This window comes from Bufo gargarizans, chromosome 8 (assembly GCF_014858855.1).
Source record: "Bufo gargarizans isolate SCDJY-AF-19 chromosome 8, ASM1485885v1, whole genome shotgun sequence".
In the NCBI taxonomy this organism is placed as follows: Eukaryota; Metazoa; Chordata; class Amphibia; order Anura; family Bufonidae; genus Bufo; species Bufo gargarizans.
In genome coordinates, this window is record NC_058087.1 from 109,797,376 (window position 1) to 110,085,733 (window position 288,358).

The following is a 288,358-nucleotide window of genomic DNA, read 5'->3' on the forward strand; positions in this document are numbered from 1 at the left end:
CACAACAAATGGACAGGCGTGGTGCTATTTCTGGAAAAAAGCAGACATTTTTTTTTTTAAAGCCTCATGCCCATGGCCGTTGTGCATGAGGCCTAAAAAAATGCTTAACTATGGGTAAACGTACCTTCTCCTTATATGTATGGCTATGCTACCTCATCCCTGCTTTAAAGGGAACCTGTCACCAGTTTTATGGTGTCCTAACTAAGGGCAACATAAATAAGTGACTGATTCTTTTAGCAAAATGCTGGGTCACTTTCTTTAATTGACCCAGTCAATCTGCCAACATCTTGTATTGAAAAGCTCCAGCTGATAATGATGATTCCTGAATATTCATGAGCTCCTGACTCTCCCCGCCCACCTGCTGCTGAGTGACAGTTATTTTTCTATATGAATCAGCAGCAGGTGAGTGGCTATAGCTCTGAATTAAAAATATGCTGGTCTCAATGACCTCACGCTGACCTCAAATCAGCTCATTAGCATACGGCATGCGGCATCTTTGTGTGTATATTATGAGGTAACCATCTGTCACACCAGTAAGTGAATACATCTAAGGTACTTATTAGTAGTTAATGATTGTATATAATTACGGTAGTTCGATTATAATCAAATATCCACATGACAGGTTCCCTTTAAGTTTTGGGGAAATTTATCAAACTGGTTAAAATGAAAACTGGCTTTGTTGACCATAGCAACGACTTAAGTTCCACCTTTCATTTTCCAAAAGAGCTCTAAACTAATGAAAGGTGGAATCTAATTGGTTGCTATGGGCAACATAGCCAGTTTTATTTAACACCAGTTTGATAAATCTTCCCCTCTCCTTTTTTTCCAAACCTTCACACTGCATATACTGTATGTAAGTTAATTAAGATCTTTTTGTTTGTTTTTCAAATGTCCATTTATTATACCAAGCTGGCTATGTAACATCATTGCTTCTAATTTTGTTAGCCATTGACCCCTTCTACCCCGGGCCAGTTTTCACCCTCCTGCCCAGGTCATTTTTGCAAATCTGACATGTCCCTTTATGTGGTAATAACTTTGGAACACTTATTTATCCAAGTCATTCTGGGATTGTTTTCTCGTGACACATTTTACTTCATGACAGTCATAAATTAGAGTCAATATATTTCCCATTTATTAAAGAAAAAAAAAAAAAAAGAAAAAAAAAAAAAAAACGCAAATTTACCAAAGATTTAGAAAATTTCTCAGTTTTAAAACAAAGTAATACCTCATAAAATATTTATTACTTTAATAACATTCCCCATATGTCTACTTTATGTTGCCATCATTTGTTTTTTTTAGGACGTTAAAAGGCTTAGAATTTTAGAAGCAATTTTAAAAACCCACTTTTTATGGACCAGTTCAATTCTGAAGTCACTTTGTAGGGCTTACATAGTAGAAACCCCCCATGAATAACCCCATTGTAGAAACTACAACCCTCAAGTTATTCAAAACTGATTTTAAAAACTTTGTTAACCCTTTAGGTGTTCCACAAGAGTTAAAGGAAAATGGAGATAAAATCTCAAAATTTCACTTTTTTGGCAAATTTTCCATTTTAATCAATTTTTTTCAAAACAGCCGAACAAAACTCAATATTTATTACCCTGATTCTGCAGTTTACAGAAACACCCCATATGTGGTCGTAAACTGATGTAGAGGCACACGGCTGGGCGCAGAAGAAAAAGACTCCCCTGCATAACGGAAACGGGACGGATCTGTTTTGCAACCCATAGACTTCTATTATGACTGAATGAATAACTGAATGCTTTTAAAGGCATTCCGTTATGCATTCCATCATAGAATTGCGTTATGGTCCGTGGTAACGGAATCCATAACGCAATTAACCTTTTACCACCAAACGAAGTGTGAACAAATTTCAAAATATGAAATTCGCTCATCTCTAGTTAAAATGTATCATACCTGCAAAACTTGTTTTTCTTAAAAGGTGTTGTCTGCTTTAAGGATAGGTCATCAATATCATGGGGGGAACTGACAGCCGACACGCCTGCCAATCAGCTGTTTGAAGAGACTGCAGCGCTTGTTCTTGTGCTGCCTTCACTTCATTGTTTACCAGCTCACTGTTGCAACTGCAGCGGTGAGCAGATGTACTGTAATTACATCTCAGCTGTCCCATTCACTTCAATGGGATGGCTCCTTTCTATTCAAGTGAATAGGAAGGAGCCAGGGAAAGTCTCTAACATCTGGCAAAGAGAGCATTTAACTACAGCTGTCTTCCAAAGCAAATCATCACTTTGCAGGCTTTAGCGGTGGGGCACGGCAGCTATCTGTAAATCCTGATGCTCACCTGTTCCATCCCCCAAGAAATCCCCCCACAATAATCTATATTTTGCTGAATATTCAATACATGACTTTGAAACTGTACAGAAGAATCAGTATTAGGCTTCATTTTTTTCTGATACACAAAATACTATTTTGACAAATAATTTTCCATGAAATAATATACTTTAATGCACTAGAACAGTTTTTAACAACTTATTTTCATAAAATGGTACAAAGACTAAAATTATATTGCGTTGCTTATAATGCACAATTGTCATACAACCATATAATTTCAATACAAATCTACTTCATGGAATTTAGATTCCAACGGCTATCGCCTAAAAACATAATAGCAATGCAGATAAATATCCAATCATTAAGAACCTACTTGATCAGTATAATAATATAATCTGCGTGTTTCCTTCACCTTACACAAAAGGTCTAGCTGCAGGATTATTATTTAGGTGACAATCCACAATAATCTGGCTATGTAGGAAAAAGAAATTGTTCTACTTTGTGAATATCCTAAAAGAGATTTGCAGATAAAAATTGTTGTGCACAATATACAAACACAATATTAAATAAAAGGATCAATTATAGACAAACATGCTAACGGTGTAAAATACAATCAAGTTTTCATAAGTAATATGAAGCAGAACTTACAGAAAAGCTTTTCATTTTCACTATTTTAATAGAAAAGATATAATCAATTAAGCTTAATACATAGCACAGAGAACATTATGCTTCACTTTCTCCAGCAACCAGTCTTTGAACTTCTTCTTCCAAGATTGGAACAATTAGATTATCCTTGGACATCAAGTTATACTTCATAACAAATTTTGTGAACCGATGACACAAGAAAGTTTTGTTCTATTAAAAAACAAACAAAAAAAAAACCACACAACTATTAGAATATCACACTTTCATGACAAAAAAAGCAAAATAAAATAAACATCATTCAATTAACTCATTCTTATTGGCAAGATGTTCTGTAACAAGGCACCAACAGTATATACAGTATTTTGACTTTGTAAATTAAATTTTGTCCAGTTTGTAGGTATATGTCTGCACATTTACGCTTTTCATTGTATAAATTACAACCTCATACGGATTCTGCAAAAAGAAACACAGAATTTAAAAAAAGTGCCTAAATGGAAACTTTTCTTTGCAGAATTTTATATGCACAAGATACAGGCTTGGAAAAACAATTTTAAAATCTGCATGGCAGGTCAAGTTTCGCATGTAAATCATATTCAAGGAGTACATGACATGGCAAAAAAGTCATTAGGTTTTGCAGCATGAAAATCTGCAAAGAAAAAAACTGCATAATCTGCATTGTGTGCGTTGACCTTTAACATGTTCCATAAATCCGACTCACTCCAGGTTTGTCAATAAAACTTTTACTATCAAGGACATATGTAATATATCATGGCTAGTCTAGTTGCAACAGCTAGAGCTTAGATCTCTACCATATTAAAAGGGGTATGTCTATCTCAAACAGTGATGGCATAGGTCTAGGATATGCAACCAATGTCAGATAGGTGCAGGTTTCACTTCTGGGACCCACTCCTACCTCTAGACCGGCCCCTAAAAGAGAAGTCCATCCATTCACCTACATGGGATGTTCCAAAAAATATATAAAAATAGCTAGCAATTTTTCGGAAACTCCAATAGAATGTGAAAGTGAATGTAGGGCATGCGTCGAAAGCTCTTTCTTCTCTTGGATTCCTGTTCTGAAGATAGGAGCTATGGCTAAATGCATGGTTGATTGTGTTAAACAGCGTGTTTAACCCTTTCTTCCCCAGATGTTTTTTCTTTTTCCTTTTGCACTCCTTGCCTTCTCAGAGCCATAACTTTTTTTTATAAATTTTTTTCAAAAGCAGGAAAGAAAATTCCAAATGGGGTGGAATCAGAGGGAAAAAATAATAAATTCCGACACAGTTTTATGTTTTTTTAATTTTATTTACAATGTTTGATATGAAATAAAAATGACCAGTTACTTTTATTCTCCCGGTCAGTACGAATCCGGCGATACCTTATATGTGAAGTTTTTCTTGTGTTTTGCTACTCATATAATAATAAAAACCTTGAAGAAAAAGCTGTTATATTTTCATTGCCATATTCATATTTTTTGTGGGTCGATCTGTACTTTTATTGCTTCCATTCTGGGGTGTGTCCGACTTTTTGATCACTTATTTAATTTTGTTGTGGGAAATGAAGCGACCAAAAGTGGTGAATCGTTGACTCTTCTTAGGGAAAAAGAAGACACGCCATTAGGAAGGGGCAATGAAGACAGAAATGACTACAGGGAGAAGAAGCCAGAAAAATGCTATGACCCCTGGCTCCAAAGCACAATGTCAGACTTATGCCTCAAGCACACGACTGTTCCGCTTTTTGCAATCCGCAAAACACGGAAGCCGCCCGTGTGCCTTCCGCTATTTGCGGAACGGAACAGACGGCCCATTGTAGAAATGCCTATTCTTGTCCGCAAAACGGACAAGAATAGGACATGCTATATTTTTTTTGCGGGGCCACGGAACGGAGAAACGGATGCAGACAGCTGTCCGCATCTTTTGCGGCCCCATTGAAGTTAATGGGTCCACACCCGAGCGGCTCGGATGTGGACCAAAACAACGGTCGTGTGCATGAGGCCTTAAAGGTGACCACCACATCATCCTGCTGTGACTAAAGAGGCACCTACTGGAAGTCAGGGATGACTGGTACTGCTGCTACTGTTTGTACCACAACCCACATTCTGACTGATAAGGCATGGGTCTTTCGTTTTGAAGTCTTCAGTTTACCTTGGCTTGGCACACAGATAATAAATGGTACTAGTGCAATTGCGAGTGTTTTTTTTCCCATAATTTACAATTGTTTGGAAATTCTTATATTACTTTTCAGTTGGAGGGGAAATCCCCCACTAACAGATCAGCTCCCTCTAATGGGTAATATAAGCTAAAAGTATTGTTTTATTTCATATCTCATTTAAAATATATCTGGGTGTGAAATGAAAAAGTGAACTAACAGTACAAGTGTCAAAGATATCACTGCACTATCACTATTGTTCAACTAATTCCACCAGTCCAATAGTCATTGCTGACAACAAACAGACACTCGATATATTAAAAATATCTATTACACACGTGTTCCCCTAACATCTTTCACTGCACAAAGCAGCGTCATCAGGGAATATGAGACCAGCATGTGCACAGTGGCGTGTGCTATACAAACACTCTCCTTTTATAGCCTTCTATGACTCGTGAAGAAACTGACGCACACACTAATGATGTGGGTGTTCCTGATTTCACACATCCCACATGACTACGATCTTCAGTTTAACTAAATTTCCATACAGGTTAGCATGACGGTAGTAGCATGCATTCCACATGATATCAAACTGGACGTATAATCCACATCCTACTTTTTATTCCCGGCTGAAAAATAAGGAGAACCCACCTGGCAGACAGATTGTCTCCGGTAATAATAATTTGACAGACATGCAAATATAAAATAGACAAAATCTTGCATTATATATTTTCCTATATATTTCTATATCTTCATGATACGAAAGATACAGTTACCAAAATACAGGGTTTATCTGTCTGAGCACACTCACACATTACAAGTGTGGACATGGAGTTGCTGTATAGCATTGCTGCTAACACTTTTTATAGCACAATCGATTTGTTTCAGCCTCATTACGGATTGTCCTAGAACACAATTATTTTGGTTTAAATGGCTGTTTCTTCCACCTGCTCAGGGGAGCAGTGATGGGGGATTAGTCTGTGCTCTGTCGCATGCTAATCTCTTCCTGGGAGGACCATCATGTCCTTAGTGAGGAGCTTGCTTTATACACATCACATTATTTTTTTGGGCATGATATATACATAGATGATGTAATTTTTGGGAGGGCACCAAGAAAATGATTTTGTGGAAACTCTTAATTAAAATGAGTTGGGTCTTCTCTTCAATTTAGAGATTGGCGCAAAACATCAGTTTTTTGGGATCTTTCCATTTGGATTGATAACGAACATAACGTACAAACTAAACTGTTTAGAAGATGGTATTGCGGATCTGCCGGCGTCTCCACTATTGAATTCATTACTGTGATTTGTGTATTTGCACATATTCTAATGTACCTGACTATTAGGTTAGAATTGCTGCTCTTTTCCTATAATGTTGGGGTTATGGGGGATTTTGTTATTGTATTTTCTGAATACATTTGTATTTACTTTTACTTCAATAAAAATTATCGGATTTAAAAAAAAATACTGGTAGCTGTAGTCTTGATACAGCTGGAGGTCCACAGATTGAGCATCCCTGATATAAGAGGTTTAGAGAACCGGGTTATCCTTATAAGGCCTCATGCACCCAACCGTATTTTGTTTCTGTGTCCATTCTGTTTTTTTTTCTTTGCTGTCCGCATCAGTAAGTCCGTTCCGTTGCTCCGCAAAAAAATTAGTGCAGGTCCTATTTTTTTCTAGTTTGAAAAAACGGATCCGCCCAAAAACGGATGCCATACGGAAAGTCATCTTTTTTTGCGGATCCGCAATTTGCGGACCGCAAAACACATACGGTAGTGTGCATGAGGCCTAAACCTCTCAAAATTGTGTATCATCATGTACATCATACTACACGAGAAGAACTATTGTGTTCTCAAAAGACTACATCTCTTGATAAAAGTAGTAAGATGTACTGGGACTTATGACTCCTGTGCTAAAGATGTACTCATGAGACTCATGGCAAAACATTGGCCTCTACTATTAGTCAATAGGTGGATTTTTTACTTAAATTCCCAATATAACAGGGTTGCATCGGGTATCGAACTTTCGATATCCAATCAATACTTTTACACCTAGATCGATAAAATACCGGGATTTGCTGTTTTCCAATAATAGGCTGCGCAGTCTAGTATCTTTTAGAGAACATGGCATGCGGCGCACACCATGTTGTCATCAGCTGACCGACCAATTAATATAATTAACCCCTAAATCCAATTATATGCAGTGGGTGCTGGCTGTATCACACAGCCAGCACCCGACCTCAATGACCGGGAACGGCAAACTCCGTAAATTAACCCCACAGGTGCGACACCTGAGGAGTAATTGATGGTGAGTTCGGCAGGATCGCCGTTCCCTGTCAACGCTGTAACCAAAAAAAAAAAATGATAATGTGTGATTCACCATTTTTTGGTCACCTTGTCTACTCCAAAAATAGGATAGGATTGTTCTATTATAGGCTGGACGTTACATAAAATGCAGAATGCACACAGCCTTTTTGGTGTTTTATGTTTTTTTCTTGGTATCGAGTATCACAATACTTTTTTATGATATCGAAATAAAATCAAAATTTTGGTATCATGACAACCCTAATAGAACGTATTGCAAGGGTATTAACCTTCACTATTTGTTAGTACAGTCGTGGCCAAAAGTTTTAAGAATTACATAAATATTGAAAAAGTTGCTGCTTAAGTTTTTATAATAGCAATTTGCATATACTCCAGAATGTTATGAAGAGTGATCAGATGAATTGCATAGTCCTTCTTTGCCGTGAAAATTAACTTAATCCCAAAAAAACCTTTCCACTGCAGTCATTAAAGGACCTGCTGAGATCATTTCAGTAATCGTCTTGTTAACTCAGGTGAGAATGTTGACGAGCAAAAGGCTGGACATCATTATGTCAGGCTGATTGGGTTAAAATGGCAGACTTGACCTGTTAAAAGGAGGGTGATGCTTGAAATCATTGTTCTTCCATTGTTAAACATGGTGGCCTGCAAAGAAACGTGTGCAGCCATCATTGCGTTGCATAAAAATGGCTTCACGGGCAAGGATATTGTGGCTACTAAGATTGCACCTCAATCAACAATTTAGAAGATCATCAAGAACTTCAATTCTTGTTAAGAAGGCTTCAGGGCGTCCAAGAAAGTCCAGCAAGCGCCAGGATAGTCTCCTAAAGAGGATTCAGCTGCGGGATCGGAGTGCCACCAGTGCAGAGCTTGCTCAGGAATGGCAGCAGGCAGGTGTGGGGGCGCATCTGTACGCACAGTGAGGCGAAGACTTTTGGAAGATGGCCTGGTGTCAAAAAAGGCAGCAAAGAAGCCACTTCTCTCAAAAAAAAACCCATCAGGGACAGATTGATCTTTTGCAGAAAATATGGTGAAAGGACTGCTGAGGACTGGGGCAAAGTCATATTCTCCGATGAAAGCTCTTTCCGATTGTTTGGGGCATCAGGAAAAAGGCTTGTCCGAAGAAGAAAAGGTGAGCGCTACCATCAGTCCTGTGTCATGCCAACAGTAAAGCATCCTGAGACCATTCATGTGTGGGGTTGCTTCTCATCCAAGGGGGTGGGCACACTCACAATTTTGCCTCCAAAACACAGCCATGAATAAAGAATGGTACAAAAACACACTCCAACAGCAACTTCTTCCAACAATCCAACAACAGTTTGGTGAAGAACAATGCATTTTCCAGCACGATGGAGCATCGTGCCATAAGGCAAAAGTGATAACCAAGTGGCTCGGGGACCAAAACATTGACATTTTGGGTCCATGGCCTGGAAACTCACCAGATCTTAATCCCATTGAGAACTTGTGGTCAATCCTCAAGAGGCGGGTGGACAAACAAAAACCCACTAATTCTGACAAACTCCAAGAAGTGATTATGAAAGAATGGCTTGCTATCAGTCAGGAATTGGCCCAGAAGAGCATGCCCAGTCGAATTGCAGAGGTCCTGAAAAAGAAGGGCCAACACTGCAAATACTGACTCTTTGCATAAATGTCATGTAATTGTCGATAAAAGCCTTTGAAACGTATGAAGTGCGTGTAATTATATTTCACTACATCACAGAAACAAGTGAAACAAAGATCTAAAAGCAGTTTAGCAGCCAGCTTTGCGAAAACTAATATTTGTGTCATTCTCAAAACTTTTGGCCACGACTGTACACAGCCACTTAGCCAATAATCAAGATTTAGGAATATGTCACCAACTTACCCGTTTGAGCTCCAGCACCACAGCACTGTGTCAGATGCATCGCCTAAGCCTTAAACCACTTGCTGGCAATACAACCTTGCCAGTTATAAGTTGTTCCCTTGCTATGCTCCAGTTGCTATCGTGTTTTATTATTACTATTTGTATTCGACTTCGTCTTGACTTGGACCTCTCTCTCTGCTCAGTGATTTTGTACACTTTTTCCCATCTATTTTGACCCTTGGCTTGGATATTGTTTACCACTCTGTCCTCTGATTTGGTACCGTATTGACCTCCCAGCTTTTGACCCATTTCTGTACGATCATTCTCTGTATGTGTTGGATTCCAGTTGTATGAACAGGTCACTGCAGTTTTTACTGCGGGTGCTTGGTTTGGTTCCGTTCACTTATCAGTATAGGGACAGTCAACTAGTTGTGGACTAGCTGTTTAGAGCGGGTTAGGTACCAATTAGGGCTAACCCTTTGAGTGGGCTTTACTGCCTATGGTCGTGACAGAATATCTTCAAACTGGTTCAAAAATAGAACTATTGGCTCATATAAATGTACCCATTGTAAAGCAAGTCAGACGCTTTCCAAAAGGAGAGAGAGTACCCCCCAAATACTGACCTAGACCTCTCATCCAGTAAAGCCAGTACTCTGCCCCTCATCAGTGCAGAGCAGAATCATCCCAAAACAGCTATCTGCAGATGCTGGCTTATTTATTATCCAAGTCGTGTCTCAGGACCTATTTAAAGGGTCAAACACTTACTTATAGGATAGCTGCCTTACATTTGGTGGCATTAGAGGCAAAAGTTGCTAAGGGCTCATTTCCATACCTTCTTCCTAGAATTCCAGAGGAGCATGTATGGCCTATAACGCCGACTAAGGCACTCTCTGTAAGGAGTTAGTACCCCCCCCCCAAATCCAGTTTAAGCTTACTACTAAAATTTTTGTGAATCCAAAGGACCAAAGAGGATACAAGATCAGATAATTTATTAATTGTATTTTGACAGGAGTTTCATATATACCCAAATGTCCCTGACCTTTGTTATATGTTCGAAAAACTAGTCAAGAGTTACGACGTAGCATTCTACAGCATATCAGTACTATTAACACCCAAAAGGATACCCCCTTATCGAGACACATGAGATATCATCACTCCGAGCCACTCAACTTACAATTCATTTAAAAAATGTAAGATTGGCCCTGCAAAAAGAAGGTCTTCAGAAATTACTGATTAAAGAAGTGGCTAAGTGGATCTTTCTTTAAAATTTTAAATTAAGATTTTCTCTCATATTTGGTAAAATAAAATCTTAACTTCTTTTCACATTATGAAACATTACCTCATATTCATCAAATATTTGGCGATGATGGAAATAGGCATGTGAAAATATCCTATATATTCTACGGCACACTGATCCTAATTTAGCCACGGAAGACTCCTTTATGCTAACCCTGTAAAGACAATAATTTTATTAATACAACCAATCTGGTAACTTTTTCAAAACACAGTTATAAATAAATAGTCTATGTTAACCTTCATTGTCTAATCCGCTAAAAATGCAGCTCTGTAGATACTTTTTGTTCCTATTTAATCTCTTCTTTATGGTATTATTAACTGCTACAAAATTCATGTAACAAAAATTTATAGGAATATTTTTGATTAAAGAGGCATTCCGGTTTTAATTATAAACATTTAATTTCTTTAGACAATACGATGTCGGAACAATTTTCTTATTTACATCCATTTAAACTTTTGCTTGCCGACCTTTATTATTTTCGTAAATTTGCCTCTCCCTAAAGAAAAAACATGGCAAGTCAATTTTAGTCCTGTAAAATGTATACGTAGGAGAGCTAGATAAGGAGGTGATAAAAACCGCAACTCAGTCATTGTTTATATACCGATACAAATTTTGTGTATTTTTTTTTTAAACAGATTATACATTTTTATTGTTTTTTATTATACACTTTTTTTTTTTATCAAGTCCCATTTGTTTCTTAAAGAGCCAGTGGACCTGATGGCTGTACAGTACACTGCAATAGTCATATATTGCAGTGTACAGTACTGTCAGTTTTAGGGCTCATGCACATGGCCGTTGCCCCGCCGTGGTTGTATTGCGGCCCACATACAGTGGGTCTGCAATACAAGGAGCACTGGCCGTGTGCACCCAGCATCACGGATGCGGACCCATTCACTTGAATGGGTCCACAAACTCAGACATACGGTGCGGAAGCACGGATCGGAACCCCATGGAAGCACTACGGAGTGCTTCCGTGGTGTCTCTGGCAGTGCCTCAGCACAACAAAAAAGTAGCGCATGGGTCCGCGATTCGCATGCGGCTGCCCCATGGTCTCTGCCTGTGCATTGTGGACAGCAATTTGCGGTCCACAGCATGGCCCACGGTTGTGTGCATGAGCCCTTACACTGACTGACCTGATCAGATCTCTGCCTCTGGCAGGGCTTGGCAGTCTTAGATACAGTTGCAAGAAAAAGTATGTGAAGAACCCTTTGGAATTTTATGGATTTCTGCACAAATTTGTCATAAAATGTGATCTGATCTTCATCCAAGTCACAACAATAGTCTGCTTAAACTATTAACACAAAAATAATTAAATGTTACCATGTTTTTTTTGAACACACCATGTAAACATTCACAGTGCAGGTGGAAAAATTATATGAACCCCTAGACTAATGACATCTCCAAGAGCTAATTTGAGTGCAGTGTCAGTGGTGTCCAATCAATGAGATGAGATTGGAGGTGTTGGTTACAGCTGCCCTGCCTTATAAAAAACACACACCAGTTCTGGGTTTGCTTTTCACAAGAAGCATTGCCTGATGTGAATGATGCCTCGAACAAAAGAGCTCTCAGAAGACCTACGATTAAGAATTGCTGACTTGCAAAAAGCTGGAAAGGGATATAAAAGTGTCTCAAAAAAAATTGTCTATAATTGTAGAAAGTTCAGCACTACTGCTACTCTCCCTAGGAGTGGCTGTCCTGTAAATATGACTGCAAGAGCACAGCACAGACTGCTCAATTAGGTGAAGAAGAATCCTAGAGTGTCCGCTAAAGACTTACAAAAGTCTCTAGCATATGCTAACATCCCTGTTAGCGAATCTACGATATGTAAAAGAATGAATTTCATGGGAGGATACCACAGAGGAAGCCACTGCTGTCCCAAAAAAAATGTTCCACAGCAGTACTGGCTAAATATTCTGTGGACAGATGAAACCAAAGTGGAGTTGTTTGGAAGAAACGCACAACACTTCGCGTGGAGAAAAAGAGGCACCACACACCAACATCAAAACCTCATCCCAACTGTGAAGTATGCATCATGGTTTGGGGCTGCTTTGCTGCGTCAGGACCTGGTCGGATTGCTATCATCAAAGGAAAAATGAATTCCCAAGTTTATCAATACATTTTTCAGGAGAACTTAAGGCCATCTGTCCACCAGCTGAAGCTCAACAGAAGATGGGTGTTGCAACAGGACAATGACCCAAAGCATAGAATGGCTTAAAGGGACACTGACAGGCCCAATAACTATAATTAGCTGTACATATCCATGCACAGGTCTTCTAATGTGCATTTAAAACATATAAGTATCCCCCCTGTCCACATTATGAATACTGCAAACTCGTGTTTTATAACCTGAAGTAATCCCTGTTTTTTCTGCCCAAGGGGCGGGGTTTCAGCTTCTCTGGGCACAAGAGAAGCTGAAACCCCGCCCCTTGGGCAGAAAGAACAGGGGTTAGTTCAGGTTATAAAACACGAGTTTGCAGTATTCATAATGTGGACAGGGGGGATACTTATATGTTTTAAATGCACATTAGAAGACCTGTGCATGGATATGTACAGCTAATTATGGTTATTGGGCCTGTCAGTGTCCCTTTAAACAAAAGAAAATACGCCTACTGGAGTGGCCCAGTCAGAGTCCTGACCTCAACCCGATTGAGATGCTGTGGAATGACCTCAAGAAAGCGATTCACACCAGACATCCCAAGAATATTGCTGAACTGAAACAGTTCTGTAAAGAGGAATGGTTAAGAATTACTCCTGACCATTGTGCACGTCTGATCTGCAACTACAGGAAACGTTTGGTTGAAGTTATTGTTGTCAAAGGAGGTTCAACCAGTTATTAAATCCAAAGGTTCACATACTTTTTCCACCTGCACTGTGAATGTTTACATGGTGTGTTCAATAAAAACATGGTAACATTTAGTTATGTGTGTTATTAGTTTAAGCAGACTGTTATTGTCTATTGTTGTGACTTAGATGAAGATCAGATGACAATTTATGACCAATTTGTGCAGAAATCTATATCATTCCAAAGGGTTCACATACTTTTTCTTGCAACTGTGTATGGCAGGCCTGGAGGCCTACGTAAGACTTCTCGCTGCCAGACTTATTAACCCCTTATAAGCCACTGTCTATGCTGACTGTGGCATATAGGAGGTTTGCAGACGGAGGGGACCCCCTGTGCTGTGATGACAGGGGCTCGATGGTTGTCATGTATGGAAGCCCATGAGGCCCAGCCATTAGCCCTCAGGCTGGGACTCCTAGGCAACTGTCAGTGTGAAACTGACAGTTTCAATGCAGTACAATACAGCATGTATTGTACTCCACTGAAACAGGGATCAGATGCCCAAAAGCTGAAGTCCCACAAAAAAAAGTGCATCTTTCCCCTCGTCAAACAATTAATTAAAAAATACCTCTATAATTGTATATACTAGTAGAATAAAGGATAACATGTAATGTTTCCTGCACGGTGTATGCCAAAATAACAAGTTCCTACCTTTTCTTTATCCTGCTTCCCAAAAAGCAACATAAAAAGCAATCAAAAAGTGGTATGTACCCCTAAATGGAACCAATGATAATCAAATGGCAATTCCACAAAAATAATAAACCCTCACACAGCTACATAGAGAAAAATAAAAGGTACAGTTCTCAGAAAAGGGCTGTACTGGTACCGAAATGGCTGCTCAATAGAAATATGGTGCCCAAAAACCAATCCATCAAGATCTCCGCTGCAAAAGCCAAATAGCGACCTTTCCCTTCTGAACCCAGCAGCGTATCCAAACAGTTTATGTTCACATTTCTGGAATTTCAGTGCTGAGTAGAACAGGGCTAAAAATGTAAAGGACGTAGTGTGTATCATATGGCATGAGCTGGGCACAACATACGGGGCGTTGAAATGCCACATCTATGGAAAACTTGCAAATTTTTATTTCACACAGTAACTTGCTCACCAATTTCTGCAAATCACCTGTGGGGTCAAAAAAGCTCACTCCACCTCTTAATAAATACTGTGTAGTTTCCGATATAGGGTCTCTTCTCAGTGGTCCCATTAAACTTGCCACCCCAGAGCATCTACAGCTGTTAGCAAAAGCTGCATAAATCACTGCAATGGACCTCAAATGTGCAAATTTACTATTCAGCCCTATGTCCAGTCAAATGATAAGGGCCACATATAGGTATTGATAAAACAAGGAAGCACTGCATAATAACTTTCATACGCTGGACACAACATATTAGGCACAGAAATAGTAAATATGGGTAATAAACAAAACAAAACAAAAACGTTTTCACTTTGTACCATACTACTGTGACAATTTTAGCAAAACACAAAATGCTCATTACACCCATTGGTAAATTCTTTTTTTTAACATCAGAATCTCTGCAATTGTTGGACAGTACTGTATAAATAAATAAAAACTTGGCTTTAAATGCACATGGTGCTCTCTCGACTGAGCCCTGCAGTGTGTTTAAACAGCAGTTTATGGCCACATGGAGTGTTGCCGTTATCTCACTTTTTAAAGGACTAATTCAGTTATTAAGTGACTTTGAGGGGCTTACATAATGGAAACCACCCTTTAGGTGTCCCACAAAAATTAAAGGGAAATACAGGAGTCAAAGTGAAGTACTTGAGATAGGTTGTCTCAATACACTATTTCTGAAGGGGGCCTAAGAGACTCTCCTTCCCAACTTATCCTTGACCTACCTAGTTATTTAAATTGGGTGTTCCTTGTATAGCCTTTATTCCTTAAACTAATCTTCTATTTGTACACAACTCCAGAGGGGTTTGGCTAGATATAATGGTGTTTGTTATGACATGCTATTGATTGGCCTAACTCCTCACATAACTCAAAGCACCTATAAGGCATTGGGGGCATATCCAAGTGATACGCCCCCAATGTATCAGATAACACAACCCCTTTAATTAAATATTTTTTTTGGGATATGGGAGAAATGTAGGATAACATGATCTTTAGCATTTCTCTGTATGCAAGTCACATGTAATAGCGATCTAACAAGTGCTGTGCAAGAGACATTCATAAGCTAAAACAACTTACCTGCTAGGAAAATATTTATTGCTATTCAAAAGACAAGCAGCACCATCCAGTGTGTGTCTTGTGTAATCTATAGCAGGACACTAAACAAACCATAAAAGAAAGAAACATCAGATAAAGATCAGCAAAGTCAGGGGAAGGTAAAGTCAGGGGAAAATGTGCTTAGTTACCATATGTGTACTTGATATAAACTGACAGGGAATGAAACAAATACACAATGATATACTTACAGTGTGGCTCGGTCATCAGTGGCTTGCAATACAATTATCTTATGGTGACTCGCACGCGTGGCTTGCGCCATTAGAGTCTCTTTCACGTTATCGTTTTCTCTGACTTTTATTTTTAGGTTGTCAGATTCCTCCTGGAACACAACATCACACCCCCCTTTTTTGTCATGGCTTCTCTCCTGGGGTTTGCTTCTTTTGCCACCTTAAACTCAATGTCATACAACGCCATCATACTCTATCTCACTGGCATTTTACACCACATGCTAATCTTACACCCCGATAACATCAGTTGCGTGGCCTCTCACCAAATCAAAACCATACTCAGAGGTATTCAGAAAGCGGAACCCGCACGTCCAGCCCAGAGGCTACCCGTTAATCATATTTTCAAGGCATTATCCGATTTACTCGACGCCAAGCCTTCTGAAGCAGATACCAACTCCATCCTCGAAACAGCAATTACTTGGCCTTCTACGGTTCCTGAGGCCCGGGGAATTCACTAGAACCTACACGACCCAAGCCACACCTTGTCTTCTTGTCTCCCACTTGGCAAAACACATGGATCATTACGTCCTGACCTTACCTCACTCCAAGAGTAGTCAGCACTTACCCGTCAACATTTCATATCACCCCACGCACAACAGATGGTGTCCAATCAGGGTTCCGAATGCTTACAGACAACGTCACAAGTTTCTACCCTCTCAACCGCTACTTCACTACATGGTTCGGTACTCACCTCCACCACCTTCATGACCCATGTTAGGTCATCCCTCACACAACTGGGCCTCAACGCAGCCAACTACTCAGGGCACTCCTTTCACTTTGGAGCCGCGTCCACGGCCTCCAGTGCCAACGCCCCTACTCATGTCATCGGGAATTGGGGCGCTGAAAGTCATCCGCTTACTCACGATACATTCCCAATCCAACACAAGAGTTAAGAGATACTTTCCAAAACATGTCGGGTTGAGCTATTCATGTATATTTGACTACAATAACTGGTTATTTCATTTTTGCCCTCTTCTTTCTCAGGCCTACCTCATCCTCGGTTTCGGCACACCACAACCGACTACGCTTATTCCTAGGGTCCTTAACTGTACTACCGTAAGCGCCTCACACAAGTGTGAAGGCCGTTTGCCTGGATTTGTGGGAGGGGCTGAGGTCCGCCTCCAGCCTATTTAGGGCACCCCCTTACCTGGCTCCTGCACCGTCCGAGGTCTGAGCTTTGACCCTCCCACCACTCCACTCATTTACAACTCATTTCTTCCATATCTCTATCCTTGGGTGGGCCCTCTTCTTTCTCAGGCCTACCTCATCCTCGGTTTCGGCACAGCACAACCGACTACGCTTATTCCCTGAGTTCCTAGGGTCCTTAACTGTACTACCGTAAGCACCTCACACAAATATATATATATATATATATATATATATATATATATATATACGAAGAAAGGACAGCACTCCGGGTAAAAAGTAGTGGTCTTTAATCACCCATGTGGATGGCAACGTTTCAGCTCAAACAAGAGCCTTTTTCAAGCTTGAAAAAGGCTCTTGTTTGAGCTGAAACGTTGCCATCCACATGGGTGATTAAAGACCACTACTTTTTACCCGGAGTGCTGTCCTTTCTTCGTTTTGTTTATTTGGGGTAAGCAGCTACATCCCTGGACCTAGCACCCATATTGTCTGCATCCGGTGCCGCCATTATTTCCTTTTTTATATATATATATATATATATATATATATATATATAAATATAAATAAAAACAATGATAAACATTTGTAATGCACTTTTCTCGCTGGGACTCAAAGCGTAAAGGACAGTTGTTCGGCTGGGGCAATTCCCCGGGGAGTCAAGGGCTGCCATATGGGTACTTGACTCCAAAACATAATGTACACTAGGGTCAATTTCATAGGAAGCCAATTTTCCCATTTGTATATATTTTTGAAGTGTGGGGGAAAATAAATAAATAAGAGTAGCTGGAAGAAACACGCACAAACAAAAAATAAGGTATAAACTCCTTGCAGGTGTTGTCCCTGGTAGGAATCAAACCAAGGGCCCCAATATAACAAAGAGCACTGCCCCATAGAAGATTGTATACACATCCCAAGCATACCTGTGGGCACTTTGTGCTTTTATTCTATGTATAGGAAAAGCACTTTTAGGCTAGGTCTACACGACGACATTTGTCGCGCGACAATTTTTTATAATGGCAGTCTATGGTGTCGCACTGCAACATGCAACATGTTGCGACTGCGACACAACAGTCACAGAAAATCCATTCGAGATGGATTTTTCTGCGACTTTTGCGTCGCAGTCGCAGCATGTCGCAGTGCGACACCATAGACTGCCATTATAAAAATTGTCACGCGACACTGGTGCAACAAAATGTTGCGCGCCAACTGTTGCGCCCATATTGTCACACGACAACATTTGGAGGATTGCTCATTCACATTACTAGACTGCACAACCCCTTTAACAAGCGTTAATGAACATTCTGCATCGTTGCTTGACCAAGTTTACACACACACTGCAGCAGGGATTTTGGCCCACTCCTCCATACAGATCTTCTCCAAATCTTTCAGGCTTCAGGGCTGTCACTGGGCTACATTTGAGTTTCAGCTCCCTCCAAAGATTTTCGATTCGGTTCGGGTCTGGAGACTGGCTAGGCAACTCCAGGACTGTGAAATGCTTCTTACGGAGCCAATCCTTAGTTGCCCTGACTGTGTTTCAGGTCATTGTCATGCTGTAAGGCCCAGCCACGACCCATCTTTAATGCTCTTACTGAGGGAAGGAGGTTGTTGGCCAAAATCTCACGATACAGGGCCCTATTCATACTCCCTTCAATACAGTGCAGTCGTCCTGTCCCATTTGCAGAAAAGCGCCCCCAAAAGTATGATGTTTCCACCCCCAAGCTTCACGGTTGGGACGGTGTTTTTGGGGTTGTACTCTTCCTTCCTCCAAACACGGCGAGTGGAATTGATACCAAAAAGTTATATTTTGATCTCATCTGACCACATGACCTTCTCCCATGCCTCCTCTGGATCATTCAGATGGTCATTGGCAAACTTTAAATTGGCCTGGAGATGTGCTGGTGTGAGTCGGGGGCCCTTGCGTGCCCTGCATGATTTTAATCCAGGGTGGCGCAGTGCGTTACTAACAGTAATATTTGAGACTGTGGTCCGAGCTCTCTTTAGGTCATTTACTAGGTCCTCCCATGTAGTTCTGGGCTGATTCCTATCCTCTCTCAGAATCATCCTCACACCAAGAGGCGAGATCTTGTATGGAGCCCCAGACCGAGGAAGATTGACAGTCATCTTGTGTTTCTTCCATTTTCTAATATATGCGCCAACAGTTGTTTTCTCACCAAGCAGCTTGCCTATTGTCCTGTACCCCATTCCAGCCTTGTGCAGGTCTACAATATTGTCCCTGGTGTCCTTAGACACCTCTTTGGCCATGGTGGAGAGGTTGGAGTATGATTGAGTTTGTGGACAGGTGTCTTTTATACAGGTAACAAGTTCAGAGAGGTGCAATTAATACAGGCAATGAGTGCAGAGTAGGAAGGCTTCTTAACGAAAAACAAACAGGTCTGTGAGAGCTAGAATTCTTGCTGTTTGGTAGGTGATCAAATAATTATTTCATGCAATAAAATGCAAATTAATTATTTAAAATTCATATAATGTGATTTTATAGATTTTTCTTTTAGATTGTCACTTACAGTTGAAGTGTACCTACGATAAAAATTACAGACCTCTCCATTCTTTGTAGGTGGGAAAACTTACCAGTGCATCAAACACTTATTTTCCCCACTGTAACATATAATATGCGTGCAGAATTTCTAAAATATGGACTATGTCTACCTACTCCTCAAACAGTAAAAAAAAGAAATATTTAAAAACTGTTGATAGATTAACAGATATCATAATTTCATTCTGATTGTAACATTCAGTTCAGTTTATTCCTTGTTGTGCACAATGTAATTGTTGCTACTTGAATAAATCCTAAATTAACAATAATTGGTCTGTTCTTGGTTATTATATTGTTCACACAAGAATTTCAGGAATATCAGGTCCTGAGATTTACCAGAGTTGCTCAGCCTGGAGACGTTCCATGTTGGGCTTATTCTCACTACAGACAAAATGTACCGGGTGCCTAGGCATGGGGTGGGCACTTCAATACACCCACTGTGATTTTGTGAAACATTCACTGTGGTGCTCACACACACTGACTTAGATGAAACCCAGATTTAGTACTAGGGTACTAGTGAGAAAAAGTCTGGGTACAGTTTGGGACAGAATAGGGCTATACATACTGTATGCTGCATTCCTCCAGGAACATCACTGGTGGAGTTAGGATTTATATAATTATTAACATTACAGAATGCACATTAAGGAAAAACAAGACTGATTAATACAATCAGAAGGAAATTATATGCGATATCCATTAATCCATCAACTGGATATATATATTTTTTTAAACATTTTTTACTGCTTGATGAGAAGGCCTCCACTCCATTTATCAGTGTTAGTGAGCCACCTGCTTTGCTTTTTTAATAGAGATACCATGTTAAATAAACTACCCTGTCAATAAAAAATGTTTTCGTTCTATTCTCTACCGCCTAAATGCTAATCAATAAAATAAAACAAATGTATCCCGGTATGGTACCATTAAAAACTACACTATGGAAAAATTAATATAGTGGAATAAAAATAGGAATATAGGACAAAAATAGGCTAAAGCTAAAGCAGTAGTTTTCACTTTCTGGAGACGGACATCACAGACACATCTATTAAGAACCTTGTGCCTCTTATTAAATTGGCCACATTTTATTCCGGTGTGCTTTATTTTTTACTAAAGGTCCCTTTAGCAGCAGCAGTGTTCCTTCCCAACAATTGCCTGCTCAATAGCAGAGGAGACCACTTTATTTATATGCAGTGAAGTCCTCCACAGTATTGAGAGAAGCGAATGCTAATGCCATTCCTCGTCCCCATACTGACTAGTTTGCCAGCAGCAGATTCTGTTTATACAGCATGATCTGCTGCTGGTAAAAACTTTTGTGACTGCACAAATTATGTTACCCGATGAAAATGTGTTTTGTTCATTTATCAGGTAATCAGCGGCGGATTTACACCGCCAGATAATTGCTAACAAGCAACAAGCGATTAAGGACATCTTCCTGGGAAGGGGAGAGTAGGTTATGTTGCAATGTGGGAGAAGGGGCTGGGTGAGGCTGAGGCAAGACCTAGACTTTTTTTTGGCACACTGAAAAAAAGTCACAGGGAAATTGCTTCAAAATCATTGTCCATAGGGAGTGCTTTAAATAGTTTTAACCCCCACTCTCCTCCCCCACCCACTCATGTGCCAGTCTCCTCTATGCCGCCACCCCCCATGTGCCAGTAAAAAGTGCCAACTCTCCCTCCACCCATCATGTGCCAGTCTCATCTCTGCTGCCACCCCCCATGTGCCAGTAATAAGTGCCAATTCTCCCCCCATGATGTGCTAGTCCCCTCTCTGCTGCCACCCCCCATGTGCCAGTAATAAGTGCCAATTCTTCCCCCCATCATGTGCCAGTCTCCTCTCTGCTGCCACCCCCCATGTGCCAGTAATAAGTGCCAATTCTCCCCCCACCCATCATGTGCCAGTCTCATCTCTGCTGCCACCCCCCATGTGCCAGTAATAAGTGCCAATTCTCCCCCCCATGATGTGCCAGTCTCCTCTATGCTGCCACCCCCTTCCCATGTGCCAGTAATAGTGCCAATTCTCCCCCATCATGTGTCAGTCTCCTCTCTGCTGCCACCCCCATGTGCCAGTAATAAGTGTGGCAGAAAAATTGGCCGATTTAATAAAATAAAAAAAACTTACCATCATACTTACCATCTGCGATGCAGGCCTCTTCTGGCCTGTGTCCCGCTCTGTACTGCTCAAGCGGCGCGATGACGTCATCGCCCTGCCTGCACTGGCCTCTGATAGGCTGCCGGCACATGGCCGGCAGCCTATCAGAGGAACAGGGAAGGGAGACTCATCTCCCTCCCCTGCCACAGCACAGCAATCTGCATCGCTGTCCTGAGGACGGCGATGCAGATCACTATGGAGATGAGCGCAATGGAAGCGCAGCGCTCATCTCCTGCTGTGCCCTGCCAGAATTGCTGAAACGGCCAAAAACACCCGGCGGGCCGGATCAGTGTCCTCGGAGGGCCGCATGTGGCCCGCGGGCCGTAGTTTGAGGACCCCTGCCTTAAGGGGTTAAAAAGTGGGTTTTGGAAATGTTCAGAAAAATTAAAAAAATTGCTTCTAAGCCTTCTAACCTCCTAAAAAAAATAATAAAAATAATAAATAATGAGGCAAACATGACGTATCCAGCAAAAAAAGTCCCAGTTGAGAAAGGCTGGACGGGCCGAAACGCGTCCGGTTATTATTTTCTTAGTAACAATAAAAGAATACAACTGATTGAAAACTAGACCTTTTCTGCTGGATTTGATCTGGGGATTGCCCCTTCCCGTGCAGCGTGAAAAGGATCGTGAGCCGTTACCTTTGCTTCGCAAACGTGACGTAGACATATGGTAAATGTAAAGCAATAACTATTTTGTGAGGTACCAGAAAACCAGAGAAATTCAAATTTAGAAAATTGCTAATTTTTCCAAAATTTCTGTAAATTCAGGATTTTTTTTCTAAATAAAGTCAAAACATATTGTCTCGAGTTCGTAAAATGTGTCACAAGAAAAAAAATCTCAGAATGGCTTGGATAAGTAAAAGTGTTCCAAAGTTATTAGCACAAAGTTAAACATGTCAGGGAAAAACTGGCTTGGTCTTGAAGGGGTTAAAGGGCATCGGTCACGAGTTTTATGCTGTCCTCACTTTTAAATCCTTACAGTAGAAAAGAAAAAGTTATTGCGGCACAAAATTTTCTTTCTAAATAAAGATTTTACATTTTTCTAAAGTAGCAAAACAAAACTATAATACAGCATTCTGAACACTGTAAAAACAAATGGAAAAATAAAGTTACAGTGTCGCTTTTGACTTGCAGAAATCAAAAAAAGAAAAAATAACAGGTCATCAAAACAAAGCTAGCCTGTATAGTCAGTCTGACTAAAGACATCTGCACCTAGCAGAGGCAGAAGATGTAGAGAGCTGTGGATCAGCCACAGCTCTAAAGCGGTGAGATAGGATAACCCTTTTAAATGAGACCTCCAGGAATGTATGAAGTTGGCCTTTGGTAGCTCATCTTAGAAAATTACTAAGATGGATTGCCAGAGGCCATCAAAAACCCCTTTAGGGGTTATACACACAAATGTATTTTTTTCTGTGGCCGCCCAAAAAAAAATGACTCCATTTGTGGACTGCAAAACAACGGTCTTGTGCAACAGCCCTTTGAGTACAAAAGTAGGCTGCGCATTTAAAGGGTTAAAATGCCTTTTTTTTTTTTTTTTTTTAAAGAGAAACAAAAATATGATTTTTGGTAGGGTTTCCACACACCAAAAATACCAAGCAAAAATACCCATTGCATATATTTGAGTGGGAGCAGCACTGTAAGCAGCCCCAGCCACTACACGGTTCCAATACCCATTTCCAGCACAAAGTTTTTGCATACAGCTGGATGGGCAGGGGTACTGGAAGTCTGATCATTCATTGTTCAGTCCCAGAGAACTCCATTAAATCAATACTATAAATAGTTGAATTAAAATATCTAACTTAGGCTTGTTTCACAACTGTGTCTGGCTGTTTGGGCAAAGTGGCAGGAATTGGCTGGACAAAAAACCCTGCGTACAGCGGTTTTTACCTGGCTGATTTCCGGCACATTTACCGGGTAGCGGCCGGATTTAGCCAATGCCCAAGCCAGAGAGCTCTGGAACATTGTGGAGGAGAGGCAGCTGCAGGTGTGAAACTAGCCTTACATGTATTATATATTTATTTTTACTACATTAGCTTTAAAGCACAGAAATAGGAACATTATTAGTCACCTCCTTTGGGGTTTTATGAGCTGCACAAAGAAATATCCATTGTTCTGTAGCAGTCATCTGAGTGCAAGTGTCAGGGTGACATTCAACCTGCAATAAAGAGGATTTTTGGAAAACGTAAATATCTTAAAATTTTGCGTTAACCTATATAACTTTTATAGTGCTCATATAAGTTATACAAAAAACAAAACAAAAAAAATAACACACAACTACACAAAATACGTAATTCAATTTATCAGAAGATGTGTTCTAAAACCACCAGTGTTATGAATGTATAGGTCAATACATTGTGGTCTAGTATTTTAGAATATATTAGAAGTGTCCGTTTACGGTTGGTAGTGCTAGAAGTAGGATTCCACTCAGCTGTGTAATAAAGAATTTTTATACTAGGCCTCATGCACACAAGCGTATGAAGTTTGCGGTTAAACCATGGATCTGCAAAGTACATATACTGGCTGTGTGCATGCTGCAATTATGTTATAGAAATGCCCATTCTTGTCTGCAAAACGGACAATAAGACATTTTCAATAACTTCTGGAAAGGACATACAGTTGTGGACACAGCACGTGGATGACATTCCACAAAAACGATAGATCGGACATGTGCCCCAAATATGGTCATGTACATGAGGCCTTAAAGGGGTTGTTCGGGTTCAGAGCTGAACCCGGACATACCCTTATTTTCACCCCGGCAGTCCCCCTGAACAGGGCACGGCTCTTTTGTTTTCAATAACACACTGCCGGGCGGTAACTTCCGCCCGGCAGTGTGTTCGGTGACGTCACCGGCTCTGAGGGGTGGGCTTTAGCTCTGCCCTAGTCGTTTTACTGGCTAGGGCAGAGCTAAATCCCTCCCATCAGTGCCAGTGACATCACCGGGGGTTCCTGTCAGCCCCATGGAGAGCCCTGATACGTCACCAGAACTCCTAAAAATGCCTTTGCCCTGTGCAATTTAGCGCAGGGCAAAGGAGAGCATCGGAGCATGAACTGCTCAGATGCTCCTGTCAGGGGGGCTGCCAAGGTGAAAATGGAGGGATGTCCGGGTTCTGAACCCAGACAACCCCTTTAAAGTGAGGATAGGCCACTACTTGTAAAGAAATGGACAACCACTTTAAAAGGAACCTATCACTAGCAAAATGCAATGCAATATGCAACCGCCACTTTAAAGAGGAGAAGGACCTGAGTAGATGGATATAGTTCAGTAGGAAAAGATTCTGAAAAACAGAATCTCTATGATTAAGAGTCATCTGGTTTGTGCTACTCAGTGACCGACAACTAACTTCAAGACTAAGCATACAGGGAAGGCTGTCAATCGCTAAGTGGGCACACCTATACGGCTCCTAAGCCCTGACCGAGCAAAGATTAAAACAAAAAAGTTTCAAGCTTCACTATCTTTTCCAACAAAACTATCAAACAATTTGCTCTGCTTATTCCACTCAATAACATGCTGCCATTCATGGTGACAAGTCCCCTTTAATGTCTCCAAACACACACCTGGAACAAATATTCAGCAAAATTCAGTAACAGATTAAAGCAGTTGTGCAGGCCATACATATTGATGATCTATGGTCAGGATACGTGATCAATATCTGATCGGTGGGGGTTAGCTGTTTGAAGAGGGGATGGCGTTTCATGCGAGCGCCGCTTCCTCTTCATTACACTATGCGTCGACTGCCTTGTTGCGGCAGCGTAGTGTACGGACCAGTACTTGTTCCATTCAACTGAATGGAGCAAGCATTTGTCAATACACTGCACTGCCGAGACTTCTGAGACGATGGCAAGTGTAATGAACAGAAAGCAGTGCTCACATAGAGCACAGACTCCTCTTCAAACAAATGATTGAAGGGGGTGCTGACAGGTGTCGGACCCCCGATAATCAGATATTGATTATCTATCCTGATTTTAGGTCCTCAATATGTATGTCCTGCAGAACCCCTTTAACTCCCTAGGTGACCACACATTAAACACAGAGCAAGTTAGCAGAAATATCTGCTTATAATGATCAACATGTTCACTGCTCTGGTGGAGGAGATGAAGTCTTTAACTGGCCTATACAGAGGATAGGTCCAAAACAATGGAGCGGTTCTAATATATATATTGTATATGTATGTGTGTATGTGTATATATATATATATATATATATATATATATATATATATATATATATATATATATATATATATATACACACACACACATACATACATACACACACACACACACACACACACACAGTGGATATAAAAAGTCTATCTGTTAAAATGTCAGGTTTCTGTGATGTAAAAAATATTAGACAAATATTAATCATTTCAGAACTTTTTCCACCATTAATGTGACCTATAAACTGTACCTCTCAATTGAAAAACAAACTGAAATCTATTAGATGGAGGGAAGAAAAACAAAAACAAAAAAAATTATGAGGTTGCATAAGTGTGTAGATGTAACTGTGTTCAGAATTAAGCAATCACATTCAAAATCATGTTAAATAGGAGTCAGCATACACCTGCCATCATTTAAGTGTCTCTCATTAACTCCAAATAAAGTTCAGCTTCTCTAGTTGGTCTTTCCTGAAATTTTCTTAGTCACATCTCACAGCAAAAGCCATGGTCCACAGAGAGCTTCCAAAGCATCAGAGGGATCTCATTGTTAAAAGGTATCAGTCAGGAGACTTCCAGGGCATTAGATATACCATGGAACACAGTGAAGACAGTCATCATCAAGTGGAGAAAATATGGCACAACAGTGACATTACCAAGAACTGGACGTCCCTCCAAAATTGTCCCTCCAATCCAAAAGAGGCCTACAGAAACATTGAAGGAGCTGCAGGAATATCTGGCAAGTACTGGCTGTGTGGTACATGTGACAACAATCTCCCGTGTTCTTCATAAGTCTGGCCTTTGGGGTAGAATGGCAAAACTAAAGCCTTTTCTTACAAAAAAAACATCCAAGCCAGGATACATTTTGCAAAAACACATCTGAGGTCTCCCAAAAGCATGTGGGAAAAGGTGTTATGGTCTGATGAAACCAATGTTTAACTTTTTGGCCATAATTCCAAAAGATATGTATGCCGCAAAAACAACACTGCACATCACCAAAAGAAAACCATACCCACAGTGAAGCATGGTCGTGGCGGCATCAGGCTTTGGGGCAGTTTTTCTTCAGCTGGAACTGGGGCCCTAGTTAAGCTAGAGTGAATTATGAACAGTTCCAAATAACAGTCAATACTGGCACAAAATCTTCAGGCTTCTGCTAGAAAGCTGAACATTAAGAGAGCTCTGGCTGGGCCATTCCAAAACTTTAATCTTCTTCTGGTGAAGCCATTCCTTTATCTTTCAGCATAACAACGACCCAAAGAATACATCTAAATCTACAAAAGGAATGGCTTCACCAGAAGAAGATTAAAGTTTTGGAATGGCCCAGCCAGAGCCCAGACCTGAATCCAATTGAAAATCTGTGGGGTGATCCTTGGAGGGCTGTGCACAGGAGATGCCACTGCAATCTGACAGATTTGGAGTGTTTTTGCAAATTAGAGTGGGCAAATCTTGCCAAGTCAAAATGTGCCATGCTGATAGATCCATACCCAAAAAGACTGAGTGCTATAATAAAATCAAAAGGTGGTTCAACAAAGTATTAGTTTAAGGGTGTGCACAGTTATACAACCATATTATTTTATTTTTATATTTTTTCTTACCTAAAAGATTTCAGTTTGTTTTTCAATTGAGTTGTACAGTTTATAGGTCGCATTAAAAGGATGAAAAAGTTCTGAAATGATTTATCTTTGTCTCATTTTAACAGGGGTGTGTAGACTTTTTATTATATATATATATATGTTATATTATATTATATACACACACACACACACACACAGATATATACATACATATGAAAAAGCCATCCTTCGGCGTGAACGAACCAACCAGTCAGAGGTAGCAGAAGTCTTCAGTAAACATTTCTTTATTATTTTCAGAAACACTTCCCCTTCTTCAGGTGAAAACAGTGCTTAGCTTAACAAAGTCACATGAAGCTTAATATATACACACATATAACCGAAAAGGCGCCTAAAACAAAAGGTCAGCAGGGGGGTATGGAGGCAGTTCTAGGGTTCAAAAGGTACCCCAAGGAAACAAACCCCTTAGAAGCAAAATTCATTTATTAATAATAATATATGTTGGGACCTACTGAACACTAGGGTCCTATATCCCTGGTTGCATATAGTTTTTGTGTACCTTGCATGGTTTAAAATCCTTTTGATGACTCGGGGGACTCGTTAGCCCGGAGTGCAGGTCATGTGATCGTGCTTCTCAGATCACTTAACCTCAGGGCGGTCACGTGAAGCCGCCAGCTCCATGGAAACATTACGCCGAAGAGTCAGTGAAACCCGCTGCGCGACCACGCGGCGCCGCCGGCTCCCTGAAGACACGACATCCGAATGCCGATACTCATGAAGAGACCAGTGCTCGGGGGAGGCGGATACAGGGGGCTATTAAAAAAGCAGGGTACCCTTGGAGGATGTTTGAAAAAAATAGAAAAGGTTTGAAATACCAACATTCTATAGATTAAAATTAGACTTGTATAAATAAATTATAGATGAATCAATAAAAATAAATAAATCAGAAGAGACGCCTGATTTTACAAAGGGCCCCTATACACTATATATATATATATATATATATATATATATATATATATATATATTATTATTTTTTTTTATGTGTTACAAATAACAAATCCCTGGTATTAAAAAATGGTAATGAATGAATAAATAAATCATAAATTATTGGGAACATAAATAAATAATATGAATTATTACGAACATAGTGTAGTATAAATGGTAAAACGTTATTTGATTGAAATTTAAATTATTATTAATATGAATAGATGACTATATATTGTTCACTCAGTCTTAGCGCATATAGTGGTGTGCTGCTACTTTATTTGTTTGCTGTATTATTGCCGGGTAGCTTGCACCTGCGATTTGTCACAGGAGGTGCTGTTCTGTTTTTTGCTTATATGTATATTATAGACGACCAGGCATCCTCTTTGGAACTTAGCACTCCCCGCCCATCCCCCACCTCTTGGTGTGTTAAACCACCTCAGCTCCCCTAGCTTAAACCCACTTAGACCAGACCACTTTTTACAATTCTGCACTACACTACTTTCACGGTTTATTGCTCGGTCATACAACTTACCACCCAAATTAATTTTACCTCCTTTTCTTCTCACTAATAGAGCTTTCATTTGGTGGTATTTCATTGCTGCTGACATTTTTTATTAATCGAAATTTTTTCAAAAAAAAAAAAGACATTTTTCACTTTCTGTTGTAAAATTTTTCAAAAAAACCACATTTATATATAAATTTCTCTAAATTTATTGTTCTACATGTTTTTGATAAAAAAAAATGCAGTAAGTGTATATTTATTGGTTTGGTAAAAGTTATAGCGTTTACAAACCATAGTGCAAAAATATTCATTTACGCACTTTGACTTTCTGAGCACTTGTCACGTTTCCTGAGGTTCTACAATGCCCAGACAGTAGAAACTCTACAAATGACCCCATTTCGGAAAGCAGACACCCTAACCCTGGGTTCAGACCTGAGCGTTCCGAAAGGAGCGCTCTGTATGCGCGCTTGTACGGGCGTTTACAAGCGCGCATACAGAGACAGCCGTGCACACATTGTCGCGCGTTCCCGGGAACGGAACGGGAACGCGCGACAAACGCCCAAAAAAAAGCTCAAGCACTTGTTTGAGCGTCGGGCGTTTTACAGCGCGATCGTACGCGCTGTAAAACGCCCAGGTGAGAACCATTCCCATAGGGAATCATTGGTTCTTGCCTGTTGTGCGTTTTACAGCGCGTAGGAACGCGCTGTAAAACGCTCAGGTCTGAACCCAGGGTAAGTATTCGCTGATGGGCATAGTGAGATCATGGAAGTTTTTATTTTTTGTCACAAGTTAGCGGAAAATATATATATATATATATATATATATATATATATTTTTTTTTTTTTTACAAAGTCTCATATTCCACTAACTTGTGACAAAAAATACAAACTTCCATGAACTCACTATGCCCATCATGAAATACCTTGGGGGGTGTCTTCTTTCCAAAATGGGGTCACTTGTGGGCTAGTTATACTGCCCTGGAATTTTAGGGGCCCTATGGCGTACAAAGTAGTTTGAAATCAAAATCTGTAAAAAATCCAAAAGGTGCTCTTTGGAATGTGGGCCATTTGCCCACCTTGGCTGCAAAAAAGTGTCACACATGTGGTATCGCCGTGCTCAGAAGAAGTTGGGCAATGTGTTTTGGGGTGTCTTTTTACATATACCCATGCTGGGTGAGAGAAATATCTCGGCAAAAGACAACTTTTCCCATTTTTTTTATACAAAGTTGACATTTGACCAAGATATTTATCTCACCCAGCATAGGTATATGGAAAATGACACCCCAAAACACATTCCCCAACTTCTCCTGAGTACGGCGATACCACATGTGTGACACTTTTGTGCAGCCTAGATGCGCAAAGGGGCCCACATTCCTTTTAGGAGGGCATTTTTAGACATTTGGATCCCAGACTTCTTCGCACACTTTAGGGCCCCTAAAATGCCAGGGCAGTATAAATACCCCACATGTGACCCCATTTTGGAAAGAAGACACCCCAAGGTATTCAATGAGGGGCATGGCGTGTTCATAGAACTTTTTTTTTTTTGGCACTAGTTAGCGGAAATTGATATATATATATTTTTTTCTTTCACAAAGTCTCCCTTTCCGCTAACTTGGGACAAAAATTTTAATCTTTCATGGACTCAATATGCCCCTCAGCGAATACCTTGGGGTGTCTTCTTTCCAAAATGGGGTCATTTGTGGGGTGTTTGTACTGCCCTGGCATTTGAGGGTCTCCGCAGTCATTACATGTATGGCCAGCATTAGGAGTTTCTGCTATTCTCCTTATATTGAGCATACAGGTAATGAGATTTTTTTTTTCCGTTCAGCCTGTTGGCTGAAAGAAAAAATGGACGGCACAGATTTCTTCATTCGCATCGATCAATGTGGATGAAAAAATCTCTGCCAAAAAAATAAAAAATAAGGAGGGGAAAGGCATCTGCCAGGACATAGGAGCTCCGCCCAACATCTATACCCACTTAGCTCGTATGCCCTGGCAAACAGGCCGCAACGCAATAAATTTATTAACAAAAAAAAAATCACCGGTAAGCAAAAAAGTTATTGTTCAGTTTCAAAAGTTTATAAAAGTTAATGTTCTCTAAAGTAGAGAACATTAACTTTTATAAATTTTTGAAACTGAACAATAACTTTTTTGCTTACCGGTGATTTATTTTTATTTTTTTACCTTTATAAGACAAACCTCTCCTTCCCCATGGGACAATGTGCAAAGCGCCCAGAGATGTGGCGAAGTACATTATGCACTTTGTCCCAGGTGAAAGGAGAGGTTTGTGGCAGCTCTGAGTGAAAGGGCCCTAAGACTCCTGTGTGCCTGTCCTGTGTGACGCAATCCCTACACTAATAGTGTACCTGAGTGTGGAACTTGCGGAAACACTCCCCTATGCATAGGGCAGGCTGGTCAGGACAGTCAGGACAAAAAAAGGTGGTGTCATGCCTTAGTCCACCCCTGCTACAGACACGACATCTTTTTCTTGGGGAACGTTGAGCTGGGGTACCAGGATAGACAGACGGGAAGTGTCTGCCATGTAGCCGGCTCACTACATCAGGGCCTTGGGGCACCGACCCTCCTGGATACAGGATTTCCGAAATGATCTCTTCCTGGAATTTTAGGAAGGATCCTGTTCTCCCACCCTTACTGTAGAGAAAAAAACTATTATACATCGCCAATTGGATCAAATATACAGGCACCTTCTTATACCAGCATCTGGTGCGTAGGGAAACTAAATAGGGAGCCAACATCTGGTCATTGAAGTCCACCCCTCCCATGTGAAGGTTATAGTCGTGGACAGAGAGGGGTTTCACAATGACTCCAGTTGCCCTTTCAATTTGTACAGCCGTGTCTGCGCGAATGGTGAACAGAAGGTAAACGTCCCTCTTGTCCCTCCACTGCACCGCGAGCAGTTCTTGGTCACACAAGGCAGGCCTCTCCCCCCGTGCAAGTCGGGTACTAACGAGCCGTTGGGGGAAGCCCCGGCGACTAGGTTGCGCGGTGCCACAGCATTGAATTCCGACTAGATGTAAGTTCCGAAAGAGGGCCACGCTTGAGTAAAAATTGTCCACGTATAAATGGTACCCCTTGTGGAGTAAGGGTGACACCAAGTCACAGACAATCTTGCCACTGCTCCGCTGGTAGTCAGGACATCCGACCGGCTCCAGTTTTGAGTCTTTTCCCTCATAGACCCTAAAACGATATGTATAGCCTGTGGCCCTTTCACAGAGCTTATACAGTTTGACCCCATACCGGGCGCGCTTGCTGGGGATGTACTGTTTTATGCCAAGGCACCCAGTAAAATGTACTAGGGATTCGTCTATGAAGATGTTTTGATTAGGGGTATACGCATCTGCAAATCTGGATGACAAATGGTCTATGAGGGGCCGAATATTATGGAGCCGGTCATAAGCAGGGTGGCCTCTTGGATGACAGGTGCTATTGTCAGCGAAATGCATAAAGCACATAATGGCCTCAAAACGCGCCCTAGACATTGCAGCAGAGAACATGGGCATGTAATGTATTGGGTCTTTAGACCAATATGACCGCAATACATTTTTTTTAGTTAGATCCATGCCGAGGAGAAGGCCCAAAAAAAATGTAAACTCGGAAACTGTGACTGGTTTCCACCGGAAAGGCTGGGCATAGAAGCTTTCCGGATTGGCGGTAATAAACTGTGTGGCGTAGCTGTTGGTTTCTGCCACAACTAGGTCATAGAGATCCGCGGTGAAGAACAGCTCAAAAAACTGAAGGGCCGATCCTAAATGAGCCGTCTCCACGCGAACTCCAGACTGGGCGGTGAAAGGGGGCAATACGGGTGCGGCGGAAGCAGGGGATTGCCAATTAGGATTTGCCAGCACCTCTGGGAGACTAAGGGTTCTACGGGCCTGTGAACGCGGTGGCTGCGACAGGGGAGTTATTGCACGTGCCACCGTACCAGCTGGAACTGCCCTTCTGGTGCTCGCCACTTCACCAGGGAATACGGCAGTGCTGGTAGAAGGTCCAGGGTGTGCTGCGCTGCTGGTGTATGCCGCACCATAAACAAGATCAGCGCTAGCACCACTCTGCTGCAAATGAGGATCATCATGCGGGGTATGCATTACACTGACATGGGATCGGGTACGCCTGACCGTAGCAGGGACCTCTACCTTGTCATCTTCGCTAGCGGTTAGTGCCACTGCTGTCTACAGGTTCATATTCTGAACCACTGGATTCAGCGGATGAGGCGTCCCCATCGCTTTCAGCCATCACGGCCAGAATCCTGTAGGCCTCTTCAGCGGAATACCCCTTGTTTGACATTTTAGGTTCACTAAATTTAGGGGGTATTCCTCTGAGACTACCCGGGAAAAAGAGCAAACCTACCTAGCAAAAAGGAGTGCTTGCGAAGTAAAGCTGCGATCGCTAATAAAGATCCAAAAAGCTCAAAAGTTATCTTTTATAGCGGCGCAGCGATTTTACGGTGTTTTTGCAGTGATCAGAAAAAATAATCCTGTCACTGCGCTGGGGCGGACTGAACGCAAGTGTGCGCACAAGATCAGGCCTGATCGGACGAACACTGCGTTTTTTGTAGAACCTAAGGTGACCCTAATGTACTGATATAGATCTGATTGCGATCAGTATTGATCACTTACAGATCCTATATAGTACTAGTGCTGATTAGCAACAGCGATGACTCTAATCAGCGACTGCGGTGCGGTGGGCTGGGCGCTAAACTACCTAGCAGGGATGAGGGACCCTTACAGGGGGGGTGATCAATGACAGGGGGGTGGATAAGGGGGTGATCAGGGAGTCTAATAAGGGTGATCAGGTGCTAAATAAGGGGTTAATAAATGACAGGGTAATATCTAATGTGTAGTGTGGTGATTTGGTGCTACTTACAGAGCTGCCTGTGTCCACTGGTGGTCGATCCAAGCAAAAGGGGCCACCAGAGGAGCAGGTAGCAGTTATATCAGACGCTATTTTCAAAATCGATGCAGATGTTTTGCTCAGGGGTATACAAATCTGGTGTTAAAGTGGCCTCTGGGACGAGAGGTGCTATTATCACTAAAGTGCAGGAAACGCAGGATGGTCTCAAATCATGTCCTGGACATAGCAGCAGAGAACATGGGCATGTGATGAATTGGGTTCGTGGACCAATATGACCGCAATTCATGTTTTTTTGTCAGGCCCATGTTGAGGAGAAGGCCCAGAAAAGTTTTAAATTCGGAAACTTGGACGGGTTTCCATCGGAAAGACTGGGCATAAAAGCTTCCCAAGTTGGCGGCTATAAATTGAGTGGCATAACGGTTTGTTTCTGCCACGACTAAGTCCAACAGCTCCACAGTGAAGAACAGCTCAAAAAAAAAACAGAGCCGATCCGATCTGAGCTGTCTCAACCCGAACTCCAGCCTGGGAGGTAAAAGGGGGAACTACTGGTGCGGCTGAAGATGGGGGCTGCCAATCAGGGTTTGCCAGCACCTCAGGGACTCTAGGGGCTCTACGGGCCTGTCTGTGGGGTGGCTGCGATGGGGGAACTACTGCACGTGCCACCGTACCAGCTTCAACTGCCCTTCTGGTGCTCGCCACTTCACCATGTTCTACGGCAGTGCTGGTACTAGGTCCAGGATGGGCTGCGCTGCTGGTGTATGCCTCACCGCGTAACCCGACAGCGCCAGCCCCACTCTGCTGCCCTTAAAGCGGATCCTGCGCAACCTGTGGTCTAGCAACACAGGGCCGGGTACGCCTGGTGTATCAGGGACCTCAACATCATCGTCCGAACTTTGGGTCAGACTGCCACTGCTTTCTACAGGTTCGTATTCTGACCCGCTGGATTCGTCAGATGAGGGTTCCCATTCCTCATCCGACTGGGTCAGAAGCCTGTAGGCCTCTTCAGAAGAATACCCCTTACTTGCCATTTGGTCAACTAAATTTAGGGGGTATTCCCTGAGACTACCCAAGAAAAAAAGCAAGCCTGTCTTACAAATGGGAGGCTAGCAAAGTACAGGAAGCTGCTGCGATTGATAAAAAATATCAAAACTGATTTATCGCCGCAGCGCTTGTGTAGTGATTTTGCAGTGATAAAAAAATAAAAATAACTTTGTCACTGCGGCGGGGTGGGTGTGGGTGAACGCACGTGTGGGCAAACACTGCGTTTTGGGTGGAGGGCGATCTAAGGTGACACTAATACTATTATAGATCTGACTGTGATCAGTTCTGATCACTTACAGCGAATCAGTGACTGCGGGGCCTAAACTATCCTAAACAGTCAATACTGGTGAAAAAAATGTGACAGTATACACTGATCACTTTTTTCCCTTTCACTAGTGATTGACAGGGGTGATCAAGGGGTTAATTGGGGTGATTGGGGGGGGGGGTGATCTGGGGCTAAATGTGTTGTGCTTGGTGTACTCACAGTGATCTGTGCTCTCTGCTGGGACCAACCGACGAAAAGGAACCAGCAGAGAGCACAGAAGCCATTTAACACATTATATTTATAAATATAATGTGTTAAATGGCTTGTGATTCGATTTTTTTTTTTAAAAAGTCACCAACCTGCCAGCGGTGATCATTGGCTGGCAGGCTGGTGTCGAACTTCTCCTGCAACTTTGCTCGGCCCACATGTGCGGGCCGGCTATTCTCGTAAACTCGCGTCTCGCGAGAACGCGCGATGCGTCAAGGAGGAACAAACCGCCCACCCGCAGGACGCATCCCTGCGTTAGGCGGTCGGGAGGCGGTTAATCAGAGTAACAATGGAGCTGGACCCTCCGTGTAAGAGTAGGTCCCACCTGATAAGAAGCTACCTTGTCGTCTGGTAGGTGGGCTCGACATATTTTTGATCAATAATATGCACTAAGAGCTTCTTCACTGCTTTGCAGTAATTATTTGGTGTCATGTATTTGACCCTGTTCACACATTCACCTGTTCACTCAGTCTTAGCACATATAGTGGTGTGCTGCTACTTTATTTGTTTGATTATATATACACAAACCGGATTCCAAAAAAGTTGGGACACTATACAAATCGTGAATAAAAACTGAATGCAATGATGTGGAGGTGCCAACTTCTAATATTTTATTCAGAATTGAACATAAATCACGGAACAAAAGTTTAAACTGAGAAAATGTACCATTTTAAAAGGGAAAAATATGTTTAATCAGAATTTCATGGTGTCAACAAATCCCCAAAAAGTTGTGACAAGGCCATTTTCACCACGGTGTGGCATCTCCCCTTCTTCTTACAACACGCAACAGACGTCTGGGGACCGAGGAGACCAGTTTCTCAAGTTTAGAAATAGGAATGCTCTCCCATTCTTGTCTAATACAGGCCTCTAACTGTTCAATCGTCTTGGGCCTTCTTTGTTGCACCTTCCTCTTTATGATGCACCAAATGTTCTCTATAGGTGAAAGATCTGGACTGCAGACTGGCCATTTCAGTACCCGGATCCTTCTCCTACGCAGCCATGATGTTGTGATTGATGCAGAATGTGGTCTGGCATTATCTTGTTGAAAAATGCAGGGTCTTCCCTGAAAGAGATGACGTCTGGATGGGAGCATATGTTGTTCTAGAACCTGAATATATTTTTCTGCATTGATGGTGCCTTTCCAGACATGCAAGCTGCCCATGCCACACGCACTCATGCAACCCCATACCATCAGAGATGCAGGCTTCTGAACTGAGCGTTGATAACAACTTGGGTTGTCCTTGTCCTCTTTGGTGCGGATGACATGGCGTCCCAGATTTCCAAAAAGAATCGTGACTCGTCTGACCACAGAACAGTCTTCCATTTTGCCACACTCCATTTTCAATGATCCCTGGCCCAGTGAAAACGCCTGAGCTTGTGGATCTTGCTTAGAGATGGCTTCTTCTTTGCACTGTAGAGTTACAGCTGGCAACGGCGGATGACACGGTGGATTGTGTTCACTGACAATGGTTTCTGGAAGTATTCCTGAGCCCATTCTGTGATTTCCTTGACAGTAGCATTCCTGTTTGTGGTGCAGTGTCGTTTAAGGGCCCGGAGATCATGGGCATCCAGTATGGTTTTACGGCCTTGACCCTTACGCACAGAGATTGTTCCAGATTCTCTGAATCTTCGGATGATGTTATGCACAGTTGATGATGATAGATGCAAAGTCTTTGCAATTTTTCGCTGGGTAACACCTTTCTGATATTGCTCCACTATCTTTCTGCGCAACATTGTGGGAATTGGTGATCCTCTACCCATCTTGGCTTCTGAGAGACACTGCCACTCTGAGAAGCTCTTTTTATACCTAATCATGTTGCCAATTGACCCAATTAGTGTTAATTGGTCTTCCAGCTCTTCGTTATGCTAAAATGTACTTTTTTCCAGCCATTTATTGCTACTTGTCCCAACTTTTTGGGGATTTGTTGACACCGTGAAAATTTAAATCAACGTATTTTTCCTTTAAAATTATACATTTACTCAGATTAAACGTTTGATCTGTCATCTACGTTCTATTACAAATAAAATATTGACATTTGCCATCTCCACATCATTGCATTCAGTTTGTATTCACAATTTGTTTAGTGTCCCAACTTTTTTGGAATCCGGTGTGTGTGTGTGTGTGTGTGTGTGTGTGTGTATATGTATATATATATATATATATATATATATATATATATATATATATATATATATATATATATATATATATTTATTTAAAGGATATACAGTAAAAATGGATGTTTCTGTCTATGGGGCCCGAAATCTATTCCATGGCATACAAAACGGAACCACCCATGTGTTATGTCAGATACTGTAAAAAAGACACCATTTGGGGTATTTCGAATACTTGTTTCAAAAGTTGTCTCTAATGGTCACATGATTGGTGTTTCGTGATTGTCATAGATTTATTTCAAAGGCTTTATTTAGGCCGTTTGGATTCAAGCAATTTAGCTTGAAGATCCAAAACATTTCACGTCTTTTCAGGGTTTGGCTAGTATTGTGGCAGTCAGCAGCGTGGCGGGAGACACTGTGTTGCAATAATTTTTTTCCGCATATTGGACCTATGTTTATTACTCTTATTTCTAAGGGTTTGTGACGTGGGGCCTATATACTGTAACCCGCATGGGCATTCCAATAAATATATGATATTTTGTGACCCACAGGCCAGATGGTCTCTAATCGGAAAAGATTATCCAGTAAAATACCTGGAAAAGGTGGGAGACGAACTTATCGTGGTGCAGCACAAACATCTAGCACCTGGGGTGTACAAACCCAAGAGAAGAATATAAAATCAGTGATACAGTCCTAACCTCAGTATCTGAGGAAAGGAATTTAGGGGTCATTATTTCAAAAGACTTGAAAAGGTAGGCAGACAATGTCATAGAGCAGCAGGAAAAGCTAGCAGAATGCTTGGGTGTATATGGAGAGGCATTACCAGTAGAAAGAGGGAGGTGCTCATGCCGCTCTACAGAGCACTAGTGAGACCTCATTTGGAGTATTGTGCTCAGTGCTGGAGACCATATCTCCAGAAGGATATTGATACTTTGGAGAGAGTTCAGAGAAGAGTTCAGAATATGAGACTTAAAAAAAATCATCAATTTATTTTTTCTTACATTTTCCGCTAACTTGTGACAGAAAATAAAAAATTCTAGGAACTCGCCATGCCCCTCACGGAATACCTTGGGGTGTCTTCTTTCCAAAATGGGGTCACTTGTGGGGTAGTTATACTGCCCTGGCATTCTAGGGGCCCTGATGTGTGGTAAGTAGTTTGAAATCAAAATGTGTAAAAAATGACCTGTGAAATCCTAAAGGTGCTCTTTGGAATGTGTGCCCCTTTGCCCACCTAGGCGGCAAAAAAGTGTCACACATCTGGTATCGCCGTACTCAGGAGAAGTTGGGGAATGTGTTTTGGGGTGTCATTTTACATATACCCATGCTGGGTGAGAGAAATATCTTGGCAAAAGACAACTTTTCCCATTTTTTTAATACAAAGTTGGCATTTGACTTTGTATTAAGATATTTATCTCACCCAGCATGGGTATATGTAAAATGACACCCCAAAACACATTGCCCAACTTCTCCTGAGTACGGCGATACCAGATGTGTGACACTTTTTTGCAGCTTAGATGCGCAAAGCGGCCCAAATTCCTTTTAGGAGGGCATTATTAGACATTTGGATCCCAGACTTCTTCTCACGCTTTCGGGCCCCTAAAAAGCTAGGGCAGTATAAATACCCCACATGTGACCCCATTTTGGAAAGAACACAAGTTAGAGGAATATGAGACTTAGTAAGAAAAAACAAAAACAAAAAAAATAAAAATTTCCGCTAACTTGGGCCAAAAAAAATGTCTGAATGGAGCCTTACAGAGGGTGATTAATGACAGGGGGGTGATCAGGGAGTCTATATGGGGTGATCACCCCCCTGTAAGGCTGCATTTAGACGTCCGTATGATTTTTACGGATCCACGGATACATGGATCAGATCCGCAAAATGCATACGGACGTCTGATTGCAGCCTTACAGGGGGGTGATCAATGATAGGGGGGTGATCACCTCATATACACTCCCTGATCACCCCCTGTCATTGATCACCCCCCTGTCATTGATCACCCCCCTGTAAGGCAGCATTCAGACGTCCGTATGCATTTTACGGATCTGATCCATGTATCCGTGGATCCGTAAAAATCATATGGACGTCTGAATGCAGCCTTACAGGGGGGTGATCAATGACAGGGGGTGATCAGGGAGTGTATATGAGGTGATCACCCCCTGTCATTGATCACCCCCCTGTAAGGCTGCATTTAGACGTCCGTATGATTTTTACGGATCCACGGATACATGGATCAGATCCGCAAAATGCATACGGACGTCTGATTGCAGCCTTACAGGGGGGTGATCACCTCATATACACTCCCTGATCACCCCCTGTCATTGATCACCCCCCTGTAAGGCTGCATTCAGACGTCCGTATGCATTTTACGGATCTGATCCATGTATCCGTGGATCCGTAAAAATCATATGGACGTCTGAATGCAGCCTTACAGGGGGGTGATCAATGACAGGGGGTGATCAGGGAGTGTATATGAGGTGATCACCCCCTGTCATTGATCACCCCCCCTGTAAGGCTGCATTCAGACGTCCGTATGCGTTTTGCGGATCTGATCCATGTATTCGTGGATCCGTAAAAATCATACGGACATCTGAATGGAGCCTTACAGGGGGGTGATCAGGGAGTCTATATGGGGTGATCATGGGTTCATAAGGGGTTAATAAGTGACAAGGGGGGGTGTAGTGTAGTGTAGTGTTTGGTGCTACTTTACACATCTACCCCTGTCCTCTGGTGGTCGATCCAAACAAAAGGGACCACCAGAGGACCAGGTTAGCAGGTATATTAGACGCTGTTATCCACTCTCTTACCTTCCGTTCCTGCGTGCGCGCGTTCACAGGAAATCTCGGGTATCGCGGGAGGACGCGTATATGCGTCCACCCAGAAGAGCAGGGCCGCCGGCAGGACGCAATCCTGCGTACGGCGGTCCTGTACCGGTTAAAGTCGGCTTTCTGGTAAAATTATTGAGATCCAAAAACAGATTTAAAAAACGCTAGTTGTAGTGGAGGGGCAAAAGGATAAGTTGTTTGATAGAAGAGCGGACTTTTCCAAAGTAAATTTATGGGAGGATAAATTGAATATTTGGATTACCTTGAGGGTTCGGACGGGGCCATCTATATCTTTTTTTGTTTTTATTTTTGCCCCCCTAAATCCTTTTCCACATTTTTTATTTTTGTTTATCTTGGGCCCAAAGGGTCGAAGTAGTTGGTGATTGTTACTGTGTTTGGGATCTTCAATACTGGATATATCGAAGTGGGGTCAGTATCGGCAGTAGGGATAAAAAAGAAACAGGACCAGTCGTGGATAGGGCAGTTTAATCTAGTGGATCCACAGGGTCTGGGCCCATCTGTGATAAGATGGATTGATCCTGTGGGTCCATAGTCTCCCCGGTAGGTTGTACTAAGGATTGAGTTGGTGATATGGCATGAATCATGTTGTGGAAATTTTATTACTCTCATTTTTGAGAAAGTTTTGCTCTTTGTGAACTGAAATCTGTGTATTCCAATCTGCTAATATCAGGAAAAAAAATCAACTGAAAGAACCTTTTGGTGTATGTGGTTGTTATCTGCTGCGTCAGGGGGTGTGAGGATAAGGTAAGTGCTTTTCCGTTGTGTTGATTGTACAGTGGTTGTATGATGCGATAGTGTGCTGAGCAGTACAGGGTATAATTTGGATTTTGTTTTGCTGGATTTTGTAGACACTATCTTGATTTTTTTTGTGAAGGCCATGTGGTTTGTCGGCCATTTTATTTTCCTTTGCGTGTGTCAAGCCATGCGCTTTTGTCGGCCATCTTTAATTTCCGTTGTGTGGTGTGAAGAACATGTGGCATTGGCAGACATCTTGGCGAGTTGGTGCTGCAGGTTTTAACAAGGAATTTATTTAGTTTTGGTGTCTATGGAAAGCGATTTGATTGTTTTTGCCTCAAATGTCAGTTTTGTCCAGAATAGTTGTCTTGTCTTTTTGTAACCTATGTACAGTTTGATTTTGTTTTGATAAGTTTTGTGCTGGATATCAGTTGAGTGTTCGGTTATGTTATAGCTCAGTGACCAGTCTGATACAGGAATAATTGTGTGAACATTAGTGGCAGTTTAGCTGTGAAATTGTCCTATAGTTGATGATTCTGCTTAAAGTTTGTATATCTGTGGCTGTTACACTGAATTGTAGACTTGTTTGGCATAATTAACCACTTAAGGACCACAGGTTTATCCCCCCCTAGTGACCAGGCCCTTTTTTACAAATCGGCACTCCACAACTTTAGCGGTTTATTGCTCGGTCATGCAACTTACCACCCAAATGAATTTTACCTCCTTTTCTTCTCACTAATAGAGCTTTCATTTGGTGGTATTTCATTGCCGCTGACATTTTTACTTTTTTTGTTATTAATCGAAATTTAACGATTTTTTTGCAAAAAAATGACATTTTTCACTTTCAGCTGTAAAATTTTGCAAAAAAAACGACATCCATATATACATTTTTCGCCAAATTTATTGTTCTACATGTCTTTGATAAAAAAAAAAATGTTTGGGCAAAAAAAAAAAATGGTTTGGGTAAAAGTTATAGCATTTACAAACTATGGTACAAAAATGTGAATTTCCGCTTTTTGAAACAGCTCCGACTTTCTGAGCACCTGTCATGATTCCTGAGGTTCTACAATGCCCAAACAGTAGAAAAACCCCACAAATGACCCCATTTCGGAAAGTAGACACCCTAAGGTATTCGCTGATGGGCATAGTGAGTTCATAGAACTTTTTATTTTTTGTCACAAGTTAGCGGAAAATGATGATGATTTTATTTTTTTTATTTTTTCTTACAAAGTCTCATATTCCACTAACTTGCGACAAAAAATAAAAAATTCTAAAAACTTGCCATGCCCCTCACGGAATACCTTGGGGTGTCTTCTTTCCAAAATGGGGTCACTTGTGGCGTAGTTATACTGCCCTGGCAATTTAGGGGCCCAAATGTGTGAGAAGAACTTTGCAATCAAAATGTGTAAAAAAATGCCCTGCAAAATCCGAAGGTGCACTTTGGAATATGTGCCCCTTTGCCCACCTTGGCAGCAAAAAAGTGTGACACATCTGGTATCGCCGTACTCAGGAGAAGTTGGGGAATGTGTTTTGGGGTGTCATTTTACATATACCCATGCTGGGTGAGAAAAATATCTTGGTCAAATGCCAACTTTGTATAAAAAAATGGGAAAAGTTGTCTTTTGCCAAGATATTTCTCTCACCCAGCATGGGTATATGTAAAATGACACCCCAAAACAAATTCCCCAACTTCTCCTGAGTACGGCGATACCAGATGTGTGACACTTTTTTGATGCCAAGGTGGGCAAAGGGGCACATATTCCAAAGTGCACCTTTCGGATTTCACCGGTAATTTTTTTTACAGATTTTGATTGCAAAGTACTTCTCACACATTTGGGCCCCTAAATTGCCAGGGCAGTATAACTACCCCACAAGTGACCCCATTTTGGAAAGAAGACACCCCAAGGTATTCCGTGAGGGGCATGGCGAGTTCCTAGAATTTTTTATTTTTTGTCGCAAGTTAGTGGAATACGAGACTTTGTAAGGAAAAAAGAGAAAGAAAAAAAAATCATCATTTTCCGCTAACTTGTGACAAAAAATAAAAAATTCTAGGAACTCGCCGTGCCCCTCACGGAATACCTTGGGGTGTCTTCTTTCCAAAATGGGGTCACTTGTGGCGTAGTTATACTGCCCTGGCAATTTAGGGGCCCAAATGTGTAAGAAGTACCTTGCAATCAAAATGTGTAAAAAATGGCCGGTGAAATCCGAAAGGTGCACTTTGGAATATGTGCCCCTTTGCCCACCTTGGCTGCAAAAAAGTGTCACACATCTGGTATCGCCGTACTCAGGAGAAGTTGGGCAATGTGTTTTGGGGTGTCATTTTACATATACCCATGCTGGGTGAGAGAAATATCTTGGCAAAAGACAACTTTTCCCATTTTTTTATACAAAGTTGGCATTTGACCAAGATATTTTTCTCACCCAGCATGGGTATATGTAAAATGACACCCCAAAACACATTCCCCAACTTCTCCTGAGTACGGCGATACCACGTGTGTGACACTTTTTTGCAGCCTAGATGCGCAAAGGGGCCCAAATTCCTTTTAGGAGGGCATTTTTAGACATTTGGATCCCAGACTTCTTCTCACACTTTCGGGCCCCTAAAAAGCCAGGGCAGTATAAATACCCCACATGTGACCCCTTTTTTTTGTTTTTTTTCTCACAAAGTCTCACTTTCCGCTAACTTAGGACAAAAATTTCAATCTTTCATGGACTCAATATGCCCCTTACGGAATACCTTGGGGTGTCTTCTTTCCGAAATGGGGTCACATGTGGGGTATTTATACTGCCCTGGCTTTTTAGGGGCCCTAAAGCGTGAGAAGAAGTCTGGAATATAAATGTCTAAAAATGTTTACGCATTTGGATTCCGTGAGGGGTATGGCGAGTCCATGTGAGATTTTATTTTTTGACACAAGTTAGTGGAATATGAGACTTAGTAAGAAAAAACAAAAACAAACAAAAAATTTCCGCTAACTTGTGCCAAAAAAAATGTCTGAATGGAGCCTTACCAGGGGGGGGGGGGGGGGGATCAATGACAGGGGGGTGATCAATGACAGGGGGGTGATCACCCATATAGACTCCCTGATCACCCCCCTGTCATTGATCACCCCCCCTGTAAGGCTCCATTCAGACATCCGCATGATTTTTTACGGATCCATGGATACATGTATCGGATCCACAGAACGCATGCGGACGTCTGAATGGAGCCTTACAGGGGGGTTATCAATGACAGGGGGTGATCAGGGTAATCAGGGTGATCACCCCCCTGTCACTGATCACCCCCCCTGTAAGGCTCCATTCAGACATCCGCATGATTTTTTACGGATCCATGGATACATGTATCGGATCCACAGAACGCATGCGGACGTCTGAATGGAGCCTTACAGGGGGGTTATCAATGACAGGGGGTGATCAGGGTGATCACCCCCCTGTCACTGATCACCCCCCCTGTAAGGCTCCATTCAGACATCCGCATGATTTTTTACGGATCCATGGATACATGTATCGGATCCACAAAACGCATGCGGACGTCTGAATGGAGCCTTACAGGGGGGTTATCAATGACAGGGGGTGATCAGGGTAATCAGGGTGATCACCCCCCCTGTAAGGCTCCATTCAGACATCCGCATGATTTTTTACGGATCCATGGATACATGGATCGGATCCACAAAACGCATGCGGACGTCTGAATGGAGCCTTACAGGGGGGTTATCAATGACAGGGGGTGATCAGGGTAATCAGGGTGATCACCCCCCCTGTAAGGCTCCATTCAGACATCCGCATGATTTTTTACGGATCCATGGATACATGGATCGGATCCACAAAACGCATGCGGACGTCTGAATGGAGCCTTACAGGGGGGTTATCAATGACAGGGGGTGATCAGGGTAATCACCCCCCTGTCACTGATCACCCCCCCTGTAAGGCTCCATTCAGACATCCGCATGATTTTTTACAGGTCCATGGATACATGGATCGGATCCACAAAACGCATGCTGACGTCTGAATGGAGCCTTACAGGGGGGTTATCAATGACAGGGGGTGATCAGGGTGATCACCCCCCCTGTAAGGCTCCATTCAGACATCCGCATGATTTTTTACGGATCCATGGATACATGGATCGGATCCACAAAACGCATGCAGACGTCTGAATGGAGCCTTACAGGGGGGTTATCAATGACAGGGGGGTGATCAGGGAGTGTATATGGGTGATCACCCGCCTGTCATTGATCACCCCCTGTAAGGCTCCATTCAGACGTCCGCATGTGTTTTGCGGATCCGATCCATGTATCCATGGATCCGTAAAAATCATGCGGACGTCTGAATGGAGCCTTACAGGGGAGTGATCAATGACAGGGGGGTGATCAATGACAGGGGGTGATCAGGGAGTGTATATGGGTGATCACCCGCCTGTCATTGATCACCCCCCTGTAAGGCTCCATTCAGACGTCCGTATGCTTTTTGCGGATCCGATCCATGTATCCGTGGATCCGTAAAAATCATGCGGACGTCTGAACGGAGCCTGACAGGGGGGTGATCAATGACAGGGCGGTGATCAATGACAGGGGGGTGATCAGGGAGTTTATATGGGGTGATCAGGGGTTTATAAGGGGTTAATAAGTGACGGGGGGGGGGGGGGGGGGGTGTAGTGTAGTGTGGTGTTTGGTGCGACTGTACTGACCTACCTGAGTCCTCTGGTGGTCGATCCTAACAAAAGGGACCACCAGAGGACCAGGTAGGAGATATATTAGACGCTGTTATGAAAACAGCGTCTAATATACCTGTTAGGGGTTAAAAAATCCGGATCTCCAGCCTGCCAGCGAACGATCTCCGCTGGCATGCTGGAGATCCACTCGCTTACCTTCCGTTCCTGTGAGCGCGCGCGCCTGTGTGCGCGCGTTCACAGGAAATCTCGCGTCTCGCGAGATGACGCCTATTGGCGTTAGTGTGACCTGGGAGAGCCGCCGCGATGACGCCTTTCGGCGTTAGCGTGGCGGCAAGCGGTTAATACGGGTACTACAGAGTAGAAAGGAGGTGCTTGTTGTTCTGTGCCAAAAGTATTGGGACAACTCCTAGAGATCGATAGCAGTGTATTTTTTTTTAACAACCATTGTGATGTTTGTTTTCTTGTGCAATGGAAAGTATTTTTAAAGAAGTTGCAAAGTTGAAGGACATGGCGGCCATTCTTCAGGCTATGCAGGGTTCTACTTATCCATGGCTGCAGGCTCAGAATTGTGTAGCAAACCTGATCGGTACCAAAAAATGGCGCAAAGGGAAAAGCAAGTATGCTCTGATTTTTGCTGCTGGGTGGATAGCGGATAAATATCAGGAGTCTTGTAGGCTGAAGCGGAGTTTGGAAGGAGAAGTGGAAGATTTAAAAGTGGAAATTGTTAAATTGAGAACTCTTGTTCAGCAGGCAGCTGAAGCTAGCGCTAATTATGAATGTACTGTGAGGTGTAATACTGAGCTCCAAAACAAGAATAAATGGTTATCTGAAAGCCTGACACATGCACAGGGTGCTGTAAGGGAATTGCCGTAGTCACTGAACTGTTGGAGAGTAATGTGTCTGGGATTAGCAGAAATATATGGGCTGTAAGCATGGAGAAGTCTGAGGACTGTGGGTCAGATAGTGGAACCGACTCAGGGATGGAGATGGACAATGTGTCTGATCCTGGAGTTGGAAGTATTAACACAATGCCAGAAGATTCTTCAGATGAGTCCGTGGTAAGAGGACTCAATACAGATAGTAGTGTGGGATCTAGTCATGCTAGAATGGTTAATGTTGTGCACCAAGTCAAATCACTATGTGCCCAGACAAGGTATTGTGCAGGAAGACAAGCTATTCGTTGTTTTGCATGCAGGGAATACGGGCACATTGCACGATATTGTAACGTTGCTAATGGCAACAGACACAGGTATGTTAAGTACCCCAGAACCACACCTAGAAGTAAAGTGGTTTATTCAGCAAGGTAGGGTAATGGTCCCAGACATGGTTCTTTGCAAAGGCAGAGAACCCAGGGACAGCCAAGGTCATTGATCAATTAAGTAGATTTTAAACCAAGACCTAATTTAAATAGATTTTTCCCTTCCCCTAGAAAAAAAAACGGTTTTGGGACCTGGTAATGTTAAATCCTGCTTCTCTGGTAAAATGAATCTGAAGCTGGTTTGGGGCTGGGCAAATTAACATTTTAATGACTGGGTGGGTAGAAATTCTCCTGTACGGTTTCAGGTGAACCCTCCAAGACATTGATTTGTTAATTCAGTCCTATACAGTTGTATGTGTTCCAAAGGGTTTTTGTTTTTGTATTTGAGTCTCAGTTTTTAAGTTAACATTTACTTTTTACTGAATCTCAATGTATATAGCAAGACTTTCTGTGACTGAAGTTTTCTGTTGTTTTTTTCTCTCCTTTTACTAATCCATTTTTATTTTTTAGGTTTTTATTGATGTAATCAAGTTTTTTTTCAGTTTCTCCTTATTTACTAACCCATTTTTATTTTTAGTCTATTATTCAGTTTTTCCTTTTGCATATTTGGTGCTTTTTTCTTTCTTTCCCTCTCTCTTCTCTGTAGATTTGGTTAGGAGTACTGGGGGTCTCATGATATTGTGTGGGAACTACTGTCTGAATTCAAGGGTTGCTGCTGAGCGAGAGGTTTTTGATCAGTCACTGCAAAAAGGGCTTTGTGTGCTGTTCAGCTTGACTATATAGAATCATATCGGCAAAGGAAAGTAAGTTGATTTTTTTAAAGAGACAAGGTGATATATATCACCCGGGCATACCAATAGCTGTGTGAGTAACCGCTTTCCCCACAGGAGTACAGTGTGTTTGTTTCCTGTGCGCCCCTTTTTCCACTCAAGGCAATTGGAAGCCCTATCCTGCGGTCAGGTCACTATTCAGAGCCAAAACAGAGGCTGGCATATCTCATTAGGAGACTCAGAGGGCCGCCGTGTGTCGGCGAGAGCCCTTTCCCTCACGCTGCTACTCCTTTTCCTGAGGTCTAAGGTGAACGGAGTCCATGTGCCGGTGCCAGAAACCCTAGGGCAACTCAGAGGCAAACGAAGGGGAGTAGAAACCGTCCAAGCGTGTGTCGCGGGACACTGGAGGTGGACGCACCTACTTTTAGAGGGCTCGAGCATGGGTTTAGGGAAATTTAGGGAACAGAAGGGTACCACTTCTGACTATAGGACAGCCAAGCAGTACATGAAATCCATCTATGGAGGAGGAGTTGTTAAGCCCCTAAAAGATTGGCACCAAGGGACTGTAGGTTCAGAGTGAACCATCCCCAAAGAAGGGACCTTTGAGGTCTGGATTGGGAAAAAGTTTGTCCATATATTCCCCACTAGACTCGAAAGCCTTGGTTCCCTCCAGAAAGCAGAACTGTGGCTACACGAATCCATCGATCTCCAGCATTCAAAAGTCCCAGACAGTGCGAACTAACACTGTCATGTACTCCCGTCCCGCTAAGACTGCATGAGACTTCTCATGAGTCCATGAGAAGCGCTTTTCTCTTTCTCCCTCTCATCTCTCCATCTAACCTTGAGACGATGCACCATGTTTAATCCAGCTTCTCTTCGTCCTGGGTTTAAGGACAATAAAAAGGGGGGAAAGTGGTGCAGAAAACAACGATCTTCAAACTTTTTACTAACCATTCCAAAACTCTCAAATGTCAATCAATTTCTAACCTAGTAGGGAATTACGTTGAGAACCATCACGACTGCCTTTTCTTTGATGGTACTTGGGTCAGATTTTTGCAAAGAAGGTAAAAAATCACGGCCGATACATGGCCTGAATGTTCCGCTATAGCACATAACGATACATTCCTAGAGGGTAATATCAGCTATAGATTTAATATTAGCTGTGGCTCCTGCTCCTTGCTTGTTAATTCTGTATAGGTGTCCAGGCAACTAGGCGACCCGGAGATGTGGTATGATTATGCCTGGCTTGCAGACACCATTGACAAGGGTCAGGCCCATACTGACAGGAGCAGGGCAGAGGCGGAGCTATGACTAGTGAGGGTCAGAATCCTTTTTAAAGCTTTGAGAGGTGTTGGGGCTCACTGGTTTTCCATTGGATCCGGGCGAAAGGAACTAGGACATGTACTTATGTTTTTTGTTTCCATTCCTTCTATACGCCAGAGTGAGAGGTTCCTGATGTCTAATCGACAGAGTTACCGAAGCCCGAACAGACAAGACACCCTGAAGACTAAAACATGGACCAGATGCAGAGGATTCCAAACCAGCCGGCGACTTTTCATAGACAAGAAGAAGATAGAAATTCATCGAGGGACACTGGGGAGCATATGACAAAGAGGAGGGACTGTTGTGGGAATTTTATTATAGGATGTGTGTGTGTTTTTATAGATTGTCATCTGTCTCCCTGTGTCGGATTTAGCCAAAGAACGCTGTAGCAGAGGGTACTTGGGTTGAATAGAGACCAGTGGTAAAACAGTCAGTATGAAAACCTTCTCATGGGCTTGGAGACGTGTTCTCAGTGTGTAGGGGGAAGCGTTTGCTGGTTTGTGAGCACTAAGTACAATGCACTGGGCTTCTTCCCTTCAAATGTCTATACACATTAGAGAAGTGAAGTCTGCATCACGAGAGATACATATTATACCTCTGCTGCGGCTTCGCTATCCCTTTCTGGATACATATCTGCTTTTAAGACATGCATATCTGCCTTGTCGGTATACTCGTACTGTATACTGACAATAGCCGTAGCAATGTCTCGCAGATAGTCTCAAACCTATAAGAACCAGTAGAATGATCTTCACTAGATACTGGTTGCTTTGAGCAGCATTAAATGGGATCCATGCTGACAGTGGTGGGGGATGGGGGCCACCTGGCTGATCAGACAATGGACATGACTCATCCTTCCTTATACATATGGGATGTATGCATTGCAATGCCCAGCCACGTTGATGCCCTCCCCTGTCCTTTGACAAGTCTCACTTCCTGCAGCCTCTTTTACACCTTTTGTGAGTAAATAAAAGAAACAGACTGGGCAGGGGGAAGGAGGAGTTGATCAGAAGAATTCAAGATGGTAACACCTGTGTCTGACTGACTGCGGTTGAGGGAATAGGGATTTACCTTTCCTTACACAAAATTTGATGCAAGCAGATTACAACTATTAATATTTCTACAACGATCATGATAAGGGAGTCTGCTTCCAGATCTGTAGACGTAGATGGGGAGGGTGGGCTAAGTTGGTAGGTTGTGGCAGTATGGTTGGATGGAATGATGTAGGGTTCTGGCGTCAAGGGTGAAAAGGTGGTGGGAGGAAGGTCTAATGGGGCACATTTAGATATTTCTGGATCAAACAAATTTAAAGGAGTAGTGGGAATGGATTCAGCTGGATGTTTTTATTTTGGAGAAGGGCAGAATGGCTTGTGGGGTGAAGAAGTGTGTGTCTGGGGTGTCAGGTGTAGAGGGAATCCTAGATGAATGAGTCATCTGAACTGGTTTGTCTGCCAGAAGAGAATATTCATTAGGGGTATGAGTCATCTGAACTGGTTTGTCTGCCAGAAGAGAATTTTCATTAGGGGTATGTGGTGGTTAAGTGGACTGGGGACGGGTGGATCTTTGTTGTTTGTCATTACAGTTTTCATTCCGTTTATTGTAATGTGGATTCCCTGGTCAGAGTAAAATGAGATGTTGTTTTGCGATGTCCTGTGGTGGGGTTGGTAAGGTTAGTACTATTTGGGAGAGGCCTAGGACTAGAAGTGGCGGATTCAAATTGTCTTCTTCTTTGATGCCCAGGAGGAAAAAGGACCTGTGGCGACTAGCAGTGGCAGATTAAAATTGTATTGGTTTTGTTTCGGGGGCAACCTTTTTAAACCAAAATGTAATGTTACCGGTAGTGAAATCGGTCCTATCTCTAGTACGTTTTTGCTCAAATTTATGCACCTATAATTATTAATTTTTTTTTATACAAGTCTATTTTTAATCCAATTTAATAAGTCACTTCGCTCATCACATGTTCCCGCAACACACCTGTATCTTTTTCCGCAACGCCCGTGTGAATCCAGCCTAAACGTGATGGGAATTAATTTCGTTCCCAAAGAGCGGTTGGTGTGCAGCCCCGGATGTAGATCTTCTTAAATGAGTGTGCCTGGAACCTCACGGAGAATTATTGTGCAGATACAGAAACAGCAATCCTTCACGTGCCCCAGGCTGACACAGCAACAAATTGCTTTTCCCCTAATGATGTGGCAGTTGCTATAGACAGCAGCATCTAAGGGGTTAAAAGAAGACTCTGATCCTGGTCACTGCTGGCGAGTGTCTGGTGTATTATACAGCCAGCACCCACCGCGCGTGAGCTCACAACATACAATAGGTATGTCATAGAGCATGAAAGGGTTAAATATATGAGATAGAGTGACTGCAAAAATAACACAATAATATTTACCTGAAGCTTAACCGCAAGTCCATTCAGTTCCAGACAAAATTGCCTAATAAGAAAAGAAAAAAAACTTTATGAAAGATACTTTAAGGTTTTCATAAAACCTAATAGGTTCAAATACAAAACAATGAAATTTAGAAAATGGAAAAGAAAAACAAAAATGCATCTTATAGTTTACCCGCTACTGACCAGTCTATTTTTGGTCTTGGCGACCAAGCAATTTTTTTATTCGATTTTTGTTTCCAAAAATAAAGTTATAACTTTTTTTTTTCTCTCAATGTAGCAGTATGAGAGCTTGTGTATTTCCATTGCACAAGTTGTAGTTTCTCAAATTCTTGATTAACTTTTAATAACTTTCTGGAGGGGATGGGAAGAAAAAAAAAAAAAAAAAAACATTTATCCAGCCATTGAGTTTTTAACCCCTTAAGGACTTAGGGCTGTTTTCCCCGAGTCCTTAAGGACCCAGGGTGTACCGGTACGTCCTAAGTTTAAATTTCCATTGCGCCGCGGCGGGGGTTAATTGTGACAGGATGCCCACTGAAATCATTCAGTGGGCATCCTGTCAACTCCGGGAGGGGGGTCACGTAACCCCCGCTGAATGGCGATTTACCTTATCCGGCGGGTGGTGGCGGCAGTGCCATCGGGTCCCCATGCGGCTGTGCGGGGGACCTGATGGCATGGAAGGCAGCGCAATGTCTAAGGAAGGCATCGCGCTGCCTTCCGGTCTTCAGCCTGTGAGATCCAGCCCCCTGGATCTCACAGGCCCCGAAAGCTGTATGAGTAATACGCACCCCAAAATAGTGCCAATAAAAAAGTCATCTCATCCCGCAAAAATCATACCCTACCCAAGGTAATCGCCCAAAAACTGAAAAAATTATGGCTCTCAGACTATGGAAACACTAAAACATGATTTTTTGCTTCAAAAATGAAATCATTGTGTCAAACTTACATAAATAAATAAAAAGTATACATATTAGGTATCGCCGCATCCGTGACAACCTGGTCTATAAAAATATCACATGATCTAGCCTGTCAGATGAATGTTGTAAATAAAAAATAAAACCGGTGCCAAAACAGCTATTTCTTGTTACCTTGCCTCACAAAGTGTAATATAGAGCAACCAAAAATCATAAGTACCATAAACAAGTGCCAACAATACTGCCACCCTATCCTGTAGTTTCTAAAATGGGGCCACTTTTTTAGAATTTCTACTCTGGTGTAAAAAAAAAAAAAACAGTCCAGCAAAATCTGCATTCCAAAAACCGTATGGCATTCCTTTCCTTCTGCGCCCTGCCGTGTGCCCGTACAGTAGTTTACGACCACATATGGGGTGTAAACTACAGAATCAGGGCCATGAATATTGAGTTTTGTTTGGCTGTTAACCCTTGCTTTGTAACTGGAAAAAAGATATTAAAATGGAAAATATGCCCAAAAAGTTAAATTTTGAAATTGTATCTCTATTTTACATTAATTCATGTGGAACACCTAGAGGGTTAACGACATTTGTAAAATCAGTTTTGAATACCTTGAGGGGTGTAGTTTATAGAATGGGTGGTTTCTATTATGTAAGCCTCGCAAAGTGACTTCAGACCTGTAGTGGTCCCTAAAAATTGGATTTCTGAAAAATTTCAAGATTTGCTTCTAAACTTCTAAGCCTTGTAACATCCCCATAAAATAAAATATCATTCCCAAAATAATTCAAACATGAAGTACACATATGGGGAATGTAAAGTCATCACAATTTTTGGGGGTATTACTATGTATTACAGAAGTAGAGAAACTGAAACTTTGAAATTTGCAAATTTTTCCAAATTATTGGTTAATTAGGTATTTTTTTATGCAATATGTGACGAAAAAACAATCTCAGAATGGCCTGGATAAGTCAAAGCGTTTTAAAGTTATCAGCACTTAAAGTGACACTGGTCAGATTTGCAAAAAATGACCTGGTCCTTAACCCCTTAAGGACACAGGGCGTACAGGTACGCCCTTGTGCCCTGGTACTTAAGGACACAGGGCGTACATGTACGCCCTGTGCATTTTCGATCACTGCCGTGCGGCTGGCAGTGATCGGAACCCGGTGCCTGCTCAAATCATTGAGCAGGCACCTAGGCTAAATGCGCGGGGGGGGGGTCCCGTGACCCCCCCCATGTAGGCGATCGCGGCAAACCGCAGGTCAATTCAGACCTGCGGTTTGCTGCGATTTCTGCAGTTTCCGATTTCAGAAACTTTAGGATTAAAAATTGCTTCCTGTATCCCTCCCCCCTGCACCCCTGAGTTATTCGAGCACGGTGGGAGGTGCAGGGGGAGGGTTGCGGGCGGTGCGGTAGGCGGGATCGCGATCCCCCGCCCGCCTTCCATTGCGTAATCGTTGGCGTCTAGTGGGTATACCAGGGTGCCAGCACATTGCTGGCACCCTGGTATAAACGGCTGACATCGGTGATGCGAAAAGGTTAACAGTAAGAGGGAGCTCCCTCCCTCTCCGATCGGGGGGCTGCTGTGCCTTTGCAATCCCCCGAATGGAGAGGGAGAGAGCTTCCAGGCAGCCCCCCAAGCCCCGTCCTTACCCTTCCCCGTCTGCGCAGTTCTGGCCACTACTGAGCAGACGGGGAAGGTTCCCATGGCAACAGGACGCATTCTCAGGCGTCCTGCTGTCCATGGTGCTGAACAGATCTGTGCTGAAAGCATAGATCTGTTCAGACAAAGTGTAAGTAAAATACAGTACAGTACAATATATATTGTACTGTACTGTATTATGCAGACATCAGACCCACTGGATCTTCAAGAACCAAGTGGGTCTGGGTCAAAAAAAAAAAGTGAAAAATAAAGTAAAAATCAAAAAACACATCTATCACTGATTAAAAATGAAATAAATAAAATTCCCTACACATGTTTGGTATCGCCGCGTCCGTAACGACCTGATCTATAAAACGGTAATGTTACTTTACCCGAACGGTGAACGCAAAAAAAATAAAAAATTTAAAACTATGATGAAATTGGAATTTTGCCCACCTTACTTCCCAAAAAAGGTAATAAAAGTGATCAAAAAAGTCGCATCTACGCCAAAATTGTAACAATCAAACAGTTATCTCATCCCGCAAAAATCATACCCTACCCAAGATAATCGCCCATAAACTGAAAAAGTTATGGCTCTTAGACTATGGAAACACTAAAACATGATTTCTTTTGTTTCAAAAATGAAATCATTGTGTAAAACTTACATAAATAAAAAAAAATGTATACATATTAGGTATCGCCGCGTCCGTATTGACCGGCTCTATAAAAATATCACATGATCTAACCCCTCAGATGACCACCGTAAAAAAATAAAAATGGTGTAAAAAAAGCCATTTTTTGTCATCTTCCGTCACAAAAAGTGTAATAGCAAGCAATCAAAAAGTCATGTGCACCCCAAAATAGTGCCAATCAAACCGTCATCTCATCCCACAAAAAATGAGACCCTACGTAAGATAATCGCCCAAAAATTTAAAAAACTATGGCTCTTAGACTATGGAGACACTAAAACATTTTTTTTGTTTTAAAAATGAAATTATTGTGTAAAACGTACATAAATAAAAAAAATTGTATACATATTGGGTATCACCGCGTCCGTGACAATATGCTCTTTAAAATTACCACATGATCTAACCTGTCAGATGAATGGGCTGAGCAGCTCCTCCAAAATTGCCACTATATTTTTTTGTTTTTCATTTTCTGTCTTGTTAGATTTGAGTGTGTTTGCCTTTACTTGGCACTCTAGCACTTTTTTGCACCTGGTGACCTCCCTCACATGGTCTGGTGTGGGTGTGGCTCACGGCCTGGCTTCATCCACATTGTACAACCACAGCATTTATGCTGGGCAATTGTGGGGAGCTTGGCTGTGAGCTGAATTATATCATCCCCAGACCGTGTTCACACCATAGTCAGAGCAGAGGTTAGGACCCCTTGCCATGCTGAGAAACCGTGACGTGGTGCATGTGGGCTCCGATATCTCCATGACTGGAACATATTGGCAAAAGTCTCAGCTTTTAATACCTTTACTTATGTCTTGCCAGCATAGTCAGTGTTATATCTGTTTGGTGCATTCTCTCTGTGTGTTCTCTATGATTGCTACATTCTGTGTAGTTTGCTCTTGTGGTGCATGTGGACCGCGTCGATATCCTCCATTGTATGCATATTTTGCTGGGGTTAGTCGATTACTGCGGTCCACATGCGGTCGGGCTGCTCTCCTAACTAAAGACACGCTACAGTGTCATGGGCTGAGCAGCTCCTCCAGAATTGCCACTAAATTTTTTTGTTTTTCATTTTCTGTCTTGTCAGATGAATGGTGTAAATAACAAAAAAAAAAACGATGCCAAAAAAGCAATTTCTTGTTACCTTGCCGCACAAAAAGTGTAATATAGAGCAACCAAAAATCATATGTACCCTAAACTTGTACCAACAAAACTGCCACCCTATCCCGTAGTTTCTAAAATGGGGTCACTTTTTTGGAGTTTCTACTCTAGGGGTGCATCAGTGGGGCTTCAAATGGGACATGGTGTAAAAAAAAAAAAACAGTCCAGCAAAATCTGCATTCCAAAAACCGTATGGCATTCCTTTCCCTCTGCACCCTGCCGTGTGACCGTACAGCGGTTTACGACCACATATGGGGTGTTTCTGTAAACGACAGAATCAGGGCCATAAATAACGAGTTTTGTTTGGCTGTTAACCCTTGCTTTGTAACTGGGAAAAAAATATTAAAATGGAAAATCTGCCAAAAAAGTGAAATTTTGAAATTGTATCTCTATTTTCCATTAAATCTTGTGCAACACCTAAAGGGTTAACAAAGTTTGTAAAATCAGTTTTGTATACCTTGAGGGGTGTCGTTTCTTAGATGGGGTCACTTTTATGGAGTTTCTACTCTAGGGGTGCATCAGGGGGCTTCAAATGGGACATGGTGTCAAAAAAAACTGTCCAGCAAAACATGCCTTCCAAAAACCAAACGACGCACCTTTCACTCTACGCCCCGCTGTGTGGCCGTACAGTAGTTTATGGCCACATATGGGGTGTTTCTGTAAACGGCAGAGTCAGGGCAATAAAGATACAGTCTTGTTTGGCTGTTAACCCTTGCTTTGTTAGTGGAAAAAATGGGTTAAAATGGAAAATTAGGCAAAAAAATGAAATTCTCAAATTTCATCCCCATTTGCCAATAACTCTTGTGCAACACCTAAAGGGTTAACAAAGTTTGTCAAATCAAAATTTTGAATACCTTGAGGGGTGTAGTTTATAGAATGGGGTCATTTTTGGGTGGTTTCTATTATGTAAGCCTCGCAAAGTGACTTCAGAGCTGTAGTGGTCCCTAAAAATTGGGTTTTTGTAAATTTCTGAAAAATGTCTAGATTTGCTTCTAAACTTCTAAGCCTTGTAACATCCCCAAAAAATAAAATATCATTCCCAAAATAATTCAAACATGAAGTAGACATATGGGGAATGTAAAGTCATCACAATTGTTAAGGGTATTACTATGTATTACAGAAGTAGAGAAACTGAAACTTTGAAATTTGCTAATTTTTCCCAATTTTTGGTAAATTTGACATTTTTTTTTTAACTTTATTTTACCAGTGTCATGAAGTACAATATGTGACGAAAAAACAATCTCAGAATGGCCTGGATAAGTCAAAGCGTTTTCAAGTTATCATCACTTAAAGTGACACTGGTCAGATTTTCAAAAAATGGCCTGGTCCAAAGGTGTAAAAAGGCTGTGTCCCTAAGGGGTTAAGGTGAAATAAGGCTGTGTCTTGAAGGGGTTTTAAGGGGGTTTAAGCTAGCGGAACTGAGGTGGTTAAAGGGGTTTTCTCACTTCAGTAAGTCGCAATTATCATGTAGAGATAGTTAATACAAGACACTCTCTGGTGGCTGGGACCATGGGAGTGCACATAGGCCAGTGCTTTTTCCTATATTGTGTAAGCACAAGCACCACTGATGGATTGCAGGGTGGTCAGTAAGCATGGAAACAAGCAGTGTATAATGTGATGGAAAAATGAATCCACCCAGCAAAGGAGGCAATATGGTTAATAACAATACATTAGTAAGTGCCTTGAATTAACTTTCTCTACATGATAAATGCTACTTACTGAAGTGAGACAACCCCTTTAAGTTTTACATTGAACCCATGCCATCTATTGATTTAACATCCACTCCCTCCCAAACTAGATCTGAAAAGGCATTTCAAACCCTCACATTATCTTGATCAAGCTTCCATGCTTAGTGGATTCTAGACATTTATGTGTAGGGTCGAATTAGAACCGAACTTACTCTGGATCCTAAATTTAAAATCCCCTACACATAGATACTTAATGAAACATTACAGAAACTCTGAAATAACCACTAAAATTAAAGAAACAATAGCACATTATTTTCAGCGTAATGCCTCAACTCATGCTGCGCCAGATATCTGCTGGCTAGCCCACAAACCGGTCATTGGGGGGGGGGGGTGTTCTCATCTCAAAAAGCTATTAGAGACAATAGACTTGAGCTTTATGCCTAATTGACGCACAAAAAAACGAAAGAGCCACGGCGTGAACACAAGCCATGTATTTTCAATTGGCCGACAAACTTAGCACAGAAACTAAGGGAGCGACAAACTTTAACCTGCTCACGACCGCCGTACACAGGATTGCGTCTTCTCGGCGGTCGTGCAGCTCTGGGTGGACGCGCCAGTGCGTCCTCTCGCGAGACGCGAGATTTCCGGGGAAGCTGGCCCGCGCATGCGCATCGCGGGCCGGCAAAATTCAAAGAAGAAGTTCGTCATCAACCTGCCGGCCACGATCATTGGCTGGCAGGTTGATGATTTTCCAAAAAACAATCAGAAGCTACATAACCCATCATATTAGTAAATATGATGGGGTTATATGGCTGCTGTGCTCCTCTGCTCCTTCTTTTGGTCGGTTGGTTCCAGCAGAGGAGCAGAAGAGCACAAATCACTGAGTACCCACTACACTACACTTAGCCCCCAGATCACCTCCCAGCACCCAATTAACCCTTTGATCACCCCTTCTTGCCCCTGTCAATCACTAATGAAAAGGAAATGCAGTGATCAGTGCAAACTGTCCCTTTTTTTTTTTCCACTGGTATTGACCGTTAGGTTTTAGGTATAGTTTAGGCCCCTTGGTTAGGTAGTTTAGCGATCAGTTAGCGCCCAGCCCACCACACCGCAGTCCGTTATTCGCTGATAAGCGTATCGCTAATCAGCATTCGTACTTTTATAGTATCTGAAAGTGATCAAAACTGATCACGGTCAGATCTATAATTGTATTAATGTCACTTTAGTTCGCCCTCCACCCAAAACGCAGTGTTTGTGGAATCAGGCCTGATCGGTCGCCCACACGTGCGTTCGCCCACGCTCGCCCCACCGCAGTGACAAAAAAATTATTATTTTTTGATCACTGCACATTCACTTTACACGCACTGCGGCGATAAAAAAAATCAGTTTTGATATTTTTTATCAACCGCAGCGGCCTCCGGTACTTCGCTAGCCTCCCCCCTTTGTAAGACAGGCTTGCTTTTTTTTCTTGGGTAGTCTCAGGGAATACCCCTAAAATTTAGTTGCCCAAATGTCTAACGGGGGGTATTCTTCTGAAGAGGCCTACAGGCTTCTGACCCAGTCGGATGAGGAATGGGAACCCTCATCTGACGAATCTAGCGGGTCAGAATACGAACCTGTAGAAAGCAGTGGCTCTCTGACCCGAAGTTCGGACGAGGAGGCTGAGGTCCCTGATAGCAGCAGGCGTACCCGGCCCTGTGTCGCTAGACCGCAAGTTGCGCAGGATCCGCTTCAAGAGCAGCAGAGTGGGGCTGGTGCTGTCGGATTACGTGGTGAGGCATACACCAGCAGCCCAGCCCTTCCTGGACCTAGTACCAGCACTGCCGTACAACCTGGTGAAGTGGCGAGCACCAGAAAGGCAGTTGAAGCTGGTACGGTGGCACGTTACCAATACTGTATGTTTCAACAGAAAACTGGGCCTATATCACAGATTTCAAAGCTCTGGGCATCCTGTAGGGTCCATAATCGGTAGTGTTCTGTAGTTTACCATGTAATACATGGGAAAACCATGTCTGTAGGGCAGATTCCAGCAATCTGGGTCCAAGAGAGTGTCTAGAATCTGTTGTGTTCTGTATACAATGCTGAAACTACATCAGTAAGCATTGTATCGCAGATCCCAGCGCTCTGGACCCTCTGAATTCTCTGGAATCAGTGTCATTCTGTAGCCAGCAGTGTGGTAAGTCAGAAAACAGTGTGGTGTGTGGCAGTTTCCAATGAACTGGGCCTAATCGGTGGAGCCCTGTTACCAATACTGTATGTTTCAACAGAAAACTGGGCCTATATCACAGATTTCAAAGCTCTGGGCATCCTGTAGGGTCCATAATCGGTGGTATTCTGTAGTTTACAGTGTAATACATGGGAAAACCATGTCTGTAGGGCGTCGCAGCCACCGCAAAGATGTGCCCGTAGAGCCCCTAGAATCCCTGAGGTGCTGGCAAACCCTGATTGGCAGTTCCCAACTTCAGCCGCACCTGTAGTTTTCCCTTTCACTGCCCAGTCTGGAGTTCGGGTTGAGACAGCTCAGGGATTTTTTGAGCTGTTCTTAACTGCGGAGCTCTTGGACTTAGTCGTGGCCGAAACAAATCGGTATGCCACACATTTTATATCCGCCAACCCGGGAAGCTCTTATGCCCAGTCTTTCCGGTGGAAACCAGTCCAAGTTTCCGAAATTAAAACTTTTCTGGGCCTCCTCCTCAACATGGGTCTAAATAAAAAGCATGAATTGCGGTCATATTGGTCCACGAACCCGATTCATCACATGCCCATGTTCTCTGCTGCTATATCCAGGGCACGTTTTGAGGCCATCCTGCGTTTCCTGCACTTTAGTGACAACAGCACCTCCCGTCCCAGAGGCCACCCTGCTTTTGACCGGCTCCACAAAATTCGGCCCCTCATAGACCATTTCAACCAGAAATTTGCAGATTTGTATACCCCAGAGCAAAACATCTGCGTAGACGAGTCCCTGATACATTTTACCGGGCGCCTTGGTTTCAAACAATACATCCCAAGCAAGCGCGCCCGGTATGGGGTCAAATTGTATAAGCTCTGTGAAAGGGCCACAGGCTATACCCACAAATTTCGGATCTATGAGGGAAAAGATCAGACCCTGGAGCCGGTCGGTTGCCCTGACTACCTGGGGAGCAGTGGGAAGACAGTTTGGGACTTGGTGTCACCCTTATTCGGCAAGGGGTACCATCTTTATGTGGACAATTTTTACACAAGTGTGGCCCTCTTTAGGCATTTGTTTCTAGAACGGATTGGCGCCTGTGGTACCGCGCGGACTAGTTCGCGCGGGCTTCCCCCAACGGCTCGTTACCACCAGTCTTGCAAGGGGGCAGAGGGCCGCACTGTGTAACGAAGAAATGCTCGCGGTGAAATGGAGAGACAAGCGTGACGTTTACATGCTCTCCTCCATTCACGCAGACACGACAATACAAATTGAGCGAGCAACCCGTGTCATTGAAAAGCCCCTCTCAGTCCACAACTATAACCTTCACATGGGAGGGGTGGACTTCAATGACCAGATGTTGTCTCCGTATTTAGTTTCCCGCAGAACCAGACGCTGGTATAAGAAGGTGTCTGTATATTTAATTCAATTGGCTCTGTATAATAGTTTTGTTCTCTACAGTAAGGCTGGGAGAACTGGATCCTTCCTCAAATTTCAGGAAGAGATCTCCTTCCTCAAATTTCAGGAAGAGATCATCGAGAACCTCCTGTACCCAGGAGGTTCTGTGGCCCCATCCACTAGTGTAGTTAGCCGTCTACACGAGCGACATTTCCCCAATGTCGTTCCTGGTACCTCAACCCAACCGTCACCCCGAAAAAGATGTCGTGTCTGTAGCAGGAGTGGAATAAGGCGTGACACCCGCTATTTCTGTCCTGACTACCCTGCCCTATGCTTTGGAGAGTGTTTCCAGAAGTACCACTCACAGGTACACTATTAGCAAAGGGATCATCTCACCAGGACAGGCACACAGGGCTATTAGGGCCCATTCACTCACTGCTGCTGCAAACGTCTCCTTTCACATGGGACAAAGTGCATAACGCACTTCGCCACATCTTTGGGCGATTTGCGCTTTGCACATTGACCCATGGGGAAGGAGAGGTTTGTTCTATAAAGGTAAAAAAAACAAAAACAAAAAAAACACCAGTAAGCAAAAAGGTTAATGTTCAGTTAAAAAAAGTTAAAGTTTATATGTTCTGTTGCAAAGTTAATAAAATTATTGCGTTGCGGTCTGTTTTTTTTTTTGTTTTTTTACCTTCCAGGTGGACCAACCGATCGATTAGCTGCAGCACTGATGTGCATTCTGACAGAAGCATTGCGCTGCTGTCAGATTACACGCAAGTCGGTGTATGCGGCGCTGCAAGACGAGATTTTCTCCTCTGCAGTAACAGATACGTTTGCCGAGGCATACGAGCTAAGAAGGAGGCGGCATTCCTATGCTTTGGCAAACACTTTGTATATACAAAAAAAAAAATATAAAAATCCCGGCAATGATTTATTCATCCACATCGATTGATGTGAATGGAGAAATCTGGTTTGCCAGGGCATACGAGCTAAGTGGGTATGGATGTAGGGCGGAGCTCCTATGTCCTGGTAGACGCCTTTCCCCTCCATTTTTTTTTTTTGGCAGAGAGTTTTCATCCACATTGATCGATGCGATTGAAGAAATCTGTGCCGTTCATTTTTTTCTTTCAGCCCAGAGGCTGAACGGAAAAAAAAATCTCATTACCTGTATGCTCAATATGAGGAGAATAGCAGAAACTCCTAATGCTGGCCATACATGTAATGATTGCGGAGACCCTCAAATGCCAGGGCAGTACAAACACCCCACAACTGACCCCATTTTGGAAAGAAGACACCCCAAGGTATTTGTTGAGGGGCATATTGAGTCCATGAAAGATTTACATTTTTGTCCTAAGTTAACGGAAAGTGAGACTTTGTGAGAAAAAACAAAAAAAAAATCAATTTCCGCTAACTTATGCGAAAAAAAAAAAATTCTATGAACTTGCCAGGCCCCTCATTGGATACCTTGGGGTGTCTTCTTTCCAAAATGTGGTCACATGTGGGGTATTTATACTGCCCGGGCTTTTTAGGGGCCCTAAAGCGCGAGAAGAAGTCTGGGATCCAAATGTCTAAAAATGCCCTCCTAAAAGGAATTTGGGCACCTTTGCGCATCTAGGCTGCAAAAAAGTGTCACACATCTGGCATCGCTGTACTCAGGAGAAGTTGGGGAATGTGTTTTGGGGTGTCATTTTACATATACCCATGCTGGGTGAAAAAAATATCTTGGTCAAATGCCAACTTTGTATAAAAAAAAATGGGAAAAGTTTTCTTTTGCCAAGATATTTCTCTCACCCAGCATGGGTATATGTAAAATGACACCCCAAAACACATTCCCCAACTTCTCCTGAGTATGGCGATACCAGATGTGTGACACTTTTTTGCTGCCAAGGTGGGCAAAGGGGCACTTATTCCAAAGTGCACCTTTCGGATTTCACCGGTCATTTTTTTTACACATTTTGATTGCAAAGTTCTTCTCACACATTTGGGCCCCTAAATTGCCAGGGCAGTATAACTACCCCACAAGTGACCCCATTTTGGAAAGAAGACACCCCAAGGTATTCTGTGAGGGGCATGGTGAAATAGTGGAATATGAGACTTTGTAAGAAAAAAATAAAAATAAATAAAATCATTTTCCGCTAACTTGTGACAAAAAATAAAAAGTTCTATGAACTCACTATGCCCATCAGCGAATACCTTAGGGTGTCTACTTTCCGAAATGGGGTCATTTGTGGGTTTTCTTTTACTGTTTGGGCATTGTAGAACCTCAGGAATCATGACAGGTGCTCAGAAAATCAGAGCCGTTTCAAAAAGCGGAAATTCACATTTTTGTACCATAGTGTGTAAACGCTATAACTTTTACCCAAACCATTTTTTTTTTGCCCAAACATTTTTTTTTTATCAAAGACATGTAGAACAATAAATTTGGAGAAAAATTTATATATGGATGTCGTTTTTTTTGCAAAATTTTACAGCTGAACGTGAAAAATGTCATTTTTTTGCAAAAAAAATCGTTACATTTTGATTAATAACAAAAAAAGTAAAAATGTCAGCAGCAATAAAATACCACCAAATGAAAGCTCTATTAGTGAGAAGAAAAGGAGGTAAAATTCATTTGGGTGGTAAGTTGCATGACCGAGCGATAAACGGTGAAAGGAGTGTAGTGCCGAAGTGCAAAAAGTGCTCTGGTCATGAAGGGGGTTTTAGCTAGCGGGGCTGAAGTGGTTAAAGAGGACCTGTCATCTCTACTGACAGGTCTGTCTTAGTAACTACCGTACTTGCATTTCCCACGATTCTTATAACTGTGTAGTACCATTCCTTTATTAATTATACTAGAAGTTTATAAATTAATTTCCAGCAGTCTGCAGTAATGGTACAGCTGGTTATTACCAGTTGGGGGTTCTGTCCCTACACAGTCTGACAATGGCAGAACTGATTGAATAGTGTCAGACGGGGCAAACCCCCAACTGCTAACACCTATCTGTATCCTTACTGCAGACTGCTAGCAATTAATTCATAAACTTCTAGTTGAAATAATAAAGGGACATCACAGTCATAAGAATAGATGCTCCAGAATTATTACATAGATAATGCAAGTAGTTATTTTTTTTAAAAAAAGCATGCCAGAAGAGGTGACCGGTCCTCTTTAAAAAGTTGCTTTTGGGCATTTTCTTGAAAAGTTTAAAAATGCCTTCTAAAATTCTAAGCCTTCTAACATCCTAGAAGCATAAAATGACAGTTACAAACCGTGCCAACATAAAGTAAACAAGTTGTTTACTGTAAATTTTATGAGGTATGAGGTATGTAAAAGTAGAGAATAGGGGGGCGTGGCCTGACTGCCGATGTAGTAAGACGCATGGCGCAGAGCTCCTGGAAGAAATCCTGAGTTATATGTCTGCTCACCTCCTGCCTAACGCCAGAAACAGCCGACAACATACCGAAGCTTCCCTGGACGCCGTGGTGACTCCAGGTTTCATTATGACCCGGCAGAAGCAGAGGGAAAAGGAGGGTAGAGACGGCGGCACGGACACTCCGTCCAAACAAGATGGCGCCGCGCAAGCTGTGAAGCTCACTGATGTGGCGGCAAAGCTGGGGAGGTTCGCCCGCACCCCGGCCGCTGCGGCTACCGATCCGGAGCCTGAGGCTGAACTGTCTGATGAGGTGAGGGGAGCGGAGTCTCAGGAGGTAGCCACTTATGCCTCTATAGTGAAGCAGAAGGGGGGTCCAGTATTATTACCGGAGATGGAGCCCGTCCCTGAACCAACTATTGCGGATGTGTACAAGATGGTAGCGCAGTGCAGCGCTGCTCTTACATCCCTAAATGCTAATATGGGAGGCCTTAAGGAGGAAGTTCTGTTAATTCGCCAAGATATGAGGCAATTTAAGGAGAGAGTGGGAGAACTCGAGGGTCGCGTTAGCGATATGCAAGATCAACTACCACCTGTTAAGAGAGACTTACAGCGAGTTATTCATAATGTGTCACTACTGATAGCCAAGTCTGATGATCTGGAAAATCGGCTGAGGCGCAATAATGTGCGCTTTATTGGGATACCGGAACGCACTGAAGGTTCGGATCCAGTTTCGTATATGGAAAATTGGCTGGTGGACACTATTGGCAAAGAAAAGTTATCCCCACTTTTTGCAATAGAGCGAGCCCATAGGGTGCCGTTTCGGCCTCCACCTCCAGGAGCGCCTCCAAGACCTCTCCTGATTAAAGTTCTTCACTACAGAGACCGTGATGCCATCCTTAAAGCTGCCAGAGATACTCCTGACATCCAGATTGCTGGTAGTAGAGTCCTGATGTTTCCGGATTTTTCTGCAGAAATTCAGAAGAGGAGGGCGAAATTTCTGGACGTAAAGAGGCGTCTGAGGCTACTGCAATGGCCTTACTCCATGTTATACCCGGCTAAACTTCGGGTTGTGGCGCACGGGTCTACGCATATGTTTGAGGATCCGGTTGAAGCATGTCAGTGGCTGGACATTCATGAGAAGGATCAGCGTGGCAACAATACCTGAGGACTTGGTGATATTATTGAGAGAACCTTTTCTATTCTAGTATGTACTTATTGATAGTTTATATTGCCAGTTATAGATATATGGTACTCTGTTGATTCCATGTATGTAAGGGCGGCCGTATATCCTGACTTAAAGTCGGCTGTTTTTTCTACTTTGTCTGGATAATTATAGGGCGGGGTGGGAGGTTGAGTAGTTTGTTCCTATAGTTCTCCAGGCTGTTGCGTCATTAAGCAATAGGAAACTACACTTCTGCATTTTTGTGTTTCTACCACTAACCGTGGCAGTTAGGTTCACTTTGTGTATGTATGGTATACCCCTATACACCAGATTTCTAACTTACAAAATGTTTAAGAATGTTGGGGGGGAGGGTGGGATTCTGGGAGCAGGCTCTATTCTTATATTTATCTCAGGGAGGAGGCTTATATGGATCTATAGGCACTGGTTCTTATGTCTGATTTTATATGCTCGCGATGTCTTCTGTTAACATAGTAGCCTGGAATGTGCGGGGCATGTCGCAGGCCTCTAAACGTGCAGCAATATTTCATGCCCTGAAAGATGTACAACCTGCTATTGTTTGTTTGTCTGAGACCCATTTGACTGCTGACCGGACGCACTTAGCGCACAGAGCGTGGGTAGGTCATGAATATTACTCTACTCACTCCACGCATGCTAGGGGGGTTACTATTCTGGTCCATAGATCTATACCATTTATTGTGCATGACGCATACATTGATGACGGTGGGAGGTTTGTGTGTCTGAGTTGTAGTATTTTTCATTTTAAGATTGTTCTAGCGGCGGTGTATGTTCCCCCCCCATATTCAGCTGAAGTTATGAAGCTGATTCTCTCCTTCAAGTCTAAGTTCCCATCAATTCCGCTGCTGGCGATAGGGGATTTCAATATGTATCTTAATGGCTCCTTGGATAAATTCCATAATGGGCTGGGAACATGCTCCGCTGCTTCTACTTCTCTGGCGCGGCTGTTGTCAGAGGTGGATTTATGTGATATTTGGAGAACTTTGTATCCTACACAGCGTCAATTTTCCTGTCATTCCACCACGCATGGTTCCTTGTCCAGAATAGACTTAGCTATTGGATCCTTATCTTTAGTGACCTTGACTAAGAAAATTTTGTATTTACCTCGTAGCATATCTGACCACTCTCCATTATTGATTACCCTGGAAGTAGGTCCTCAGACGCATGCTGTACGACCTATTTGGCGCCTGAACCCATTCTGGTTGTCAATAGTGGATACTGGTACGGTGATATCCGGGGCTGTGGCTGATTTTTTGTCTATTAATATGGGCTCAGCGTCACTAGATGTGGTATGGGATGCTATGAAGGCATATGTGAGGGGGCTATATATTAAACAAATCAGCGTTAAAAAGTCTAAAAGTCGTGCTCTGGATAAGGAACTCTCAGATCGAGTTACACATTTGGAAGCCGATTATGTTGCACGGCCCACGGTGCCTGGTGAGCTGCGATGGAAGGAAGCCCAAAAACTTCTAAAGGAACATATACAGGCTAGAGCGGAGGATAAAAGATTGTTTACGACCCAAAGATATTTTGCTGAAGGTGAAAGTGCAGGTCATTTGTTAGCTGTGATTTCTAGGGCTCAGCAAGGCCCCTCCTCTATAACCTCACTTAGGGGAGGGAATGGACAAATGGTAGTGGGAAATGAGAACATTCTGGAAGAATTTTATGTACACTTTAAAGAAGTTTATAGATCCAGGCTGGTCGCCACTGATTCCTGTAGGTCTAGTTATTTGGAGGGCATTGATTTACCTGTCCTGTCTGAGGAAAGTAGGGCGCTTCTCGAGGAAGATATCACGTTGGAGGAATTGGAAGAGGCACTAAAGTCTTTGCCTAATGAGAAGGCGCCGGGGGGGGACGGTCTCCCTGGGGAATTTTATAAAAAACATGGGGAACTGCTGCTTCCGCACCTGCTTGCAGTATTTAAGTACGCTTTTGGTAATGGTATTTTGCCTTCCTCCATGAGAGAGGCTATAGTTGTGGTAATACCCAAACCGGGTAAGGACCCAGCTTTGGTAGATTCATATAGGCCCATTTCTCTCCTGACGGTTGATGTCAAACTATTGGCAAAAATCCTAGCTAACCGATTTAAACAGAGTTATTCACACCATTATTCATGATGACCAGTCCGGTTTTATGCCTGGTAAATCCACAGCTTTAAATCTTAGGAGGCTATTCCTGAACCTCCAGTTGGAGGGTAGGGATGTGTTGGATAACAGGGCCGCGGTGGTCTCTCTTGATGCTGCCAAGGCTTTTGACAGTGTTGAATGGGATTACCTGTGGGCGGTTATGTACTAAGATGGGCTTTGGAGTGGACTTTATGAAGTGGGTTAAACTTTTGTACTGTGAACCTAGAGCTAGAGTACGAGTTAATGGGCATTTATCGTCAACTATTGCTTTGGAGAGGGGGACAAGACAGGGCTGTCCGCTGTCTCCGTTATTATTTGCGATAGCCATTGAACCCTTAGCTTGTATCCTGCGTTCTACTTCCTCGGTAGGAGGGCTATTGCGGGGCTCAATGGAGGAGCGAGTATCGTTATATGCGGATGATACGCTGATATATGTGAATGATCTGGAAAAGTATATGGATGCAGTAATATCTGTGGTGTCTCAGTTTGGCGACCAGTCTGGATTGCTGGTAAACTGGGATAAGTCAGTGATTCTTCCAGTATCCTCTCAGATACCGTCACGCACTGCTGCTATCTCCGGACTTAAGGTGGTACAATCCTTTAAGTATCTTGGGATAACGGTGTCCATGAACCCTGCAGATTATATTACTAGTAACCTTCTACCCTTGCTGGAGAAATTTAAAAATAAGATCACAGTATGGCATAAATTGCCATTGTCAGTGAATAGGAAGGGGAAATTTGTTGAAAATGATCCTCATGCCGCAATTGCTCTATGTCCTGCACAACTCCCCTGTTTGGATTCCCGTGCATTACTTTCACAAAATCTTACGATCTGTTTCGTTTTTTTCTGTGGAAAAGTAATAGGGGAAGGATAAAGTATGAAACGTTGCAGAGGAACAAAGATGCAGGGGGACTTGCTCTGCCCAACCCTTTACTTTATTTTCTATCGGCTCAGCTGCAGCATTTTAAGGGCTGGGGAGTGGCGGGTAGCCCAGGCACGAAGAGTGGACGATTGATGGAGTGGGCGTCGAATAGGTCTCCCCCGTTGACGGCCATTGAAGGCAGGGTAAAGGAAGATGCAGGGCGTATCCCAATACTAGTGCTCATGAGGAAAGTTTGGTGTAAAACCAGACATATCTTGGGATTAGAGGGATATGTCAATATCTCACCTATTTGGAGGAACCCAGCACTGCCAGAGTTGGAAGATCTAACTGGGTTTTCTGGGTGGAATAACAAGGGAATATGGAATTTGGGCCATATCTTCTCAGGTGGGGTATTAAAACAATATCAACAGCTTTGCTCGGAGTTTGGGCTTCCTTCCTCGCAGTTCTATAGGTATCTTCAGCTCAGGCATGCATTGGATGCTCAGGCTAAAGTGGCTCCAATAGTATTTACATCCACTCATGCACTGAACACAGTGGTGGCTGCTGGATCGGTGAAAGGGGCGATCTCTGTGATGTATCAGGCCTTACTAGAGGATTTTCTTAAAGGATACCCGCTAAAATGTAGACTGCAATGGGAAAGAGATTTGGGTGGGCTTACAGATGAACAATGGTCAGAGGTAGTAGCGCTTACTCCCACTCTATCTCTCAGTGAGGCGGCACGTCTCTCCCAGTTGTATTTAGTGCATAGAGTATATAGGACTCCGGTATTCTTACATAAAGTGGGTTGTAGGGATAGTCCCAATTGTCCGAAATGTGGTAACGCTGAAGCTGATCTCATGCATATGGTGTGGTCATGTCCTTCATTGACCTCTTACTGGAGAGCAATATTACATCTTGTTAATAAGGTACACAGTACTAAATTGAAAATGGATCCGAAAGTTTGTATTCTGGGACTGTTGCCAGAGGAAAATTTGCAGTCTACAGTAGTCACGGGATAGAAAGGATGCTGTATCAGGCGAGGAAGACTATCGCAGCAAAATGGATACAGGGGATACCCCCAGAGGTATCGGAATATGTTGCTAGAATGAATGTGGTGGTGCGCCTTGAGAGGGGTGTGTACCAGAAAAGAAAATGCTTGACTAAATTTGAGGCTATTTGGGGTAACTGGATAGATAGGTCAGGATGCTGTAGTTCTTGGCTAGCATTAACAAGGAGTGTTCTGGGTGCCCGATAAGGCTGATCTGGGGAAGTGTCTGTGTATGACCTGGTGATATGTGAAATGTGTGGTGTACGTTTGTTGGTGTCTGATGTGATGTGTGACCGTGGAATGTGTGCCATAACTGTATGGGAGCATAGTTCATTGGGGCTCATTGCCTGTAATATATATCAAAATTAATGGATCAGGTGCCGATATGATGAGAAGAAGAAGGCTTAGGAGGTAGTTATGCTTCTATTACAAGGATGTCCTGCTCTTGGAAGGTTGGGGTGGGGAGGGGAGGGGGGTGTTTATAGGGATGTTTGTTGAGGGGGAAAGAATAGATAAGTAACAGTCTAGACCCATTGTGTAAATTCCTACAATATTACGGTCTTAGGATGTATATCATGTACATTGTGCTTATGTGATATTTTGTACATTTATTCTTTGTACCTGATGTCTCTTTGATGTGTGGATATTTGATTTGACTGTCATTTGATGATGAAAATGAAAATAATGATAATAAAAAATTATCTGATTCAAAAAAAAAAAGTAGAGAATAGAGTTGTTGCGATACCAAATTTTTGATTCGGTTTCGACACCATGAAAAAGTATTGCGATACTCGATACCACGCGAAAAAAAATAAACCAAAAAAGCCATGTGCATTCCACATGTTTAAAAATGGCGAATCGCGCAGTTTTTATTAATTTTTTTCTGTTCCGGCGTTCACCACCTAGATTTTTTTTTTATATTTTAATAGTTTGGACTTTTCTGACGTGGCGATATGTAATATGTTTATTATTTATATATTTTATATATGTGAAATTGGGAAAAGGGGGTCATTTATACTTCATATTTTGGTGGGTTTTTTTTTTTACACTTTTTATTTAATAACTATTTCCCCCCTTAGGCTACTTTCACACTAGCGTTCGGGTGTCCGTTTTAAAGAAGGGGCTCACAAGCGGCCCCGAACGCATCCGTCCAGCCCTAATGCATCTGAGTGGATGCGGATCCGCTCAGAATGCATCAGTCTGGCGGCGTTTGGCCTCCGCTCAGCAGGCGGACACCTGAACGCTCCTTGCAGCGTTCGGGTGTCCGCCTGGCTGTGCGGAGGCAAGCGGATCCGTCCAGACTTACAATGTTTACAATGGAAGTCAATGGGGACGGATCCGTTTGAAGGTGACACAATATGGCTCAATCTTCAAACGGATCCGTCCCCCATTGACTTTCAATGTAAAAGTCTGGACGGATCCGCCTGAAGCTACTTTCACACTTAGAATTTTTGTTAACAATATAATGCAGACGGATCCATTCTGAACGGAGCCACCGTCTGCATTATATGAGCGGATCCGCCTCAGACACAAGTGTGAAAGTAGTCTTAGTTTGAAGGAGCTCACGAGCGGAGCAGAACGCTTCCGTCCAGCCCTGATGCAGTCTGAATGGAGCGGATCCGCTCAGACTGCATCAGTCTGGCGGCGTTCAGCCTCCGCTCCGCTCGCCTCCGCACGGCCAGGCGGACAGCTGAACGCTGGTTGCAGCGTTCAGCTGTCCACCTGGCCGTGCGGATCCGTCCAGACTTATAATGGAAGTCAATGGGAACGGATCCGCTTGAAGATGACACCATATGGCTCAATCTTCAAGCGGATCCGTCCCCCATTGACTTTACATTGAAAGTCTGAACGGATCCGCTCAGGCTACTTTCGCACTTAGAAATTTTTAAAGTTATTAATGCAGACGGATCCGTACTGAACGGAGCCTCCGTCTGCATTAATTTGATCGGATCCGTTCAAACGCAAGTGTGAAAGTAGCCTTAGATGGTACTTTGGGGGTCACTTACTATTAATGTGAGGCACATGGGGTCCATGCCAAAGACTCCAAAAGCATGCGCCCAGCCTGACATTAAAAATAAGTGACCCCCATCATGTTTAAAACATGGGTAGTGGCAAGATTGGGGTTAATGAGTCACATTAACCCCAAATCTTGCTGGCTGTCTGGTTTTTGCCTGCCTTTATTTTGAGGCAGGCTAATCATCACTCTTGCACTGGGTCTGGCTGTGGGCTAGGCTAGGTACCTGCTATGCTGGGCTGGCTGCTTTTCAGTCTCACTGACTCTGGGGCTCGGGCTGACGCTCACTCGTCTCCGTCAGACGGCGCAGCACACAAGACAAACGTGAGTGACTCAGTTAGGAGTCAGGACGGAGGAGGAGGCTGCTCCGCTGCCGCTGGTGCCGTTCGCTGGGCTCAGCGCTCACTCATCTCAGTCAGACGGCGCAGCACACAAGACAAGTGTGAGTGACTCAGGACGAAGGAGGAGGCTGCTCCGCTGCCGCTGGTGCAGTTCGCTGAGCTCAGCGCTCACTCGTCTCAGTTAGACGGCGCAGCACACAAGACAAGTGTGAGTGACTCAGGAGTCAGGACGGAGGAGGCTGCTCCGCTGCCGCTGGTGTCGTTCGCTGAACTCAGCGCTCATTCGTCTCAGAGTCAGACGGCGCAGCAGTTTATTACCTCCTCCTCCTTTAATTAAACGCACAGTCATTGGTGGCAGTGATGCAGGCATCTTCAGAGCCCGCTTACTCCATTGGGCTCAGCGGCGGCAGCGTCATAGGAGGGAGGGAATCCCTCCCTCCTTCTCCCTCTCTCTCTCCCGCCTTCTCCACTGTCTTTCTGGCGGAGCGCCATGTTGTGTCATAGGAGATAATGGGCTGCGCAGCCCAGTATCGAAAAAGTGCAAATCACAGTACCGAATCGATACTTGTAAAAAAGTATCGATTGGGTATCGATTTTTCGATACCCGCAACAACCCTAGTAGAGAAATTGCTATTTTTTTCAGGTTTACAGCAACCTTTGGAATTTTTTTTATAAATAAAAAGGTAAAACATATTGACCCAAATTTACTGATAATGTGTCACAAAAAAATAACAATCTCAGAATCTCTTGAATTAATAAAAATAATTCCTCGTTATTACCACTAAAAAGACACGTCAGATTTGCAGAACTAGGCTGGGTCCTTAAAGTGATAATTGGGTGCTGAAAGAGTTAAAGAGGTTGCTTACAACCCAAAAATACCTAGTTATGCTCCCTATACCTGTTATCAAAGACTTAGACAAAATATTTCTAAAATCATTATCGTACTGCGATAGTAGTATTGTACTGCGAAACTGGTATTTGTGCAATTTTCCTGTTGGTGGTGCTCACTAGGTAAACCTGAAATGAGTGGATCACATCGAATTTGAAAAGGTTTCTATTTCCGATTTTATGGCAACATACTGTCAGTACTGTGGGGCTTAGATAGTGGAAACCACCCATAAATGACCCTATTTTAGAAACTACAGCCCTCAAGTTATTCAAAACGGATTTTGCAAACTATGTTAAACCATTAGGTGAGGTAACCCAAAAAATGGATGTTCCGGCACAGTTTATTTTTATTTATAATTATATATATATATATATATATATATATATATATATATATATATATATATATATACAAAACACAAATAGTGCAGCAGCACAGTCAGAGCCAATGGACTGGGTGCAAATCCCCACAGAGGCAGGCCGCTCCTCCACGGTATACAGTAGACGAAAAAACGAGGCAGCACTTCCAGGCTTCTGGTGTACGGGTGAAGACCCCAAACTTTAATCCAAGCGACGTTTCGGCCTACTCAATGAGGCCTTTATCAAGCTACATAACAGTGCAAATAACTGGGTATATATACCCACACTACAAATGCAAGTGAGTGACAATCAGTGGTTACACCTGTTAACAATCAAGTCACATGACCTGGGACTGCATAGTCACATGGTGTTCAGATATAATAAACATAATGTTTTTACTCATTTTTGTGCATCAAAAGTGTTCATCTTATTCATAGAAACATAAGTGATGTGCACAGCAGTTATAGTGCGTATACAATACATCTTATATAGAGGATCCAAGCCCCTTTTTTACAGTGATCATTATACAGTGCAGTACACAAAGAGTTAAAATCATAAGCTGCAGTTGCAGCTGAACCATATTAAAAATTGGAGGGAGCTCACCATCTACACACATTATGCTTGTCCATATCGCCATGCCTTCAGCGTTGGCGTCCCCCAGTCGGCAGTGCGCATGCGCCGGACCCGACGGCTCTGGCCGCGCCCCCGACAGCACCACGCCCCCACGTCACGCTCCAATGGACCGCAGCGTCATCCACCGGAACGCACGCAGGAGCCGCAGCTGCTGGGGGAGGGAGGCCAGACCATGTGGTTCAGCGCACGTCACGTCGCAGGCGGGACCCCGCCGTCACCATGGCGACGTAAACAAGCCTAGACAAGCGAACGAGCCCAGCACGGCCAGAGCAAATACATGCGCACAAATCCAGACTAACAGTATGTTTGGAAATGGCCAAGGGGGAGGAAAATCAAGCCCAGCCATTAGCTCAGGCGATTATATCATCCCCCTTTGCCATCACCAATGACTTCATGTGGTGTGGCTGTCATGGGACACACTCCTCCCATCAGCATACACAAATTCAAGATAGCGTGTATGTCAAGTCACTGACCCTCAATTGTGTGGTCAGAGACGCGCATACATCAGCAGTCTATAAGTACATTATAAAACAGTGTTGGATATTGAGACAATTAGGAGACTCCCTGGTATATAGGAGACTCAATCATGACCCCAAGTTTGAGGTTATTAAGGTCATCACAGGATTATTGGATGGAGCCCTATCAAGGGGTCTGATTGATGAAGCCCTGTACAAATATCTACTGATCACACAGCCCAAGACACCGTTGATATATGTGTTACCTAAAATTCACAAAAGCTTACAGAATCCCCCTGGGAGACCCATAGTGTCCGGGAGGGAGTCAGTGTTCTCAAATTTGGCCATCTTCTTAGATAAGATACTGAGATGTTATGCTGTTGGGGCAAAATCATATGTACGAGACACTGGTGATTTTCTGAATAAGATTGCTAATGTGCAAGTGACGGCACATACACTGCTGGCTTCTTTTGATGTGGTGAGCCTCTACACCTCTATCAATCATGATAGAGGTGTGGAGGCAGTCAGAAGGTTTCTGGCTCAATCCCCATACACTGATGAATGTAGGGCGTTCATATTGGACCTGCTCGGTGTAGTCTTAAGATACAATTATTTTGCGTTTCAGGATGGGTATTACCTACAACAGCGGGGAACCGCAATGGGTTCAAATATGGCGCCTACTTATGCCAACATGTTCATGTCTGCCCTAGAGGCTGAACACGTCTATGTATCCCACCACTTCGGCCTAGTGCGGGGGTGGTGGAGATACATAGATGTTTTTGTCATCTGGGAGGGCACTGAGGATGAGCTGGCAGAGTTCCACACGTTTCTGAACAATATGGATCCTGAGATCCAGTTCACGCTTGTATACTCCACCGAGCAGGTCCAATTTTTGGATACCATGGTAAGAAAACAGGGCACCTCACTGTTCACTGACTTATACACAAAGCCAACTGACTGCAACAAGCTATTGAGGTTTGAGAGCTGCCATCCGAGATCTATGGTTAAGACTTTGCCACGGAGTCAGTTTCTCCGCGTGCAACGCATAGTGAAAGACCCAGTATTGTGTAAGACAAGGTTGTTGCAGATGGCAGACAAATTTATCCAGAGAGGATATCCGAGAAGTTTGGTATGCAGACAGTTGGATGGGATGGAAACTAGGAGGACTAGTGAGGTTACCAAACAGAGTAGGGTACCTTTCATTTCCACCTATAATGAGGGCAGCTACCAGATAGCGGGAGCCATTAAGAAACATTGGCCGATATTAAACAATAGCTTCAAAAAGGTGAAGGAGTTTGCTGTGCCCCCCTTGATGTCGTACAGGAGAGCGGATAGTTTGAGGGACAAACTGGTGAGAGCAGATGTTACCGGGGGTAAGGCCCCAGTTCAAACCTATATAGGCCGCAAGAAAAATGGGTGCTACCCATGTCTAAACTGTTAACTGCAACTATATGTTGAAAGGGGATAAATTCGTACATCCGGTACTAAATACCCGGTTTGAAATCAGACAGTTTCTGACCTGTGATAGTTCATTCGTGGTATACCTCTTGTCTTGCCCCTGCAGTCTTCTTTATGTAGGGGAGACTATTTGCGAGGTTAAGACCAGAATGAACTATCACAGGTATTCGATCCGTCAGAAGAGGAGAGATCTCCCGGTGCCCAAACACTTTGTTGAAGCAGGACACAAAGAAAAGGATCTTAAATTCAGGGTCATAGACCACATCCCCCCACTTAAAAGGGGAGGCAATAGGGAGAAATTGTTGAAACAACGTGAGATCCTGTGGATACACAGACTACACACACTGAAGCCAGATGGCCTCAATGCTGAGTGTAGATGGGAACTATATGGATAAAGGAAATATGTGTGTAGCTCATCAACGTGGGGGTTTCTTGTTCGTTGAGTCTGGTGTAGGAGAAACATAACAGTGCACGCCTTTTGAATATACTAATATGATATACTGACACTGTATTTTCTCTATTCCAGGATGTTTTGATTAGCTTGATGAACTTTTATCTTGGTATTGGATGGAGCCACCCTAGTCCTTTGGATATGGATCTGATTCTGAAACTACATGTGGACGTATACGGGACGACGTCAGACGGCCTGGGATCAGTACATGTTTGCACTATATGTCCAACACTGTTTTATAATGTACTTATAGACTGCTGATGTATGCGCGTCTCTGACCACACAATTGAGGGTCAGTGACTTGACATACACGCTATCTTGAATTTGTGTATGCTGATGGGAGGAGTGTGTCCCATGACAGCCACACCACATGAAGTCATTGGTGATGGCAAAGGGGGATGATATAATCGCCTGAGCTAATGGCTGGGCTTGATTTCCCTCCCCCTTGGCCATTTCCAAACATACTGTTAGTCTGGATTTGTGCGCATGTATTTGCTCTGGCAATGCGCACTGCCGACTGGGGGACGCCATCGCTGAAGGCATGGCGATGTGGACAAGCATAATGTGTGTAGATGGTGAGCTCCCTCCAATTTTTTATATGGTTCAGCTGCAACTGCAGCTTATGATTTTAACTCTTTGTGTACTGCACTGTATAATGATCACTGTACAAAAGGGGCTTGGATCCTCTATATAAGATGTATTGTATACGCACTATAACTGCTGTGCACATCACTTATGTTTCTATTAATAAGATAAACACTTTTGATGCACAAAAATGAGTAAAAACATTATGTTTATTATATCTGAACACCATGTGACTATGCAGTCCCAGGTCATGTGACTTGATTGTTAACAGGTGTAACCACTGATTGTCACTCACTTGCATTTGTAGTGTGGGTATATATACCCAGTTATTTGCACTGTTATGTAGCTTGATAAAGGCCTCATTGAGTAGGCCGAAACGTCGCTTGGATTAAAGTTTGGGGTCTTCACCCGTACACCAGAAGCCTGGAAGTGCTGCCTCGTTTTTTCGTCTACTATATATATATATATAGATTGTGTAAGATCAGGGCAGCACTCCTGGTATCCAACCGATGGGTGCCAGCGGCGATAACACCTTACCAAGGTGTACAATGTAGAACAAAGAAGGCACCGCAGCACATCCGTAGGTGAAAAATTGTGGATCTTTATTCACCCTTGCGACGTTTCAGTCCTCTTACTGGGACTATTATCAAGCAATACATCATACAGAATTGTGGGTATTTATGTGGTCAAGTCAAATTAACATACATAAGTGGTAATTAGCAACATATATACATACGCAGCAGAAATATATCATATATAAATGGAAAAAAATACAGTGTGTCTAGAAGACCATATGATCAATCCAGAGATTTATATAAAACACATCCAATGTGTGTGATTTATCAAAAAACATAATATAATTTACAAGTGACAATCAACAGAGTTATCCAAATCACCTGTGAAAGTATAAGTGTGGGCTGGACCGACAAGGAATCAGGTGGGCTCAACTAGCAGGAGGATACACTGTTGCGGCATCACCGCATGGATACGGCGTCCCGGAACTGAAGCTGCGCATGTCCATGCTTTCACTTCCGGAATGATCGCATGAACCCCTTGTAAAAAAGAAAGACTGTAACTGCGCATGTCCGTGAGGTCATCACCCGAGTAACCACGTGGCCTTGTGTAAAGGCATCACGTGATCACCTGCACAGACGTCACCCGACAGGTCGCATAACAGTCTGATACCGTAGATCATCTAATATGGGAGCAAGCGTATTGAATCAATATGGATAAGAAATTTCGGCTATTCAATCAGGATATGACACCCTGGGTAAAAGATCGGGTGACGTGCTATCTTGCGATGCACTGTCATCCGAGAATTATGACAAGGGAAGGGGGAGAGCAGCGGCAGCCGCTATCCTCCCATCTCTCACATTATGTAATAACCCAATCAGGCGACAAATATCCAATATAGCCATGAGCTAGTGCTTGCAAGTATATATTTTCAAAAAGGCAAAAGAAATCTGATGAGTATGCAGCTGTCACGGGATGAGTCGTACATTGTCTAAAGTATCCACCCTCCTGATGAGCGAACCCTGTTCCTCGTGGGTCCTGTAAATGATAAAAAATATATATATAAAAAAATACATTATCCAAATGTATTTAATAAATGGACAAATTCTTCAATATATGGATCAACAAGGACAGGACAGTTGGAAATCATATGAATAACCAGGGTTTATATTCAACATTTAAGCCCCCGGGTTTGACCGTTTGTAATTTAAAAATCCATTCGGATTCACGCTTTTTTAACATTTTGATGCGGTTTCCGCCAGTTCGTGGTAATGGGATGTGATCCAGGATCATAAATTTTAGATCACTCTCAACATGGCCCATATCCACAAAATGGTGCGAGACAGGCAGATCCATTCGTTTCTTACGTATTGAAAAGCGGTGTTGATTGAAACGGGACTTAAAATCACAAGTGGTTTCACCCACATACAATAATTTACAAGGGCACCACAAAACATAAATTATAAAACATGAGTCGCAGGTCAAATAGAATTTGATGGGATAGGTGACCCCTGTGTGGGGATGAATAAAGTCACGCCCCTTCACCATGTATTTACAATTTACACAGTGAAGGCACGGATAACTGCCAGTTTTTTTAGGAGCCAAAAGTAATTGACGTGTACTCTTTTGTGGGCCTATATCATTTTTTACAAGCTTGTCCTTTAAATTGCGGACTCTCTTGTAAGACATGATTGGTCGAGTGGAAAATTCTGAGATATTTCTATGTTCAGTACTTAGAATCGGCCAGTGTTTGTTAACTATCTTACTGATATAAGGGCTTGCTTCACTAAAGGTGGAAATAAAAGGTATTTTGTGGGCTTGGTCTCTTTTAGTACCCTGGAATAATTCGCTTCTGTCTTTTTCATTAATACGTTTCAATTGTTGTTGTAGTATGGTAGTGGGATATTTCCTTTGTTTAAAGCTTTGTGTCATGCTATCCAGAGTTTTATCCAATGAGGAGGGGTCACTTACAATTCTCTTTGCTCTGATAAATTGACTATATGGTAATGACCGCACCATCGCCCGGGGATGAGCACTATCAAACCTCAGGGCGGTGTTGCGGTCAGTGGATTTGGTATAAATGTCCGTGCTCAGCACATTTCCCAAGCGTCGGACACTGACATCCAAGAAATGTATTGTGCTTTCAGAGTACTCCAACGTGAATTGTATGTCAGGGGTCAGGCTATTCAAAAAATTGTGGAATAATTGCAGCTCCATTGCAGAGCCCGTCCAGATGACAAAAATATCGTCTATGTATCTCCACCACCTCAGCACATGGCTGAAGTGGTGGGACACATAGACGTACTGCTCCTCCAAATAGGAGACGACCATGTTGGCGTAAGTGGGGGCCACATTCGTCCCCATGGCCGTCCCCCTAATTTGCATATAATAGTCATCTCCAAAGAGAAAATAATTATTATATAAAATCATTTGCAGCAGAGCCAAAAGAAAAGTTTGAGGCACAAACTTTTTTCTTTTGGCTCTGCTGCAAATGATTTTATATAATAATTATTTTCTCTTTGGAGATGACTATTATATGCAAATTAGGGGGACGGCCATGGGGACGAATGTGGCCCCCACTTACGCCAACATGGTCGTCTCCTATTTGGAGGAGCAGTACGTCTATGTGTCCCACCACTTCAGCCATGTGCTGAGGTGGTGGAGATACATAGACGATATTTTTGTCATCTGGACGGGCTCTGCAATGGAGCTGCAATTATTCCACAATTTTTTGAATAGCCTGACCCCTGACATACAATTCACGTTGGAGTACTCTGAAAGCACAATACATTTCTTGGATGTCAGTGTCCGACGCTTGGGAAATGTGCTGAGCACGGACATTTATACCAAATCCACTGACCGCAACACCGCCCTGAGGTTTGATAGTGCTCATCCCCGGGCGATGGTGCGGTCATTACCATATAGTCAATTTATCAGAGCAAAGAGAATTGTAAGTGACCCCTCCTCATTGGATAAAACTCTGGATAGCATGACACAAAGCTTTAAACAAAGGAAATATCCCACTACCATACTACAACAACAATTGAAACGTATTAATGAAAAAGACAGAAGCGAATTATTCCAGGGTACTAAAAGAGACCAAGCCCACAAAATACCTTTTATTTCCACCTTTAGTGAAGCAAGCCCTTATATCAGTAAGATAGTTAACAAACACTGGCCGATTCTAAGTACTGAACATAGAAATATCTCAGAATTTTCCACTCGACCAATCATGTCTTACAAGAGAGTCCGCAATTTAAAGGACAAGCTTGTAAAAAATGATATAGGCCCACAAAAGAGTACACGTCAATTACTTTTGGCTCCTAAAAAAACTGGCAGTTATCCGTGCCTTCACTGTGTAAATTGTAAATACATGGTGAAGGGGCGTGACTTTATTCATCCCCACACTGGGGTCACCTATCCCATCAAATTCTATTTGACCTGCGACTCATGTTTTATAATTTATGTTTTGTGGTGCCCTTGTAAATTATTGTATGTGGGTGAAACCACTTGTGATTTTAAGTCCCGTTTCAATCAACACCGCTTTTCAATACGTAAGAAACGAATGGATCTGCCTGTCTCGCACCATTTTGTGGATATGGGCCATGTTGAGAGTGATCTAAAATTTATGATCCTGGATCACATCCCATTACCACGAACTGGCGGAAACCGCATCAAAATGTTAAAAAAGCGTGAATCCGAATGGATTTTTAAATTACAAACGGTCAAACCCGGGGGCTTAAATGTTGAATATAAACCCTGGTTATTCATATGATTTCCAACTGTCCTGTCCTTGTTGATCCATATATTGAAGAATTTGTCCATTTATTAAATACATTTGGATAATGTATTTTTTTATATATATATTTTTTATCATTTACAGGACCCACGAGGAACAGGGTTCGCTCATCAGGAGGGTGGATACTTTAGACAATGTACGACTCATCCCGTGACAGCTGCATACTCATCAGATTTCTTTTGCCTTTTTGAAAATATATACTTGCAAGCACTAGCTCATGGCTATATTGGATATTTGTCGCCTGATTGGGTTATTACATAATGTGAGAGATGGGAGGATAGCGGCTGCCGCTGCTCTCCCCCTTCCCTTGTCATAATTCTCGGATGACAGTGCATCGCAAGATAGCACGTCACCCGATCTTTTACCCAGGGTGTCATATCCTGATTAAATAGCCGAAATTTCTTATCCATATTGATTCAATACGCTTGCTCCCATATTAGATGATCTACGGTATCAGACTGTTATGCGACCTGTCGGGTGACGTCTGTGCAGGTGATCACGTGATGCCTTTACACAAGGCCACGTGGTTACTCGGGTGATGACCTCACGGACATGCGCAGTTACAGTCTTTCTTTTTTACAAGGGGTTCATGCGATCATTCCGGAAGTGAAAGCATGGACATGCGCAGCTTCAGTTCCGGGACGCCGTATCCATGCGGTGATGCCGCAACAGTGTATCCTCCTGCTAGTTGAGCCCACCTGATTCCTTGTCGGTCCAGCCCACACTTATACTTTCACAGGTGATTTGGATAACTCTGTTGATTGTCACTTGTAAATTATATTATGTTTTTTGATAAATCACACACATTGGATGTGTTTTATATAAATCTCTGGATTGATCATATGGTCTTCTAGACACACTGTATTTTTTTCCATTTATATATGATATATTTCTGCTGCGTATGTATATATGTTGCTAATTACCACTTATGTATGTTAATTTGACTTGACCACATAAATACCCACAATTCTGTATGATGTATTGCTTGATAATAGTCCCAGTAAGAGGACTGAAACGTCGCAAGGGTGAATAAAGATCCACAATTTTTCACCTACGGATGTGCTGCGGTGCCTACTTTGTTCTATATATATATATATATATATATATATTTTTTTTTTTTTTTTTTTTTTTTACGGTGTTCACCTAACAGGTGAGATCATGTGCTATTTTTATAAAGAAGGTTGTTACGCACATGACTGTAACAAGGGCTGAGATTCAGTCTTTTTTTTATATATATAAATTAAATTAGACACATGGTTGAGTAACATCACACTGCCATGTGGTTCCAGAGTAATGACCCCACCCTTTCCTGTGCTTACATCACAGGTACAATGAATTTGTGGTAGGCAGGTGTTAATATAGTGGCAATACATCTAGCAACAGGAGCATTCCTCACCCAGACCAGCTTCCTGTGAAGTCTTGGATGGAAGAAGTGGGACCATCTTACATTCTAAGTATGTGTTGTCTATATTGTTAGACTATATGCCAGTTACATGGTGTATGTATACAGATATCACCACAATATTGAAAGTATTTTCACATAGTTACATAATTGATATGGTTGAAAAAAAGACATAAAGTCCATCAAGTTCAACCAAGGGATAGGTGGGGACGCGAGTCCCAGAAGGAAGTGAGGTTTCTACAAGTTTTCATAAGCATTAATGTTGTTTACTTTTAAGAATTCATCTAAACCCTTTTTAAAACTGTCCACTGTTCCTGCTGTAACCATGTCCTGAGGAAGTCTATTTCAAGGAATCACAGTTCTTACAGTAAAGAAGCTTTGACGCTTCTGGAGACTGAACCTTTTCTTCTCCAGTCGGAGGCCCCGCGAGCTCCCTTGTCTTTTGAGGGCATTTTACATGGAACATTGTCTTTTGAGGGCATTTTACATGGAACATTTCTTCACCGTATTTTTTGTATGGCCCATTAATATATTTGTATAGGTTAATTATGTCCCCCCTTAGATGTCTCTTCTCAAGAAATTCAATTCTTTTAATCTTTCTTCATAACTAAGAACCTCCATGCCCCTTATCAGTTTAGTCGCTCTCCTCTGTATTTTTTCCAGCTGCAGTGCGTCCTTTCTATGGACGCGTGCCCAGTACTGAACTGCATATTCCAGATGAGGCTGCAACAACCCTTCGTCAAGTGGCAATATTACATCCCTGTCCCGCGAGTCCATGCCTCGTTTAATGCATGAGAATATCCTGGTGGCCTTAGAAGCAGCTGATTGACATTGTATGCTATTTAATCTACCATCTACAAGGACACCCAAATTCTTCTCTATAAGTGACTCTCCCAGTGTTACATCACCTAGGACATAGGAACCACAGAGATTATTATTACCAAGATGCATAATTTACATTTATCCACATTAAACCTCATTTGCCAAGTTGATGCCCAATCACTCAGTGTTCAAGTCAGCATGTAGTTTATGGACCTCTTCCATAGACAGTACAGTACTACATAGCTTAGTGTCATCTGCAAAAATAGAAATGGTGCTATTAATCCCATCCTCGATATCATTAATAAATAAATTAAATAATAGAAGGCCCAGCACTGAACCTCGAGGTACACCACTTATAACCCAGGACCAATCTGAATTGGAATCATTGACCACAACTCTCTGGACACGATCCTTCAGCCAGTTTTCAATCCAATTACAAACTATACTTTCCAAGCCTATAGGTCTATAATTACCCATTAAGGACCTAGATCTTTTTTTGAATATGGGCACATTTGCCTTGTGCCACTCACTTGGCACTGTACCAGTACCTAGAGAATCTTTAAAAATTATAAACATGGGCACAGCAATGACTGAACGGAGCTCTTTCAGAGAACCTGTCATCAACTTTATGCTGACTTCACTGAGGGCAGCATAAAATAGTGACAGAAATGCTATTTCAGCGGTGTGTCCCTCATGAGCTAAAAGTAAGTGTTTGCTGAGAACCAGCATCATAATCATTGCAGTACAGGCCTTAAGAATAGTCAAATCTACATGAGAAGAGTCATGGTTATTCATAAACTCCTGCTCTCCCACCCATCTTCTGATGATTGGCAGTTGTCTTCTAGAAAGAAAGGGAGAAAACTAGGTCGAAGCCTGTCAATCATCAGCATGTGGGCAGGGAGAGCAGGAATTCATGAATAACCATGACTCTTCTCAGGTGGTTGTGACCCTTTCCCAGGCCCATAACTTTGGAAAGCTTTTTCTTATCCAAACCATTCTGAGATTATTTTCTTGTGACATATTGTACTTCAGGTTTGTGATACATTTGTGTCAATATGTTTTACTTTTTTATTTTTAATAAATAAGAAAATTTTGAAAAAATTCACCATTTTCTAAATATGAATTTCTCTGCTTTTATGGCGGATAGTGATACATCACACAATAGTTATTACTTGACATATTCCATGTGTCATTAAAATTTTTTTTTTTAGAACGGCTTAGAGCAATTTTTCAAAATTTTCAAGAAAATTTCCGAACCCATTTTTTTACGCACCAATTCAGTTATAAAGTGATGTTGAGGGGCTTACATAATGGAAACTACTCATAAATGACCCAATTTTATAAAAGACACCCCTCAGATTATTAAAAACTGATGTTACAAACTTTGTTAACCCTTGAGGTGTATCACAAGAATTAAAAGGAAAATGGAGGTGGCATTTGAAAATTATAATTTTTTTGTAAACTTTTTTTTGTTAATCAATTCAGTTAAACAATAGATATGTACAAAGAACAACGTGTTTCGGGGCTCCAAATGTCCCCTTAATCAGTTTATTAGGTAACTTACCTAATAACCTGATGAAGGGGACATTTGTGCCCCGAAACGCGTTGCTCTTTGTACATATCTATGGTATTTATGCAAGAAGATTTATTTACATAAGACCAACTCTACCAGTGATTTGCGTCTGACCAGAATCTCCTATCCTACAAGCATCCTTCGGGGGATTGGGCACCCAATATCGAGGGACTTTTTGGTCCCTCGATATTATGCATTTTGGAAGACTGTAAAAATGCCTGATGATATTGCCTGATGTTATTTGGATGTTATTTGGAAAATAAAGCTGCCGATTTTGTGAACACACGGGTGAGTGCCTTTGTCTATTTTCTGCTCTACATTGTTTCTGTAAAAATGACTGTTCTGTCAGTTTTTATTTATTTTTACAGCATTCACATCATGTGATATTTTTATAGAGCAGGATGTTACAGATGCGGCGATAAAAATAAAAAGACACATTGGGTAAGTTTTAAACAGTAAAAGCATTTTTGAATAATTCTGAATAACTACGGGAAAAGGGTGGTTTTTTTAATACTTGAAACTTATTTTATTATGTAAAACATTTTATTTTATTTTTTTGTCTGACTTCAACTATTTTTTTGTTTGGGACTTCAACTTTTGGGGGTCTGATATCCTGTACAACGCATTACAATACATCTGTATTGTAATGCATTGGCTGTAAGTGTAGTACAGCTTGTTTGCCTGTGAGACCCAGAGGGCTGGGTCTCACAGGCTTTCATGGAAGGCCTTCCCAGCCATTGGGTCCCCGTCACCGCAGTGCGGGGACCCTCCACAGGGTTAATGCACCAGCATCGGTGTATTCACAGATGGCGGAGCATACAGCAGGGGCACAGCTATCAGGAACAGGTGGAACCTCCTGCAGCTGCCAAACCAGCCTGCCGTATTGGTACCATTTTTGGGTACATATGATTTTTTAGATCAGTCAATATTACACTTTTTAGGGCAAGGTGACCAAAAGAGATGGTTGTTCATTCTATTTTATTACAGCATTCACCTTAGGTGTAGATCATGTGATATTTTTATACAGTAGGTTGTATATCGTGTATAATAGGAGACAGCATGCCAGAGAATTCATATCATTGCTTTTTTTATTTGATTCTTGTTTTTCAACACCAGTGGCAAAAAGTGCATTTCAGTGCACGCCATACAAGCATAACAGCTAAACATCTAGACAGCTTGAAAAAGGGCTCCCACTAAAGAGCTCGAAATGTTGCACTGATGAATATATTGCAATGAAATGCACTTTTTACCACTGGTGTTAAAAATAAGAATCAAATACCGTATTTTTCACCCTATAAGATGTACCGGCCCCATAAGACGCACCTAGGTTTTAGAGGACGACAATAAGGAAAAAAATAAAAATACATTTTCATTACACCTCAGGTCAGACCCCCAATGTTAATCAGACCTAAGCTGACAGCCCCAATCAGACCCCCAGTGTAAATAAGACACCAATCAGACCTCTAATAAGAGCCCCATGCCTTTCATCAGCCTTCATGCCTCTCATCAGCCCCCATATATCACAGTCCGTATGCCTCTTATTAGCCTCCATAATTATCTGCCTTATGCCTCTTATTAGCCCCCATTATCAGCCTTATGCCTCTTATTAGCCCCCATTATGCCTCTCATCACCCCCATTGCCTCAGCCCCAAGCAGCCTCTTGTTTTATAAAATAAAAAAACACTTACCTCTCCTGCTCCTGGACGCTACCGCACCTCACCGCTCAAGATCTGCTTCCTCCTGCTGTCGGCTATGCTGTTAACTGGCGCGCACATAGTGAGGTCACAGAGAGCCCTCACACTGTGCACAACCTTCACAGCCGACAGCTGAAGTCCAGGAAGCAGTGAGTACAGAGCCTTCACCGCTTCCTGGTCCTCCGGTACTTCCATAATGGAAGCGCTCATTAGTATTCCCCTCTATAAGACACAGGGGCATTTTTCCACCAAATGCGTCTCTGGCATGCTGTCTCCTATTATATACGGTATAAAAGTATTATCAGCCTTTCTGGAGGGGGGAGACCAACCCAGGTGACGTGCACCCACGGAAGACTCTGAAGTGCTGTGGCCAACACTCTGTACACAAATTTATATAGTAGGTTGTTATGGACGCGATGATATCCAATTTGTCTTTTTTATATTTATTTTGGTTTTACACAATAAAAGCATGTTTGAAAGAAAAATCATGTTTGTGTGTCTCCATTTTCTGAAAGCCACGTATATATATATATATATATATATATATATATATATATATATATAAAAATAAGAAATTCCGCAGCACATCCAGGTTGTAAGAAAGTAAAAAAAAAGACTTTATTCACCAAGCATGCAACGTTTCAATCCTCTCAATGGGATTTTCCTCCGGCAGTGCCTGAGGAAAATCCCATTGAGAGGATTGAAACGTCGCATGCTTGGTGAATAAAGTCTTTTTTAACTTTCTTACAACCTGGATGTGCTGCGGAATTTCTTATTTTTATACATTTGGAGGTGGATCGCCTACCCAGCCGCTGGCACTCCGCATATACCTTACAGATAGTGGTGCTGCCCACACTTTCTCTCTCTCTATATATATATATATATATATATATATATATATATATATATATATATATATATATATATATATATATATATATATATATATATAATTTTTTTTTTTTTACAAACCGTTTGCTTGTTAGAGCTTTTAGCTACTTCCTTGCCTTAGTTAGGACCTGCAAACCGAATGAATAGGTTTTTATCATTTCTCCAGGATTTGACCTGAATATAATGAAGAACAGCACTTCTCACATCCAGATTATGGAACTGTTTTTCTTTGTCATTCTTCGGTCTGTTGCAAAAACAAGATGAAGGTTGAAATTTTAGGTAAAAATTCTGGCTGATAATACCTGAATCCCGACGACTCTTCTGGCATAAGATATGGCCACCAAAAAAACTGTTTCAACAGTGAGCAACTTAATTGACAATTTTTCTATCGGTTCAAAATGACAAAACAAACTTATTTTTGTGCTTTAACCCCTTAACCCATTACGCCATATATAAACTGAGTTATGTGTCTGTGTGTTTTTGGAGCAAGCCAGCACCATACACGGCGGGCCCTGGCTGTATGATATAGCCAAGAACCTGCCGCACTGACAGGAAGCGGTGATCGCTTCACCTGTGAGTGAAGGCAGAGGAATGGGGCTTCCTCTTCCTACCAATTAGAACCCCAGCAGTGAAATCACGGGCTCCTATTTGTTGCCATGGCAGCCTAGACGCTACTGAAGCACTCCAGTCCTGCCATTGCATTCTCCATGCTGAGCTATGTAAAAATCCTAATCCTAATACAGAGTGCCTTAAACAATTCATCCTGTATACTTTTTGTTCCTTTATTCAATACCCATAATACTCCTAATGGCCTTAATATGTTCCTCAATGTCATCACAGGAAAAATACATTTTGTTGTCTTCATCAGAGGATGAATTTGCAGCCATTTGTTTTCCCTCTTCTCTGTCATCAACATCAGATATGAAAGAGGAGGAATCCAAGTCGGACACTACAACATGTTTGGTTTTTGCCTTGGCTTTACGTCCCACAGTTGGGTGAGCTGATATGGAGGAATAAATCATTTTTCACCATAGATTTAATATCCTGCACAAGTGAGCGAGACTCATCTTCTACTTAGTGATTCATAAAAAGCCTCTATGCCAAGAATGAGAGTCTAGTAATTTTTCTCCCTTAAAGCAGAAAATTTGCTAAATTAAAATTCTTCACCATAACAAGAATACCAGTCCTAATCATATAAAAGAGAACACACTCACAACCACTGGAACTGCTCTCTGGTCCATCACATCAATGCCGATGCTTGAACTGTCCATCATGCCTCTTGATGCCCCTGCATCCTTCTTTCAGATTTATATTAAATAGGCATATTACTTGCCAGAATGCTGACCTACAGATGCACACCATACTCCCTGACCATGCCTCCCTGCCGGGTCCAGATGTGACTTCTCCATAGCAATTCTGAGAAGCCCCGGCTTCCAGATGTATCTTGTGGAAAATCTGGTATGGCAACCAGATCGGACATCAGACGCCCAGCTCCAAGCGCATCCTCTGCAGCTCACGCAAATCCAGGAAGTCACGTTACGCAAGCTGGAAGTGAAAGATGCCAACTTCCGTTGCATTTGGCCACCTACTAGCAACACAGCAGTGTGTCTCTGTCTCCCGCTGCAAACATCCCCTGACGCCCAGCCTGGTAACAATCAGAAAAAGGACTAAAATTTGTGCCATAGAGACCTGCCATGTAACAAAAAGAAAATCTTGGGGGTTGAAAAGAAAAAAAGAAAATTGAAAAAATGAAATGACTCCGTGTTCCTCCAGCATCACACTGTCAGGAACTTTAGTTATTAACACAGGTGGGCTAATAGAGTTCTATATCTCAGCCCTATGCAAAAAATATCCAGTCTTCTCTGGATGCATCTTGCCTTGTTAAGGACAGGAAAAGCGCTGAGGCATAGTAAGAAGGGAAGGGTTTTTTAACTCTGGATGTGTTTTTACTGTCTTTAGTAGGGGAGGAGCAATCTCTCAGGTGTGCTGTTGTGGAGATGACTGGGGGAAATAAAAGGTATGTTATATAAAACAAATAAATATATATTATCCAAAAACAAACATGCAAATTCCTGTGAGTTTAGCTCATATTTTCACAGCTCATGTTGCAATTTTTGACCTTCACAAGAGTTATTAAAAAAAAAAAAAAAAAAAAAAAAAAAAAAAAAAGGATTTAAAACTAAGAAAATAAATACCTACCGAAGATGTTCATACTTCCAAACACCTTCATCCTGACCTTCAGGAGGTTCTAAAATTTTATCAGTGTTGGAACAATCGGTTCTTATATTCTGCTGAATATACTGCAAAATAAAATTAAAAATTAAAAAAGCATTAGGGTCACGAAAATTTGGGTGTTTCAATTAAATGAGGTTTTGTAAATTACGTTTCTTCATTTACTACCTGAGTCACTGAAAAAGCTCAAGCTATGCATTTCAAAACTCTGATTTTTGGAGATAGAATAAATAGTGGTTTACCATCCTTTTTCTTACATTCAGCATTGGAACTGCCTGACTGATCCGGCGATCTCTATGCAGACAGCATTTGTAGACTGATGCGGATCCGTCTCAGAAATGCATTCCAATACTGGATCCGTCTCTCCGGTTTTCATCCGTAAAAACTGATCCGGTATTTATCTTTTTCACATTTTTAAAGGTCTGCGCAGACCGCAAAACCGAATCCATTTTTCCGGAACTCTTGGTGCCGGATCCGACATTAATGCATTTCAAATGAAAAATAATGCCGGATCCGGCAAGTGCTCCGTCCAAAAACCGTACAGTGACTGAACTGAAAACATCCTGATGCATACTAAACGGATTGCTCTCTATTTAGAATGCATTAGGATAAAACTGATCAGTTTTTTTCCGGTATTGAGCCCCTAGGACAGAATTCAGTTTTCTGTTCCTTTTATAAGCACCACCTTGATATAAGGACAAAGAGGCATAATTAGAGAAAACTTCTCTGCAGTTAAGGACATCAGACATTCTAATCTTGTCCCTCCTTGCCTGTTTAGGTAGGATACTACCGTAGCATTGCCTGAAAAGATCTTTACCCCTATTCCTTGTAACTTGGGCAGAAAACCTTTAAGGCTAGAAAGACTGCTCTTAACTTGCTCATATTTGGGGAATCCTGACTTTCTGCTAAATTCCAGAATCCCTACAGAACTCCCCACTGACAATGAGCCCCCAAGAAGGTAGAACTGGCATCAATGGTGATATTTATCTGTTCTTGCAGAAGCCATGGAAAACCCAGAATTTTATATGATGGGATTAACCACCAGGTGAGGGACTGTATCACCTGAGTAGTAAGAGGAAGTGGGGCATCTAGAGGGAATCTACCAATGAAGCATCCTAGAATGAAAAAGGGACCAATTCAGAGCTGGGATTATGGAAGTCATTCTGCCTAAATTGGATATTCCCTGCCTGATGGTCCATTTCCTTAAAGCAACAAGACTCTGTATCTGTTTCCTTCAGGTAAGATGCCTTGTCCTGAGGGAGGGCACACTGCTGTTTTAGCTTGTCAAGAATAAATCAAGGCAACTGGACTTACTGTAGATTTCTTGAAAACGTTTCACTCGTTCTTCCAACGAGCTTTCTCAATTCTCAGAAAGCTCGTTGGAAGAACGAGTGAAACGTTTTCAAGAAATCTACAGTAAGTCCAGTTGCCTTGATTTATTCTTTACAGATATTTTTTTTTTTATTAATGTTTATTTTATATCCATAACATAGAAAATTTGACATACATGATATTATACAAGTATGATAAATACACATACATTTGATAAAATTTTTCTTTTGTGGATGCCAAACTCATATAAAAGAAAGGAAGGATAAGAAAACTTCTCCTGCCTCCAGGCCCCAACCCCCCCTCGTTGTCGTTGTCTGGGGGCACGTCCATGGTGAGCAGGAGCTTATGACCATGTCGCCCAGGTTCTATCCCATCTAATTTTCTGTGACTTGTTACAAATAGCACGTTTTTCATATTTCCTCACTTTATCGACAAGTTGATGAAATTCAGATACCGCCAGGGGATTATTTGAGCCCCAGTTCCTAGAAATTATTACCCTAGCCAACATAAATAATTTCATCCACAGCAAGTTCTCCCGGCCCTGTTCATCAAGTAAGGGAGCATCCAGGACCGCTGTGATTATATCTGCCTCATAGCTATATAAGGAACATCTCCGGAGTTCAGCAAAGACCTTGGTCCAGAAATCCTGTAACATAGGACAGCCCCAGATAAGGTGTAAGAAGTCCGCACCTTGGGCCTGACACCTTCGGCATCTATCAGAGACATCCTTATAGAACCGAGAGAGAGAAAGAGGAGTGTAGTATAAGCGGTGTAGAATCCTAAACTGAATTAAACTGTGGTTCCCAGATAGAGATTTTTCTAATATTCCTATAGATTGCGTCCCATTTTAGTGTTTTATCATTTCTTTACAGATAAACCATGACCTGGATAAATGAGAGCCTTCACAGACACTGTTGTTTTAGGGTACTTTCACACTTGCGTTATTCTTTTCCAGCATTGAGTTCTTTCCTCGGGGATCAATACCGGAAAAAAACTGATCAGTTTAATCATAATGCATTCTGAATAGAGAGCATTCCGTTCAGTATGCATCAGTTCAGTCCCTCTTACAGTATTTGGCCGGAGAAAATACCCCAGCATGCCGAGGCATGTTCTCTGTCCAAAATTCAGGAATACTTGCCGGAATGCCTTCCATTGAAATGTATTATTGTCACACTGATGGATCCAGTCTTCCGGTCTGCGCAGACCTTTAAAAATGTAAAAATAATAAATACCGGATCAGTTTTTCCAGATGACAGAGACGGATCCAGTATTTCAATGCATTTGCCAGACGGATCCGGATCCGTCTACAAATGATATCAGTTTGCATACGGATTTCCGGATCTGGCAGGAAGTTCCGGCGACTGAACTGCCTGCCAGATCCTCACAATGCAAGTGAGAAAGTACCCTAACAGAGTCCAGGATTAATCCCAGGAAGAGACATCTGCATAGGAGCCGGTTTTATTTTATTTTTATATCTGGCAACCCACATTTTCGAGAATTTCCTACCACTTCTAAAAGACGGGAAGACAGAAAGACTTATGGATTCTGCTACCACCAAAAGGTCGTCAAAACAGGGAACAATTAAAATGCCCTTTTCTTTTATCTGTGCCATTACATCCGCCATCAATTTTATGAATATTCTGGAAGCTTGGGAGATTCCAAATGGTAGGGCTCGGTATTGCACATGAGTAATCTGACCTTCTATAGACACTGCTACTTAGATACTTCCCTCCCAAGCCTGATAAGAAAGAAAGTCTCCTCTTCCCTCTCTTCCCTCCCCCCCCCCCCCCACAGAGGAGAGTAACCGTCATTGCTGACTTGACTTAGGCCCTGAAGCAGACAGGGAGTTAAAGAGGAATTGGTCTTTTTTTACCCACCCCCCTTTTTGTGTTTTAGTTGGTCTGTTGAAATCCTTCCGGGGACGACGACACCTATTTTGCTATCTGAAGCCTTCTCTAAGAGGTCGTCTAGGACTAAACCAAAGAGAAAACCCCCCTGAAAAGAACCCGTATCTCAAGACCAAGCTTTAAGCCAATTAGCCCTCATATGAAATTGACAGAGAGGCTGATCTGGCATTCAATCTTATTGCGTCTACCGAGGCATCAGAGATAAAATCTACTGCCTTAAATATTATTGGGAAACTGCTAATAGCTGATCTCTGGATGTTTTATTTTGAATATGGGACTTCAACTCCTACAACCATAACTTTAAAAATCTGGCTGTAGAGTTAGTAGCTATATGTGGCTTAACAGCCTGGGTAGAAGCTTCTCCTACTTTCTTAAGGTAGACCTCTGCCAGTCTTTCTATTGGATCTTTTAATGTACCTAGATCGTCAAAACAGAAAAGCTGTCCTTTTGGAAAACTTTGCTACAAGGGCATCCAATGTAGGTGGACTATCCCAAGAGGCTGATTTGCCCTCAAAGTATACTTACTCTTAACCCTTCTAGGAATACATTTTTTTATCGGGTTTCATACATTCCCTCTGAATTAAATAATTAACATTTTCATTTAATGGGAAAACAATACTTTTTATGTCCCAGGTCCCCAAACATTATGTATTGAATGGACTTTTGCTCTTTAGCCTCATCCATCTTCATAGTGCCTCAAACAGCTTTGAGCAGGGAATCTGTATCCACAGGGGAGAATAACGGTCTACCCATGGATACTATGACTGAGGAAGAGCTTGAATCATCTAGGATTTCTCCATGCTCATTCTCATCAGAAGATTCAGAATCTGAAATTCTATTAGAATGACCCCGACTGTCCATAGCAGTGGAAGGGAGGCATTTCTAAAACACTTCCATTGAATCAGAAACTTCATATTTGACAATGTGATTGATACTCTGAAGCAGGGACGTGGATTCCTCCTCAACCACCTTGTAACACAATGCTGACAATTCGGACCAGGAAGGAGCAAGTTTTTTTTAAATATTTTTTTCCTTACAAACTGCACATTCTCTTCCCTAGATTCAGCTGTGACCTTCCTAGGGCCCCTTTTTAGTATTCTAAAATAAAAGGATAAAGCCCCATTAGACTCAAAAGTAAAAAATAAAAAACCTTTCCCCACCAGGAATACCAGTGTGCCATAGTGACCCTCCAGGACATCAGCACACTGACTACCCTTCTCTTCCACACTTCCAGATAAGGAGAGGGAAGTTTCCATTAGGCTCACACACCTATAGGCTGGCTGGGATCCTTCTGACAGCACGCTGTTCAAGATTCAGGGTTTAATTGCCCTAAGCAAGTTCCCTGCCAGCGCTCCCATGCATTCCACCTGGAACCACATGCGTTCCAAATACCGGAAGTCACATCATACGACTTCCGGTAATCACGCACAGCCGTGCCAGGAGACACTCAGCCCACCACCTCGTCCAGAGAAAAGCATAAGCAGGCAGGGTAGGAGAGAGAACATGGCCCCAGACCTCCTCAACACTGCAAGGAGGATCCGGCGTGCCAGCACAAAATCTCAGTCATGCTGGGACTACCCAGGAATACCAGCACGACATAAGTCCAGGACCTAGAGAAAGTGCCACAGACTCCACACCAGGTAACCACCAAACGGGATAACCAAAACCAGGGGCTCCTGCAGCCTACACACAGCTCTCCACAGCATGTCCTATCCCATAGGACAATTAACAGAAACTGGTGCTATAGGAGCAGAGCCCCTCCTTAAAAGCTCTCCACGGAAGTTCCTGTTTCCTGTCCTGGATGGAGGTAGTCTCTCAAGGGTGCTGTCATGGGCGTTTGGGGGAAGAAGAAGAAAAAAAAAAAAAAAAAAAAAAAAAACAATGGCTCTCAGAATATGGAGAAATTTTTGTTTCAAAAATGCTTTTATTATTTAAAACGTAAATAAATAAGAAAAAGTACATATGTTAGGTATCGCCACATCATGATAAAAAAAAAAAAAAAAAATCATATGTACCCAAAAATGGTGCCAATAAAAACGTCAATTCCTCCTGCAAAAAAAAACGAGCTCCTACACAAGACGATCGGCAGAAAAAATAAAAAAATATATGGCTTTTAGAAAATGGAGACAAACATTTTATTTTTATTTTTTTACTATGTAAGCCCCACAAAGTGACTTCAGAACTAAACCGGTCTTTAAAATGTGGTTTTGGAAATATTCTTAAAAAGTTTAAGAATTGCTTCTAAAATTCAAAGCCTTCTAACATCCCCCCCAAAAAAATGACATTTTCAAAATGATGCCAACATAAAGTAGACACATGGGGAATGTTAATAAATATTTTATGAGGTATCACTGTTTTAAAAGCAGAGAAATTTAAATTACAAAAATTGGTAATTTTTCTTTTTTTTGTTGAAAATTTGGGATTTTTTTCATAAATAAGTGTGAAATATATTGACTCAAATTTATGACTATCATGAAGTACAATATGTCACGAGAAAACAGTCTCAGAATGGCTTGGATAGGTACAAGTATTCCAAATTTATTACCACATTTAGATTTGCAAAAAATAGCTTGGGCAGGAGGATGAAAAATTGGCCTGGGGTAGAAGGGGTTAAATATTGGAACTATGATCAGATTAACTGTGTAAAAGAGTGGGAGCCAATGGCGTCGCTAGGTCAAAACATCCGGGGCTTGAGCCCCGGATGTTTTGTTCAGTGCCCCGGATGTTATGCTGCCTGCCTGGTAGCATTCCAGGGCTGCAGCCGACACGGCAGGGCTTTTAATTGATTGGTCCTGACTCCCTAGCCTGGAGTGGGCAGCCAGTGGTGAATCCTGCAAACCTGCAGGCTACTGGCACCGGGCGGAGGTTAACTCATTCAGGAGTGGACTCTGCAGCGCAACGCACCGCACAGCCACTGACTGCATAGAGGGAGGGGCGGACCCGGCGGAGGCAGAGCGTGCAGGCTGGTGGCAGAGTTGAAGACTCACGTCACGCTGCATGCATGCCTGCCTGCGCGCCAAGAGTGTCAGACAGAGCCTGGTCAACTAGTTAGAACTGTGCCATCTCCCTGGCCCTCACCCTGGCCCCAGTGCCCGGCTGAGCCTGTTACTGGAATAAAAAAGTATGTACCTTACCCAGCCCTACCTACGTCTGTCCCTGCAGTGCTACTTCAGGGGGTAATAATAACTAGGGGTATCTGGGTACATAAGGGGTAATATAACTGAGGAGGGGTATCAGACATTATACAGGGGTAATATAACTTATATATAACCCCTGTATTATGTCCCTGATACTGATAGCCCTCCTCAGTTATATTACCCCTGTTACCCTGTACACTACGTGCAGAATTATTAGGCAAATTAGTATTTTGACCACATCATCCTCTTTATGCATGTTGTCTTACTCCAAGCTGTATAGGCTCGAAAGCCTACTACCAATTAAGCATATTAGGTGATGTGCATCTCTGTAATGAGAAGGGGTGTGGTCTAATGACATCAACACCCTATATCAGGTGTGCATAATTATTAGGCAACTTCCTTTCCTTTGGCAAAATGGGTCAAAAGAAGGACTTGACAGGCTCAGAAAAGTCAAAAATAGTGAGATATCTTGCAGAGGGATGCAGCACTCTTATAATTGCTAAGCTTCTGAAGCGTGATAATCGAACAATCAAGCGTTTCATTCAAAATAGTCAACAGGGTCGCAAGAAGCGTGTGGAAAAACCAAGGCGCAAAATAACTGCCCATGAACTGAGAAAAGTCAAGCGTGCAGCTGCCAAGATGCCACTTGCCACCAGTTTGGCCATATTTCAGAGCTGCAACATCACTGGAGTGCCCAAAAGCACAAGGTGTGCAATACTCAGAGACATGGCCAAGGTAAGAAAGGCTGAAAGACTACCACCACTGAACAAGACACACAAGCTGAAACGTCAAGACTGGGCCAAGAAATATCTCAAGACTGATTTTTCTAAGGTTTTATGGACTGATGAAATGAGAGTGAGTCTTGATGGGCCAGATGGCTGGATTGGTAAAGGGCAGAGAGCTCCAGTCCGACTCAGACGCCAGGAAGGTGGAGGTGGAGTACTGGTTTGGGCTGGTATCATCAAAGATGAGCTTGTGGGGCCTTTTTGGGTTGAGGATGGAGTCAAGCTCAACTCCCAGTCCTACTGCCAGTTTCTGGAAGACACCTTCTTCAAGCAGTGGTACAGGAAGAAGTCTGCAAGGTAAGAAAAACATGATTTTCATGCAGGACAATGCTCCATCACACGCGTCCAAGTACTCCACAACGTGGCTGGCAAGAAAGGGTATAAAAGAAGAAAATCTAATGACATGGCCTCCTTGTTCACCTGATCTGAACCCCATTGAGAACCTGTGGTCCATCATCAAATGTGAGATTTACAAGGAGGGAAAACAGTACACCTCTCTGAACAGTGTCTGGGAGGCTGTGGTTGCTGCTGCACGCAATGTTGATGGTGAACAGATCAAAACACTGACAGAATCCATGGATGGCAGGCTTTTGAGTGTTCTTGCAAAGAAAGGTGGCTATATTGGTCACTGATTTGTTTTTGCTTTGTTTTTGAATGTCAGAAATGTATATTTGTGAATGTTGAGATGTTATATTGGTTTCACTGGTAAAAATAAATAATTGAAATGGGTATATATTAGTTTTTTGTTAAGTTGCCTAATAATTACGCACAGTAATAGTCACCTGCACACACAGATATCCCCCTAAAATAGCTAAAACTAAAAACAAACTAAAAACTACTTCCAAAAATATTCAGCTTTGATATTAATGAGTTTTTTGGGTTCATTGAGAACATGGTTGTTGTTCAATAATAAAATTAATCCTCAAAAATACAACTTGCTTAATAATTCTGCACTCCCTGTATAATGTACCCTGATAACCCTTAGTTATATTACCCCCTGTATAATATACTCTGATACCCCTGTACAACTGATAGATACCGCTCAGTTATATGATATAACTAAGGGGTATCAGGGTACATTCTCATACAGGGGTAATATAACTGAGGAGTGCTATCAGGGGACATTATACAGGGGTTAATATAAGTTATATTACCTCTGTATTATGTCCCTGGTATTGATAGCCCCCCTCAGTTATATTACCCCTGTATAATAATGTACCCTGATACCCCTCAGTTATATTACCCCGCCCTATACAATTAAGGCTACTTTCACACCTGTGTTTGTCGGGCCCGTACTGTACTTTTACAGGGCAGGTACGCACCAATAATACAAACAAATCCATCCGTTCAGGACGGATCCGTCTGTATTAGACTTGGAGAAAAAATTATAAGTCTAATATGGATCCGTGCTGACTTACATTGAAAGTCAATGGGGGACTGATCCGTTTACAATTGCACCATTTTGTGTCACTGCAAACTGATCCATCCCCATTGATTTGCATTGCAAGTCAGGACGGATCCGTTTGGCTCCGCATGGCCATGCAGACGCCAAAATTCTGCTTGCAGCATTTTGAGGTCTGCCTCCTAAATGGAACGGGGGCTGTACAGAGCTGAACTAATGCATTCTGAATGGATCCGCATCAGGGTGGATAAAAATCAATGATTTTTATATTAAAAAAATCTGATTTTAATTTTTATTTTATTTAAATTTGATTTATTTTTTATTTTTTTATATAAAATGCTTTTTGTGGAAAATACATTACCCTCCAAAGGTTATTCCATCATGAAATAAAGATTCTTTTTTTTTATTTTATAGAATAAGGCTGTATATGTTTAATTTTTTTGGTAAATAAATTCCATTAAAGGAGTATTACCATCTTACACAATGGGGGCATATCGTTAGGACCCGCACCTACAAGGAGAATGAAGCAGAGAAAGTTGCGCAGCCGCCCTCCATTTATTTCTATGGAGTCAGCCCCATAGAACTGAATGGGAGCCGTGCACTGAATGGCCGTGCATGCACAGTGCGCTCCCATTCACCTCAATGGGAGAGGTGGGGAGCTGTGCCTGGTGGTGGAAGGACCCTGGTAAACCTGGGGTCCTCCAGCCACAGCTCTCCCCGCTCCGTTCTCCTAGCGATATGCCCCCATTGTCTATGATGGGATAACCCCTTTAATCCATTCACAATGTCATGCTCTTCCAGAGCTTTTTGTAAGATTATTGGGCAGTTTCTCTGCCTACAAGATATTATCACAGATGCTTGGTTTACTTTTGCAGTTCTCAAAACTGAATTTGACTCAGCAGAGATCACAGGCCTCTTCTTCACAGCAGAAATGTTATAACATGAACACAGTTGAGAAAAAGACCTTAATCCTAACTTCTACAAACCTATGAATACAGAATCAACCCCTAAAACTAATATGAAAAGTTGTTATTCTAAAAATCTTCATCTACTTGCATATTATAAGTTATACCAGCAAGAATTAGTCTTTATGTATAAGTGACTAGTGATTTAAATCGTGATTTAAATCAAATCCACCCTGATCCACATCTATTTAGAATGCATTGCGGTCAAACTGATCCGTTTGGGGCCGCTTGTGAGATCCTTGAAATGGATCTCACAAGCGTATCCCCAAACGCCAGTGTGAAAGTAGCGTTACCCTGATACCCCTCAGTTATATTATCCCTGTATAACTGATACCCCTCAGTTATATTATATAACTGAGGGGTATCTGAGTAAATTATACAGGGGGTTAATATAACTAAGGTGTATCAGGGGACATTATACAGGGGGTAATATAAGTTATATTATACCCTGTATAATGTCCCCTGATGGCCCTTCTCAGTTATATTACCCCTGTATAATGTAACCTGATACCACTCAGTTATATTACCCCATTACCTCATGTACAGAGTCTAAAGAAAAGAACCAAAAAAAACATAGTGGTGTCCGAGATCCGCAAGGTCCAAGCCAAGTAATTCTAAGTTTTCATGTGGAGTATGTTTATGTTATACACATATAGCCTACACTGTGCCACATAATAGACAGTATACCGCTACACTGTGTAGGGGTTATACTGTTTATTGTACAGCATGGGTAACCTCCATACATTTTATGTACAGTATAATCATTGCACCATGCCATACAATATACCGAATAATCCCTACACCATGCTATACAATGTACATATAATCCATACACCATGCTGTACAATATATAGTATAGTTCATACACCATGCATTCAATACAGCATTTTGTATGAATAAAATAAATGAATAAAAAGGTATCTCTGCATACCGCAATACTCTCGTATTATATCTTATTTATAGATACTTATTTCATTTTTTTCAATAGTATGATTAACTGGTGAAAATGATTAGTGCCCCCCCATTTTTGACTGTGTATCTCCTCTCTCCCCCTCTCCCCCATTATTGATCCTACAATTGCCACTGGTCCTGGGCAAAAGATCAGCCCCCCAGCCCCCATGTATTTGTGCTCCTCTAATGATCGGATGATCCGCTACTGGCAGGCCGTTGCCGGCATGAGTACTTCAGTCAGTTCCGTGCGCAATCTGGTCCTGCGGCGCATGATCCCGCAAGACCCATGACCTCCCGTGCCGCCAGATGGGATTGGGCACGGAAGTGACTAAACTCGTGCCCCCGCATCCCACAAGTAGCGGATCACCTGATCAGCGGAGCAAGAGTACAAGGGGGGGTGGGGATGATCTGTGGGGTTGCCCAGGGTCTACTCCACTCCCATTAATATTAAAAGGGACCAAACTTTGGGCGCCCAAAGATTTCTGCATTAGTGCCAGTGACAGTGGTGAGGAAATCAAATATAATAAATATATATATATATATATATATATATATATATATATATACATACATACACACACACACACACACACATATATATATACACACACACACGTACATATTGGAAACAATGGAAAGTTACCAAATGTTGTATTATATATGACAGCACTTCATTTGCGTAACCAGAACACCCCTTTAAGCAGGTCTTTAATGTGGACTGTCCACACATCTTCCATGATGGCATGACAGCCTGTAAGTGTAAATGACGCAGTTCTTCACCTCCACTAACAAGCAGCAGACAGTTATCAGGATGGAACTGTTTCTTCCTGACAACTGTATGCAAAGTTTGCAAGGGACACAAAACGCACCTTAACATTTATGTTTTTACAAATTTTATTTCAGCATTGATTAAAGTATTATTATAATTTCCAGCAGCAGCATGGCAAACAAGCCGAGCGAAGGCCGGTCAAATACCGCAGCATGCTGTAGGTTTGTCCAGCCGCCTCTCGGCATGTCCATCCTCTCCATATAATATAGAGACATAGTGGAACAGGGTGTAGTTCACTTAAATAGTCTTTTCATAACATTTTTCAGAATATCATCCATAACCATTTCATACTTTTATTACAGAACATCATCTGCAGTACTTCCTATTCATATATTGAAAGTCAAATCTACTCATCTTGTCCTATTTCCATGAATGTGAGTGTGACGAAACCAACCTCGCCACGGTGTTTTGGAGGGGGCTGGTTGCTAGCCTCTTACCTCAGGATTATGGCCCATACTAACTTTAAACAAAACAGGCCGGCCGCACAGCTTAAATCTGTCTTTGGAATTGTGTTGTATGTTATTATGCGTGTGAGGGCACCCAGATAGCTAATAGTATTGTATTCGTGTATTCTGAGTGCCATTCACCTAATGATATGCACTCAGACTTGAGCTATCTGGGGATATGTTAAATGTCTGTGTTTGCTGTGGGGGTGTGCCATTGTGTGTTTGGGTGGTGATTCCTGTCCTGTTGTCCCCACGTGTGTATTGGCGATCTCCCCTTTGTCCTGAGAGATAATTGGATTATCCCCCGGTTGTCTCTGGGGCAGAGAGGAGGAAACCATGATGCATTGTGGGGATATGTTGTATCTGTTCTGTGTGTCGCAGTCTCCATTCTGGTCCCCTGGGGGCGTGTCCACCAGATGGAGACCTGTATAAATACTGGCGAGTAGCCCTCAATAAAGGTTCCTGTTTTATCCTTCATCATGCTGAGACTGGTGTTTGGATAACTGATCAAACTGGGGGATTGCTATATGCTGAAGATTTGCTATACTCCCCTGGCATAACTACTAGCTCTTGTAAGAGCTGTTCCTGCTCTCTGGCTGTAGGAGAGGTTCACCCACTGGAGCCTGGAGCCTTGTCGTAGGTCCAGCGTGGGTGGAGGACGGTGAGACCCCAAGCAAGCTGCGGCGGTTCGTGGGGTCTGCAGGGCGTACGGTGTCAAGTGGAGTGCTTGGAGTCCTCGGAAAGCACTAGGAGCATCTATCGACGGAGGTACCCGGTCGGGGTGCCAGGAGTTCCGTTACAGTGAGTAATTAACTTAGTTTTGCTTTTTGTATCTTTTACTTCTATATATGGTTTGTTGAAACATATTTATATATGATTATATAAGTGTTTGCGCAGGTTCTCTTTTATCCAGGTCATGGTATATCATTAGCAATTAGTCAGAGCAACTGGACTTGTTATATTTTCTATTGAAGACATTTTACCAGTCATCCGACTGGCTCTCAAATATAAATTGGGAAGGCCAGTTGGATGAGTAGCAAAACATGTTTAAGAGAAAATATAACAAGACCAGTTGCTCTATTATAGTATAGTATATAGTATATAGTGAGGGGTTGGTTGGTAGATGGGAGGTATGTTCCTCCCAGCATGTGCTGCTGACACTGATTGACAGGCAGGTGACGTCAAGCACCAGACAGGATCTCAAATGCCGTTCCAGGCTTTTCGGACATCCAACGGTCTTAAAATCAAGCTGGAGTGCAGTAGGTCTGTCTGTGCTAAGTTGCTTGTGCCTGTATACATGTTTGCGACCTGTCTAGAGGACATGTCAAAGATATTGAGGACTTGAACTCTTTAAGCAGATCTGTTGCAAGGTGGGAACACTCACCAAGATTTGACCTCTATACGCGGTACCCGTGGCACAGTGTGAACCGAACATCAGGACTTAAAACTAAGGTGTTTCTGTTCTGTTAAACCTGCAAAGTGTGAATAATACTCTGAGTTCTGGTTAAGAATTGTTTTGTGCCTCTGTACTACTCTACATCCGCTCACCCTGCCCATCAGAAGAAATCCCAATAGGTATTAGGTCCCAGCCACCCATTGCATTCACTGGTTATATTCAGGGCTTTTGATCCAGGGCTTTTGATCAAGGTGTATAAAATCCAGTCCCTTAACCATACAGTCACCTTTACAGATATCTGTAAATGAAAGGCTCATTCTAAAGAGCTCATTAAATTCCAGTGTAGTCCTGTAATAGGAGCCACTGCTACTACAAGTCACTTCCAGCAATATCTTCCCTACTAGATCTTCCACCATTACCTGTGAGTAGTATTATTGTAAAATGGATTGAACCATAGCAAATCAGTCCCAACTTCATTTGCCATAAACATCTGCAACTGTGTACCGTGAAATTCCATTGCCAAGAAGCTGTATGCCAGCCTTATATCACCAAGCACAACGCCAGGCATCAGATGGGGTGGTGTAAAGCTGCCACCACTGGACTCTGGAGCAGTAAAAACATCCTTTGTGGAATGATGAATCACTCTTCTCTTTCTGGCTGATGGATGACTTTGGTGATACCAGGAGGAGGATATTACTATCTGACTGCATTGCCCCAGGTGTAAAGCTTGGTGGAGATGGGACAATGGTTGTTTTCTTCATCTGAATGAAGGAAAGTTGTAATGCTTCAGCACACACCAGACATTTTGGACAATTATATCCTTTAAACTTTGTGGGAACAGTTTGGTGAAGGCCCTTTTCTGTTCCTGCATTATTGTGTTCCAGGGCACAAAGCAATGTCCATGGAAGTATGGTTGGGGCAGTTTAACTGGCAGCATAGAGCCCTGACCTCAACCCACTAAACACCTTTGAGATGAACTACAACAGAGAAACAGCCCTCCTCAGCCATCATCAGTATCTGAATGTATGATGTAAAAAATGCGTACTCCAAAATCTTGTATAAAGCCTTCCCAGAAGAGTGAAGTTGCAACAACTCCGCATTAATATATATGGATTTAGGATGGGATGATAAAAGCTCATGTACGTGTAATCAGACATTTATTTATATACAATAGAAATCACTTCACAATTTCATTAGAGGATGGCCTTCTCAATAAGAGAAAATAGTTCTCTAATTTCTCTTCTCTTTCCATTTATACCAGATAGTGGAAACATCTTGATGTAACAATGGACATCAGAAGATTTTTTCATGGAAAAAACACAGTTAGAGGCAACCTTCATCAAACGGAAAGCAGCAAGAATGCACAACAGCATTGTAGCTCTACTTCTGTGACTGAGACAGAAGAAACAGAGGAATTAGAATAAAACTGCTCAGATTTTTTTTCCGGTATTGAGCTCCTGTGACGGAACTCAGTACCGTAAAACAAAAATGCTAGTGTAAAAGTACCCTTAGGTAGTTCTCCAAGTGATCAGACTTGGCGAATAGTGCTGAGATCTGATGGTCATGAGTGCGGCACGCTCTGGTTAGGGAAGGTAACTTAGGCTACTTTCACACTTTTGTTCGGAGCGGATCCGTCTGGTGTCTGCACAGACGGATCCGCTCCTATAATGCAAACGATGGTATCCGTTCAGAACGGATCCGTCTGCATTACATTTCAGAAAAAAAATCTAAGTCTAAGTTATCCGTCCTGACTTTGCATTGAAAGTCAATGGGGGACGGATCAGTTTGAAATTTCACCATATTGTGTCAACGTCAAACGGATCCGTCCCCATTGACTCACATTGTAAGTCTGGACGGATCAGTTTGGCTCCGCACAGCCAGGCGGACACCCAAACGCTGCAAGCTGCGTTCGTGTGTCCGCCTGCTGAGCGGAACAAAGGCGAAATGGAGCCATATGGATGCATTCTGAGCAGATCCTTATCCACTCAGAATGCATTGGGGCTGTACGTATCCGTTTGGGGCCGCTTGCGAGAGCCTTCAAACGGAACCCCGAATGCAAATGTGAAAGTAGCCTTCTCCTCCAGCATAAGGTCTGATGGCTGTACAATACACTGCAATAGTACATTGCAGTGTATTTTCAGGGACACCAAGCCTGATCAGCGTCCTGCCTCCTCCACCATAAGGTCTGATGGCTGTACAATACACTGCAATAGTGTATTGCAGTGTATTTTCAGGGACACCAAGCCTGATCAGCGTCCTGCCTCTGGCAGGACCTGTCAGGCTTTGGGTACATGGCAAACCATGAGGCTTTTGTAAGGCTCACGGTTGCCATGGTAACCTTAGGGACACTGCCACAGCAGCTCAATGGAAGAGGGAGGGAGCTCCCTCTGTTAACACCTCAACCACCGGGGCGCTGCCATGACAGCGCAGCGGCCTGATGGGAGAGGGCGCTCCCTCATTCTGTTAACCCCTTCCATACAGTGCTCTCTACAGACTGCCGCACCCAAGTGTTTAAACAGCCAATATCGGAGCCAGCACTGAAGTCAGCGTCGCAGCTGAATGATAAAGATTGGGGACACAATTGGGCACATGCCGCTCTACCATCCTGATCAGGGACATTGGGAGCTGCAGAACCACAATATGCGCACACTGAGGGCAGCAGGGGGCCCATGAGGATACTTCTACAGGTTCAGTCAGGAAATGTGGGGATCAGAACCAGTAACCAGCATTACAATCCTCTGATTGGCTAGTCTTTACAGACAACAGTACCATGAATGCCAACATGTACTGTGACATACTGAAGCAGAGCATGATCCCCTCACTTCAGAAACTGGGCACAGGGCAGTATTCCAACAAGATAATGACCCCAAACACACCCCAAGACAGCCACTGCCTTGCTAAAGAAACTGAGGGTAAGGCTGGTTTCACACAACCGAGTGTCACGCTCCGGACTTGCAGCGCAGCAACCGCCCTGAACTTCCAGCATTGCCAGGGGCACATAGCATTTTACACTGATTTATGATGCCATGTAACAGCATTATGTCGGTGTTATCCAATGCATTCCAGAACTGTGAGGGTTACATAGAATTATGGCTATGTGACCCCGGCAGTGCTGGAAGTTCAGGACGGGTGCTGCCCTGCGAGTTCGGAGCATGACACTTGCTGGTGTAAAACTAGCCTAAAAGGTGCTGGACTGGCCAAGTAGGTTTCCAAACCTGAACCCTATTTAGCATCTGTGAGGAATCATCAAACGGAAGGTGGAGGAGCACAAGGTCTCTAATATCCCCCCATCAGTGATTCCAGTAGTAACCTGTGAAGCTATAGTGAACTCCATGCCCAAGAGAGTTAAGGCAGTGCTAGAAAAGAATTGCGGCCACACAAACTATTGACACATTGGGATGTACTAACTTTTATTTAGACAATAAAGGGGGCTGTCCGGGTTCAGAGCCCGGACATACCTCCATTTTCACCCCAGCAGCCCCCCTGACAGGAGCATCGGAGCAGTTCATGCTCCAATGCTCTCCTTTGCCCTGCACTAAATCGCGTAGGGCAAAGGCATGTTTTGGAGATCCGGTGACGTACTGGGGCTCTCCATGGGGCTGCCAGGAAGCCCAGTGACGTCACCGGCACTGATGGGCGGGATTTAGTGCTGCCCTAGCCAGTAAAACGAACATGTTTCTGCCCGGCAATGTGTTATTGAAAACAAGAGAGAGACCTTGCCCTGATGCTAGCCTCAGGGGGACTGCCTGGGTTAAAATAAGGGTATGTCCGGGTTCAGCTGTGAACCCGGACAACCCCTTTAATTATTGAGTTATTTTGAGGGCACACCAAATTTACACTGTTATAAAAAGTTGTAGACTGACTACTTTACATTGTATCAAAGTGTCATATCTTCAGCGTTGTCCCATGAAAAGATATCAAAATATTTTTACAAAAATTTGAGGGGAGCACTCACTTTTCTTAAATACTGTATATAAAATTAGAACGGTCGCAATCATATCAACCCACATAATAAAGCTCTCATTACTTATCCCACATGGTGAATCCCATAAAAAAAACATTAACATGACGACATGCGCAGAAGTGTCGCTAATCTACAATCTATCAACCTCCCAATCCCAAATCATCAGGGAGAATACTCGACATCTGGAAGACTTGGACAATAGGGGGCGCAGAAATAACATTCGCATTAGAGGCCTGCCCGAGTCTGATGCGGATGAAAACCTACCAGACATGCCGTCGGACCTCTAACGTTATTTTGGGGTCTCACCCGCCGCAAGCAATCAAGTTAGACCGGGCCCATAGGGCACTTCGCCCCAAGTCTTCTGCTATGCAACCGAGGGATGTGATCTGTTGTGTGCATGATTTTCAGCTAAAGGAGAATATAATGGCCAAAGCCAGACCCATGAAATCTATTGATTTTCACGGTCAAACCGTCCAATTATATCAAGACCTCTCCTGGTGGACACTTCAGAAACGTAGAGTTCTACAGCCTTTACTGAGTCTCCTTAAGGGAGAAGAAGATTCCGTATAGATGGGGATTTCCGTTTGCCCTAATAGCGTCTAAAAATGGCAGGACATCTATCCTGCACCCCCTTAAGTAATGTACTGTGTAATGCTATATGTTGCACGTCTCCCATTTTTATTGTCCGCTATTATGCAGCATTTTTGCTCTCTTTTTTCAGAAACCATGTTTGGTGCTTCAAGAATCTGTTTGGTTTCCTTACTGATATTGTTGCTCTATTCATTATTCAGCTGTCCTCTGCAGGTGGCGTTTTTGAGGACGCTCAGTCATACCTTATTACATGGGATGAGTACTTTAACCCTCTCTCTATCCCCTCTTTTTTTCTGGGATTATGAGATGGTTTCAATTTGAGGCAGATTATTTTCGCTATGTTTCACTGATCCCTGTCTGGACAATATGGTCCAATGTTATGACAATCTTGTGGTTATGTATTTTAACCGTGCAATGTTTTGTGCTTCCACCTTCTTCCCTTTTGTGTTTTCCCTTTATGTTCTTTAGAGCTAGGTGTCCTAGATATCGCCATCCCTTACTGTGCAAGGTGGTGATTATACATACGATGAGATCTCTACAGAACAACCTGAACATAGCAAGTATCCCTCTTCAACCCTACTTATTATGGTCAAGTGTATGTCATTAAACGTGAAAGGCCTTAATTCTAACACTAAAAGGCGATTCGCGCTTAATGAGTGTAGGTTGCAAAAAGCGGCTATAGTCTTTCTTCAGGAGACGCATTTTGATCAGCAGGGTACTTTTAAATTTGCTCGGGTATATTCTGCAACTTCGGGGAGAAAAGTGGCAGGTGTAGCTATTCTCTTAGCCGCTCATTGTCCATTACATGTAGAGTCTTGCATTTCTGATGTGGAGGGGAGGTATGTTATACTTAAGGCTACTCTCAAGGGTCAACCGCTTATTCTATGTAACTTATACTCACCAAATTCGGCCCAAATCCCCTTTTTGAATAAAGTGTTTTTGAAACTGTCCCAGTACCTCCCTGCCCCTATGATTGTGGGAGGAGACTTCAACATTTCCTTCTCTGAACATATGGATAGGTTGCCCCCAAAAATAGCTCTTCACCCTCGCGTAAAAAATGCAGACTTTCACGTCTTTTTCGACGTCTCATTCGACGCTATGCGTTTTATGATCTCTGGAGGGTCAACTGGAATGTCATCTCACCCACATAGCACCCACTCTCGAATCGACTATTTCTTTGGAAATGTCCCAAGTCCTTCGAATGTTAAATGATGCTGACCTAGGCCATATCACATTGTCGGACCATGCTCCAATTAATATCACCCTTAAAACTTCGGGTTATCACACGAGAATGTGCCATTGGCGCCTGAATGAGACTTTTTTAAGTAGTTTGCCACTTAGACAGGAGCTCCGGGATAGCATAGCAGAATATTTTACACTCAGTCAGTCAGTCTTCTGTCTCCTCGATTTCCACGTTATGGGAAGCACACAAGGCGGTTTTCAGGGGCAATTGTATTGCTATAGGTTCTAAGCTAAAGAAGGATCGCAACCAGCAACAGGCCATTCTCACTGCACAACTTAGGGACTTGGAAAATAAGTTGGGCTCGCGCCGCTCATGACATTTGCTCTGCCGTATAGTGGTTCTTAGGGCCAGACTGCGGGAGATAATGTGCCATAAGACTGAAAAGCTTTTATTATATTCAAATAGAGGAAAGGGAATATCCCACGGCGCAAAAACCACCCAGTGGTTGGAATAAAGTGAGGGTTCTTTTTATTGAGCAAAGCCGTACAACGCGTTTCAGGGATATACCCCTTCTTCAGGTACAATTGACTTGCATACATAAAAGCAAAATTGCATACATTTAAATACATTGTAAAAAACCGCCAAAAGTCAAGGGGGCGGGAGGGGGCAGGTCAGTGGGCAGTGTTGGGAGAGCTCTCAAAGCTCAGCAAAGCTAAGGGAAAAAGTTGTGTGCAAACTTAAAAAATAATAACTTTTGTTCAGTTCACTGTGAATCCTTACTTATAGGATCGACCATCACAGTGGTGCGATGTCTATTTTTAAGTTAGACTTGAGGGTAATAATTTCTGGGAAGCCTAGGTGGGCGCAAGACCTTGGTAATAATTCCAGGAAGTCTATGTGGGCGCAGGACCTTGGAGAGTCATGTGATGAGATCACATGACCCATCGTGCAGCACGTGACCTCCGTCAGCCGGAGGCAGCAGCTAGAGAGGTGTGGCTGCATTAGGAGACCCCCTCTCTCGGCAACCTAGAAGCTGATGCCACGTCAGAGAGGGGGAGTGTGAGATTGGCTGGGAGGAGGGAGTTAAGTCCGTTCCTAATATGCTGTTGGAGAGGGCTGACTCAAATAAACTCATTTTATAATGCAAATAAGAGTAGAGTGAAACACAAACGATATTTGTGTTACATTATTTAAGAAATACAGTAATCCTTGTTTTATTGGGTACAAGTAAGTCAGATGCAATACTTGGAGGCAGAATATATGCATATAACTGTTATGAATAATATAGTGATCCTTGTATAAAATGATCCTTATATACAATAGAGGCTATAAATAAGTAGGTATAGTGCGTTATGACTATAAAACGCAGGTAAAAATATATATATATATATATATATATATATATATATATATATATATATGGTTCACTTGACTTGAAAAAGGTTCTGTGAGAGTGTGTGAATAAATTGCACATTTTTCTACTTTAAGGAGTGCCGCAGATTTTTCTGTGTTATATTACTGGTCCTGGATCGAGGGATCACTGCGGGCACCGCTACAGCTTCAGCTGCATATTAAGGAGTGCTGCCTGACCTTTGTTATGGATAGAGATATATATATATATATATATATACACATATTTATATATATATATATACACATATTTATATATATATATATATACACATATATATATATATATATACACATATATATATATATATATATATATATATATATATATATATATATATATATATATATATAATGTGCTGGAGTACACTAGTATGTCTGATAAAACTGGATCAATATCGGTAGGAGACCCTAAAAGGGTATGGTAGGAATGTAAAAAGGATAAATGAAATAAAAAGGATGTGTGGGATGTGGTTGAGAAATCACTATATTTCAGTGGTCCACTTAATGCCGGATAGAGGTAAACTATATGTGGAATAGCTAACTGGATAATCAATAGATCCTTGGATAAGTGTCCAGGCTCGGGTAGATAAAAAGGAAGGTATATGGGATTACATGTATACTAGTAGTAGCGTAAAAAGGGGGATTGAACTTGTTCAATCGGAGTGACCGTGAACCCGAAAAAAAGAGCCTTGGTGGAGGACAGTGGCATGTCTAGAGACGCTGTGTTGGAGGAACTTCTTCTTGACATTAGATCTATGCTTATTGAGCCGGTTGCGCAAGGTTTGTATAGTGCGCCCCACATAGCGGAGGTTACATGGGCATGTGATGAGATAAATGATATTTGATGATCCGCAGTTCAATTAATCCTTAATTGTAAAAGATTCATCATTTCGGCCCGAAAAGGATGTGGTGATGTTTAGAGATCTGGAGATCTGCAGCAAAGGCATCTCGATTGGTTACACCTATAGCTCCCCGGTGTCTTGGAGCTGACTGGTCTGGCTACTTGTTCCCGTCTATTTTTCAATTTACTGGGGGCTAACATATTTTTCAGTGATCTAGCTCTTCTAAAAACTAAAGACAGCTGTTTCGTTAATTCCATATTCAGAAAGGGGTCCTTATTCGGTATATACCAGTGTCTGGACAGGACTCTCCGGATATCCGTATGGTTGCTATTATAGGTGGTTAAAAAATTAGTGTTACTGCGTTTCGTATCATTTAGTTTTTTGGTTGCTACCAGACATTCTGATTGTGTGAATGTTTTAGCTTTATTGAAGGCTGCTTCTATAATATCTGTTGGATAGCCCTTTTGTAGGAACCTAGATTGGATGACCCTACTTTGTGTGATAAAGTCATCGTTCCTGGAGCAGTTTTGCCTAATCCGCTTGAATTGGCTGAACGGGATGTTTTTCTTCCATTTTTTGAAGTGTTTGCTCGAATATTCCAGGTAGCTGTTGCAGTCAACTTTTTTTAAAAATGTTCGTGTGTTGACTGTTCCATTGTTTGCTCTTAATTCAAGATCAAGATATTCAGCTGTAGACTTATCACTTGTGCCTGAAAAAGTTAGGCCCCAGTTGGTACAATTGAGGTGTTCAATAAAACTATTAATTGATAAAAGATCCCCCTCCCAGATCAGGATCAGATCGCCGATATAACGACGGTAAAAAATTATGTTTCGTGCCCAATATTTTGATTTGTAAATTAAAGTATCCTTAAAAACCCCCATAAAAGATTAGCAAAACTGGGCGTGAAATGCGTGCCCATCGCGGTCCCTTTTGTCTGTAGATACAGAGTGTCCTCAAACTTAAAAACATTGTGAGTGAGAATAAAATGAATACTTCTTAAAATAAAATCATTTTGTTCTGATGGTAATTGGTCATCAGTATCTAAAAAACTTTTTACACAGTTGATGCCCAAATCGCGCTGGATATTTGAGTAAAGCGATGTGACATCCAAGGTCAACCAGTGGTATGTTTCTTTCCATTTAACGTTCTGTAAAAGCTGTATTAAAGTGGTGGAATCTCTGAGATAGGATAGTAATTGTGCTACATATTTCTGTAAAAAAATGTCAACGTAATGGGATAAGTTACATGTGAGTGATGAAATGCCTGAGATGATTGGGCGACCAGGAGGGTTGGAGATACATTTATGGATTTTTGGTAAGTGATAAAAGGTGGCAATGACTGGATCTGTGACATGGATGTAATTATATTCCTTTTTGCTCAGGATATGGGACGCCGAGTTAATGAGGGCCTTGAATGACTGCTGGTGTTCCTTGAGAGGGTTTTCGGCCAGCTGTTGGTAGTATTCAGTGTAGTATTATTATATTCAAGGCAAAGATTTTATGCATGGGGGAATAAATCTCACACCCTTTTGGCACATCAGCTGCGCGAGTCCAACATGGTGGGTAACCCGACTGCTATGAGGGCAGCTGATGGAACATTGATATATGATCCTGCACCTATCTCAGAACTTTTTTTTTTAAAGTTTTATAAAATTGCTTTATTCCATTCCACAACAGACGCCAGTGGATCATGAAAAGCGTCAGCGCCTTTTTGATAACTTCCTGTCGCAATACAAACTCCCTAGGCTGCCAGATGAAGCTATTCTTCATTGAATGCTCCTATTACGCCAGAGGAGTTACAAGAGGTGCTGAAGCAACTTCCCAATAATAAGTCCCCTGGACCTGATGGTCTGCCATAGGTGTACTATAAAACCTTCTCAGATATCCTGTTACCCCAAATGTTATTATTGTTTAACTCCTTTTTGCAGGGCTCCCCAATACCTTCATCACTTTCACACTCTTATTTAACAGTAATTCCTAAGCCTGGAAAGGACCCACTAGAATTCGCCAACTATAGGCCCATAGCCCTTCTTAATTCGGACCTCAAAATATTCACCAAAACTTTAGCCAATCGACTCTCCATTTGGCTTCCCCATTTAATACACAAAGATCAGGTGGGTTTTGTCAGGGACCGTCAGGGGGGAAACAATACCAGGCGGACTATTGATTTAGGAGAGATCGTTAATAAGCGTAACGACACAGCTTTATTGCTTAGTCTCGACGCTGAAAAAGCGTTTGATCGCTTAAATTGGCCAATTATGTTCTCCGTCCTGGGGGCCTTTGGCATAACCGGTCCATTCCTTAATGCCCTGAAAGTCCTATACGCCCAGCCCACGGCTAAAGTAAAAAATGTCCCATGCACATTCTTCGACCTTTCCCATATACAATGGTACGCGCCAGGGTTGCCCATTGCCCCCATAAATTTTTGTCCTCTGTATTGAGCCCCTAATGCAGCAGCCATTAGGGCTCACTCTGATATCCATGGAGTGGTGGTGAATAAGGTGGAGTTTAAACTGTCCTTGTTTGCCGACAATATTTTGCCAACATTAACAAACAAACATATTTCACTTCCTAATCTCTTTCGTCTACTGAAGACCTATGGTAGGCTGTCGGGGGGTCAATAGTGCTAAGACGGAAGCTCTACCTCTTAATTATCCCCCGGATAGTTTAAATAAGCTGAAAGCTAACTTCCGCTTTCGATGGCAAGATACAACATTGCGCTATCTTGGAATTAATCTAACTCAGTCATATGGTTCACTGTATGTTCAAAACTTCCCAAACAAATTTTGTGAACTTAGGGCCCTTTTGAATAATCGGATGTCTCTTCCCATATCCTTATTAGGTCGCATAGTTGCGGTCAAAATGACCATTTTGCGAAAGCTATTATATTTGTTTGAGACCCTACCGGTCCCTGTTTCTCTAAAGGAATTATGGGCCTTTCAGGCAGGTATGCTGAAGTTCATATGGAATGGGAAAAGACACCGGATAGCGAGTGCAACTCTTACGGCACTTAAATCCTGGGGGGTTTGGCAGCTCCAGATATCACAAGATATTATTGGGCCACACATCTTAGAAGGCTTCCAGCCTGGACTACTTTATATGCCTACTCCAGATGGCTAGAAATTGAGAAACTATAGATAGCCCCTGTACATCCTAACTCGCTTTTATGGACGCCACTGCCGGCCACTTTGATGCCGGAGAAGCTAGGCCCAATAACCCATACTTATAATATTTGGCGAAGCTGTAATCGCAATTTTTCCTTAGCTCCTGAAAAATCCTCAATGACTTCCTTTTATTTAATCTCTTGTTCCTGATGGGTATGCAAACCTCTTTTTTTTAGGCCCTGGTTCTCCAATAAATTATTTCGCTTTGTGGATATAACAGATCATAAAACGCTCCACTTAATGCCACTAGATATTTGCAACTACAACATTTGTTTTTTGGCCTCTTTAAGTCTTCAAGCATTTCCATCCCCTCATCATTTGAGAAACTATGTAAGCTATCAAACACTACTAGGGTTTCATATCAGAGATATATTGTATTTTGTCGTCTTCAACTATAAAGCACTCTTATAAGGCCAAATGGGAATTGATCCTTGACCGCCCTGTTTCATATGCAGAATGGGGACTGATATGGGATAGGACTGCAAAGACCTCCTCTTGCATTACACATAGAGAAAATTCTTATAAGATACTAATGTTTTGGTATCACACCCCAAAATTACTGAGACACCTTAACCCTAATATCTCGGATAGATGTTGGAGATGCGCCACAGGGGAAGGATCTCACATACATATTTTTTGGGAATGCCCTTTGATTGGGCCTTATTGGCAAATGGTACAGGAGGTTCTTTTCGGTCTTCTTAATATCAGATTCCCACTTGATCCCTTTTTTTTATTTGTTAAATATGCCGCCAGTATCATTGAGGAAACATTTCTTTTTCCTTACCTTACACATTTTGACTGCAGCCAGACGTCTTATAGCTAGATTCTGGAAGAAAACAATCTCGCCTACCCAGCTAAACCTTTTCACCAATATTATTGAGGTCAGGAGAATGGAATATCCATCAGCTATCTTGACTAACAGTATGGATAAGTTTAACAAAACCTGGCAGTTGTGGGATGATTTCCATGAGCCTAGTTTGTAGAATTGATGCCTTGTCCTGATTACCTTTCCTTATGTGTCGTGTGTCTGTCGTTCTCTTACTGCTCATATTTTTATGTTTCCTATTTTTACTCCTTTTTTTTCTGTGGGAGATTGGATGGATAGATGTTAAATTGTATACCTTAGGCGTATGATTTTCTGTATGTTTAGGTTATGGCTACTGCTACCTTTGACATTCTCCATCCATATCCTTAATGATTGAATATGCTACTGTTCAATTGTGCTTTTATTTGCCCATGTCTTCTATATTCTGTGAACAATGATAACAAATCTTTATCTGTGATTACTTACTACTTTGTAAAAAGGGATAAGTGATGTTAACTTGTCCATTTACCTCTATTACTTCAATAAAAATAGAAAAAAAACACATTAAACAAAATTTCTATGATTTAGCAGCCCTGCACCCCATTAAGATGGGATAAAAATTTGATCAAAATGTCACATGTACCTCAAAATGGCAGTACTCAAAACCATAGCCTGTTGCACACACACAAAAAAAAGGAAAAACAACCCCTCAAACAGCTACCTTCATATAAAAATATTATGGGTAATAAAATATGGAGACTGAAAAAAAATGTTTTCAATAAAATTTGACCTTTTTATGCACATACTAAAAATAAATCTGATATCACTGTACAAATAAAGTTATCAAGTCACTAATACTCCATTAAAAAAAAAAAAAAAAAAAAAGTCTGAACAGCTGTTTTTGGTTCATCTCAAAAGTCTAGTTCCCCAAAACAGTACCATTAGAAATGACAGCCTTTTCCGCAAAAAAAAGTCAACTGTCTGGATGGAAAAATAAAAAGGCTTTTAACCAAAGAGATATTACGCGGTTTATGTTTGACCCCGCAATAAAAAGCCCTCACATGGCTCAGTCAATAGAAAAATAAATTACAAAAGTCATTGCTGTGCAACATCTGTGGGGTGAAAACCATCACTATCCCCTTAAATGAATTATTGAGGAATTACTGAGGGTGTACTTTACAACATGGGGTCATTTTTTTGGCGGTTTTCCACTGTCCTGGTACTTCAGGGTCTCTGCAAATGCAACACAGCACTCAAAAATGAGTCAAGTAAAATCTAGACCCCAAAAGCCAAATGGTTCTACCATTTGCCTACAGAAGAATACAGCCATGTGGGGTATTTACATACTTGGGAGAAATTGCATAACAATTCATGGGGTGATTTTTCTTCTGGTAAGGGCTTATGCACACAAGTGTATTTTCTTTCCATACCAGTTTTTTTTTTTTTTTTTTTTTTGGAGGACCGTATGCAGAACCATTTCTATTAGTCAGCAATAAAAAAATATTACTCTATGCATTCCATTTCCGTAGGTCCATTCTGAAAAAAAATGTGTTCCAAAAAGTGGATTAAAATTAAACATATGCAAAAATAAAAATACTTTTTTAAATTTCACCTCCATTTTTCATTAATTCCTGGAAAACACCTAAAAGGTTAAAAGGAAATGTGTCTTTAAAAATGTAGCCCGTTTTTTTAATCTGTTTTTAATTTTCAGATTGCAGATTTATTCTGTTTCCTGAACATTATTATGGCAAGATTATCTTGCTTGAGCTGTTCTTAACAGCATTTAAAAAGCATTAGAAAAAGCATTAAAACTGCTTAAATGGCAGCCAAATAGGCCATAGACACAATTGTTTGAAGGGGACATCATTACAGGCATGATTAGTATGACAGATGAGCAGAAAAACTGCTGTAAAGTGATCTGTACAGACCAAAAAGTGGCACCGATTGATTAGCCTAAGTGGTCAGTGCAAAAACGGCAGGATTTTGTCTTTTGTTTAGTTTAATTTAGATATTGACACAGAAAATTAAAAAAATATCAAACATTCTTTAACCCCTTCACTACCGAGCCACTTTTCACCTTAAATCCCAGGCCGATTTTTTGCAAATCTGACATGACACTTAATGTGGTAATAACTTTGGAACGCTTTTACTTATCCAAGCCATTCTGAGATTGTTTTCTCGTGATACATAGTACTTCATGATAGTGTTACATGTCAGTCGATATTTTTATTTAAAAATAAAAACAAATTTACAAAAAAATTGATCTCTGCTTTTAAAACAGCTAGTGATACCTCATACACAGTCAGGTACATACATTTTAGGACATCAACACAATTCAATTTTTTTTCGGCTCTATACACCACCACAATGGATTTGGAATAAAACAAACAAAATGTGCTTTAACAGCAGACTGTCAGCTTTAATTTGACTGTATTTACATCCAAATCAGATGAACAGTGTAGGATTTACAACAGTTTGCATATGTGCCTCCCACTTGTTAAGGAACTAAAATGAATGGGACAGAATAATAATGATAAATCAAACTTTCACTTTTTAGTACTTGGTTGCAGATCCTTTGCAGTCAATTACAGCCTGAAGTTTGGAACGCATAGACATCACCAGATGCTGGGTTTCATCCCTGGTGATGCTCTGCCAGGCCTCTACTGCAACTGTCTCCAGTTCCTGCTTGTTCTTGGGGTATTTTCCCTTCAGTTTTGTCTTCAGTAAGTGAAATACATGCTCAATCGGATTTAAATCAGGTGATTGACTTGGCCATTGCATAACATTCCACTTCTTTCCCTTAAAAAACTCTTTGGTTGCTTTTGCAGTATGCTTTGGGTCATTGTCCATCTGCACTGTGAAGCGCCGCCCAATCAGTTCTGAAGCATTTGGCTGATTATGAGCAGATAATATTGCCCGAAACACTTTAGAATTCATCCTGCTGCTTTTGTCAGCAGTCACATCAGCAATAAATACAAGAGAACCAGTTCCATTGGCAGCCATACATGTCCACGCCATGACACTACCACCACCATGCTTCACTGATGAGGTGGTATGCTTAGGATCATGAGCAGTTCCTTCTCCATACTCTTCTCTTCCCATTACTCTGGTACAAGTTGATCTTGGTCTCATCTGTCAATAGGATGTTGTTCCAGAACTGTGAAGGCTTTTTTAGATGTCGTTTGGCAAACTAATCGGGCATTACTGTTTTTGAGGCTCACCAATGGTTTACATCTTGTGGTGAACCCTCTGTATTCACTCTAGTGAAGTCTTCTCTTGATTGTTGACTTTGACACACAAACACCTACCTCCTTGGTGAGTGTTCTTGATCTGGCCAACTGTTGTGAAGGGTGTTTTCTTCACCAGGGAAAGAATTATTCGGTTATCCACCACAATTGTTTTCTGTGGTCCTCTGGTGTTGCTGAGCTCACCGAAGCGTTCCTTTTTCAGGATGTTCCAAACTGTTGTTTTGGCCACGCCTAATGTTTTTGCTATCGCTCTGAGGGGTCTGTTTTGTTTTTTTAGGCTAATGATGGCTTGCTTCACTGATAGTGACAGCTTTTTGGATCTCATCTTGAGAGTTGAAAGCAACAGATTCCAAATAGCACACTTGAAATGAACACTGGACCTTTTATCTGCTCATTGTAATTGGGATAATGAGGGAATAACACACCTGGCCGTGGAACAGCTGAGAAGCCAATTGTCCCATTACTTTTGGCCCCTTAACAAGTGGGAGGCACATATGCAAACTGTGGTAATTCCTACACCGTTTACCCGATTTGGATGTAAATACCCTCAAATTAAAGCTGACAGTCTGCAGTTAAAGCACATCTTGTTTGTTTCATTTCAAATTCATTGTGGTGGTATATAGAGCCAAAAATGTTAGAATTGTGTCGATGTCCCAATATTTATGGAACTGACTGCAATAGTTATTACTTTACATGTCTACTTTGTTTGGATAATTTTGTGAATTCCATTTTATTTTTTGGGGGACGTTAGAAGGCTTAGAAGCAAATCTTAGAGGCTTACATAATGGAAACCACCCCAAAATAACTCAATTTTAAAAACTATAGCCCTCAAGGCATTTAGGTGTTCCAGAAGAATTAAAGGAAAATGTAGATAAAATTTCAGAAGTTTCAGTAGTTTACAGAAACACCCCATATGTGGTCGCAAACTACTATACGGGCACACGGCAGGGTGCAGAAGGAAAGGACCACCATATGGTTTTTGGACGGCAGATTTCACTGGGATAAAAATAGCAGTTTTGGCATCGTTTTAATTTTTTGTTTTTTACAATGTTCATCTGACAGGTTAGATCATGTGGTATAGAGCAGGTTGTTATGGACGTGAAAATACCAAAATATACAACTTTTTTGGGTTGTTTGTTTCAGTTTTACATAATAAAGCCTTTTTGAAAAAAAAAAAAAATGTTAGTGTCTCCATATTCTGAAAGCCATAGTTTATTTTTTTTTATTTTTTGGGGCAACTGTCTTATGTAGGGGCTCATTTTTTTTCGCTAGGAGATGACTGTTTGATTGGTACTATTTTAGGGTGCATATGACTTTTTGATCACTTGGTATTACACTTTTTGTGATGTAAGGTGACAAAAAAAAATTACTTTGACACTTTTTTTGACTGTGTTCATCTGAGGGGTTAGGTCATGTAAATTTTTTATACAGCAGGTTCTTACGGACGGGGCGATACCTAAATATGTCTAATGTTTTTATTCAAGTTTTACACAATAATATTTTGGAAACAAAAAATGGAAACAAAAAAAAAACAAAATCATGTTTTAGTTTCTCCATAGCCTGAGAGCTATAGTTTATTTTTTGGCCAATTGTCTTAGGTAGGGGGCTCATTTTTGCAGGATGGGGTGACTGTTAGAGTGGCATTATTTTGGGGGGCATACACCCTTTTGATCGCTTGTTCTTGCACTTTTAGTGATGTAAGGTGCCAATTTTTTTTTTTTTAAATAATAGTTTCTTAAGGGTACTTTCCCACTAGCGGCAGGGAACTTAGGCAGGCTGTTCCGGATCCGTCCTGCTGCTAGTTCACGCGTGTCCCAGGACTGCCGCTCAGCTGTACAAACCAGCTCCTCTTGGGCCAGAAGAGAGCTACCAAAATCAAGGTACATTTCTTTGAAATTTCTTAAGGACCTTGGGAATTAGAGGAATGGGCGGGAATGCGTAAACTAAGCAAGATGCCCAGTCCTGATTGAAGGATCCACCGCAGTTGGGAGATCTTTTGGATTGAGGGAGAAAATGTATATATTTGATGATTTTTCCAGAAGGCAAAAAGATCTATTGATGGTTTGCCCCACTTTCTTATTATCAGCCGAAATGCTTCTGGGCATAAAGTCCACTCCCCCGAATCCAGAACATCACAGCTCAGGTAATCTGCTTTTGTATTCAAAGATCCCTTTAGGTGAACTGCCACGATTGATATTATATTTTGTTCCGCCCAGGAAAATATTTTGTTTGCTAGATTCTGAAGTGGACGGTGTCAGGTCCCTCTCTGATGCTGAATCAAAGATACTGCTGTTGAATGGTCCGAGTAAATTAAAACATGATTTTTTTTTTTTGATAAATGCAATGTTTTCTTCAGAAATTCCTGAATTGCTTGTAATTCTCAAACGTTTGAAAATTGTTGTCTTATGAGGAGTGGCCATTTGCCCTGGCAGGTTTCCTGCTGAACTACAGGGTCTTAAATGGAATTGAGCCCAAGCGACTGCTGGGATACATGATGAGAGACTTCCTAAAATCTTCATTGCTGCCCTGAGAACAGAATCTCCGCTTTTTGAATTCTTTTATCAGGTTTTTCAATTTCTCTATTGTGGGAAAAGGCAGAAATAATCTCTGAGAAACAGAATCCAAAGATATCAACATTTTCCGGCTGCTTGGGCAAAGGTTTAATTTCTCCCAATTGATGATCCACCTTAACAATTGGAGGCGATTTAAAACTTTCTGTAAGTGATTTTGTAGTAGACCTTTGTTGTCCGCTATCACTAGAAGATCGTCCAGATACGGGTTGACACTGATTGCTTCTTATCTTAGAGCCGCAACCACGTCCACCATGATCTTGGTGAAGACCCTTGGCACTGAGGGAATTCCGAAAGGGAGACATACAAATTGATAATGTTGGATGTGACCCCTCGTCTGTATTGCAAATCTTAGTAATTTTCTTGATGTTGTGTGTATGGTATGGTAATACGCATCCCTCAAATTGATTGAGGCCATTACCGCTTTTCATTTTATCAATTTTACTGCTGATCTTAAAGTTTCCATCTTGAACTTTTGTAACATGTTTGTTCAAGGGCTTTAGATTTATTATAATTCTGGACTTCCCGTTTGGTTTCTTTAGTAAGAATAGACAAGAATAAGATAAGATGCCTTTATTGTCACCGTACAATACAATACAATGTACAATACAATGAAATGTTTGGGGCAATCCTAGATGCCATAGACAGAGGAACAAGAACTGACATTTAAATTAAGGTATTACAATAGAAAAATGCACTAAACAGCATTACTGTTCATATATATATATATATATATATATATATATATTATACAAACACACACACACACACACACACACACACACACATATACATATACATATATATATATATATATATATATATATATATATATACACACATATACACATATACACATACACACACACACACATATAGTTGGGATCAGCTCAAACAATAGTCTTATTTTGTTCAACACAGACTTAAAGGGAACCTGTCACCAGTTTTATGGTGTCCTAACTAAGGGCAACATAAATAAGTGACTGATTCGCTTAGCAAAGTGCTGGGTCACTTTCTTTAATTGACCCAGTCAATCTGCCAACATCTTGTATTGAAAAGCTCCAGCTGATAATGATGAGTCATGAATATTCATGAGCTCCTGACTCTCCCCGCCCACCTGCTGCTGAATGACAGTTTGTTTCCATATGAACCAGCAGCAGGTGGGCAGGGGAGTGGCTATAGCTCTGAATTATATATACACTGGACTCCATGACATCACGCTGGACTCAAATCAGCTTATTAGCATGCGGCATCTTTGTATTTATATTATGAGGTAACCATCTATCAGACCAGTAAGTGAATACATCTAAAGTACTTTTTAGTTAGATTATAATCAAATATCCACATGACAGGTTCCCTTTAACAAATGCTTGCTTACTTCAGCGGGTAAAACACAGAAACACAGTCCATATGAAATGGTACAACTCACAGTCCTCTGTAGTTCCAGAGTTCCACCACCCGCTGGAGAGGGGGAAAAAGATTAGGCCACTGCAGGCTTATCCACAGCAACACACCACACAGCTTTACTCCCAGTCTGTTACACTTCCAGACTAGGAACCACACCCCCAACTCTCCTGGGATTCCTGGCTTAAATAGGCCAGCCAACACCTGGCCTGGATACCTGGGAGTAGTCATCCCACCCTGCTCTTTGACTACTCCAATGAAACCCGGCCCGGATCAGCAGCAGCTAAACTACTTCTAGCAACTGTCAGTAACCGAAGGTTACTGACAAAATATTACGGGTTCATTTCACTGAGCCAGGCCCCTCAGTGACACATATCTATTATCTATTATGGCACCTTGTGCCTTCTCACAATATATATCTATCTATCAAGAGCAAAGTAGGAAGTGCTTATGAATATATATACAAACTGACTCGGACACCACTGCAGACAAGAGGTCATCATAGGGTCACGAATGCAGCAGTAGTTTCTATTCTTGGAAGGGGCAATAGTCTCTGAGCATTTAGGAGACTCATTGCTTTGGGGTAAAAGCTGTTCTTCAGCCTAGTGGTGCGGGCATGTAGGGCTCTAAGGGCTGTTTCACACGAGCGGATGCCGTGCGTGACATCCGCTCTGTGAATGACAGCCAAGACCCGATGCGGACAGCAGAAGCACGGAGCATTAACATGATTGATAATGCTCCGTGCCTCTCTGTGATCTCTTTGCTATGAAATCACAGTGAGATAAAGTTGTCACTGTGATTTCGCAGTCAATCATGTTAATGCTCTGTGCTTTTGCAGTTCGTATCGGGTCTTGGCTGTCAGTCACGGAGCGGGTGCCATGCACGGCATCCGCTCGTGTGAAACAGCCCTTAGTCGCCTAGCAGAGGGTAGCAGAGTGAAAAGGCTGTGGCCGGGGTGAGTTGGATCCCTGCAGATAATCTTTGCCCTGTTGCTGCAACAAGCAGTGAAGATATTATCCAGTGATGGTAACTGAGTACCAATGATTCTTCCAGCCATTCTGATGATGCGCTTGAGGGTCTTTTCTTCAGAAGAGCAGCCAGAGTACCACACTGTAATGCAGTATGTGATAACAGATTCTATGGTGCATCTGTAAAAATTGACTAGCAGCTGTTTTGGGAGTTGTGCTTTCTTCGGCCTCTGAAGGCCTTTTTGGTAATTTCTGTTGTGTTTTTTATCCATGACAGGTCCTGAATAATATGAGTAGTGGTCATCTCTTAGCCGATTTTCCAGGACAGGTTCTATTGCTCCTAAGTTTAGAAAATATTTTATGCCCATCAATATGGTACCTTGTTAGGAGGGAGGAAGAGTGGTAATAAAAAAAAATTCTGGAGGGGGAGACTAATTCCACACGTTAACCCTCTCTTATGATGTTTAGGATCCATAAATTTGATGTTATCTGCTCCCAAGCTCCTAAAAAAGGAGCAGAGTCTTCCGCCTACTTGTATGGCGTAATTGTTTCAGATTAGAGGAGGATGCTCTTCTGTTAGGGTTGAAAAGGAAATTCCTTCCCCTACCCCCTTTTGCACAACTCCACCTCCCCGTTTTTCCCTCATCTTTCCTTTGTTCTGATTGGTACTGACGGCCACAAAAATTCTGTTTTTTCGATTTAAATCTCTCTTCTGGGAACCCATTCTTCTTATCAGTTTTCTAAGATCTTGTCTAGATCTAGTCCAGGGCTGCACGATATGCGAATTTTGTGCAATTGCGATTAGGGCCCTAAAAATTGCAATAATGATATGCAATGCAATATTTTAAGGGAATTGTGCTAGAGGTCCATTTGATTGGATTTTCCCATATGAGCCGCTGACGCGGCTGGGTATGACAGTCATGTAGGGGGGGGGGGGGATCTGTGGAGGGCTCAGTCATGTAGGGGGGGGGGATCTGTGGAGGGCGCAGTCATGTAGGGGGGGGGGATCTGTGGAGGACGCAGTCATGTGGGGGGGGATCTGTGGAGGACGCAGTCATGTGTGGGGGGATCTGTGGAGGACGCAGTCATGTGTGGGGGGATCTGTGGAGGGCGCAGTCATGTGTGGGGGGATCTGTGGAGGGCGCAGTCATGTGGGGGGATCTGTGGAGGGCGCAGTCATGTGGGGGGATCTGTGGAGGGCGCAGTCATGTGGGGGGATCTGTGGAGGGCGCAGTCATGTGGGGGGATCTGTGGAGGGCGCAGTCATGTGGGGGGATCTGTGGAGGGCGAAGTCATGTGGGGGGATCTGTGGAGGGCGCAGTCATGTGGGGGATCTGTGGAGGGCGCAGTCATGTGGGGGATCTGTGGAGGGCGCAGTCATGTGGGGGATCTGTGGAGGGCGCAGTCATGTGGGGGATCTGTGGAGGGCGCAGTCATGTGAGGGATCTGTGGAGGGCGCAGTCATGTGAGGGATCTGTGGAGGGCACAGTCATGTGGGGGATCTGTGGAGGGCACAGTCATGTGGGGGATCTATGGAGGGCACAGTCATGTGGGGGATCTATGGAGGGCACAGTCATGTGGGGGATCTGTGGAGGGCACAGTCATGTGGGGGATCTGTGGAGGACGCTGTTATGTGGGGGATCTGTGGAGGACAGTGCTATAGTGTAGATCTGTGGATGGCACTGTTATAGGGGATGTGTGCTATGACACATAGGGCCATGAGGGGGGCCAGCATAAGACACACATATAGCATCTTATGCTGGTCCCCCTCATGGCCCTATGTGTCCCCTCATGTGTCCTAAACTGCGCACATAACTGGCTTTGTGTGTAAAGTATTTTACTACTGTCTGAAACAAGCTCTCTCCTATTGATAAAATGGCCAGCCTCTGTACTCACTTTCACTATGAATGCACGGTAGCGAGCAGGCCGGCCGGCGCGTGACTGATGTCACTGTCACGCTCCTCCCACTGAATTCAGGATTATTCCCAGCCAGAAGGCGACGTCGTATCCAGTGGCCAGTAAGTATAAAATCAACACTTTTAGTGTTTTTACTGTTTGATTCGTTGCATTAATCAGTATGTGCTATTATTATAGATTTCTTCCTCATCTGTGGAGAGCTCTCCGGAAGTGGCCGGCGCTGCCGGGGCCAGCTCACCACCATAGCCATCGTCCAGGGGAGGTGGACAAGCCCAGATAGGGTAACGACCCCAATCTTTATTCCCAGGCTGGGAATAAAGTTTGGGGTCGTTACCCTATCACCAAAAGCTGGCTGCCTCTTCATTCGTTGAATATATATTATATATACACACATACACTTACTTCTTTCGTAAAAATTTGAGAGCCCTGGTGAGCGGGCAGAGATCCGGTAGGCCAAATCGAGCTGATTATGCGAACCTTGTAGAGGTAGTTTCCGACGCTCTAGAAGGTTTTGCCCAACATCAGATGGAGTTTGGTGCTGACTTGATTCGCCGTTGGGAGGGGGCGGAGTCGGCGTTTCAACGCAGCCCAAACTACCATTATGGGCTAAGCATGATCAGTTTGATGGACTCAATGACGCCCGAGCAGTTGCATGAGTTTAAGATCATGCTAGAGAACATGTCATGGGAAATCATGCACCCCCCTCAACCCCATCCCCCCCCCCCCCACACACACACCAGTGGCCAGTAACGCCAACCTTTCCCTTCGCACCCAAGTACCCTAGTCTCACTACTGTGCGTTTATTATAACACCCTTGGTAGTTTTTATATCAAAACAGCATTAGTGCCAATGTCGTCAGATCCATTAAAACATGACCATCAATAATGAGCTATCTTTTGGCTCTTTATTGATCGTAGACCCTATGATTGGCACATGAACAAGCAAATGCTTGTTCATTGTTCAATCTTGTGCCCTTTCACATGAGCCCTTGTGGGAATCACGGTCCATCAGCATCATCAGGAATTCATTTGTAAATTGTGATTTTAACGTTTAATGATTTCCCGATGATGCTAATATAACTAGTGTGATTACCACAAGGGACACGCAAGGGACATACAGTTTTTAAAGGGGTATTCACATAGACAATGGGGGGAAATTCCCTTGAATATGCCCCCATTGTCTGATAGGTGTGGGTAACATTGGTAGGACCCGCACCTATATCGAGAACAGAGGGGGGAGCACTGTTGCTGTAGGACAAGAAATTTCCCATGGTATGTCCACCACCAAGCGCTAATCCCCGCCTCTCCCATAGAAATGAATGGAGGGCGGCAGCGCAGTGTGACCTCATCTACTTTCTTGGCTTCATACTCAATATATGTGAGGGTACCAGCGGTGGGACCCGCACCTATAAGACAATGTAGGCATATCTTAAAGTGGTATGCCCCCATTGTATGAGATGAGAAAACCCCTTGAAGGCCTCTTGCACACGACTGTATGCTCCATGCATCTCTCCTGCTTCCTATCCTGGTAGGACAGGAAAAACACTGGTGATGGAGGGGAGGGGTGGGATTTAAACCTCTGTTTTTCCTGTCCTATCAGAGGAAGTCAGTATGAGGATGTGGTGTCATACTTATTATTCCTGGGCGCCACTCCGTTCGCCCACTGTGCCCCATATGCTAATTACTATCGAAGCAATGGGGAGGAGACATCAGCTTCTCCCCTGGGCGTTCCTGCTCCCTGCACTGCGATTGGACAGCGCTACAGCCAGGGAGAAGGAAAGCCCAGGAGAGAAGCTGAGGTCTTCTCCCCATTGCTCCGATAATAATAATCCTGTATTAAGTGTTAATTATCATTGGTGGCGCAGTGCGCCCTCCCCACCAGCCCCAGACCCCATTAAAATAATTGGTGGCACAGTGCGCCCATCCCTCTCAACCCCCCAGTATTAAAATCATTGGTGGCAGTGGCCACAGGGTCCCCTCCTCATCATTGGTGGCAGTGGCAGCTTCTGATCAGAGCCCCCAACGCTACTGAAGCCCTGTATTCTGCCACAGATGTACGTTAGAGATTATCCCCTGATTGGTTGTGAGTGATAGCCCCTGTACAAGCAATGGTAGATAGCTGAACTCACTAATATCTCCAGATATAGACACCAGTTGCATGTGATGATCCAGTGAGGAGAATACAATGGTGAAGCTTTGATCATTTATTGATTTGTCTTGAAAACAAATGCAGGGAAATGAGGTTATGCTAGAGGATATTAGAGGTCAAAAAGAATAGCTCTCACCATCATGAAGGTCTGCGACAAAGAGGAAGTACGAAGGACCTTTCAGAGGATGTGATGTCACAAAAGAGGGAGGAGAGCATTGTAATGGGAATTTACATAACACACATAAATGAATTATAAGAATAACCACAGGGTGGCAGCGTTACACAACATGGTAATGATAATACAATGCAAACACAACTTATAGAATACAAGAATAAAGGCTGGAACAGCACACTCCCCGTCTGAAATCCTTGGATTTCACTATATATACAACTACAGAAATGTCCATGAAATGTTGGAACCTGAAAGACAAAAAACAAACAAAAAGAACATACTGGAAATGGTGAACTGGAACAGTCCAACGCCTTGAGTATTCTGGTTGCCAGGAATAAAGTTCCTCAAGTAAAGAATCATTCCTCCACGGGTAAGAGGAGAACAATCTCAGATGCAGGCCTGATAAAGGGTTTGGGATGGCCTTGTTTTGCGATGGTCACTTCCACCTTGCGAACTTTGCCATCTTCACTGGTGAAGACTTTTGAGATGAGTCCCATGGGCCAGGAGTTTCTTTCCACGTTCTGGTCTTTCATGAGTACGAGATCTCCTATCTGTAAGTTTGGCTTGACCTGTTGCCACTTTCTACGTGCTTGCAGAAGCGTTAAATACTCCTTTTTCCACCTGCTCCAGAAACAGTCGGCCAGATGTTGAACGTGCTTCCATTGTTTCAGATATATGTTACTAGAAGAAGATTCTTCAGGTGGATTAGGAACAGATCCAAACTTCTGAGTGAGAAGAGTTGCTGGAGTAAGAATGGCAGGGGATTCTGGATCCATAGATACAGGTACAAGAGGTCTTGAGTTGACAATAGCAGATACCTCAGCCAGGAAAGTAGTCAAAGTCTCATGGGTGAGCCTTGAGAAGTTTGAGTTCATAAGCATACAGTCCAATATTTTGCGGGTGATGCCTATCATTCTTTCCCATGAACCGCCCATATGAGAGGCATGTGGGGGGTTAAAGATCCATGTACAACCATTATTGGCTAAGTAGTCTTGAACTGGTTTAGAGTCAATTTGCAACTCTCGACAGGCTCCTATGAAGTTGGTTCCACAGTCAGATCTTATTTGCTTTACTGGTCCTCTGATGGCGAGGAATCGTCTTAAAGCATTGATGAAGCTAGAAGCGTCCATGGATTCTATTGCTTCAATGTGTATAGCACGTACACTTAAGCATGTAAACAACACTGCCCATCGTTTGCTTTCTGCATGACCACCTCTGGTCTTACGTGCAGTGACTGTCCATGGCCCAAAGACGTCCAGACCAACATAAGTGAACGGTGGTTCAGTGCTTGTCCTATCAACTGGCAAATCAGACATTTGTTGATGTTGTAATTTTCCTCTCGCCTTGCGACAGTTAATGCAATGGTGAATAATATGAGCAACCTGTCTTTTTGCTCCCACTATCCAAAGACCTGCGGCTCTTAAAGCACCCTCAGTGAAATGCCGGCCTTGATGCTGGACTCTTTCATGATAATGCCGTATCAACAGTGTAGTAACGTGGTGTTTGGCAGGAATAATAAGGGGATTCATTTCTGCAATCTCTAGCTTAGCCTTGTTTAGGCGACCACCAACTCTCAGCATGCCACGATCATCAATTACTGGTTTCAAGTTGACAATGGGGCTGCCTTTTGGTATATCTTGCTTGTCATGTATACATTTCAGTTCCATTTTAAAGGCACTCTGCTGTACGTTACGTATCACAAGCAATTCACTTAGAATAATGTCTTCTGCCGTTAGAGGTTTATGGCACAGGTGCCAACTGCGACAGTCAGTGTTATGCTTCTCAGCATGAAAACAATGAACAATGTGGACTAACCTTGCAATGATGTGAATGAGTCTTGACCATCTAGAGAAGCGTTCAAAGCGATGACAGCCCAAGCCAGCGCTCCTTTCAGACTTGGTGACGAAGGTACTAACTTCAGGCCGAATCTCTGGATCTTCATGAGGGTCCTGGAGACTGAAGACGTCTTGGATAGGAGTTTCTTCATTCTGGTTCAGCAGAAACTCTGGACCTGTCAACCAAGAAGAAGTTGCAGAGACTCTTCCAGATGCTGGTCTGGTGGCGCAATCTGCAGGATTGAGATGAGATGGAACATAGTGCCACTGTTCAGGTTTAGAGGATCTTCTAACCCTTTCAATGCGGTTACTGACATAAACGTAGAAGCGTTTTGACTGGTTGTAGATGTAACCCAGGACAACCTTACTGTCTGTGTAAAATTGAATGTCATCCACCTGAATATCCAGCTCACGTTGTATAAAGTCCGCAATCTCTACGGCTAGCACAGTCCCACAAAGTTCGAGTCTAGGAATGGTGTGCTCAGGTTTTGGAGCTAATTTTGCCTTTCCAAACAGAAATCCAACATGTGCTTGATTGGAATAGTCTATTACCTTTAAATAAGCAACAGCTGCGATGGCTTCAGTAGACGCATCTGAGAAAATGTGGATTTCTCTCCTCCGAGTGGCTGTAAGGGATGTTGGAGTGTAACACCTTGGTATATGAATACTGTCTAATGCATGCAAGCATTCCTTCCACAACTCCCACTTTTGTTGTTTGTCAGAGGGCAGTGGAGCATCCCAGTCAGATACAGACTCTGAGAACTGTCTTAACAGGAATTTGCCTTGTACAGTCAAAGGTGCCACAAATCCCAGGGGATCATATAGGCTGTTCGCCACTGAGAGAACTCCCCGTTTAGTAAATGGTTTATCTGCACAGTTAACTTGAAATCCAAGGGAGTCATTTGCTAAGTCCCACCTCAGGCCCAGACTTCTCTGTACTGGTGGATTGTCTATCCCTAGATTCAAATCTCTGAATTCTGTGGCATGATCGCTGGGCTGGAAGGCTTTCATTACGGCAGCGCAGTTAGAGGCTATCTTATGTAACCTTAGACGAGACTTTGAAAGCATACCTTGTGTCCTTTTGAGCAGATCTATGGCCTCCTCCGCTGTAGGGAAGGATTTGAGTGCGTCGTCCACATAGAAGTCTCTCACGACAAAGTTTCTGGCATGTTCCCCAAATTCTGACTCACCATCTAAGGCAGCCCTCCGTAGGCCATATGTAGCAACCGCAGGTGAAGGACTGTTACCAAACACGTGCACCTTCATGCGGCATTCAACCATTTCTTTGCTGGTGTCATTGTCTCTATGCCAAAGAAACCTGAGGTAGTTTCTATGATCTTGCCGCACGATAAAGCAATGGAACATTTGTTCAATGTCAGCAGTAATGGCTACTGGCTCCTTTCTGAATCTCATGAGCACTCCCACCAGATTATTGGTCAGGTTCGGACCGGTGAGAAGGACGTCGTTCAGAGATACGCCATTATGTTTGGCACTTGAATCGAATACCACTCTTATTTGGTTTGGCTTCCGTGGGTGATATACCCCAAAGGATGGAAGGTACCAGCATTCTTCATGCTCTTGTAAGGGTGGAGCCAGCTCTGCATGATCATTGCGAAATATTTTTTCCATGAAGGCCACAAAATGACTTTTCATTTCTGGTTTGCTTTTTAACGTACGTTGCAAGGAGATGAATCTGGAGAGTGCTTGTTCCCGGTTGTCAGGAAGTCTGGCTCTTACAGCACGGAAAGGTAAAGGTGCAACCCAGTGGTTAGATGCATCTTTGAAGAATTCATCGTCCATTATTTTAATAAACTCTTTGTCATCCATGGACAAGGCCAGTTTGTCGTCGTCTGGTGTTGTACAAAACACAGTTTTTCCTAAGTTGTCATAACTGGTAGGAATGATGTCTGGTGTCTTTAAGAGGTTAGAAAGCCTTTCCTTCACCTCATAATGATGAACACATGGCTTAAAATGAGATGTGCGACCATTGTTGAGCACAAAGGTTTTGAAGGAGTTCACTTGAGATGGTTTGTGGCTCTTATTTATACATACATCGCCCACGATTACCCAGCCTAAATCGAGTCTCTGTGCATATGGAGCATTATCAGGACCGTTGCATTGTTGACGCACCTTGTGGACCCTCAGAATGTCTCTCCCGAGCAGAAGTAGGATGTCAGCATTCATGTCCATAGGGAGGATCTCACTAGCTAGATGTTTCAAGTGGGAATGATGATATGCAGCTTCTGGAGTAGGAATTTCATCTCTTTCATCTGGTATTTGGTCGCATTCAATTAACGTTGGCAAGGGTATATGAACGTTCCCTTTTATGGAGGAGATAAGGTATCCAGTGGCTCTTCTGCCATAAGTCTCTACACGACCAGAACAAGTGTTGAGGGTATATGGTGTTGCTTCTCCTGCTATGCCGAAAATCTCAAAGAATTTAGGTTTTGCCAGAGACCTATTGCTTTGTTCATCAATAATTGCGTACATTCTGATGGCTCTTTCAGATTGCCCTTCTGGGTAGACGTTGACCAAACACACCTTTGCACAGCACTTAGAATCAGCCTCCTTGCCACATATCGCCATACAGGAAGAGGAAATAGTAGTTGTAGCTAATTCTTGAGCCGGTGGCTCCCGCCATGAAGTGCGACGGCATTGGTTCGCAGCTTGAGACTGGTGCGTTGTCTGAAGGCAAGGTAGGATGCATTGCTGTAACGTGCTTGTCACTGCTGCATTCTGCACACTTGATAATAACCTTACAGTCTTTCGCCATATGATTAGATAAGGCACAACACTTGTAACACACTCCAAGCTCTTTGAGTATCTCTCTGCGTTCTTGCAAGGTCTTTGCCCTGAGCCCACGACACTCCTTTAAAGGATGAGGTCTTTTATGGATGGGGCACATGCGGTTAGGGTCCTTTTCTTTGAGGACAGGGTATTCCTTCCTAGTAGTGCAGGTTGAAATGAGTGGAACATTGGTTTTCCTAACGGATACTGTCCCCCTTAAGTCTCTACGTTTATTTGTGGTGTTGTCATACCTTGAACATGAGGATGAAGCAGGTAGAGTGGATTCAGTGAAGTCAAAGCTGGGGTCATTCTTCTTTCGAGCTTGGTCACTGATGAATCTGGTAAAATAAGAGAAAGAGGGAAAAGACACATTGTGTTCTCTCTTGTATCTGGAGCCCTGGTCTGCCCATTTCTCTTGCATGCCATGTGGTAGTTTTGACACTATTGGATTGACGCCATGGGCGGTATCAAGGTAACTCAGTCCTGGCAGACGTGGGTCCATTTTTGCCAATTCAAGTTCTTTTAGTAGGTCGCTTAGATCCTGGAGTTTGCGATTGTCTTTGCCAGTTAACCTTGGGAAGGCTTGAAGTCTCCTGAATAGGGCACTTTCTATAGCTTCTGGACTGCCATAGGTCTGTTCAAGTCTCTCCCATGCTGCAGCGAGACCTTGCTCTGAGTGGCCTGCATGAACCACTCTTAATGTCTTTATGCGTTCTGCAGATTCTGGGCCTAACCATTTGATGAGCAAGTCAAGTTCCTCCATGGCAGTGAGGTTTATGTCACCGATTACTGCTTTAAAGGTCGATTTCCAGGCCCTGTAGTTTTCTGCACGGTCATCAAACCTTGAGAGACTAACGTTAATCAGCTCCCTGCGCATCATGTATCTGGCAAAGTCTGACATGTCTGATCTCCCACTCCATATTGCTGTATTGTGTTGTGGTGTCTCTAGAGCATGTGGGGCTCTGGCAGATAAGGTTGAGATTGATCAGGATGGAATGATGTGGCATAAGGATTAAGCTGCAGTTTAGTCTCTGGATGATCAGCCTGCTTGGTGCTAGATATTACCTTATTACTGGGCTGTGATGATTTCTGGTACTCTGGGGGTTCGCCCAGTTGGTGAGTTAGAAGTGGCGTTGGTGCATGCGATTTAGCAGGAGGAGTAGGCGATGGTTGCCTTAGCACATACCTGGCAGTGCGGTCGGCTGGGTCTTCCTCTTCTCCTGGGACGAAACAGTCTGGGTCGGTACCTTGGCCTAATGCTTGCTCGAGGACCTTTAGTTTAGCTAAGGTAGCTGCTTCTTCCCTTTCTGTCTGGAGGATCTTTAGCTGGGCTTCTGTCTCGGCCTCCATTTCTGCCATTTTAGCCTCCATTTCTGCTTTCTTCTTCGTAATCTCCGCCTCCTTCTTAGCAAAGGAACTTCTTACGCTAGCTTCCTCTGCTTCTGCCCGGACTTCTATAAGCTTGTCATGCAATGCTGACCTTCCGGAACGAGAGGTTTTGGAAGATGAAAGGGTACATTTTGTATGTTTACTTGAAGTTGATCGATGGGATCTCGCCTCCTGTAAGTGTGCGATGCGGAGTTCTGCCTTGCTCTTAGCATCTTGTACTAGGGCATCCTTCTCTTCAAGGAGATTCTTTCTCTCACTCAGCTCATCAGAGGCTTCGTCAAAATCAGAGTCGCTCAGGAAAGTGATGTACTTAGCAGAGAGTCGCTGATAGCGGACGTAGGAGTTAGTTAAGCGATTCAACTGTTGTGGTTAACTTTGTTGGGTCGTTGTTATATCGTAAAAGAGCTGCTATATAGTGTTCAGTTCTCTGCCATAAATCGTTTAAATTGTCACTGAACTCTTCTTTGGTCGCCTCAAAGTTCTCTCTGATCTTTTGTGTTGGCTTGATAACACGTTTAGATCGTACTGCTTGTTCTTCAGTTAACATGGACTCTGCTTCCTGCATATCTGAGTTTTTGGGAGCAGGGTGACTTTCTGTATGTTCAGTTACTGAGAGATCCACTAAGCTTCTTGTGGACATGTTATTCCTATTTAAGAGGTACTGTCTCTTTAAGAGGGTATTCCAGCTTGTGCACTGTGCTTATGAAGCCACGTGCGTATAAGATGGCGGACAGCTCTAAGCTCGCAGGCAGACTGTGTGTAGACATGCAAGACTGTAGATTAAGCTTCTTTTTGACTATTCTGCCACAGATGTACGTTAGAGATTATCCCCTGATTGGTTGTGAGTGATAGCCCCTGTACAAGCAATGGTAGATAGCTGAACTCACTAATATCTCCAGATATAGACACCAGTTGCATGTGATGATCCAGTGAGGAGAATACAATGGTGAAGCTTTGATCATTTATTGATTTGTCTTGAAAACAAATGCAGGGAAATGAGGTTATGCTAGAGGATATTAGAGGTCAAAAAGAATAGCTCTCACCATCATGAAGGTCTGCGACAAAGAGGAAGTACGAAGGACCTTTCAGAGGATGTGATGTCACAAAAGAGGGAGGAGAGCATTGTAATGGGAATTTACATAACACACATAAATGAATTATAAGAATAACCACAGGGTGGCAGCGTTACACAACATGGTAATGATAATACAATGCAAACACAACTTATAGAATACAAGAATAAAGGCTGGAACAGCACACCCTGGCTGCCATAGTCAGCTCCCTGCTGCTGTATGCACAGAGCACAGAGCAGTAGGGAGAGTGTGAGGTCCTATTCACCCTAATAGAGATTTATTAGGGTGAATAGGACAAGGGATTAGAAGATCCCAGGGTCTAGCCCCTAAGGGGGAAAATTGTTATTAAATAAAAGTATAAATCACCCCCTTTCCCAATTTCATATATGTTTATTTATTTATATATTTTATATCACATATCGCCACATCAGAAAAGTCCAAACTATTAAAATATATATTTTTTTAAATCTATGCGGTGAACGCTGGAACAGAAAAAAGAAATAACTGCGCGATTCAACATTTTTTAAAATGCGGAATGCACATGGCTTTTTGGTTTATTTTTTTCGAGTGGTATCGAATGGTATAGAGTATCGCAATACTTTTTTATGGAATCAAAATCGAATCAAAAATTTGGTATCGCAACAACTCTAAAAAGGGGACATCCTCTCTGCGTCTGGAGGAAAGAAGGTTTGTACACAAACATAGAAGGATTCTTTACGGTAAGAGCAGCGAGACTATGGAACTCTCTGCCTGAGGAGGTGGTGATGGCAAGTTCACTAAAAGAGTTCAAGAGGGGCCTGGATTTATTTCTGGAGTGTAATATTACAGGCTATAGCTACTATGAGAGATGGGTTGTTGATCCAGGGAGTTATTCTGATAGCCTGATTGGAGTCGGGAAGGAATTTTTTCCCCTAAAAAAGGTGAGGAAAATTGGCTTCTACCTTCCTTTGAAACAACTTGCAGCATAACAGGCTGAATTGGATGGACAGAAGTCTTTTTTCAGCCTTATAAAACTATGTTACTTATGACAATTTTGTAAAAATGTGCCATTTTCAAAATGATAATTTTTATGCATTTGAAGGGGTTAGCCACTTTCTGGCTACTGATGACTAGGGATGAGCGAATCTACTTCGGCTGAAACATCCGAAGTCGATTTGCATAAAACTTTGTTCCAATACTGTAAGGAGCAGGATCTCAGTACAGTATTAGAATGTACTGGCTCCGATGAGCCGAAGTTATTGCTTTGCGAAGTCTCGCAAGACTTTGGGCAATAACTTCATAAATTAATTTGTACTGTAAAAAAAAAAAAAACACACATTTCCCAAACTCACGTTCAAAAGGTACCACTTGGAACTGAACCAGAGTTCGGGAAATGTTTTTTTACAGTACAAATTAATTTAGGTGTTCCATTTATGTTCGTAAACTGCTGTATAGGCACACAGCAGGGTTCAGAAGGAAAGAAGCAGCATATGGTTTTTGGAGAACAGATTTAGCTGGAATGGCTTTTGGGTGTAGTGTCAGACAGCAGAATTCAAAAGGAAAGGATCGACATCTGCATTTTCTAACATGGAATTTGCTGAAATAGATTTTAAGGGCCATTGCTTTTTTTTATTTTTTTGTTGTCAGTTGTGTGGGGCTCATTTTTTGTGAGATGGGCTATAGTTTCTAATAGGACCATTTTTGGGTACATATGACTTTTTGATCACTTTTTATTTTAAAAAAATGTAGGAGGTAAAAGTGGGCCAATATTGCAATTCTGCCAGTGTTTTATTTTTATTGGGGTTCGCCATGTGGTATATTTCATGAGATACTTTTATTCTGTGGGTTGATATGGTTATGGTAATACCAAATTTATATTTTTTTTATTCATGGCATACCACTTTTATATCATAAAACCAAATTTTCTTAAACATTTTAGATTTTTTTGCATCACCGAATCAAAGACCCCTAACTTAGATTTTTCCATCAATGTAGCTGTGTGTACTGGTACAATTTTGGGGTCTATATGACTTTTTGAGCGCTGTTTATTCCATTATTTAGGCGATGAAGTGGGAAAAAATTGCATTTCTGTCAGTGTTTATTTTTTATGGGGTTCTCCATGTGGTATATTTGTTATAATATTCTGTGTGTTGATATGGTTATGGCTAGAGATGAGCGAATTTCTCAAAAATTCGATTCGGTCAGCTCGCCGAATTTTCCAAAAGGATTTGATCCAAAATTATTAGTGGCGAATCACGTTAAAAATAAATAAATAAATAAAAAACACCACACACTTTTTCTGGCTGCAGAGATATTCTATAGTGGTGTAGAACAAGGTTCCTTGCAGTAACACTCATACGGAGTCTGCTGTGGTAGTGAAACAATACTGTGAGTCAGTATGAAACACAGATGACAGGTGTCGCTCTTAGAATCACTGCACACTTCACATCTTTGGGCAGTTATGGGGCCAAAACTGACCAAATAATTCAAGTGTGAACTCAGCCCTACAGGTCGATGTTAGCGTCAAGAATAAGCACACTCCTTTAATACAAAAAAAAAAAAAACACACAAACACAATTCAACGCAGAAGGTTAATTAAGACGTATTCATTTTTTTTATCAAGTAGTTTTTATTCAAATTTTGCATATAATACTTAAGTACAACGCAAGTACAGCAGTATTGACATAGCCATCCAAGAATGTCAAAAGCAATCCAGTGCAGTATAATGTAGGCATATAATAAGACATGAACACAAATACAGTCAATATAACATACCATAATACCCCTCCCACCACCCGAACCACACCAGACCATTTACGATCCACCCCTTTCATTCCGCTCCATCAGCCAGTACCAAAACCCAGGATAGAATGTCCAGAGCAGCGAATATTATACACCTTGTGTGTCTTAGCCAAAAAGGCTTCTTCCCATATCGGCCAATAAAAGGCGACCAGATGGTATACCCGGCGTTTGGCATCCATGGTCACCATATAGAAGCAAAATTATTTGCAATACCCCTTTTGGTATATACCCCTCTTTCTAATTCAATCATTGCATTCATGCGAGCTTTAAATTCTCGTTTAGAAGGCACGACAGTGCTTATCCAGTACTTGGCTATTAGTTTTCTGGCATTGTACAGTAACATACGAAAAGCTGTGGCTGTACCCTCCTCAGAGTCATCCTGCAAGAGACCAGTACACAGACGATGGGGTCAGCTAGAAGCCTAATATTGTATATTGCATGAATAACATCTAGAACATCCTTCCAGAAAGGCCCCAGCACCATGCATTCCCAAAACATGTGCAAAATGTGAGCATCTGAAACAGCACATTTCGGGCACTGAGATGTATCTCGCAGGCCCAGCTTGTTCAGGAACATGGGCGTGCGATATACCCTATGCACTAAATACAATTGTGACAATCTCTGCGGTTCGCATAGAGATAAAGATGGGCCTCTCTCCAACATCTCTGACCATTGGGAGTCAGACAAAGGTTCCAGATCCGCGCTCCACTGATCTCATACCTTCAATGGGAAAAAGTCTTGATAAAATGAAAGCAGGATCTTATAAAATACTGATATCGTTCCTCTAGTATCTCCGCCTTTTCTAATCTGATCAGCTATCAATGATACCTTTATAGTAAGATCTTTCACTTTTCCTTGCGTCACTAAGGCGTGCTGCAGTTGTAAATATTGATAGAAGTTAGAGTTAGCTAGGCTGAATTCTGCTTTCAGTTGATCATAGCTCTTAAAAATCCCATTGGTGTACAGTTGGGACAGCCAAAGTATCCCCCTGCACTTCCAAATCCCAATTTAAGACGTATTCTTTTTTCCCATTTCTACACCCAATAAAAAGAAATGTAACAATCACAATTTACCCCAGAACAGCTAATGGGACGTGCGTATACTTCCTTTTTCTACACCGCGTAAATGGCTGTAGTACAATGTTACTTCACAGCCAAACGGCACTTTGACATTCTCCCATTTTTTTTTCTATTAATACCCCGGGAATTAATTTTTTTTTTTTTTTTTTTTTTATGAACGCAGAACGGCTAATAGGACATGCGTATCTTTCCTATTAATACACCCCGTAAATGGCTGTATCACACAGAACTTGCACCCCAATCACAAGCAAGGTTTGCTGGAATTAGTGATGCATCATATAGTGCAGGGATCAGCAACCTTCGGCACTCCAGCTGTTGTGAAACTACAATTCCCAGCAGCCTCTATTCATTTCTATGTGAATTCTTAGAAGAGCAGAGCAAGTATGCATGCATGCTGGGAGTTGTAGTTTCACAACAGCTGGAGTGCCGGAAGTTGCCTACCCCTGATATAGTGCAAACAACCTAAAATCAGCAGGAGACCCAATTAGTGCAGCAAGGTGTAATAGAATCGCTCTTATGACCCAGGCTGTACACTCCCCTATTGCACCCTGTTCTCCTTTTATAGTGTAGATAATGTCTCACTACCCTTTCCCTACACCTTGACTAATCTTTCCCTGAACTTGTAAAATCGTTTTTTCAATACAATGAAGTCTTTCCTAGCACTGTCCCTAGCACTTGCTGAAGTCTCTCCCTGCACTAAGCACACTGGAAAATGGCAGAATCCAAAATGGCTGAGGTGATTTATAGGGCTGTGACATCACAGGGGCTGGCTGGCTGCTGATTGGCTGCATTGTGGGTTATCCCTCATTCCTAGAGTTCTTTGCTCCATGTCCTAACACGTGCAGCAGCCATTTTAGGAAAAATTTGATTCGTTACCACGAAGCGTGAGCAGAATTCGGATCAAATTTCCCTTAGTCAACTTCGATTCACTCATCTCTAGTTATGCCGACCCCAAATATGTATTATTTTTTATTTTTTCCCCTATGTTCTACTACTTTTACTTTTAGGCTACTTTCACACTAGCGTTAACATTTTCCGGTATTGAGATCAGTCATAGGGTCTCAATACCAGAAAAAACGCTTCCGTTTTGTCCCCATTCATTGTCAAAAGGAACAAAACGTAACTGAACAGAACGGAATGCTCCAAAATGCATTCCGTTCTCATACTTGAGAGCAAACTGTTTGCTTTCTGTCCTGGAATGCAGAGCAAGACAGATCCAATGCAAGTCAATGGGGACGGATCCGTCCCTCATTGACTTTCAATAGGGTTCATAACGGATCCGTCTTGGCTGTTAACCACTTCAGCCCCGCTAGGTGAAACCCCCTTCGTGACCAGAGCACTTTTTACACTTCGGCACTACACTCCTTTCACCGTTTATCGCTCGGTCATGCAACTTACCACCCAAATGAATTTTACCTCCTTTTCTTCTCACTAATGGAGCTTTCATTTGGTGGTATTTTATTGCTGCTGACATTTTTACTTTTTTTGTTATTAATCGAAATGTAACGATTTTTTTGCAAAAAAATGAAATTTTTCACTTTCAGCTGTAAAATTTTGCAAAAAAAACGACATCCATATATAAATTTTTCACCAAATTTATTGTTCTACATGTCTTTGATAAAAAAAAATGTTTGGGCAAAAAAAAAATTGTTTGGGTAAAAGTTATAGCATTTACAAACTATGGTACAAAAATGTGAATTTCCGCTTTTTGAAAACAGACTTTCTGAGCACCTGTCATGTTTCCTGAGGTTCTACAATGCCCAAACAGTATAACTACCCCACAAATGACCCCATTTCGGAAAGTAGACACCCTAAGGTATTCGCTGATGGGCATAGTGAGTTCATAGAACTTTTTATTTTTTGTCACAAGTTAGCAGAAAATGATGATTATTTTTATTTTTTTATTTTTTCTTACAAAGTCTCATATTCCACTAACTTGCGACAAAAAATAAAAAATTTTAGGAACTCACCATGCCCCTCACAGAATACCTTGGGGTGTCTTCTTTCCAAAATGGGGTCACTTGTGGGGTAGTTATACTGCCCTGGCAATTTAGGGGCCCAAATGTGTGAGAAGTACCTTGCAATCAAAATGTGTAAAAAATGACCGGTGAAATCCAAAAGGTGCACTTTGGAATATGCGCCCCTTTGCCCACCTTGGCAGCAAAAAAGTGTGACACATCTGGTATCGCCGTACTCAGGAGAAGTTGGGGAATGTGTTTTGGGGTGTCATTTTACATATACCCATGCTGGGTGAGAAAAATATATTGGTCAAATGCCAACTTTGTATAAAAAAAATGGGAAAAGTTGTCTTTTGCCAAGATATTTCTCTCACCCAGCATGGGTATATGTAAAATGACACCCCAAAACACATTCCCCAACTTCTCCTGAGTACGGCGATACCAGATGTGTGACACTTTTTTGCTGCCAAGGTGGGCAAAGGGGCACATATTCCAAAGTGCACCTTTCAGATTTTGCAGGCCATTTTTTACACATTTTGATTGCAAGGTACTTCTCACACATTTGGGCCCCTAAATTGCCAGGGCAGTATAACTACGCCACAAGTGACCCCATTTTGGAAAGAAGACACCCCAAGGTATTCCGTGAGGGGCATGGCGAGTTCCTAGAATTTTTTATTTTTTGTCACAAGTTAGCGGAAAATGATGATTTTTTTTTTTCTCTTTTTTCCTTACAAAGTCTCATATTCCACTAACTTGCGACAAAAAATAAAAAATTCTAGGAACTCGCCATGCCCCTCACGGAATACCTTGGGGTGTCTTCTTTCCAAAATGGGGTCACTTGTGGTGTAGTTATACTGCCCTGGCAATTTAGGGGCCCAAATGTGTGAGAAGTACCTTGCAATCAAAATGTGTAAAAAATGGCCTGCGAAATCCGAAAGGTGCCCCTTTGCCCACCTTGGCTGCAAAAAAGTGTCACACATGTGGTATCGCCGTACTCAGGAGAAGTTGGGCAATGTGTTTTGGGGGGTCATTTTACATATACCCATGCTGGGTGAGAGAAATATCTTGGCAAAAGACAACTTTTCCCATTTTTTTATACAAAGTTGGCATTTGACCAAGATATTTTTCTCACCCAGCATGGGTATATGTAAAATGACACCCCAAAACACATTCCCCAACTTCTCCTGAGTACGGCGATACCACATGTGTGACACTTTTTTGCAGCCTAGATGCGCAAAGGGGCCCAAATTCCTTTTAGGAGGGCATTTTTAGACATTTGGATCACAGACTTCTTCTCATGCTTTAGGGCCCCTAAAAATCCAGGGCAGTATAAATACCCCACATGTGACCCCACTTTGGAAAGAAGACACCCCAAGGTATTCAATGAGGGGCCTGGCGAGTTCCTAGAATTTTTTTTTTTTTTGCATAAGTTAGCGGATATTGATTTTTTTTTTGTTTTTTTTTCTCACAAAGTCTCACTTTCCGCTAACTTAGGACAAAAATTTCAATCTTTCATGGACTCAATATGCCCCTCACGGAATACCTTGGGGTGTCTTCTTTCCGAAATGGGGTCACATGTGGGGTATTTATACTGCCCTGGCTTTTTAGGGGCCCTAAAGCGTGAGAAGAAGTCTGGAATATAAATGTCTAAAAATGTTTACGCATTTGGATTCCGTGAGGGGTATGGTGCGTCCATGTGAGATTTTATTTTTTGACACAAGTTAGTGGAATATGAGACTTTGTAAGAAAAAACAAACACAAAAACAAACAAAAAATTTCCGCTAACTTGGGCCAAAAAAAATGGCTGAATGGAGCCTTACCAGGGGGGGGAGTGATCAATGACAGGGGGGTGATCACCCATATAGACTCCCTGATCACCCCCCTGTCATTGATCACCCCCCCTGTAAGGCTCCATTCAGACATCCGCATGATTTTTTACGGATCCATGGATACATGGATCGGATCCGCAGAACGCATGCGGACGTCTGAATGGAGCCTTACAGGGGGGTTATCAATGACAGGGGGTGATCAGGGTAATCAGGGTGATCACCCCCCTGTCACTGATCACCCCCCCTGTAAGGCTCCATTCAGACATCCGCATGATTTTTTACGGATCCATGGATACATGGATCGGATCCGCAGAACGCATGCGGACGTCTGAATGGAGCCTTACAGGGGGGTTATCAATGACAGGGGGTGATCAGGGTAATCAGGGTGATCACCCCCCTGTCACTGATCACCCCCCCTGTAAGGCTCCATTCAGACATCCGCATGATTTTTTACGGATCCATGGATACATGGATCGGATCCACAAAACGCATGCGGACGTCTGAATGGAGCCTTACAGGGGGGTTATCAATGACAGGGGGGTGATCAGGGAGTGTATATGGGTGATCACCCGCCTGTCATTGATCACCCCCTGTAAGGCTCCATTCAGACGTCCGCATGCGTTTTGCGGATCCGATCCATGTATCCATGGATCCGTAAAAATCATGCGGACGTCTGAATGATGCCTTACAGGGGGGTGATCAATGACGGGGGTGATCAATGACAGGGGGTGATCAGGGAGTGTATATGGGTGATCACCCGCCTGTCATTGATCACCCCCCTGTAAGGCTCCATTCAGACGTCCGCATGATTTTTACGGATCCATGGATCGGATCCGTAAAAATCATGCGGACGTCTGAACGGAACCTGACAGGGGGGTGATCAATGACAGGGCGGTGATCAATGACAGGGGGGTGATCAGGGAGTTTATATGGGGTGATCAGGGGTTTATAAGGGGTTAATAAGTGACGGGGGGGGGGGGGGGTGTAGTGTGGTGTTTGGTGCGACTGTACTGACCTACCTGAGTCCTCTGGTGGTCGATCCTAACAAAAGGGACCACCAGAGGACCAGGTAGGAGGTATATTAGACGCTGTTATGAAAACAGCGTCTAATATACCTGTTAGGGGTTAAAAAATTCGGATCTCCAGCCTGCCAGCGAGCGATCGCCGCTGGCAGGCTGGAGATCCACTCGCTTACCTTCCGTTCCTGTGTGCGCGCGTTCACAGGAAATCTCGCGTCTCGCGAGATGACGCATATATGCGTGACTGTGCGCCAGCCTGCCACCTCCGGAACGCACATGTGCGTTAGGCGGTCCGGAGGTGGTTAAAGATAATACAACCGGATCCGTTCGTAACTGATGCAGATGGTTGTATTATCAGTAACCAAAGCGTTTTTTGCAGAACCCTGCCTGATCCAGCAAAAATGCTACTGTGAAAGTAGCCTTATATCATCAAAATCACTTTTTTCCTAAACTTTCTTTTTTTGCATCACCAAAATCTAAAGACCCATAACTTATTTTTCCGTCAACATACTTGTATGAGGATTTCTTTTTTGGGTGATGGGCTGTTGTTGGTATCGTTTTTGGGAAACATATGACTTTTTGATCACTTTTTATTCAACTATTTTGGGAGGTGAAAAAAGTAATTCCGCCATTCTATTTTATTTTGTACAGCGTTTACCACGTTACCACGCTGCATTAGTACCATAATCATTTTATCAGGTTATTACGGACGCGGCGATACAAATTATGTAATCTCTTATAAACGAGCTGATATAGAAAAAAGGTTAAAAAAAAATTTTTAATTTTCATTTCTAAATATTTTTTTTATTTTTTATTTTTTATCAAGTCCCACTTGAATCTTGAAGATCCAGTGCGGCTGATGGCTGTATTATATTTTGCAACGCTCTTGCATTGCAAAGTATAATACTATCAGTTTTAGGCCTCATTCGTTCCCCAATGCACAGGCAACGTCCGTGCGGCGGCCAGGATGGATCAAGGCCCATTCAAGTTCTATTTTTTTGGCGGTGCAAAGGCACGGACAGAAACCCCACGGAAGCACTCTGTAGTTCTTTAGATCCGTGCTTCCGTTCCACATCTGTTATTGCGGACCCATTGAAGTGAATGGGTCCGCATCCGTGCAGTGTGCCGGAGTGCACACGGGCCGGTGCCCGTGTATTGCGGACCAGCCGTATGCGGGCCGCAATACGGCCACACAACAGCCGTGTGCATGAGGCCTTACACTGATAGATGGCAACACTGGACGCCTTTGCACAGCAGCACGATGGTTAAGAAAGGGAGCCCCCTCCCTCTGTTAACCCCATTGGATGCTGCTGACTGTGGCATCTAAGGGGTTGCAGAATACATACAGCTAACACTCGCTTCTGATAGCCGCCGTCATCACATACAGCAGGGTGACTGCAACGGAGGGGGTACAGCCAGCACGGAGGGAGCACAAATGGGGCACAAGCCGGCACAGAAGAGGCACCGCTGGACACATCAGGGGGCATAGATTGGGCTACGAATCAGCTGATGCCCGAGTGCAGATCACAGCCTGAAACTGGCATTTTTACACTACCACGATCCGGTTGGTTAGTCTGGACAACCTAACCAAATCGGATCGATCACTGGCAAGGGACTGCTCTAATTGGTCCCTTGCCAGCATTACTGCACTCTGCACTGTCCGTGACAGCAGCAGAAGCTTTAATCCAAGCTGCCATAATGTTTATGTAAGTGCTATCTGCACGGGCTATGTGCAGATAGCACATATATAGCCGTATTGCAGTTGTGAAGGGGTTAAGGAGTATACTCTGGGGCATCAGGATAATTACAACTTGTAATTATTCATTTTCAAGATACTCCTCAGTGGCTGTGTTAGATATATCACCTGGCTCTCTTATATACAGACCAAGTTAACTTACAAAATTTTAAAAGGATCAAATATTACGTTTTGTAAAGGTTTTTATAATATAGTCAGTACGGATGAAATACTAATAACTAATGTTTCTATAATGTATTGTAAAAAAAAAAAAAAAAAAAACTTAAATTCATCAAGAAATAAAAATAGAAATATGAATGGGGGGCTTCTCCCAGGATACATTGCAGTACTGGCACCCCACAAACATGGTCAATATAATAAACCAAATAATTAAAATATTAAAAATTTAGACCAGAGTCAAGAAAATCTTCAAATATTTCACACAAGTGCTTAGCACTTACCATATTTTTCACCCCATAAGACGCATCTGTGCTCTGTGCAAACCTGCCATTACTTGATCAATAAATAATAAAATAAATAAAAGTATGTGTCTCCTACAATGTGAAATGCCATCAGCATCCAAAAACATGTAATAGGTTTATTAGACCACTATTTATCAATCTTGCATTACCTGTTGAACAGCCAGTGTACTGTCCATTTCCTCAAAAGATTCATCTGGCCAGTTGTAGAAATCCTAGAAACAAAATAATGCAAAATAAAATATTTAAAAAATAAATAAAATCACACAAAAAGAGAAGCATGTTCTAGGTTTAGATTCTTCTAGGTGATTTCTTGAATTAACACACCACCATATTCCTTGATATCTTACATGTACTATACAAATTAAAGAAACCTGCTGCTCCCTTTCACCAGCCATTACAGGTTATAAAGAAGCTAAATATTATATTATTCAATGCTATTTCTAACAGCAAATTTAGAAAGATAGCTGTCCCTTTCATCATTTTATCTTACAAATCTTGAAATGAATAACTTTTAAACGGGTTGTCTGGGCTTTGAATATTTAGGATTTATCCTCAGGATAGGTCATCAATATCAGATCGGCAAGGTTCCGACTCCCAGCTGTATGAGGAGACTGTGTGCCCAGTAGGCACGTGCAGTCTCCCTTCTCTATTTCTGTTCACCTCAGTGGTGAACAGGGAGAAAGAAGGGAGACAGCACGTGCACACTGTCTCCTCATACAGCTGACTGGCTGGGGTGCTGGGTGTCGGAACCTCGCCGATCTGCTATTGATAACCTATCCTGAGGATAGGTCATCAATATTAAAAGCCGAGACAATACCTTAAAGTGATCCATTTCAAGATTGCCAAGATAAAATAATGATGAAAGGGACAGCTATATTTCTAAATTTGCTGTTAGAAATAGCATTGAAGAATAATCAACTTCTGATATTGATGACCTATCCTCAGGATAGGTCATCAATACTAACAGCTTGGACAACCCTTTTCATTTAAATTTAAAAACAAAATACTGTCCTTCTGTATCAGACAAATCAAGTTATTAAGCCTCCGAATAGATAAGTATAGTGCTGAAGTTAGAGGAAGATGATATCTGCAGGACAATGCACATAATAGTATGTGTGGAATTGTGATAACAGCTCTAGTGTTCTCTTGAAAGGACTAGATACAGATGCCCACAGAAGTTAAAGGGGTTGTCCCACTTCAGCAAATGGCATTTATCATGTACACAAAGTTGATACAAGGCACTTACTAATGAATTGTCCATATTTGCCTCCTTTGATTCATTTCACTATCACATTATACACTGCTTTTATCCATGGGTTATCATCATCCTGCAATCCAGCAGCAGTGGCCGTACATACGCACTATAGGAGAAAGCTTTTTCCTACAGTGTGCAAGCAAGACCAATCCAACAGGATTGCAGGGTAGTCATAACCCATGAATACAGACAGTGTATAATGTGATTACCTATTGATTAGTGATGATCTATCCTTTAGATAGATCATCAGCATCTGATTGGCAGGACACCCGCTGATAGAGAATGCAGTGCCGCTCGCAGTAGTGTCGCGGCCTTGTTGCAGTTTCCCACAGGACTAGTGATGTGACGACTGTTATGACTGGCCTGGGCATGGCTCAGCCCCGTTCAAAAGGGCTGAGTCATACCGAAGCGAGTGAAATAGCAGTGAAGTTACTATGCCTGAGGGAAACCGCGAGAAGGCCGCGGCGCTACTGTTAGCACCACTGCCTTCTCAAACAGCTGATCTGCGGGGTTCCCAGGTGTCTGACCCCCCCCAAAAAAGATAGATCATAAGTAATGAAAAGGCATCAAACTTATTTAACTTTGTATACATGATAAATGTCATTTGTTCAAGTAAAACAAGCCCCTTTAAAAGTTAAAATTAAAACTTTGGCAGCCCTTGCAAATGGTCTAAAATAGAAAGAAAAAGAAATACAATTTCTATGGGTAGAACTGGGCAATTTGGCCTAAATTTAAATTTTGATTATTTTCTATACTTAAATTCTATTCTCCAAGTATCTTATTTTTAACTGCTGAACAAGCTAAAGAAATGCCAATACAGTTGTTTACAGCTGGTTTGTTTTTTATGTATTTGTTCATAGAATAGGAAATACAATTGTCTTCTAATATACAGTGCATACACTCCTCAACACTGAAATTGCAACACCAAGAAGAGAAAGTCATGGAATTATGGAAATCACAGGATCTATAGACATGTTAATGTCTGGAAAATTATTTTTAAAAACGGAAAGTAATAGGGGTCATTTACCAAACTGGTGAAAAGTAGAACTAGCTTAGTTGCCTATAGCAACCAGATTCCACCTGTCATTTTTGACAGCTCATTTGGAAAATGAAAGGTGAAATCTGATAGGTTGCTATGAGCAACTAAGCCAGTTATACTTTACACCAGTTTGATAAATAACTCCATAAGTTTTTAAAACATTAAATTTATTTAGTGTTGGGTATGACCACCACGAGCAGAAATACAGTCACTTAAATGCCTTGGCAGGTTATCAAACAAGGCGATTAAGGGTTGTCTGGGTAATGTTCTGCCAGCTCCTTTTGCCATTGCCAACCAATAACACCTAAGATGTGCTTGATTGGGAGACAAGTCCAGGGACCCTGCAAGCCAAGAAGGCCTGCAGGCTGCTCATAGTAGCACGAGCAACATAGGGCCTGGCATAACCATGTTGACAAAAGGTTCTTGGGACACTTTGGAGAAATCGCGTACGACCAAATCTGTGCAACATCAAGCTGTTAGTGAACCTGAAATGAAGACTAGAAAAGAACGGCTACCATACATTATGCCACTTCACAACATAATCCCAGGAGTGGGGCCACTGTGACTTTCCCTTGTGAAGGCCTCTACACCATGTTGCCCACGTGGTCACCAGACGAATTTCCAGCTGTCATTGCGTCCAAGACGAAAGCAGAACTCGTCACTTAAGAGGAAAAACCTCAATTCCAGCCTCCACTGACATCCTGCTGTGCATCATGATAGTCTTTGAGAGCAGTGTCATGGGGTCAATGGTACACCTTGTGCACACACTTTCTGATGGTTTGTGTGGACACAGTCACCCATTCTTATAATAAGACGATCAGTCCATGGAGAGGTTCACCTCTATGCACTGCTTTCTGTTATTCCAGTTAGTCACTGTCTCCCAAACGCCAAGACACACAGGGTGTGGCTGAATGCCGATGCAGTCAGACATGTAAGCCCTAAGCTCCACTCCATAGTGCTATAAAATAGTATACCCCCCAACTCACAATGGGGAAGAAAAGAGTTGGGGAGGTCCCCAGAACTGGTACGAAAGCTCCGGGAGCCCAGTACTCTCAAACTTCGGACTCCTACCTACACTGCAGCGCAGACCACGAGGCATCCAAGATGGAGCCGCTCCGATCTGGTATATAGTTGCTAGAATGTCTAGAGGATGATCATTCACCATGGCTGCTAGTTCAGGAGCCCGCCTTGACACTAGACTCACATCTGGGGGCCTTCAGATAGATGGGTCCCAGCAGTCACTTTCTAGCAAAGACTCTCACCTGTACACTTCAGCTGGTGTACACCACGATACCCCAGTGAATGTACTGCACTAGCACCTTGAATATGCACCCATACCTTTCCCTTTGGGCGATTCTGTCTCCCAGGTTAGCTCCCCTACGGTCTCCACCATTAGAAAATTGCCTCAGGTCTGTAAGGCCTAGTAAACCTCTGGAGGGTCACCCCTCATCACAATCTGTACTCCCCAATCAGCAGGTCTTGATGTCTCACTGATTTTGCACTCCTGTTCCCCATCAGAGCACTGGTCAACATTCTCTTTGGACTCTAATGGTTCTAAGCTCTCTCAATGTACCCCCACTTAACTGGTGGTCCCATATATAACAACTGCCCACGAAGCAGGACTTTAGGGCCCTCATCTCAGAAGTAACAGATGCCTTTAAGGAAGAATTAGTCGCAGTAAGCCAAGATGTACAACATGTGGTCCTCAGTCTTCATCAACTGGAAGAAGATCATGCTTCTTGATCAGTGATTAGTTCTCTTCCAGCACAAACATCTTCTCATACCCACCAACTTTGTGACCTACAAAGCCATGTTGAAAAGCTGGACAATAGAGACTGTCAACATAACACGGGGACGCAAGAGAATATGTCCGCTCTATCTTTCTTACCTTCAACACTATTTTGAACTGTCCTCTGAGCCACCCTATTCTGATAGACCGTGCCAATAGAGGGAGCACCAAGAGACGTGCTAGGTGAATGACTTCAGTCTAAAAGAGGAGATTATGGATAAACCACATTCTGTACAACACTTAGACTACCAGGGACCTAGTGCCTTTATTTCAAGACCTGTCCTGGATAATCCTCCAGAAGGAGAGCTCTAAAACCACTACTAGATTCTCTGTAAACATATGATGCCTTGTAGATAGATTTACCCTTCAGCCTTTCTGAAGTCGAAACCCCTTCCTCCGATCCCGTGGACTTGGACCTCTGTAGGATCCCATAAGAGACATCTGCAACCTTCTACTGCTGAGTGTTGACAGTGTCTTCTACTTGGGCGGTTTGCTAATAAGGATGCTACTTTAGTTTGTGGTTGTTCCAATTTTTTCTCTTTCTTCCCTAAGCAGGAATATGTTTCCTTGGGGTGTATACTCCTTGTTCCATTTTTTTTTTCTATGGAGTCCTGGAGGGAAGACACTGGTTTTCTGTCCTGGTTGCATGACTTCCACTAGTATTCCCACTAGGAGTCCTTTTTACTCTGTTCAGCCGACATAGATTAGCTGTTTATTTGTTTCTTTTCACCCCATTTTTGCAACTGGTTTCCACAGACATAAAAGGGCATTAGTATTACCATGCCTTTAACCTGTACAATACCAGCGCCGTATATGTATGACACTGGGAAATGTGTTTCAAATCCCAGCGCTGTACAGCAACAGCGCGCTGATCAGGTGGGTGCAGGAGCTGATAGCCAGACCCCTGCTGTATGCGCCGGCATTTGTGATAACACAGATGCAGGCGCATTAAGCCTCGCAATGCCATGGTGAGCGCTGACCGTGGCTTGTGTGGGGATCTGATGGCTGGGAAGGCAGCCCAATGCCTTCCATGTAAGCCTTTGAGATCCAGTCTGGATCTCACAGACAAGCAGGTTGAAGTGTATTACACTGGAAATACACTTATAGTCAATGCATTACAATACACATGTATTCTGATGCATTGTACAGGGGAATAGACCCCCAAAAGTTAAAGTCCCAGAGTGGGTCAAAAAATTAAGTTATAGTTAATTTTTTTATTGTGTAAAACTTTTAAGTTTTAAATAAAATAAAAAAATTTTTTGCAAAATTAAATTTTAAAATGTAGACCGTTCCTCCATATCGAAAGACAAAAAAAATAAATAAAAATATCATGTGAATGCCGTAAAAAAATTTAAACAGTAACAAAAAAAAGCCATTTTCTGGTCACCTTGGCTTAAAGTGTAATACCAAGTGATCAAAAAGAAGTATGTAGCCCAAAATGGTACCAAGCAGTCATCTCATCCCGCAAAAAATGTCCAAAATATTAAAAAAATATAGCAACACAAAAACAGATTTTATTTTGTTAAAAAAAAATGCTTTTACGGTGTAAAAAATAAAAATAGACGTATTGGGTACCGCCGCGTCCGTAACAACGTGTTCTAATGAATGCTGTAAGTAAAAAAGTGATCAAAAAGTCATATGTACCCCAAAATGGTACCAGTCATCTCATATCGCAAAAAAACGAACTCCCACATAAGACCATCACAAATTTTTTTTTAAAAATCCAAGCCATCAAAATCTGCGCTGCAAAAGCCAAATGGCACTCCTTCCCTTCTGAATCCAGCCATGTGCTCCACAGCAGTTTACCACCACATATTGCGTGTTGCCGTATTCAGGAGAAAATGCGTAACAAATTATGGGGTGCTTCTTCTCCTGTTACTCCTTGTGAAGATGAAAAATTTGGGGCTAAAGCAACATTTTATTGGAAGAAATTAAACTTTTCATTTTCACAGCCAAGTGTTTCCAAATTCAGTAAAACGCTTAGCGGGTCAAAGTGCTCAGTACTAGGGTTGCTGTGATACCCAATCGATACTTTTATCGATACCGGGATTTGACATTTATCAATACTAGGCTGCGCTAATGCAGTCTACTATCAGAGAACATGGAGGTGCGGCACTTGAGGGGTTAACCGCCACTGATCGCAGCAATATTAAGTATAAATCACCCAATATTACATATAAAATATAGAAACAATAAATGAACAACATGTTACATATCGCCATATCCAAAAAGTCCAAAGTATTAATATAAAAAAAATATATATCTATTATATATACCGTATTTTTCGCCCTATTTCGTATTTTTCGCCCTTTCGCCCCCCCCCCCCCCCCCAAATGGGGGAAGAAAGTTAGTGCGTCTTATGAGGTGAATATAGGTGTAAACATGGGGTAAAAAAAGAATATCCGGCGCTTACGATGAGTGAATTGTACCTGCAGCGCTCGCAGTGCTCACATGTCTGGCGGGCGTCACTTGTACTTTGCAGGAGCGATGCGGTCTGTTCATGGGCGGGTGTTCATGGGCTGCTGCAGATTGTGATCGGGGCTGGTCGGCTCTGAGGGCTTTTGGTGGTATGGGCCGGCCAGCCTCAGTAAGTGCTGGATGGTCTGCCCGAAGCGCTGGTATAGAGGAGGAAATGGAGCGCAGGAGCAGGAAGACGAGGGGCGGAGCTGACGTGTGACAGGTAAGTCTGCTCCGCCCTTCATCCCAGTCGTCAAGCTGCCTGCGCTCAGAGGTACGGTACCTGTATGCAATGTTTAATCAGAGGCTGTGTTTAGCACTTTTTCTTCCCCACATTTAAAATTCTCCTGGCTGCATGCAGAAAGACATCCCTAAAGAAAAGCACTGTTAATAAAGTGCCACCCATAATAATAAAGTGGTGTGCCCTGCCAGAAAGACATCACTAAGGACCCCACTGTTAATAAAGTGCCCCCCTCCTAATAAAGTGGGCACTTTATTAACAGTGGGGTCCTTAGGGATGTCTTTCTGCATGCAGCCAGGAGCATTTTAAATGTGAAGTGGGGGGAAGGAAACGTGCTAAACACCGATCTTGACAGCCCCCCCTCCTAATAAAGTGTCCCCCTTCTAATAAAGTGCCCCCCCCCTCCTAATAAAGTGACCTCACTCCTAATAAAAAGTGACCCCCCCAAATAAAGTGACCCCCTTATTTACGGCGTCATGCAGACATCCGTGAAGCACTGTCCGTGATATCCCAGCCTGCCGTCCTGAGTGCACGAAGCGCATGGCAGCATTGGTTATTAATGCTGCTGGTTACTACTGTTAATGTTTACAGTGTTAAAATATTGGTCTGTTATTTTATTAAAAGTTTTGACACACCTTTTGTCCCCAAAATTTTTTTTCCCTATTTTCACCCTCTAAAACCAGGTGCGTCTTAAGGGCCGGTGCGTCTTATAGGGCGAAAAATACGGTACATACATATCTATCCATCCATCCTATGGATTTTGAGGGGTTTTTTTTGCGTAGTACCGAATGGTAGAGCATCGAAATACTTTATGGTATCGAAATCGAATCAAAATTTTGGTATCGCAACAACCCTACTCAGTACACCCCTTAATATATTCTTTGATGGGTGTTGTTTCCAAAATGGGGTCACTTTTTGAGGGTTTTCCCTGTAGGGGTACATCATGGTGTTACTTTCCTTCTTCCCACTGCCACATGCCAATAGAGAAGTTTACCACCACATATGGGCTATTTCCGTAAACTGCAGAATCAGAGTAATGTACATGGAGGTTTATTATGCTGTTAACCCTTGCTGTGTTGCAAGAAAACTACTGATTAACAAAAAAAATTAAATGTTCCTTTAGTTTTTGTGGAACACCTCAAGGGTTAAAGTTTGTAACATCAGTTTTGAATAATTTGAGGGGTGTAGTTTCTAAAATAGGGTAATTTATGGGTGGTTTCCATTACGCAAGCCCCTCAAAATCATTTTATAACTGAATTGGTGCTTTAACCTCTTCCAGACACAGGCATACACCCTGATGTCCTGGTACTTAAGGACACAGGGCGTACCTGTACGTCCTGTGTATTTCTGATCACCGCCGCATGGTGGGCGGTGATCGGAACAAGGTGCCTGCTCAAATCATTGCCTTCCCGAGGCACCTGCGCTGCCTTCCGGTGACGAGGCTGTGAGATCCAGCCCCCTGGATCTCACAGGTCGGAAGCTGTATGAGTAAGGCCTTATGCACACGACCGTTGTTGGGTTCCGTGTCCGTTGTTCCGTTTCCTGTGATTTTCTGCGGACTCATTGACTTTCAATGTGTCCGTTGAAAACTTGGAAAATGCACCGTGTGTCATCCGCGTCCGTGCTTCCAGTCAGTCTGCAAAATCTTTTCCAGACTAAGATAAATGGCCGACTTTTCCTGCTTGCCTTAAGAGTAAGGATTACTCTGTCTGAAAGACCCCGTCTTCTGAGTGATTCACTCTCAGGATCCAGACAGTCAGACTGTAGATCTGTGGATTTGGATGGTTTATTGGACCCTCAGAGAGCATGTCCTCCCGGAAGGGTATTATCTAAGGTTCTTCCAACGCCTACTGTCTCAGCATTGAGAACCAGCTTCTCTTTGGCCAGCGGGGAGCTACTAAGATTACTGTTGTGGTTTCCTTCTGTAATTTCTGCATTATGCGAGGAATCAGCGGAAATGCATAGACTAGGTCCCATACCCATCTTATTGAAAGGGCATCTACAGCCCATGGTCTGTATCTTGGATTTAGTGAAATATGTCTCGTTTAATGTCCATTCTCCTAGCTATATTGTCCTTCGGCTTAAGAAGTCCACCTCTGGGTGCTCTGACCCCTTTAGGTGGACCGTTAAGGAGAGAACGTTCTCTTCTGCACTGGAAAATCTTTTTCCTACCACCACCAGCTGGACGGACTTTGTGCGACCCTGATGTTTCAGATATGCTAATGTCACAATATTGTCCAAGAGGATTTTCAGATGCCCGTTTTTTTTTTTTTTTATAGGTCTATAGCTTCTGTAAGAGTCATAAGGACTGCATACAGTTCTCTGTAATTTGAAGATCTCTTTCTTTTATGCTGTTTGGCCAGTCTCCCTGGAAAAACTGGCTGCCTACCTTTGCACCCCAACCTGAAGCGCTGGCGTCTGTTATGATCTGAGCTTCTGAAATCCTGAGCCGTTCTGTACCTTGAAGCAGGTTTTTTGCTTCCTTCCACCAGTCTAGGTCTATTTTGACCACTAGTGGCACCCGTATTATACTGTTTAAGGATAACAGTTTTCTGTCCCATGTCTGCATGGTTCTTGTCTGGGCCTGACTCCATGGCACGGATTTTATACATGAGGTTAAGTTCCCCCAACATGCTCATTGCCTTCCGGATGGAACAACTGAGTTTTCTGAAACTAAAAGCATCTTATCTTGAGTGTTCGTTGTCCTGGGGTAGAAAGATTCTGTATCCCAGAGGACCTAACTCTACGCCTAGGAACCTTATTTTTGAAGATGGGGAGTATAGCCGCCCTCTGCCGGGTCCGATAGTCCGGTCACAGCCATAGCCGCCCTCTGCCGGGTCCGGTCACAGCCATAGCCGCCCTCTGCCGGGTCCGATAGTCCAGTCACAGCCATAGCCGCCCTCTGCCGGGTCCGATAGTCCAGTCACAGCCATAGCCGCCCTCTGCCGGGTCCGATAGTCCAGTCACAGCCATAGCCGCCCTCTGCCGGGTCCGATAGTCCGGTCACAGCCATAGCCACCCTCTGCCGGGTCCGATAGTCCGGTCACAGCCATAGCCACCCTCTGCCGGGTCCGATAGTCCGGTCACAGCCATAGCCGCCCTCTGCCGGGTCAGATAGTCCTGTCACAGTCACCATCAGGTGACGCCCCTCTTCAGGACTAAGGTCCTCATACACATTAGATGCCAGTGGCTGCACCCATGGACTCCTGTCTGCTTCCCTTGCATTATGTTAAATGGTCATGTGATGCAAGGGAAGCAGATCTCCACTGTGGCCAGTAATTGTCTTGGTGGCACTGCAGTCTAACGTTTTCATAGAGAAACCCAAGACAAGCAGCGGAGGTCGGGAAGCAAATGAGCCGGGACCCAGCCCCTAGGGATTACCAACGTGAATCTGGCTAGTCTGACAGGTCATAGGAATGAGTGCACAACCCCTTTTAACTGCGTGGGCTGTAACCTAGAAAACCCCATGCTCCTAGTCCTAAGCATCCCAGCTATATTATATGCATTTTAAATTTGCCAACTAAAAATGTCATTTGGCTCCTAAATTTTTCAGGTTAGGAGCCAATGGCTCCTTGATATTTTTTTTGTCTGGAGCCCTGCCATCCTAAATCTGAGAGGGTACGTATATATACACACTTCTGTGGTCCGGGAGGTTTCTTCTTTTGAGCTGCCAATTATTAGGAAATTGTCTAGGTAAGGGATGATATGGTTTCCCTTCCTGCATAGAAAGGCAATCATCTCCACCACCAACTTGGTGAATGTTATTAGGGCCGATGAGATACTGAAGGGGAGAGCCAAGTACTGAAAATGGTGAAGGAATCCCCTGGGGTCTCTTACTGCAAATCTTAGATATTTATGGGAGGCCTGGTGAATTGGTATGTGATATTAGGCATCCTTTAGATCCACTGACATCATAAAGGCACCTTTAGGAATCAGCAGAATCGTAGAGGCAATTGACTCCATTTTGAACCCAATAATTTTGTTCAGAGGCTTTAGATTTATTATTGTGCGGAAGGTATTTTTATTTATTTTTTTACTAAAAAGAGACCCGAATAAAACCCCTTCTCGGAGTCTGGTACCTCTATGACTACACCTGATCTAATTAAGTCCTGAATTCCCTGCCAGATTTTTGCCTGTATTCCAATGTTGTGGGTTATAACTAAAAGCTTTTCTGGAGGCGTTGAAGCAAATTCTATTCTGTATCCCTGGGCTATGATGTTTAGGGCCCATGGATTTGACATAACCAGATTCAACTGGTTTAGAAAATTCTTCAACCTGCCTCCCATTCTGGCGTCATTGTTCGTTGCATTGTTTATTCTGGGGATTAAGGATGAATATTCTACCCCTTCTGCCCTTTGGGTAGCTCCAATACCCCTTTCCTCTGTAGGGTTTAGATTGTGAAGGGAACTGACGAATATCTTTTTTGTTTCTTTCCTCTCCGGAAATCTCTTCTTTTTGTCGGCCGCTTTCTCCAGTATCTTATCTAACACTGGGCCAAAAACAAACTCACCCGAAAAGGCAATAGAGCACAGTTTCGCCTTGGAGGCTTTATCCTCTGACCACGCTTTCATCCATAAAGCTCTTCTGGCCGCATTAGAAAGGGCTGCTTTGCGTTCCATTGGATCGCTTAACTGTGATGAATCTTCAAAAGGTAAGGCAGTATTTTTTTTTATTTTTTTACTAACTTTACCACCTGAATATCAATTTTGGGACTCAAACTAATCTGTTCCTGAACTCTTTTAGATACCCCAAGCCTTTTTTCTGGTTCTATCCACTCATCCAGGATCATATCCTTGATATTCTCGTTAATGGGAAATACTTTAGTTCTTTTGGTGCTGAAATCCCCAAACATCTCATCTTGTACCGTACGAGGCTTAGGAATATCCTCTATACCCATGGTTGATCTTACTGCTTTCAGTAACTCATCCATTTCATCCGAGGAAAAAAAGTATTTATCATCCTCTACTATTTCACCTTCTGAGAGAAGGTCTTCCTCAAGTACTCGTCTGGAGTTAGAGGTATCCTCATCAATGTCCACTGGGTCAGAGGAGGATTGAATGGATAATCTCTGTTTCTTAGCAGGCGGGATAGGCTTACTGGGTGTTGTCAGTGAGGCTAGGGAAGACTTAATCTCTTCTCAGATAAAAGACTTGATTTCAGAAAGGATAGATGGTTGCTCCTATTTTAAGGCTGCATTCATACGTCCGTGGAACACAGACCGCGAGATACCGGACTGGCATCCTGCTTAGTGCAGGAGCGCACGGCGTCATTGGTTGCTATGATGCCAAGCTATTCCTGCTGCAGCCGCAGTACAGTAATACACTCTTATAGATCATGCGCCGTGCGCTCCTGCACTAAGCAGGATGCCAGTCCAGTATCTCACGGTTCGTGTTCCACGGACGTGTGAATGTAGCCTTAAGACGTCAGAAATGCAGCCTTCGCACAACTTTTTTATAGTTATCAGGCAGTCTCTTGGCACAAGTAGCACACTTTAGAAATCTTGACTTAGACCTTGTGCCCCTTGCTCCCTTAAGGAACAGAGAAGAGCAAATATCAGATTTTAGACAATAGATCAAAATCATAAGGAGAACCATACTCCCCATAGGGGAGCTCATGGTAGGTGCAGCCGGAGAGGGGTCAGAGCCCTCCCAACACGATGCTGGAGCCTCAAGAGCTGACATAGTGGCGGTGATGCTATGCCCAGAGCTGCATGAGCACCACCTTTTAAGATGTGAATGGCATCAGACGTCATCCAGGAGAGTCTCCTGCTATGGGTCCTGGTTCCGCCTCCCCCACCAGCCGGCCGATAAGATCAGTGGGACGCCGTGCTACACAGCTTGCGCGTCCATCCCACTTGGATCCAGCATCAGTGGTCTGCTTCCTACCCACAGTGGAAGGAAGACCGTGATAGAAGGAGCTCAGGTCCCACCATGAACCGACCTAGCCTTAGCCCTTGCTGCGGGAAGGAAGCAGGTGATGTAGGCAACTTTTTTGCCAATATTCACCTCCCCATAGGGAGGACTCTCTCTGTGTGCTAACCCGGTAGTGGCAGGAAAAACACGGAAGGGGAGGAGGGGTGGGGCAATTTAAACTTTGTGCATTCCTGTCCCTACAGAGGTCAAGGGTCAGCTCTCATTGTAGAAGTCATGGTGGATGGATTGGAAAATTGTGAATTTTTCAAATTTGTTGGTACATTTTGGATTATTTTATGGAAAAAGGTGAATAATATCAACTCAAATTTACCATGGTCATGAAGTACAATGTGTCACGAGAAAATCTAAGAATGGCTTGGATAAGTAAAAACGTTCCAAAGTTATTAGCACAAAGTGACGCATGTAAGATTTGCAAAAACATCAGCCTGGGATTTAAGGTGAAAAGTGGTTTGGTACAGAAAGGGTTAATGTTTTATCTAATTATTGTTGGTCGTATTGTTAACGTTAATTGGTCTATTACTGTAGTTTCTCTTTTCTTCCTTCCACATCCTCTGTCCAGCTCTAGTGCTATTGAGTAGGGGGCCTCAGATTGGCTATTTCTGCTTCTGTGATCGGCTATCCCTTTCACTCAGTCAATATGGCTAGGATTAGGTCTTTAAATGTCAAGGGTCTTAACCCAAATATTAAGAGACTTACTACTCTGTAGGAACTTCGTAGATTTAAAGCTGATATTGTCTATTTACAGGAGACCCACCTGACCTGCTCTGGTTCCTTCACATTTGCAAAGCATTGGTTTCCTAGAGCCTACACGGCCTCTGCCAGTTCTAAGTCTGCGGGAGTTACAATTTTGATAACCAGATCTTGTCCACTCCAGGATGACAAGGTAGACGCTGACCCCATGGGACAGTACCTCATTTTGCAAGGTACCCTGTATGGCGTTCAACTGCAGCTATGCAGTGTCAACGCTTCTAACTCGGCCAGCTTAGTTTCCTACCCTTCTGGCTTTCTACTATTTCTTCGGTCCGAGGAGCGATTCAACTAATAGGAGGGGATTTTAATGATCAATTTCTTAGAAAGTTTCGATAGGCTTTCTACATCTTCAGATCTTCCTCCCCCCAGTCAAGTCAAACTCTTGTCTAGAGGTTTCCATAGACTTATTCGTACACGTTCCCTCTATGACCTTTGGAGGGTAGACAATGTGTCTCTTTCCTGTCAATACACTTTTTATTCTCCCCCTCATTTTACCCACTCTAGTATAGATTATTTCTTATAGGATGTTTTGGCTGTCAAGACCTTTGTGCCAAGTTGCGTACAATCCTGTCCCACTACTTTGAGCGCCTACCGCTCCTATCTTATAGGAGGCCCGCAAGGTGGTATTTTGACAAAAAAAAAAAAAAACAGACAAGTATAGAGAATGCACACGTTCTCCATGAGCGGCAAAACAAATTCCATCCTCTTGACCTACGAAACTGCTATTAAGACAAATCATTGAACCGAGATCCTGCCTTAAATTATTAATGTTTTCCACAACTAAGAAGCTGATCCGGAACACTAGACAACACAACTTTACGTATGGTAACAAACCTCAAACTCCTAGCTCGAATCATTCCACGCTTATTAAGCATATTTCACATGGGCACGTTTTCTGCGCCGGTGCAATGCGTGAGGTGAACGCATTGCACCCGCACTGAATCTGGACCCATTTATTTCTATGGGGCTGTGCACACGAGCGGTGATTTTCACACATGGTTGCTAGGAGATTATTGGGATGGGGACCCGATCATTATTATTTTCCATTATAACATGGTTATAAGGGAAAATAATATCATTCTCAATACAAAACGCTTAGTAATTTTTAGTTTATTTTGGGAAAAAGGACGCTTTTTTGTTTTACTTGAAACTAATTTTTTTATTATAAAACAATCAATTATATATTTTATTTTTTATTATAAATATATATCTATTCATTATATTATATATTACCATGGAGTGAGCTGAAAACGTTGCTGTTACCACATGGGTTAATAAAATGCCCTCTGTTTTTCACGGATATTTGAGTGCTGACTTGGCCCTTTTTTGCACATATCTAACAAGACCAGGTCCGTGGTCTGCTTCAAGGTATTGCACTAGCTTTTATTTGTGTGCTGCTCTAAAAAAAAATAATAATAAATGATATATTAAAGGAAACCTGTCACCATGATTTTGCGCATAGAGCTGGGGACATGGGCTGCTAGATGGTCATTAGCACATCTGCAGTACCCAGGTCCCATAGCTCTCTGCGCTTTTATTCTATAAAAAAAAAACTGTTTTGAGTGATATGCAAATTACCTGATACGAGTCCTGTAGCCGGAGATGAGTCAAGCGGAAAGGAGCCCAGCACCGCCGCGCGTCCTCCGAATCTCCTCCTTGCCGGCTGACGTCACAGAGCTGGAGCGCCGAAATCTCGCGATGCGTGAGCTAGCGCATGCGTAGTTCGTTCCCTGTGCTAGCTCGCGCATCGCGAGATTTCGGAACTGCAGCTCTATGACGTCAGCCGGCAGGAGGAGATTCGGAGGACGCGGGGCGGTGCTGGGCTCCTTTCTGCTTGACTCATCTCCGGCTACATGACTCATCAGGTAATTTTCATATTACTCAAAACTGTTTTTTAACACAATAAAAGCGCAGAGAGCTATGGGACCTGGGTACTGCAGATGTGCAAGTGGCCATCTAGCAGCCCATGTCCCCAGCTCTATGCGCAAAATCATGGTGACAGGTTTCCTTTAAATAAAAGTGTGGCAGCACCAATGTAAAGGAGATAGCACCCGCTCTATGTCCAGGGTTGTCACTGCTTACCCAAAGTATGTAGATGGAAACGGACAGCACATCCAATAGAAAATTGCAAAAATGTATTCAGCCACAGTGGCACAGTGAGGCGACATTTCGGCTCAAAACAGAGCCTTTCTCAAGCATCAAAACATAGGTATACACGATTAGAGGGTGGATCAATCAATTGATATAATCAATATAGAACATTTTTGTGAAAACATGATTGCTATTAAATAAAATAAAAAATATACATAATGTGAATAGTGTTACAACACTGGATATAAAATATAATCATAATTACATCAATTTAAAAACAGGAGGAGCAAGCAATGGGAAAAATGAAATACCACACGTGGACAGTGTATTACTCTATGTCCGCCATAGCCAACATTGGCGTCTACCTCTGAACAGTGCGCAGGCGTCAGGATGCGTCTCAGCAGAATGACATCTCGCTACGTGTAAGACAGGCGTACCGCCCAAGTCGAGCGTAGCGAAACAAGACTCAGTCAGTACTCCAATGCGCATGCCCACATAAAAGGTGAGGGCTGAAGCGCCATATTGGAAGCTGGCAAAATGACCCAAAGATACAAAATCTATATCATACATGGCTTGTGTGAGGCAAATAAAGGGGAGTTGCACACCTCTGTCAAGGGGGTACAGTCTCCTCATACGGTAATGCAAACTGTGTGTTATCGGCATTGCCATGTCGATCACCTATACAAATGCCCTCCTCAAATAGACCTCCCATCACTGCCATACCAGGGATTCTCCTTACAATCATGGGGTCAACAACTATATTTTAATTATTATATTTTAATTAATTCACTTTGTATCTGGCGAGACACAGCTTGATCCAGATCACTGTATACATAAAGCAATAATCAGCTGTTATAGAGCGGGCATTTAAGTACGGAGTCTTCCAATGTGGGAAATCAGTATCACATCCACTTTGCACCTCTTATATACTGTCAAATCATCTATAATAGATGAAAAAAGAGACAAGGTTAAGATTATGAGTTAGAAATTGTACAAACACTTATGTCTAACTAACAACACCTATTCAAAGATGGAGGACAGAACAAAGACACAGTAAAACAATTGGGGGCAAACCTTTTTATTAATATATGCCTAAATTATAATCTACATTGAGACCATTTAGGTCTCAATGTATTAAGTGTATGGATCCAAAAGAGTTCCTTCTTTTTTAAGAACAAATTTCTATTGCCTCCACGCCGGGGCTGTGGAATATGGTCAATGATCCAACACTTTAGTTGGTTGTCAGAATGATTATTCTCCACAAAATGCTTTGAAATGGGTAAATCTTCGTGTTTTTTCTTTATTTTAGACCGATGATTATTTAAACAAGTTTTTAAGTCAGTAGATGACTCCCCTACATATAGTAGTCGATAGGGACAACTCAGAACATAGATAACGAAATTGGAATTGCAAGTAAGATAAAACGAGAGATTGGATATTCTACATTAGTAGTTGGATGTATTAAGTTCCTACCCTTGCAAATATATCTACAATTGACACAGTTGAGACATTGGAAACATCCCTTGCTCTGCTGTGTCAATGTACTTTGTCTCAACCCAGGGCCCGAACCAACATCTGCTCGTACCAATTGATCCCTTAAATTCCTGGATCTCCAAAACGAGAATAAGGGAGGTGACTTGAATTCAGGAATATGATTCAGACAACCCCCTAGAATACCCCAATGCTTGCTGATAACTCGATTGATAACCCGGCTGTGGGTCAGATTCATATATTCAGGATACCACTGATTTCCTATGCAAGTTAGGAGAGGTAGACTTTGGTGATACACAATTATTTTGGTGTCCTTTGATGTGACATCCCTGCACACGTCTATCGATCATGACCTTGGGGTCAGTTCGGTGAGATGTATGCTGGAGCTGTCATCTCTTACTAAATACACCTGTGATTTTGTATTGGATCTCTTAAATATTATTTTGAGACAGAATTATTTTCTGTTTCAGGATACATTCTATATAAACAAATTAGGGGTGTGGCGATGGGGTCCCATGTGGCCCCTACTTACGCCAACATTTTAATGCGGTTTTTTTAGTAGGATGTCGTCCATGTATCCCACCACCGCAGCAAGATTCTGAGGTGGTGGAGATACATCTTCCTCATCTGGACTGGTGACTGTTCTGAACTGTTGAATTTTCAGTGTTATCTTAACAGTATTAACAAAAGATTTACAGTTCACCCTGGTGTATTCAGATACAGAGATACAATTATTGGATACAACTGTCAAATTTCAGGAAGGTCAGGTGACCACTACTTTGTTCACCAAGCCAACTGATAAAAATACCCTTTAACATTTTGAGAGCAGCCACCCACGAAATATGGTTGAACTCCTCCCTTTTTCCCAATTCCTTAGAGCCAAAAAGAATCACGTCTGAGCCTGGGGACTTGGAAAATTCATTAGAGATTATGGTTAATAAATTCAAACAAACAAAGAGGGGACCCCTCCAACTTGCTTCAATCTCAAATCAACAAAGTAAAAGATACAGACAGATGTGATCTATTGGAAAGGAAAGTGAGGAAGGGTCCTCAAAACAGGATTCTATTCATTACTAAATACACTCAACATAGCCGGGTTATCAATCGAGTTATTAGCAAGCATTGGGGTATTCTAGGGGGTTGTCTGAATCATATTCCTGAATTCAAGTCCCCTCCCTTATTCTCCTATCGGAAATCCAGGAATTTAAGGGATCAATTGGTACGAGCAGATGTTGGTCGGGGCCCTGGGTTGAGACAAAGTACATTGACACAGCGGAGCAAGGGATGTTTCCCATGTCTCAACTGTGTCGATTGTAGATATATTTGCAAGGGTAGGAACTTTATACATCAAACTACTAATGTAGAATATCCAATCTCGTTTTATCTATGTTCTGAGTTGTCCCTGTCGACTACTATATGTAGGTGAAACATCTACCGACTTAAAAACTCGTTTAAATAATCATCGGTCTACAATAAAGAAAAAACACGAAGATTTACCCATTCCAAAAGCATTTTGTGGAGAATAATCATTCTGACAACCAACTACAGTGTTGGATCATTGACCACATTCCACAGCCCCGGGTGGAGGCAATAGAAATTTGTTATTAAAAAAGAAGGAACTCTTTTGGATCCATACACCTAATACTTTGAGACCTAAATGGTCTCAATGTAGATTATAATTTAGGGATATATTAATAAAAAAAGGTTTGCCCACAATTGTTTTACTGTGTCTTTGTTCTGTCCTCCATCTTTGAATAGGTGTTGTTAGACATAAGTGTTCGTACAATTTCTAACTCATAATCTTAACCTTGTCTCTTTTTTCATCTATTATAGATGATTTGACAGTGTATAAGAAGAGGTGCAAAGTGGATGTGATACTGATTTGCCACATTGGAAGACTCCGTACTTCAATGCCCGCTCTATAACAGCTGATTATTGCTTTATGTATACAGTGATCTGGATCAAGCTGTGTCTCGCCAGATACAAAGTGAATTAATTAATTAAAATATAGTTAATTGTAAGGAGAATCCCTGGTATGGCAGTGATGGGAGGTGTATTTAAGGCGGCATTTGTATAAGTGATCGACATGGCAATGCTGATAACACACAGTTTGCATGCCCGTATGAGGAGACTGTACCCCCCCTTGACAGAGGTGTGCAACTCCCCTTTATTTGCCTCACACAAGCCATGTATGATATACAGGTCCTTCTCCAAAAATTAGCATATTGTGATAAAGTTCACTATTTTCTGTAATGTACTGATAAACATTAGACTTTCATATATTTTAGATTCATTACACACCAACTGAAGTAGTTCAAGCCTTTTATTGTTTTAATATTGATGATTTTGGCATACAGCTCATGAAAACCCAAATTTCCTATCTCAAAAAATTTGCATATTTCATCCGACCAATAAAAGAAAAGTGTTTTTAATACAAAAAAAGTCAACCTTCAAATAATTATGTTCAGTTATGCACTCAATACTTGGTCGGGAATCCTTTTGCAGAAATGACTGCTTCAATGCGGCGTGGCATGGAGGCAATCAGCCTGTGGCACTGCTGAGGTGTTATGGAGGCCCAGGATGCTTCGATAGCGGCCTTAAGCTCATCCAGAGTGTTGGGTCTTGCGTCTCAACTTTCTCTTCCCAATATCCCACAGATTCTCTATGGGGTTCAGGTCAGGAGAGTTGGCAGGCCAATTGAGCACAGTAATACAATGGTCAGTAAACCATTTACCAGTGGTTTTGGCACTGTGAGCAGGTGCCAGGTCGTGCTGAAAAATGAAATCTTCATCTCCATAAAGCTTTTCATCAGATGAAAGCATGAAGTGCTCCAAAATCTGCTGATAGCTAGCTGCATTGACCCTGCCCTTGATAAAAACACAGTGGACCAACACCAGCAGCTGACATGGCACCCGAGACCATCACTGACTGTGGGTACTTGACACTGGACTTCAGGCATTTTGGCATTTCCCTCTCCCCAGTCTTCCTCCAGACTCTGGCACCTTGATTTCTGAATGACATGCAACAGTCCAGTGCTGCTTCTCTGTAGCCCAGGTCAGGCGCTTCTGCCGCTGTTTCTGGTTCAAAAGTGGCTTGACCTGGGGAATGCGGCACCTGTAGCCCATTTCCTGCACACGCCTGTACACGGTGGCTCTGGATGTTTCTACTCCAGACTCAGTCCACTGCTTCCGCAGGTCCCCCAAGGTCTGGAATCGGTCCTTCTCCACAATCTTCCTCAGGGTCCGGTCACCTCTTCTCTTTGTGCAGCGTTTTTTGAACTACTTCAGTTGGTGTGTAATGAATCTAAAATATATGAAAGTCTAATGTTTATCAGTACATTACAGAAAATAATGAACTTTATCACAATATGCTAATTTTTTAGAAGAACCTGTATATTTCGTATCTTTGGGTCATTTTGCCAGCTTCCAATAAGGCGCTTCAGCCCTCACCTTTTATGTGGGCATGCGTATTGGAGTACTGACTGAGTCTGGTTTTGCTACGCTCGACTTGGGTGGTACGCCTGTCTTACACGTAGCGAGATGTCATTCTGCTGAGACGCATCCTGACGCCTGCGCACTGTTCAGAGGTATACGCCAATGTTGGCTATGGCGGACATAGAGCAATACGCTGTACGTGTGGTATGTCATTTTTCCCATCGCTTGCTCCTCCTGTTTTTAAATTGATGTAATTATGATTAGATACAACAGTTGATGGCAATTGGCATCATTAATATTCACATGTTATTTATGTTGCATCACTGTATAAATCTTGCGATTATATTTTATATCCAGTTGTAACACTATTCACATTATGTCTATTTTTATTTTATTTAATAGCAATCATGTTTTCACAAAAAAATTCTATATTGATCAATTGATTGATCCACCCTCTAATCATGTATACCTATTTATATGTTATGTTCAAACTTATGTTTGATGCTTGAGAAAGGCTCTGTGTTTTGAGCAGAAATGTTGCCTCACTGTGCCACTGTGGCTGAATACATTTTTGCATTTTTCTATTGGATGTGCTGTCCGTATCTATCTATCTATCTATCTATCCAAAGGAAGGCAGCACTCCAGATAATAATGAAAAAGTGGACAATTTATTCACTCATCAGCAACGTTTCGGCTCTCTCTATGGAGCCTTTTTCCAGCTGAGTAACATGTGCAAAATTACATTTATAAATAGTGCAAGTGATTAACAAAATACTAATTGATACATCATATAATAAAGTGCAAATGTATAACTATTACAACCATATTACAAGTATAGTCAGTATATCATTGTGGTTCAATATAGCAGCAATATAAATAATGATAAAAATTCCATAGTGTAATAAATATAATGTAAAATCACCAAAAATCCATAATTACTAATCAAAAGTGACAAGTGAACAAGTGTGTTTGACATAATATACCAATAAAAAAGTTAAAAACCTTTGAATGAATCACTTCAGGCAGAGTAGACATGGTGGGAACTGTTGGCGTCCGGAAGAGAAGACGGCGCATGCGTCGCTCCAACCGATATCGCGAGATTCACAGAGGTAGTACATAACGTACAGACCACATCAAAGACAGCTACTTTTGAACATTGCTTTAGGGCGCAGGCCAATACAACCGCCCATGTAGATTTGACAGGCACTTATACAGTGCCTGAGCACCGCAGCATATAGCAGACAAAGCTGATCCAAACATCGTGGACCGGCGGGTCAACGTCGGTCACCAATAGGATAGCTGTATCGGCGGGATGATGCAGTATTCACACCGTTAACATCCCGCAGTCCAGAATAACAGCAAATCCGCTCCATGTCACTCACAGCCATAAAGTAGGCAGGATCCACTGTCAGCTGAAGAGACACGGACCAAACTGCATCGGGGCTCATAATATATCAATATTTTGTTTATATTAGATGTGACAGCAACTCCCGTCTTTGTAAATGGCACCCTAGTCCCATGAAGGGGCTGGAGTCGCACCATCACAAAGACAGGGGCTGTCCTCAAGCATTTGCTATAATATATTACAAAAATACAAAGAAAGGATCGCCAACAAATTCCAAAGAAGGAAAGAAAGAAGGAAAGAAAGAAGGAAAGAAAGAAGGAAAGAAAGAAGGAGAAGAAGGAAAGAAAGAAGGAAAGAAAGAAGGAAAGAAAGAAAGGAAAGAAAGAAGAAAAAAGAAAGAAGGAAAGAAGAAAGAAGGAAAGAAAGAAAGAAGGAAAGAAAGAAGAAAGAAAGGAAAAAGAAAGAAAGAAAAGAAAGAAAGAAGGAAAAAGAAGAAGGAAAAGAAAGAAGGAAAGAAAGAAGGAAAGAAAGAAGGAAAGAAAGAAAGAAGGAAAGAAAGAAGGAAAGAAAGAAGGAAAGAAAGAAAGAAGGAAGAAAGAAGGAAAGAAAGAAGAAGGAAAGAAAGAAGGAAAGAAAGAAGGAAAGAAAGAAAGAAGGAAAGAAGGAAAGAAAGAAGGAAAGAAAGAAGGAAAGAAAGAAGGAAAGAAAGAAGGAAAGAAAGAAGGAAAGAAAGAAGGAAAGAAAGAAGGAAAGAAAGAAGGAAAGAAAGAAGGAAAGAAAGAAGGAAAGAAAGAAGGAAAGAAAGAAAGAAAGAAAGAAAGAAAGAATTTTTTTTTAGTATATAGCATATGGTGTTTTACACATAAGCCATCAAACCAGAGGAGAACGTACATAATCAATGACTAGACAACCCTGAACTCCACATTTAAACCACGTGGCCTTAAGGTGCCAAGTGTGTAAATCCAGTAAAGCTCATGTTTTTTTCAATAATTTTATTCGATCACCACATCGCCTTGAGGGGGATATTTGCTCCAAGATTCTAAAGCGTAAATCTTAGGCGATAGATTAGTGAAATCTGACATTGGCTCTACAAGGAAGACGTGTGAGAGCTATTTCGGTTCTACTCGTAAAGGTTGCTGTCCTTGTTACAATTGTAAATTGATGCTGAGAGGTGACTCTTTTGTGCACCCTACTTTTGTGCAATCATTCTGTGTGTGTTTAGCTTCAGTGAAATGTTTGGACACAGGGAGATCCATTTTTTGTTTTCTAATGGAATACCGATGTTGATTGAGACAAGTTTTAGCGTCCCATGTGGTCTCACCAATATATAGGAGGCCACAGGGGCACATCAACAGGTAGATAACATAGGATGAATCACATGTTAAATACTGTCTGATCTTAAACCTCTATCCCGAAGTAGGGTGCAAAAAAGAGTCACCTCTCAGCATCAATTTACAATTGTAACAAGGACAGCAACCTTTACGAGTAGAACCGAAATAGCTCTCACACGTCTTCCTTGTAGAGCCAATGTCAGATTTCACTAATCTATCGCCTAAGATTTACGCTTTAGAATCTTGGAGCAAATATCCCCCTCAAGGCGAGGTGGTGATCGAATAAAATTATTGAAAAAACTTGAGCTTTACTGGATTTACACACTTGGCACCTTAAGGCCATGTGGTTTAAATGTGGAGTTCAGGGTTGTCTAGTCATTGATTATGTACGTTCTCCTCTGGTTTGATGGCTTATGTGGAAAACAACATGTGCTATATACAAAAAAAAAAAAAAATTCTCTTTCTTTTCTATAGGATATTACTTTGAAATACAGCATATGAATGTTCACGTATGGCGAAGACTGTAGGAATTTGTTGGCGATCATTTCTCTTTGCATTTTGCAATATATATAGCAAATGCTTGAGATCCTTCATTGGACTTGGGTGGCATCTACACAGACGGGAGTTGCGGTCACATCTAATATAAACAAAATATTGATATATTATGAGCCCCGATGCAGTTTGGTCCGTGTCTCTTCAGCTGACAGTGGTTTTGTACCCACATACTGTGGATCCTGCCTACTTTATGGCTGTGAGTGACATGGAGCGGATTTGCTGTTATGTTGGACTGCGGGATGTGAACAGTGTGAATACCGCATCATCCCACAGATACAGATATCCTGTTGGTGACCGACGTTGACCCGCCGGTCCCTGATGTTTGGATCAGCTTTGTCTGCTATATGCTGCGGTGCTCAGGCACTGTATAAGTGCCTGTCAAATCTACATGGGCGGTTGTATTGGCATGCGCCTGCGCCCTAAAGCAATGTTCAAAAGTAGCCATCTTTGATGTGGTCTGTACGTTATGTACTACCTCTGAATCTCGCGATAGCGGTTGGAGCGGCTCATGCACAGTCTTCTCTTCCGGACGCCAACCGTTCCCACCATGTCTACTCTGCCTGAAGTGATTCATTCAAAAGGTTTTTAACTTTTTTATTGGTATATTATGTCAAACACACTTGTTCACTTGTCACTTTTGATTAGTAATTATGGATTTTTGGTGATTTTACATTATATTTATTACACTATGGAATTTTTATCATTATATTTATATTGCTGCTATATTGAACCACAATGATATACTGACTATGGTTGTAATATTTATGCATTTGCACTATTATATGATGTATCAATTTGTATTTTGTTAATCACTTGCACTATTTATAAATGTAATTTTGCACATGTTACTCAGCTGGAAAAAGGCTCCATAGAGAGAGCCGAAACGTTGCTGATGAGTGAATAAATCGTCCACTTTTTCATTATTATCTGGAGTGCTGCCTTCCTTTGTTTCATTATCCATACCCGGGACCTCGGTCGCAGGTCCCTCAGGCACGTTTTCTTTTTGTGTGCTGTTTCTCTCTTTTCTAATATATATGAAAAAAAAAAAAAAAAAATTTACCTTTTTTTACTTTTTATAATTGTCCCACTGTGGGACTTCACCTTTTCAGGGTTTGATCCCTGTTTCAAGTCAGTACAATACTAGGGATCGACCGATATTGATTTTTTTTTAAGGCCGATACCGATAATTTGTGAACTTTCAGGCCGATAATTTATACCGATATTCTGGGAATTTTTATTTTTGAAAAAATAAATTAAAAAAAAATTCCTACACAAATCTGCAGAAAATTAATGTTTATTGTTAATGTGTAGTTTTGTTTTTTTTGTAAATCTTTTTTTCATTTATACTTAATATTTTGGCGTTTTATTTTTGTTACTTTTTAATTTATTTTTCTTACTAACTTTTAGCCCCCTTAGGGACTAGAACCCTTGTCCTATTCACCCTGATAGAGATCTATCAGGGTGAATAGGAGCTCACACTGTCCCTGCTTACCATGGCAGCCAGGGCTTCAATAGTGTCCTGGCTGCCATGGTAACCGATCGGAGCCCCAGCATTACACTGCTGGGGCTCCGATCAGAGGAGCAGGGGAGAGGGCATCCTGTGGGGGGGGGGGGGGGGGGGGGGGGGCGCAATGCGCCCCCAATGTTTTTAATACTGGGGTGGGGGGCGCACTGCGCCACCAATGCTTAATAATGAGTGGCGCACTGTGCTACCAAATGTCTAATACTGGGGGGCTTGGGAGGGCGCACTGTGCCACCAATTAAGATTTCTCTCTCATTTATTCATATACAGGAGGCGGGAGCTGGCTGCAGAATCGCATAGTCGGCTCCCGACCTCTATGAGCAGTAGCTGAGATCCGCGGCACCTGAGGGGGTTAACTACCGCAAATCGCAGCTATTGCTCATAGAGGTCGGGAGCCGGCTATGTGATTCTGCAGCCAGCTCCCGCCTCCTATTCAATTTGAAATTAGAATAAATGAGAGATTCCTCTTCATTGGTGGCGCAGTGGCCACAGCCCCTTCCCTTCTCTTGTCCCCTGTCCCTTCATTGGCGGCGGCAGCAGCAGCAGCAGCACAGGGGGAGGAGACACTGCTTCCTTCTCCCCTGTGCTGCTAAGGGGAACACTGAGAGCGCTGACAACAAAGCGATCTGTGTTCCCCATACGCTATCGGAATATCGGCAAAATAGATGCAGATACCGATAACGGTCAAAATCCTGAATATCGGCCGATAATATCGGTAAAACCGATAATCAGTCGATCCCTATACAATACATTCCGTATTGTACTGAATTGAACTATCAGCATCTTACACAGTAAGATACTAACAGTTGCCTAGGAGACCCAGCATTCAGGCTGGATCTCCTGGGCTTCTGTAGCTGGCAGGCTCGCATCAGGGCTGCCATGGCAACCATCGGCCGCTTGCCAGTGCAGCGCAGGGGGGCGATTGAGTCAGAGGGAGCTGCCTTCCTCTGTAAACCCCGCATGTGCATCTGACCGCGGCATGTGAAAGGGTTAATCCGCCGGCATTACCGCATACTGCGGATCGGAGGGGTGCAGCTCCTGCACCCGCCCGATCACATCACATACATGTACGTGATAATGCGGGAAGGGGTTAAGCATCAGTTATGCCCATTTTTAGCAATTTCTGTCAGAGATCAGTTATTTAAAAGGATATGGACACAAAAAAAAAAAAATAATAATAATTTACACTAATTTATTTTGTGGAGAAAATCATTTCTTCAATTCATTGTGGTTTTTTTTTTTGTACAGCCTGCTGTGCTTCCTACACACAGCAGGCTGCTCTCAGTAGATTTACAGATAATCTCTTATTTGATGTATTCTCTGTAACTCCTTCCAGCTCCAAGGAGAGCGGTGCTGACTGTCAGCTGTAATAAAATACAGCTGACAATCTGCAGACATTATCCTTTCCATGCAGTGATATATATATATAAATATTCAGCGAATGAAGAGGCAGCACTTCCAGCTTTTGGTGATAGGCTAACGACCCCAAACTTTATTCCCAGCAACGTTTCGGCCTACTCAATGAGGCCTTTGTAAATCTTGACAAAGGCCTCATTGAGTAGGCCGAAACGTTGCTGGGAATAAAGTTTGGGGTCGTTACCCTATCACCAAAAGCTGGAAGTGCTGCCTCTTCATTTGCTGAATATACATCTTGGAGGAGAAGCCTGCCTCTGTGAGGAATCTTGCACCCAGTGCACAACTTCTGACTGTGCTGCTGCAATATTTGTGGTATTATATATCTCTATCTATCTAAATATACTTTAAATATATATGGGTAACCATATGGCTTCACAGGCATCCGGCTTACCGTGGTATATCCGAGCATGATGTGTATTGTAAACCACCAGACCCACTGGATCTGCAAGATCTAAGTGGCCCTGGGTCAAAAAAGTGTAAAGAACCAAAAAACACACACACACACACACACACACACACACACACACACACTTCTTCCTATACCCGTAACTACCTAATCTATAAAATAATCATGTTACTTCCCCCGCACGGTGAACGCCATTATGGAGGAAGGAGAAAAAAAAAAACGAAAAAAAAACAAACATACATGCACCACACTGATAGAATTTTAATTTTTACCACTTCCCTCCCACCCAAAATAAAAATTGTATAAAAAGTGACAAAAAGAGTCATAAGTAACCAAAGTGAGCGAATTTCATGTTATGAAATTTGTTTGCGCTTCGTTTGGTGGTAAAAGCAGAATTGCATTATGGATTCTGTTACCAAGGACTATAATGCAATTCCATGACCAAAAGCCTTTGGAGGCATTCCGTCATAATAGAAAAAATAAATATATATATATATATATATATATATATATATATATATATATATATATATATATATAAAAATTTGGGTTTTTTATTAGTTCCTTGCAGAAGTATTCACCCCCCTTGACTTTTTTTTGCATTTTGGTGCCTCACAACCTGGAATTAACATGAATTGAGTATTTGCATCATTTAAATTTAAAGAACATGCCCACGACTTTGAAGTTTTTTTTTTTTTTACTATTGTCAAGCAAATAGGACAAAATAAGAGAAAAAGTCACCCCCTAGAGTCAATACTTTGTAGAGCCACCTTTTGCAGCAATCGCAGCTCCAAGTCGCTTTGGATAAATCTCCATGAGCTTGCCACATCTTACCACTGGGATTTTTGCCCATTCCTCCTTGCAAAACTGCTCCAGCTCCTTTACGTTGGATGGTTTGCGCTTGTGAACAGCAATCTTTAAGTCTGACCAGACTTTCTATTGGATTGAGATCCGGGGTTTGACTAGGCCATTCCAACACATTTACATGTCTCCCCTTAAACCACTCAAATGTAGCTTTAGCAGTGTGTTCGGGGTCATTATCCTGCTGGAAGGTGAACCTTCGTCCTAACCTCAAATCACGCACAGAGTGGTACAAGTTTTGCTCAAGAATATCCCTGTATTTAGCACCATCCATCTTTCCCTCAACTCTGACCAGTTTCCCAGTCCCGGCTGCTGAAAAACATCCCCACAGCATGATTCTGCCACCCCCACGTTTCACTGTGGGGATGGTGTTCTTTGGGTGATGTGATGTATTGGGTTAGCGCCAGACAAAGCGTTTTCTTTGATTCTTTGATTGTCGAAAATTTCAATTTTAGTCTCCTCAGACCAGAGCACCTTCCTCCATACATTTTGGGAGTCTCCCACATACCTTTTCGCAAACTCACAACAGGTCTTATTGTTTTTAGCTGAAAGTAATGGCTTTTTTTCTGGCCACTCTGCCATAAATCCCAACTCTATGGAGCGTACCCCTTATTGTCATCCTATGTACAGATACTCCAGTCTCTGCTGTGCTGTGGAACTCTGCAGCTCCTCCAGGGTTACCTTAGGTCTTCGTGCTGCCCCTCAGATTAATGCCCATCTTGTCTGGTCCGTGAGTTTTGGTGGGCGGCCATCTCTTGGCAGGTTTGCTGTTCCATGTTCTTTCTATTTGGTTATGATAGATTTGAAGGTGCTCCTGGGGAACATCAAAGATTTTTTTTTTTTTTTTTTATAACCTAACCCTGACTTGTACTTCTCAACAACATTGTCCCTTACTTGTTTGGAGAGTTCCTTGGTCTTCATGGCAGTGTTTGGTTAGTGATGCCTCTTGCTTAAGTGTTTCAGCCTCTGCGGCCTTTCAAAAAAGGTGTGTATAAGTAATGAAAGATCATGTGACAATTAGATTGCACTCAAGTGGACATCATTTCACTAATTATGTGACTTTGAAGGTAACTGGTTGCACCAGAGCTTTTTATGGCCTTCCTAACAAAGAGTTAGGAAGGCCATAAAAAGTTTTCTATTTCTAAACAATAGTTTTATTTATATATTTTTCTTATTTCACTCCACCAACTTAGACTATTGTGTTCTGATACATCACATACAATTCAGATTAACAAAACATTGAACTTAACCACTTCACATCTGGGCCATTTGCCCCCTTCCTGACCAGGCCCAATTTTGCAAATCTGACATCTCACTTTGTGGTAATAACTTTGGAACGCTTTTACTTATCCAAGCCATTCAGAGATTGTCTTCTCGTGACACATTGTACTTCATGCTAGTCATACATTTGAGTCAATATATTTCACATTCATGAAAAAATCCCAAATTTACCAAAAATCTTGAAAAATTCGCATTTTTCAAAAATTCTAATTTCTCTGATTTTAAAAACAGAAAGTTATACCTCAAAATATTTATTACTTAACATTCCCCATATGTCCACTTTATGTGGGCATCATTTTGGAAGTGTCATTTTATTTTTTTAGGACGTTAGAAGGCTTAGAAGTTTAGAAGCAATTCTTAAAATTTTTAATAAAAATTGCCAAAACCCACCTTTTAAAGGACCAGTTCAGGTCTGAAGTTACTTTGTGGGGCCTACATAGGGGATACCCTCATAAATGACCCTATTGTAGAAACTACACCCCTCAAGTTACTCAAAACAGATTTTACTAACTTTGCTAACCCTTTAGGCGTTAAGAATTAAAGGAAATGGTAGTCTTTAACTTTTAATACAGGAGGCGGATGCCGGCAGCAGAATCCCATTGCCAGCACCCTGCCTCTGACAGGGAGCTGCAATCAGCGGCAGTTAACCCCTCAGGTGCGGCACCCGAGGGGTTAACTGCCGCAATTTGCTTCCAGTACCCGCCACCTGTATTAAAGGTTAATTATCATTGGTGGCGCACTGTGCCCCCCCCCCCCCCCTCAGTATTCAAATCGTTTGTGGCAGTGGCCACAGGGTCCTCTCCCCTCCCCCTCATTGGTGGCAGTGGCAGCTTCTGATCGGAGCCCCAGCTGTGTAATCCTGGGCTCCGATCAGTTACAATGACAGCCAGGATGCTACTGAAGTCCTGGCTGCCATAGTCAGGGCACTGCTGCTGTGTACACAGAGCATAGAGCAGCAGAGACAGTTTGAAGTCCTATTCAACTTGATAGAGCGCCATCAGGGTAAATAGGGCAGGGGGATGAAAAAAATCCCAGGTTCTAGCCCCTAAGGGGGGAAATAGTTATTAAATAGAAAGTGTATTGCGCTGTATCGAATGGTATCGAGTGTCACAATACTTTTTTATGGTATCGAAACCGAATCCAAAATTTGCATGAGGCTTTAGCATACGGGCACAGAAGCGATAAAAAAAAAAAAAAAAAAAAACAACCACACAGGCAGGGTGGCAGCATCAGCGGTGGGTACCCCGCAAGGAAAGGTATTTATCTTAATACAAAACCATGAAAAGTCCCGGACAGATATGCCGTACATGTAGGTCATGGGTCCTTATGGGGTTAAACTAGGTTAATAATGCTTATTTAAACGATACCCTTCTTGCTAAACTGCTTATAAAAATATCCATATGCAAATGAGCAGGTTTGAAAACCAAGGGGCACGGATGAACTCTTGGAGCACTGCTTTGTAACAACCACTGTGCTCTGCATACTCGAAACTCCCCTTGATTGACAGGGCTAGATATCAGTATACTGAAGGCATACTGTGTCCTACAGCTTTGTCCCAACATGTACATATCATATACACCATGTACTGTAGCTGTACCAGGCTATAGCCTTAGTGCTTAATTTTCTATGTATTGATACTAGGTTTGAATCTTGGGAGAAACCTTTTATTCCAGATTTTTATGTCTTAGACATTTAACCCATAAGTGTCTATATCCTTATCATATAGAGAATAATGTTTAAAAAGCTAATAAATATTGCTGGTTTCTTTATAATCATATTATGCCTGGGAATAATAGGTTTTAGGTTTCTAAGCAAATTGAAATATAGTGATTAATATTAATAACTATAAGAACAATATTCTACCTATACTTACTCTATCTATACTTATTATTTTTATTATATTAATAATAAGTATAATAATTTTATTAAGTATAATAATTATAAGTATAAGATTATAATTATTAATAAGAGTAATAATAATAATTATAATAATAATAATTATAAATAATGTTATTCTATTATTAATTATACTTACACTAAAATAAATAAATATTATTCCTATTATAATTAATATAATTATGCCTTTTATTACAGGAAAGGCCTCATGCATCAGTTTTTGCAGTCCGTAAATCGCAGATCCGCAAAACCCGATACCCGCCATGTGCATTCCACATTTTGTGGATCTGCACATCCTGAAATGCCGATTGTTGCCCGCAAAACAGACAAGAATAGGACATGTCAAGCCGTTGAACGGACATACGGATATGGCCAGCACGTGGTGTGCTGTCCGTATCTTTTGCAGCCCCCACTGAAATTAACGAGCGAGAGCCAGAGAGAGACAGACACAGAGAGACAGACACAGAGAGACACCCAGACACAGAGACAAAAAGTAATTAGACTGACCGCTAATTCTGTTTCTTGAGTCCACCATGACTACTTAACCAGGAGATTGACCCCTTGACCTCTGTAGGGGCAGGAACAGAGTTTAAAAGGCCACCACCCACTCTCGCCCTCACCGTTTACAAATTACCAAGGAAATGGTGGACTCAAGGAAACAATTTCTGGTAAGTCTAATTAAGTTTTTTCCATTTCGTCCACCATGACGGCTTAACCATGAGAACTATCAGATTACTTAGTAGGGAGGGAGACTGCTTGCAGGATCAACAGAAGCAGACACATCAATAAGATAATGTCTTATGAGCGTATTTACATTAGACCAGGTGGTGGCCCGACAGATTTTGTCTAGGTAAACACCCACTCTTTCAGCCCATGAAGAAACCATTGCTCTTGTGGAATGGGTTTTTATATTTGTGGGACTAGCAAGGCCTGACATTTGGTAACTGCATGATATAGTTGACTTAATCCAATGACCTATAGAAGCCTTGGATGCATTTCTACCATTGTTTTGACCAGCAAACTGAATAAGGAGATTGTCATCCCTCCTAAAAAAAAAAAAAAAAAAAAAAAAGTATATATATATATATATATATATATATATATATATATATATATATATATATATATATATATAAATATAAATATATATAATGTTGTCGCCAGGTATTGTGTAATAGTCTCCCTGACATCCAGGAGTTGGAATTGTTCCCCAGATAAATTCTTTACATCTTCAGGAAAAGGAGGGAGGATGATTTCTTGGCCTCTATGAAAATCTGTGATGACAGTGATTTCCAAAGAAAACCCGGATCCAGTTTCAAAACTATCCTGTCCGGAAAGAGAGAGAGATAGGGCTCTCTGCAGGAGAGCGCCTGAATCTCTCCCAGGCGTCTAGCTCAGGGATGCTCAACCTGCGGCCCTCCAGCTGTTGTAAAACTACAACTTCCACCATGCCCTTCTGTAGGCTGAAAGCTGTAGGCTGTCAGGGAATGATGGGAGTTGTAGTTTTGCAATAGCTGGAGGGCTGCAGGTTGAGCATGCCTGGTCTAGCTGATGTTATAGCTATTAAAAAAGGCAGCTTTGAAAGCAAGATGTTTAATTGAAATGTCCTGTAAGGGAGTAAATGGAGATTTCATTAGACCCTTCAAGACCAGGTTTAAATCCCACTGACGAATCCTTGGTGTTATAGATGGCCTTAATCTAGAAGCAGCTCTTACAAATCTTCTTATTCACCTATCGCTGGCTAGATCTGTATCATAGCATGCCCCCAAAGCAGATATCTGTACCTTTAGTGTACTGGATCTGAGGCCCATATCCAGCCCCATCTAAAATCTTTGATACTTGGGGTAGAATTTAATGGTGACTCTTGTGCCAGCCAACTGCAGTATTTTCTCCTGATTGAGATAGATTGCATAAGTAACTCTTTTCCTGCAGGATTTTAGAGTAACCTTTTCTCTCCAAGATCTCGCGTTCAGGATCCATGCTGATAATTTGAACAGGCTGGGATCTTGGTGAAGGATGGGACCCTGTGATAGAATGTCCTTCCGTAGAGGCATTTTCCATGGCTCTTCTAAAGCCCATTCCTTTTGGACGGGGAACCAAATTTCTTTTCGACCAATAGGGAACCACCAGTATTACTGTTACAGGATCAGTTATTTTCTGCAGTACTCTAGGAATTAGGGCCCCGGAAGGAAAAGCGTAAGCGAGGTCAGGTACACCTGACTGAAAAGGAGTAGACTTCCCATGGCTCTTCTCTGGGCTTTAGAGAACAAAAACACCCCACGTTTGCGTTGTTTTTTTTACGGGAATAGGTCTATTTGAAGAACTCCCCATCTTTTGGAAATTCTCTGAAAAACTTCTTGATTTAGGGACCACTCCCTAAGGTCTAACGTTTTTCTGCTGAGGTAGTCCGCTTCTATGTTTTCTGAACCTTTTAGATGAATCGCTGTGAGACTGTACATTTCTTTCTGCCCAGAAGAATATTCTTTCCGCCAGACCCTTTAGGATTGGAGATTTTGTGCCCCCCTGGTGTTTTAGGTAGCCCACAGCTGTTACATTGTCGGAGAATATTTTTAGATGTTTTCCTGACAATAGTTCTTGGGATACTTTGAGTCTCCCAGACAGCTCTCAACTCTCGATAGTTTGATGATCTTTGTTTTATTTCGTTTGACCACCTTCCTTGGTAGTTTGAGGAGGATACTTTTTGCTCCCCATCCCATACCGCTTGCATATGTCGTGATCTGGACTTCTGGATTTCTCAACCAGGTTACGCCCCTCAACAGATTCTTCTTTTTCGTCCAGCAGTTTAAATCTGATTTTACGCAAAGGGGGATGGTTATCTTTTCTTCTAGGGAAGACTGTTTTCTGTCCCACTTCCCTAATATCCAGGATTGAGTTATCCTGGTATGGGCCTGGCACTATGCCAATGCGGTGATGCACGAGGTAATCATTCTCAGAAGGCTCATGGCACTCCTGATAGAACAAAGACTTTGGGATTGGAAACTCTTTATCTTTCCCTTGAAGGATACAAACTTTTCTTGGGGTAGAGATGACATCTGGGTAATAGAATTTAGCATCACCCCTAGGAATGTCATTTGAGTAGATGGTGCTAGACAAGACTTTTTCCGATTTATTAACCAGCCCAAATCTGTAAACTTCTGAATCAGGTAATCTGAGTTGCCTAGAATAAGGAAGTCGTCTAGGTATGGAACATTTTTAAATCCCTCTGTCCTAAGATGGGAGATCATTTCCACCACCAATTTTGTGAACACCCTTGGGGCGGAAGATATCCCGAAGGGTAGAGCAGTGAACTGAAAATGATTTACCACACAGGCATTGTCTATTAATGCAAATCTGAGGTATTTGCTAAATTTTGTGTATGGGGACATGGTAATAGGTGTCCTTAAGATCTATGGACGTCGTGAAGGCTCCGTTTTTTTAATTAAAGGGATAATGGAAGAGATAGGCTATTTTGATTTTTTTGTAGGTAATGGCTTTGTTTAACCCTTTTAGATTTATAATGGTACGGGAAGACCCATCTGGTTTTTGGACAAAAAAAAAAAATGGTTTGAACAATAACCTTCTCCCTTTCCTAGTTCGGGAACTTCTGTTACCACTTTTCTACCACGAGTCTATTAAAATCTAAGACTCCCTGCCAAATTTTTGATAACACGCTTTGGCTGTGGGAGGTTATCCAGAAATTCTTTTGAGGAGTTGAGAATTCTATCCTACATCCGTTTTGTCGAGTATTTATTTCATATAAGATATGAAATCATAAAAATTATGATTTTATATTTTCATGAAATATGAAAAATTCAATTGGCGGACATATAAACGCCAGTTCTTTTATTGATGATATCTAAAGTTAATTCGTGCAGCTAATGAAACTGGGTGCAATTATATAAAATATAATTTATTATAAATACATGTAGTAAAAATGGCTTACAAATGAATACAAGGAAAATATCAAAATTGACCATAAGAGATGGTGCCCCACCGCTTACACTGGGCTCACTTAATTTACTACACCAAGTAAAATACTACTCTTTTCTTTTATCAAATTATTACCGATTAGTGTACTCGTTATCAAAATATTATAATGCAACAAAAAAAATAACAAATAGAAATGAATCTGTGGAAAATCCCTTATGCTCAAAGAATATGGCAGCAAGAGACACCTTATAAATACGCCCTTGGGCCTAACTACGGATAATAAAATCCGATCAGAGATCCCTCTGATAGCAATATTACAGGAATTCTAATGATGTGCACGGTCATTAAAATTTCTCATAAAATTATTGTTTTAACACTATTGACCCACTAATAATGGGGTCTCAACTATATGCCAATTAGAGCGATTTATAATTAAATTGGGATAAAGAGCTTTTAGAAGGGACTCAGCTTTCCAAGATTTAGATCTGTCCCGTCCTGTGGTACGTTCCTGACGTGTGAAGTGATGCTGATGAATGAATCCCCCTGATCTCCAAAACTGGATCAGATATTCTAATCCTCATCTATGCCCATCCCCTCTTGGATTAGGGATTTCCAATTAGATAAGGTGGGTGTGACGTATGTTAAACATGGGGATGATGTCATTTAATTGGCATTCCTTAGAAACTTCTGCCTATCTACCACTTGATGGCACTGTTGTATCATATAGCAATTTTAAGAATTAACACATATATATGGCTTCATTACCCAACTTAAACTTTGGCCTCTCCCAACTAAAATCAACTAGGAGGGACTCCGACACTTTGCTCAGACTGACTGGCGGTATTAGAAGTTTCCCTAATCCTTGAATTTATGGGGCATATAAGAGTACAATAGTTCTTAGAAAGTTTTACCCAGCAGGGCTCCAGATGGCGACCAAAATGGTCGCCAATGCGACTTAGAATTTACAAATGGCGACAAGACTGGTCCTTTGACAGGTCCTGAAGAAAGAACAGGAGACGATCAATTGGAGGGGAGTTAATTATTTTTTTATTTTGTAACCCTCATTAGCACTGCCCACTGCGCCACCAATGTTTATTATGTTGGGGGGGGCGCATTGCACCGCCAATGTTTATTATGTTGGGGGGGCGCACTGCACCAATGTTTATTATATTGGGGGGGGGGGGCACTGCACCACCAATGTTTATTATACTGGGGTGTTGGGGGGGGGCGGGGGGCACACTGCGCCACCAATGTTTATTATATTGACCTACTATGCATTCTGTATTAAAGAATGCTATTATTTTCCCTTATAACCATGTTATAAGGGAAAATACAGTGAATAGACTTTCATCCTAGCAACCATGCGTGAAAAATCGCACTGCACCCGCACTTGTTTGCGATTTTCACGCAGCCCCATTAACTTCCATGGGGCCTACGACCTCCCACAGGAGGTCTCTCTGTGAGGTGCCCCAAGGGACAGGAAACACTGAGGGTGAGAGTGGGTGGTGGCCTTTTAAACTGTGTTCCTGCCCCTACAGAGGTCAAGGGGTCAATCTCATGGTTAAGCAGTCATGGTGGAGGAAAATCGGAATATGTCTCTCATGGGAATTGAACTTATGATCTTTACATACAAGGCTGAGAACTTATCACAAAGCTATATAGTCTGTCTACATAGCAAACCTATTCTATAACACATATAAACACAACTAGAACTAAGTAGAACTATGTATATTAGCTTTCTAAACACATGTCAATCTGGTAAAGCTATAGTACATAGTGTATATAAGATTCTAGGTCACAGCTCTGCCCACAGCAATCAAGTGAAGGGAGCAGAGCGTGTTACAAAGCAGTTCTCAAACAATTCAGTCTCACTACCTGGTGCTCAAAACGTGCATATTAATAAAAAAAAAAAAAAAAAAAAAAAAAAAAAAAAAAGCAGCAGATATTCCTGCAGCCATTTAGCATTCAGACAAAAGAAGGTAGCGTTTTAATCATGATGAGCCCTACCAGGCAGTATACTTGAGTTAATAGAGTTGATCCTGCCTCTCCTTTTAGTCCCTTAAGTACCCTCAGCTAGCACCTCTCTGGGAAGAGGTCCCCTATTTCCCCCCCCCCCCTCTTCCCCCGTTACCAGTCAAGATGTCCAACCACAGTATCCGATGTAGTAATTTAGAAAAACACTGGAGATGGAGAAAGGGAGGGGCCTTTTAATCTCTCGCGCTTCCTGTCCCTACAGAGATCAATAGGACATCATCCAGTGGTGCCATCATGTCAAACTCCTGAAAAACCATTTACTGGTAAGTAAATGGTTTTTTAGCATGTTAGAAGGCTTTGAATTTTAGCCGCAATTTTTGGAATTTTCAAAAAACTTCCAAAATGGTCCAGTTCAGTTCTGAAATCACATTGAGGAGCTGACATAATAGAAACCACCAATAAATGACTCCATTTTAGAAATAACCTTTTAAGTATTCCACAGGAATTTAAGCAAAATGGAAGTGATTTAAAAATTTTTCCTGTAATAAATCAAGGGTTAACAACAATACAAACCTTAATATTTATATATAAAAATACCCCATAAGTGGTTGTAAAGTGCTGTATAGGTACACGGCAGAGCACAGAAGCCAAAGACCACCATATGGTTTTTGGAGGGCAGATGCATTACTGGACCCAGAGTCTTGATATCTTTTCTGGGAGGAAGTACCCACAGATTCGACGCAGCTATATTTTTGAGGATCGAGAACCAACTTCTTTTTGGTCAAATTGTAGTTATTAAAATAAGGTTTGTCCTGGATAATATTCTGGATTATTTTTGGAATCAGCTGAAACAGGGGAAATGCATAAGCTAGAGTCTAATCCCAAGTCAGGGAGAAAGCATCTACGGCCCACGAGTTGTCTCTTGGGTTGAGGGAGCAGAATTTTTTTGCTTTTGCGTTTAACCCTGAGGCAAATGGTTGTTTTGCTCTTGTTCCCCCTTGTTGCCTTAAGTAGGACACCGTAGGGCTGCAGTAAACGATTTTAGAAAAAGATAGAAGAATGAATGTCGCACTAAGACCACCACACACCAACCGGTGCTCCTGTAAATTGAGACCACTCGCTCAATACAAGAAAACGTGAAATATAAATGAACAGGGCACTGTATTACAGGTAAGTATATATTTTTATTCCTAAACAGATCAATAACTATTACAGGAAATATCTAAAATAGCAATGGGTAGCAGATAGCAATATGGTATACAATGTGTTTAAAAGCAAATGTTCTATATTTCGATCTAACACCATATAAACTAATATACAATATATTAAAAGGGCAAATGCTCGATATTTCGATCTAACACCATATAATCGATCCAATGGTTATGAATGTCCGGAAAGATCGCTAAAGGTCGATGATTTAAGATCGTACGAGGGAGAAAGACCAAAGTACGGAGAGGAGACTGGAAGAAAAAGGGGACACCGCAGATAACTTTAGACCCAATATAAAACGATTCCATCATAAATTTGAGTTCTACAATTCTGACAGAATCTCAAAAACAACTATTGAATAAAGGTCTTAAATTTGCCCCCACGGTCACCCTGAACAAGTTTGATACTTTTATAGGGGTGGAAAAATTCATTAGGCGGTTGTGCCTCAAAAAGTACTTCCTCAAAAATGGAGATCAGTATGTAAATACTACTTGTAAAAACAAATCTAAGAAATATCCAAGAAATGAGATTAGCCATGATATGGCCAGTTTTAAAAGATGTGTAGAAAGGGATATATAGAAAATAAAGAATAACACCAGATATAAACGAAATAACTTGTCTAATGAGGAAATAAAAGCCCTAAAGATTTTACAGAAGGAGAAAAATATAGTGATATGCCCGGCAGATAAGGGAGGGTCCATTGTAATCCAGGACACTGAAATAAAATACAGAATGCTTAAGACAGTTACAGGATACAAATACTGGACCCCACTAACCAATTTTATTCAGAATTTTTAGCTTTTTGTAATAGAGGCCATGAAAACGGCATTTTAACTGATGGAGCACAAATTTTTACTTAATAAAACCCCCCGAATACCCATGTTCTATTGCGTACCAAAAAGTACATAAGGAAGAAGAAAACCCCCCAGGTCGACCCATAGTATCAGGGATTGGATCCCTTAAGTCCAATTAGTCCCAGTATATAGACCAAATGCTACAGCCAAGGGTTAAAAAAAACAGAGTCTTATACTAAAGATAACACACAAATTATTTAAAAAATAAAAATAAAAAATGGTGAAATTGAAATTTAAAAGATACCTGGATTATGGGATCTTTGGATATTCAATCCTTATACACGATAATAGAGCATGAAAAGGGAAAACAGGCTGTGAAATCCCAAGTAACTTTCGAAGGGAGGTTGGGAGTCGAACAAATTGATTTTATAATAGATCGTTTTTTTTACACAATAAAAGCATACAGAGCTATGGGGACTGGATATTGCGGATGTGCTAGCGGCCATCTAGCAACCCATGTCCTCAGCTCTATACCCAAAATCCAGGTGACAGGTTCCCTTTAAATCACAATTATTTTAATTTTGAGGGAGTTTTTTTATTTACAAATACAGGGGACTGCCATGGGCACCAGGTTCGCCCCCAGTTATGCCAATCTATTTATGGCAGAGTGGGAACGATTGGTTATACAACCAAGGCTGGGGACGGACCTGGTGCTCTGGCAACGTTCTATCAATGACATCCTTTTTATTTGGCAAAGTGGGAATGAAAGTTTACAATCCTTTTTGAAAGATATTAATTCCAATGATAGGAATCTTAAATTTACAGGCACTACGAGTCAGGTGAATGTTGAATACCTGGACTTAAAAATCAGTATTGTAAATCAGGATATAATATGTAGTACCTTTGTCAAGCCCACTGCCAAGAACAGTTATATTTTATTCAACAGTTGCCACCTCCCCAGTTGGTTATCCAACATCCCACATGGACAATTCCGAAGAATAAAAAGAAATTGCACATTAGAAACACAATTTGAGATGGAAGCTAACAAGATGAGAGAAAAATTCCTGGAGAAGAAATATCCAACTGAGATCCTAGATAAAACATTACAACAGGTTAAGTGTATAGACAGGAATTCTTTTTTTGAGAGAAAAACAGCACAACATTTAGATTCTCCTCAATAAATTTTGTGGTTAACCTTAGTGATGATTATAAGAAAATACGCCAGATTGTGACTAAACACTGGCATTTGCTACAAAAGGATAAAATTATAGGTACAATATTGCCAGCAAATCCAGAAAATCACTTTCACAAAGGCCCCTAATTTGAGTATAAAAGTGGCCCCCACGGTGAAGGGACAACCAAATAGGGAATCCACTGTTTCGAGTTGGATGGGTCTACAGTGCTTTTTTAGGTGCGGCATTTGTAAAAAACTGCAAAGTAACATCTTTTCTGAGAAGAACCAATGAATTAATGTCCAATCACAATAATCACCGCCATCTAATCAGGGACTGTCTAACATGTAGTTCAGAAAATGTAATTTATGCCATAGAATGTCTGTGTAAATGACTTTATATAGGCAGGACTAAGATCTTTAAAAAAGCGCATTGCGGAACACATAACATACGGAAGGGATTTGAAAACCACTCACTATCATACCACTTTAAAATTAGTCACAATCAAGATCCCTCAGGCTTGAGGTTTCTTGCTATTGACAAAGTGGAAAAAGAGTGGAGAGGAGGCAACCACATAGAAAGGATGTCTAGACTTGAAACCAAGCGAATATTTGAATTCGATATCCTGATACCCAGTCGTTTTTGACTGCAACATGTATGTATTTTTCCTGCAGAGAAAAATATTGGATTGTGATCATTTGGTTTATTTATTTAACATATAGATAAGTCCTTTACTGTTGATACTTCATTGTTTTAATTAATGTTTATTAGTAGGATGTTGGGCAAGTAATTTTAGGCCTCATTCAAACGAAAAAACAAAAAACGCACAGATGCCGCATCAAAAACGTAGAGTGCACATATGCGTTTTGTCTTAAGAAATGCTGAATCTTTCGATATAAGATCCGATGAAATTATAGAAATATGAAAGATTGCTAGGGGTGTGAATAGCACTCTTTAGTTTCTTGATTATAACACCATGTTTGCAATTGAATTACAATGGAGAACACCTGAATAAATCGACGAACAGGATAGGACGTCCGAATTGGGACTAATGAGACCATGAAACATTCAGTATAAAAGAGGGGTTTTGAGAGGGGTGAAGCAGACCACTGAGGAAGGGGTTGAAGCCCGAAACACGTCTGGTGCTGCACCACATCTTTGTACCGAAAGACCGACTATACCTGCAAATCGACCATTAACCGAAGAAAGAGCCGTATCTAATCTCCCGATTGAATAGTGCTGCAATATCAAAGGCATATCCGGGGAGTGCGAACATTTCAAGGTTCTGATGAAAATTTCAGAAAAGACTTTGGTCGATTATAAGGTAAAGGAATATTCGTACTTGCAAGTCATTTAGTAGCGGGACACCGCTACCTACGCTTCAGCAGCGGGATGCCGCTGTGATTAATTGTGTGACACTCGTTCTTAGTCTCGATTATAAGTGGCCAGTTTCATCGACCTTTAGCGATCTTTCCGGACATTCATAACCATTGGATCGATTATATGGTGTTAGATCAAAATATCAAGCATTTGCCCTTTTAATATATTGTATATTAGTTTATATGGTGTTAGATCGAAATATAGAACATTTGCTTTTAAACACATTGTATACCATATTGCTATTTTAGATATTTCATGTATTAGATATTGATCTGTTTAGGAATAAAAATATATACTTACCTGTAATACGTGGTCACGGTTATCTTCAGTGCCCTGTTCATTTATATTTCAGATTTTAGAAATAGAGTATTCTATTGATTACTCGATTAATCGTAAAAAATAATCTAATAAGAAAAAAAATGGATAGTTTTCATTTATAAAAACTCAGACCCCCTAATATCAGTCCCCAACACCCTTTGTTCCCCTCTGTGCAATCAGTCCAAGTGCAACAGTTCCACCCATTGCCACCAGCTCCGCTATCCCCCAGTGCCACCAGATGTGAATCAGCTCTAAGTGGAAATGTTTAGTCGCATTCATTGCTGCACAAGGGAGGGGAGGGGTCACATTATATTGAATCATTTTCCTCAAAAATGTAAATGACCAGACTTCCAGGGGCGGGACATTGCATATGGCTCCTCATCCAGTCCCGGTGAATCCACTTACACAGGGGCATTTGTAGCCAATCTACCTAGGTGTTTGTTTGAGTGTGCGGAAGAGGCGATGAGAGCTCCCCACATTTTCCTGGGACCCAGGGTGTTGTGAAAAACACGGCCACACTGACCCCATTACCTCTCTATGCCATTTATTGGTATCTTCACTGCTTCTGTCACCATCTCCAGCGCAACAGTACTTGCCTTTCCTGTAGGAGCGCCGCTCTACAGCTCCTCCATCTTCTGCACACTATTGTCTCCCATAGAGTTTTTAAATTCCCTGTAGTTTGTCTTCCGGCCAAAGATCCTGAAAGGGTCTTCCTTCTATGGTTTGCTCTCCGGCCTGTTTTGCTGGCGTCTGTTTGAATCTGAACAAACAAGAGTCTTTTGCCAAGCCAATCCCTTCACTAGTTTTTTTTCTTTACTGGGACCAGCATGCGAGTGACGACTTTACACTTTGTGGGATCCGTACCTTCTTTTCTAAGGAAGTCTCTTGTCCCAACATTTCAGTAACCAAAAGGTGAAGGGTCCTGAAGTGGAATTGAGCCCAGGGGACTATGCAAGACCAACACCCCTAGAAGACTCATTGCCTCTCCGATGGAGCACAAATTCCTTTTCCAGAATCTTTGGAATTTTCCTCTTAGGCCCACTGTCCCTTTGCTACCTGCAAATCTTAGGAATATGGTCGAATAGCTCTTTTATATTTTCGTTTATGGGGAACACCTTTGACCTTTTGGTTTTTAAACCCCCCCCCAAAACATCTCTTCCGGTATGGATTGAGGTTTCTGGACCTCTTCGAAGCCCATTGTGGCCCTAACTGCTTTCAGTAGGTCTGCCACATCTTCAGAGGAAAAATATACATTTTCCCCGGCGCCTCCCTAACAGCACTGACAGGAGGGAATCCCCTGGACAGGAAACACTGGAGCTCCAGATTAAAAAGGCCTCCTCTCCTTACCAAACCGGTGTTGTTTCCTGTCCCCAGACGGCGCAGATGCTCCTGTCATTCTAAGAAGAATTTGCACAGCCTTACTAATTTTCCCAGCCGGGAGGGCCACTGCCGAGGTCGGAGGTTCCGGGGCTGCTTGGACTCACTTCTCCGTCCTGTGGAAGGCAGCCCCGGGCTTCTTCCCCTATACCGGGTTTTTGGATCCGACGCTGTGGGCGTCTAGGCAGGCGGGGCCTTCTTTGCGGGCAGGAGGTGGTCCCGGAGCGATGATGCCAGAATGCGGCGACGCATGGGCGTCATGACGTCACGCACGCATTCGCGGCGCAGGGAGGCGCTTCAGAGTAGGAGATTTAAAAATTTTAATGGTGCCTGGCAGCATCGGTGGCGGTCTCCTCCTGCATGATGTCTGCTCCCCATGATGATGCGACCCGCAAGCCTGTGGATCCAGGAAGTGCCCTCAGCCCGGTAGGCCCCCTCTCCTGCTATGTTATGCATAGGATTGAGTCATTATGTCATCCTTAGTAGGACACTATATGGGTGTTTTGGTGGTGGAGGTAAAAGGGATTATAGATTACAAGCCCAAATTTTAAATCTGTTTTTTTTCAGGGCATAGAAACCTCCACTACCAAGACATCAGGAGATTCTGGGTGAAAAATAAATAAATAAATGTCCTATTTGCAAAAAGTCATTTGTCTCTAAGTCCAAGAAATCTCTGTGTGGGAAATGTACTCAGAAAATTGTATCTGAAGAGTCTTCCTCCCTCATTGAATCTATGCAAAGCATGATCAGAGAGGAAGTGAACGCGGTGGTGGAGTCAAGGTTATCGCCCTCTTCTCCACAGGATTCCACCTCTCAAAAAACCCACAGCCCTCCTTTTTAAGAGTCTGGTTTTGATAAAGGAGAAGTATTTGATAGCAGCTCTGAATCTTCAGAGGACGGATATGGTAAACCATTATTTCTGCCAGAGGAATCACAGAGTCTTCTAAAAACAATAAGACAAACAAACAATGGATATAGAAGACCCTAAAGAAACCCAGTTGGTTCAGGACCAGATGTTTCAGGGCCTGGGAGAGAAAAGGAGATGCGTTTTCCCTGTACACAGCGGTTTTAAGGATCTAATCTCTAGAGAATGGAGAGACCCAGAAAGAAGAAACCCTGTTACAAACTCCTTTAAGAGAAAATACCCATTTGCGGACTCTGATGCGGCACTATGGAATAAAAAGCCCAAAGTGGACGCTCCAGTAGCACACATCTCTAAGAAAACCTCCCTCCCATTTGAGGATATGTGTTTGTTACGCGATCCCATGGATAAGAAATGTGAGAGCTTACTCAAGAAGGCGTGGGAAACAAATACTGCGATGGTAAGGCCCAGTATTTTCCTTGGCAGTTTGGCTAGACCAAACATTAAAACAAGCAACAAAAGCTTCCTAGCTGATGCCTCTGCTGATTTAGATCAGCTGCAATTTCTAATGCGGGAAGAAGGACCACCTGGCTTCGTTGCTAGGAAGGAGATTTTTTTAAAGGTTCAGTAAGAATTTCACCAACTGTTCATCCAACCATTCCTGCTTGGGATTTAAATCTGGTTCTTACAGTCCGAATGGACTCTTCTTTGGAGCCTATCGAAACCATTCCCATGAAGCTTCTGTCTCTAAAAGGAAAAAAAAAAAAAAAAAAAAAAAAAAGCCTTTCTTTTGGCAATAACAACTGCAAAGATTAGGCGAGATTCAGGACTTTTCTTGTCGTGGACCATACCTGAGGATTCTGGATGACCACATAATCCAGGGATGTCAAACTCGTGGCCCTCCAGCTGTTGCAAAACTACAACTTCCATCATGCCTGGGCATACTACAGCTATCAGGGAATGATGGGAGTTGTAGTTTTGCAACATCTGGAGGGCCACGAGTTTGACATCCATGACATAATCCTTAAGCACTGTCCAGCTTTCCTTCCAAAAAGGTAGTGTCTGAATTCCATTCAAATCTTGAAGTAGTCTTACCATCTTTTGTGCTTCACCCTCCACAGAACAAGAAAGGAGATTACATAATATAGATGTGAGGAGCTGCTCGCTTATCTAGAAAGATTAAAGGACTTCAGGCAGTCGGATCATCTCCTCCTCCTCCAGTTCCAGGTGCCAAGCAGCCAGGAAGCCTACTATTGCGCGGTGTGTTATTCCAGCAAGAACCTCACATCTCCACCAGGACTTAAAGCCCACTCAACTAGCTACCTGGGCCAGCCCTATGACCTTTTTCAAGCATTACAGGCTGGATGTGGCACAGTCAGGACTTGTCCTTTGAGCGTAGAATCCTTTCTACAGTAGTTCCCCCCCCCCCCCCCCCCCCCCAATTATGTAACTATTCTCTATTATTCCTCCTGTCAGTGCCGTTGGGGAGGCGTCGGGGAAAAGGGTTACTCTTACCGTTTGTTTTTTTTTTCCACACAACGCAGGCCCCATAGAAATGAATGGGGCTGCGTGAAAAATCGCAGTCAAGTGTGGATGCAGTGAGATTTTCATGCATGGTTGCTAGATGATAGGGATGAGCAACCCCAGACCCCATTAAAGTAAATTAATTGTATTATTTTCCCTTATAACATGGTTATAAGGAAAATAATAGCATTCTTAATACAGAATGCTTATTAAAATGTCGATTTGAGGGGCAAAAATTTACTCACCTTATCCAATTGTTCGCACAGCAAGCATCGTCTTCGTTTTTCTTCTTTCAGGACCTACAAAAGAACCTTTGATGACGTAATTGCAACACGTGGTGGAAAGAAAGAAAAGTGCCGTCTGCGCAATCAAGTGGATAAGGAGAGTAAATATTTTTTAACCCCTCAAAAATCGACATTTTAGTAAGCATTCTGCTAATAAAATCTGCAGAACACCTAACCCAAACTTGAACTTCAGTAAAGAAGTCTGGGTTCGGGTCTGGGTACTGAACATTCAGTTTTTTTTATCAGGCGTGTGCAAAATGCATTGCACCCACGCAATAAAAACTGAACAACGCAGAGTCAAAACTGACTGAAATTGTGTGCGCACTCGCGTGGGTTTCCCGCAATACACCCGGGACGCATCTGGAGCAAATCCAGGACGCCCGTGTGAAAGGGGCCTTAGTGTTAAGTTCCTCAATGATAGATGGTAGCTCCTCTCTCAACATCTGAAATGCATTCTTTGCACAATTTTTTTTGTATAATGTTCAGGAAGCTTTTTGAAGCACAAGATGCATTTAATGCTCTATTTGGGTCTTTTTAAGCCTCTTTAGAACCCTATTGAGAAGAGAGGAACAATCAGCCTATATGCCCCCGAAGAATAACCATATTACTTACCGGTAATTTCCCGCCTCCCACCAGGTAGGGACAGGAAGCATAAAATAGACCCTCCTCAAGCATATCCTCAGTGTCTTCTGGACTGACAGCCTAGAGAATCTACTCTTCCAAGATTATATATATATTGTGGGAGATTAGCTAGTCTGAAAACAGACAGTCCGTATGCAGGCAGTTTCCTTGAAAATCTGGCTGATTGCCAGGTTTATTGGTCAAAAAGGTTTGCACAGCAGAAAACAAACAAAACAGAAAGTAAATTCTTGCCGTCCGGAACTAAGCTATACAGTCGTGTCCTGACTATACGTGTGGGGCTGCTCCTCGACACCGCCAACAAAAATGGTAAAGCAAACCTTTTGTTTCTCTCGCATCCAAACAAGCTCTCCCTTCAGCAACACGACTCAGCACACAAGAGCCCTGTTGTGCTCTCTTGCTGTTTATTTAAAGTCCACCTGGAGGTGAACTTCAGTGGACCACAACAAATTTTTAATACACACACACACCTACTTTTTATAACAGTTTTTGTTTATTCATTCAATTTTCAGGGAATCCCTGCCATCATGGAGGATTCATGAAAAGGAAATTAACGGTAAGTAATATGTTTTTTCCCCCTTTCATCCTCCATGACGGCATACCATGAGATATAATCAGATCACTACTATCCTACGGAGGGACAACTGCTTCTAAAACTCTCCTACCGAAGGAAAGCTCCTGCTAGAGTGTCTACCCTATAATGCTTTATAAAAGGCATAAGGGTTGGACCATGTTGCTGCCCTACAAATCTGTTCTATTGAAACATTAGCCTTTTCTGCCCATGAAGTGGAAATCGATCTTGTGGAACGGGCTTTGAAATTTTTGGGAGAAACCCCCATAGAGCTGTAAGTTTCTAATATTGCCAACTTAATCCACCTGGCTAAGGGGTCTTTTGTGGCTCTATGACCTTTAATTTTCCCTGGAACTGGACAAACAAATAGTCAAATTTCCTGAAATCTTTTGTGGCCTCTAAATAAACTAAGATGGCTCTGCACACATCAAGTTTGTGAAATTTTTCTTCACCTTCGGATTTTGGATTGGGACAAAAGGAAGGAACCACAATCTCCTCCTGTCTATGAAAATTGGTAACCACCTTAGGTAGGAAGGAAGCATCCAACCTAAACACCATTCTGTCTGGAAATATAATGAGAAAAGGTTCCACTATCTTCAGTGCCTGAATCTGACATATTCTGTGAGCTGATGTGATAGCCACTAAAAATAAGACCTTTAGTGTAATATATTTTAAGGACACATCTGACAACGGTTCAAAGGGTCTACCGTTAACCCTGAAAGGACCAGATTAAGGTCCCAAGGAGAGACATAAGGTAGAGAAAAGGGTTTCAATCTGCTCCTTTTAAAAACCTGATGATCCAAGGGTGGTCAGCGATTTTTATATGAAAAACTGAACTCAGTGCTGATACATGTACCCTTAAAAGTATTAGGATGTAACCCTTTGTCAAAACCAGATTGTAAGAATCCTAATACCGTCTGAATGGAAAAAAATTGGCATGAATTTTTAGATTGAGAACACCAGGCACAGAATTTTGACCAGACTCTGGAATAAATCTTTGCGGTCACTACCTTTCTGCTAGCCGCCATTGTATTAATTATATCATCTGAAAGTCCCTTGGCTTTTAAAGTTAACCTTTCAGATTCCAGGCAGCCAGATGTAGTTTCTCTACCCGGGGGTGACAGATTGGACCTAGTAGACCTTGGACTAGTAGATTTTTTGTCCAGGGAAGAATCCATGGACTCTCTAATGACAGAAGTTTTAAGAGAGGGAACCATGATTATTTTTTTTGGCCATAATGGGGCTATCAGTATTACATGAGCCCTTTCTTGTCAGATCTTTCTCAATACTCTGGGAATTAACGCTAGAGGAGGAAAAGCATACGCTAGGCAGAATTCCCACTTTTGTGCCAGCGCATCCACCCCTATGTTTCCGAAGGGATTTAGAGAGAAGAACTTTTCGAATTTTCTATTTTGTGCTGTAGCAAAAAGGTCTACTTGCGGAGTCTCCCACATTGAGGTTATTTGTGCAAAGACCCGCTTCTCCAGGCTTCATTATGTTGATTTTAGAGGTACTCGACTTAAGTCAGCTTTCACGTTTAAAGATCCCTTGAGATGTAGTGCCGATATGGAATTTACGTGACTTTCTGACATGAAAAAAATCCGCCAATTTGCCTAGACTTTCGCTCCTTGTTCCTCCCTGATGATTTAGGTAGGCTACTACCGTTGTATTGTTGGATCATATTTGTATATCTTTCCCTATTAGATCCTGAGACAGAGCTTTTAATGCTTCCCAAACAGCCCAGAGTTCTCTCCGATTTGATGACTGACTCATCTGATCCATGGACCATCGTCCTTGGCAGGTATCGAGGGAGCAATAAGCTCCCCACCCCCTCAGACCTGCATCGGGGCTGATCGTTTGAATCTGATCGGGGAACCAATCTACTCCTTTTAGGTGGTCTGGGTTTAACCACCACTGGAGTGAGTTTTTTACCCAAAGAGGAATTGGGATTATCTGATCTAAGGCCTCTTGCTTTCTGTTCCAACATCCTAGTAACCACTGTTGCAGGGTACGAGTGTGGAATTGGGCCCATTTTACTGCAGGGATGCACGATGTTAGGGAGCCCAACAGTTTCACGCTTTCCCTGACTGAACAACTTGCCATTTCTGTGAATCTTGATACTCTTTATTGTTTCTGATACTTTTGTCTAGCGGGAGAAACGTTTTTTTGAAGTATGGAATCCAGATATACACCTAAAAAGATTAGTCTCTGTGAGGGAGAGAGTTTAGACTTTTCCCAGTTTACGATCCACCCTAATTGGGACAGAATCTGACATGGTTTTGATATATTTGTCTCTAGATTCTCCTCCGAGTTTCCTACCACAAGAAGGTCGTCTAAGTAGGGTATTAAGATATTTTGTCTTCTTAAATGTGCCGTGACCTCTGTCATCTAGTGATGTCCGGATCATGAACGAATCGTTCTTTTGAACCGATTCAGTTCACTGATCCGGAAGAGTCGGTTCCTCTGACTGAGCCGATCCGAATGAAACGGCTCAGTCAGATCAGCATAGAGGCAGCAGCAGCAGTGTAATAGCCCCGCCCTCCAACCAGAGGCAGCCAGTGGATGCTAGCCCCGCCCCCTCCAACCAATCAGAGGCAGCCAGCACTGCCTACCAGCACAGGGGGAGTCGCAGGGACTCAGAGAATCGTCTATTAGTTAAAAGAATCGAATGAGTCAGAGACTCATTTGATTCTTTTGAGTTAAAAGAACCGTGAGTCACCGAGTCCCTGCCAGGCTCCCTGCTCTGCGGCTCCCTGTAAGTAAGTCCGTCCGGGGGGAAGGGGGGGCATTGATCTAGCATGTAGCACATGTAGCAGAGCAGGAAGTCTGGTAGGGACTCGGTGAAACGATTCTATTAACTAAAACTCTCAGACAATTATCTGAGTCCCTGCAACAACTATAAGCACTACATCAGTCTGCTCACTGCAGCAGAGCTGTGTTTGCCAGGAGCCAGTCCCTCCTGACCTTCGGTTCACTTGAGAGCCAACTCAGCAAGTGAACCGAAGATTCGATGAGCTGAGCATGCGCATTGATCTTCAGTTCACTTGCTTCTGCCGGCTCATGAAGTGAACCGAAGATCCGATTCATGAATCGGTTGATTTGAATGAGCTGATTCAAATGAACCGATTCAGCTGAAAGATCGGAACTTCCCATCACTACTGTCATCACCTTCGTGAACACTCTCGGCGCCGAGGTGATCCCAAAGGGAAGAACCTGGAATTGAAAATGATACAACCTTTTCCCCAGAAATACCGCAAACCGCAGATATCTGAGCTTCTTTGCATATTGGTACATGATAATATGCATCTCTTAAATCTATAGATGCTAAGAAATTGCCATTTAAAAAATAAATAAATTTATGGTTGACCTTAGGGATTCCATCTTGAACCTTTCTTATTTTATGAATTTGTTAGATTAGGATAACCGGAACTTTTTCTAGTTGAGAATAGGCATCATTGTTTAGAAGCTTCTGCGTTTTTGTTCGTTTTGTTTGTTTTGTTTATGTTCCTGCACATATTTTGATTTTTCCCTTTTGACCACTGTCTGTTTTAGAATGAAATGGACCCATTTTCTTTGCCTTAGAAAAAGGAAGTTTTCTTTTATTTGTTTGTTTCTTTTGGAAAATATTTTTTAGAATCCGCTGCTTTTTCTAATATAGTTTCTAAATCCTGCCCGAACATCAAGCTGCCATGAAAGTGCAAATTACACAATTTTATTTTTGATACAACATCCCCCATCCAGGATTTTAACCATAGTGCCCTCCTTGCTACTACCGATAGACTAGAGGTTCTGGCGGCTATTCTAACCGACTCCACTTTTCTCAGTCAATGTTTCATTGAGTTTTTTAAATAAGTAGATGCAATACAAAAAGACAACATATTACAGTGTCACACAATGCCGTGTACAGCATAGAGCAGTCTCCAGACATAGGAGGCAGCAAGGTATAATTTCCCATACGGAAGGGCATTAAGAACATGTGTCAATATATGAGTAAGAGGAGCATATTGTTCAAGTGGGACAGAAAAGTCTATAGGGGTCTAACCCTAGTAAGACATATACACAACAGGAAAGGGGAACAGTTATTAACGATAGACCAAAGACAGGAAAGGAAGGTACAGGGGAAGCGGAGAGTGGGGGAGTACAGGGTTAAATATGGGCATTACGAAACTCATCTGACCCCCGGAAAGTTTCCCAAGGGCTCCAGGTTTGAACGAATCGATAGGTGTCCTGAGGGGAGACGCAGATGAGATCCTCCATCCGCTGATGTAGAGCAATTTCTTCAAACCATTCCTCTGGGGAGGGAGGCGTAGGTGATTTCCAGTGGCGAGGGATGACCGTTTTTTGCAGCCTGTAACATATACTTAAGGAGCGAGACCTTAAAAGCAGGGATAGTCAAATCAAAGATAAACAACAAAAGCGCTTCAGGAGCGTTGGGAATGGGTATTCCCGTCACTGCCCGCACAATACGATGTACAAAGTTCCAGTAAGGTCGCAGGACGGTACAGTGCCACCAAATGTGTAATAAGGTGCCTTCATCGGTATGACACCTCCAACAGCAATCTGAAACAGATGGAAACCATTTGTGAAGCAAAGACGGCACTCTGTACTACCTGGAGAGAACTTTATAATTAGTCTCCTGCGCCTTAGTGGAAATTACTGCTTTATGAGAGAGAAGAAAAGCCCGCTTCCATTGAGATGAAGTGAGGCCATTCCCTAGATCACGATGCCAGGCGCGGCAAAAGGAGGGGAGTCTGGAGAGCAAGCTATAAATGGTAAAGATGTCCCGGAGGACAGCGGAGGGGGCTAGACACATCTATTCAAACACTGTAAGGCTCCTGCGTAAGGTGTGGGTGGTACGTATAGAGGAGTAAAAATGTTGGAGTTGTACATATTAAAAGTTATGCCGGGGGCGTATTTTAGAGGGCTCCATCAATTGGTTCAAGTGTTTCAGTCCTGAGGACATCACAGAACCGAAGAGGGCGCAGTTTGGTTCCAGTAAGGAAGGGTTTCGAGGATTGTCCTGGGCAAAAAGCTGTGTTATCGGTAATCAGCGCTAGAGGGCCAGTAGTATCAATGAGGAGTGTACGGCGATTAATGGACGCAATCGTCGGGAACGTGTGATTGGCTGTGAAGGACAGTGGGGGAGTTTTAAGCCTGGCTTGCCGGACAGCCAAGGAAGGACCGCGAGCGTGTGTGAAAAGGAGTTGCGTGCAATATGGACCCACAGTTTGCTGGAATCTGATTCCGCCGAGATTTTAACACCCAGGTATTTAATCCCCGCCGACGGCCACTTGAATGGGAACATAGATTTAAGCGATGAGACTAATGTTTGAGGTAGGGATACATTCAGTGCCTCAGATCTGGTCATGTTGATTTTAAAGTTCGTCCATTTACCGAAGAGTGCAATCTCACGTAATAGGGAGGGGAGGGAGACATGGGGGTTAGTGATATACAGCAAAAGGTCATCCGCAAAGGCCGCGCATTTATGTTCCACAGAGCCAATCGTGACCCCAGATATGTCCGGGTTGGCACGGATCGCAGAGAGGAGATGTTCCATTACCAAAACGTACAAAAGAGGAGACAAGGGACATCCCTGACCCGTGCTAAGGGGAAAAGCGTAAAGTATTTTCCCAAAAAAGATTTGGCCCAGACCCAATTTAGAAAGAACAGAGCGGAGAGAATGCCAAGATATGTGATCGAAGGCTTTCTCCGCGTCTAGGGACAAAATCATAAGAGGGGTATTGGAGACTGGTGCATAATATCCAAGGTCCGGAGGGTATTGTCGCGAGCCTCCCTCCTCGGGACAAAACCCACCTGATAGTTGTGCATTAGGGAGGGCAGGAAAGTGTTCAATCTATTGGCTAATATTTTGGCGTATATTTTTAAATCTATGTTTAACAAGGAGATGGGACGGTAGCTAGCACACAAATGGGGGTCTTTGTCGGGCTTAGGAATAACCGTGATGTGGGCCAAAGTGGATTGGGAGGGGAAGGGGTATTGAGGAGATACCGCATTGAAGAACTTCACCAGAAAGGGAGCAAGGATGGTGGAAAAAGATTTAAAGAAGCCAGCGGTCAACCCATCAGGGCCCGGGCTCTTACCACCAGGGAGGGATTTGATCACTTCCTTCAGCTCCCCTTCCGAAAAAGGCGACTCCAAGCTGGCAGCTTGTTCGGTAGACAATTTAGGGCAGTCGCTCAGCGGGTAGGGAGACTCGTCGGTTTCTCTGCTAGAGAGGTCAGGAAGATTGTACAAGTCAGCGTAAAAGGACGAGGTAATCTCCTCCGTCGTGTGCAGCAATTGGCCTCGGGAGTTTTTGACCGCTGGGATATAAGAAGCAGCGATATGACCCCTGAGTGCCCCAGCCAACAAGCGGCCACACTTATTGCCGTATTCGTAGAACTTGCTGCGACATGTTTGAACTATCCGTTTATAGGAAGAGTCCAATAGCAGGCGCGCGTCCATTCGTGCATTATGGAGATCTCGTAGCACTGGCAGAGAGAGGGCTTGCTTGTGGGCCAGTTCCAAGGAAGCCACTTTCTGCAAAGCAGCCCTGAGAGTTTTTTTTTTTTTAGGCGAGAGCCATGTTTAATGAAGATCCCCCTGAGAACACATTTGAGGGATTCCCATTGCGTAGGAAGGGGCGTGGGATCCGAGGCGTGATCAGACACGAAATTAGCAACAGTGCCAGTGAGGTCCTGTGCGCATACAGTGTCAAGGAGGAGGGACTTGTTCAAACGCCAAGTCCATTCACTTTTAGTTAAGAACGGGAGCGTGAGGGAGCAATACACCGGGGCATGGTCAGACCACAAAATGCTGCCAATAGAAGTGGAGTCTAACCATGACAGGGCGCATTGCTGGACTAAGATGTAATCTATCCTACTATAAGAAGAGTGCGGGGCCGAGAAAAATGTGTAGTCTTTATCCGAAGGATGTTGCAAATGCCACGGGTCAAGTAATTGTAGCTGCAACAATGGTCTTTTCACTTTTTTGATGGCTGTATAGGAGAGGGTTGCCCGTCCCGAGGAGTTATCGAGCGTGGGGTCAAAAGGAAGATTAAAATCTCTGCTAAAAATGGCCGTTCTGCGGATTAGAGGCAAGGCCTTGTCAACTAAATCAATTAGGAAAGAAACCTGGTTTTGGTTCGGGGCATGGGTGTTAATAATAGTGAATTCCCGGCCTCCCATCAGAAGTGTGAGAATAATATAACGAGCCCCAGGGTCAATTACACAGCCCAGCACCTGGTGGGGGAGAGATTTACGTATCGCTATGGCAACACCTTTTGACTTAGTATCTGGATTATCCGCAAAGTGCCAGGAGGTGTAATATTTATTACGAATGGCAGGAGCCTTACCATGTTTGAAGAGAGTCTCTTGGAAACAGACAGACAATCTGGGCTCTGTCGGTGGAAATGGTAGAGCACCTGGGATCTCTTTTCTGGGGAGTTGAAGCCCTTCACATTGAACGATGCCAATTTGAGTGACGTCATTCATGCCTGTAACGGGAGGGAGGGGAAAACACAAGGAAAGAACACTAGGGATAAGGACAAAGAGGGGGAAGAAGAACAGTAGGAGGAAAGAAAAAGACAACCATCAGGGTCCAAAAGACCAAAGGAGGCAATCACTAGGGAGCTGAGATTCCCCAGGGGGTGCCTCAAACTACGTGGGAAAGGTGACAGCTTAGGAAGACCAAACCAACCACAATTCCTGACAAAAGAACAATGAACCATTTATAAGTCTCGCCATCCAGACGAGAGGGGCGAACATGGCTAATTGCAAAATATAAGCGTCCAGGACCATAAAAGCAGCAAAAGCAGCCTGGAGGTAATCAAACGACCCGGCCAGTATGATGTCTTCAATGACGGCCCACCTGCAGAACAAACTAACCACAATTCCTAAAACTGTAGAAGGAAACAAGGTTAAACATTATTGGTGCCAATGAGAAGCAAGCACGGGGCTCCGCAGTGGCGTTCAAGTGTCCCAGTCAGTTGAGGATCTTCGGCGACGGTTCATAGGATGTCGTCTCCTTTGCCCAAATGGAGGCAGGGTGGGAGCTGTAGGCAGTCCAGATCGGTTGGCCTCAGGTGAACGGGGACGACCCAGTTGAGCGGGCTTGGGGCTTAATATGGTGGGCCAAGGGCCAAGATTGACAGGCAGCAAGTCCAGAGCCTGCAGAAATTCCGGCAAGTCCTCCGGGCTATGCAGTACCACTGCTTGTTTCCTGGGCCCAGCAAAAAGGGCGAATGGATAGCCCCATCTGTAGGGAATTTCACGTTCTCTAAGGAGATCCAGTAAGGGTCGGAGCTCAGCCCTCTGTGCAAGAGTATGACAAGATAGGTCCTGTAGTAATTGCAGGGAGGAACCCTCATAGGACAGAGGCGATGACTGACGTGCATTGTTCAGGATCCGTTCCTTAAGAGCATAGAAGTGAATTCTGCAGATAACATCTCTTGGCCTAGAGCTATCTGGATTGGGAGGTCTGAGAGCTCTGTGTACTCGGTCAATTTCAATGTGGGTGCCCGGCGGCCGTCCCAAGATTTCGTTGAACAGTCCAAAAACAGTGGGCATGAGATCAGGTGTCGTAACAGATTCAGAGAGGCCACGGATCTGCACATTATTGCGTCGGTTGCAGTTTTCGATATCATCTAGGTGGTAGTGAAGTGCGTCGAGTTGTTCGCTGTGGGACTGAACCGCATCTCGGAGAGAAGAAACTGTAGCTGACAGGGCCTCGTGCTCATGGACCATTGAATCAATTCTAGAATCCAGTACTTTCATGTCAGAGCGGATCTGAGAAAATTCTTGATGGCATTCTTGCAGTATGTTAGGTCCTCTTTAGAGGGTAATGGTGCTAATAAGAGTACGCAAGTCCGCCAGCGATGGAGGTCTGGTGTCCTCATTATGTAGGATCGCTGAAGCTGATGGTTGCAAGCCCAGAGGGGAAGGGGATGCAGCATGTAAAGCAGGCCGAGCACCGGCCGAGGGACTGGTTGTGGTCACCTGCTCCCCCAAATGCTGATGGCGCGGACTGTCCCATGATGATCCAGAAGACCAGTGGGGTGAGGCGGCTAAGGAATTCGCTGGAGAGCGAGAAGGGAGGCGAAATGGGTCTAGGACCCCCTGATGAGTAACCTCCAAGATGAGGAGTGGTGGGCAGTTGTTGCATCGGCCCATTGTGTTGCCCCAAGACAAAAGGGGACATAGTTACCGGCGACGTTGATGCCGCGGGGCCCGTTCCACTGTGAGTGGTCTCAATAGGGCCTAGTAGAGGCTCATGTGGCCAGAAAGAAGGGGCTGAGGGCCTCAGGCCTTGCCCGCGTGTGGAGTCATCAGGGCATAGTTCCTGGCCCACGTCAGGAGGCAATGATAGGGGGGCCGACGACTGTAGTTGCGGCCCTTCAGCCGGGTCTGAGCTTCCAGCAGGGGGCCCCGATCCAAGGGCTCGGGCGGAAGGTGGAGAGGATGCCTGAGGCATCATAAGCCGGCGGGGAGACGATCCCCGGGACCCGCCGTTACCTGTCGCCGGCGAGGAGAGAGGGAGTGGAGGCACTGAGGAGGATCGCTGACGGCAAGAGGACCGGGTCAATCCAAGCAAAAGGGACCACCAGAGGACAAGGTAGCAGGTATATTAGACGATGTTAACAAAACCGCGTCTAATATACCTTTTTGGGGTTAAAAAAAATAAACAATAATCGCATCTGCAGGCTGTAGATCATCTTCTTAGCTGCGCGTAGCTGTCAACGCGCGAGCATGCACGCAAAATCTCACCTCTCGCGAGATGACGCGTAGATGCGTCAATGAGGAATAACCCGGCCGCCCGCAGGACGCATCCCTGCGTTAGGCGGTCGGGAGCTGGTTAAGCAGGACTTTTAACTGCTGTAACCATTTTTTCAAGGATAAAGATACTGAAGTTGCAGCTAAATTGGGCTTAAATATGGCCGTAGCAACTTCCCAGGCTTTTTTTTAGAGTGGAATCTACTTTCTTGTCCATAGGATCTTTAAATGATCCCATATCTTCAAAGGGAAGAGAATTGGATCCCTTAACTAATTTTGAAAGGGAAACATCGACTTTGGGGCAAGAGGTTAACAGAGTCTCATCCTCATCATTAAAAGGGAAATCTACGCCTCATGTTTCTGGAAATAAATAATTAAATATCTGGAGATTTCCATTCTCTTTTAATAATTTCTAACATATTTTTATGTACTGGGAAGACACTTTTTTTCTGTGCCCGAGACCCCCATACATTTCATCCTGAACAGACCTATGAATTTTTCCGTCAGAAAGATCCATAGTCATCCTAATTGTTTTTATCAATTCATTTCCATCTGAATCCTGATCTGGGTTTGAGGTTAAAAAAAAAAAATAAAAATAAATAATTTACCCCGCGACTTAGTTTTATGCATTGACAGGTCAGGGTTAGATGTGGACTGTTCAGAAAACTGACCGCATCTCCTCTCTAATCACATCCCTTAGTTCCTCTCTAATGGATGGGACTAAGTCTTTAGCCATGTTAGCCATGCAAGATTTACAGAGTTTCTTGGACCCTCTGGCATCATGTACACGGCCATGATCCGCGGCCGAGAGTGGACTGTGGAAACCCGGCCAGGGTTTCATGCTGACAGCTGGAGCGCACGGCGTCATTGGTTGCTATGACGCCGTGCGCTTCATGCAGCCGCTGCTGGAGAGACAGAGACAGAGACAAAGAAAGAAAGACAGAGAGACAGACAGACAGAGACAACCAAATTACGTACCGGCAATTCCCTTTTCATGAATCCTCCATGACGGCATACCATGAGAGATGACCCGCCTCCAACCAGGTAGGGACAGGAAGTATAAATTTGACTCTCCTCCAGCTCCTCCTCAGTGTCTTTCTGGATCGACAGCCTAGAGAGTGTTTGGTGTGAAAAAAAAAAAAAAAAAAAAAAAAAAACACCTCTAGGCTGTCGATCCAGAAAAACACTGAGGAGGAGCCTGAGGAGAGTCAAATTTATACTTCCTGTCCCTACCTGGTTGGTGGCGGGTCATCTCTCATGGTATGCCGTCATGGAGGATTCATGAAAAGGGAATTACCGGTACGCAATTTGGTTTTTCCCCTTTCATCCTCCATGACAACATACCATGAGATATAAAATATTAAACAAACTGGGCGGGAATTATAGCTTGAAGAACTTTCCTCCCAAAGGCTAGGTCTTGACCTGCCTTAACATGGACTCTAATGTTTGAAAAATGTATTAGGGCTAGACCAAGTGGCCACCCTACAGATCTGTTCTAGTGAAGCGTTAGCCTTATCTGCCCAGGAGGCAGAAACTGATCTTGTAGAATGCGCTGTAAAGGCTTCAGGAGGTGATTTTCCCCTTATATGATTCCGTTAAAATCCATCTGGAAACAGTATTCTTTGTCGCTCTCTGCCCTTTATTTGTACCAATAAACTGAACAAATAAAGAATCCATCTTTCTGAAGGCTTTCGTGGCTTCTAAATATATTAGAACTGCTCTGCGTACGTCCAATTTATGAAATCTTTCCTCTCCCTCTGTTTTCGGGTCATCACAAAACGAGGGAACCAATATTTCTTCTTGCCTGTGGAAATTAGACAACTTTGGGAAGGAAGGAGTTATCTAATTTAAACGCAATTCTATCCGAAGAAATGACACAGAAAGGCTCATTAATCTTTAGGGCCTGGATTTCACTAACCCTGCGGGCTGACGTAATTGCCACTAAGAACAGGGTTTTTAGTGTTATATATTTAATAGAGACAGTTAATAAGGGTTCAAAGGGACTTTCTATTAAGCCTGATAAAACCACGTTGAGATCCCGGGCCCGGGGGGGGGGTCCTCGTGGCTTTCAGCGATGGCCTCAGTCTGTCTGCCCCTTTTAGGAATCTGATAATCCAAGAATGATCGTCAATTTTCTCATCAAAGACTGCACTAAGAGCCAACACGTGAACCCTTAGTGTATTGGGGCGAAGGACTTTCTCCAGGCCAGATTGTAAAAAGCCTAAAATAGAAAGAACTGAAAATTTTTCAGGGGATACTTTCTCTTTCATACACCAGGTATTAAAAGCTCTCCACACTTTATTATAGATTTTTGAGGTTATCTCCTTTCTACCAGCTGTCATAGCATTAATGACGGGATCTGACAGGCCTCTAGCTCTTAGAATCAACCTTTCAGGTTCCAGGCTGCCAAATGCAGCCTTTCCACCTCGGTATGGTGAACTGGTCCTTGCGACAACAAATCCTGATCCCAAAGGAAGGATCCATGGACTTTGGATGGACATGATCTTTAATAGTGGAAACCATGATTTTTGGGGCCATAATGAGAGCCCTGTCTTGCTTTATCTTCTTTATCACTCAAGATATTAGTTGCAGATGGGGGAAGGCGTAAGCCAGATTAAAATCCCATTTTATTGATAAGGCATCTATCCCTTTGTTTCCGTCTTTTGGATTGATTGAAAGAAAACGACTTACTTTTGCGTTTGTGGCTGACGCAAAAAGATCTATCTGGGGAACCCCCCATTTTTTGGTTATTTGGTGAAAAACCTGTTCCTTCAAACTCCATTCTGTTTGATTTATCTTGACCCTGCTTAAGAAGTCTGCTTTTATATTTAAGCTTCCTTTTAAATAGACTGAAGAAAAGGGATCTTATATTTTCTTCTGCCCAGGAAAAAAATAAATAAAATCTGTTATCTGGCTCAGACATTGGCTCCTTGTTCCACCTTGACGATTTAACTATGCCACCACTGTTGTGTTGTCTGATCTTATTTGATTTGATCTTTTCCTCTTATGAATTGACTCACAACTTTTATCGTCTCCCAAACTGCTGTTAATTCCTTTTGGTTTGAGGACAATGTTTTTTTTTTTGTGGTCTGCCCAGGCCCCCTGGAAATAGTGACGAGAGCAATGCGCTCCCCACGTCCAAGGACTTGCGTCTGTTGTGACAAACACCTGTTCTTCCGAATTCCATGGAATTCCCTGACATAGGCAATTTACCTGTTTCCACCACAGAAGAGACTGGTTTACTGCTAAGGGAATCAGAACTGTTTGTTCCAGAGAACTCTGGTTTCTGTCCCAGCAGGTTAATACCCAATGTTGCAGAGTTCGAGAGTGGAACTAAGCCCACTTTACTGCAGGGATGCAAGAGGTTAAAGTCCCTAGTAGTTTCATAGCTTCTCGTATCGAACAAGACAGATGACTTTGAAACTGAGACTTTTCCTACCAATCCAGACACTTTTTGCTCTGTAAGAGACGTCCTCTGACGAGTGGTGTCTAGGGAGAGGCCCAAACAACTTTCCTGGGACGGGACTGGCTTTGATTTTTCCCAATTTATTATCCATCCAGCTAGATACAGCGTCTGGCAGGTCACTAAGAGATTGTTCTCTAGGGACTGTCTTGTCTCGCCTACTATCAGTAGGTCGTCTAGATAAGGGACAATCAGGATGTTTCTCCTTCTCAAGTGTGCCACCTGCTCCAGCATCACCTTTGTGAAGACCCTGGGGTCTGAGGTTATTCCAAAGGGTAATACCTGGAATTGAAAACGGAGAAGATCCTTCCCCAAATAGATGGAGACCAAGAAGGCTCCTTTTTTTAGCAGATTCACAGTTGATCTTATTGTTTCCATTTTGAATTTGTTGTATTCTACGAATTTGTTCAAGTTTTTAAAGTTTATTATTAACCGAAATTTCCCATCTGGCTTTTTTACTAGAAATACGGTTTAATAAAATCACTGACCTTTTTGAGAATGGGGAACAAGATTTATGGCTTTTTGAGCCAGTAGCTTTCAAATCCCTTCTTCCAGATTTGTTTAACCACTTCAGCCCCGCTAGGTGAAACCCCCTTCATGACCAGAGCACTTTTTACACTTCGGCACTACACTCCTTTCACCGTTTATCGCTCGGTCATGCAACTTACCACCCAAATGAATTTTACCTCCTTTTCTTCTCACTAATGGAGCTTTCATTTGGTGGTATTTCATTGCTGCTGGCATTTTTACTTTTTTTGTTATTAATCAAAATGTAACGATTTTTTTGCAAAAAAATGAAATTTTTCACTTTCAGCTGTAAAATTTTGCAAAAAAAACGACATCCATATATAAATTTTTCGCCAAATTTATTGTTCTACATGTCTTTGATAAAAAAAAAATGTTTGGGCAAAAAAAAAAAATGGTTTGGGTAAAAGTTATAGCATTTACAAACTATGGTACAAAAATGTGAATTTCCGCTTTTTGAAACAGCTCTGACTTTCTGAGCACCCGTCATGTTTCCTGAGGTTCTACAATGCCCAAACAGTAGAAAAACCCCACAAATGACCCCATTTCGGAAAGTAGACACCCTAAGGTATTCGCTGATGGGCATAGTGAGTTCATAGAACTTTTTATTTTTTGTCACAAGTTAGCGGAAAATGATGATGATTTTATTATTTTTATTTTTTCTTACAAAGTCTCATATTCCACTAACTTGCGACAAAAAATAAAAAATTCTAGGAACTCGCCATGCCCCTCACGGAATACCTTGGGGTGTCTTCTTTCCAAAATGGGGTCACTTGTGGCGTAGTTATACTGCCCTGGCAATTTAGGGGCCCATATGTGTGAGAAGTACTTTGCAATCAAAATCTGTAAAAAATGACCGGTGAAATCCGAAAGGTGCACTTTGGAATATGTGCCCCTTTGCCCACCTTGGCATCAAAAAAGTGTCACACATCTGGTATCGCCGTACTCAGGAGAAGTTGGGGAATGTGATTTGGGCTGTCATTTTACATATACCCATGCTGGGTGAGAGAAATATCTTGGCAAAAGACAACTTTTCCCATTTTTTTATACAAAGTTGGCATTTGACAAAGATATTTTTCTCACCCAGCATGGGTATATGTAAAATGACACCCCAAAACACATTGCCCAACTTCTCCTGAGTACGGCGATACCAGATGTGTCACACTTTTTTGCTGCCAAGGTGGGCAAAGGGGCACATATTCCAAAGTGCACCTTTCGGATTTTGCAGGGCATTTTTTACACATTTTGATTGCAAAGTTCTTCTCACACATTTGGGCCCCTAAATTGCCAGGGCAGTATAACTACCCCACAAGTGACCCCATTTTGGAAAGAAGACACCCCAAGGTATTCCGTGAGGGGCATGGCGAGTTCCTAGAATTTTTTATTTTTTGTCGCAAGTTAGTGGAATATGAGACTTTGTAAGGAAAAAAGAAAAAAAAAGAAAAATCATCATTTTCCGCTAAATTGTGACAAAAAATAAAAAATTCTAGGAACTCGCCGTGTCCCCCACGGAATACCTTGGGGCGTCTTCTTTCCAAAATGGGGTCACTTGTGGCGTAGTTATACTGCCCTGGCAATTTAGGGGCCCAAATGTGTAAGAAGTACCTTGCAAACAAAATGTGTAAAAAATGGCCTGCGAAATCCGAAAGGTGCCCCTTTGCCCACCTTGGCTGCAAAAAAGTGTCACACATGTGGTATCACCGTACTCAGGAGAAGTTGGGCAATGTGTTTTGGGGGGTCATTTTACATATACCCATGCTGGGTGAGAGAAATATCTTGGCAAAAGACAACTTTTCCCATTTTTTTATACAAAGTTGGCATTTGACCAAGATATTTTTCTCACCCAGCATGGGTATATGTAAAATGACACCCCAAAACACATTCCCCAACTTCTCCTGAGTACGGCGATACCACATGTGTGACACTTTTTTGCAGCCTAGATGCGCAAAGGGGCCCAAATTCCTTTTAGGAGGGCATTTTTAGACATTTGGATCCCAGACTTCTTCTCACGCTTTCAGGCCCCTAAAAAGCCAGGGCAGTATAAATACCCCACATGTGACCCCACTTTGGAAAGAAGACACCCCAAGGTATTCAATGAGGGGCCTGGCGAGTTCCTAGAAATTTTTTTTTTTTTGCATAAGTTAGCGGATATTGATTTTTTTTTGTTTTTTTTCCCTCACAAAGTCTCACTTTCCGCTAACTTAGGACAAAAATTTCAATCTTTCATGGACTCAATATGCCCCTCACGGAATACCTTGGGGTGTCTTCTTTCCGAAATGGGGTCACATGTGGGGTATTTATACTGCCCTGGCTTTTTAGGGGCCCTAAAGCGTGAGAAGAAGTCTGGAATATAAATGTCTAAAAATGTTTACGCATTTGGATTCCGTGAGGGGTATGGTGCGTCCATGTGAGATTTTATTTTTTGACACAAGTTAGTGGAATATGAGACTTTGTAAGAAAAAACAAAAACAAACAAAAAATTTCCGCTAACTTGTGCCAAAAGAAATGTCTGAATGGAGCCTTACCAGGGGGGGGGGGGGGGGGGGGGGGGGGTGATCAATGACAGGGGGGTGATCACCCATATAGACTCCCTGATCACCCCCTGTCATTGATCACCCCCCCTGTAAGGCTCCATTCAGACGTCCGCATGATTTTTTACGGATCCATGGATCGGATCCACAGAACGCATGCGGACGTCTGAATGGAGCCTTACAGGGGGGTTATCAATGACAGGGGGTGATCAGGGTAATCAGGGTGATCACCCCCCTGTCACTGATCACCCCCCCTGTAAGGCTCCATTCAGACATCCGCATGATTTTTTACGGATCCATGGATACATGGATCGGATCCACAAAACGCATGCAGACGTCTGAATGGAGCCTTACAGGGGGGTTATCAATGACAGGGGGTGATCAGGGTAATCACCCCCCTGTCACTGATCACCCCCCCTGTAAGGCTCCATTCAGACATCCGCATGATTTTTTACGGATCCATGGATACATGGATCGGATCCACAGAACGCATGCGGACGTCTGAATGGAGCCTTACAGGGGGGTTATCAATGACAGGGGGGTGATCAGGGAGTGTATATGGGTGATCACCCGCCTGTCATTGATCACCCCCTGTAAGGCTCCATTCAGACGTCCGCATGCGTTTTGCGGATCCGATCCATGTATCCATGGATCCGTAAAAATCATGCGGACGTCTGAATGGAGCCTTACAGGGGAGTGATCAATGACAGGGCGGTGATCAATGACAGGGGGGTGATCAGGGAGTTTATATGGGGTGATCATGGGTGATCAGGGGTTTATAAGGGGTTAATAAGTGACGGGGGGGGGGGGGGTGTAGTGTAGTGTAGTGTGGTGTTTGGTGCGACTGTACTGACCTACCCGAGTCCTCTGGTGGTCGATCCTAACAAAAGGGACCACCAGAGGACCAGGTAGGAGGTATATTAGACGCTGTTATGAAAACAGCGTCTAATATACCTGTTAGGGGTTAAAAAATTCGGATCTCCAGCCTGCCAGCGAGCGATCGCCGCTGGCAGGCTGGAGATCCACTCGCTTACCTTCCGTTCCTGTGAGCGCGCGCGCCTGTGTGCGCGCGTTCACAGGAAATCTCGCGTCTCGCGAGATGACGCATATATGCGTGACTGTGCGCCAGCCTGCCACCTCCGGAACGCACATGTGCGTTAGGCGGTCCGGAGGTGGTTAAAGAACGGTTGTTTTTTTAAATTGGAGTTACCCTGAAAATATTTGAGGGAGGAGGAAGACGGAACACAATTTTGTGGCCTTCTGATATTATATTTAAGACCCAAGGGTTTGTTGTGATAGTTTCCCCAATAGTTTACAAAAAAGCTTAATCTCCCTCCTACCTGAGATCTGGCGTCATTGCTTTGATGGTTCCGTATTCTTTGTAGAGAACAAGTACCCTCTACTCTTCTGTTTTTTTTCCCCTTGACCAGCCTGAATCTCTATTAGTTTTCTTCGTTTGAAAGGGATTCCTTTTTTAACTCTCCGAAAGGGAAATTTCCTTTTCCCAGAGTCCCTGGGAAAGGTTTTCTTTGAGTCTGAAGCCTTTTCTAGGATAGATTTTAAATCCTCTCCAAATAATAAATTACCATGAAAGGGCACGGTACATAACTTCAGTTTTGAAATGACCTCTCCCGACCAGGACTTTAACCAGAGGGATCTCCTTGCTACGACTGCTAACCCAGTAGCCATTGCAGCCATCCTGACTGATTCCACAGTGAAATCCGATAAAAAAAATCCACAGCTTAAAATTAAGAGCGGAAAGGAATCTTTTAGACTATCATATGTATTACCACTTTTTAGTAAGGATTCTAATTGAGTGAGCCATTTCTTTAGTGACCTAGATACTGATGTTGCAGCTATTTGGTTTAAACAGGGCTGCACAAGCTTCCCATGTCTTTTTGAGAGTTTGATCTGTCTTTTTATCCATGGGATCCCTTAATGATCCCATATCCTCAAACGGTAAAGCATTTGGACCTTTTACTAATTTAGATAGGGAAACGTCTATCTTAGGACAAGTCGTTAAAAGGGCCTCATCTTCCCTAGAAAAAGATAGCAGTCGTCTTATGGTCTTAGGAATGAACAATTTCCTATCCGGGGACCTCCATTCCCTTTTAACTAGAGCATGCATATTTTTTATGTACCGGAAAACCTCGGTTAGACCTCTATTCAAATCCACTAAACATTTCATCGTGGACTGAGCTGCGGACCTTTTCTTCAGAAAGATCCATAGTGGCCCTAACATCTTTAATTAATTCTCTGGTATCCTCTGATGAAAAAAAAAAAAATGTTTAATTCTGAATCGGATCCAGAAGAATCTTCGGACCCTAGTTCTCCCGATTCCGAATTAACCTCTAGCTCTGAATCAGACGTTTTTGTCGCTGGTCCCTGCACCTGTTTGGAGCAGGAAGGAATTATCGAGGGATCGGACATAGCAGACCTGATTTCTCCTCTGTTTTTTAAATTCTTCTTTTAAAGACGGAACTAATTCCTTAGAAATATTGTCAGTACATTTTTTACAAACTTTCCTAGTAGAGGAATCTGAAAGTTTAATAGAACAAATACTGCACTTTTTTGCCCTCTGACTAGTTTTAGCTTTCTGAGCAACCTCTTTCTCACTCTGCACACATACAGAAAGAAAGGGAAACACATAAGGGTTAATAACAGAACACACTGTTTAACCCTTGTCCTGGTAACATTACTCACAGGTGCAGATACCCGAGTTGTCGCCATAGTTCCACTTGGATCCAGCATGTTTAGGGTAAGAGGCACTCTCTTTCCCCCTTAAATAGTTTTACCTTAAAGAGGACCTTTCACTTGTAAAAACAATGTGAACTAAGTATGCTGACGTGTAGAGCGGCACCCGGGGATCTCACTGCACTTACTATTATCCCCGGGCGCAGCTCCGTTCTCCCGTTATGCCCTCCGGTATCTCCGCTCACTAAGTTATAGTAGGCAGAGATTTCGGTCACTAAGTTATGGTAGGCGAAGTCTGCCCTTGTTCTCCTCTAGCGCTGGCCAATCGCAGCGCAGAGCTCACAGCCTGGGAGGTTATTTTCTCCCAGGCTGTGAGCTCTGCGCTGCGATTGGCCAGCGCTAGAGCAGAACAAGGGCAGACTCCGCCTACTATAACTTAGTGACCGAAGATACCGGAGGGCATAGCGGGAGAACGGAGCGGCGCCCGGGGATAATAGTAAGTGCAGTGAGATCCCCGGGCGCCGCTCTCCATGTCTGTATACTTAGTTCACAATATCAGGATCGGTGAAAGGTCCTCTTTAAGACCTCAGATCAGAGGACGACCGCCGTCATAATCCTGCGCGATTTTGAATCTCCTGCCGTCGCCGGCATGCGATCCAACGCCGGAAGTGCTCTCAGGGCCCATACCAGAAGCAAGCCGTGGAACGCTTCATGGAACGCATCCACTTCCGGTGACAACACTGAGTGCCGGCCATTCCGGATCAGTGTGGAGCTTACACGCCTGACTGGAGGGACTCCATGAGTGTCCGGCCCCACGTGGACCTGTCTGCCCGCGCCCAGCAGCAGGTAAGAGACATGACTCCAGCGCCCGTTTCCCCAACTAGGGTTCGGACTCTGCTGCCTCCTCACATGGTAATCCACTTCATTCTTCATGGTCAGCGACCATAAGAGAAAACCTTATCTCCTACCTGGAGGGACAGGAAGGCACTGAGGAGGAGCCGGAGGGGAGTCAAATTTATACTTCCTGTCCCTACCTGGTTGGAGGCGGGTCATCTCTCATGGTATGCCGTCATGGAGGATGAAATGGAAAAGACACGATATGGGGGGGGGGGGGGGGGGGGAGAGACATTAGTAAAAGGTAATACAATTCCATAGTCTTCCCCCACTAGATGTGACTTACTGCAGCTGCACCCCCAAAAGGCTCCATCTGTCCTGCCACAATAGCCAACATATTGCTGCTCTGCATGCCCTCTTAAATCTCTCCTTACCTGCAGACCTCAGATCAGCGGACGACTTCCGTCTTAATCTGCCACGCTAAATTAAGATCTTACGGCCTTCGCGCAAACCGGAAGTCCCTGTGGAACGCATCTGGAACACATCAGACTTCCTGTGACGTCATCACTATGCACCGGAGGAAGCGCTGTGATCTGTGATGAGGAACATCTTCCAATACCGGAGGAACTAAGCAAGTGTCCGGTCAGCACATGGCGCTTCCAAGCCGGCGCGCAAGCAAGGAGGTAAGGAACAGGTTTTACATACTTAGACCTTCAGCACCAAAACCAACTCCAATATAGGTTGGTGCTGCCTGCCCCCTCATGTGCAATAAGGCATCCTTGAATTTTTCCCCCACCTCTGCCTGTCTACACAGAAGTGGACCCATAGCAAATGTCATGAGTGTTAACCCATCTGGAGGGACAGGAAGACCCTGAGGATATGCTGGAGGAGGGTCTATTTTATACTTCCTGTCCCTACTTGGTTGGAGGCGGGTCAACTTTCATGGTATGCCGTCATGGAGGATGAAAGTGAAAATATAATCTCTCTTGTCCAAACCCTAGTACTGTAAATATTATGCAGGTAGGGTTCCCCCATGGGGACTTACTGTCAACGATGCAGGAGTATCCAGCTCTCTAGGCTGTTCAGGGGCCGACATCTTTGTAGATCTGATTCTCAGACCTCAGATCAGAATCCACCATGGCTTCCTGCATTTTCATACTAGCCGCCGGTGAGTCTCACTTCAGGGATGCCCACCGCGTCATTGTGCCACCGGAAGTGACGTCATATGCAGCTGCGGATCACGTGTGGGGACTCCAGCTCACGCCTGCTTATCCCACCAGGGGAAAGGAACCGCAGCACTCACTTGTCTTCAATTGCGCAGGATTTATTCACCAACAAAAATGCGACGTTTCGACCGACATGGTCTTTCTCAAGCAACAAGTAATGTGAACAAAACCGTGTGTGTGTGTGTGTGTATATATATATATATACACACACACACACACACACACACACACACACACACACACACATACACCCTCCCAGTAGGTCACATGATCAAATTAAATATGTAAATTATAAATTAATTCTGTAAGTTATCTATATCACACCAACCTGTTGACCCTGTTTTATATATATATTACTTATTACATGCAGTGTTACTCCCATAAATTGGATTATGTAGCAAAAAAGAGGTACTTACTTATAAAAACCTTGGTGGAAGTCTGGTTGGCACAACTTGGAGGGGACCTTCCTCATCGTTCTACTGGATCAGAAAAGTGCGCGCACCTCAGCGTCTCCCTGTTGAAAGTGCGCAAGCGCTAGGGACACGTGTATGCACTCGGAGGACACTCTCATCCTGGCGTCCCTCCGTGGTTAGTGCGCACACGAGTCGGGTACGAATTAGTGACAAAATTGTATTGAATTAGGAGATAACCCCCATATTTAAAAAAAAAAGCCCATAAATGTGGTTTTTGATCATTGGACCTGATAAAGTATCAGGTTTTTATAAGCAAGTACCTTTTTTTGCTACATAATCCAACTTAAGGGAATAACACTGCATGTAATAAGTAATATATATATATATATATATATATATATATATATATATATATATAAAAAACAGGGTCATGATATGTATATTCAGGTACAAATTATTAGACAACAGGTTTGTGTGATATAGAACATTTACATAATTGATTTATAATTTACATATTTAATTTGACCATGTGACCTACTGGGAGGTTGTGTGTGTATATATATATATACACACCTGGTTTTGATCACATTATTTGTTGCTTGAGAAAGACCATGTCGGTCGAAACGTCGCATTTTTGTTGGTGAATAAATCCTACATAATTGAAGACAAGTGAGTGCTGCGGTTTTTTGACATATACGACGCATTGAAGGGGGATCTTCAGACTGGCTCCCAACACGCTTGGCACCACCACAAGAAAGATTTCATTTTTTCGTTGTGCTGCTATAAACTCTTTTTTTCTATGACCAGGGGTGAGGAAGACGCGCACACGCAAACCAGCGCCGGACACAGGCCTCCGATCTACGGATGCGAGGTCCACATTTCTCCCGTGCCCAGCTTTGGTCCCATACCGCCAGCGAGTCCGTCCTCACAGCAGTTACTGGGTCAAGGGAGGCTCCCGCCCCCGATGAGACCATACTGCACCAAGGTAACCGAATCAAGCTTCACCTCCCTGATGGTCTGAGAGGCCTCTCTCCATCCTGGCCACTATAGGGGCAGGAATACACTGAAGAGGGTGGGGAGCGGGGGCAATTTTAACATTTCTCCGACACACAACAGGGCAACAAGGCAGCAGCATTACGACCGAGACGGCCAGATCCCAAGCCACAGGTACCAAAGATAAAAGGCTGGGATGAACTGCACCATGCAAGCCCATAAGGTACTGGGCTTAGGCAAAAAAATAAACATAAACCACTCCAGCCTGCCTAATGACTATAGCAGACCACATAGCATTTGCCATGAGGAGAACCTCTCCCCACCTGGAAGGGACAGGAAGAAACCAAGGAGGAGCTGGAGGAGGGTCTCTCTCTCATGGTATGGTTGTGGAGGATGAAATGGAAGAGGTCATGGTTTCAGGGATCTCAAGTCTCCCTGAAGTTCAGGGAGTCTCCCTCTATTAGATAGTGGCTCCCTGACACCTGCATGTGAGACAATATATCCTGGAAAGGTTTACTGATAGCAGAGCAGAGAGATAAGAGAAGTGACAGGACAGAGTTTAGATTACAGGTTGAATTAACCCTTTAGGGTCAAATTGGCTTCTCAAGGAGATATATATGTTAAAGGCATCTTCTTCTGTCTCATTCAGTAGCTATATAACTATTGAGAGAGATGTATTTTTTTTAAATACATTTACACATTTAACCCTCCATTTTAATTATATATTATTTACCCCAGTGTTAAATCCCCCCCCCCCCCCCCCACCGGGTTCACTTGCTTCTTGTCAGCTCAGCGAATGAACCGAAGATTTGATTCATGAATCGGTTCATTTGAATGAACTGATTCAAATGAACCGATTCATGTGAAAGATCCGAACTTCCCATCTCTAGTTTACTCGCAGTAAACCTTTCCGGCAACCTGTAGCAGTGTCCCCTTCTCGGCGCGTGCGCACAGTGCAAGGAGTAGCCGATGCCAGCAGTCCGCAACGGTGCATCAGGCTGAGCCTGTGCGCACGCGCAGGATCTCAAAGCGAGAGGGAGAGGCGGCACTGAGGAGTAGAAGGCGGCGCTGGGCACGAACGGCGATGCGTGCGGCCGGGCACCATGCATCCACAGACCTCCCCTGCTTGGGCACCTTAATTCAGTGATTGACAGGTTAGTAAAACCTGTTTTTCCGCAGAATAAAGCCACAAATAGCTTTTATAAGGTCACCTTAGAAATCAGAATGCTACCCTGGACATGAGCCTATGTTTAGCTCACAGGGCTTATAGGTGGTGACAGAATCCCTTTAATCATATACATAAATATGATAATTTGGGGCAGGGTAATGAGCCCAGTCCTCCACACCATAGAGCAGAGTGTGCAGATACTGCATATGTTTGGAAAATGTAATAGAAAGTTTGTGAAATAAAAAAAAAAAGAAAACCTCCCTGAAATGAGTTTTTGCAGGTTGGGATGTCTGTGGTTTAAACCTCTGGCTAGGCAACAAAAGGAGGCGGTTCCAGGGTCAAAAGACTAATACCGGTGACCTGCTTCCCTTGCGTCTTATTAATTGGTCACGTGACACAAGGGGGGCAGGTCACTGCTGGGGTCAGAGACTAGTGTCTTTTGACCCAGCACTGAGACAGTCAATCGCTGTCCGCAGTGGAGTCAAAGCAGATGTAGACAATACATTTCTGACATCTGCTGTATGTGTACAGCACAGTGCGAAGTTACATCCAGCTACATGTATGTTGTGCTGATAAGGCAGGCACAGAAGCTGTGTGCGCCCGAGCAGTAAAAGAACCCAGCTGCTAGCAGCAGTGCAGGCGCCCGCTCTATCCGCCAACACTGCTGGAAACACCCATGCAAAACTAATGTGCCTCTACATGACTTTCCTTCTACAGGATCATACTGACATAAAGCTGTCACTAGAATTATGTACCAATTATGTACCAATAAGGACAAGCAGAGGCACACAGCATTATAAAATCATTATAACGACTGTTTCACATGAACGAGTCCATTGCGGGAATCATGCTCCGTGTGCGAGAGTGATCCTTCGTTCTGGACTTGCAGGAGTGCAGGGCATTATGATTTATAATGCTATTTGCCGCTACATGACCTTACTGTTACAGGATTATAGTGTCATAAAGCTATAAGGTCATATAGAGGCACATCGCATAAAAAAATCCTGATAATGCCGTGTGCTCCTTCAAGTCCAGAACGGAGGATCACGCTCACACACGGAACATGATTCCCGCACTGCACACACTCGTGTGAAACAACCCTTACTCCTGAGCCCTGTTGTATGTCCAGGCAAAAGATTAGAGTCACATGTAGGGTGTTTATCCCCTTCACGCATTATCACTTACATGTACGTCATAACGTGTAAGAGAATGTATGGAGCGGGCCAGTTCCATATGTGGCAGGTACTGGCTTGGCTGTATCAAAAAGCCAGCACTGACAGGTAGCAACGATCGCCCTGTGAATTAATCCCTCAGGTGCCGTGATCAACGCTGATCACCAGGCAGAAGGATGCAGTTCTGTTTACCTTCTAATTGGAACCCCAAAGTGAAATCACAGGGCTCCGATCAGTTGCCATGGAAGCCTGGACACTGCTGAAGTGATTCAGGCTTGCCATGACAATCCCCATACTGAGCTTTACACAAGGCACAGCTCAGAATGGAGAGAGTAAAAAACCTATTTACCCTAATAGATCTCTATTGGGGTGAATAGGAGATGGCATCAAAAGATTCCATGTACTGGCCTCCTATGGGAGCTAAGAGTAATAAATATTTATTTTTTTTAAGTTTTTTTACATTAAATAAAATTAAAAAAAAAATCATTAAAAGTTTTAATCACCCTCCTTTCCCAATTTTACATATAAAAAAATAAAACATATGTATCGATATGTCCAAAAATGTCTAAAAAAAAATAATTCCTGCATGGTGAACGCTGTAACAGGAAAAAATTGAATAAAGCCTTATTCACACAGCAGGGTTTTGGTCAGTGATTTCCATCAGTGATTGCGAGACTGGAGCTTACACAGACATAAAAGGTATAAGGGAAAGATCTGCCTGCACCTGTTCTGCGTTTAGAGCTGACCGAACGCTGACTGTGTGAATAAACTGCGATCTAAAAAAAAAAAAAAAAAACCCTCCAGAGGTTTTTGTGTATGCAGGACTCCCCCCCCCCCCCCATCTAAAATAATTGATCTCAGTTGGAAATTGTTAATACTGATGCCAAATGTGCATAACTGAGCGTTACAGAAACTTAAAATACAGAATCCATTTTATTGTTTAATTTTTCTGAAATTCTCAATATCTGTTAGCTAAGTAAAAGCTTTCCAAAGTCATTACCTCAGCAACATGTCAAATTAGCACAAAAATAGGCTGTCAGGAAGAGGATGAGAAATCCTGTGTTATCTATATGGTCCCACTAGTACTGCATTTCTAGTATTCTGGCCATTCAAATGCATTCCTAGGGTGCACTGCCTTCTCGAAGGCTGAAGAAGAGCTTTCAGCTTTGCAATAAAGTAGGTCTTCATTTGTAGGAGCAGAGGAATAGCAAAATGCCCACATTCATCAGCAATTCTGAATTCTAATTGACTAAAACCCCAGGAATGGATTGTAAACTACATCAATGTTTCTACTACAAAGCTAGCCATACAATCCATAAACTAGATTGCATCTAGCCATACGATCCATAGACTGCAACCAGCTATTAAGGATAGTTACCCAAACAGAAATACGCGGATATTCTTTTATGGTCAACCAAATAGTTTTCAGCAGTTCTACGAGCTTCCGGTTACAAGGGCTGGAGGTAATACAAAGTATGGCGGCCGGAACGCACAGTATCCTGAACGAGCTTTTCAGCTCATGGACAGCTTCCAAAATTGGGGCCATACAATCACCTACACATTATGGCTAAACCTAATTTACAAATTATACCTGGCTCTTGGTACCCGGCCTGTTTCTTCTCAGCACTGTAGTTCCCTCCGCCATGACCATAGTGACAAAACGCAGATCCCCAGAAAACGCCTAGATGCAGTTGCTCACTCACTAGCGGAGGCGGGACATTTGTACATCGTTCAGCCCCTTTTCTCTTAGAACACTACAACAGATGTCACTATAAACTCCATGCACCGTAAGGACCTTGTTACGTCACAGGGTCACGTGACATGCCAAAGTCACGTGAATTTAAAGCGAAAGGTAGCACCAGAGTAATATCTACATCCGGTGCGCTGTGGTAGTAAACATTATGAATGTAGTATAAAAGTAATAACCAACCTTAATCATGGTGTTTAGAGTGACATGTGTGGTGACCTTAAAATTGAGGTTTTCAGTGTCAGTGACCCTGTGACATAAGTAGTGTTGAGCGAACTTGTGTGTTAACCACTTAACCACCTCAGCTCCCCTAGCTTAAATGACCAGACCACTTTTTACACTTCTGCACTACACTACTTTCACCGTTTACTGCTCGGTCATACAACTTACCGCCCAAATTAATTTTACCTCCTTTTCTTCTCACTAATAGAGCTTTCATTTGGTGGTATTTCATTGCTGCTGACATTTTTACTTTTATTGTTATTAATCAAATTTTTTGCAAAAAAATAACATTTTTCACTTTCAGTTGTATTTTTTTATTTTTTTTAAAACAATATATATATATACATTTTTCTCTAAATTTATTGTTCTACATGTCTTTGATTAAAAAAATGTTTGGGTAAAAAAAAATGGTTTGGGTAAAAGTTATAGAAACTTTTACAAACTATGGTACAAAAATGTGAATTTCTGCTTTTTGAAGCAGCTCTAACTTTCTGAGCACCTGTTTCCCGAGGTTCTACAATGCCCAGACAGTAGAAAAAACCCACAAATGACCCCATTTCGGAAAGTAGACACCCTAAGGTATTCGCTGATGGGCATAGTGAGTTCATAGAACTTTTTATTTTTTGTCACAAGTTAGCGGAAAATTATGATTTATTTTTTTCCTTACAAAGTCTCATATTCCACTAACTTATGACAAAAAATAAAAACTTCCATGAACTCACTATGCCCATCACGAAATACCTTGGCGTGTCTTCTTTCCAAAATGGGGTCACTTGTGGGGTAGTTATACTGCCCTGGCATTTTAGGGGCCCTAATGTGTGAGAAGTAGTTTGAAATCAAAATGTGTAAAAAATGCCCTGTGAAATCCTAAAGGTGCTCTTTGGAATGTGGGACCCTTTGCCCACCTAGGCTGCAAAAAAGTGTCACACATGTGGTATCGCCATACTCAGAAGAAGTAGGGCAATGTGTTTTGGGGTGTCTTTTTACATATACCCATGCTGGGTGAGAGAAATATCTCGGCAAAAGACAACTTTTCCCATTTTTTTATACAAAGTTGGCATTTGACCAAGCTATTTCTCTCACCCAGCATGGGTATATGTAAAATGACACCCCAAAACACATTGCCCAACTTCTCCTGAGTACGGCGATACCACATGTGTGACACTTTTTTGCAGCCTAGGTGGGCAAAAGGGCCCACATTCCAAAGAGCACCTTTCGGATTTCACAGGGCATTTTTTACACATTTTGATTTCAAAATTCTTCTCACGCTTTAGGGCCCCTAAAATGCCAGGGCAGTATAAATACCCCACATGTGACCCCATTTTGGAAAGATGACACCCCAAGGTTTTCCGCGAGGGGCATGGCGAGTTCATAGAAGATTTTTTTTTTGGGCACAAGTTGGCAGAAATTGATCTTTTTGTTTTTTTCCAACAAAGTCTCGCTTTCCTCTAACTTGGGACAAAAAGTTAAATCTTACAAGGACTCAATATGCCCCTCAGCGAATACCTTGGGGTGTCTTCTTTCCAAAATGGGGTCATTTGTGGGATGTTTGTACTGCCCTGGCATTTGAGGGTCTCCACAATCATTACATGTATGGCCAGCATTAGAAGTTTCTGCTATTCTCCTTATATTGAGCATACGGGTAATAATATTTTTTTTTCCGTTCAGCCTCTGGGCTGAAAGAAAAAATGAACGGCACAGATTTCTTCATTCGCAACAATCAATGTGGATGAAAAAATCTCTGCCAAAAAAAAGGAGGGGAAAGGCGTCTGCCAGGACATAGGAGCTCCGCCCAACACCCAAACCCACTCAGCTCGTATGCCCTGGCAAACCCGATTTCTCCATTCATATCAATCAATGTGGATGAATAAATCATTGCCAGAATTTTTTATTTTTTTTATTTTTATACAAAGTGTTTGCAAAAGCATATGAAGACCGCCCCTCAGCTCATAAGCCTCGGCAAACGTATCTTTTTTACTGCAGAGGAGAAATCTCGTCTTGTAGCGCCGCACACACCGACTTTTGTGTAATCTGACAGCAGCGCAATGCTTCTGTCAGAAAGCACATCAGTGCTGCAGCTGGTTGATCGCTTGGTCCACCTAGAAGGTAAAAAAAACAGGCCGCAACGCAATAAATTTATTAACATTAACTTTATATAACATTTGAACAGAACATTAACTTTTATAAACTTTATTGAACTTTTGAAACAGAACATTAACTTTTTTGCTTACCTGCGATTTTTTTTTTTTACCTTTATAGGACAAACCTCTCCTTCCCCATGGGACAATGTGCAAAGCGCAAATCGGCCAGAGATGTGGCGAAGTACATTATGCACTTTGTCCCAGGTGAAAGGAGAGGTTTGTGGCAGCTGTGTGTGAAAGGGCCCTAAGACCCCTGTGTGCCTGTCCCGTATCACGCAATCCCTACACTAATAGTGTACCTGTGTGTGGTACTTGCGGAAACACTCCCCTATGCATAGGGCAGGCTGGTAAGGACAGTCAGGACAATAAAAGGTGGTGTCACGCCTTATTTCACCCCTGCTACAGACACAACATCTTTTTCTTGGGGAACGTTGAGTTGGGGTACCAGGATAGACACTCGGGAAGTGTCTGGCATGTAGCCGGCTCACTACATCAGAGACTTGGGGCACGGACCCTCCTGGATACAGGATTTCCGAAATGATCTCTTCCTGGAATTTTAGGAAGGATCCTGTTCTCCCAGCCTTATCGTAGAGAACAAAACTATTATATACAGCCAATTGAATTAAATAAACAGACACCTTCTTATACCAGCGTCTGGTGCGGCGGGACACTAAATAGGGAGCCAACATCTGGTCATTGAAGTCCACCCCTCCTATGTGAAGGTTATAGTCGTGGACAGAGAGGGGTTTCTCAATGACTCTAGTTGCCCTTTCAATTTGGACAGTCGTGTCTGTGTGAATGGTGGACAGAAGGTAAACGTCCCTCTTGTCCCTCCACTTCACCGCAAACAGTTCTTGGTGACACAAGGCAGCCCTCTCCCCCCATGCAAGTCGGGTATTAACGAGCCGTTGGGGGAAGCCCCGGCGACTAGGTTGCGCGGTGCCACAGCATTGAATTCCGACTAGATGTAAGTGTCGAAAGAGGGTCACGCTTGAGTAAAAATTGTCCACGTATAAGTGGTACCCCTTGTGGAGTAAGAGTGACACTAAGTCCCAGACAATCTTGCCACTGCTCCCCAGGTAGTCAGGACATTCGACCGGCTCCAGTTTTGAGTCTTTTCCCTCATAGACCCTAAAACGATATGTATAGCCTGTGGCCCTTTTACAGAGCTTATACAGTTTGACCCCATACCGGGCGCGCTTGCTGGGGATGTACTGTTTGATGCCAAGGCGCCCGGTAAAATGTACTAGGGACTCGTCTATGCAGATGTTCTGATTGGGGGTATACGCATCTGCAAATCTGGATGACAAATGGTCTATGAGGGGCCGAATTTTGTGGAGCCGGTCATAAGCAGGGTGGCCTCTTGGATGACAGGTTTTTTTGTCAGCGAAATGCATAAAGCACATGATGACCTCAAAACGTGCCCTGGACATTGCAGCAGAGAACATGGGCGTGTAATGTATTGGGTCTTTAGACCAATAGGACCGCAATAATTTTTTTTTAGTTAGACAAATGCTGAGGATAAGGCCCAAAACATTTTTAAATTCGGAAACTGTGACTGGTTTCCACCGGTAAGGCTGGGCATAGAAGCTTTCCGGATTGGCGGTTATATAGTCTGTGGCGTAGCGTTTGGTTTCTGCCACAACTAAGTCATAGAGATCCGCGGTGAAGAACAGCTCAAAAAACTCAAGGGCCGATCCTAAATGAGCTGTCTCCATGCGAATTCCAGACTGGGTGGTGAAAGGGGGCAATACGGGTGCGGCGGAAGCAGGGGAGTGCCAATTAGGGTTTGCCAGCACCTCTGGGAGACTAAAGGCTGCACCTCTAGGAGACTAAGGGGGAGTTACTGCACGTGCCACTGTACCAGCTTTAACTGTCCTTCTGGTGCTCGCCACTTCACCAGGGAATACGGCAGTGCTGGTAGAAGGTCCAGGATGTGCTGCGCTGCTGGTGTATGCCGCACCATAAAAAAGATCAGTGCTAGCACCACTCTGCTGCAAATGAGGCTCATCATGCAGGGTATGCAGAACACTGACATGGGATCGGGTACGCCTGACCGTAGCAGGGACCTCTACCTCGTCATCTTCGCTAGCGGTTAGAGTGCCACTGCTGTCTACAGGTTCATATTCCCCATCGCTTTCATCCATCATGGCCAGAAACCTGTAGGCCTCTTCAGCGGAATACCCCTTATTTGACATTTTGGGCTCACTAAATTTAGGGGGTATTCCTCTGAGACTACCCAGGAAAAAGAGCAAACCTGCCTAATAAAAAGGAGTGCTTGCGAAGTAAAGCTACGATCGCTAATAAAGATCCAAAAAGCTCAAAAGTGATCTTTATAGCGGCACAGCGATTTTACGGTGTTTTTGCAGTGATCAGGAAAACAAAATTCTGTCACTGCGGTGGGGCGAACTGAATGCAAGTGTGCGCACAAGATCAGGCCTGATCGGGCGAACACTGCGTTTTTTGTAGAGCCTAAGGTGACCCTAATGTACTTATATAGATCTGATTGCAATCAGTCTTGATCACTTACAGATACTATATAGTACTAGTGCTGATTAGCGACATTGATGACGCTAATCAGTGACTGCGTTGCGGTGGGCTGGGTGCTAACTACTTAACAAGTAGCTAACTAACTGGCGGTGATGAGGGACCCTTACAGGGGGGTGATCAATGACAGGGGGGTGATCAGGGAGTTTATAGGTGATCAGGGGTTAATAAGGAGTTAATAAGTGACAGGGGGGGTGTAATGTGTATGTGTGGTGATTGGTGCTACTTACAGAGCTGCCTGTGTCCTCTGGTGGTCGATCTAAGCAAAAGGGACCACCAGAGGAGCAGGTAACAGGTATATCAGACGCTATTTACAAAATAGCGTCTGACACACTTCTTTGATTGGATCTTTTAAAAATCTACAGCCTGCCAGCCAATGATCGCTGCTGGCAGGCTGTAGATGAACTTCTGAACTGCGCGATCCTGTGAGCGCGCGTTCACAGGAAATCTTGTGACGGCAAGCGGTTAAAGGGGTTATCCAAGACTATAAAATGCTCCCCCATATGCTGGGCCCCTCACAATGAATTTACTTACCTGGATGAAAACATCCAGGGGGGGAGCAGCCAATGGTAATGGGCACGAGCCTCCATTGCGTCACCCACGATGCTAGGGAGGCTTGTCCCTGTCCTCGCCTGCCATTGACTGTGAGGGCAATTACCCCTGCGTCTATGATTATGGGTTCCGAATTCAAATAGCGTAATGTGCACAGAGAAGGCTGATACACGCAATGGTTGTAATCAGTAATCTACTTTATTGTAAATTAGCAGATAATCTTTTACCATGATTACTGGTAGACGCCCATCAGCCGTGCGTCACAGAAAACCACAAAGACAGAAGAAATTAAACATCTTTATCAGAAAGAGGATTTTAAACTTAGAACAGCAGAAACTAGCATTTATAAAAATAGAACAGGAAGGGGGAGTTGTCAGCTGATTCCCCCCCTGCGTGCCTGCAAAAAGCTGACACTTGTCTAACATTTTAGTAACCTCTTATTGAACTCTGGTTCAGATAGATATAGGATATATGCTTCTTACAAGAAACACATTTCAAAGATGGTCATGTCCCCAATCTACCCAGGGGGTATTTTAAATATGGGTATAATAGCGCGTATGTTAAAGCAGCCAGAGGTGTGGAAATTGTAATTGGCAAACAAGTCCCATTCACACACCTATATACTCTAACAGACCGGAGGGTCGATTCATCTTTGTTAAAGGGAAAATAGGCACCCAATTGGTCACTATGGCAAGCTTATATGGTCCCAACCAAAATCAGAAGAACTGGTTTGTCTGCCCCTTAAGCAATGGCAATGGAGACTAAATGAAACCTTATTTGATAAAAGTGAGGATGTGAGAGTTCTCCGGCAGAAGCTCCAATGGTATTTCCAGGAAAATGAAACCGCAGACCATTGGTGTGGGGATCCCACAAAGCTGTGATGAGGGGGGAATTTATTGCACTCAGTAGCAAGGGTAAAAAAGATATAGACAAAAAATGCTTCATTCGTTGCTTACCCAGATATCCGCAATAGAGTCCCTTCACAAGCTCTCCAAGGCTCTTAAGGCTCTGAAGGACTTGAGAAGAGGAAATAGCGGAAGGACCATCTAAATGTCTGTAGTGCCAAGGCATATCAGTACACCAGGTTCCGCTTCTACTCACATGAGGACAAAGGCACTAGACTGATATCTAGGTTGATTAAGCAGAGGAGGGACTCCACATTCATTGCTAATGTCAAAACAAAGAAAGGAGAACTGGTCTACAAGATGGAGGATATCGCACATGAATTTCAACAATTTTACCAGGAGTTATATGGGCTGGAGGATTCCGAAGGATCTCCTGGCGCGGTGGGAACAACTGAGATAAGCTTTTTGAACAAACTGAGCGTAACTAATTTGACAGATCTTGAGGGGGCTTCTCTCTTAACCCCTGTCACAGAGGAGGAAGTAGCGCAAGTATTAGCCTCCATGCCCATGGGAAAAAGCCCTGGACTGGATGGACTTCCGGTGGGGTATTTAAAAAAAATTCCTTCTGCCACAACTTTCCACATGGTGCAACTCACTTATGTTGGGTTCCCACCTCCCTAGACAGTCCCTTGAGGCTATAGTTACCATCCTACCCAAGGAGGGGAAGGACCCCCAGCAAGGTAGCAGTTATAGGCCTATTTCTATCTTAAACGTCGTTGTAAAAGTATGGGCAAAGCTACTTGCGATGCACCTTAAAGGGGTTGTCCGGGTTCAGAGCTGAACCCGGACATACCCTTATTTTCACCCCGGCAGCCCTCCTGAGCCTGGCATCGGAGCATCTCATGCTCCGATGCGCTCCCGTGCCCTGCGCTAGATCGCGCAGGGCACAGGCTCTTGTGTTTTCAATAACACACTGCCGGGCGGTAACTTCCGCCCAGCGGTGTGTTCGGTGACGTCACCGGCTCTGAGGGGCGGGCTTTAGCTCTGCCCTAGCCATTTTATTGGCTAGGGCAGAGCCAAATCCCGCCCATCAGTGCCGGTGACGTCACCGGGCTGCCTGTCAGCCCCATAGAGAGCCCCGGTACGTCACCGGAACTCAGAAAAATGCCTTTGCCCAGCTCTGAACCTGGACAACACCTTTAAGGGCCTTTTGCGTAAGCTGATAAACCCCGAACAGTCTGGATTTGTTCCAGGGAGGAAGGGCTGCCAGAGTTGATTTGGAGAAGGCCTTCGACAGGGTCAATTGGGCGATGGAGAAATTTGGTATCCCAGAACAATTCCGAAGAGCTGTAATGTCACTTTATAGTGCACCTAGTGCCAGGATTCAGGTTATTGGGACACTGTCTGCTTCTTTCCCTATCAAAAACGGCACTAGGCAGGGCTGCCCCCTGTCCCCCTCCCTTTACGTACTCGTAATGGAAACTCTGTTACAAGCTATCAGATAACACCCAGATATTCACAGTGTTAAGCTAAACTATCAGAGTACACCCAGATATTCACGGTGTTAGGCTTAAAGAAAATGGTCCTCATACCAAAATGCAGCATTTGCTGATGACCTCCTAGTCATGGTCACCAACCCTGTTGAGGCTTTCCCACATCTTCTTTGACCGGTACGGGCGTATGTCAAATTTTAAGGTCAACTACACCAAATCCGAGGTGATGAACGTCTCGATTCCTCGTTCAAATGAAATATTCTTAAAAACCTCCACCTCATTTAAATGGCTGGATTCTCACATCTCCTACCTTCGAGTCAAAATTCCTTCTCAATTAGGGAAATTGCTCCAACTTAACTACATACCCCTCATTAAAGAAATTCAGTCACTTCTGAAATCCCTTAAAATCCAATCCCATATGTCTCGTGGATGGGTAGGAAAAATCTCCTAAAAACCATCATTATGCCCAAAATTATGTACAGTGCTGCCCATAATTATTCATACCCCTGGCAAATTTTGACTTAAAGTTACTTTTATTCAACCAGCAAGGAATTTTTTGACAGGAAATGACATAGGTGTCTCCCAAAAGATAATAAGACGATGTACAAGAGGCATTATTGTGGGGGGAAAAAAACATTTCTCAGCTTTTATTTACATTTCAGCAAAAAATACAAGATGTTCCGCACTGTGGAAAATCTGAGAACGTGGTCGGAAGCCCAAAAGTGACATCTGTGCTGGCCAGGAGGATAGTTAGAGAGGTGAAAAAGAATCCAAGGATCACCACCAAGGCCATCCTGGTGAATCTGGGCTCTGCTGGTGGCAATGTCTCAAGGCAGACAATCCAACGGACACGGCACACTGCTGGGTTCCACTTCTCCAGATAAGGCACACAAAAGCTCGCTTTGCAAAAGCTCATCTGAACAAAGAAGAAGACTTCTGGTCTTCTGTGTTATGGTGAGATGTAACAAAAATGTAATTGTTTGGTCACAATGATGTTTCCTTCATTTGGCGTAAAAAAACGAGAAGCCTTCAACCCAAAGAACACCATCCCCACTGTCAAACATGGTGTTAGGAACCTAATGCTTTGGGGGTGTTTTTCAGCCAATGGACCAGGGAACCTAATCACAGTAAATGACACCATGAAAAAGAGCAATACATGAGGATTCTTAACGACAACATCATGCAGTCTGCAGAGAAACTTGGCCTTGGGCACCAGTGGACATTTCAGCATGACAATGAGCCAAAACACACAGCAAAAGTGGTGAAGAAATGGTTAGCAGACAACAACATTAACGTTTTGGAGTACAGACTTGAATACAATTGAGAATCTGTGGAGGGAGCTAAATATCAGGCTGATGGCAAGAAGACCCTCCAACCTGAAAGATTAGGAGCTCATTGCTAAAGATGAATGGGCAAAAATACCTGTGGAGACATGCAAAAAAGCTGGTCTGCAATTATAGGAAGCGTTTGATTGCTGTAATAGTCAATAAAGGCTTTTCTATTGATTATTGAGGAGGGTATGAATAATTTTGGACTGGACACTTTTTGCTCAAATGTAAATAAAAGTTGAGAAATGTTATTTTTTCCCCACTTCCCCATCTATCACACCTGGTCTCTTGTACATCGTCTTATTATCTTTTGGGAGATGTCATTTCCCGTCAAGAAATTACTTGCTGGCTGAATAAAAGTAACTTTAAGTCAAAATTTGCCAGGGGTATGAATAATTATGGGCAGCACTGTATATACTGCAAATGCTGCCTATCTATTTGCCAGGTTACTTCTTTTTCCAAATTAGAAAGGTCTTCACTCTTCCTTTGGGATGGGAAAGACCCAGGTTGGCTTATAATAAATTAACACTCAGGAAAAAACATGGGGGATTTGGGTTACCGGATGCACAATCATACCACAGAGCGATCCATCTTAAACGATGGTTGCAATTACATACACCTAAATATAGGTTACTGGGCAATGACCTGGAGTTATCCCAACTCACGCAACTGCAACTCACGGCAAGAGCTGGTCTTTGGAACCTGAATAAGGCATCCATAAATGAGTACCCTCTCTAAACATGCCGGCTAATCTGATCCCATTTTCGGTGAGACCAGGTGTGATAGATGTAGCTCCAGTTTGGGATACATGTAAAAACTTCAGTGGAAGACTTTCTGGGGAAGCTCTCTAAGAGTATAGATGAGGAGCATGCCATTAACCAATGCTTCACATCCATTAGCTTCCCTGATAACGTAGAATTGAACTCCACAGGGCCTTTACTGGAATGTAAAATAGGTGGTAATGGGGAAAGGACATGGTTTGAAAAGTTAATGCTCCTGGAGACCCTTCCTAGGATATTGCTCTCACAGTTATACTCCTCTTTGTTGATGCCAAGAGGCAAAACGGTTCCCCCATATATAAAATCCTGGGCATTGGAACTTGATAGAGTGTTCTCTGACACAGACATCATGCGCATGTATTGACACTCTCATGGGTTCTCAAGGTGTGTCAGGGTCCAAGAACACTCTTACAAAGTGTTAACCCAATGGTACAAAACCCCTAAACAACTATTCCTGAGGGGCTTACAGGCATCGGACACTTGTTGGAGGTGTAAAAAGGAATGAGGCACATTGAGTCACATATTCTGGCCTTGCGCAAAGATTCAGCCATTCTGGTCCAAAATTTTGGACGTAATCAACACCTTGTTGGTTAAATTATAGAACTTCTCACCACACCCAGTATCACAATTTGGGCTAAGATAGATGTGCAAAATGAAATCACAATGCTAGGGCTGGACCTTAAGTCACTCCCATAAGCCTCTTGGGTACCTTTCGCTTTTTGACCTCCAAGTTAGTTAAATCTTGGGTACGGTTACAATACATTTTATGTGTACCAATATTATATTGGGTGGGCTTGGGGATAAGGGGTGCCCGAGGGAAATTGTCTTGGAACCTCTCCTTCCCTTACTGATACCCTTCCTTCTATTCCAACCCCCCCCCCCCCCTTTTTTCTTCTCTCCTCCTCCTAATCCCCTTCTGTTTTTGTTCTCCTTCTTCACATATGCCCTAGAATTGCTGTTTTTGTAAACTGTATTTCGGCATTTTGTACACTCATTTAGATATGTCTTAAAATTGGTATGTTTTATAACATCAGTGTGACGAGCTTGTTTATATGTTGTAAGACCAAGTTATAAGAAAGGTAGATTTACATGTGCACCATATGCAATTAGTGTATATTTGTCTTTACTACTTAATATAAATTTGAAACATATAGGATATACAAGATGGAGTTCTATCTCTCACAATTCCCCCATTTTGAGAAATCTGTGAACTGTTACCGCCCAATGGTACTTCAGAACAAGCTAATCCTATTCTGCCCTAAGGATTCCCTTCAGGGGGAACAGTACCACAGATACTCTCAATAATCTTGATATTGTTTCCCCTTCTTACAAACTTTATTAATAAACATATCTATGTTGGAATGGGGTATTATAAAGGTTGCAGGAGTAAGTCGGGCGATTGTACATAAACCAGTGACATTTCTGAGCAACCACTTCCTTCTACTGAGTCAGGATCTGGAAATGAAGCAAACACCTGTTTATGCGTGTATTCTAGCCTTTTTGTGAGGGCCTGTATGTAACTGGTCCAACTGTCATTATTCATCTGCAGCTGCTGGGGAAAGTACAACACTGTGCTGGGGGCACTTCCAAACAGGATCTCAAATGGTGACAACCCTGTCCTCTTGTTTGGGGTAGTCCTTACTGAATATAGAGCCAGAGGCAAGCACTCTGTCCAGGGTCTCTGGATAGCCCGCTGTCATGGTCTTACCTTCGTTTGACATGTGCTGGCGGCCATCTTGGTTTCTGGGTTTCTTGTAGCCTCCCACCCTGCGGCTTCTCCTTCCCACTGGGAGGAGCTGGATGCCTAGCTCATATATATAGAAGGTCTGTGGCTTCAGTTCCTTGCTTGGTCCTCCTGTGTTCACATGCTTCTAAGACTGCTGCTGCTTCTGGTTCCTGATCCTGGCTTCGTCTGACTACCCCGTTGGTTCCTGATCCTGGCTTCGTCTGACTACCCCGTTGGTTCCTGATCCTGGCTTCGTCTGACCACCCTCCTGGTTCCTGACCTCTGTCTACGCAAGACCCTGCTTCGGTTTAGCCATCCGTTTGGACTTTTGCTACGGCTTGATTTCCAATAAAGCCTTCTTATTTCCACTCATCTCTGTTGTACGTCTGGTTCATGGTTCCATGACATTAGGACCAAGCCATGAATTCTGACGGTACAGGGCCATCCTCGCTACCTACGCTGGTTGCCAGACTTGATCAGCAGGATCACCTGTTGGGTCGGTTCGCTGTGGCGTTGCAAACCCTGCTTGAACGCACGGCTCATTTCGCTTCCGTTGCCGATGGGTCGGTTGTCGCTCCTGGGCCCGCTCCTACTGCCGCCCCGGTTGTTGCGCCAGAGTCTACCCCGACACCTGTTGCTGCGCCTGCGGTGTCTCGGGGTATGACCGGTTCTGCCCCCCTTCCACAGCGCTTTGGGGGAGAGCCAACTCAGTGCCGAGGTTTCCTTAACCAGGTGGGCATTTATTTTGAGTTGCTGCCACATGCCTTTCCTACTGAGAGATCAAAGGTGGGCTTCTTGATCTCGCTGCTCTCGGACAAGGCCTTGGCCTGGGCCAGCCCTTTATGGGAGAACAACAATCCGGTGGTTGCCGAGTTTTCCGGTTTTGTTGCTTTTCTTCGGAAGGTATTCGATGTGCCGGCTCGTGCTGCCTCTGCTGCGAAGCTCCTTATGTCCATCAGACAGGGTTCACGATCCGTAGCTGAATACGCCATTGAGTTTCGTACCCTGGCAGCAGAGGTGGGCTGGAATAATGAGGCTCTGGTCGCTGCTTTCTCTCATGGTCTCTCGGATGCCTTGAAGGATGAGGTTGCAGCTAAGGACCTACCAGTGGAGCTCGAGTCTCTTATTTCTTTCCTGATTTTGATTGACACCAGACTCAGGGAGAGACCTTCCTTTAAGGAGAGCCTGCGGAGGTCTCCTAACAGATTGGCGCCTACGTTTGCTGTCCCACCCGTGCCTCCCTCTCCTCCCACGCCTCCTGGGGATGACTTGTCTGGGGGTGAACCCATGCAGCGGGGGTTTGCTCGCCTGTCCGAGGGGGAGAGGGCACTCCGGAGACGCGAGGGCCGATGCATGTACTGTGGTCTCGGTGGGCATTTTCGGTTGGCATGTCCGAACCGTCCAGGAGAACGCTCGCACCTGAGGTCCTGTCGGGGGCAGATCTTGGGTGGAGTCTCCTCGTCCCCGGTTTCCCGTGTTGACAAACCACTGATCACGGTTGTCCTCTCCTGGGTCGGGGGCTCGGTGACGACCAAGGCGTTGGTGGACTCTGGTGCTGGTGGTTTGTTCATTGATAGAGTGTTCGTTGCCGCCAATTCCATTCCTCTGCAGCCTCGAGGTTCCCCACTGGCTCTTGAGGCGATAGACGGCAGACCCCTTCTGCCGCCACACGTGACTCATGAGACCCTTCCAGTGGGGATAGCCATTGGTGCCGTTCACAGAGAGTCGGTCTGTCTCCAGGTTATTTCGTCTCCACACTACTCGGTGGTCTTGGGGTACCCCTGGCTCCAGAAGCATAATCCGACTTTCGATTGGAGATCGGTCGAGATCCTCTCGTGGTCACCGCAGTGTGGGGTTAGTTGCATCCATGGGCCTGTCAAGTTGCTGTGTACTTCCTCGGACTCTCTGTTGCCTCCTGAATACGAAGAGTACCGGGATGTATTCGATAAGGTGCGCGCGGTTGCCCTACCTCCGCACCGCCCATACGATTGTGCCATAGAGTTACAATCCGGTGCCGTTCCTCCTCGTGGCAAAGTCTATCCACTGTCGGTAGCGGAGAATGAGGCCATGGAGGAGTACGTGAGGGAGGCGCTTTCACGCGGACACATTCGCAGATCCTCGTCCCCGGCAGGGGCTGGATTTTTCTTTGTGAAAAAGAAGGGCGGTGAGTTGAGGCCTTGCATCGATTACAGGGGTCTCAATCGCATCACGATCAAGAATGCTTACCCGATACCCTTGATTTCCGAGCTGTTCGATCGCCTCAAAGGGGCCACGGTCTTTACCAAACTCGACCTGAGGACGGCATATAACCTGGTAAGGATCAAGGCGGGCGATGAGTGGAAGACCGCGTTTAACACCAGGACCGGTCATTATGAATCCTTGGTTATGCCCTTTGGGTTGTGCAATGCGCCCGCAGTCTTCCAGGAATTCATCAACGATGTTTTCCGTGACCTGTTGCAGCAGTGTGTGGTGGTCTATTTGGATGACATCTTGGTATATTCTGAATCCATGGAGGCCCACATTATGGATGTCAGACGAGTGTTGCAACGGTTACGAGAGAACAGGCTGTTCGGTAAGCTTGAGAAATGCGAATTTCACCGATCCCAGGTAACCTTCTTAGGTTACATCATTTCCGCTGAGGGGTTCTCCATGGATCCTGAGAAGGTTTCGGCTGTCTTACAGTGGCCCCAGCCCAGTGGTCTCCGTGCCCTGAAGCGCTTTTTGGGCTTCGCCAATTATTATCGGAAGTTCATCAGGGACTTTTCCATGCTAGCCAAGCCTCTCACGGATCTGACCAGGAAGGGCAGTAATTTCCAGGTCTGGCCGCTCGAGGCCATCCGAGCTTTTGAGGCTCTAAAGTCCGCCTTTGTGTCGGCTCCGATTCTGTCGCATCCCAACCCTGGGTTGCCCTTTGTCCTCGAGGTGGACGCGTCTGAGACGGGAGTAGGCGCCCTTCTGTCTCAGCGTAGAACACCAGAGGGTCCTCTGCTTCCCTGTGGGTTTTACTCCCGGAAACTGTCTTCCGCGGAGTGCAACTATCAGATTGGTGACAGGGAGTTATTGGCCATCGTGCAGGCCCTTAAAGAATGGAGGCACTTGCTCGAGGGCTCGGTGGTTCCGGTTCTCATCCTGACGGACCACAAGAATCTGACCTACCTTTCTGAGGTCAAGAGATTGACACCACGTCAGGCCAGATGGGCTCTGTTCTTGTCACGTTTTAATTACGTGGTCTCCTACCTACCCGGTTCCAAGAACATCAGAGCGAATGCCTTATCACGGCAGTACTCCGAGCTGTCCGGGGAGGAGTCGATTCCGACTTCGGTCATACCTCCGAATCAGATCCTGGCCGCCATTCGCACCAGCCTGACCTCTCCCCTGGGTGAGCAGATTTTGGCGGCTCAATCTGGTGCTCCCTCTGGGAGACCCAACGGCAGGTGTTTTGTGCCTGAGGAGTTGCGCACTCGGTTGTTGCGAACCTACCATAACTCCAAGGCCGCGGGGCATCCTGGAAAGAACCAGCTGTCCTGGGCTGTTTCACGTCTGTTCTGGTGGCCTTCTCTACGTTCCGACATCGCCGCATATGTAGCGGCATGCTCCGTTTGTGCCCAGAGTAAGTCCCCTCGGCACCTTCCGTTGGGCCTTTTGCAACCCATAGCCACCGGGGAGCGCCCATGGTCACACCTGGGGATAGATTTCATTGTGGACCTCCCTGCATCCCGAGGCCATACGGTCATTCTCATGATTGTGGACCGGTTTTCCAAAATGTGCCACTGTGTTCCTCTCAAGAAGTTACCCTCTGCACAAGAGTTGGCCACGATTTTCGCCAGGGAGGTCTTCCGGTTGCATGGTTTGCCCAAGGAGATTGTGTCGGATCGGGGGAGTCAGTTTGTGTCCAGGTTCTGGCGCGCCTTTTGCTCCCAGTTGGGGATTCATCTCTCTTTCTCCTCGGCCTACCACCCTCAGTCCAATGGGGCCGCAGAACGATCTAATCAGGCCTTGGAGCAATTCCTTCGTTGCTATGTCTCCGATCACCAAGACAATTGGGTTGACCTCCTGCCTTGGGCTGAGTTTGCCAGGAACACGGCGGTGAACTCTTCCTCTGGGACGTCTCCCTTCATGGCCAATTATGGGTTCCAACCTGCCGTGTTACCGGAGGTATTCTCTCCCCAGGATACTCCGGCTGTGGAGGATCACCTTTCCGTCCTACGTGCTTCTTGGTTACAGATCTAGAGGTCCCTTGAGGTCTCTGCGCAGCACCAGAGACTCCAGGCTGATCGCAGACGAGCGCCCGCTCCTTCCTACCAGGTCGGAGACCGCGTATGGTTGTCCACCCGCAACCTCAACCTTCGAGTGCCCACTCCCAAGCTGGCGCCTCGCTTTGTTGGTCCCTTCCGAGTGCTTCGCAGGGTAAACCCGGTAGCCTATGCCCTTGCGCTTCCTCCTGGCATGCGGATCTCCAACGTGTTTCATGTCTCCCTGTTGAAGCCGTTGGTGTGTAATCGTTTCACTTCCTCGGTTCCTCGGCCCCGTCCGGTCCAAGTGGGCAATCGTGAGGAATATGAGGTGAGCAATATCCTGGACTCACGCCTGGTCCGCGGTCGGTTGCAGTTTTTGGTCCATTGGCGTGGTTATGGTCCAGAGGAGCGTTCCTGGGTTACCTCCGCAGATGTCCATGCTCCTGCTTTGCTCCGAGCCTTCCACGCACGCTTCCCTCAGAAACCGTTCCTTACTCCGCGGAGGAGGGGCCCTTGAGGGGGAGGTACTGTCATGGTCTTACCTTCGTTTGACATGTGCTGGCGGCCATTTTGGTTTGCAGGAGTAAGTCGGGCGATTGTACATAAACCAGTGACATTTCTGAGCAACCACTTCCTTCTACTGAGTCAGGATCTGGAAATGAAGCAAACACCTGTTTATGCGTGTATTCTAGCCTTTTTGTGAGGGCCTGTATGTAACTGGTCCAACTGTCATTATTCATCTGCAGCTGCTGGGGAAAGTACAACACTGTGCTGGGGGCACTTCCAAACAGGATCTCAAATGGTGACAACCCTGTCCTCTTGTTTGGGGTAGTCCTTACTGAATATAGAGCCAGAGGCAAGCACTCTGTCCAGGGTCTCTGGATAGCCCGCTGTCATGGTCTTACCTTCGTTTGACATGTGCTGGCGGCCATCTTGGTTTCTGGGTTTCTTGTAGCCTCCCACCCTGCGGCTTCTCCTTCCCACTGGGAGGAGCTGGATGCCTAGCTCATATATATAGAAGGTCTGTGGCTTCAGTTCCTTGCTTGGTCCTCCTGTGTTCACATGCTTCTAAGACTGCTGCTGCTTCTGGTTCCTGATCCTGGCTTCGTCTGACTACCCCGTTGGTTCCTGATCCTGGCTTCGTCTGACTACCCCGTTGGTTCCTGATCCTGGCTTCGTCTGACCACCCTCCTGGTTCCTGACCTCTGTCTACGCAAGACCCTGCTTCGGTTTAGCCATCCGTTTGGACTTTTGCTACGGCTTGATTTCCAATAAAGCCTTCTTATTTCCACTCATCTCTGTTGTACGTCTGGTTCATGGTTCCATGACACCCGCATGGCCTTTTATCCGTTCCAGCGCTCAACTCGGAAAGCTTGGATCACCCCTAATGTTTGCATAACTTCCCTCATCACTTCAAGTGCGAAATGAGAACCTCCATCTGACTCAGTAACTTCAGGAACACCATACCTGCATACCAGTTCACTGACCAGTTTCTTTGCCGTATTCTTGGCATTTGCTTTGGCTAATGGGAAGGCTTCTGGCCAACCTGAAAAGAGATCAACACACGCGAGAACTAATTCATACACTCCTACCTTTGGTAGTTGTATATAGTCTATCTGCAGTCTCTGAAACTGGTAAAGTAGCCTGGGGGTGTGCTTGCTTGGATTGTTCACCACTTGACTGGGGTTATTCAGTGCACAGAGAAAACCCTGGAGCAATCCACCCTGTATTAACCACACTTACCATGGCACCTTTTGATAGGTGTGTGGGCCCGTGGGCCTCCTGTGCCATCATAGGATAGAGGGCTCTGGGTAGACATATTTTTCCTGACACTTCCCAAAGTCCCTGCCCATTCGGCACTGCTCCTCTGAGTCCAGGAGGTCTTTTCTCCTTCATCTGCCTGTCTCTCACTATTTGTCTGGCAGTTTTCCTCTTCTGCTCCCTGGACTTGTTTGGTATGGTCCCCATGGTCTGTCTCAGTCCAATCCCAGGATTTGGGTATGGCTCACAAGGCACTTTAACACCCCAAATCCTGAATTACATAATTTGCCGGCCGGGCTTTCCCTAGGTCCTCCCCTCCCGGATCATAATCCTTCTGGTACACCTAGTTAAAACGTACCCTAGGTCCTCCTCCCTCAGACAGTCCTTCTGGTTCACCTACTCTAGGTCGTCCTCCCTCGGACAGTTCTTCTGGTTCACCCAGTCAGGACTTAAGCACAGACTACCTTGGGGACTCACCAGGTCTATAATAACCTCAACACGGTGTGTCCCTTAAAAGTACCCAGCTCTCTGTCTCCATATGTTCTTTATCTCAGCAAACAGAGTTCCTACGGGTTCTGCAGCAGTAATTCTTGCATGTACATTTAACCCAAACACCCCTCACTCCCTGAGAGGGATGGCGGTAACAACAGAACTTGATGAGTCGCAACTTCAAAGACTCAGTACGGAAATTTCTTCTGCTACGTTGCAGTTTTTTTTTTCTTCTGAGGGGAGACACAATCAACAAGTATACACAATAAAGATAAACTTTTCAACTTCTTGTTTACCCACTTAAACCTTAACAAGACTCAAACAAGTGGCACCTACCCTCTTTAACAACAAGCAGGGATCACCTCACTGGCAGACAGGATTTTTCCCCGGCTTCCATGGTTGACCTGCCGGTCGGACCACCCCCTCTGCCCCCTCATCTGGCAATTCCTCCAGACTCTCACAGCTAGAAATCTCGTGTAGTCTCCATCAGTCCAGTCCCTGCGCTCAAAGCACAACCTCCTGCCAGGGGAATTCTCTTGCCCTGGTTAATTGCTACCAGGGAGGAGCCTGACACACAACACAAACCACAGAAAACACAGAGAAGAATATCCACAATAAAGTAACATTTTCTCTTTCTCAGTCTGGTTCTAAAGACCCAAAATGTCCACACCAGTTACTACTCACAGTAAGATCATCGTCCAGCAGACAGACAGCCATGATGTAACGAAACAAAGCAACTAGAGGCAGACAAGATTGCTTACCTTCTCATGGGGCCACGGTCCCCTCCTCAAGTGCATTTTGTAACGCCCCGGAGGTCATTTATGTTGGCTACCGATTCTTCATTCTTTCTCAAACACCCAGTTTAAACCTCACAAACTACTTTTATACATATGTCAACAACTCATTTGCATCCATGATCCCTAATCCAACCACCATAAGTTTGTTTGAACTTTTCCCACACTTCCACTAGAGTCTTTGCTGTCTTGTAACCCTCTGGGACCCTACGATTATTAGCCATATCTCTCAGTTGTCCACAAGTTTTGTCATTCAACACCAAAAATTACAATTTCCTGACGTCAGATTCTCCTAGTCCTTACCTCGAGCTTCCTCACTTGTACCAGTGTACTCTAGAAGACTAACATTATTTTTCCAGCGAACCCAATTCAGTTTTCCACAGAACTTCCCTACTATATACCTAGTGTATTCTGCACTGAGCCTCAGCTTATTCAACCCCTAAGGGGGTTCCAGGGCTTCTAAATTCCCTTTTTGGTGTTCGTAGTTATTTTCCGCAAAATATACCGGACAACAGATATTTATGTCAGCAATCCCAGTTTACTGTCTGAAACGTCATAGTAAAAAGTCTTACCCAATAATCATAGGAATATCACCTCTTTAGAGTTCTTTACCAAAAACAGGCTGGACTGTAAATCAGCTTTTTAGACTCCAAATCCACACTGATTTGGACAGACAGGAAATGAGGCACAGATTTTAGCAAGATAAAGTATCTTACCTTGCAGCGCTGCTTTAAGTGGATCTGTATGTCCTCTGACCGTCTGACCGTGGTTATCGGGGTGTCGAGCAGTGATGAGCAGCAGGGGTCATATTAGAATTCGCAATATTTTACGAATATTTTGTAGAATATTTAGAGAATATTCGCAAATTAGAATATTCGTTATATTCAACGATTTTTTTTACTCGAAAAATCGACAAGGTAATGATTGCATAAAATGCGAATTTTCGTAATGCGGATTTCAGATGAGAAAAAAATTACGACTATTAGACAAACAAGATTATAGCACTATATTAGGTAAATTGCTCTATATTAATTTTTTTTCAAAATATTCGCTATATTGCTATATATTCTTGTTTTAGAATATTACGAATATTCAAAATAACTAATGTATTCGATTTTCGAATATTTGCAATATAGCGAATATTCCAAAAATATATATAACGAATATAGAGCAATTTAGCTAATATAGTGCTATAATCTTTTATTTCAATAGTTTAAATTTTTTTTCAATCTGAATTTCAGATGAGAAAAAAATTACAACTATTAGACAAAGAAGATTATAGCATTGCGAAAATTTGCAATAAAAAAATCTCGAATATTCGAAATTATGAATATATATAACTATATTCTAAATATTCGTGAATTTTCAAAGTAACTATATTCGCGATAAAAATTTGCAATTCGAATATTCGTGATCAGCACTAGTGTCGAGGGAGAGCCGATTAGTCCAGCCCCACATTGGGGGCAAAGTTTTGTGAGGACAATTACCCCTGCGTCTATGATTATGGGTTCCAAATTCAAATAGTGTAACGTCCACAGAGAAGGCTCATACACGCAATGGTTGTAATCAGTCATCTACTTTATTGTAAATTAGCAGACAATCTTATACCATGATTATTGGTAGACGCCCAACAGCCGTGCGTCACATTAAACTTACAAAGACAGAAGAAATGAAACCTCTTTATCAGAAAGAGGATCTTAGACTTAGAACAACAGAAGCTAGCATTTATAAAAATAGAACAGGAAGGGGGGGGGGGAGGTTGTCAGCTGATTCCTCTCCTGCGTGCCTGCAAAAAGCTGACACTTGTCTAACATTTTAATAACCTCTTATTGAACTCTGGTTCGATAGATATAGGATATACAAGATAGCGTTCTATCTCTCACACAGACATTGGTTGTCTGGGGAGGGGGCGGCACAAAGCATAATGTCACGTGTACTACTGCCGGACCTTTTCTTCATGCAACCAAGCAGGGACCTAAGTCCCCAGGATTTCAGACAGATCTTTCTGCCTGGGCAAAGCACTTAGATGCAAGGATCCACTACACAGTAGTCACAGCAGCAGCCTTAGGGTCTCTCCTTGTATTACAGGTATTTACTTTACTCATGGCTCAGGTACATTTTGTGTATGGTGGGACTCAGGGTGGGGGTCTCGGTCTCTTAAAGGGCCAGAGACATGGACGCCTAGGGTTACCACGTGTCCTGGATCGCCCGGGACAGTCCCGCATTTGGAGAGTCTGTCCCAGGTCCCGGTCACCCTCATTCCGGGACAATGCAGAAGCAAGGGGCCGGAGATGAGAGCTTCCATTGTGGAAGCGCTCATCTCCAGTCATCTGTATCGCCGTCCTCAGGATAGCGATACAGATGGCTGTGCAGCAGGGCAGGGGAGGGAGAGGTGTGTCCCTTCCCCTTCCTCTTATAGGCTGCAGGCACTAGGCCGGCAGCCTATCAGAGGGCGGGACAGATGACATCATCGCGCCGCCTGAGCCCTGAACTGTACAGCGCGGGACACAGGCCTGAAGAAATCACATCGCTGCCAAGGAGATAAGTATAAGTTGTTTTTTTTGTCAATACTGGTGGCTACTGGCACATGTTGATGGGGGAGCTCAGGCTACTGGCACATGATAGGGGGGCTCTGGCTACTGGCACATTATAGGGAGGGCCCTATGGCTACTGGCACATGATAGGGGGGCCTATGGCTACTGGCACATGTTGATGGGGGGCTCAGGCTACTGGCACATGATAAGGGGGCCTACGGCTACTGGCACATGATAGGGGGGGCTCTGGCTACTGGCACATGATATAGGATGGGCTCTGGCTACTGGCACATGATATAGGGTGGGCTCTGGCTACTGGCACATGATATAGGGTGGGCTCTGGCTACTAGCACATGATATAGGGTGGGCTCTGGCTACTAGAACATGATATAGGGTGGGCTCTGGCTACTGGCACATGATATAGGGGGGGGCTCTGGCTACTGGCACATGAAATAGGGGGGCTCTGGCTACTGGCACATGATATAGGGGTGTCACCGCCAGTTCTGTGAGAAGGTCTGTTAAACATTCTTCTCTACCTCTTGCATGACGTTCTTTGTTTTGGTTTCACTTTGTCATCTCCTTTCCTTCTCCCAGCTGTTTACACTATTTGTCTCCCTTTATATTCCCTCCCATACTGCCTCACTTTGCGGTTTATACTTCTTCCTGGATAAGTTGTTCACTGCTGGATGCTGCTTCTGCTGATTCCTCAGATAAGTCTGTTTCCTTTATTTGTGTTTCCTTGCTGGCTTGATTCTAGGTGACCCTGACTCCGTCCGTATTAAGTGCAGGGAGCCTATTGGGAGAATTTGCCAGTTCAAAATCAAAAGAGGTACAAACTTTGTGTAAGACACTCCTAGCATCTGCCCGTCTTCTTGTGGCTGTATACTGGCGGAAAATGGACCCCCCATCACTACAACATTGGTTTCAGAAATGTGACCAGATCTATAGATTAGAACAAATCGCACATTGGGAAGCCAGAACGCCTCAACGATTCTCGAATATCTGGGGACCATGGAAAAAGTTTAGAGGGTTTGCAGAATAAAGCCTAAGGTTACTTTGAAAAAGGTATAATATTCTCTAGTGATAGTATAAGAAGTGAGGGAAAGTGAAATATCATTGTCTACATTATCCTTTATCCTCCTCCCCTCAGACTTTCCCCAATACCCCCCCCTACTTCCCCCTCCTTTTGTAGTGGTTTCCCGAGTTCACGTTCTTCCAGATAACGCGATATGATGATTGTATCACTGTATTTATAACTATTGTACTAGTTATTGTATAAGCATGCCGATATGTATGTGATCTAGTCATTGTCAATTTTCTTTCGCCTATCGGTGTATATACCTATGAAAATAATAAAAAACAATTTGAAGTAAAGTAAAGTGATGGGAGCCGGTGGTCGTGTCCCCTCACTATTATAGGGTTTTCAGGTGTCACATAGTATTAGGTACGTGGGCATGCATTCGTCTACCATAAAGACCTTTGCATGGGCATAGCAGTCAGGGAGAGCTCTAGGGGTTTTATAGGGCTTACCCATATGTTTGGGATCAAGCCAGTCGGATGTTTATTTAGTTTGTTTAGTTCCAGCTTTCTGCAACACCATCTGTGACAAGGGAGGGGCTGTGGCTACTGGCACATGATGGTGGGGGGGGGGGGCTCTGGCTACTGGCACATTATTGGGGGCACTTCTTACTGGCACATTGGGGGCACTTCTTACTGGCACATTATTGGTGGGCACTATAGGGGCATCTACTGAGGCCACAAAGAATGGTGATTTTATATGGGGGCATTTTATACTGGGACACATTATTGGTGGGTACTATGGGGAAGGTGGGAGAGGAGTACTATGGGTTCATCTACGGGGGCACTGAGAAGGGGTATTTTATACTTACAAATTATGGGGGACACTGAGGGCATCTACTGAGGCACTATATATGGGGCATTTTATACTGGTCTGGTCCATTATGGGGGCACTAGGATGGAGGGGGGAGAGGAGAACTATGGGGGCATTTACTAGGGGCACTATATAGGGGTATTTTATACTGGCACTTTATGGGGGCACTATGGGGACATTAGCTCAACAGGATATTTTTTGCACTGTCACATTATAAGGAGAATTATTTCTACGGGGGTGGGGGGGGCATTATGGTGGGCTTTATTACTCCCCCATGGTATGAGCCCCCTAGTAGCAGCACCACCCTCTCTCTCCTCTGCTATCCCTCTGCTCCTTCTCCAAATCCTTCTCCAAAGTGTGAAAGTGGTGTCCGAGATCCCCAAGAGTCAAGCAAAGTAATTGTAAGTTTTCATATGAAATATGTTTATGTTATACACATATAGCATACACCGTGCCCCACAATATAAAGTTTCTTCTGTAAAAGTCATCAAGTGTCATGGGGGGGCCCTTATTGTTTTTTGCCCCAGGGCCCCATTTTACCTAGAACCGGCCCTGGTGACAGTCACTTCTTTATACTCAAGTATAAGTTTGACGAAATGCACTTGTGAAAGTAAGTGTCCCTGAATAGCAGTTAGGAAATGTGGTCCCCCTATGGACGCCATTTTATGACAGGTCCCAGCACGTGTGCGCACTGATCTAACACATAGCGGTCACAGCAGTCGGCAGCAGTCTTAGTGTCTCTCCTTGTATTACAGGTATTTACTTTGATCATGGCTCAGGTACATTTTGTGTATGGTGAGACTCAGTGTGGGGGTCTCAGTCTCTTAACCACTTCAACCCCCCTAGCTAAAACCCCCTTAATGACCAGGCCACTTTTTACACTTCTGCACTACGCTACTTTCACCGTTTATTGCTCGGTCATGCAACTTACCACCCAAATGAATTTTACCTCCTTTTCTTCTCACTAATAGAGCTTTGATTTGGTGGTATTTCATTGCTGCTGACATTTTTACTTTTTTTGTTATTATTTGAAATGTAACTTTTTTTTGCAAAAAAATGTCATTTTTCACTTTAAGTTGTAAAATTTTGCAAAAAAACCGACATCCATATAAAAATTTTTTGTTAAATTTATTGTTCTACATGTCTTTGATAAAAAAAAAGAATGGTTTGGGTAAAAGTTATAGCGTTTACAAACTATGGTACAAAAATGTGAATTTCCGCTTTTTGAAACAGCTCTGACTTTCTGAGCACCTGTCATGTTTCCTGAGGTTCTACAATGCCCAGAAAGTACAAACACCCCACAAATGACCCCATTTCGGAAAGTAGACACCCTAAGGTATTCACTGATGGGCATAGTGAGTTCATAGAACTTTTTATTTTTTGTCACAAGTTAGCGGAAAATGATGATTTATTTTTTATTTATTTTTTTTCTTACAAAGTCTCATATTCCACTAACTTGTGACAAAAAATAAAAAATTCTAGGAACTCACCATGCCCCTCAGAGAATACCCTGAGGTGTCTTCTTTCCAAAATGGGGTCACTTGTGGGGTAGTTATACTGCCCTGGCATTTTAGGGGCCCATATGCGTGAGAAGTAGTTTGCAATCAAAATCTGTAAAAAAATGACCGGTGAAATCCGAAAGGTGCTCTTTGGAATGTGTGCCCCTTTGCCCACCTAGGTTGCAAAAAAGTGTCACACATCTGGTATCGCCGTACTCAGGAGAAGTTGGGGAATGTGTTTTGTGGTGTCATTTTACATATACCCATGCTGGGTGAGATAAATATCTTGGTCAAATGCCAACTTTGTATAAAAAAATGGGAAATGTCTTTTGCCAAGATATTTCTCTCACCCAGCATGGGTATATGTAAAATGACACCCCAAAACACATTCCCCAACTTCTCCTGAGTACGGCGATACCAGATGTGTGACACTTTTTTGCAGCCTAGGTGGGCAAAGGGGCACACATTCCAAAGAGCACCTTTAGGCCCCTTTCACACGGGCGAGTATTCCGCGCGGATGCGATGCGTGAGTGGAACGCATTGCACCCGCACTGAATACCGACCCATTCATTTCTATGGGGCTGTTCACATGAGCGGTGATTTTCACGCATCACTTATGCGTTGCGTGAAAATCGCAGCATGCTCCTCTTTGTGCGTTGTGGTGCGATAATCCACACAACGCAGACCCCATAGAAGTGAATGGGGTTGCGTGAAAATCGCAAGCATCCGCAAGCAAGTGCGGATGCGGTGCGATTTTCATGCACGGTTGCTAGGAGACGATCGGGATGGAGACCCGATCATTATTATTTTCCCTTATAACATGGTTATAAGGGGAAATAATAGCATTCTGAATACAGAATGCATAGTCAAATTGCGCTGGAAGGGTTAAAAAAATATATAAATTTAACTCACCTTAATCCACTTGCTCGCGTAGCCCGGCATCCTCTTCTGTCTTCATCTGAGCTTTGTGCAGTAACAAGGACCTGTGGTGACGTCACAGTCATCACATGATCCATCACATGATCTTTTACCATGGTGATGGATCATGTGATGACTGTGACATCACCAAAGGTCGTTGTTACTGCACAAAGCTCAGATGAAGACAGAAGAGGATGCCGGGCTACGCGAGCAAGTGGATTAAGGTGAGTTAAGTTATTTTTTATTTTTTTTTAACCCTTCCAGCGCAATTTGACTCTGCATTCTGTACTCCGAATGCTATTATTTTCCCTTATAACCATGTTATAAGGGAAAATAATACAATCTACAGAACATCTAACCCAAGCCCGAACTTCTGTGAAGAAGTTCGGGTTTGGGTACCAAACATACCCAATTTTTCTCCCACGAGTGCAAAACGCATTACAACGTTTTGCACTTGCGCAGAAAAATTGCGGGTGTTCCCGCAACGCACCCGCACATTTTCCCGCGACGCCTGTGTGAAAGGGGCCTTAGGATTTCACCAGCCATTTTTTACAGATTTTGATTTCAAACTACTTACCAAACATTAGGGCCCCTAAATTGCCAGGGCAGTATAACTACCGCACAAGTGACCCCATTTTGGAAAGAAGACACCCCAAGGTATTCAGTGAGGGGCATGGCGAGTTCCTAGAATTTTTTATTCTTTGTCACAAGTTAGTGGAATATGAGACTTCGTAAGAAAAAAAAAAAGAAATCATCATTTTCCGCTAACTTGTGACAAAAAATAAGAAATTCTAGGAACTCGCCATGCCCCTCACAGAATACCTTGGGGTGTCTTTCCAAAATGGGGTCACTTGTGGGGTAGTTATACTGCCCTGGCATTCTAGGGGCCCTAATGTGTGGTAAGTAGTTTGAAATCAAAATGTGTAAAAAATGACCTGTGAAATCCGAAAGGTGCTCTTTGGAATGTGTGCCCCTTTGCCCACCTAGGCGGCAAAAAAGTGTCACACATCTGGTATCGCCGTACTCAGAAGAAGTTGGGGAATGTGTCTTGGGTGTAATTTTACATATACCCATGCTGGGTGAGAGAAATATCTTGGCAAAACACAACTTTTCCCATTTTTTTATACAAAGTTGGCATTTGACCAAGATATTTATCTCACCCAGCATAGGTATATGTAAAATGACACCCCAAAACACATTCCCCAACTTCTCCTGAGTACGGCACATGTGTGACACTTTTTTGCAGCCTAGATGCGCAAAGCGGCCCAAATTCCTTTTAGGAGGGCATTTTTAGACATTTGGATCCCAGACTTCTTCTCACGCTTTCAGCCCCCTAAAAATCCAGGGCAGTATAAATACCCCACATGTGACCCCATTTTGGAAATAAGACACCCCAAGGTATTCAATGAGGGGCATGGCGAGTTCATAGAAATTTTTTTTTTTTGGCACAAGTTAGCGGAAATTGTTTTTTTTTTTGTATTTTCTCACAAAGTAAAGTAAAGTGATGGGAGCCGGTGGTCGTGTCCCCTCACTATTATAGGGTTTTCAGGTGTCACATAGTATTAGGTACGTGGGCATGCATTCGTCTACCATAAAGACCTTTGCATGGGCATAGCAGTCAGGGAGAGCTCTAGGGGTTTTATAGGGCTTACCCATATGTTTGGGATCAAGCCAGTCGGATGTTTATTTAGTTTGTTTAGTTCCAGCTTTCTGCAACACCATCTGTGACAAGGGAGGGGCTGTGGCTACTGGCACATGATGGTGGGGGGGGGGGGGGGCTCTGGCTACTGGCACATTATTGGGGGAACTTCTTACTGGCACATTGGGGGCACTTCTTACTGGCACATTATTGGTGGGCACTATAGGGGCATCTACTGAGGCCACAAAGAATGGTGATTTTATATGGGGGCATTTTATACTGGGACACATTATTGGTGGGTACTATGGGGAAGGTGGGAGAGGAGTACTATGGGTTCATCTACGGGGGCACTGAGAAGGGGTATTTTATACTTACAAATTATGGGGGACACTGAGGGCATCTACTGAGGCACTATATATGGGGCATTTTATACTGGTCTGGTCCATTATGGGGGCACTAGGATGGAGGGGGGAGAGGAGAACTATGGGGGCATTTACTAGGGGCACTATATAGGGGTATTTTATACTGGCACTTTATGGGGGCACTATGGGGACATTAGCTCAACAGGATATTTTTTGCACTGTCACATTATAAGGAGAATTATTTCTACTGGGGGGGGGCATTATGGTGGGCTATATTACTCCCCCATGGTATGAGCCCCCTAGTAGCAGCACCACCCTCTCTCTCCTCTGCTATCCCTCTGCTCCTTCTCCAAATCCTTCTCCAAAGTGTGAAAGTGGTGTCCGAGATCCCCAAGAGTCAAGCGAAGTAATTGTAAGTTTTCATATGAAATATGTTTATGTTATACACATATAGCATACACCGTGCCCCACAATATAAAGTTTCTTCTGTAAAAGTCATCAAGTGTCATGGGGGGGCCCTTATTGTTTTTTGCCCCAGGGCCCCATTTTACCTAGAACCGGCCCTGGTGACAGTCACTTCTTTATACTCAAGTATAAGTTTGACGAAATGCACTTGTGAAAGTAAGTGTCCCTGAATAGCAGTTAGGAAATGTGGTCCCCCTATGGACGCCATTTTATGACAGGTCCCAGCACGTGTGCGCACTGATCTAACACATAGCGGTCACAGCAGTCGGCAGCAGTCTTAGTGTCTCTCCTTGTATTACAGGTATTTACTTTGATCATGGCTCAGGTACATTTTGTGTATGGTGAGACTCAGTGTGGGGGTCTCAGTCTCTTAACCACTTCAACCCCCCTAGCTAAAACCCCCTTAATGACCAGGCCACTTTTTACACTTCTGCACTACGCTACTTTCACTGTTTATTGCTCGGTCATGCAACTTACCACCCAAATGAATTTTACCTCCTTTTCTTCTCACTAATAGAGCTTTGATTTGGTGGTATTTCATTGCTGCTGACATTTTTACTTTTTTTGTTATTATTTGAAATGTAACTTTTTTTTGCAAAAAAATGTCATTTTTCACTTTAAGTTGTAAAATTTTGCAAAAAAACCGACATCCATATAAAAAAATTTTGTTAAATTTATTGTTCTACATGTCTTTGATAAAAAAAAGAATGGTTTGGGTAAAAGTTATAGCGTTTACAAACTATGGTACAAAAATGTGAATTTCCGCTTTTTGAAACAGCTCTGACTTTCTGAGCACCTGTCATGTTTCCTGAGGTTCTACAATGCCCAGAAAGTACAAACACCCCACAAATGACCCCATTTCGGAAAGTAGACACCCTAAGGTATTCACTGATGGGCATAGTGAGTTCATAGAACTTTTTATTTTTTGTCACAAGTTAGCGGAAAATGATGATTTATTTTTTATTTTATTTTTTTCTTACAAAGTCTCATATTCCACTAACTTGTGGCAAAAAATAAAAAATTCTAGGAACTCACCATGCCCCTCAGAGAATACCCTGAGGTGTCTTCTTTCCAAAATGGGGTCAATTGTGGGGTAGTTATACTGCCCTGGCATTTTAGGGGCCCATATGCGTGAGAAGTAGTTTGCAATCAAAATCTGTAAAAAAATGACCGGTGAAATCCGAAAGGTGCTCTTTGGAATGTGTGCCCCTTTGCCCACCTAGGTTGCAAAAAAGTGTCACACATCTGGTATCGCCGTACTCAGGAGAAGTTGGGGAATGTGTTTTGGGGTGTCATTTTACATATACCCATGCTGGGTGAGATAAATATCTTGGTCAAATGCCAAATTTGTATAAAAAAATGGGAAATGTCTTTTGCCAAGATATTTCTCTCACCCAGCATGGGTATATATAAAATGACACCCCAAAACACATTCCCCAACTTCTCCTGAGTACGGCGATACCAGATGTGTGACACTTTTTTGCCGCCTAGGTGGGCAAAGGGGCACACATTCCAAAGAGCACCTTTAGGCCCCTTTCACACGGGCGAGTATTCCACGCGGATGCGATGCGTGAGTTGAACGCATTGCACCCGCACTGAATACCGACCCATTCATTTCTATGGGGCTGTTCACATGAGCGGTGATTTTCACGCATCACTTATGCGTTGCGTGAAAATCGCAGCATGCTCCTCTTTGTGCGTTGTGGTGCGATAATCCACACAACGCAGACCCCATAGAAGTGAATGGGGTTGCGTGAAAATCGCAAGCATCCGCAAGCAAGTGCGGATGCGGTGCGATTTTCATGCACGGTTGCTAGGAGACGATCGGGATGGAGACCCGATCATTATTATTTTCCCTTATAACATGGTTATAAGGGGAAATAATAGCATTCTAAATACAGAATGCATAGTCAAATTGCGCTGGAAGGGTTAAAAAAATATATAAATTTAACTCACCTTAATCCACTTGCTCGCGTAGCCCGGCATCCTCTTCTGTCTTCATCTGAGCTTTGTGCAGTAACAAGGACCTGTGGTGACGTCACAGTCATCACATGATCCATCACATGATCTTTTACCATGGTGATGGATCATGTGATGACTGTGACATCACCAAAGGTCGTTATACTGCCCTGGCATTCTAGGGGCCCTAATGTGTGGTAAGTAGTTTGAAATCAAAATGTGTAAAAAATGACCTGTGAAATCCGAAAGGTGCTCTTTGGAATGTGTGCCCCTTTGCCCACCTAGGCGGCAAAAAAGTGTCACACATCTGGTATCGCCGTACTCAGAAGAAGTTGGGGAATGTGTCTTGGGTGTAATTTTACATATACCCATGCTGGGTGAGAGAAATATCTTGGCAAAACACAACTTTTCCCATTTTTTTATACAAAGTTGGCATTTGACCAAGATATTTATCTTACCCAGCATAGGTATATGTAAAATGACACCCCAAAACACATTCCCCAACTTCTCCTGAGTACGGCACATGTGTGACACTTTTTTGCAGCCTAGATGCGCAAAGCGGCCCAAATTCCTTTTAGGAGGGCATTTTTAGACATTTGGATCCCAGACTTCTTCTCACGCTTTCAGCCCCCTAAAAATCCAGGGCAGTATAAATACCCCACATGTGACCCCATTTTGGAAATAAGACACCCCAAGGTATTCAATGAGGGGCATGGCGAGTTCATAGTATTTTCTCACAAAGTTTCCCTTTTCCGCTAACTTGGGACAAAAATGTCAATCTTTCATGGACTCAATATGCCCCTCACGGAATACCTTGGGGTGTCTTCTTTCCGAAATGGGGTCACATGTGGGGTATTTATACTGCCCTGGCATTTTAGGGGCCCGAAAGCGTGAGAAGAAGTCTGGAATATAAATGTCTAAAAAATGTTATGCATTTGGATTCCGTGAGGGGTATGGTGAGTTCATGTGAGATTTTATTTTTTGACACAAGTTAATGAGACTTAGTAAGAAAAAAAAAAAAAAATTTCCGCTAACTTGGGCCCAAAAAAATGTCTGAATGGAGCCTTACAGGGGGTGATCAATGACAGGGGGGTGATCAGGGAGTCTATATGGGTGATCACCCCCTTGTCATTGATCACCCCCCTGTAAGGCTCCATTCGGACGTCTGTATGTGTTTTGTGGATCCGATCCATGTATCTGTGGATCCGTAAAAATCATACAGACTTCTGAATGGAGCCTTACAGGGGGGTGATCAATGACAGGGGGGTGATCAATGACAGGGGGGTGATCAGGAAGTCTATATGGGTGATCACCCCCTTGTCATTGATCACCCCCCTGTAAGGCTCCATTCGGACGTCTGTATGTGTTTTGTGGATCCAATCCATGTATCTGTGGATCCGTATAAATCATACGGACTTCTGAATGGAGCCTTTCAGGGGGGTGATCAATGACAGGGGGTGATCAATGACAGGGGGGTGATCAGGAAGTCTATATGGGTGATCACCCCCTTGTCATTGATCACCCCCCTGTAAGGCTCCATTCAGATGTCCGTATGTGTTTTGCGGATCCGATCCATGTATCTGTGGATCCGTAAAAATCATATGGACGTCTGAATGGAGCCTTACAGGGGGGTGATCAATGACAGGGTGGTGATCAGGAAGTCTATATGGGTGATCACCCCCTTGTCATTGATCACCCCCCTGTAAGGCTCCATTCAGAGGTCCGTATGTGTTTTGTGGATCCGATCCATGTATCTGTGGATCCGTAAAAATCATACGGACGTCTGAATGGAGCCTTACAGGGGGGTGACCAATGACAGGGGGGTGATCAAGGACAGGGAAGTGATCAGGAAGTCTATATGCGTGATCACCCCCTTGTCATTGATCACCCCCCTGTAAGGCTCCATTCAGACGTCCGTATGTGTTTTGCGGATCCGATCCATGTATCCATGGATCCGTAAAAATCATACGGACGTCTGAATGGAGCCTTACAGGGGGGTGATCAATGACAGGGGGGTGATCAATGACGGGGGGTGATCAGGGAGTCTATATGAAGTGATCACTGGTTCATAAGGGGTTAATAAGTGACGGGGGGGTGTAGTGTAGTGTAGGTGGTGTTTGGTGCTACTTTACACAGCTACCTGTGTCCTCTGGTGGTCGATCCAAACAAAAGGGACCACCAGAGGACCAGGTAGCAGGTATATTAGACGCTGTTATCAAAACAGCATCTAATATACCTGTTAGGGGTTAAAAAAAATCACATCTCCAGCCTGCCAGCGAACTATCGCCACTGGCAGGCTGGAGATTCACTCGCTTACCTTCAGTTCCTGTGAACGTGCGCGCCTGTGTGCGCGCGTTCACAGGAAATCTCGGGTATCGCGAGATGACGCACCGATGCGTCGTTGAGCGCACAGCTGCCGCCTCCGGACCGCAGATCTGCGTTAGGCGGTTCGGGGGCGGTTAAGGTGTGCATCCCTGCTGTTTGATCAGCAAGGGGTTAATCTTCTGGCTAGTGAGGATAAAGGTGTTTTCTGGGTGTGGCCGCAAGCTTGATATAAACCTGTGGCTTGCTGGCTGGAGCCAGTGGTTCTACTGCCTTTGTTGGACTAGGACCTTGCTCCTAGCTCTTTGTCATCTGAGGGCCATCCTAGTTGTCACCAATTTCATCACAGTGTCTCCTTCCCTTCCTATCCTTATTTGTTTAAAGTGGTTTTTTTTTCTGTGTGTTTGTAGGTCTAGTTTGGTGTTACATGTCTGGTGGTGTTTGGTGTCCAGCATGTTTGCTAGACATTCCCCTGTCTTACGTTGTATCCTATGAAAGGGGGACCCATTGGTTTCCCGGAGGGGTGAACCAGAAGTCTAGGATGTGCAGTTGCTGGAGTGCTGGTCCCTGTGTGTCTGTATGTACTACATCCTTATGGTGTTGGATGGCAGTGTGTTTGTATAGGTTCCAGTTTTCTATGGTGTCTTCTTCTTTGGTTCCTTCCAGCAGCTGCGGCAGGTAAGTGACCAGGTTTACTGTTGTTCTTGGTTCAGTTGTCTCTGGCCACTGGTTACTTACCTGTCACTCTACTTGGTGTCCTTTTCCTTTCCATTCCTTTGGAGACTCCTGTTCATCCGTGTTTTGGAGGAACAGGTCGTCTTTACCCTGCTCCTAATCCAGGGATTTCTTGAGGGTTAGTAGGGCCCCGAGGTTCCGGAGTATAAGCCCTCCTACCATCTGGGTTTGTTCATACGGTTAGGAGTTAGGGCCAGAATTAAGGACCTGCTCCCTTATTCCTCCTCCTGGCCTTGTTGCCTCCTCATTGTATGGTGGGGAGTTTCCCCCACTCCCCATCTTGACAGGCATTTGCCCATAAATAAATACCTTACCCCTTATCCTGAACCCAGTAACGGCCTACCCGATCCTGAAAAGCCCAAATATGGTAACAATCAGCAGTGAGAGCAACACAGCCTTTTTGAATCCAGAGGGAAAACAAACCAGGCTGGTGTAGTGAGCTGCATTTATATTTATAAAAGGAGATATATAACGCGAGTTTGACCGCGATGCGCGGTTGATTAAGTGTGGTTGCGTAAGTGTGTGACTTAAGATTAAGTGACTTTTGATTCAGGGACTTCAGTGGGGGACTGTAATTAGCCAGTTTCTTAGTACTACATTATATTGCATTTTTCGCTTTTGTGGTGTAATCCCCATTTAATATGTGTTGCACAATTGAAAACGCAGTCCAGTGCACATCTTGCATGATGTATGCAGTCCTGGAACTGCCGTTCCAGGGTGTATATCTTGGTTCAAGATGTGAGCAAATTACCTGTTTGGAATCGCAAATAGAGTCTCTAAATGGGCAAGTTGCAACACTGAGAGGCATTGACAATTTGCAAAAGAGTTTGCTTCTCACCGAGCAAGCACTCTTTGGGGTAGATGAGGGGGAGGATGACAGAGAGGAGGCTGAGGAAAGTGAGGTAGCTAGCTGGGTAACAGTTAGAAAGCGGGGTAGAGGGAAGAGTGCCAGGGAGGCTAGCCCTGATCTGACACACCCCAACAAGTTTGCACGTTTGGCAGATGAGGGGGATGTCAGTCCAGGGATGGCACTGCCGCAGCCGGACACTTCCTCTGCCAGTCAGGGGAATGTCAGCTCCAGTAAGCAGGGGACCAAGGGAGCAGGGCAGGCCAGACAGGTGCTGGTAGTGGGAGACTCAATTATTAGGGGAACAGATAGGGAAATCTGTCACAAAGACCGTGATCGCCGAACAGTATTCTGTCTTCCTGGCGCTAGAGTTCGACACATCGCGGATCGGGTTGACAGATTACTGGGAGGGGCTGGAGAAGATCCAGCGGTCATGGTCCATATCGGAACCAATGACAAAGTTAGGGGTAGGTGGAGAGTCCTTAAAAATTATTTCAGGGATTTAGGTCAAAAGTTTAGGCCAAGGACCTCAAAGGTAGTATTTACTACCTTTGAGGTCCTTGCCCTAAGCTTTTGACCTAAATCCCTGAAATCAGTGAGGGACATGAACATGTGGAGTCACTGTGGGTAGAGATACATGGAGCTAAAAACAATAATAAATTACTAATAGGAGTTTACTATAAACCACCTAATATACCAGAGTCCACCGAAAATCTACTACTAAATGAGATAGACAAGGCGGCAAATCATAATGAGGTGGTTATTATGGGGGACTTCAACTACCCATATATAGACTGGGAAACTGAAACTTGTATATCTCATAAAGGTAATTGTCTTTGGTTATTGCCAAGAAGCTATTACCTCTCCCAAATGGTTCAGGACCCGACTAGAGGGACGGCCATACTGGACTTAGTATTAACCAATAGACCTGACAGAACAACAGACATGCAGGTTGGGGGACACCTGGGAAATAGTGACCATAAAGTAATAACCTTCCAATTATCATTCAAAAGAGCGTTTCTACAGGGAGGAACAAAAATACCAAACTTCAAAAAAGCTAACTTCAGCCAACTAAGAGAGGCCATAGGCGTAACTAACTGGGATAAAGTCCTCACAAATAAAAATACAGCCACAAAATGGGATATCTTTAAAAGCATCCTAAAATGTCATTGTGAGAGGTACATACCGTATGGGAATAAAAGGTTAAGGAACAAAAAGAAACCAATGTGGATAAACAGAACTGTAAAGAAAGCAATAAATGACAAAAATAAAGCATATAAAACACTAAAACAGGAAGGTAGCACGGAAGCACTGAAAAACTATAAGGAAAAAAATAGAACATGTAAAAAACAAATAAAAGCGGCCAAACTAGAGACCGAGAGATTAATTGCCAAAGAGAGTAAAACTAACCCTAAAATGTTCTTCAATTATATAAATGTTAAAAAGTATAAATCTGAAGGTGTCGACCCTTTAAAGAGTAATGAGGGGGGAGTCACAGAGAGCGACAAGGAGAAAGCAAAGCTGTTAAATATTTTTTTCTCCAATGTATTCACTGAGGAAAATAATCTGTCAGATGAAATGCTGAATGTTTAAATAAATTCCCCATTAAAAGTGTCCTGTCTGACCCAGGAAGAAGTACAACAGCGACTTAAAAAGATTAAAATAGACAAATCGCCAGGACCGGATGGCATACACCCCCGTATCCTAAGGGAATTAAGTAATGTCATAGCCAGACCCTTATTTCTGATATTTGCATACTGACAGGGAATGTCCCACAGGATTGGCGCATGGCAAATGTGGTGCAAAAATATTCAAAAAGGGTCCAAAAACAGAGCCTGGAAACTATAGGCCGGTAAGTTTAACATCTGTTGTGGGTAAACTGTTTGAAGGTTTTCTGAGGGATGCTATGTTAGAGCATCTCAACGGAAAAAAGCAAATAACGCCATATCAGCATGGCTTCGTGAGGGATCGGTCATGTCCAACTAATTTGATCAGTTTCTATGAGGAGGTAAGTTCTAGACTTGACAGCGGCGAATCAATGGATGTCGTGTATCTGGATTTCTCCAAAGCGTTTGACACTGTACCACATAAAAGGTTAGCATATAAATGCTAACCTATAGAATGCTCGGACTGGGAGAAAACGTCTGTAAGTGGGTAAGTAACTGGCTCAATGATAGAAATCAGAGGGTGGTTATTAACGGTACATACTCAGATTGGGTCACTGTCACTAGTGGAGTACCACAGGGGTCAGTATTGGGCCCTATTCTCTTCAATATATTTATTAATGATCTTGTAGAAGGCTTGCATAGTAACATATCAATTTTTGCAGATGACACTAAACTGTGTAAAGTAATTAACACTGAAGAGGCCAGTATACTACTACAGAGGGATCTGGATAGATTGCAGGCTTGGGCAGATAAGTGGCAGATGAGGTTTAACACTGACAAATGTAAAGTTATGCACATGGGAAGGAATAATGCAAGTCACCCGTACATACTAAATGGTAAAACACTCGGTAAGGCCCCATGCACACGGCCGTTGTTCACGGCCGTGTGCGGGCCGTGGAACCGCGGCCTGGATCCCTTCCTGTGAGCTGGAGCGCACGGCGTCACTGGTTGCTATGACGCCGTGCGCCCCCTGCTGCCGGCACAGTACAGTAATACACTGGTATAGATCATACCAGTGTATCACTGTACTGTGCCGGCAGCAGGGAGCGCACGGCGTCATAGCAACCAGTGACGCCGTGCGCTCCAGCTCACAGGAGGGATCCAGGCCGCGGTTCCACGGCCCGCACACGGCCGTGAACAACGGCCGTGTGCATGGGGCCTAACACTGACATGGAAAAGGATCTAGGAATTTTAATAAACAGCAAACTAAGCTGCAAAAACCAGTGTCAGGCAGCTGCTGCCAAGGCCAATAAGATAATGGGTTGCATCAAAAGGGTCATAGATGCCCGTGATGAGAACATAGTCCTACCACTTTACAAATCATTAGTCAGACCACACATGGAGTACTGTGTACAGTTCTGGGCTCCAGTGAACAAGGCCGACATAGCAGAGCTGGAGAGGGTACAGAGAAGGGCAACTAAAGTAATAACTGGAATGGGGCAACTACAGTACCCTGAAAGATTATCAAAATTTGGGTTATTCACTTTAGAAAAAAGATGACTGAGGGGAGATCTAATTACTATGTATAAATATATCAGGGGTCAGTACAGAGATCTATACCATCATCTGTTCATCCCCAGGACTGTGACTGTGACGAGGGGACATCCTCTGCGTCTGTAGGAAAGAAGGTTTGTACACAAACATAGAAGAGGATTCTTTACGGTAAAAGCAGTGAGACTATGGAACTCTCTGCCTGAGGAGGTGGTGATGGTGAGTACAATAAAGGAATTCAAGAGGGGCCTGGATGTATTTCTGGAGTGTAATAATATTACAGGATATAGCTACTAGAGAGGGATCTGTCACGGCCATGGTTATGGTCGTGACTCCTGAACCGCATGCGGTTGTCAGCGGTCTTTGGTTCGGTTGTCAATCACAGGTGAGGGCTGTGGTATTTGCCTCACCTGTGGTTGCCGCTGGCAACAGTATGTATGTGGCAGCATAGCAGTCTGAGCTGTGTCATGGCAGCTTGCTATGTTGTACATGCGGTTATGTGTGATATGCTGCCATCTGCTTGTGGCCTGCATGCGCGTAGTCCGGAGGGAGACAGGTGAGGCAAATACCACAGCCCTCATCTGTGATTGACAACTGAACCAAAGACCGCTGACAACCGCATGCGGTTCAGGAGTCACGACCATAACCATGGCCGTGACAGGATCGTTGATCCAGGGAGTTATTCTGATTGGAGTCGGGAAGGAATTTGTTATTCCCCTAAATTGAGGAAAACATTTTTTGAAGGCTGAAAGGAGCTTTGAACTCAGAAAGCCTGGACATGGTAATGCTGCTGCCCCATGTCCAGGCTTTCTGAGTTCAAAGCTCCTTTCAGCCTTCAAAAAATGTTTACTGCCAGGCAAGCTGGTAGCTCAGTGGTAATGCTGCTGCCCCATGTCCAGGCTTTCTGAGTTCAAAGCTCCTTTCAGCCTTCAAAAAATGTTTACTGCCAGGCAAGCTGGTAGCTCAGTGGTAATGCTGCTGCCCCATGTCCAGGCTTTCTGAGTTCAAAGCTCCTTTCAGCCTTAAAAAAATGTTTACAACCAGGCAAGCTGGTAGCTCAGTGGTAATGCTGCTGCCCCATGTCCAGGCTTTCTGAGTTCAAAGCTCCTTTCAGCCTTCAAAAAATGTTTACAGCCAGGCAAGCTGGTAGCTCAGTGGTAATGCTGCTGCCCCATGTCCAGGCTTTCTGAGTTCAAAGCTCCTTTCAGCCTTCAAAAAAAATTGAGGAAAATTGACTTCTACCTTACAGTTTTTTTTTGCCTTCCTCTGGATCAACTTGCAGGGTGACAGGCTGAACTGGATGGACAAATGTCTTTTTTCGGCCTTATGTACTATGTTAATCTATCAACCTATAAACTTACTCCTGAAGAGATGTCCCTCTTATCCAAAGGCCTCTATTTCTGCCCCTCTACCTCCACCAGGGGTTTTTATTTGTTCCTAGACTTGCACAACTTTATCAGGAAACTTACTTTAAAAAGACACTTCGGAATTTTGGAAAAATCTATAAAGCCAAAAGACAACTTTGAACCTACAGACACCTCTAATATTCAGTGTCATTCGTATGTGCATACAGGGCTTAAACCACTATCCAACTATTATCCCATACAACATAAGGGTAATTTTATTGACACATTTTATAATGTAGTAATGGACGATTTTTGTAGCATACACCAGAAACCTATTCGGAGTCGGAATCGAAGTAAGAGAGAAAAGATAGCAGTTAAACATCTTCAAAACAATACAGATATCATCATCCGTAGTGTGGACAAAGGAGTGGTGATTCAGGATAGGGAGGATTACATTAAGGAGGCGGTTTGTATTTTGTTAGATACAGAATATTATCTACATCTAGATATAGACCCCACAAAACAGCATATATCCGAGTTCAAGGGTCTTATAGAATCGGCTTCACACATACTGTACAAAAAGGAAAAATAATTTATTCTAATATCTAACCCAGTGACAGCATTATTCTACCACCTGCCGAAGATCCATAAAGATATAAAAAAAATCCACCGGGCCGACCGATCATATCAGGGGTCTCCTCCCCCACCTGCAAGCTTTCCCACAACGTAGATGTTCTGTTACAAAAATACATAATCAGACTACCCTCCTTTCTTAGGGACTCCACAGCCCTATTAAAGTCTTTGAAGGGGATAGAGTGGAGGAACACATACCATTGGGTCACTTTGGATGTGACAGCCCTATATTCAAATATTCCACATGAAAAAGGCATTGACTGCATCAAATGGTACCTAGAGAATGATCCACTACTGCCTGACGTTTTTCTGCAGAAATGCATTAGGTTTATCCTAACACACAATGTGTTTACATTTGAGGGCACCCTATATCTACAAAAGAAGGAGACTGCTATAAGGATGAAATTCGTGCCCAGTTTCGCAAATCTATTTATGGGCATTTTGAAGAGCAATGCATTTACGGATCCAGATACTGGATCGATAATATAATTTTCTATCGTAGATACATAGATGATCTAATCTTTATTTGGACTGGTGATAATGCTTCTATCACAACATTTTTTGAGGAATTAAATTGCACTGACTGGGGCATTAAACTATCAGGGACCTGTGATCCATATAAGACTGAGTATCTTGACCTGGAATTAGAATCAGTAGGACGGGAAATTATCCCACAAACCTTTTAAAAAAAGGTAGATTGCAATAGCTACTTGGACTACTCCAGCACGCATTATAAGAAATAGAAGGTTAATATTCCTTTCAGTCAATTTAAGAGTTAGACTAAACTGTTCCCACGGTAGTGATTATATCTTTTAAAGTGAGACAATCCGTGCCAGATTTTTACAGCAGGGGTATCCGCCGAGGATTGTAGAAGCCGCTTATGAAAAGGCTAGGGGTCTATCTCTTACTGCCTTACTAAAACTTAGAGTGTAGCAACCAACACCAATAAGGGACGTTTCAGTATGAACTTCCTAACAACATATGGTAATAACCATAATACCATCAGAAATATATTGTCCCAACATTGGCACATACTGAAAAGAGACCCTCACCTGAGGAAAAGACTACCAGCACAACCCCTACTTACCTTTAGGAGGGCCAAAACTCTAAAGAATATTTTGGCACCAAGTAGACTTAGACCTATTCTATCGGATAAATTAAGACCTACTGTGAGTGGCCTAGTCTCACGACCTACAGGGAGCTACAAATGAAATCTGTCCAGGTGCCTTTGTTGTGCCAACATAAGTATCTCCTCCTCTTTTTGTAGCAACTCCACCGGAGAGTCCTTTCCTATAAAAAAAAACATTTAAGCTGTGGGTCCCAGAACGTCATTTATTTGCTGGAACGCCCATGTGGCCTGCAATATGTAGGCCGCACGATTCAGACCTTACGAAATAGGCTAAATAAACATAGGTTTAACGATAAAATTTTTACAGCACAGCGTTTCACGCCATGCGGCTGAGCAATACATTTACGTTTTTTCTGATTTTAAAGTTACACCCATCGAACAGGTAGATAACAAATGTCATAATGTTATCCAGACCCTCAGGAGACGAGAAATGTTCTGGATTTTTAAGCTAAACTGCCTTAACCCAAATGGCTTAAATGAAGCGTTTGAAATAAACCTATAATTTTACGTAACCTGACAAATGCATATGTGTATATGTGTATACATAACATCCTTTTTATCATCATGATTTTTTTAAATGCTTTATGTATTTATGGGCAAACGCCTGTAGGTGTGTAGCCTTTTTATTCTGTGTATATGATGTATCCCTATTTACTATGGCACCCATAATTTATTTCATGTCATTATTTATTTCTTATTTTTTTTATATGCATCCAGTATGACATTTTATCATTATAAAAAAGGGGTTTTGAGGGCTGAGTGGGTCACAAACGATAAAAGGGGGTCACTTTCTATATAAATATCCCCTTTTGACCTATGTTTTGCTTGTTCAACCCCCACAAGTAGTTTTTTCATATACAATATATATACATTTTATTCATTTTCATTTCAACCATCATTTCTAGCCCCCTTTTCCCTCCCCCCGCTCTCTTTTTTCAGTATTATACTATTGAATGTGTCTGTAGTCTATTTGTGACAATCAACCCCTCTTCATACTTTTATTTTACATTTTTTACTTAATTTTTTACGCCTCCAGCCCCCAACTCTGGCAAACGGCACCCAGCACTTCTTGACAGCTCTACATGCAGTTCAGCGAACACTTGGCACTGTTTTTCTCCCGGGAGCCGGACTCTCTGCACTGCCGACCCAGGAGCGTCATGTTGCTATGGTAGCCGGATGCATCGCATGATCACGCTGTGGTCACATCACCAGAGTTGTGATCATGTGCCCCCGGCTAGGCCGGCGGTACCAAAGGGTGACGTCCAAGTACCTCATGGTAGTGGAACCCTTGTTCATAATAACATTAAACATAATTCACAACATAGAGGCCCCCGTGGCAATATGAATTTGCCCTTGTTTAATAGTTTCTCAAACTGTCTCCAGTAATAAGTCTTGGGGCTGCTTTTTGGAAACTGCCCCGCTCCCCTTTGACCCTGATTGTTTGTATATAGTTGTATGTATATATATTCAGCTTGTATGGCAAGTTTCTTATGCAACACTATTCACCTGAAGAAGGGAAAGTGGTCCCCGAAACGCATAGTGATTCTGCAATAAACATTTGAAGATTCTTCATCTGCACCTGGTTGGTTCTTTGCACCAAGGGATGTTTCTTACTTTCCCCATGTATTAATTCTCTGTGAGGGCTCAGGCACGCTCATCCGAGGAGACCTGCATCCGTGGCTGCATACCAACCTCTATCTTGGGGATTGATTTTATTCCCTTTAGGCCTCCTGCACACGACAGTATTTTTTAACGGGCCGCAAAAAGTGGTTCCGTTGTTCCGTGATCCGTGCCCGTTTTTTCTTCCGTTGTGCTTCCGTGTGGCCGTTTTTTTTGCGGACCGTTAGAAAACTTGCCATTTTGAAAAAAAAAAGGATTTTTAATAACTTCACCCAGGATACTGGTATAAATCAAGGGCACCTGAGTATGCATTTGTGGCCATTTTCTGTAGTCTTTGCAGAGTACAGAGGTTATTTTGGCTGCTTCTCTTTGCTGTTTCATCATGTCTGATACAGAGGAAGAGTTTGTTGTGGATTGGCTCATTGGTCGGCAATGTGGTCCGCGCCCTCCTTTGTTGACTGAGGAACCGCAAAGAAGGCGACGATTTTGGGTCCATCCGATAGTTTCCCAACGGTCCCGGAAAGGACACTTCCATACCCTCTATGAAGATCTGCGCCTGCATCCTGCGAAGTTCTATTCCTTCTGTCGGATGTCAGTGGGTACATTTGATCGCTTGCTGTCGTCTCTACGTACTGTCCTTACCTTTATGGACACCAATATGAGGCGCAGCATTACTCCAGAGGAAAGGCTCATCGTCACGTTGAGGTAAGCAGTATAGTACTTGTAAAGTTTCACCAGTAATGTGCACTGCTTGTGTCTGGAGGACCATGTGCTCCAAAATGGCTGCTGTTAGACATGTGCTAATGTTTGCCAAACCTATGTTTCTTTCTCCATTTTTTTTTCCTTTCATTTGTTTGTGGCTGTTTTGTTATCCCGTTAATCCCTGGCACCTAACATGCCAATATTTTGGCCGTTGGTTAGCGTTTGTGCACGTTTCAAACGTGTGTTTAGCTATCGGCCTCCAGACAATCCATGAATCCTCTGCACTCGCCAGTAGTTTTTTTAATTCAGTCAGTCAGCCATGTTACAGCAAGCTGTGACCTGCCTGTCTGAGTGATTATTGTCAACTTTATCTTGAATTACGGTCATTTTTTTAATAAGGCTTTTTCAACTTAAAGAATTCGGTCCCTCAGTCAGGATCTCTATCTGCGTGCCCCACCCGGAGCAAAGTCTATGTACCGATCAGTTCCCTTATTTCGTAGGATTGTGCTGCTGTGAACCCCTGAGATGTCCAGCTAACCTTTTCAGCATGCCTAATGTTCCCAATATTTGGACGCGCCACTACACTCTCTGCAATTAGAAAGGGGCAAAACACAGTTTATGTTACTTAGTTCTGGTAGTACTGGCCACAGACCAATAGCTGTTAGTGTTTTGCTCAGATACTCCTTTTTTTTTTTTTTTTTTAAAGAAACCAAGGACATAGGGCAGTGTTGTCGAGGCATTTTCAGACTGAGTTGGCAATGTTATAGCCTGATCTGTGGCGTTGTTTTTAGTAATTTCAAATCAGCAAATTTGCATGAATAATGTTCCAAATTATCTGAATATTTTCGCACAGTTTGGCATTTTTTATTAAATTCAGGCTTCCAATCACTGCTGCCGACAATAAGCATAGTGTGCCCTGTTCTGATGAATGGTTTGTAAAATCAAGGGGGGATCTTTGAAAACCATATAGTCTTTACAATGGGTGTGGGTGCCCACACAGTGGGCCTTGAGTACCGCCTCTGGCACCCGTCCCATAGGTTCCCCACCACTAGACATAGGGTGTTTACAATCCTGGTGTGTATACAACATTATGCTTGAATCTTGTATCTGTTTTCACTTATATTCGCAGTTTACTGGGTTTTTTTTTTTTGTCTCCACAGATTCCTTGCAACTGGGAACTCATTTGCATCACTGCATTTTGAGTTTCTGTTAGGAGCCTCGACAATCTTGAGTATTGTACGACACACTTGCCATGTCATGTGGCAGCAACTCCGAGAGACGGTGATGCCGCAGCCCAAGGTGGAGGATTGGCTTCGGATCGCAGAGGGTTTCCAAGATTCCGCGCAGTTTCCTAACTGCATCGGGGCAATGGATGGCAAGCACATCCGTGTGAAGAAGCCGCCACACTCAGGGAGCCGTTTCTTCAATTATAAACAGTTTTTCTCGGTAGTGCTGATGGCTGTTGCTGACAGTAACTACCGGTTTATAATGGTAGATATCGGGGCCTATGGAAGTACTGCGGATGCTCGCATCTTTAGTGCTTCTAGAATGGGTGAGCGGCTTCGTGCCAACCAGCTTGCCCTGCCCGAGTCCAGAAGACTGCCCGGATATGCAGGTCCGCCGGCGCCATTTGTCATCGTGGCGGATGAAGGGTTTGCATTGACTCCACATGTTATGCGGCCCTTTCCAAAGCGTGGTTTGGATGTCAGGAGGCGTATCTTCAACTACCGGTTGACTCGTGCCCGTCGGTATGTGGAGTGCGCTTTCGGAATACTCTCTAGCAAGTGGAGGGTGTTTTTGTCATCCATACAGATGGCTCCGGAGAATGCTACCCTGGTGATTCAAGCTTGTGTTGTTCTCCACAATTTCACCAGGATTCACGAGGCTTCCTCTTCTGTTGACATGGAAGATCTTCCTACGACTTCAGATTTGGATTTGGAAAGGACCCTGCATAGACGACCTGGGACTGCAGGCATTGCAGTTCGGGAACTCTATGCAGACTACTTTTCAAGTCCAGAGGGGTCCGTGCCGTGGCAGAGGGATGCTATTCGTGGCAGTTTTTGAAATCTTCTGGGCTCTTTAGTTTTTTGTTATTTTCTAGATAGATTCCTGAAATTTAGGATTGTAGTTGAGTGTAGGGACTCGCAAGATAATGAGGACCCTTGACGTGGGCTTGCGGGCTGAGATTTTTCGGACCGCACACATTTAAATATGCATCTAACGTGATAGAATTGATGTTTTGGTCTAAATCTGAATAGACTTTAACATCTTTTCCTTTTTTTTTAGTGTAGTCCAAAAAAAATTCTAATACCTCATCATGACCATATCCCCAAATAAAGATGTTGCTCACCCAAATAAAGTGTTGCTTAGTGCGGAAAAGTGTGTGGTGTTTCTTTTTTCAATTGAAATGGGTCAAAGTAAATGTTTTCGGTAGCGTGCACACTAAAAAAACAGTCGACTACTTTTTGGCCCAAACAACATTTATGTTTAAGATTGAGCCAAACTTAATAAACTGGAAGCCAATGGCCCCAACATTTTAAGGAAAAACATATAAAGTTCTTGTAAACAAAACATTAAACTGGCTTACAAATTCAGAAGGTCCTGAGTAAAAGATCCTGTTGGAAACGTGGACCGTGGCCTGATATTGGCCTGTTGAGGTAACCCAGATGCGAAACTGCCCGGGTAAAGGGGCTGACCCACTTGATGCATTGGGCCCTGGGGGAGTCCATAGTGGGGTTGTGGGTGGTATGCTGGACCTTGTGCTGCTTGTGGCGCACCTTCAAATGGCCCGGCACTTTGCTGCTGTTGCGCATTCTCAAGGTCCACTTTCATGGCATTAAGCTTTCCGAGAAGGTCCCCATGGTTAGGAATAGCAAACATTTTAAGTACAACAGCTAAGGACGCAAGGCACTCATGGTGCTCTAAAGGAGTGACATGCCTCAATAGCTGTCCTAAGCCCCGTAATGTCTTCTCCTCCACTCCTTCACTCCTCCTCTGGGCCAGAAATTCTATGAGGCGGGCATCAATAGCCTCCCGACTCAGAGGTAGAGGGAGGGAGTTGGCGGCGCCGTCTGGGCTGGGGCTGGACCACCCGTGGTGGACTGCAAGGTGGTAGGGGTTCCTCGGCCAGCGTGGAGTCCTCAGGGTCCTCAGCCGGCGTTGGCAACGGAGTTCCCTGGGGAGAAAATCCTGCAGGGGGTTCACTGGCTGACGTGTCGGAATCTTGTGAGGGATCCAGACTGTCCACAGTACTGTATTTAAAAAACCAAACAAAAAAAAAACCACATTAGGTCATTTGATTTCAACATTACAAAAGCACATAGATTTCATTCTGTGCAAAGCAACCGTGCAAATACAATATATATATACGGAGTGGCAGCATACCATCAGAGATTTGAAATTACACAACGACTAACTGCTTCAATGTGAAATGTGGAAATCCCTTTTGAATGGCTTTGGATCTATTAATGGGATAAGTCTTGTAAAGGCCTATTGTTTCGGAAATGGGCAAACATTGTTTGCTGCTTGGAGCTGTCCAGCCTCTGAAGAGGAGTCCTCATTCAAGGACCAAAACCAGTGCTGAAAATGAGGCCAAATCATCTGTATGTGCCCCGCTACCAACATGTAAAGATACAAATTGTCATTTGAACCTAGTAGAACCTCATTTTCAGAGAAACAACATGTACCAGGCCACACTTGACCATGGTGAGAGTACTAGTTGTAATCGTGCTGCTCTTGCGTAGTTGCAACCTCAGCTTCACACTTTAGCCTAGGATGTGGTGATTGACAGTTCATAGGAGCAATGTAAGGAAACCATGTGGGGTTTGGTGCAAAACCATTTCAGGTATATAAATTACTATGCCATTACTTAAAGGGTACACATTTCCCTAACATTCCAAAATGTGATAATATGTCGTTATGGGACAAATCTCATGTCGCCCAAAAAGTTTTGAAAAAAAAAAACCCTACTCCGGGCTCCCATTAAAACGGGTGGGTTTTGGAAAGCTTTTTTAACCATTGGGGTGTGACTAGGAGCCGACATACACGATGAACTACTGTATGAGGAAATAATTCGTGCAGTGCGCAAGTGTCATCTGTATTTGCTTTTCTGGTTCAAAGTGGAATCATCTATGTTCCAGGAGGGAACAAAAATTGCTTCAACACAAACAAAACAGAGAAAGGAGCCGCCATCTGCACACTTCACGTGTCGTCTCATCATTCATCTCATAAGCGGTTGCCCCTGGTTTGACTACACCACTAAAATGATGTAGGCAACCAACACAAGGCATGGACAAACTGTTGCCCTCCAGCTGATGCCCAACTACAACTCCAAGCAGGACCGAGTAGCTTTCAGCTATTCTATCATGCTGGGAGTTTCAGTTGTTAAAGAGCTGGATGTAGTCAGTTTTGACATGGCTGCCCTACAGAAAGTATAGGTCTTCAATAGAACAACAAAACTGTATCCATTAGTTTCAGAAACACTTTAGCTTGCCTTAAAAAAACGTAAGTGTGAAAATATGACACCGTTTGAAAAGAACGTAAAAAAATACTTACGGCCTCAGTTCCATTACTGGCCGCAGAAACTGTAACTGGGCCGTATAAATATAGGCACGTTTGGTCGATGAGCCCTCCCCACTCCGGCCTTTGCTGGTCAGCTCCTGCCGGAACTGGTCCCGGCAGCTCGCCCAGCGGGTTTTCGTTTGTTTCACTGTTTAAAAATGACATAGAAGACAATTGTGAGGTAAAAAATTAAGAAAGGGGAAAAATAGACGCCACATTAATAAACCATGTACAGGCCTTTAGGCAAAAGGAGGCTGGACCACCCTGAAAACACTATTGTCACCTCTGGGACATTCAAACTATATATTAGGGCCAGACAGAGGGCAAGGACAGCACAACTACAGTGATAACACTTACCTAATGCGGCCCGGCCTCGGCTATCAGCCTTGGCCCATTCACTTCGCCACATGCTCCGTGCCACTTTCTCCCACGAAGCGTCTTTTTTCAGTCTGTCACTATAGGCATTTTGCCGGGTATCCCACAGCTCGGGCCTCTCCTGGACGAGTGTAATCAATTTTTCGACATCCCAGCGAGGCATGGTGGATGAGATTATTAATCCTCCTGAAATGGCTGCTTCTCCTCACACAAGCTGTTTACCACAGATGTCTAGAAATTTGCATATCCTGTCACCTAAAACTTCCTGTCTTTTTTTTTTTCAATTTATTGCCACAAGTTTGGCTAGACAATTTGCCCATGCCATAAGAAGAAATAAAACGGGCGCGGAGCGGGCGCGGACGCGGATGACAAACGGGTGTGCAACCGCGTTTTTCACGGCCCCATTCACTTGAATGGGGCCGCGACCCGTTAGCCGTGAAAAAAATAGGACAGGTTATATTTTTTGACGGGCAAGAAACACGGGTCACGGACGCGGGTGACAAAACGGTGCAGTAGCCGAGTTTTCAACGGACCCATTGAAAGTCAATGGGACCGCAGAAAAAAACGTTACACGGGCCAACGGCCACGGATGCACACAACGGTCGTGTGCAGGAGGCCTTAGGCCTTAGGCCTCCTGCACACGACCGTTGTGTGCACCCGTGGCCGTTGGCCCATGTAACTTTTTTTTCTGCGGTCCCATTGACTTTCAATGGGTCCGTTGAAAAGTCGGCTACTGCACCGTTTTGTCACCCGCGTCCGTGTCCCGTGTTTCTTGCTCGTCAAAAAATATAACCTGTCCTATTTTTTTCACGGCTAACGGGTCGCGGCCCCATTCAAGTGAATGGGGCCGTGAAAAACGCGGTTGCACACCCGTTTGTCATCCGCGTCCGCGCCCGCTCCGCGCCCGTTTTATTTCTTCTTATGGCATGGGCAAATTGTCTAGCCAAACTTGTGGCAATAAATTGAAAAAAAAAAAGACAGGAAGTTTTAGGTGACAGGATATGCAAATTTCTAGACATCTGTGGTAAACAGCTTGTGTGAGGAGAAGCAGCCATTTCAGGAGGATTAATAATCTCATCCACCATGCCTCGCTGGGATGTCGAAAAATTGATTACACTCGTCCAGGAGAGGCCCGAGCTGTGGGATACCCGGCAAAATGCCTATAGTGACAGACTGAAAAAAGACGCTTCGTGGGAGAAAGTGGCACGGAGCATGTGGCGAAGTGAATGGGCCAAGGCTGATAGCCGAGGCCGGGCCGCATTAGGTAAGTGTTATCACTGTAGTTGTGCTGTCCTTGCCCTCTGTCTGGCCCTAATATATAGTTTGAATGTCCCAGAGGTGACAATAGTGTTTTCAGGGTGGTCCAGCCTCCTTTTGCCTAAAGGCCTGTACATGGTTTATTAATGTGGCGTCTATTTTTCCCCTTTCTTAATTTTTTACCTCACAATTGTCTTCTATGTCATTTTTAAACAGTGAAACAAACGAAAACCCGCTGGGCGAGCTGCCGGGACCAGTTCCGGCAGGAGCTGACCAGCAAAGGCCGGAGTGGGGAGGGCTCATCGACCAAACGTGCCTATATTTATACGGCCCAGTTACAGTTTCTGCGGCCAGTAATGGAACTGAGGCCGTAAGTATTTTTTTACGTTCTTTTCAAACGGTGTCATATTTTCACACTTACGTTTTTTTAAGGCAAGCTAAAGTGTTTCTGAAACTAATGGATACAGTTTTGTTGTTCTATTGAAGACCTATACTTTCTGTAGGGCAGCCATGTCAAAACTGACTACATCCAGCTCTTTAACAACTGAAACTCCCAGCATGATAGAATAGCTGAAAGCTACTCGGTCCTGCTTGGAGTTGTAGTTGGGCATCAGCTGGAGGGCAACAGTTTGTCCATGCCTTGTGTTGGTTGCCTACATCATTTTAGTGGTGTAGTCAAACCAGGGGCAACCGCTTATGAGATGAATGATGAGACGACACGTGAAGTGTGCAGATGGCGGCTCCTTTCTCTGTTTTGTTTGTGTTGAAGCAATTTTTGTTCCCTCCTGGAACATAGATGATTCCACTTTGAACCAGAAAAGCAAATACAGATGACACTTGCGCACTGCACGAATTATTTCCTCATACAGTAGTTCATCGTGTATGTCGGCTCCTAGTCACACCCCAATGGTTAAAAAAGCTTTCCAAAACCCACCCGTTTTAATGGGAGCCCGGAGTAGGGTTTTTTTTTTTCAAAACTTTTTGGGCGACATGAGATTTGTCCCATAACGACATATTATCACATTTTGGAATGTTAGGGAAATGTGTACCCTTTAAGTAATGGCATAGTAATTTATATACCTGAAATGGTTTTGCACCAAACCCCACATGGTTTCCTTACATTGCTCCTATGAACTGTCAATCACCACATCCTAGGCTAAAGTGTGAAGCTGAGGTTGCAACTACGCAAGAGCAGCACGATTACAACTAGTACTCTCACCATGGTCAAGTGTGGCCTGGTACATGTTGTTTCTCTGAAAATGAGGTTCTACTAGGTTCAAATGACAATTTGTATCTTTACATGTTGGTAGCGGGGCACATACAGATGATTTGGCCTCATTTTCAGCACTGGTTTTGGTCCTTGAATGAGGACTCCTCTTCAGAGGCTGGACAGCTCCAAGCAGCAAACAATGTTTGCCCATTTCCGAAACAATAGGCCTTTACAAGACTTATCCCATTAATAGATCCAAAGCCATTCAAAAGGGATTTCCACATTTCACATTGAAGCAGTTAGTCGTTGTGTAATTTCAAATCTCTGATGGTATGCTGCCACTCCGTATATATATATTGTATTTGCACGGTTGCTTTGCACAGAATGAAATCTATGTGCTTTTGTAATGTTGAAATCAAATGACCTAATGTGGTTTTTTTTTTGTTTGGTTTTTTAAATACAGTACTGTGGACAGTCTGGATCCCTCACAAGATTCCGACACGTCAGCCAGTGAACCCCCTGCAGGATTTTCTCCCCAGGGAACTCCGTTGCCAACGCCGGCTGAGGACCCTGAGGACTCCACGCTGGCCGAGGAACCCCTACCACCTTGCAGTCCACCACGGGTGGTCCAGCCCCAGCCCAGACGGCGCCGCCAACTCCCTCCCTCTACCTCTGAGTCGGGAGGCTATTGATGCCCGCCTCATAGAATTTCTGGCCCAGAGGAGGAGTGAAGGAGTGGAGGAGAAGACATTACGGGGCTTAGGACAGCTATTGAGGCATGTCACTCCTTTAGAGCACCATGAGTGCCTTGCGTCCTTAGCTGTTGTACTTAAAATGTTTGCTATTCCTAACCATGGGGACCTTCTCGGAAAGCTTAATGCCATGAAAGTGGACCTTGAGAATGCGCAACAGCAGCAAAGTGCCGGGCCATTTGAAGGTGCGCCACAAGCAGCACAAGGTCCAGCATACCACCCACAACCCCACTATGGACTCCCCCAGGGCCCAATGCATCAAGTGGGTCAGCCCCTTTACCCGGGCAGTTTCGCATCTGGGTTACCTCAACAGGCCAATATCAGGCCACGGTCCACGTTTCCAACAGGATCTTTTACTCAGGACCTTCTGAATTTGTAAGCCAGTTTAATGTTTTGTTTACAAGAACTTTATATGTTTTTCCTTAAAATGTTGGGGCCATTGGCTTCCAGTTTATTAAGTTTGGCTCAATCTTAAACATAAATGTTGTTTGGGCCAAAAAGTAGTCGACTGTTTTTTTAGTGTGCACGCTACCGAAAACATTTACTTTGACCCATTTCAATTGAAAAAAGAAACACCACACACTTTTCCGCACTAAGCAACACTTTATTTGGGTGAGCAACATCTTTATTTGGGGATATGGTCATGATGAGGTATTAGAATTTTTTTTGGACTACACTAAAAAAAAAGGAAAAGATGTTAAAGTCTATTCAGATTTAGACCAAAACATCAATTCTATCACGTTAGATGCATATTTAAATGTGTGCGGTCCGAAAAATCTCAGCCCGCAAGCCCACGTCAAGGGTCCTCATTATCTTGCGAGTCCCTACACTCAACTACAATCCTAAATTTCAGGAATCTATCTAGAAAATAACAAAAAACTAAAGAGCCCAGAAGATTTCAAAAACTGCCACGAATAGCATCCCTCTGCCACGGCACGGACCCCTCTGGACTTGAAAAGTAGTCTGCATAGAGTTCCCGAACTGCAATGCCTGCAGTCCCAGGTCGTCTATGCAGGGTCCTTTCCAAATCCAAATCTGAAGTCGTAGGAAGATCTTCCATGTCAACAGAAGAAGAAGCCTCGTGAATCCTGGTGAAATTGTGGAGAACAACACAAGCTTGAATCACCAGGGTAGCATTCTCCGGAGCCATCTGTATGGATGACAAAAACACCCTCCACTTGCTAGAGAGTATTCCGAAAGCGCACTCCACATACCGACGGGCACGAGTCAACCGGTAGTTGAAGATACGCCTCCTGACATCCAAACCACGCTTTGGAAAGGGCCGCATAACATGTGGAGTCAATGCAAACCCTTCATCCGCCACGATGACAAATGGCGCCGGCGGACCTGCATATCCGGGCAGTCTTCTGGACTCGGGCAGGGCAAGCTGGTTGGCACGAAGCCGCTCACCCATTCTAGAAGCACTAAAGATGCGAGCATCCGCAGTACTTCCATAGGCCCCGATATCTACCATTATAAACCGGTAGTTACTGTCAGCAACAGCCATCAGCACTACCGAGAAAAACTGTTTATAATTGAAGAAACGGCTCCCTGAGTGTGGCGGCTTCTTCACACGGATGTGCTTGCCATCCATTGCCCCGATGCAGTTAGGAAACTGCGCGGAATCTTGGAAACCCTCTGCGATCCGAAGCCAATCCTCCACCTTGGGCTGCGGCATCACCGTCTCTCGGAGTTGCTGCCACATGACATGGCAAGTGTGTCGTACAATACTCAAGATTGTCGAGGCTCCTAACAGAAACTCAAAATGCAGTGATGCAAATGAGTTCCCAGTTGCAAGGAATCTGTGGAGACAAAAAAAAAAAACCCAGTAAACTGCGAATATAAGTGAAAACAGATACAAGATTCAAGCATAATGTTGTATACACACCAGGATTGTAAACACCCTATGTCTAGTGGTGGGGAACCTATGGGACGGGTGCCAGAGGCGGTACTCAAGGCCCACTGTGTGGGCACCCACACCCATTGTAAAGACTATATGGTTTTCAAAGATCCCCCCTTGATTTTACAAACCATTCATCAGAACAGGGCACACTATGCTTATTGCCGGCAGCAGTGATTGGAAGCCTGAATTTAATAAAAAATGCCAAACTGTGCGAAAATATTCAGATAATTTGGAACATTATTCATGCAAATTTGCTGATTTGAAATTACTAAAAACAACGCCACAGATCAGGCTATAACATTGCCAACTCAGTCTGAAAATGCCTCGACAACACTGCCCTATGTCCTTGGTTTCTTTAAAAAAAAAAAAAAAAAAGGAGTATCTGAGCAAAACACTAACAGCTATTGGTCTGTGGCCAGTACTACCAGAACTAAGTAACATAAACTGTGTTTTGCCCCTTTCTAATTGCAGAGAGTGTAGTGGCGCGTCCAAATATTGGGAACATTAGGCATGCTGAAAAGGTTAGCTGGACATCTCAGGGGTTCACAGCAGCACAATCCTACGAAATAAGGGAACTGATCGGTACATAGACTTTGCTCCGGGTGGGGCACGCAGATAGAGATCCTGACTGAGGGACCGAATTCTTTAAGTTGAAAAAGCCTTATTAAAATAATGCCCGTAATTCAAGATAAAGTTGACAATAATCACTCAGACAGGCAGGTCACAGCTTGCTGTAACATGGCTGACTGACTGAATCAAACGACATTTAAAACAAACTACTGGCGAGTGCAGAGGATTCATGGATTGTCTGGAGGTCGATAGCTAAACACACGTTTGAAACGTGCACAAACGCTAACCAACGGCCAAAATATTGGCATGTTAGGTGCCAGGGATAAACGGGATAACAAAACAGCCACAAACAAATGAAAGGAAAAAAAAATGGAGAAAGAAACATAGGTTTGGCAAACATTAGCACATGTCTAACAGCAGCCATTTTGGAGCACATGGTCCTCCAGACACAAGCAGTGCACATTACTGGTGAAACTTTACAAGTACTATACTGCTTACCTCAACGTGACGATGAGCCTTTCCTCTGGAGTAATGCTGCGCCTCATATTGGTGTCCATAAAGGTAAGGACAGTACGTAGAGACGACAGCAAGCGATCAAATGTACCCACTGACATCCGACAGAAGGAATAGAACTTCGCAGGATGCAGGCGCAGATCTTCATAGAGGGTATGGAAGTGTCCTTTCCGGGACCGTTGGGAAACTATCGGATGGACCCAAAATCGTCGCCTTCTACGCGGTTCCTCAGTCAACAAAGGAGGGCGCGGACCACATTGCCGACCAATAAGCCAATCCACAACGAACTCTTCCTCTGTATCAGACATGATGAAACAGCAAAGAGAAGCAGCCAAAATAACCTCTGTACTCTGCAAAGACTACAGAAAATGGCCACAAATGCATACTCAGGTGCCCTTGATTTATACCAGTATCCTGGGTGGAGTTATTAAAAATCCTTTTTTTTTTCAAAATGCCAAGTTTTCTAACGGTCCACAAAAAAAACGGCCACACGGACACACAGAAGCACAACGGAAGAAAAAACGGGCACGGATCACGGAACAACGGAACCACTTTTTGCGGCCCGTTAAAAAATACTGTCGTGTGCAGGAGGCCTTAAGGTAAGCCTCCAATTTGGAGTTTATTTTACTATTCCCCCATACGTTTTCACCCTATGGTGCGCCTTCTTTTTTGTTTATCTAGTAAACAAACGCCTGAGAATCTGATCAAAAAGCATAAGTGACTGCTGCATGACTTGGGGCTCAGACTGCTTGGCTGAAGTGCAAGGGGTTGAGGTGGAAGACAGATGCCCGTGGGCCACCGTTGCTAACGCTGCAGCGTTTTCAGCAGGGGACCGGGTGGGAGACAATGTGAAGGAACTGTGGGCACTGTCAGCCATCCAATCTACTACTGCCTCTATTTGTTCTGGCCTCACCATTTGTAGAGTGGTATTCAGGCCAACAAAATGACGCAGAAAGTCCTGTTGCCTGCGTTCACCAGAAGAAGGTGTTTCATTTGGGTGCATAGCTGGCACAGATCGACAACGTCCTCTCCCTGCAGCAGGAGTTCCACCACCACCAACAGTACCACGGTCACGTCCCCTATTTTATGCTCTCCTCATTTTTTGTTTATTTTTTGCACCCAAAAAAAATGGCTATAGGTCATAGTAACATAGTACATAAGGCCGAAAAAAAATACATTTGTCCATCCAGGTCGGCCTGTTATCCTGCAAGTTGATCTAGAGGAAGGCAAAAAAGAAAACTGTGAGGTAGAAGCCAATTTCCCCCCACTTTAGGGGAATAAAAAATTCCTTCCCGACTCCAATCAGGCAATCAGAATAAATCCCTGGATCAACGATCTCTCTCTAGTAGCTATAGCCTGTAATATTATTACACTCCAGAAATACATCCAGGCCCCTCTTGAATTCCTTTGTTGTACTCACCATCACCACCTCCTCAGGCAGAGAGTTCCATAGTCTCACTGCTCTTACCGTAAAGAATCCTCTTCTATGTTTGTGTACAAACCTTCTTTCCTCCAGACGCAGAGGATGTCCCCTCGTCACAGTCACAGTTCTGGGGATAAATAGCTGATGGGAGAGATCTCTGTACTGACCCCTGATATATTTATACATATTAATTAGATCTCCTCTCGGTCGTCTTTTTTCTAAAGTGAATAACCCTAATTTTGATAATCTTTCAGGGTACTGTAGTTGCCCCATTCCAGTTATTACTTTAGTTGCCCTCCTCTGGACCCTCTCCAGCTCTGCTATGTCTGCTTTGTTCACTGGAGCCCAGAACTGTACACAGTACTCCATGTGTGGTCTGACTAATGATTTGTAAAGTGGTAGGACTATGTTCTCATCATGGGCATCTATGCCCCTTTTGATGCAACCCATTATCTTATTGGCCTTGGCAGCAGCTGCCTGACACTGGGTTTTGCAGCTTAGTTTCCTGTTTATTAAAATTCCTAGATCTTTTTCCATGTCAGTGTTACCGAGTGTTTTACCATTTAATAAGTACGGGTGACTTGCATTATTCCTTCCCATGTGCATAACTTTACATTTGTCAGTGTTAAACCTCATCTGCCACTTATCTGCCCAAGCCTCCAATCTATCCAGATCGCTCTGTAGTAGTATACTGTCCTCATCAGTGTTAATTACTTGACACAGTTTAGTGTCATCTGCGAAAATTGATATTTTACTATGCAAGCCTTCTACAAGATCATTAATAAATATATTGAAGAGAATAGGGCCCAATACTGACCCCTGAGGTACTCCACTAGTGACAGTGACCCAATCTGAGTATGTACCATTAATAACCACCCTCTGTTTTCTATCATTGAGCCAGTTACTTACCCACTTACAGACGTTTTCTCCCAGTCCAAGCATTCTCATTTTATATACTAACCTTTAATGTGGTACAGTGTCAAATGCTTTGGAGAAGTCCAGATACACAACATCCATTGATTCGCCGCTGTCAAGTCTCGAACTTACCTCCTCATAGAAACTGATTAAATTTGTTTGATATGATCGATACCTCACGAAGCCATGCTGATATGGCGTTATTTACTTATTTCCGTTAAGATGCTCTAACATAGCATCTCTCAGAAAACCTTCAAACAGTTTACCTACAACAGATGTTAAACTTACCGGCCTATAGTTTCCAGGCTCTGATTTTGGACCCTTTTTGAATATTGGCACCACATTTGCCTTGCGCCAATCCTGTGGGACATTCCCTGTCAGTATAGAATCTGCAAATATCAGAAATAAGGGTCTGGCTATGACATTACTTAATTCCCTTAGGATACGGGGGTGTATGCCATCCGGTCCTGGCGATTTGTCTATTTTAATCTTTTTAAGTCGCTGTTGCACTTCTTCCTGGGTCAGACAGGACACTTTTAATGGGGAATTTATTTCAACATTCAGGATTTCATCTGACAGTTTATTTTCCTCAGTGAATACATTGGAGAAAAAAATATTTAACAGCTTTGCTTTCTCCTCGTCGCTCTCTGCGACTCCCCCCACATTTCTCTTTAAAGGGCCGACACCTTCAGATTTATACTTTTTAACATTTATATAATTAAAGAACATTTTAGGGTTAGTTTTACTCTCTTTGGCAATTAATCTCTCGGTCTCTAGTTTGGCCGCTTTTATTTGTTTTTTACATGTTCTATTTTTTTCCTTATATTTTTTCAGTGCTTCCGTGCTACCTTCCTGTTTTAGTTTTTTATATGCTTTCTTTTTGTCATTTATTGCTTTCTTTACAGTTCTGTTTATCTTCATTGGTTTCTTTTTGTTCCTTAACCTTTTATTCCCATACGGTATGTACCTCTCACAATGAGATTTTAGGATGCTGCATTTTTATTTGTGAGGACTTTATCCCATTTAGTTAGGCCTATGGCCTCTCTTAGTTGGCTAAATTTAGCTTTTTAACAGGCTGATTAAGGCCTCATGCACACGACCGTTGTGTGCATCCGTGGCCGTTGTGCCGTTTTCAGTTTTTTTTCGCGGACCCATTGACTTTCAATGGATCCGTGGAAAAATCGAAAAATGCACCGTTTTGCAGCCGAGGCCGTGATCCGTGTATCCTGTCCGTCAAAAAAATATGACCTGTCCTATTTTTTGGACGGACAACGGTTCACGGACCCATTCAAGTCAATGGGTCCGTGAAAGAACACGGATGCACACAAGATTGGCATCCGTGTCCGTGATCCGTGGCCGTAGGTTGCTTTCATACAGACGGATCCGAAGATCCGTCTGCATAAAAGCTTTTTCTGATCTAAGTTTTCACTTCGTGAAAACTCATATCCGACAGTATATTCTAACACAGAAGCGTTCCCATGGTGATGGGGACGCTTCTAGTTAGAATACACTACAAACTTTGTACAAGACTGCCCCCTGCTGCCTGGCAGCACCCGATCTCTTACAGGGGGATATGATAGCACAATTAACCCCTTCAGGTGCGGCACCTAAAGGGGTTAATTGTACTATCATATTCCTCTGTAAGAGATCAGGGCTGCCAGGCAGCAGGGGGCAGACCCCCCCCTCCCCAGTTTGAATATCGTTGGTGGCACAGTGTGCGCCCACCATCGGCCCCCCCTCCCTCTATAGCAGTAACAACATTGGTGGCAGTGTGCGGCCTCCCATTCCCCCCCCCCATCATTGGTGGCAGCGTAGTTCCGATCGGAGTCCCAGTTTAATCGCTGGGGCTCCGATCGGTAACCATGGCAACCAGGAAGCTACTGCAGCCCTGGTTGCCATGGTTACTTAGCAATAGTACAACAGTAGAAGATTCATACTTACCTGCTTGCTGCTGCGATGTCTGTGAACGGCCGGGAGCTTCTCCTACTGGTAAGTGACAGTTCTTTAGCAATGCGCCGCACAGACCTTTCACTTACCAGTAGGTGGAGCTCCCGGCCGGACACAGACATCGCAGCAGCAAGCAGGTAAGTATGAATCGTCTACTGTTGTACTATTGCTAAGTAACCATGGCAACCAGGGCTGCAGTAGCATCCTGGTTGCCATGGTTACCGATCGGAGCCCCAGCGATTAAACTGGGACTCCGATCGGAACTCTGCTACCACCAATGATGGGGGGGGGGAATGGGAGGCCGCACACTGCCACCAATGTTGTTACTGCTATAGAGGGAGGGGGGGTGCGATGGTGGGCGCACACTGTGCCACCAACGATTTATTACAATAGAGGGAGGGGGGGCGATGGTGGGCGCACACTGTGCCACCAACGATTTATTACAATAGAGGGAGGGAGGGGGGGCGATGGTGGGCGTACACTGTGCCACCAACGATTTATTACAATAGAGGGAGGGGGGGCGATGGTGGGTGCACACTGTGCCACCAACGATTTCTAACATTAAAGGGAGGAAGGGGGGGCCCCAACGATATTCAAACTGGGGAGGGGGGGGTCTGCCCCCTGCTGCCTGGCAGCCCTGATCTTTTACAGGGGAATATGATAGTACAATTAACCCCTTTAGGTGCCGCACCTGAAGGGGTTAATTGTGCTATCATATCCCCCTGTAAGAGATCGGGTGCTGCCAGGCAGCAGGAGGCAGTCTTGTACAAAGTTTGTAGTGTATTCTAACTAGAAGCGTCCCCATCACCATGGGAACGCCTCTGTGTTAGAATATACTGTCGGATCTGAGTTTCACGAAGTAGCTCATATCCGACAGTATATTCTAACATAGAGGCGTTCCCATGGTGATGGGGACGCTTCAAGTTAAAATATACCATTGGATTGGAGAAAACTCCAATCCGATGGTATAAAAGAACTCCAGACTTTACATTGAAAGTCAATGGGGACGGATCCGTTTGAAATGGCACCATATTGTGTCAACATCAAACGGGTCCGTCCCCATTGACTTGCATTGTAATTCAGGACGGATCCGTTTGGCTCCGCACGGCCAAAAATCAAGGAAGACCCACGGACGAAAAAACGGTCACGGATCACGGACCCACGGACCCCGTTTTTGCGGACCGTGAAAAAAAACTGTCGTGTGCATGAGGCCTAACTCTCCAATTACAGTAAGATGGATAAAACATTGGACTTTGGAACCCAAAAAATTGCTTCATGTCACTGAGAAATTTAACAGACTGATTAACTCTCCTATTACAGTAAGACGGATACAACGGTGGACTTTGGAACCACAAAAATTTGCTATATGTCACCTACAGAATTAATAGCCCGAGTATTGTATTTCTGTGTCACTGGTGCAAAAGAGATGTATTGCACCGATCAAAAATGCCTATAGATCACCTACAGACTTAACAAATAGATGAAAAGCCTAACACTGCTACAACTACACTAGTTAGAACAGAATGGCGGCGCAACAAGTGATCCGGCATTTATGCATGCAGGGTCACGTACTGCACTGGCCAATCACAGCCATGCCAATACTAGGCATGTGATGGCTTCCAAGTGCCCACAGCTTAAAAGCTTGTTGATTGGCTGCACTACAGCCTTTCAACAAGATTTATTTAAAATCCAAACAGCAAACACAAACTTTTGCCCTTACTAGACAATGAGCCTTTACAAGAAAATCGCACAAAAAACAAAAAATATATGGCTTTCAGAAACTTTAGACACTAAAACATGATTTTTTTTGTTTCAAAAATGCTTTTATTGTGTTAGACTAAAATGCATATGTAAAAGTAGCCTGATCCAGCAGGGATCAGCAAAAACGCTTCCGTTATTCATAATACAACTGGCTGCATCCATTATGAACGTATCCGGTTATGTCATCTTTAACCACTTCACATCCAGGCCATTTGCCCCCTTCCTGACCAGGCCTAATTTTGCAAATCTGACATATCTCACTTTATGTGGTAATAGCTTTGGAACGCTTTTACTTATCAAAGCCATTCAGAGACTGTTTTCTCGTGACACATTGTACTTCATGATAGTCATAAAATTGAGTCAATATATTTCACCTTTATTTATGAAAAAATACCAAATACCAAAAATTTTGAAAAATTCACAATTTTCTAAATTTGTATTTCTCTGGTTTTAAAACAGAAAGTGATACCTCATAAATTAATTATTACTTAACATTCCCGATATGTTTACTTTATGCTGGCATCCTTTTGGAAATGTCATTTTATTTTTTTAGGACGTTAGAAGGCTTCGAATTTTAAAAGCAATTCTTAAAATTTTTAAGGAAATTGCCAAAACCCACTTTTTAACCCCTTAAGGACGCAGGGCGTATCGGTACGCCCTATTTCCCGAGTCCTTAAGGACTCAGGGCGTACCGGTACGTCCTAACTTTAAATCGGTATTCCGGCGCCGCGGGGGTTAATCGGAACGGGATGCCGGCTGAAATCATTCAGCCGGCATCCCGTAACAACGCAGGGGGGGGTCATTTGACCCCCCCCGTATCGGCGATCGCAGAAAACCGCAGGTCAATTCAGACCTGCGGTTTTCTGCGTTTCCGGTCCATTCGGGTGTCCTGTGACCCGATGAACCGGAAAAAGACTGCGATCGGTGGCGTAATTTTACACCACCAATCGCAGTCCGAGGATTTGAGGAGGCGGTGCTGGCCCTGGTGCTGAACACTGCTGTCCAGGGTGCTGATTGGTGCAGGGGAGAGAGGCGCGAGATTCAAACTTCCTGCGCTCCTCTCTCCCCTCCTCTTCCTGTTCTGCACGAGCACCCGGCAGCATCGTCCAGCACCAGCTCCTGTGTCCCCCTAATCGCCATCCATCACCCTCCTGCACCCATCGCCACCCAGGTAGGTTAGGGTCAGTGAGGGAGAGGCAGGGAAAGAAGGGAAAAGTTAGTTAGAAAAAAAAAAAAACTTTTATTCCTAACTTTTTTGATCCATCTATCAGACCCCAGCCTCCCCCCTGCCACTTGCCCCCCCCTACCAGCCCCCCACCACCACCAGCCCCCCTACCCCCACCAGCCCCCCCACCCCCCACCAGCCCCCCCCCCCCACTTCACCACCAGCCCCCTTTTTTTTTTTTCTGCGTACACTGACTGGTCGGCACTTTTTAGCGTCCGTCCACTGTTAGCGCCCGCCACCCCACTGTTAGCGCCCCACCACCCCACCGCTGATCAGCCTTGTACCGCTGATCAGCAAGTTTTAACTTTTTTTCCTAACACTTGCCCTTTTTTTCTTGCCTTTTTTAGTACGCGAACACCCGTTGCCCCCACACACACGCACATATAATAAAGTTTGCCACACACGCACACCTACACGCACACACACCCATGGCCCGCCGGGTGTTCTCGGCCGAGGAGGCATATGCCCAGATTGCCTCCGACTCTGAGAGCCCCAGTGAGGATGAGGATGACCCCACATTCCTTTTATCATCCGCATCCTCCTCATCATCATCGGATGACGATGAGCCACCAAGGCGGCGGAGACGCCGCCAGGCGGAGCCAGGGGCCCCACATGCTAGGGATCCTGTGGCCCACCCTAGTACGAGCCGCCCTGGGGTTCGTACTGGTTTCCCGGCCCACCAAATAAGTTCACCGGAGCCCCCTGCCGATGAACTTAGCTGGTGTCCCCCAGTGGACTTTGAGCCTGAGATTCCGGATTTTGCTGGCAATCCTGGAATCCAGATTCCCACAGTGGGGTTTACTGAAATAGACTATTTTAGGTTTTTTTTCAGTAACCCACTGGTGAATCTGATGGTGGAGCAGACGAATCTGTACGCCCAACAGTTCGTTGCTCAAAACCCAGGCTCATTTTTGTCTAGACCCGGTGGCTGGACGCCGGTCAGTGCAGCCGAAATGAGGACATTTTGGGGCCTCGTGCTGCATATGGGTCTAGTCCAAAAACCCAGTGTCAGGCAATACTGGAGTGGGGACGTCCTATACCAGACCCCACTGTACAGTATGGTCATGACACGTCCCCGGTTTGAGGCCATCCGGAAATGTCTGCATTATTCCGATAATGCAGCATGTCCACCCCGAGGTGATCCTGCCTATGACCGGCTGTACAAGATACGGCCGGTCATCGATCACTTTGGGGCCACATTTCAGCAGGCCTACGTACCTGGAAGGGAGGTCGCGGTTGATGAGTCTCTCGTTGCGTTCAAGGGGAGACTCAGTTTCCGCCAATACATTCCCACAAAGCGGGCGAGGTATGGCGTGAAGCTATACAAAATTTGTGAGAGTACCTCAGGGTACACTTACAAATTTCGTGTGTACGAGGGGCGAGATTCCCGTATTCAACCCCCAGAATGTCCCCCCACTCTGGGTGTTAGCGGGAAACTTGTGTGGGACCTTATGTACCCACTGCTGGATAAGGGTTACCACTTGTACGTGGATAACTTTTATACCAGCATTCCCTTGTTCAGGTCCCTTGCCGCCAGATCCACGTTCGCTTGTGGGACCGTGCGGAAAAATCAACGCGGCCTCCCTGCCTACCCCCTCCAGGTACCTATCCCCAGGGGTGAGACCCGTGCACTTACCAGTGGAAACCTGTTGCTGGTCAGGTATAAGGACAAGAGGGATGTCCTTATGCTGTCCACAATCCACGGTAACGGCACCACCCCAGTCTCTGTGCGAGGTACCACGGCAACGGTCCTCAAGCCCGATTGTATCGTCGACTACAATCGGTATATGGGAGGAGTTGATCTCTCTGATCAAGTCCTCACGCCATATAACGCCATGCGCAAAACCCGGGCATGGTACAAAAAAGTTGCGGTCTACTTGGTGCAGGTTGCCATGTACAACTCTTTTATACTATCCCGAAGCGCTGGCAGCACAGGGACATTCCTCCAGTTCTATGAGGCAGTCCTCAAGGACCTGATCTTTTCGGACCGGGAAAGAGCAGGCCGGAGTACCTCGGGAACTGGAGGCGCCCGGATCGTCCCTGGCCAACACTTTCCAGGTGTGGTCCCCCATACTGGAAAGAAGGGACGAACCCAAAAAAAGTGCAGAGTGTGTCGCAGGAGGGGGATACGGAAGGACACCACCACTCAGTGCGACACGTGCCCCGATCATCCGGGCCTCTGCGTTATCGATTGCTTCAGGGAGTATCACACTTCCATGGAGTACTAAATTTTTATAATCCCCAACAGTCCACTAGAGAACATAAAAAACTATGGCTCTCAGCCTTTGGAGACACGAAAACATTTTTTTTTTCCCAAAAAAATATTAGTTTTAGTGCAGGCATCCTCAAACTGCGCCCCTCCAGATGTTGTAAAACTATAACTCCCAGCATGCCCAGAAAAACCTACAGCCATCAGCAGGGCATGGTGGGAATTGCAGTTTTACAACATCTGGTGGGCCGCAGTTTTAGGATGCCTGCTTAGTGTCTCCAAAGTCTGAGAGCCATACATATTGGGCATCGTCGCGTGCGTAAAAGTCGTCGCTATAAAAATAACTTTTGACCAAACGCCTCGGATGAACGGTGTTAAAAATATAAAAAAAAAACGGTGCCAAAACAACAATTTTTGGGCAAAATTTCCATTTGAATCCTTTTTGCCGGTAATAAAGCAAGGGTTAACAGCCAAACAAAACTCAATATTTATTGCCCCAATTCTGTAGTTTGCAGAAACACCCCATATGTGGTCGTAAATGGCTATATAGCCGCACGGCAGGGCATAGAACGAAGGGAACTCCATACGGTTTCTGGAAGGCAGATTTTGATGGACAGTTTTTTTTTTGACACCATGTCCCATTAGAAGCCCCCCCTGATGTAGCCTAGACTAGAAACTCCAAAAAAGTGACCCCATCTAAGAAACTACACCCCTCAAGGTATTCAAAAGTTACTTTACAAACTATGTTAACCCTTTAGGTGTTCCACAAACTAAATAGTGAATGTAGAAACAATTTTAGAATTTTTTTGTTACATTGCCTCAAAAAAGAGTAATATAGAGCAACCAAAAATCATATTTACCCCTAAAATAGTCCCAAAACAACAACCCCCTTATCCCGTAGTTTCCTAGATGGGGTCACTTTTATGGAGTTTCTACTCTAGGGGTGCATCAGGGGGCTTGAAAGGGTACATGGTGTAAGTAAACCAGTCCAGCAAAATCTGCCTTCCAAAAACCGTTCCCCTTCTTCTATGTCCTGCCGTTCGGCCAAACCGTAGTTTACGACCACATATGGGGTGTTTCTGCAAACTACAGAATCAGGGCAACTCATTTTGAGTTTTGTTTGGCTGTTAACCCATTTTTTCCAGTAATAAAGTAAGGGTTAAATTGGAAAATTTTCCAAAAAATAGAAATTTCAAAATTGTTTCTCCATCTGCCATTAACTCTTGTGGAACACCTAAAGGGTTAACAAAGTTTGTAACCCCAGTTTTGAATACCTTGAGGGGTGTACTTTCTTAGATGGAGTCACTTTTTTGAAATTTCTATTCTAGGGGTGCAACAGGGGGCTTCAAATGGGACATGGTATAAACAAAACCAGTCCTGCAAAATCTGCCTTCCAAAACCCATATGGTGTTCCCCTCCTTCTATGTGCTCCTGTTCGGCCAAACAGTAGTTTACAACCACATATGGGGTGTTTCTGCAAACTACAGAATCAGGGCAACCCATTTTGAGTTTTGTTTGGCAGTTAACCCTTGTTTTACTCCTGGAAAAAATTGATTATATTGGAAAATTTTCCAAAAAATAGACATTTCAAAATTGTTTCTCCATCTGCCATTAACTCTTGTGAAACACCTAAAGGGTTAACAAAGTTTGTAACCCCAGTTTTGAATACCTTGAGGGGTGTACTTTCTTAGATGGAGTCACTTTTTTGAAATTTCTATTCTAGGGGTGCAACAGGGGGCTTCAAATGGGACATGGTATAAACAAAACCAGTCCTGCAAAATCTGCCTTCCAAAACCCATATGGTGTTCCCCTCCTTCTATGTGCTCCTGTTCGGCCAAACAGTAGTTTACAACCACATATGGGGTGTTTCTGCAAACTACAGAATCAGGGCAACCCATTTTGAGTTTTGTTTGGCAGTTAACCCTTGTTTTACTCCTGGAAAAAATTGATTATATTGGAAAATTTTCCAAAAAATAGACATTTCAAAATTGTTTCTCCATCTGCCATTAACTCTTGTGAAACACCTAAAGGGTTAACAAAGTTTGTAACCCCAGTTTTGAATACCTTGAGGGGTGTACTTTCTTAGATGGAGTCACTTTTTTGAAATTTCTATTCTAGGGGTGCAACAGGGGGCTTCAAATGGGACATGGTATAAACAAAACCAGTCCTGCAAAATCTGCCTTCCAAAACCCATATGGTGTTCCCCTCCTTCTATGTGCTCCTGTTCGGCCAAACAGTAGTTTACAACCACATATGGGGTGTTTCTGCAAACTACAGAATCAGGGCAACCCATTTTGAGTTTTGTTTGGCAGTTAACCCTTGTTTTACTCCTGGAAAAAATTGATTATATTGGAAAATTTTCCAAAAAATAGACATTTCAAAATTGTTTCTCCATCTGCCATTAACTCTTGTGAAACACCTAAAGGGTTAACAAAGTTTGTAACCCCAGTTTTGAATACCTTGAGGGGTGTACTTTCTTAGATGGAGTCACTTTTTTGAAATTTCTATTCTAGGGGTGCAACAGGGGGCTTGAAATGGGACATGGTATAAACAAAACCAGTCCTGCAAAATCTGCCTTCCAAAACCCATATGGTGTTCCCCTCCTTCTATGTGCTCCCGTTCGGCCAAACAGTAGTTTACGACCACATATGGGGTGTTTCTGCAAACTACAGAATCAGGGCAACCCATTTTGAGTTTTGTTTGGCAGTTAACCCTTGTTTTACTCCTGGAAAAAATTGATTATATTGGAAAATTTTCCAAAAAATAGAAATTTCGAAATTGTTTCTCCATCTGCCATTAACTCTTGTGGAACACCTAAAGGGTTAATAAAGTTTGAAAAAACAGTTTTGAATACCTTGAGGGGTGTAGTTTCTAGAATGGGGTCATTTGTGGGAGGTTTCTATTATCTAAGCCCCACAATATGACTTCAAACCTGAACTGGTCTATAAAAAGTGGGATTTTGAAGATTTCAGAAAAATTTCAAAATTTGCTTCTAAACTTCTAAGCCTTGTAACATCCCCAAAAAATAAAATATCATTCCCAAAATGCTACAAACATGAAGTAGTCATATGGGGAATGTAAAATCATCACAATTTTTGGGGGTATTACTATGTATTACAGAAGTATAGAAACTGAAACTTTGAAATTTGCTAATTTTTCGAAATTTTTGGTAAAAATTGTATTTTTTTATGCAAAAAAATTCACTTTTTTGACCCAATTTTAGCAGTGTTATGAAGTACAATATGTGACGAAAAAACAATCTCAGAACGGCCTGGGTAAGTCAAAGCGTTTTAAAGTTATGAGCACTTAAATTGACACTGGTCAGATTTGCAAAAAATGGCCAAGTCCTTAAGGTGAAATAGGGCTGAGTCCTTAAGGGGTTAAAGGACCAGTTCAGGTCTGAAGTCACTTTGTGGGGCTTACATAGTGGATACCCCCATGAATCACCCCATTGTAGAAACTACACCACTAAAGTTACTTTTAAACTAATTTTACAAACTTTGTTAACCCTTTAGGAATTCCACAAGAATTAAAGGGAAATACACCCCCCAGAGAGGCTGTACAGCAGTATACTGTGCTGTACAGCCTCAGTGCAGGGCTGATCGAGGTCTGTGAAAGATTCGACAGCTCCTGCCTGCACTCACCTGGCACAGGAAAGGGCATAGCGCTTCCTGCTCTGTATACACAGCGCTCGGTGAGCACTGTGTATACAGCGATCTAGAAGGCAGGGACACCTGGGAACTGTCCTTGCCTTCTCTAAGGGTTTCCCTGCTGTCACTGACAGCGGGCAACCCGATCTGCAGCTGCGCTATTAGCATGCAGCTGCGATCTCTGAATGGACGTTCAGAAACGTCCATTCAGACATACAGAACCACCTCCCGGACGTTAATAGTCAATGGGTGGAGGGGAGGTGGTTAAAATAGCAATGAGAAAGCGAATTCGGCACCCATTGACTTTCAATGGTTTTAAGGCCGGATCCGCTTTCTATTGTGTCAGAGAAAACAGATCTGGCATCATTGACTTACATTGTGTGTCATGCCGGATCCGTTTTTCTCCATATCCCATGCAGGACAGAAAACCGCTGCTTGCAGCGGTGTTCTGTCCATTTGAGAACGCAACCAAACAGAATGAAATGCATTCTGGTGTATTTCGTTCCCTTCAGTTATGTCCCCATCGACAATAATTGGGGACAAAATGGAATTGTTTTTATCCGATATTGAGATCATCTGCCAGATATCAATATCGGAAAAGAAAAATGCACATGTGAAAGAGCCCTTAAAGTGAAAAAAATAAAAAATATCGACATATTAGGTATTGCCATGTCCGGAATGACCAGCTCTATAAAAATGTCACATAATTCACCACGTCAGGTGAACTATGCCAAAAAAATGTAATTTTTTGTCACCCTACATTACAAAATGGTAATACCAAGCAATCAAAAAGTTATGTACCCCAAAATAGTACCAATACAACGTTACCTCATCCCACAAAAAATTAGCCCCTACATAAGACAATCATGCAAAAAATAAAATTAACATGCCTTTCAGAAAATAGAGACAATAAAATGTTTTTTTTTTTTTCAGAAATGCTTTTATTGTGTTAACGTGAAATACATTTTAAAAAAGTAGACATAGTAGGTGTTGCCGCAACCAGCTCTATTACAATATTACAAGACCTACCCCCTCAAAAAGCCATTTTTTGTCACCTTACATCACAAAAAGTTTTATACCAAGTGATCAACAAGTCGTATGTATTCCAAAATAGTACCAATTAAACCGTCACCTCATCCTTCAAAAAATCAGCTCCTACATAAGACAATCGGCCAAAAAATAAATAAAAAATATGGCTTTCAGAAGTGGAGATACTAAAACATATAATTTTATTGTTTCATAAATGCTTTTAATGTGTAAAACTGAAAAAAAGTATAAAAAAGTAGACATATTAGGTATCACTGCGTCCATAACAACCTGCTCTATAAAAATATCACATGATCTACCCCTTATGGTAAATAACGTCAAAAAATAAAAATAAAACTGTGCCACAATTACCCAGATATAGACTGGGAAACTGAAACTTGTATATCTCATAAAGGAAACAGGTTCTTGGCAGTAACCAAAAATAATTACCGCTCCCAACTGGAGGGACGGCCATACTGGACTTAGTATTAACCAAAAGTCCTGACAGAACAACAGACGTGCAGGTTGGGGGACACCTGGGAAATAGTGTCCGTAAAGTAATAACCTTCCAATTATCATTCAGGAAGGAACAAAAATACCAAGCTTCAAAAAAGCTAAATTTAGCCAACTAAGAAAGACCATAGGCCTAACTAACTGGGACAAAGACCTCAAAAATAAAAATACAGCCACAAAATGGGATATCTTTAAAAGCATCCTAAGGCCTCATGCACACGACAGTTTATTTTCACGGTCCGCAAAAACGGGGTCTGTAGGTCCGTGATCCGTGACCGTTTTTTCGTTCGTGGGTCTTCCTTGATTTTTGGAGGATCCACGACATGAAAGAAAAGTCGTTTTGGTGTCCGCCTGGCCGTGCGGAGCCAAACGGATCCGTCCTGAATTACAATGCAAGTCAATGGGGACGGATCCGTTTGATGTTGACACAATATGGTGCCATTTCAAACGGATCCGTCCCCATTGACTTTCAATGTAAAGTCTGGAGTTCTTTTATACCATCGGATTGGAGTTTTCTCCAATCCGATGGTATATTTTAACTTGAAGCGTCCCCATCACCATGGGAACGCCTCTATGTTAGAATATACTGTCGGATATGAGCTACTTCGTGAAACTCAGATCCGACAGTATATTCTAACACAGAGGCGTTCCCATGGTGATGGGGACGCTTCTAGTTAGAATACACTACAAACTTTGTACAAGACTGCCTCCTGCTGCCTGGCAGCACCCGATCTCTTACAGGGGGCCGTGATCAGCACAATTAACTCCTCAGGTGCCGCACCTGAAGGGGTTAATTGTACTATCATATCCCCCTGTAAGAGATCAGACCCCCCCTCCCCAGTTTGAATATCGTTGGTGGCACAGTGTGCGCCCCCCATCGGGCCCCCCGTCCCCCCTTCTAGTGTAATAAATCGTTGGT

General features: G+C 43.2%; 1 protein-coding gene across 2 annotated transcripts; it reads right to left on the bottom strand.

Moving 5' to 3' along the window:
• Positions 1–2,441: 2,441 nt before the first annotated feature.
• On the bottom strand, positions 2,442–218,954 carry LOC122944463 (MOB-like protein phocein). Of its 2 annotated transcripts, none has more exons than XM_044302746.1 (8): positions 218,804–218,954; positions 145,446–145,508; positions 89,759–89,859; positions 51,458–51,500; positions 23,765–23,851; positions 15,591–15,670; positions 10,585–10,696; positions 2,442–3,147 (listed from the first exon to the last, which is right to left on the bottom strand). In XM_044302746.1, exons 1-8 carry the CDS (start codon positions 218,861–218,863, stop codon positions 3,016–3,018), a joined length of 678 nt encoding a protein of 225 aa, XP_044158681.1. In that variant the 5' UTR covers positions 218,864–218,954; the 3' UTR covers positions 2,442–3,015. The 2 variants fall into 2 exon arrangements, with proteins under 2 accessions (XP_044158681.1, XP_044158682.1); XM_044302747.1 differs by lacking the exon at positions 218,804–218,954 and adding an exon at positions 191,175–191,224.
• Positions 218,955–288,358: the final 69,404 nt, after the last annotated feature.

Bases quoted from the DNA above. Each gene is read 5' to 3' on its own strand.
- LOC122944463 (XM_044302746.1), bottom strand. From the start codon at position 218,863: ATGGTCATGGCGGAGGGAACTACAGTGCTGAGAAGAAACAGGCCGGGT. The intron at 15,671-23,764 runs GTGACTAATAAT...TGGTTTGTTTAG, and splicing joins CTCATAAAACCCCAAAGGAG to TGTCCTGCTATAGATTACAC. The intron at 10,697-15,590 runs GTAAGTTGTTTT...TTGTCTTTACAG, and splicing joins AATAAATATTTTCCTAGCAG to GGTTAGCATAAAGGAGTCTT.